This window comes from Eleutherodactylus coqui, chromosome 4 (assembly GCF_035609145.1).
Source record: "Eleutherodactylus coqui strain aEleCoq1 chromosome 4, aEleCoq1.hap1, whole genome shotgun sequence".
NCBI lineage: Eukaryota > Metazoa > Chordata > Amphibia > Anura > Eleutherodactylidae > Eleutherodactylus > Eleutherodactylus coqui.
Genome location: NC_089840.1, coordinates 13092729 through 13381086, shown reverse-complemented (window position 1 = coordinate 13381086; position 288358 = coordinate 13092729). Strand labels below are relative to the sequence as shown.

The 288358-nt window shown below is 44.8% G+C and overlaps 1 protein-coding gene across 2 annotated transcripts; it reads right to left on the bottom strand.

Moving 5' to 3' along the window:
- Nucleotides 1-69670: 69670 nt before the first annotated feature.
- On the bottom strand, nt 69671-185256 carry ADAMTS5 (ADAM metallopeptidase with thrombospondin type 1 motif 5). 2 transcript variants are annotated; one of them, XM_066599086.1, is made up of 9 exons: nt 185135-185256; nt 180109-181145; nt 155586-155718; nt 126840-127007; nt 105089-105372; nt 102944-103127; nt 96576-96751; nt 93937-94112; nt 69671-70929 (listed from the first exon to the last, which is right to left on the bottom strand). In XM_066599086.1, exons 2-9 carry the CDS (start codon nt 181135-181137, stop codon nt 70374-70376), a joined length of 2706 nt encoding a protein of 901 aa, XP_066455183.1. In that variant the 5' UTR covers nt 181138-181145; nt 185135-185256; the 3' UTR covers nt 69671-70373. The 2 variants fall into 2 exon arrangements, with proteins under 2 accessions (XP_066455183.1, XP_066455182.1); XM_066599085.1 differs by lacking the exon at nt 185135-185256 and having other exon boundaries at nt 180109-181533.
- Nucleotides 185257-288358: the final 103102 nt, after the last annotated feature.

Here is a 288358-nt window from a genome sequence, read left to right as displayed (position 1 = left end):
GGAAAAGTGTGAAATAAAAAAGACAATGTGAATGACCTCTGATAAAACTCAAAAAAGGGAGAAAAAAGTCAGTGAAAAAAAGATGTAAAAAAATTGCACTATAAGTCCTGGAAAAAGAAACCGCACCAAAAATAATATTTCTAGCTGAGGAGCAAAAAAGACTGTACTACATGGGTAAAATCCCTAAAAAGTGCCTGGTCCTTTAAGTACAAAAAAGCCTGGTCCTTAAACGGGTTCTGTCAGTAGAAAAAAAAATTCAATACTTACCTATTTCTGCCCTCTTAGTCTTCTTACTGCATCTTCCCTTCCCCGATCTTCTCCTGACTCCTCCAGTCCCCTGGGTCACCTAACCCCCACCCGGCTGGATCCTCTTCTTTCTGTGACATTACGTACATTGCCAGAATTCTGCTTCCTGGAGGCCAGTGTACCTGTAGGCTGTCTCACTGCAGGAAGGAGAAAGCCACAAATGTACGTAGTGCCACAGGAAGAAGAGTATCCGGCCGGCTGGAGGTGAGGTGACCCGGGGGACTGCAGGAGCTGGGAGAACATCGGCGAGGAGAAGATGTGGTTCAATCAATGAATGGCTGTGATTGATCATAACGCTTAGCCAATCAGAGGCAGCGCTTCCAGGAGGCGGGTATTTTTCAATCCCCAGCCAGAAGAAATGAAGAAGACTGTTGATGGAGACAAGACACTCCGAAGCCGGACAGCGTGTCTAGCCGCCACTTGTTCTCCCTGCACTGCTCTGAAGCTTTTCAGCAGGCGGGGATTAAAAATGCAGGGAGAACAAGTGGTGGCTAGACACGCCTGAGCCCTGGCAGCGGTGGACAGGTGAGTATATATTTTTTTCTACAGCTAGGGATGATTTTTCAGGGAAGGGCTTATATTTAAAGCCCTTCCCCCAAAATCACTGCAGGGGTTGCCAGCAGGCCATTGCTTTTAATGGGGCCGCCAGTAGCAGTGGCAGCCCCATTGAGAGCAAGGTTCTTGACCCAAGTTTTTGCTCTTAAATCTGAGCAAAAATTCAGTAGAGAGCCTGCGCTCAAGTCAAAAAGCTTGTAAGCTGAGGCACTCTTAACCCAAGGTATCACTGTATTTAGAAAAGTTAAAGTAGGTAGGAATTTGGCATCTAACAAAAGTGCTTTGGGTCCAGATTTCCCAATCTTTCACAAATTTCAGCTTTTGATAGAAGAACAACATGCATACATATACTCAAATCAGCTGTTACTGTTCACAGTTTTAATTATATCATCGGGGATTGTCTGGATGTTCTGGGGTAGAGCGTTCCAGAGGATCGGTGGTGTCTTGGATCGAGCGTGTAAGCCTGTGAGGTTCGTATTAGAGGGATGTTTAGTCTGAGTGTGTTAGCAGAGCGGAGCACACAGGATGGGTGATATATGGACAGGAGGAAAGCTACGTACGGTGTTGCAGCACTATGGAGAGCATTATGGGTGAGGATGATGAGCTTGAATTGAGCTTTGTAGTGCATGGGCAGCCAATACAGTGACTGGCATAGTGCAGAGGCATCTGAAAAGCGGCTGAATAGGAAGGTAAGTCTACTATGGATTGGAGGGGGAAGAGTCTGATGTGGGGAAGGAAATTTGAGACTTTGCAACTGCCATTTTGTGCAAAGCTTGAACTGTCTGTCTGTTACTGTATCTAAATATGTCAGATTCCTGTGACAACGAATAGCCCAGTGGTGCCGGGTCCTCAGCTACAGCTCCATCTCTAATGATGCCTTTCACCATGCCATATTACTTGGTGGGCTCCATGGTTACCACGTTATGGTGGGGAACAGCACAAGTTGCATGGTTTTTAAAATAAATTTAAGTCTATGTATTGTTTGTTCCCTATTACTAATGAGTAGAGATGAGCGAGCATACTCGTCCGAGCTTGATGCTCGTTCGAGTATTAGGGTGCTCGAGATGCTCGTTACTCGAGACGAGCACCACGCGGTACTCGTCTCGATTAAACGAGCACTGACCATTGAATTCAATGGAGCCGGCAATACAGCCGGCTCTATTGAAAGCAATGGGCTGCCGGCGTACGCGGGATGAATTGTCGGGAAGAGTTTAAATATATAAGCCCTTCCCTGCAATTCATCTAGAAATGTGTAAAAATAAAAAATATATATATACTTACCTGGTCCCGGCAGAACGATGTTAGCCCATTGAATTCAATGGAGTCGGCAATACAGCCGACTCCATTGAAAGCAATGGGCTGCCGGCGATCGCGGGATGAATTGTCGGGAAGGGGTTAAATATATAAGCCCTTCCCTGCAATTCATCTAGAAATGTGTAAAAATAAAAAATATATATATACTTACCTGGTCCTGGCAGACGGAGTTCAGCGCGGCAGGCTGCAGTTCTCCTGAACTGCTCTGAACAGCTGTGAGTAGTATTCAGCAGCCGGGGATTTAAAATCCCCGCCTGCTGAATGAGAGGCCTCTGATTGGTCACAGCCTGACCAATCAGAGGCATCCCTCACTCACACCTATTCATGAATTCATGAATGGGTGAGTGAGGGCTGCCTCTGATTGGCTCAGCGCAGGGACAGCTGAGAGCTGCCAATGAGAGGCAGCCCTCACTCACCCATTCATGAATTCATGAATGGGTGTGAGTGAGGGATGCCTCTGATTGGTCAGGCTGTGACCAATCAGAGGCCTCTCATTCAGCAGGCGGGGATTTTAAATCCCCGGCTGCTGAATACTACTCACAGCTGTTCAGAGCAGTTCAGGAGAACTGCAGCCTGCCGCGCTGAACTCCGTCTGCCGGGACCAGGTAAGTATATATATATTTTTTAGTTTTACACATTTCTGGATGAATTGCAGGGAAGGGCTTATATATTTAACCCCTTCCCGACAATTCATCCCGCGATCGCCGGCAGCCCATTGCTTTCAATGGAGTCGGCTGTATTGCCGGCTCCATTGAATTCAATGGGCTAACATCGTTCTGCCGCGACCAGGTAAGTATATATATATTTTTTATGTTTACACATTTCTGGATGAATTGTAGGGAAGGGCTTATATATTTAAGCCCTTCCCGACAATTCATCCCGCGTACGGGGTCTCACTCTTGCCGCTATTGTGGCTTAATAGTGGGACCTGGGAACTTGAGATACAGCCCAAAATGTAGCCCCTCGCCTGCCCTATTCGTTTCTGTGTCGTTTCCATCACTTTCTTGTGTTTTGCAGATTTTCACAAATGAAAACCTTAGCGAGCATCGGCGATATACAAAAATGCTCGAGTCGCCCATTGACTTCAATGGGGTTTGTTACTCAAAACGAACTCTCGAGCATCACTGAAAGTTCGACTCGAGTAACGAGCACCCGAGCATTTTGGTGCTCGCTCATCTCTACTAATGAGCAGAAATTAGAAATGTTGGTAGGCCTGTTAAAGGCAACTGCCACAAGAGAAGTAAAGTCTTGGCCCAGGGACCAAAAGAAGACAGTGGACCAAGATTTTCGTAAGGCTCCATAGTATTTTTAAAACTGCATCCGGGTTGAAAAAGCTATTTTTTTTAAAAAAGGCAGATGAATCTCATATGGATTTCACCCTAACCCTACAATAGAATATAAAAAGCTGTAATATTTGCTGACCCTAGAGAAGGAGCTGAATCTGACCAAATGCTCAGAGGACAATTTATAGAAGGAGCAGCTTCCAAGGATTTACGAGGACAACTAAAGATGCTATCCGTCGAGAACTTTAATTCCTCTCTCTTCAACTTTAAGGAACTTGCCATAAAAGTATTAGGACAAGAAGCCCAGACCATTCTTGAAGAGACCTCAGAAACCATGTTCTATATCATAGGAGACATACCCCAAGTCATGCCCTCCAAGAATGTATCTGCAGTACAGACTGGTCAATCTCAAGCCTGCACAAGAGACCTATTAAGCAAAATGCAGAAACGCATGATGCAGATGGCCCGTAGTGTAACAAGCTTATACCACAGATGGGAGAGTTAGAGGTTCATGCTGGAGATGCTGGGTCAAACTCCTGGCCTGAAAAGATATCTACTAGAGATGAGCGAACGTACTCGTCCGAGCTTGATATTCGTGCGAATATTAGGGTGTTCGGGATGCTCGTTACTCGTAACGAGTACCACGCGGTGTTCCGGTTACTTTCAGTTTCCTCTCTGAGACGTTAGCGCGCTTTTCTGGCCAATTGAAAGACAGGGAAGGCATTACAACTTCCCCCTGTGACGTTCAAGCCCTATACCACCCCCCTGCTGTGAGTGGCTGGGGAGATCTGATGTCACCCGAGTATAAAAGTCGGCCCCTCCCGCGGCTCGCCACACATGCCTTGTGACTTAGCTGAGGGAAAGTGCTGCTGCTGGTGCTGCTGTAGGGAGAGCGTTAGGAGTCAGTGTAGGCTTCAAGAACCCCAACGGCCCTTCTCAGGGCCACATCTACTAGTGTGCAGTACTGTGTTAGCACAGTATTTTTTATTTTTTTTTGTCCAAAATTGGATCTGCAGAGCATTGCGCCCAGCAATAGGGACAGAAGTGGGGGTTAGGCAGGGAGAGTGTTAGGAGTTAGTGTAGGCTTCAAGAACCCCAACGGTCCTTTCTAGGGCCACTTCTATCCGTGTGCAGTACTGTCCAGGCTGCTGTTAGCAGTGTTGCATATTTTTTTTTCTTCTCAAAACCGGCTGTGCAGACCATTGCACCCGGCATTAATACTACAGGGATAGAATTGTGTAGGTAGGGCCAGAAGACATACATTATTCATTGAATACACGCAGTGGGGCCCTCCCTTTGCTAAAAAGGAAAAAAATTATATTTGGCCAGCCTGTGTCAGTCCTAAGGTCTCCGTGTACGTGTGTGCTGCATGTACAACGTACAAAAATCAGACGCAACCAGCTACGCTTTACTGCAGCCTAGCGCCATTGTCTTTCCTGACTGGCAAATACCTGCTCTGCTAGAGTTAATAACTCTGCTACACTATACTTGTGTGACACTTTTTGAGGGCCACACCACAGATATTAAACTTCTTGTTTTTCATTGAATACACGCAGTGGGGTCTTCCCTTTGCAAAAAAGCGAAAACATTATATTTGGCCTGCAGGCTTGCGCCAATTTATTTCCTGCCTGGGAAATCAAATCACTGGTAATACAGCATGCTGAGGGGTAGGGGTAAGCCTAGAGGACGTGGACGTGGACGTGGCCGAGGACGCGGAGGGCCAAGTGAGGGTGTGGGCACAGGCCGAGCTCCTGATCCAGGTGTGTCGCAGCCGACTGCTGCGCGATTAGGAGAGAGGCACGTTTCTGGCGTCCCCACATTCATCGCCCAATTAATGGGTCCACGCGGGAGACCTTTATTAGAAAATGAGCAGTGTGAGCAGGTCCTGTTCAGGATGGCAGAAAGTGCTTCGAGCAAGCTATCATCCACCCACAGTTCTGCGCCGTCCAGTGCTGCAAATCCGAATCCTCTGTCTGCTGCTCCTCCTTCCTCCCAGCCTCCTCACTCCACTACAATGACACCTGCTCAGGAGCGGGAACACTCCCAGGAACTGTTCTCGGGCCCCTGCTTAGATTGGGCAGCAGCGGTTCCTCTCCCACCAGAGGAGTTTATCGTCACTGATGCCCAACCATTCGAAAGTTCCCGGGGTCCGGGGGAAGAGGCTGGGGACTTCCGCCAACTGTCTCAAGAAGTTTCTGTGGGTGAGGAGGACGATGACGATGAGACACAGTTGTCTTGCAGTGAGGTAGTAGTAAGTGCAGTAAGTCCAAGGGAGCAGCGCACAGAGGATTCGGAGGAAGAGCAGCAGGACGATGAGGTGACTGACCCCACCTGGTGTGCAACGCCTACTCAGGACAGGTCTTCAGAGGGGGAGGCAAGGGCATCAGCAGGGCAGGTTGCAAGAGGCAGTGCGGTGGCCAGGGGTAGAGGCAGGGCCAGACCGAATAATCCACCAAGTGTTTCCCAAAGCACACCCTCGCGCCATGCCACCCTGCAGAGGCCGAGGTGCTCTAAGGTCTGGCAGTTTTTCACAGAGACGCCTGACGACCGACAAACAGTGGTGTGCAACCTTTGTCGCGCCAAGATCAACCGGGGAGCCACCACCAACAGCCTCACCACCACCAGCATGCGCAGACATATGATGGCCAAGCACCCCACAAGGTGGGACGAAGGCCGTTCACCGCCTCCGGTTTGCACCGCTGCCTCTCCCCCTGTGCCCCAACCTGCCACTGAGATACAACCTCCCTCTCAGGACACAGGCACAACCGTCTCATGGCCTGCACCCACACCCTCACCTCCGCTGTCCTCGGCCCCATCCAGCAATGTCTCTCAGCGCAGCGTCCAGCCGTCGCTAGCGCAAGTGTTGGAGCGCAAGCGCAAGTACGCCACCACGCACCCGCACGCTCAATCGTTAACCGTCCACATAGCCAAATTTATCAGCCTTGAGATGCTGCCGTATAGGGTTGTGGAAACGGAGTCCTTCAAAGCTATGATGGCGGTGCCGGCCCCGCGCTACTCAGTTCCCAGTCGCCACTACTTTTCCCGATGTGCCGTCCCAGCCCTGCACGACCACGTCTCCCGCAACATTGTACGCGCCCTCACCAATGCGGTTAGTGGCAAGGTCCACTTAACTACGGACACGTGGACAAGCACAGGCGGGCAGGGCCACTACATCTCCCTGACGGCACATTGGGTGAATTTAGTGGAGGCTGGGACAGAGTCAGAGCCTGGGACCGCTCACGTCCTACCCACCCCCAGAATTGCGGGCCCCAGCTCGGTGGTGGTATCTGCGGCGGTGTATGCTTCTTCCACTAAAACACCCTCCTCCTCCTCCTCCTCTGTCTCGCAATCTAGATGTGTCAGCAGCAGCAGGACGTCGCCAGCAGTCGGTGTCGCGTCGGCGTGGCAGCACAGCGGTGGGCAAGCGTCAGCAGGCCGTGCTGAAACTACTCAGCTTAGGAGATAGGAGGCACACGGCCCACGAACTGCTGCAGGGTCTGACAGAGCAGACGGACCGTTGGCTTGCGCCGCTGAGCCTCCAACCGGGCATGGTCGTGTGTGACAACGGGCGTAACCTGGTGGCGGCTCTGCAGCTCGGCAGCCTCACGCACGTGCCATGCCTGGCCCACGTCTTTAATTTGGTGGTTCAGCGCTTTCTGAAAAGCTACCCACGCTTGTCAGACCTGCTCGTAAAGGTGCGCCGGCTCTGCGCACATTTCCGCAAGTCCCACACGGACGCTGCCACCCTGCGCACCCTGCAACATAGGTTTAATCTGCCAGTGCACCGACTGCTGTGCGACGTGCCCACACGGTGGAACTCTACGCTCCACATGTTGGCCAGGCTCTATGAGCAGCGTAGAGCTATAGTGGAATACCAACTCCAACATGGGCGGCGCAGTGGGAGTCAGCCTCCTCAATTCTTTTCAGAAGAGTGGGCCTGATTGGCAGACATCTGCCAGGTCCTTCGAAACTTTGATCAGTCTACCCAGGTGGTGAGCGGCGATGCTGCAATCATTAGCGTCACCATTCCTCTGCTATGCATCTTGAGAAGTTCCCTGCAAACCATAAAGGCAGCCGCTTTGCGCTCGGAAACAGAGCCGGGGGAAGACAGTATGTCGCTGGATAGTCAGAGCACCCTCCTGTCTATATCTCAGCGCGTTCAGGAGGAGGAGGATGAGGAGGATGAGGAGGAGGGGGAAGAGACAGCTTGGCCCACTGCTGACGGTACCCATGCTGGTTGCCTGTCATCATTTCAGCGTGTATGGCCTGAGGAGGAGGAGGAGGAGGAGGAGGAGGAGGAGGATCCTGAAAGTGATCTTCCTAGTGCGGACAGCTATGTGTTGCGTACAGGTACCCTGGCACACATGGCTGACTTCATGTTAGGATGCCTTTCTCGTGACCCTCGCATTCAACGCATTCTGGCCACTACGGATTACTGGGTGTACACACTGCTCGACCCACGCTATAAGGAGAACCTTCCCAGTCTCATTCCCGAAGAGGAAAGGGGTTCGAGAGTGTTGCTATACCACAGGACCCTGGCGGACAAGCTGATGGTAAAATTCCCATCCGACAGCGCTAGTGGCAGAAGGCGTAGTTCCGAGGGCCATGTAGCAGGGGAGGTGCGTAGATCGAGCAGCATGTACAGCCCAGACAGTGCAACAGTCTTTAAGGGCCTGGCCAGCTTTATGGCTCCCCACCAAGACTGTGTCACCGCTCCCCAATCAAGGCTGAGTCGGCGGGAGCACTGTAAAAGGATGGTGAGGGAGTACGTAGCCGATCGCACGACCATCCTTGGTGACGCCTCTGCCCCCTACAACTACTGGGTGTCGAAGCTGGACACGTGGCCTGAACTAGCGCTGTATGCCCTGGAGGTGCTTGCTTGTCCTGCGGCTAGCGTCTTGTCGGAGAGGGTGTTTAGTGCGGCTGGGGGAATCATCACAGATAAGCGTAGCCGCTTGTCAACCGACAGTGCCGACAGGCTTACACTCATCAAGATGAACAAAGCCTGGATTTCCCCAGACTTCTCTTCTCCACCAGCGGACAGCAGCGATACGTAAGCAATACGTAGGCTGCACCCGCGGATGGAAGCATCGTTCTCTCTCACCATCCAAAACGGGGACATTTCTGCTTCATCAATCTGTGTCTAATATTCCTCCTCCTCCTCCTCCTGCTCCTCCTCCTGAAACCTCACGTAATCACGCTGAACGGGCAATTTTTCTTAGGGCCACAAGGCTCACTCATAATTTTTCTAAACAATTTTTAGATGTTTCAATGCTCTGAAAAGCGTTGGAACTTTAACTTGAACCAATTGTTCGTTACACTGGGCTGCCTCCAGGCCTAGTTACCACTTAAGCCACATTAACCAAAGCGATTAATGGGTTTCACCTGCCCTCTTGGTTGGCCATGGCCAATTTTTTTCAGGTACATTAGTACTGTTGATACAGCAATTTTTGTGGGCCCTCGCCTACAGTGTAATCAAATAAATTTTTAGCCCACCTGCATTAAGCACGACATTACTACCTCAGCTGTGTTGGGCAATGCAATGGGATATTTCTATGTACCGCCGGTGGCTTCCTGGCACCCACCCATGCTGTAGGTGCACACGGAGTTTTTACTACATCTGTACACTTGAAAAGAACCCCAGTCTGACTGGGGCATGCAGTGTGGGCCGAAGCCCACCTGCATTAAGCACGACATTACTACCTCAGCTGTGTTGGGCAATGCAATGGGATATTTCTATGTACCGCCGGTGGCTTCCTGGCACCCACCCATGCTGTAGGTGCACACGGAGTTTTTACTACATCTGTACACTTGAAAAGAACCCCAGTCAGACTGGGGCATGCAGTGTGGGCCGAAGCCCACCTGCATTAAGCACGACATTACTACCTCAGCTGTGTTGGGCACTGCAATGGGATATTTTTATGTACCGCCGGTGGGTTCCAGGGAGCCACCCATGCTGTCGGTCGACAGGGACTTCACAATAGGGAGTTGTACCTGCCTGTGTCTATGAATTAAAAAGCCCGGTCTGACTGGGGCATGCAGACACCTTGACAGAATGAATAGTGTGTGGCACATAGGTTCCCCATTGCTATGCCCACGTGTGCAGCTCCTGATGGCGGTGGCACAGGATTCTATTTCTCATTGCTTCTGTACAGCATTGTGGGCTATCGCCCCGCCACTTTTAAAGAGGGTCGCTGCCTAGCCGTGCCAACCTCTGCAGTGTGTGCCTGCGGTTCCTCCTCATGGCAGACGCACTTCTAAATAGACATGAGGGTGGTGAGGCATTAGGGCAGCTGAAGGCTGCGCAGGGACACTTTGGTGTGCGCTGTGGGTGGGAGGGGGGGGCGGTTGGTCAGCATGTAAGCCAGGAGAAGTGGCAGTGGAGTGTCATGCAGGCAGTGATTGTGCTTTGTTGGAGGTAGTGTGGTGCTTAGCTAAGGTATGCCATGCTAATGAGGGCTTTTCAGAAGTAAAAGTTTTTGGGAGGGGGGGGGGCCCACTCTTGCCGCTATTGTGGCTTAATAGTGGGACCTGTGAACTTGAGATGCAGCCCAACATGTAGCCCCTCGCCTGCCCTATCCGTTGCTGTGTCGTTCCCATCACTTTCTTGAATTGCCCAGATTTTCACACAAGGAAACCTTAGCGAGCATCGGCGAAATACAAAAATGCTCGGGTCGCCCATTGACTTCAATGGGGTTCGTTACTCGAAACGAACCCTCGAGCATCGCGAAAAGTTTGTCCCGAATAACGAGCACCCGAGCATTTTGGTGCTCGCTCATCTCTAATATCTACCAATAGTCCCAAGTGAGTAAATATTCCCCTGACTGAGCATCAGTCTGATGACAGATATGACAGACCAGGAAGGATTTTCTGTGAATACTGTCACAAAAGAGGACATATAGAACGTAATTGTGGGCAGTTAGATGGATATCCCATGAGGCAAAGGACCGCCCTTGAGTGGACAAAGAGTAGATCCTGAAAATCCAGAAAAGTGAGACCCTGTCCTGAAGTCACCATTTACTTGAACGGAGTGCCTTTCCCAGCTTTTTTGGACACGGTTTCACAGATCACCACAATATGCAAAGCCACGTTTGAGAAATATTGGAATCCAAATGTTTTTGATCCATCCTCCAGAACAACTACTGGATATTAATGCCACCAATGGGCAAATTGTATCCCTAGTGGGATACTGGGAGGCTGCTGTGCATGCAGGAAATGCTGAATTACCACACCAAGGAGTCCTTGTTGTAAATGTGAAGGAGAGAAATGCCACTTCTGCAATATTATGGATGAATAGCCTCAAATTGTTATAATGAAATGTTGAATACTCTCCAGAAATCTGTATCCTTAGCTTCACAAGCGCAACAAAGAGGTCTACAAAAAGCCATCAAAACTCTATCTGCTGAACAGAAATTCACAAATGTCAAAGGGACCCCGTAACTTTAAAACCTGGAAAAGAAACCTTACTATGGTGCCAAACCAGACCTGGCCTTCAAGGTATCAATCCCTCGTAGGACCTATTCAATTAGCAGTGGATCCCTTCATTGTAGCTGCTATAAGCTTAGTGACTGTCTCGGCAGGCAGAGTATGCATTTGTTTACTTAACATGAGAAAACCTCCTGTACAATTAAAGTGGCACAAATATCACTGGTCAACATGGAAGACATTACTCCCTCAGGTGTAGAAATCCAGCAATCTGCCAAATGAATAAACAAAAGAAATATGGAACCACACACCCCATAGTGGTCTGATTTTCAAGTTGGTGATACCAACACCCCTACCCAACAAGTAGAAGCAGCCATACAAGTAGTCCAAGAATTCCACCGCGCCTTTAGTAAATACCTGTTGGATTTTGGGAGAGCCGAAGATATTTATCACACTATCCCCACTTAAATTCATCCCCCAATTAAGGAAAGGTACTGTCCCATACCACCAGCCATGTATCAACCAGTTAGGAAAATGATTCACAAAATGAAAAAAGCCAAAGTCATCCAAGAAAGCCATAGTCCATGGGCTGCACCATTTGGTGTTTGTAAAAAAGAAGGATGCTAGCATCAGGTTTTATGTGGATTACCGAAAACTTAATAACATCACTCATAAAGATGCATATCCATTACCCTACATTGAAGGATCTTTAACAGCCTTAGGCTTAGCTGCATACTTCTCTACATTAGATTTGACAAGTGGATACTGTCAAGTACCTATGGCAAAAGAAGGCCGAGAGAAAACAGTATTCATTACCCCACTGGGACTATTTGAGTTCAATTGCATGCCTTTCCGACTCTGTTATACTCCTGGCACATTCCAAAGATTAATGGAAAGATATTTCAGCCATAAAAATTTAAAGACCATTTTGCTATACTTAGACGATGTGATCATCTATTCCAAGACTTATGAAGCTCATCTTCAACATTTAGCCAAAGTTTTCAAAATTTTGATTAAGCATGGACTGAAAATAAAACCATCTAAGTGTCATCTACTCCAAACTCAAGTATGTTATCTGGACCATACAGTTACTGCATAAAGAGTGCGACCATGTTCGGTTCAGCAGACCAAGGCATCGTCCTGTCTCCTGAGTCTGTGTCTCTTTCTTCCAGCAGTCTCAGGGGTGCTGTGTCTTTCACCCAGCCTGTGCGGATTTGCAATCAGCTTCCTATACAAACCCTCCAGAGCTTTCCCACGATGCTTTGGTGTTCTTACTTACTCCCTGGGTGACTGTACTCAAGCTGCTCGGTGCAGCTATTCTGTCTGTAGACAGTTCTCTGCATATGCTTTACTAGTATATTTTGTGTCTTTGTGCTCCCAGTTCCTTGGGTGTTCTGCCGCTGGGTTCTGTTTGTCTTGTTATTTTCCTGTCATCCCTGCATAGTACTGGCCCCCGATTTCCATCTTACGTCCATTCCTGCTAATCAGCACGGCTCGGTACACCTGCCTCTGGATTCCATCCTTACCAGGTAAGTAGGAAGGTCTAGTAGCCAGGGTCAGGAAAAGCAGCCTGCATCTCTCCACCACCAGGGGTATCTTCAGCACAGGGATATCTAGCCTTTCTGAGTTCAGGGTAAGGCCTATTATCCTTCCCTGTACCGAGTTCTGCTTTTGCTCAGTCTTCTCCTTGGTGTCAGCTGTCTGGCCGGGTGGTTCCATTTGGCAGGGAAACACAGTGGATCCACAACACACATAATAGACCTGATCCTGAGAAAACAAAAGCTGTAAAAAATTGGTCAATGCCTAAGATCTTGAAAGAAATACGTAGTTTTTTAGGCTTTGCAGGATACTATAGATTCTTTATTCCAAATTTGGCAAAATAGCTGAACCTCTACAAGAGCTGATAAGAAGACACATAAAAGAAAACCAGTGAAAGCCCATTATCATCCATTGGGAACAAGAACAAGAAATGGTGTTCCAACAATTAAAAGACAGGCTAAATACTCCTCCAATATTAGGATATCCCAATTATAGCATGCCCTGTAGTCTCTATTCTAACGCAAGCTTAAAAGGATTAGGACTCAGTAGAGATGAGCGAGCACCAAAATGCTCGGGTGCTCGTTACTCGAGACGAAATTTTCGCGATGCTCGAGGGTTCGTTTCGAGTAACGAACCCCATTGAAATCAATGGGCGACCCGAGCATTTTTGTATATCGCCAATGCTCACTAAGGTTTCCATTTGTGAAAATCTGGGCAATTCAAGAAAGTGATGGGAACGATACAGCAACGGATAGGGCAGTCGAGGGGCTACATGTTGGGCTGCATCTCAAGTTCCCAGGTCCCACTATTAAGCCACAATAGCGGCAAGAGTGGGCCCCCCCCAATAATTTTTACTTCTGAAAAGCCCTCATTAGCAATGCATACCTTAGCTAAGCACCACACTACCTCCAACAAAGCACAATTACTGCCTGCATGACACTCCGCTGCCACTTCTCCTGGGTTACATGCTGCCCAACCCCCCCCCCCCCCGCGCGCACGACCCAGTGTCCACAGCGCACACCAAAGTGCCCCTGCGCAGCCTTCAGCTGCCCTCATGCCACACCACCCTCATGTCTATTTATAAGTGCGTCTGCCATGAGGAGGAACCACAGGCACACACTGCAGAGGGTTGGCACGGCTAGGCAGCGACCCTCTTTAAAAGGGGCGGGGCGATAGCCCACAATGCTGTACAGAAGCAATGAGAAATATAATCCTGTGCCACCGCTATCAGGAGCTGCACACGTGGGCATAGCAATGGGGAACCTATGTGCCACAAACTATTCATTCTGTCAAGGTGTCTGCATGCCCCAGTCAGACCGCGTGTTTTTATAAATAGTCACAGGCAGGTACAACTCCGCAATGGGAATTCCGTGTGCACCCACAGCATGGGTGGGTCCCTGGAACCCACCGGCTGTACATAAATGTATCCCATTTTCAGTGCCCTGGACAGCAGAGCTAACGTCAGATTAAATGTAGGTGGGCTTGGGCCCACACTGCATGCCCCAGTCAGACTGGGGTTCTTTAGAAGTGGACACATGCAGTTACAACTTTGTGTGGACCGACAGCATGGGTGGGTCCCAGGAAGCCACCGGCAGTACATAAATATATCCCATTGCAGTGCCCAGCACAGCTGAGGTAATGTCATGTTTAATGCAGGTGGGTTTCGGCCCACACTGCATGCCCCAGTCAGACTGGGGTTCTTTAGAAGTGGACACATGCAGTTACAACTCCGTGTGGACCGACAGCATGGGTGGCTCCCTGGAACCCACTGGCGGTACATAAATATATCCCATTGCAGTGCCCAGCACAGCTGAGGTAATGTCATGTTTAATGCAGATGGGCTTCGGCCCACACTGCATGCCCCAGTCAGACTGGGGTTCTTTAGAAGTGGACACATGCAGTTACAACTCCGTGTGGACCGACAGCATGGGTGGCTCCCTGGAACCCACTGGCGGTACATAAATATATCCCATTGCAGTGCCCAGCACAGCTGAGGTAATGTCAGGTTTAATGCAGGTGTGCTAAAAATTAATAGGATTACACTGTAGGCGAGGGCCCAAAAAAATTGGTGTACCAACAGTACTAATGTACCTCAGAAAAATTGCCCATGCCCAACCAAGAGGGCAGGTGAAACCCATTAATCGCTTTGGTTAATGCGGCTTAATTTGTAACTAGGCCTGGAGGCAGCCCAGTTAAAATTAAAATTGGTTCAGGTGCAAGTTTCAACGCTTTAATGAGCATTGAAACATATAAAAATTGTTTACAAAAATTATATGACTGAGCCTTGTGGGCCTAAGAAAAATTGCCCGTTCGGCGTGATTACGTGAGGTTTCAGGAGGAGCAGGATGAATATAATACACAGATTGATGAAGCTAAAAGGTCCCCGTTTTTGATGGTGATAGAGAACGATGCTTCCATCCGCGGGTGCAGCCTACATATTGTTTAGGTATCGCTGCTGTCCGCTGGTGGAGAAGAGAAGTCTGGGGAAATCCAGGCTTTGCTCATCTTTATGAGTGTAAGCCTGTCGGCACTGTCGGTTGACAGGCGGGTACGCTTATCCGTGATGTTTCCCCCAGCCGCACTAAACACCCTCTCTGAGAAGACGCTAGCCGCAGGACAAGCAAGCACCTCCAGGGCATACAGCGCGAGTTCAGGCCACGTGTCCAGCTTCGACACCCAGTAGTTGTAGGGGGCAGAGGCGTCACGGAGGACGGTCGTGCGATCGGCTACGTACTCCCTCACCATCCTTTTACTGTGCTCCCGCCGTATCAGCCTTGACTGGGGAGCGGTGACACAGTCTTGCTGGGGAGCCAGAAAGCTGTCAAAGGCCTTGGAGAGTGTTCCCCTGCCTGCGCTGTACATGCTGCCTGATCTCCGCGCCTCCCCTGCTACCTGGCCCTCGGAACTGCGACTTCTGCCACTAGCGCTGTCGGATGGGAATGTTACCATCAGTTTGTCCGCCAGGGTCCTGTGGTATAGCATCACTCTCGAACCCCTTTCCTCTTCGGGTATGAGAGTGGAAAGGTTCTCCTTATACTGTGGGTCGAGCAGTGTGTACACCCAGTAATCCGTAGTGGCCAGAATGCATGTAACGCGAGGGTCACGAGAAAGGCATCCTAACATGAAGTCAGCCATGTGTACCAGGGTACCTGTACGCAACACATGGCTATCCTCACTAGGAAGATCACTTTCAGGATCCTCCTCCTCCTCCTCAGGCCATACACGCTGAAAGGATGACAGGCAAGCAGCATGGGTACCCTCAGCAGTGGGCCAAGCTGTCTCTTCCCCCTCCTCCTGCTCCTCCCCCTCCTCCTCCTCCTTCTCCTCAACGCGCTGAGATACAGACATGAGGGTGCTCTGACTATCCAGCGACATACTGTCTTCACCCGCCTCCGTTTCCGAGCGCAAAGCGTCTGCCTTTATTCTTTGCAGGGAACTTCTCAAGAGGCATAGCAGAGGAATGGTGACGCTAATGATTGCAGCATCCCCGCTCACCATCTGGGTAGACTCCTCAAAGTTTCCAAGGACCTGGCAGATGGCTGCCAACCACGCCCACTCTTCTGTAAAGAATTGAGGAGTCTGACTCCCACTACGCCGCCCATGTTGGAGTTGGTATTCCACTATAGCTCTACGCTGCTCATAGAGTCTGGCCAACATGTGGAGCGTAGAGTTCCACCGTGTGGGCACGTCGCACAGCAGTCGGTGCACTGGCAGATTAAACCGATGTTGCAGGGTCCGCAGGGTGGCAGCGTCCGTCTTGGACTTGCGGAAATGTGCGCTGACTCGGCGCACCTTTCCGAGCAGGTCTGACAAGTGTGGGTAGCTTTTCAGAAAGCGCTGAAGCACCAAATTAAAGACATGGGCCAGGCATGGCACGTGCGTGAGGCTGCCGAGCTGCAGAGCCGCCACCAGGTTACGGCCATTGTCACACACCACCATGCCTGGTTGGAGGCTCAGCGGCGAAAGCCAGCGGTCGGTCTGCTCTGTCAGACCCTGCAGCAGTTCGTGGGCCGTGTGCCTCTTCTCTCCTAAGCTGAGTAGTTTCAGCACGGCCTGCTGACGCTTGCCCACCGCTGTGCTGCCACGCCGCGCGACACCGACTGCTGCCGACGTGCTGCTGCTGACACATCTTGATTGCGAGACAGAGGTTGCGGAGGAGGGTGGTTTAGTGGAGGAAGCATATACCGCCGCAGATACCAGCACCGAGCTGGGGCCCGCAATTCTGTGGGTGGGTAGGACGTGAGCGGTCCCAGGCTCTGACTCGGTCCCAGCCTCCACTAAATTCACCCAATGTGCCGTCAGGGAGATATAGTGGCCCTGCCCGCCTGTGCTTGTCCACGTGTCCGTTGTTAAGTGGACCTTGGCAGTAACCGCGTTGGTGAGGGCGCGTACAATGTTGCGGGAGACGTGGTCATACAGGGCTGGGACGGAACATCGGGAAAAGTAGTGGCGACTGGGAACCGAGTAGCGCGGGGCCGCCACCGCCATCATGTTTTTGAAAGCCTCCGTTTCCACAAGCCTATACGGCAGCATCTCGAGGCTGATCAATTTGGCTATGTGCACGTTTAACGCTTGAGCGTGCGGGTGCGTGGAGGCGTACTTGCGCTTGCGCTCAAACAGTTGCGCTAGCGACGTCTGGACGCTACGCTGAAAGACATTGCTGGATGGGGCCGAGGACAGCGGAGGTGAGGGTGTGGGTGCAGGCCAGGAGACGGTAGTGCCTGTGTCCTGAGAGGGGGGTTGGATCTCAGTGGCAGGTTGGGGCACAGGGGGAGAGGCAGTGGTGCAAACCGGAGGCGGTGAACGGCGTTCGTCCCACCTTGTGGGGTACTTGGCTCCGCGGCTGATCTTGGCGCGACAAAGGTTGCACACCACTGTTCGTTGGTCGTCTGCACTCTCAGTGAAAAACTGCCAGACCTTTGAGCACCTCGGCCTCTGCAGGGTGGCACGGCACGAGGGGGCGCTTTGGGAAACAGTTGGTGGATTATTCAGTCTGGCCCTGCCTCTACCCCTGGCCACCGCACTGCCTCTTCCAACCTGCCCTGCTGCTGCACTTGCCTCCCTCTCTGAAGGCCTGTCCTCAGTAGGCTTAGCAAACCAGGTGGGGTCAGTCACCTCATCGTCTTGCTGCTCTTCCTCCGAAACCTCTGTGCGCTCCTCCCTCGGACTTACTGCAATTACTACTATCTGAGTGATAGACAATTGTGTCTCATCGTCATCGTCCTCCTCACCCACTGAAAGCTCTTGAGACAGTTGCCGGAAGTCCCCAGCCTCATCCCCCGGACTCCGGGAACTTTCCAAAGATTGGGCATCGGTCATTACAAACTCCTCCGGTGGGAGAGGAACCATTGCTGCCCATTCTGGGCAGGGGCCCGAGAACAGTTCCTGGGAGTCTGCCTGCTCCTCAGAATGTGTCATTGTAATGGAGTGAGGAGGCTGGGAGGAAGGAGGAGCAGCAGCCAGAGAATTCAGAGTTGCAGCAGTGGACGGCGCAGAAGTCTGGGTGGTCGATAGATTGCTGGATGCACTTTCTGCCATCCACGACAGGACCTGCTGACCCTGCTCATTTTCTAATAAAGGTCTACCGCGTGGACCCATTTATTGTGAGATGAATGTGGGGACGCCAGAAACGTGCCTCTCTCCTAATCCCGCAACAGTCGGCTGCGATACACCTGGATCAGGAGCTCAGCCTGTGCCCACACCCTGACTTGGGCCTCCACGTCCTCTAGGCCTACCCCTACCCCTCAGCATGCTGTATTACCAGTAGTGCAGAAACAGAACGCTGTAATTAAATGTGCCGCTTATTGGCCTGTGGTTGGAGGCTGACTTCGGTTACGGAACGCACAGCAGAGCCAGGAAAGAATTTTGCGCAAGCCTGCTGTAACACTTAGCTGGCTGCATATGAATTAGGACAACTAACCCCAGCAGAGACACAGTACACTGAGGACGGTCACAGGCAGCCCAAATAGATTTTTTTTCCCAAATTTTTTTGGAAAAGCCCACTGCCTATATAGACTGTATATGCCTTTCACTGTCCCTGCCTCACCACCACTACTGGCCCTGGACTATGTAAAATTACTGCAGACTGTTTCACTCTGGACAGGAATACAGCGGTGATGTAAGAGGCAACGCAGAGCCAGGAAAGAATTTTGCGCAAGCCTGCTGTAACACTTAGCTGGCTGCGTATGAATTAGGACAACTACCCCCAGCAGAGACCCAGTACACTGAGGACAGTCACAGGCAGCCCAAATAGATTTTTTTTCCCCAAATTTTTTTGGAAAAGCCCACTGCCTATATAGACTGTATATGTCTTTCACTGTCCCTGCCTCACCACTACTGGCCCTGGACTATGTAAAATTACTGCAGGACGCAATGCTCTGCACGGCTGATATACAAGAAGAAAAAAAAATGTGCAACACTGCAAAAAGCAGCCTCAACAGTACTGCACACGGTCAGATGTGGCCCTAAGAAGGACCGTTGGGGTTCTTGAAGCCTAAAATAACTCCTAACACTCTCCCTATAGCAGCTCCGGCATCAGCAGCACTTTCCCTGAACAATGTCAGAATGCATCTGTGGCGAGCCGCGGGAGGGGCCGATTTATATACTCGGGTGACACCTGATCTCCCCAGCCACTCACTGCAGGGGGGTGGTATAGGGCTTGAACATCACAGGAGGAAGTTGTAATGCCTTCCCTGTCTTTCTATTGGCCAGAAAAGCGCGCTAACGTCTCAGAGATGAAAGTGAAAGTAACCCGAACATCGCGTGGTGCTCGCCTCTAGTAACGAGCATCTCGAACACGCTAATACTCGAACGAGTATCAAGCTCGGACGAGTACGTTCGCTCATCTCTAATTAGGAGCCATCCTGAGTCAAATGCCACATGTTAAAGAGTGATTTATCTCAGTCGCTAGTCGATCACTTAAGGGAGCTGGAAGGAAAAACCAAAACTACAGTTTTTTAAACTGGAAAACCCAGCACTAGTTTAAACCATCACAGACAAATTTAAGCACTATCTTGCTGCTTCATCTTTCATAGCCTCTACTGACAATAACCCATTAGCCATTAGGAACCCTAGAACAGAGATGGGTTTTAAGACTAGCTGACTTTGACTTAAGAATTAAGTATCGCACTGGATAGATACATTACAATTCTGACGCGTTGTCTCGACTATCAACAACAATCAATTCTACCACTAAGGAAGATAAGTGGGAAGAAGTCAAAATGACAAATTTCTATGATTGTCACACACAACAAAATGCAATTAGAGTGGCAAAACTAACTTCTGACTCTCCAATAGAAGGGAAACAATGGATAAATAATATCCAAACCGACAGCAGAACAATGGGCAAATTACAAGAATTCTTAATCAATGGCATCATTCCAAAAAGAATACCAAGAGGAAACACTGACTCTGAGTTACACAGACAGAGTTTGTGGAGACAAAGAAAGAGACTGTTCATAAAGAGAGGCTTAATTTAGAGAGGCTCCATTGATCCCATAACTGGCAATAGAGTCCACAAAACTCTTATCCCATGGAGAGATGCCCATTTAGTCCTCACAGCGTACCATGACCATTCTGGACATTTTGGAGTTCATAGAACAGAGAACACAATCTTGAAAAGATTTTATTGGATAGGAATGAGAAAAGATATCGAGACATGGTGTCAAAAGTGCCCAACATGTGAAACCCGAAGAAGGACCAAATCAGACCAAAAAGCCCACCTTCCATCCAATAGTAAGCAAACAACCTCTGAAACTTGTTGTCCTTGATCATTTAAAAATTGAACCAGGCAGAGCTGGTTGTCCTTACTTGCTTACCATGATTGATTGTTACACCAAATTCACAGTCAATGTCCCCGTTAGAGACTTAACAGCCAAAACAACTGCTGCGATTTTATGGAAAAACTTGCTACTGCCCTATGGATGCCCTAAAAAAAAATACTGACTGACCGTAGATCAGCTTTCGGATCTCAACTGGTTTAAGAACTCTGTGACTTATACCAATGCACTAAACGTAGAGCAACTGGAAGGATATGGCCTATGTGAAAAGATGAATCAAGCCATTCTAGACTTACTCAGAACCCTTCCACAAAATAAGAAATCTGATTGGCCTAATATCTTGCCTGAATTAATCTACACATACAATTACACCATTCATTATTCCACCAGATTTACCCCTTATTAGATAATGTTTGGGAGACAAGGATATTACCTGCCAGCCTTGCTCTAGGAGGTCAAGTACCAGATGAAATTGATCCGTTACCTTCTAATAATTAGGTCAAGGATCGTCAAAGATGTCTAAAAGATGCTCAAAATATACACTACCGTTCAAAAGTTTGGGGTCACCCAAACAATTTTGTGTTTTCCATGAAAAGTCACACTTATTCACCACCATGCGTTGTGAAATGAATAGAAAATAGAGTCAAGACATTGACAAGGTTAGAAATAATGATTTGTATGTGAAATAACATTGTTTTTACATCAAACTTTGCTTTCGTCAAAGAATCCTCCTTTTGCAGCAATTCCAGCATTGCACACCTTTGACGTTCTAGCTGTTAATTTGTTGCGGTAAGCTTGTGAAATTGCACCCCACGCTTCTAGAAGCATCTCCCACAAGTTGGATTGGTTGGATGGGCACTTCTGGCGTACCATACGGTCAAGCTGCTCCCACAACAGCTCAATGGGGTTCAGATCTGGTGACTGCGCTGGCCACTCCATTACCGATAGAATACCAGCTGCCTGCTTCTGCTGTAAATAGTTCTTGCACAATTTGGAGGTGTGTTTAGGGTCATTGTCCTGTTGTAGGATGAAATTGGTTCCAATCAAGCGCTGTCCACTGGGTATGGCATGGCGTTGCAAAATGGAGTGATAGCCTTCCTTATTCAGAATCCCTTTTACCCTGTACAAATCTCCCACCTTACCAGCACCAAAGCAACCCCAGACCATCACATTACCTCCACCATGCTTAACAGATGGCGTCAGGCATTCTTCCAGCATCTTTTCATTTGTTCTGCGTCTCACAAACGTTCTTCTTTGTGATCCAAACACCTCAAACTTGGATTCATCCGTCCACAACACTTTTTTCCAGTCTTCCTCTGTCCAATGTCTGCGTTCTTTTGCCCATCTTAATCTTTTTCTTTTATTGGCCAGTCTCAGATATGGCTTTTTCTTTGCCACTCTGCCCTGAAGCCCAAAATCCCGCAGCCGCCTCTTCACTGTAGATGTTGACACTGGTGTTTTGTGGGTACTATTTAATGAAGATGCCAGTTGGGTACCTGTGAGGCGTCTGTTTCTCAAACTAGAGACTCTAATGTGCTTATCTTCTTGCTTAGTTGTGCAACGCGGCCTCCCACTTCTTTTTCTACTCTGGTTAGAGCCTGTTTGTGCTGTCCTCTGAAGGGAGTAGTACACACCGTTGTAGGAAATATTCAATTTCTTAGCAATTTCTCGCATGGAATAGCCTTCATTTCTAAGAACAAGAATAGACTGTCGAGTTTCAGATGAAAGTTCTCTTTTTCTGGCCATTTTGAGCGTTTAATTGACCCCACAAATGTGATGCTCCAGAAACTCAATCTGCTCACAGGAAGGTCAGTTTTGTAGATTCTGTAACGAGCTAGACTGTTTTCAGATGTGTGAACATGATTGCACAAGGGTTTTCTAATCATCAATTAGCCTTCTGAGCCAATGAGCAAACACATTGTACCATTAGAACACTGGAGTGATAGTTGCTGGAAATGGGCCTCTATTCACCTTTGTAGATTTTGCACAAAAAACCAGGCATTTGCAGCTAGAATAGTCATTTACCACATTAGCAATGTATAGAGTGCATTTGTTTAAAGTTAGGACTAGTTTAAAGTTATCTTCATTGAAAAGTACAGTGCTTTTCCTTCAAAAATAAGGACATTTCAATGTGACCCCAAACTTTTGAACGGTAGTGTAGTTGACATCAGAATGGAAGATGCCTGTTTAAAACAAAAAGCTGATTGTAATGGACAAGCTAAAGCCAAGCCATTATAAAAAGGAGATAAAGCCTAGCTGAGAAAAGAACAAAGAACAGGAACACTGGACACTCATTGGGAAATACAGCCCTATACCATCCTTGACGTTGTAAGATGTTAAAGAACCTAAGCTTGTACATCGCAAGAGATTAAAGTCATGTGCAACCTAACAATCACTGCCTCATGTACAGAACCAAGAGGAGAAGAATTGACCCAAATGTCAAGCTGTGTCGGCTATTCAATGTCAATGAATTCAATGAATGGCCCAGCGCTGCCTGTGATTGGCTGAGCGCTGTGACCAATCACAGGCAGTGCTCAGCTGTCATTCATTGAATGGCTGGGCGATGCCTTTGATTGGCTGAGCGCTTAACCAATCAGACGCAGCCCTTTCAGCAGACAGGGATTTTAAATCACCGCCCGCTTAAAGAACTTCATTACAGTGACGGGACGCAAGCGGCTAGACGCGCCTGAGCCCCGGCAGCGGCGGAGAGGTGAATATATATTTTTTAAAATTTTTTACACCAGATAGGCTTATATTCAAAGTCGTTTCCTGAAAATCACTGCGGGGGTTGCTGGCAGACCATTGCTTTCAATGGGGCTGCCAGCAGCAATCACAGCCCCATTGAAAGCAATGCTGCACGGACCTGCATTCACACATGTTTGCACACATACAGTACGTAGTTTCGACAGTTTTGTGCGCACCTATGCATGCACACTCACATGCTCGTGTGAATGCACCCTGACATGAGACAGACAGAGAACATTTTGGGGGTGACCCCATTAACTCTGGGCCACTACAATTCCACTGCGAGATCCCGGTTGTGTGCAATCAGCCTAAAGCCACCCCAAAGATGTGTTGACTATGGACTATTGTTTATTGAGTGTTCTGGGGTTGTTATAAATTTTTCCCTATTTGATGCCTTATAAGAAAAAGCTTTTCTACTTCTACGTGAGAACATACTGTATCTGGAATATAAGTGACTCCATAGATAGTGCATACAAAAGGTCAGCGCTACTCGACAGACAGAGAGCTATAGGACATCGTAATACATGTATTTTACAAGATATTTACTAGACAATGCCTGTCTTTGTCGAATGATCTCTTGAAGATAAGTATGAGAGATGGAGATTACAGGTTCCTAGGAAACATCAGTCAGCAGAAGCCGCTGCCACGTGAATTCATATAACACATTGACATTAGTTTGCCTCAACCGCTGCCAGATCGGTCTATGAATTTCTGCAGGTAATCACGACGATATGCTTATGTTCTTAAGTGTAATATTCAAGCAACGGGGCCTGTCAAAGATACAAAGAGGGACCTGAAACTTATATTGGCATTATATCAGTTCAATTAACAAGGTTTTATTTAAACCCCTTAACCCCTTCAGTGGCAGGTTTATTATCACCATGTCATGCCTCTCAGGGCAGGTTTTGTAAATGAGTCAACAATGCACTTTGATCTCGCTAGTATTTATTAAGGAATGCAACAATCACATTGCAACATGTTTTTGAATGAAGGAATACAATATAATGATTTTAGCTGCATGCTCAGTGCAAAAAGAGATTTTCTGGGCGTGCCACTAAAAGGGTTAAAGAGGTTGTCCGAGTTGTAACATCTCAGGAAAATTCCTTCCTCGTGCACCAACAAAACAGATAGTGATATACTCACCTCTCCTCACTCTTGCTGTGTCCCAGTGCTCGGTCTGTGTTTACAGTTGCTGTCCTGCCCGGTTCACGGGATGTCACAGAGGCAACTGATCACTGAGCTCAAATATTGGTTCCAGCCCTTGAGACATCCCATAAACAGGGCAGGACTGCAGTTGTAAACACAGACCAGAGAAGGGGACGAATCACCACCAAGGGACACAGCAGAAGCGGGGAGAGGTGAGTATATCACTACTTATTATGTTAGTGTGGTGGCCTGAAGAGGACAGGGTTAGCTCGAGAGGGAAACTTAACTGGTGTCACAGTGGTTGCTACCTTACCTTCAGTGATGGCTCACCCAGCAGGCAGATTACTCAACAAAAAGGGTTTGAGCAGTTGTCATGGGATGCCAGTACCTCTGAGAATAACGTCATCCGTTAATAAAGAGTCCAAGCCAAAACAATCTTTGCAAAACAAGAGGCACACAGTTTTTCTATAGCTTGCAAGTTGTAGAAGTTAACTACAGAAGAAGTGTAGAAGTTCACTAAACAATAGTCTTGGTTACTCAAACTCTCTCTCACAGTCTGTTTCTACTTGTCCTTGATCGATAGCTGAAGGGGCTAGTCTAAGTTATCTTACCCGTACTCTGAGTGGTGACTGGTGGAGGAAACTGACAGGACTTGTCGGAGAAATAATGACTTTTCCCTCACAGGGTTGTGAATCACTCACGATTCCAAGGCCCATTTTCCTTTCCAGTTGCATGGGGTGGGCCTTACTCAGACGCCGTCTGGTAAGGTGGAAAAAGACTCTCCTGTGGCCGGTTCCACTACTTATTGTCTGCCAGGCCCAGCTTGACAAGAATCAACTTCCATTTTGCGAGCCGGTCTCGAGTTCCAAAGGTTCTTGTTCCCCGAAACCATTCTTGGGGCTGACTACCCCCGAGGCTTCCTCTCTCCTTCTCTCTCACCATTTTCCTCCCCCTCCACTCTGATGTCTGCCCTTTTATAATTTCCTCCCCTTGACCAATCCCGAGCAACGGAAATCCCCACAACCAATCACGAACTGGCTAAGGAGTGATGGACAGTACACTGTGTGGGTTAGTGTAGCTGACAAGCATAAAAACACAAATCGAACAATACAAACACCAGACAAAGATTTTTTAACGATACACACAGACAACCTATCTACGACGAGGCGCATAGAGTGACAAAGACACACCAGAAAAGATTAGTCACATAAGTGCTGTGGGGGCCCCACTTCTTCGGGCCACTACATTAGTATACAGGGAAGCGATTGTCCCAGGATGTTACAACTCGGACAATTCCTTTAAGGACACAGGCATTTTTTTTTCATTTTTCTTTTTTCTTTCTCACTTTCAAAAAATCATAACTTTTATTTTGCTGTAGACATAGCCATCTGGGGGCTTTTTATCTGCAAGATGAGTTGTTGTCAGTGGTACCATTTGATGTGCTATATAAAGTACTGCAAAACTTTTAAAAATTTTAAGTGGAAGAAAAAACCCTCAATTTCCCATTTTTGGTGATTTTTTTTATTTGTACTTGGAGACCAAGTAAGCAAAAAACAGCGTCAATCAATGTTAGATAGCTGCCATGAAAAGATAAACCTGGAGAGCCGCAATGCTTTGCTGAGCCGGAGTGTCCAAATGTCCATTTACAGGTATCAGAGGATCCAGGGTATGCCAAGAAAACCTTCTCCACACCATTACCCTACCAGCTTAAGAGAAATGGTTCAGCAATTCATGCTGCTTGTGCCAAATTCTGACCTCCCATCAGCACGGAGCAACAGAAATCTGTATTTATTTGATCGGGCAATGTTTTTCCACCACTCAGTGATACACGGTTTTGCTCTCTTTGGCCTACTGGACTCTCGTCTTTCTGTTTCTCTTAGACACAATGATGCTGGAACTGGTCATCTGCTGTTATAGCCCATCTGTGCTAAGGAACGGCGAGTTGCGCATTTTGAACACATTAATTGGAACATCAGCATTATATTTGGCTACAATTTGCTTTAATGTGCAACACCTGTTCATCAGAACGATTCCTGACATCCTCCTCTGACCCCTTTTAGGGACAAGTTGTTTCTGTCCCCTTTCGCTGGATGTTTCTCCTTGATCACATAATTCTCTTCACTGTGTTACTTGAGAAAACTCCATGTGGTTGGCAGTGGAAGTCATTCAGATTACTGATGGATTTTCCCATCTAATGCAGATTTATACTGAAACCGATCCATGGAAAACTTGCCTGCTGGCTAACTATTCTTGTCCCTATTTGTGTGTACATCTAAAGTCAGCCTCACTGACGGTTTGATGTTTGGAAGTTGCAGCTTCTACCAACCCAAGCATTACTCTCTGTCTCCTTTCCAGTGCTGGTTGGTCCTCCCTAGCTTATAATTGTCAATCTTTCCTTCTCTCTACCAGGTAACACAGCCAGGGGCTATCCCAGTCCTTCTTCCGGCATCATCCCAGCACAGATACCAGTGTAGTGGCCCAGAGTTAGCGGGGCCCCTCCATAATTTATGAATGCATTTGTCTTGTGTTAATTGTATTGTCAGAATCTTCAATGTGGAATTAAGCAGCAAAATGTGTGTTAGTGTTTGCAGGGATGAAAGGGTTAATGTCTGCAAATGAGCTGTCTTGTCTGGAAATGTATCGTTTTGTGTTGTGAGTTTGTGGTCATGTGATCATGCTTTAGATATATGTTTTGCAAGGTGTTTGCACGAGCGTGAGAGGGTCAGTCAGTCAGCTAGCAAGTAAGTCTGGATGAGAGGGAGCCACACTGACACCTTCAGTTCTGTGTGGCTAGGAATGAAAGCGGCTGAGAGTTAATCTTAGCCTTCCCTGGAATGTCCGTACACAGGAGTTACTGGTGGTATCCAACGCCACTGATGGAGAGAGAGAAGGAGTGAGTGGGATTGCCATTGCAGTGTGGAGTGCCTGCCATCGTGAGTGCCGACTGGTAGAAAGCTGGAGAGTTTGAAAGGAGTTTGGGCCGGGACCAGAGCCCTACAGATAACTAGGACTGTAGATTCCTCTGTGTACCTGTGATTTCCTCCCTGTCACACCACCTTGTGATTTCTGCACCGTTCTCCTCCTGGCGTGAAGTTGTGCTTATGTTGAACTGTAAATAAGTTTGATACAGTAAAGAAGCACTGCCGACCATTCCCAGCTTTGCTAGTTAAACATTCCCTGTGAGTGTGCACCTTTATTTCATCGCCCAGATTCACCGCAGAGGAAGGAACGGTGGCGTCACCCGTGACAACTGGCTACCGAGGTAAACCATGTATTGTGCTACCCCTTTGCAAGGCCTGCCCTTGGTTACTTAGACAGGTCCCATTCTACCTTCAGGGTGGGACATGGTAGACCCCCGTGACAAGGCCCAAACTCTACCCTGCTGTCTTCTAGGCTGAGGGCCTGCTACTCAGACACTACACCAGTCTCTTATCTCTCAGCACGCCCTATGCAGTAAAAAAATGTCTTTTTTTTATATCAGAGCATCCTCCAATCAGTCAGTGTTCAGTGAGTATGCTCAGCCTCGTTGCGCCAAATTTTGACACATGCACGATTTTGTCACATCTCTCCCATTACATCTCCATGGTAATATCACACATTGGGTAGAGACACCTACACTGTGTTGTTGCAGGGTCACGGCTCTAATTTCCACATAGTGAAGCTCCAATCGTGAAAAGGTCGGAACGCTAATAAAGTGGCCAATCAGTGTATTTCACATTACAATTGGATATAGAATGGCTATAATTCTTTCTGTAATTAGAGATATACAATATTCTCTGCCTCTGGATGTGTATATTACAGACAAGTTAACAAGCTCGTTCTCCGACCGACGATGACATCTCTATCATAGTAATTGGAGGGAAGCAAAAGTTTGTGATTCAGACCCGAACGTGGCAGTTTTGTGCTCAGCTGCCACCAGCTAACATGATGAATCGTTTCGCCAAAGCAGATGATTTATTGTTACTTCGGAAAACTTTAAATTCACAAACAACGGCACAGAATCTAAAGTGTCTCCCTGGATGCAAAGTTTTATTAAAATTGGTTCACGGAAGAGTGAACTAAAATGAAGCATAGAGAGACAATAATTTGTACACGTCTGGGATAATTATATGAGATTGCTTCTCCTTCCTGTTAATGAAATTGGCATTTTCGGTTTTACATGTGCTTTCAGACTATGATTAGTATGCCGCCAGCCAAGTGCAGCTGAAGTGTATGAGGACTGGGAGCAGAATTACTTCCCTGGGAGTAAAGATAGGGTTTCCAAGTTGAAACTAAAGTTTAAAAGGATTTTCCAGGGAAACACTTTTATAGCCCGTCAATCGTACATGTTTGGGCCTTGTGTTCAGCGGGACTGTTTGAAATGTTCTGCTAGACACACTGTTACATTTTTATAGGACAAGCTACAAAGCCCTACTCGGACGTCACCAAGACGTCAGACTGAGACATAATAGCTTTCGCAATGGACCAACATATAAATGTATTACATCTTAAACTGATGGGGGGAGGGGGTGTTCTTGGAGCGCATGGTTCTGCACTGGTACCAGGTTGGCATGGACCCTGGGAGAAGCTGAGCCTGGCGGTGGAAGTGTAGGACCAGCATATGTGGCTTGGCTGGATGGAGTATGAGAGGGCCTGGGTCAAGGCTGCAGTGGTTGGCCATGGTCAAGGGCATGGACAAGCAAGGGATTCAGGATTGCCCTGGCGCAGGCATCTGCAGTTTGCCATGCAGTGTCAATTTGGAAATTTAGTTCCATTACTGTATTATGACTGGAATTTATTCAGAATGATAGAACGTCTCTGGAGATATTCGTGGTGCTAGATAATAACGCTACTAGAAAAAGGCACAATGGGGGCTGAAGTGAGCCAAATGAGTTTAATTAATCTCTGTATGTGTAATGGTGTTCCAGAGTATCGAATTCCTCAGCACAATCCTCTTTCACTGTCGTTACCTAGCAGATGTATTTAGGTGTGGAGGGTTTGGAGCCGGCTGTACTGGCAACTGGTGGGAAGGAGAGCGCATCCAACAAGCCACAGGCTGTTTTAGGATAGGAAGAAGATTCTGGTGCTCTAATAGTTGCAGTTATAATTGTTAGTTAAATCTACTGGTCCCTCATGGAGTGGCCGGTGTTGCCAAGCCAAATCATGTTCCCTTTTGGAGAACTGCTAACCACGTCCGCTCTCTGTTAATTTTCACACACTCTAAATCCACGTTCGCACGTGCGTCCTTCCGGTCAGCATCAGCAATCCAGCTCCTCCACCTTATAGTGCTCGACTCACAATAATAACATTCCTATAAAATATATAAAACAGCATTATAGCAGGTGGATAAGGGGCTAGGAAACAAGGGTCACACAAAATACAATATCCCATCAGGGAAGCTGGGAGCACCAGCCCCCGGACCCTGCTAACAACAGGGAGAGACAGAGCGCCCGTGCCTGGCTGCCATGGCAACGAAGACCAAGCAACCCGGCCGCGTCCATGAATACCGCGGCCAGGGGGCGTTACCAACAACGGGGCTCCCCTGCGCTGCACCCCGGCAGCCCGGCTGACAGGACCGCGGCGCGTGCATGGCGACCCTGAGCACCGCCGGTCCTGACAGTACCCTCCTTCTACGGGGGGACACCGGACCCCCACGACCGGGAACGGGTTTCAGAGGGAAGGCCTTGTGGAAAAGATCGACCAGGCATAGGGCATGAACATCCCTAGCAAGAAACCATGTTCTCTCCTCAGGGCCAAAACCTTTCCAATGGACTAAATATTGGATTGAGCCCCGAACCCGTCTGGCATCAACAATCTTTTCCACCTCAAACTCCAATTCTCCTTGTATCAGTGTAGGAGAAGGCGGTTCGCAGGTGGGCAATATTGGAGTTACAAATCGCTTTAACAAGCTTTTGTGAAAGACATTGTGAACCTTCCAAGACTCAGGAAGGGATAGCTTATATGCCACTGGGTTTACAACCTGAGTGATAGTAAATGGCCCAATAAAACGGGGAGCCAGTTTTAAGGACGGAACCTTGAGTCTCAAATTTTTAGACGACAGCAGCACCTGCTCCCCGAACACAAATAGTGTGTTTCTTATTTGCCTGTTTAAGAAGTTTCTCCTGGGAACCCCAAACTGTGCACAGTTCATTAATAGATGTACCAGCAGACGGAAGCGTCAGAAGCAGAGGGAGTAGAGAAAGTAAACCGGGGATGAAACCGTTAATTACAGAAAAACGTCGAGACTTGATGAAGATGAATTTACATGATTATTGAATTGGCCCACTGAAACTGGTTATTGTAAGTAAAAAGTCGTACGTAGTGGATCAATTCTTGATTCAGGCACTCAGTTTCTGAGTACCCCTGATACCGCGGTGACCAGCTAGGACTGAAGCATGCGTCTCCTCTAACACCTTCAATCTTAATGGCGAGGGAACAAAAACTTTGCCTTCTGGAAGGGCTTCAGGGGCCGATTGTTGAGCAGCGTGAATGAGAGGTGAGAGGTCAGAGGAGACAGCAGCGAGAACCACCCCAGGAGAGAGGATAGTCTCAGAATCAGTAGTTTCGGGGTACCAAAACTCCTAGACAAGGCATCTGCCTTAACGTTTTTCGAGCCGGGTCGGTAAGTAACTAAAAAGCTAATAGCCAAGTCTGAATAAATGAGATTTTTATGGTCAGTAAGCACTGCGACCTGATGGCGTGCTCCCTCCAGAAAATGCCTCATTCCCCACAAGTAATTCCTGGTTGCCTATGTCATAATTTCATTCGGTAGACGACAATTTCTTGGAAAAGTAGGCACATGGTCTGAGATTCGTGAGTGTGGAGGGACCTTGAGACAGTACTGCTCCAACACCGAACTCGGAGTCATCTACTTCCACCACAAATGAACAGGATAGGTCAGGTTGGATGAGGACAGGCGCAGAGGAGAAGGCAGTCTTCAGGGTGGAGAAAGCCTCAAGCACATCAGAAGACCAGGTACCCACATCAGCCCCCTTTCTGGTGAGATCCGTCAAAGGCTTAGCCACCACGGAGAAGTTCTTAATAAATTCACGGTAGTAGTTAGCGAACCCCGGGAAGCGCTGCAATGCTTTTAAAGTGACTCTCTGAGCTCATTCCGTGATGGCTTTCACCTTAACTGGATCCATCTGAATATCACAAGGTGTAATGATATACCCCAAGAAGGATATTTTCCGGACGCCAAAAACACATTTTTCTAACTTAGCAAATAACTTGTTTGCTCTAAGATGAGTCTGTACAATTTGCAAATGGACACAGTGTGTTTCCCAGTCAGAGGAAAAGATCAAGAGGTCATACAGGTAAACCACCATGAAGACACCCATGATATCCTGGAAAATGGCCTTCATGAACCCTCAAAAAACAGCACGGGCATTGCATAAACCAAATGGCATAACAAGATATTCGAAGTGCCCAAGAGGTGTATTAAACGCTGTCTTCCACTCATCCCCTTCTTGTATATGGATTAGGTTATAGGCTTCCCTCAAGTCGAGCTTAAAAAAACACTGGGCCCCGGAAACCTGATTGAGGAGATCGGTGATGAGAGGAAGCGCGTACTGGTTTCTGAAGTGTTATCTTGAGTTCCCTGTAATCAATACAGTGTCGGAGACCCCCATCTTTCTTCTCAATGAAGAAAAACCTGGCCCCAGTAGGAGACTCAGAGGGTTGGATGTGCCCCTTGGCCAAACTATCCTGAATATAGTCCTTCATGGACTCCCTCTCAAAGATAGTTATGTTGTAGATCCTACCTTTAGGAAGTTTGGCACCTGGGACCAGATCAATCTTACAGTCAAACTCCCTATGGGGAGGCAAAACGTCAGATAACTGTTTGGAAAAAATGTCAGAAAATTCAGAGATGTATTCTGGCAGCTCAATACCCTCCAAAACAGAGGTATCCAAGTTCACCGGACTCATGTGATTGGTACAGCGGGAGCCCCACTTGACCAACTCGAGAGTGTCCCAATTGATAATGGGATTGTGTTCCCTTAACCAATAGAGTCCTAAGACTATGTCTACAGACAAGTCTTTCATGACGAGGAATGTGCAGGACTCCGTATGTAAAGCTCCTATAGAAAACTTTAATTTTGGGGTAACTAACTTGACGAGACCAGCCTGCAAAGGCGTGGAGTCTACCTCAGACACCTGAATTGGGGGAACTCAAAATTAACAAAATTTGTTGCAGCCCTGGAAACAACAAAGGCTTGCCCTGCACGAGAGAAGGAACGAAACTCTAAAGTGCAGGGCAAGAACATTTTAGACACTACTGGGAGTAACTTATCTCCTAGATAGTCCTCCCGACAACTGCCTAGGAGCGGAAGTTTTCCTGCTGAGGCTTCTTCCCACAGTTAGCGACCTGATGACCAGATTCTCTGCAGTACAAGCAGAGATTTTTCTTTAGTCGGTATTCCCTTCGCTGTTGAGGTGACATAGTACCCAATTCCATGAGTTCAGCGGGGAGATGTGAAGCAGTCAGATCTTCATATGCTGTGGCCATTCGGACTGGACTGATCCTAGTGGATCGCCTGGCCCTTAATCGACGATCAGCGTGAATGGCTTGCGACATATCTTGCTCCAGGGTTCTTGGCTCAGGATGTGCAACCAGCAGATCCTTAAGGCCTTTGGATAGGCCAGCCAAGAACAAATCTTTGAGGGCTGAATCGTTCCACCCTGACTCTGTGCAGTGTTGTCTGAACTGGGAGCAATAGTCCTCTGCCAAGTTCCACCCCTGGTGCAAGGACAACAGTCTAGAGACAGCATAAGCAGCCTGGTCAGTTTCGTTATAAATCTGACGCAGAGCAGAAAAAAAGGTGTCTAACGACTGTTGTGTGGGGGAGTCAGAGGGTAAGGAGAAAGCCCAATTTTGAGGGTCTCCTCTCAAGTGGGAAATCACAATTCCCACTCTATGGTACTCGGTGCCAGAAGAGTGGGGTCGCAGGTCAAAGTACAGTTTACAGCCTTCCCGAAAGTCAAAAAACTGTCTCCTCTCACCAGTGAAAAAATCAGGCACCGTAGCCCGAGTCTCAGAAACAGTCACTGGGACCGCAGGAGACTAACCCTGAGGCATAGACAACGCCCATCCCTGTTGCTGCAGGACGGGGATCAGGTCCTGCACCAGGCTCATCAGGGCCTGGACCTGGTTGGCCAAAGCCAATACGGTCTCCATAGAAAGAGTGAACGTGGCAGGTCAGATAAAAAAGTCTAACCTTCTTTGGGCCAGTGTAACTGTCATGGAACCGGGTACTGGACATCCTTGAAACTGCCTGCAACCCCTGTCTCTACCTACTTGCCCCCCTGGGCTAAGCCCCAGGGCGACAACTGGGCGACAGACCCTAGACTCTCTAGGGATGCAGGGCAAGGGGTCAGACTACAAACAAATACGGAGACAACCAAAGACAGAGGTTGGTCAGACAATCTGGGTCGGCAACAGGAGGGTACGCAGTACAAGGGGTTAGGCGAAGGTGAGCAAGTAAGTCAAACAGGGAGTCAGTCAATCCTAAAGAACGCGAGTGCAGCAGAAGAACTAACATACACTGGCAAACATGCTTGAAACTGAGCAGCTGAAATGCTGCCAGAACTCCTGCCACAACAGCTGATTGGGGCAGAGAGTCTGACAGCAACAAGATCCAATCAGAGAAGCTGGGAGCACCAGCCCTCGGACCCTGCTAACAACAGGGAGAGACAGAGTGGGGATGCCTGGCTGCCATGGCAATGAAGACGCAGTGCGGGATGGTACCCACTGCGTCCCTAGCAACCCAGTGGCATCCATGAATACTGCGGCCAGGGAAGGTTACCAACACCGGGGCTCCCTTCCTTGGTAGCCTGGCTGAAAGGACCGGCGGTGCGGGCATGGAGACCCCGAGCACCGCCAGTCCTGACATATACTCAATGAGAAGTTCCCAAAAGTCTCAGGCTTGTTTACAGTCAAGTCTCAGTCATTGCCTTAGGTGTTCTAGTCAATATGTTATGTGACTAGCAGGCCTACGTCCTCCCTAATAGTCACTACATGTGTGCACAGGTTTGGCGCAATTTTGATACATAGTGTTAAGGGAGCAGAAATGCAGTCCTAAGCTCTCACTCAAGACCTGAAGGTTGCAAGTTCAATCTCCGCTTTATTCAGGTAGCTTGCTCAAGGTTGACTCAGCCTTCTATCCTTTCAAGATCGGTAAAATGAGTACCCAGCTTGGTGGGGTGTAGTAAATAAATTATCTGAAAGCACTGTGGAATAAATTGGCGTTATATAAATAACAATATTAACTTTCTTTAATGTATTTTATTTTTATCGAGGCTGGCCTCACTTACGATCCATTACCAACGCAATCCTTGCTGTCCTCCTTAGTAGTTTATACTGTGATCCAATAGTACAGTGTTGAGCTCTCTCTTTTGATCTCACAGTCCACTTCTCTCTTAATGGCACAGTCCCCATCTCTCTGTTGTACAGGTGGTGTTACTCTATGGCTCTTGCAGCTCTTATCCTGGTACTCTGACTCTGGGATGCCGCAGCAGCTCTCACAGCAGCATTGGCTTAGTGCCTGCTCTCCCTCCTATCCCTGGCCTGATGTTCTGCCCTTATGCTGAATCCACCGGTAGTATCCTCCTACTTCCTGCTTAAAAATGCCTTTTATATGGAGCTAGTAGCAATGGGAACCTTCTTAAATGTGCGGGTGTGTGGCTCTGTCAGAGCGTTGACAGCGTCCCAAATATTTGTTTGTGCAGATACACATTCGCCCTTTCACCTCCGTTTGGAAGTCTCCTTTTGCAGCTCCATCATAGAACCATCTGGGTTTCTATTCCTATGCAGTTTCTGGCTAGAAAACGGAAACTTGAGATTTAGAGCGATGTTGTATGTACAAACACCGTCCGAAAAGAGCCTCAGTGTTTAGGTAGTTCTAAAGTGTCCCCTATCTATAATAGGAACAGCATTTACAAGCGACCAACAGAATCCACAAGGGTTTCGGTAAACAAATCTCTTCCATTAAAAGTCGGATGGAATTAACAACGTATTTTTTCAAGGTTTTGCACATCCAAAATCTCATTTTGGAAGCTTAAAAGCTACATTTCCTGCAGCAATTAATGTCAGGCTGGGATTGGTGGTAAGTAAACATTTTTACAGTTCCAACAAACATGAGCTTTTCCTCTGATGGAGCCGTAATCCACACACAGCTGTCATGTCCCAAGTTGCCAAATTACCTGACTAAAGTTTTCAAGTTTACAGTATAAATAGTTGGCCGGGTCAGCGAGCGAATCGTGTGCTATACGGCAGCCAGGAGGAGCTTGTGGTCTCATTGGCGTTGGTGGCAATTTAGGGAGGAGGGTCAGATGTGACCACTATGTACACAGTCTGCAGCCAGGGGACTCACAAAACTTTACTGTCTGTTCTACTGCGGTTTTTGCTTTCTTGTAGGGAAGGAAAGATGAACACACACGAGGTTGGATGGCTCTATGTGCAGGGGCTGGGAAGTGTAGCCTGGGGGCAAACACTGCACTGGTCCATGAGTTACGGCCCACCCTAAGGGCTCCTGCACACCTGAGCTTTTCTTGTGCATTTTTTTTCACGCGATATCTCTGCGTTTTTCACGCGATTGATGACCCCTTCCTGTCAGCTGCTCGGAACTTGTCAGCACCTCCATCTAATCTGCAGCAACTTCAAGAAGCTTCCTGTCCGCAGGGGCCGATATTCCTGCTGAACGATTTCATCATCTAGTGGAATCTATTCCACAAAAAGTTGCTTCAGTTTTGAAGTCTAAAGGGGGTCCATCGTACTACTAGATGGGGGGTCTTTGATGAAGTGGCTGTTCTGTATGGTTATCACACTTGTATATTTCACTGCAGTGTAATAATTTGTGCCTGTGGTAACCGAAATCTGGACAAGCAGGAACACATAACAGATAAGTCTAACACAATTTGCAAATTCCGTAGTCAAAGCAAAGTCAAGTATAAATGATCAGAAGTAGATGGCAAGAATCCAGTTTCAGAGTTATATCTAGGCTTTTAGTTACCTGGGCCAAAGGTTCAGATTGCTTTCCTAGATCTAAATACTTTGGTCTAGGCGGAGTATCTTGTTGGTGCACACCTCCCCTTCAGCACCCAGCACCTACTAGTAACCTACTGAAAACCAGTCCGGGGAGGGTCCAGAAGGAGGGGAAGCACACAGGAAGCAACACAAGACATGATCTGCGAAACATAGGGTTCGGCACTCCCTGCTTGAACCTTGCTCTATTTTTCTTCCTCTTCTGGATCCCAGGGCAGAAACCGATGCAGAATATCTATGTACTAATTATTCTCTACTTCCCGATCACCTCTTAGCTCCTCCCTATATCTCCTCCCCCTGACCTCATGAAAGGATGTGCCCCAACTCTGGCCCATACAACTGTCTTTAACCTCTTCACACCCCAGGGTGCACATTTATTTTCTGGGCGTGCAGGGTCTGTATGGAGTGGGATCAGGAGCCAATCCTACTCCATATATGGGGGGTGCCGACCATCCTATTGACAGATGACACCCTCCCGCAATAACCGTGACTGTTAACCCTTTAAATGCTGCTGTCAATTCTGATAGTGACATGTAAATGCTCTTATCGATATTTCAGGGTCCCACGCAGCCCCCCGTGATGAGATTGCAAGGCACTATTCAGTGGCCATGGTGGCCCACAGCCTTTTGAAGACTGCCTATCAGAATGCAGTATAATGCCAAACTATTGTAGTGATCAAACAATTGCAAGTTCAAGTTCCCTATCGGGTCTCAAAAAAAAATGTAAAAATGAGTTAAGAGAAGGTTTACAAATTTTTAGAAAAAAATAAGAGGTAATAAGTTAGAAAAAAAACAAAACTCCCATATTGACGATAAAAAAATCAAAACAAAAAAAAGGAAGAACACATTTGGCATTGCTGCATCCGTAAAAGTCTGATCTCGCAAAGTAATGTATTACGTATCCACACGGTGAACGTAGGCAGAAAAAATAATAGACTACATAAGAATTGCACATTTTTGGTCACCCCGTCTCCAAGAAAAAATGTAAAAGCGATCAGAAGGTCATATGTACTCCGAAAAAGTACTCATAGAAAGTACGGAGCGCACCGCGACAAAGTGAGCACAACAAAAGTTATGGTTGTCAGCAGAAGGGGGCAGAAAATGACTTCATTTTCTTCCAAAGGTTTTGTAATTTTTAAAGATAGTACTGCAAAAAGTACCGATGTGTGTTTGGTATCTCTGTGATCGTGCCGACCCGCAGAATAAAGGTATCCTGTCATTTTTACTACAGTTTGTATACAGTAAAAACAAGACCCCTCAAAGGTAGCAGAATTGCATTTTTTTACATTTCACTCCACTTAGAAATGTTTAAACGTTTTTCAGTACATTTTACGGTACATTAAATATATCATTGAAAAATACAGCTTGTCCTGCCAAAAAACAAGCCCTAAAATAACGGTGTAGATGGATGAATGAAAGTTATGATTTTTGAAACTTGGAAGCTAAAAGCAAAAATGAAAACAAAAAGAGGTTCATCATTCAGGAGTTGAAAGAACAGTAAAGGCCCATTTAGACACAACGGTAATCGCTCAAAATTCACTCAAAAGCCATCTTTTGAGCGATAATCGTTGTGTCTAAACGCGCAGCCATCGTGCACTATTTGTGTCTAGCAAGCTAGAAATCACTGAGACTGCTATTAACGATGCACTCTGATTTTCTCAGCAGGCGGTGCTGATAGTATTCTTTCAGCTGGTATCCTGCTGGGACTTCCCAGTGGGATACCAGCTGAAGGCTCCAAGAACAATGCAGCTGTTTGCATATGCAAAACAGCCGCTTTGTTCTCGGACCTATCGCAATGGTGTCGTGCACTGCCTGCATTAACTTTTAACTAGCTAATTAGCTACTTAGAATATGCAAAGATGATTGCTCAAAACTGTCACTCAAAGTGTTGTTTGAGTGATTTTTGAGCCATTATCTTTCAGTGTTAATGAGGTCGACCACACTGCGTAAACAGTGTCTGTTGACATCAATGAGCTGTCAGTGTAATGCATGTATATACTGGGTCCTCTAGAGCAAGAGACACTCTTTGTAGCTGCTCTTTGCTTTAATAGATGAGGGTACTAAATATGGGACCCAAATCAATTAAAGCGCCATTTTATATATAAGTGGGCTAGTGTTACCTTGGTTAGTTATTTCTCTCTATATGAAACTTCCAGCCACTCTCTTCTCAGATGGTCATGTGATATCAGTTATGACCAGCTCAGATCTACTTGGGGCTATGTAGTCAGTTTCTAGTCAGTTCCGTAGTCTGTGGGATGCTGTTACATGGACAATACCATAGAAACTGCCTAGAGGGGGACACAGAAACTCCTATCACAGTTACTGGTGATGATCACACAGCTCCTGTCCCACAGCTATAATAGAAGAGATCCCAGCTTATCCTCCTGACTGTAGACTTATGGTCTGTAGTTTATGTAGAAGACTATAGGAGATAATGATAATTAATCTGCCCCCTCCCCCCACAAACAAATGGTATAGCTGTGCCAATGCATTATGGGATAGATGTGAAGGCGAAATCGGAATATTTTTTCACCGGAGTGGCCCTTTATCTCAGAATTCCCTATAGGATGTTTGAAGGTGGGTTTTGTAAGCCAGACTACCCCTTTAATTGTCTTCAGAGGAGCAGATAAAATGCAGAGTTCGCAGGTTGCCTCTTCTGGAAGAGATTTGAGATGACTTGATTTGTCTGGCGTCTTTGTTTAGGAATGTTGAGGCTTTATCAGCCGCTCATTGTTCGGTAGGACTTACTGTATAGTGACACTTAGGCTTTTGCCTTATGATGAATAACTCCAGATGAATTATTCATTGGTCTGAAACAGGAGAACCTTTACTGATTGTCATGCCCATTGTGTCTGTGACTGCAACAAAGCAGCTTTCAAGTCATATTACAAAAGCAAATGAAGAGCTGGAGGGAAGATCATGATTTGTTTCTCGAGGAGGGAAAAAATGATGGCCCGATGAAACAGGTGAAATCCAGCAGACACGCCGAACCCATAGACATGCTCATCATTAGCAGTCAGACTGCAGGCGGGATGTGGTTGGCAGCAATAGATTCATCCTTTCCTATAATGGCACTAATTTCTTATTATTAGAAAAGAACTGTCGCAGCGGCGTATATGTAAGGGGGTGCCGCCATGAGGGGATTTCAGCATGGTGTGACATTTGGGTAATTGTGTCTTTACTAGAGATCATAGAGCTTGGAGGACTTTAAGGCCCTTTTTGATGGAACGATTATCGTTTAAAAAATCGTTCATACGAGCGAAAGTGAGCAAGAATTGTTCAGTCTAAACGCGAGCCAACAACTCGGACAATGTCCTTCTCACTGATTGTTCATTCTATGCAGGCATACAAATCACCGTTGGCTCGTTCTGTTGAACCAGCGCCCGTTCAGTCTTTCTCAATAGTAAAGGGGGGGAAGGGAGGGGACTTTTTATTTGTATAGCGCCAACTTATTCCGCGGCGCTTTCACGTAATCTATTTATTTCCCCCAAGCAAGCTGGGTACTTATTTTAACGACCTTGGAAGGATGGAAGGCTGAGTCAGCCTTGAGCTACCTGAACCATGCAGGGATTGAACCCGCAACATTCAGGTCATGAGCGAGAGCTTAGGACTGCATTTCTGCTGCGTCACACGAGGCCCCTAGTAAAAGACTGAATAATACTAAGCGATTCTTGCTGAACGAGTCAACGATGAATCTACTTGCCTAAACAGGCTGTATGACAGCAAATGAGCGGGTGACGAGAATCGACTAAAAGGAGCCTAAAGCATATAACGAGGGTCTCTGGGTTTGTCCACTCTTCCTCTAATCTTTTCTAATCTCTGGTGGGTTTCCAGGCAGAGGGCAGAATAAGCGGGCTTCAGTGAAAGAAGGGGAAAGTGTAGCAGCTGCACTGCCGAATGTGGTCTGGACCCAACGGGTCTACAGGCATAGAAGTAGAGGCAATGCTCCGACTGCATTTCCTCTTGGAACGGTCAGAGTGTCCTCTATATATCAGCTTGTGGAGTCTGGCACCCGGCTTGATTCTGTTGGTTCCTAAATGGCAGTAGTGAACTGGACTGTATCAAGATCGCAATATCCGGTAACGAGCGCGGTTGTGCTGAGGAAGTTGAATCTTTGGTTTTACTCGCTCATTAAGAGGGCTGTTTTTTGTGTTCAAGATACTGCATCCGGAAACGGCCTTGTTGACGTGTCATTCCACAGGCGAAGGCCTTCTTCACATGGGAGTATGCACAACTATGCTCACCGCTACAGAACATAGTTGCGCCTGAACAAGGTAAATTTTTTTTCTACCTTTCAAACACTAAGCTATTCCGTGCGAGTTTAAAAAAGAAAGCGGGAAGATAGGTCTAACTACATGCAAGAGAGATAAGGTAACTCCTATCTTTTTTCGGACGTAGTATTAACGCCCGAGAATCCCAATAGTGGAAATGAAACCATTAAAATCAATGGTTCCGTTTCGTCCTGTTATGCGGCCGTGATTTTCACACCCGTCTGTTTAAGCCCTAAGAAACTGTTGTATGGCCAGAAAGTTAAAGTTGTTCACGTTTGCAAAGCAAGGATGTTTGATGGCTATTCCTACACAAGGAACATCCCTGCAGCCCTCGGTCTCCCATAATGTCCCAGGCACAGTTTAGGGACACAATTCCCAATGTAGCACCATGTGTATGGTCACAGAGACCCCCCTGTGGTGGAGAGCAAGTCACCCCAGCCTACAACAGTCAGCAACTCTCTCTTGTACATAGCAGTACATAGCAGTGGGCGGCTAAAGAAGAGAAAGCCTCAGGTACGAGTTTAGACTTACTGCTTTGGGGGAGACCGCAGGGATTGGCATTGGCTCTTGGCCCAGTGTTAGCATAGGCCTGTTCACAGGCTTTCCCAAAGCCACGGCCTTGTTTTAGCACATTAACAGGCGGGGACCACATTTTTGCTTCAAACTAGTCACCTTTTATTAACAGAGACTTGCAGTACAGATCTCTTCTGACGCTTGTTTGTGAGATGGTGCAACCTTTTCTGTCGGGAATAACAGAGCCTATTCTCAGACATACTAATTTCTCATACAGCCTCAGTTAGATTAACGTGGTCTGCAACACTATCCTCTACACAGGTTAGCAGCCCTTAGAAGAGTAGCGGACTCCCTTCTGCTCAGGGCAGACATAAATGCGGCATACCTGCACTCACCACCTTTTATAGATATAGGGTTGCCTGGTTTTATCCCGGCCTTCCTCCACAATTTCCGCTCTACACCATCTGTCATTCAAAACCAGGACCTGGGGGCAGAGAAACTTAAAGGTAGAATTACACATGGCAACTATAAACAATCTCACATAATAAAACAAACATGACATTTTTACCCTGTTACATGGCCATCCGGGCATGTGCCGGGTCCTTTAACCATTGTGTCATGGCTCTTGACCCCTACGTACATTTCAAAGAGAGAGCTGGAAAGCAGCCCCAGGTTGAGCCTGAAACTCATCATTGACCACCAGGGCCAAGAGGGCTGGGAGTGGCTAAGTGTGTAAAGGATCAGAAAGAGGCCAAGTGTAAAGGCATGGACAGTGCCATGTGCTGAAAGGGGCTGAAAAAACCCAAAGGATGAGCCGACCAGAGTCTAGAGATTACCAGATCAAGGAACTGGCTGTAGAGACAACAGATGGAGATGACCATGTGGTCATGCCAAAGCAGCAGAGCACCAACAGGTGGGAGGAGAGGGAGGCTATTTCTTTGCAGTGACCAAATGAGCAGGTCAGTGAAGACTACAGAGGGACCACTCATGTATGTAGTAACCCGTTATGGCCAAGAGATCTATTAGGAGACTGTATCATAGCAGGTACTAGGCCCATTGAAGGCCTTTGAAAGTATATAACACTACCCTTCTATTGAGTGAAGCGTGTACATTATACATAGTAAAGGTTTTTGTGTGCTGCAGAAAAACAATCCCACCTCCATCTTTTCACTGCCAGGTCATAACACCACAACTGCACACTTACAAAGCCAGAGAGGGAAGCCACAATAACATTTTCTTCAAGTGAGCATTGTATGACAAACAGTGGGTCTCCCCAAAGGTTGTACTAGTTTCTGGATGTTGTTCTACTCCCGATTATAGAGAAGTATTGTTATAGAGCTAATCGAGATAGTGGAATCTCTATGCTATAATGACACTAATAAAACCAGTGTGCAACGTGTAAGGAACGCTTCCATTCTTTACTCCCAACCTCCTCATGGGGTATGGACTTTTCTGGTTGCATCCCCAGTATTATTCTGAATGTCAAAAGTCTTGGAAAGTTGCTTCACATCAAATATCAGAACTTTAATTGTCAAGAACCGGTATAGGTAAGAGAAAAGAAGAGTAAACAACAAAAACCAAAATGTGCACTATATTTATAGGTGGTTTTTACATTAGGAGGTATTTTGTGTAATTTGACCTTCATACATAGTGACATTGATTGAAAAAAGTGCATGTCCATATAGTTTAGCCTTTATAGACCTGGTATGTAAAGGTAAAGTTCCCTGGTGCAAATACTAAGTCATGACTGAGCCCTAGGGTGATGTCACATCGTGATGTTTTCTTGGCAGACTGTTTTTGCCATTGCCTTCCCCAGTCATCTTGTGGGTACTCATCTCCAGCAAGGTGGGTACTCATTTTACTGACCTTGGAAAGATGGAAGGCTGGCTACCTGACCCAAGCAGGGATTAAACCCACAACCTTCACGTCATAAGCGAAAGCTTGGGACTGCATTTCTGCTGCCTTAACACTCTGCACTACATGGGGCATATACCTAGTAGTATGATCCAAAAGAAGACAAAACAAAAAGTTAGAGATTGTAGCCAATTTTGCCCCAAGCAAAAAATAAAAATTCCCTCCTGCCTCCATAAATTCGGCTGAGTAATTACCCATAAAGAGTTTTACACCATGACCTTCTTCTTCATTTGAACTCTTTAATAGTGTTGAGCAAACCAAAACAGTTCGACCCTGTCTTGGGTGGCACTCTGTTAAAAGTTTGTTTCAGAGAGGAACCGAACCTCGGGCTGTTCGAATCCTAGACTGGTAGAGTTGGAAGGAACCTCCGGGGTCTTCTGGTCCAACCCCCTGCTCAGTGCAGGATTCACTTAGTCATCCAAGCTGTCTCAGCTGAACCCGCTAAAAGAAGAAGGAGGAATAAGAAGTGAAATGAAGGAGAAGAAAGAAAGAAAAGAGGAAAAGGAGAAGAAGGAAAAACAAACACTTTTCTCCATTTTTTCCCTTGTTTTTCTTCTTTTTATTTATTAACTTTTCCCTAAAACAGCTCAAAAGTACTTAGATACAGTCTTAGGTGACCTGAGAGTGTTAGACAGGGTTTTATGGCCTTTAGACAGAGTTATACACCAATCTTAAGGATATTACTAAAGTTCTGGTTTGGTTTGAACTAATGCGGACTAAGCTGAATTTTTTTGCAAAAATTCGGCAATCGAGCCGTACTGAACTTTTCAAATGTTCACTCATCACCACTTGTGATGGGATTCCTAATATGCACTATTCTTAACATCCTCTTACACAGGCCAATAATTGGGCACAAATATTTCTTTCCCCAATCATTGACCGGTCTATGAGGGCTAACGGCCAGCTGACGAATGAGCAAACACTTGGTTTTTGACCCATTGTGTATTTTCTTAAAAACGTTTGTTCGTTGGCAGCACATTTCACCGTATAAACAGGAAGATGTGCCGCTGACGAATACATTCTACATAGACACAAATGAGCAAAGTAACAATCATTTGTCCCTATATTAAAAATAATCGGCCCATGAACACAACAGTTATGAGTACTGACATGCTCACTGTCGGCCAGCACTTGGAAAGCCAGCTATACTGTGAAGAGCCCTTTCCTATAGCGATGATGGAACCATCTTTCCTCCACGTATGCATGATGTCCCATAGGTATGTGACCTAATATGTTCCCATATAACACAACTGGGCAGCACCAAACTTTGTTCGCTCTACCATATTGAATTCAGCTCAGATTGTTCAAATAGGAAATGAATCATGTGATATATCAGTCTTGGCTGCAATTTACTCATAAACTCACTGGAAGTTTCAGTTTTGCTCTATCTTCACTGATTAAGGAGTTGCAGAAAGTGCTTTATATGACGTGCTCGATGTGTCCACTACTCTACCAGATGCACTTGGGTAAATGTTTAATTCAGTCTTCATGAACATGCAGAAGAAGTGGTGGTATTTCTTCACAGCACTGTAGGATTCGCCGTTTCAGGTGAACCATATTGCATATTTTTTTCTGCATACACATGGGACTTTAAATGGCTCCAGTGATACATGTAGAGGTAGGATATAATGGCTTGACAGAGTTAACGCCTTTGGATTCTTACCTCTTTATTAAATGTTTTCATCCTGCAGAATGGTGGACACATTGAACAATCCATGCAAAGCATTTTATGAAATTTTTTTCTAAATCAACTCATAAAGAAGTAAAGCTAGGGCAAAACCAACACTTCCAGCATGTTCCCTAATCAATTCTTACCAAATTTTATATATCACATGACCTCTTTCCTATTTGAGAAACCAGAGCTGATATCAATATGGTGGAGTTCAAAATGGCTGCTGAAAACATCTCCACCAAAAAAAGGAGTACTTCCTCCCAACTAAAGATGAGCGAGTATACTCACTAAGGCTAACTACTCGAGTGAGTAGTGCCTTAGTCGAGTATCTGCCCTCTCGTCTCTAAAGATTCGGCTGCCGGCGTGGGTGACAGGTGAGTTGCGGCGGTGAGCAGGGGGGAGAGAGGGAGAGAGGGATCTCCCCTCCGTTCCTCGCCGCTCCCCTCCCGCCGCCAGCAGCCGAATCTTTAGACATGAGTGGGCAGATACTCGACTAAGGCACTACTCGCTCAAGTAGTTAGCCTTAGTAAGTATACTTGCTCATCTCTACTCCCAACTAATACTTACACGTTTAATTAATACTCACACATTGAAAGTCAAATTTCTCATTACTACTAGAGATGAGCGAGCACGCTCGGATAAGTCAGTTACTGGAGCGAGCCTTGCTCTTCTCGAGTAACTGCATTCTTGTCCGAGCATGCTCAAGCGCGGCAATGGATAGCGGGGGGTAGCGGGGGAGAGAGTGAGAGAGATCTCTCTCTCTCCCCCCTGCTACTCCCCGCCGCCCTCCGCTCACCCCCCCCCCCAAGCACGCTCGGACAAGAATGCAGTTACTCAAGAAGAGCGAGGCTCGCTCGAGTAACTGACTTATCCGAGAGTGCTCGCTCATCTCTAATTACTACACAAGTTTAAAAGGTGTGTCCAGACTTTTGCCTCACCATGTAATTTCCAATGCATACAAGCTTTGGTCAAAGACCAGTTAATAGACTATAGTCCTGGAGGCATTGACTCTGATAACTTCTTGAATAAGTTCTTGAAAGTCTATTAAATAGTTTTCAGATTATCAAATTGTTCTTCACTACTTGGTCTTCCAGGAATTTTCTAGCTATGACTTTCAAATATCATAAGAAAGAAATCTGAAGGTACCAATTACTGTGGGTTTTAAATGGGATTTTGAGAACATTTCTGTTCTAAAAGCTGAAGCTGTAATCAGATCTATTTTGAAATATCTATCGACGTTTCAGCCGTCATTAAACTACATTTTCCTCGCACCCGCTCTATGAGGCTATACGTTGTCATTCACTCCTCCATTTGGGTGAAGCAGTAATGTTGATTTTCAGTAACGCTGATTTACAATTGTAGTTCTAATTGAGTTTTTATAGAGCCTGTGATTAAGAAAATATTGCATAGTGTTGAATATATATTGATTTATGATACGTGAACTAGAGGACAGCACCGTACAATAGAAAGGGCAAAAAAGCATTAGTTGCCAGTTTTCTGAAGCGAATGGCGAGGACACGTAAAATACCTGATGCAGATTAACCACGTCTGGCTCATGGTAAAAGTCGGGTGCATATTTCGAATATGTACCGATTCCCTAGGTGGAATGTGATAGGTTGCAGAAAGGCATGACTATAAATGTAGCCCTATGGGGTCCAGAGAATGGAAGGATCCCCTAGCTTAGGAAGTCAACATACTTTTGGCTAGGTCACCGTATCCATACAAGCACTTCATGGTAAGCCAACAAAAAAGGGGTCTACCAGATCAAATATCACCCCACCTTCCCTCTAACAAGAGAGAGGAATAGGCGGGCTACAATCTCCAATGGGAGATGGTGGGAGCAATATCAACCAATACCAGTTGGAGAAGCTTCATTTAAAGATTTGCTATAGGATCCTTTACTTTTTTATGCCCACCTCAGATATATTAAAGTACAACCATTACCCGGTTTGTTACTACTTCTGTGCTTCCACTGATGATGGTCCAGTGAGAGCTAAGGTCACCTAGCTCAGAAATTCAACATCCTATTGGATAGGCCACCCTATCTTTACATACATCTCAATGTAAGCCAAAAGGGAAGGGGGTTGACTAGATGAAGTCTTATTTTATCCTTTCCTCCAGTAAGGGCGAGGAATAGGTGAGCCATAACCTCTAATTGTAGATGTTGGGTGAAATATAAACCTGCACCATGGGAGAAGCTCTCTTTTGAGGTGTACTGTAGGATTCTTCACTTTCTAATGCACAACTTGGATGTATTATTTGTTATCACTTCTAAGATTCCATTGATTAAATACTTTGGATATTTCTTTACAAAGAGATTTGTTGTATATCCTTGAGCTTGCTGTTCTTCATAGGAACTGGCACTATCCTACCAAAAAGTAATTGAATGCCTGAGCAGGAATCAAGTAGCATTTTTTTCCATATGTTAATACTTAGTGGGCCTTCTTTGGCCCTAAATACATTATTACTTTCCATGGCATACTTTTTACAAATGTCTGATGACACTTTAGCTGATATTTCCTTTTATTCATCCTGCCAATGTCTGGCAAGTTCGCTCAAGGAAGATGGACGCTGTTCATATTTCCTGACCCAACATTCCAGTTCATCCCAAAGATGTCCAGTAGGGTTCAGGTCGGGACTCTGTGCAGCCAATCCAATCATGGAACATCCATTACATCACACACTAACATAAAGCAGCATTGGATTTGTGACAAGGCGAGTTCTCTTGTTGGAAGTATGGCCGACCACTCCCAGAGTATGGCTACATTATCATCAGTACATTATCGTCTAGAACGTCAAGGTGTACCTCCGTGTTCACGGTTCTTGTCACGTAAATCATTCCCAGACTATAACAGAACCTCTGCTGTACTTAACTGTTGGCACAAAACAAGCAGGCGGAAGGAGTTCCCCAGGCTCCTCCACTCCCAGGTACGGCCATCTGATTTAACGATGGAGTAGTGTGATTCATGATTCCATAGAACACTTGCTCTTCCATTGCTCAAATATCCAATGATGGTACTCTTTGCACCATTATAGATGGGCTAAAGCATCATCTTTGAGAGAAATGATCAGACGTTGGCTGGTTGGATGGAAAGAAATACCACCTGAAGTGCATCAGATGTTAGTAGAAAGTATAGAGATCATCCGCTGTTAGTAGGGCCAAAGGAGCCACAAAGTAATAACATATAGAAGTGAATGCTGCTTTTGATTCTTGCTCAGGTATCCAATTACTTTTGGTAGGTTAGTATATATATATATATGTTAACATTGTCTGGAATTTGCATGTAATAGACAATCCTTTACCAGCTGTTCATGTATCTCCTTTAAATCGACATCTACGGGATCCATCGCCCAATAGAGCATCGGTGCCCAGACCTGGTTGTGTGTGACTAGACAGGAACAGGTTAATGTCTCATAATTCTTCTCATTGTCAGGCTTTTTCACTGTCTTCTGCAATGACACAAGTGAAGTGTACATGTCTTTCCCTCATTCGGAATAATGAGGCATAGCAGAAGTAATAGGATTGGATTAGAAATAGTAATAAAAGATAAGCTGCCCCAGTGCCTTGGCTGACTGATAAGTATAATGATAGATCTCTGAGTCATTCCTATATAGTTGGATTATTGCTCTAGGTTAAGGATAATTGGATTGATGTTGACAGTGAGGGCTGCGAGAGGTGATTACTTTTGTTTCTCTCGCTGATTAGGATACGCTGTCCTTTAACACTGACCTTTAATATTCAAAAAGTGATGCTGATCCGGAGGCCAGAGCTACGAAGAAACTGAACTCGGAAATAAGTCCCGGGGTTCATATCTTAGATGTGTTCCTTGGATTTGGCCTTGTAGGAACATAGTTTTGTGAAAGATAGGAGCTCGAATGGGGCTTTTTTGTTAAATGTATATTTTAATCTGTCTTTTTTCAACCGTATTAACTATACGAATGCCGATGTCCATCAAGTTCAACCGGGACAGGATTTGGGTGAAGGCGAGTAGTAAAGGGAAGTCTATTGATTCAGAGGAAGCCGAAAACCTTATAGGACATGAGCTAAACTGCCCGAAGGGAGAAAAAGGAGAGTCCACCTTGTCTTTTATAAGTATTTTAAATAGGACAGCTTTTCACCATGTATTTTTTGTAAGAAGCCTATACACTGAATGGCCACTTTTATTAGAGACCTCCATTCAGTAGTGTGTTAAAGAAACGGGTCCTGTATTATACTCAGCGCACTGCAAACACAGTAACATAATGAGAGAAGGAACGTGGCAATAAACACAGACCCCTATTACATAAACAATTTTATACTTACGTTACTTACAGGGGTGGACAAAAATATGGAAACACCATATGAAATGCATGCCTTAAAGGGGTTGTCCCGCGCCGAAACGTTTTTTGTTTTTTTTTAAACCCCCCCCCCGTTCGGCGCGAGACAACCCCGATGCAGGGGTTAAAAAAACAAACCGCTCAGCGCTTACCTGAATCCCGGCGGTCCGGCGTCTTCATACTTACCTGCTGAAGATGGCCGCCGGGGTCTGCTTCCTCCGTGGACCGCAGCTCTTCTGTGCGGTCCATTGCCGATTCCAGCCTCCTGATTGGCTGGAATCGGCACGTGACGGGGCGGAGCTACACGGAGCCGGCATTCTGCACGAGCGGCTCCATTGAAGAGAGCAGAAGACCCAGACTGCGCAAGCGCGGCTAATTTGGCCATCGGAGGGCGAAAATTAGTCGGCTCCATGGGAACGAGGACGCTAGCAACGGAGCAGGTAAGTATAAAACTTTTTATAACTTCTGTATGGATCATAATTAATGCACAATGTACATTACAAAGTGCATTAATATGGCCATACAGAAGTGTATAACCCCACTTGCTGCCGTGGGACAACCCCTTTAAGTCTCTGGTTCAGTCTCTTCAATCATGTCTTATTGAAATATGATTTACAATGCCATGCAACTTAAGTAGACGTAATGTGACACAGATGCGGCCAAGGTTCCATTGCTCATGGGTTTGAGCCACTCAACTGCTGCTTCCAGCTAGCTCCCAAGGGCCGCCTGCAGACGGCCGGGTCGGATCCCCTGTGAGAATTCTTACAGTGGGACCCGACCCGCACCCCTGCAGGGACCAGTGTGGCTCTCACCTGCTCCCGTGGCTCCGGCTCTGTGATGTGCAGGGAATCCGACCGGCCGTCTGCAGGTGGCCTTTGGGAGCTAGCTGGAAGCAACAGTTGAGTGGCTCAAACCCATGAGCAATGGAACCTTGTTGCTCGGGCAGATGTTCACTTCTGCCTGGCCTCATCAACGTCATATTACCTCCACTAAAGTTACATGGCATTGTAAATCATATTTCAATAAGACATGATTGAAGAGACTGAACCAGAGATTGATTTTAAGGCATGGATTTCATACAGTGTTTCCATATTTTTGTCCACCCTCTGTATATAGCATCAATCTATTTGTCAGTGCCTTTCACAAATAAGTTCATCATTCCGCGCTGCTTTTCACATGCTGGAGGATATGCCTAAATGTTTCCATTGTATTTTTTGCGCACTTTGTATCTGTTTGTAAGCTCCTTTTTCCCGCAATGCTATGGAATATGACACTTTATAAATATTTGATAATATGATGCTAATTTCACACCTCTGGGATGTATAAGGCAATAAACGCTGTGAATCTGTGTCACTATTTACAGCATTTGATTCTCCCTTTCTTAATTTCACATACCTGACAAGCACGAATTATCACTTAAAAAGCGATAAAATATTAACAGGCCTTATATCTGATGTATGAAATGAGCGGCACACCAATAAAATATTAAGGTAGGAGACAGAGAATCCTGACAAGTGATGCCTTATACTCCCTACCAAACTGTAACTCACATATAGGAAGATTCTGTAATTACAAAATGTTATATCACTATGCTGTTCCTGCCTGGTAATGTTGTACCCCGTATAGTGGCCCAAATTACTTGCAGATTTTACACCAGCAGCCTAGTTCTAGCAACGTTGCTTCATTGAGTCAGGCAGGTGCTGTTTCTCCTTATTGAGAGCACTAGTTAAGAGAGACTTATAGGACATGCAATGCTCCGCTGGGAAGTAAAGTATGCAAATTAGAGCTGTTACAATGCCTCTGCAGCACCACCTAGTGGATGATACTTTCCCTATAAATCGATGTCCACCACAGAACTATTACACTGGGGAACACAATTTTTGGTGACTGAGATGTTAGAACTTTTTTGAGGGTATTTTGGGGTCATAGATTCTAAAGAGGACATTAGTTTTTCTCTATCAGGTCTGCTTATCAAGATATGACATATGTCCACATAAATGTATACATATTGTATTATACATTTGATAACGCCAATCGAAAGCTGAAGGTACAAAGATAAATCTCAAGAAGCCGAGAACATGAACAAAACAAGAGTTTCTTCATTGATATGTTGATGAAACTACATTTCTGTGATTTTCTTGCGATGAGATGTTCCTGGACATTCGCTCTGGAGGTTTCACCAGTAGTCCGCCATCATATGCGTCCCCCATTCTCTGCAGTCCTGTTTGCCCACCGTCCTTATTTCCTTGTTCATCACTTACATCACCAAGACAATCTGGGAACCCATCCAGAATGACTGCCGGTCCTGTCATCCGACGCTCATGTTATACCCGAGTGTTCTGAACCAGAAGTGAGCGGATTCTCCACAAGTTCTCCGGAGTTAGCAGTCTTATAGTTCCCAAGGAAATGTTTACAGCCCTACAAAACAACGACTGTGCACGAGCCTCAAAGTTGTCTACTGAATTTTGGAAACGCCGGTCTTTCAGGAGTTCCCGGATTTGTGGTCCATCGAATTTCCCCGCTTTTAGCTTCTTCACACTCACCGCAGGAGATGTTCTACATTTGTAGCTGAAACCCCTTCCATCTCTCTTCAATGTCTTTACAGATTGCTTCATCAACCCAAGTGTGATGCGCCGCAGAGGCGATATGTATTATATGTACTAATAGTAAGCAGATGCAGGCGGGAAAATAAAGGAAATATAACAACTAGATAATGACATCAGGTATATCTCAAACACTACTAGAGCTCCTATAATGAAATGGATTGTATTTTCAGAATCAGCGACAGAAAGATACCCAGAATCAGGTCTAAAATTCCAGGCATCATGAAAAAAAATTTTTTTTTTATTCCCCGGTGTTATACTATCTCCGATGTATTGAGTCAGGTTACATGGGAAATTAGCAGAGTAGTCCGTTACTGAGGTTGGAGGCCAGATCAGCAGATTAGCTCTTGCAGGTGACAAGTACAGCTCTACCACCTTGAGTTGTTGTAAGGGGGCTATAAGAGATGCATTTTGATTGGCAGTATTTTAATTAGTGATGATCGAACTTGTGAAAAGTTTTTTTCCGAAAGTTCATCGAATTTTAGCAAAAAGTTTGGTTGGGTCCGAATTAGTTCAAACCAAACTGAAACATCACCAATACCTCTAAAACTGGTGTAAAACAATATCTAAGGCCTCTTTCACATGAGTGCTATTTTTGCGCTGGATAGGAGCGCACGGAAAGCGCTTCTGTAGGAAACAATTGCTTCTTATAGAAGCGTTCACATGCAGGAATTGTAGCCGTGCTAAATACTCACATGTCACAAAGATAGGACATGCAAGCACTATGTGCGCCTCTAGCTCTGGTGCGTGCACAGATAGGACCTGTCCTATCTTTGCTGCGTGCTTTCCATAGATTCCTATGGTAGCTGGAAAGCATGCATCCCGCACCATGGGTCACGTAAATGGACTACTTCAGATAGCAGGAATTAACCCATTCACATCATCTGTAGAGCTGTGTAGCTGTGATCTTTGCTCGCGGCTATACAGCGTGGGGACAGCGCTCGTGTGAACATAGTAACATAGTATGTAAGGCCGAATGAAGACATTGTCCATCTAGTCCAGCCTGTCTATCCTACTGTGTTGATCCAGAGGAAGGCAAAAAACCCCAAGGCCACAAGCCAATTAGCCCTTTTGGGGGAACAATTCCTTCCCGACTCCCTAATGGCAATCAGACTGTTCCCTGGATTGACACTTAACCTAATAATTATATCCTGTAATATCCTTCTTCTCCAGAAAGACATCAAGTCCCCTTTTAAACTCCTCTATGGATTTTGCCATCACCACTTCCTCCGGTAGAGAGTTCCACAGTCTAACCGCTCTTACAGTAAAGAATCCCCTTCTATGTTGGTGATGAAACCTACTTTCCTCTAATCGTAGCGGGTGTCCTCTTGTTACCATCGTGGTCCTTGGTGTAAACAGATCGCGGGAGAGAGCCATGTGTTGTCCCCTCATGTACTTATACATAGTTATTTGGTCGCCTCTTAACCTTCTTTTTTCTAGAGTAAATAGTCCCAATTTGGACAGCCTCTCTGGGTATTCCAGTCCCGTCATTCCATGTATTAGTTTAGTTGCCCTTCTTTGAACCCCCTCAAGCACTGTAACATCTTTCCTGAGCACTGGGTGACCAGAACTGTGCGCAGTATTCCATGTGAGGCCTGACAAGTGCCTTATATAATGGAAGGATAATGTTCTCGTCCTTCGCCCCTATACCTCTTTTAATGCACCCCAAGACTTTATTTGCCTTTGCAGCAGCTGACTGGCATTGGTTACTCCAGTTTAGTCTATTATCCACTAATACCCCCAGATCCTTTTTCATATCACTTTTCCCCAGTGGTACCCCATTAAGTGACTATTGGTGACATCCGTTTCTCCTGCCCATGTGCATAGTCTTACATTTTTCAACATTGAACTTCATTTGCCATTTTTCTGCCCAAGCCCCCAGCTTATACCGGTCCGTTTGCAGCTGCACATTGTCCTCCGTTGCATTAATTATATTGTATAATTTTGTGTCATCTGCAAATATTGATATTTTGCTGTGCAGCCCCTCTATCAGGTCATTGATAAATATGTTGAACACAGTGGGGCCTAATACTGAACCCTGTGGCACCCCGCTAGCGACTGTGGTCCAACCAGAGTACGCACCATTTATTACGACCCTCTGTTTTCTATCATTGAGCCAATTTTTTACCCACTTACACACGTTTTCGCCCAGTCCGAGCTGCCTCATTTTGTATATTAGCCTATTATGTGGCACGGTGTCAAAGGCTTTAGAGAAGTCCAGATATACAACATCAATAGATTCTCCCAGGTCCAGCTTAGAGCTTACTTCATCGTAGAAACTGATCAGATTTGTCTGACATGAGCGACCCTTCATGAATCCATGCTGGTGAGGAGTTATTCCCTTATTCTCCTTAAGGTACTCATCGATGGCGTCTCTCAGAATCCCCTCGAAAATTTTTCCCGTTACTGAAGTGAGACTAACTGGCCTGTAGTTACCAGGCTCACTTTTTCTCCCTTTTTTGTAAATTGGAACCACGTTAGCAATGCGCCAATCCAATGGTACTACACCGGTCTTGATAGTGTCAAGAGCCCTAAGAAACATAAGAGCCCTGTATAGCACCCTTAGGTCAACTAGGAGTGTATCTAAGTACTTTTGGGATATTATTAAGGCAAGCTTAATGAAGAAAAAGAAGGAAAAAGAAAGAAGAAAAAAAAGGAGAAATAAGAAAACAATAGAAAAAGAGGGGGGAAAGGAGAGCAAAAAAGGAGAGAGTAGGAGAAGGAAACAAAGTAAAAGGTAAATCATTTTTCCTTCTTCTCCTTTTTCCTTTTTTTTTCCTTCTTTCTCCTCTTCTCCTTATTTTAGTGGGTCCACTAAGATGAACCACCTGAGATTCGGGTTCTTGCTGAAGCGAGCTTATAATAAATTTTGACCCCAAACAGGGTTCCACTGTTTTGGTTTGCTCAACACTAATTTTAATATTGCAACTGTTTCTTTATAGTTTTTCCAGTTCCATGTTACTGGCTGTGGCAGCAGCGCAACGTGGCAGCTCAAATCTCAAGAGATTACGTCAGAGGGAAAGGGCATAAAAAGGCAGCAAGAAGAGAGACTGAAACAAATGACAGCAGTTTTGTTAGTGGGCAGAAGGGCTGAATGACTCACCTGTGAGCTGCCATTGTTTTCGTAGTATTAACTGGGATTGTCAAGGGTGCTGCTGAGGATAGGCTGCCATAACGCATGTGTATTCTAAAGCAACGTCTGCTGAGTGGAGTTTGGAGGCATATCGCTCCACATTTGCTGTAACTGAGCCTGAGGGCGCCCACCCACTGGCGATTTTTTTTTCCTTTGCGTTTTGCGTTTTTTTCTCAAGAGCAATTAGAATTGAATGTGCTCCTGTCCACTGGCGGTTTTTTTTTCAGTCAGTTGCAATTTTTAACATAGGAACTGTCAGTTGCATATGTGCCCTTATTTTTCTCTTAATGCACCCATGAATGTCAATGTAAATTAACGGAAAAAGCCGCGAAAATGCCGCGAAAAAGCCGCGAAAAACGCCGCAAAAAAGCCACGAAAAACGCGCCAAAAACGCACCGAAAACGCTGCGTTTTTCACGCACGAAAATCGCAAACGCCAGTGGGTGGGCGCCCTTAAGGGTGCCCACCCACTAGCGTTTTTTTTACTGCGAAATTCGCAGCGGTTTTTTTTTTCTGCAGGGGTCTTTGGGCTATGGGACATGCAAAGCTAAAATCGCGATCGCGCAAAATCGCGATTTCGCGGTAAATCGCGATTTTGCGCGATCGCGATTTTAACATTGCAAGTCCCATAGACCCCTGCAGAGAAAAAAATGCTGCGAATTTCGCAGGGAAAAAAAACACCAGTGGGTGGGCACCCTTAGAATGTACAAATTTGTAAGCTATCAAACTTGGCGTCCCAGATGATCCTATAAATGTCCTATTGGCGATAAATCTGGCGACCGGGCAGACACGGAAGTGTGACAATGTTGTGGGGGCTCCTGTGACCCCCTTGTGTGTGCAGCCCAAGCATTATCCTGCTGGAAGCCGCCATGAGAGGAACATATGTGGCTGCAGGATGTCCTGAACATATTGCTGAGCTGTCATTGTCCCTTTTTCCACTGCTAGGGGTGACCAACTGTCAGAAGTGATGGCTCCCCAGACTACACACCAGCAGTGGGAGCAATGTGTCACTCCACAGAAAAATAAGTATTGAGATTTTCACCCCAAGGTCTCCAGACAACCCGCTTCTTCTCTATAGCAACCCAGTTTCCATTGTATATTACACCACTGCAAACAGAGGCAATGTTGGGTGGATGTCAAAGACCGTACTTGTAATGGGCGCTGTGAGACCAAATATCATTCAGCCAAGTGCCTGGAAATGGTTCCAACAGACACAGGGGTGTAACGATGGCGCCACCTGTCTGTAGATGGTGGACAACAAAAGAGATGGAGCTGCTCTTGCTTGACAGATGATCAGACAATCCTCTCTACTGGTCGTTAGTCGAGGGTGTTCTGAGCCTGGTCGGCTTTTTTTTTGTGTCCTCACACATCTACTGGTCACAACACCTCCTGAGGCCTTAGTCAGACGGGCGTTTTTTTGTGCGATTTGCGGATCGCATGACGGATGCGCATCCACAAATCGCGTGACCGGTGCCCGAAAATTGCCCGAAAATCTGCTCCTAGCCGCGTTTCATTAGAAACGGGCCGGAGCTGTCCAGCGCATTGCATTCAATGGAGTCGGCAATACAGCCCGCTCCATTGAAAGCAATGCGCTGCGGGCGAGTGTGGGATGAATTGTCGGGAAGGGCTTAAATATATAAGCCCTTCCCTGCAATTCATCCAGAAAAGTGTTAAAATAAAAAATATATATATACTCACCTGCTCCCAGCAGCCAGAGTTCCGCGCGGCTGGCCTGCAGTGGGTGTGAAGGGGGTGTGAGTCAGACCTGCCCCCTCAGTTTCCTCATCATTGCAGGGGGTGCAGTAACCCCATAGTTAGAAGTGTGGGGGCACAGGACTCCAAATCCAAATATCAGTGGGGGTCTCCGCGGTGAGACGTCCACCGATCAGTAGGTTATCCCCTATCCTGTGGATAGTGAATGACTTATTATCTCAGTACAACCCCTTTAATCTGCCACATTTTCCCATGGGAAGACCAGCTAAAGTAACCCTCTAGGTACAGGGCAAAATCTCCTAGGACTAAAGGAGATAGTTATACTACTTGCTGTTGGTCTTCTATGCCAATGCCCTTACGATCCTCTGGTTCTACATCCCATTTTCAGCCATTCAAGATTCATTTTTTAGAATGTCTAGAATTAATTAATTGGATTTACATTGATTCCTATGGAAATAATTACCTGGAGTAGCAACAGTTTCAGGTAAAGCCGATTACTTTCGGACGGATTACCAACGTTACTAGAGGTTTTACTGTATACCCCTCCCTCCTGTCCTGGAACAGAAGTTTCTCCTGAAACTGGAGGGTCACTTATTATTATCTCAATAATCAGCACTCATTTAACGGTGTCATCTGCCCACTTAAAAGGAGTCCTCTAGGCATTGTTTCCAGGGAAAGGTCTGTATTTTTGCACATACGGTATTTGCCAGAGGCTTTACGGGATTACATAGAGATTTTATAGAGTCCTTTAGCGACTGTTTATGGATAAACACTGTCCCCCAATCACAATGTCCTCTGTTCGGTGACCACATTTATCAATCCTCTTTCAATATTTATCACCACAGGCATAAATGTAAGAATTTTCTCCCTTTTATATGTAGTTTGCTATTGTTTTGTGCTTTCTTTGTGGCAGCCAGCATAGATCATGCAGCGGAGAACAATTTTCCCATGTCCGCCGCGCAGCAGCCGGCAGTACGCGGCATATTTTCCAGTTTATCTATTTCAGAAAGGACTTTTCATTTTCTTTGGTTTATGTTATTGGTATACTATTTAGGCTTTTACAGCGCTTCCTCTTTTTTATATATAAATATATCATGGTGAAGGGCTTTCATAGAAAACAGAAGCTTATATACGCGGAAAAGAAAAATATTCCGAGACTTTAGACCAAAAATATATAAACTTCCCACCGGTGTCATGGCTTCCATTTATAACAAAAGCTACAACACAATGCCCGATCTCTGGTACAACTAATTAATTCAATTGACTTATAATGGCAACTGTTAGTGAGGTGTCCATCACTTTGATGGCAAGGTTAAGAATGTGTGGCACCGCACAGTGCACTAATGTTACAAGGGATGGAATACCCGATGGCACCTCTGGCATCACAAGCTTAGAGTATGGAGTCTTAGTGGAAGGGGTCTTCCAGATTTAAATTATTGTTGACTTATCCTCGGGATAGGTCATCAATTGCAGATCAGTGGGAATCCAACACCTGGCACCCTCGCCAATCAGCTGTTTGTTGGTGCCACTGTGCTAGTGCATAGGACTACTATGTGCCAGAAACATACAGCTCCCCACATTGCGTAGTAGCCCAAAATTGTATGACCACAGGATGTAGCTGAAAGGGGACTATGTATTTTTAAAAAACTGTTGTATTGAATAATATGTCTTTAAGAGGGGGCGGAACCTGAAGAAAGGCAACAGGGAGTGACTTTGGCATGCAGGAAACTGGGAGTGGAAGGAGTTGCAATGTGAAGAATCTCCAGGGAAGCACCTGTTGTGAGGTGCGTGCTGAATCCTCCAGATTTGTTCACTGCTAAGAGCTGTACAAATAGAGGAGACCTGCTTAAATGGCTGGAGTACGCAGGAACAGAGATTGTGTTACTTTTGATGCCTTGCTGGTGCTTTCATCACGGTTTTCGCCCTCAATGTAAACATCCATGAATTGGACTAAACTGAAACATGCACTCAATATTTAGCGTTGACCCTTTTTTTCCAAGACTTTTTCAATTCATTATGGCATGCTGTATGTCAGCTTCTGGGCCAAATCCTGACTGATGACAAACCATTCTTCCTAATTAGTGCTTGAAGTTTATCATTTTATAATTTCTGTGTTTTTCTTTGCCCACCTGCTTTTTGAGGATTGACCACAAGTTCTTAATAGGATTGAGATCTGGAGTGTTTCCAGCCCATGGACCCAAGATTTTAATGTTTTGTTTACCGAGTCACTTCGTTATCACTTTTGCCTTGTGACATGGTGCTCTTTCATGCTGGAAAAAGCATTGCTCATCACCAAATTTCTCTCGGATGGTTGGGAGAAGTTGCTCTTGGAGATGCTTTAGATCTCATTCTTTATTCATGGAGGTGGTCTTCGGTTCACTCACAGCCTCGAACACTGCCAAAAATAAAGAATGGAATCTAAACTTCCTTCAAGAGCAACTTCTCCCCACTATCCAAGAGCAACTTCTCCCAACCATCCAGGAGCAGCTTCTTTCAACCATCCAGGAGCAGCTTCTCCGAACCATCCAGGAGCAGCTTCTCCGAACCATCCAGGAGCAACTTCTCCTGACCATCCAAGAGCAACTTCTCCCAACCATCCAGGAGCAGCTTCTTCCAACTATCCAGGAGCAACTTCTCACAACCATCCAAAAGGAACTTCTCCCAACATCTGAGAGGAACTTCTCCCAACCATCCAGGAGGAACTTCTTCCAACCATCCGGGAACAGCTTCCCCCAACCATCCAGGAGCAGCTTCTTTCAACCATCCACGAGCAGCTGCTCCCAACCATCCAGGAGCAACTTCTCCCAACCATCCAAGAGCAACTTCTCCCAACCATCCAGGAGCAGGGTCTCCCAACCATCCAGGAGCAGCTTCTCCCAACTATCCAGGAGCAACTTGTCCCAACCATCCAGGAGCAGCTTCTCCCAACCATCCAGGAGCAACATCTTCCCACCATCCGGGAGCAATTTGGTGATGAGCAATGCTTTTTCGGAAAAAAAAAAAAAGAAAAAAGGCCAGCACTGTAAATATTGAGTCTTTGCCTAAACTTGATGTATTTGTCAATAAAAGTTTGAAAACGTATGAAATGCTTATCATTGTACTTCAGTAACCATGGAAACATCTGACTAAAGATCTAACAACAGGATAAGTAATGTCTGTAGACAGTGCCTCCACCAGCAGAATAGTGAGTGCGGGATGTAACTAAGGAGATCAGTACACAATAACTAATGCAATGTATTCATGAAGTGACCTTCCTTCTCTTGTTGGGTCTATAAAAGCTGTAAAGTATTGACAAGTGACTCTATGCTACATACGTAGAGTCCGCTAATATGTCCATGATTCCCAGCCTTTCATCAGAAGAGAAATCTCCCATTGCTCCCGTTAATCTAGCTCCAACCCTCAGCAGCTCTTTATATCCATTATATACTGTGACTGCTACAGGACAAATCACTACAGACATCTTAGACTGCGGCTTTTAAGGTAGTTTGAAAGGTGCCGAGCTCCACCTGTCATAGGCCAATTCCTGCCGCCAAACGCACACCAAGTAATCAATCCAACGTGTTCCCTTCTTTCCTAATAACCTGGCTCACTCCCTGCTTGCATGAAAAACAAAGCAGCAGCGCCCGTAATGAAAGCTATATTTACTCTATAGACGGTAAATGAAACAGACTGAATAATGTTCCTGCCCGTTCGGCTTACTGTGCGCTGGAAATGTACAAATAGCTGATGGCCTATAATGATGCTCCGTGCGAATTCCCAGCTAACTTCCTCTTCTGTTGCGTACGGCTCATGATGCTGAATCTCATTCTCTCCTATTTCCAATTCATCATTTTTTTTGCTGCTTAATCCAAGATTAGGCTTTTTTTCTGCACGGTACAAACCAAAGTCACCTCTATCATTTTCACACCGGGAAACACAATAAAGAGGCATTGCACAGGGGATAATTTAAAATAACCATGTACTACAGCTTTATTTATTTTTTTTTGTAATTTCGCCAAAAACATCAAACAAAATCCAAAGTTGAGAATATGCATCGTAAAGAAAACAGAATTATTTTGATTTTACATTAATTTTTGAAAAAAAATTCCATTTTTTTTTTTTTTTTGCAAAAAAATGTGACATTAACATTCCATTACATTGCTGATACAGTACATGTTTTATCCTACAGTCCTTGGATAATGTGGTGCAAACTACTGCATATATGAAGAGGAGACACATTAATGACAGGCTGTAACAATATATAATCTACCTTTAGATCCAATAGTGCACTTGATTGTAATAGTCTTGATGTCAGCCTGATAGACTGAGCCGTCGGCTAATATACTCGTAATAAGTGTATCCTATCATTGACATTCATCACGGAAAACCTTAGTTGCATAATCATAACATATACGGCTATACGGTGCGCCTCTTAACACCATTACTTAGTAGGCTTGAGGACTATGGCGACAACTTACTTGCATTACGTTGAGAATATCACATATGACAAGTATAATAGATGATTTGATTTTTTTCTACTTACATCTGATATTTGTATGTTTAGCAGCCCAACGAAAAATATCTAACTGGTGCAGGTCCCCGAGGTAGGACCCACACCTATCTCAAGTTGTCTCCCCTACTACCTCCAGCTCAACGGACTTAGGAAAACAGCTGAGTGGCCTTCCATAACTTTTGTAGAAGTCAATTAGACTTATGCAAACAGTATAGCACAGTGAGATATGATGTTCCTGTAACTCAGGAACTGTGGAAACATCATAGTTTGCATAGCTCCCGAGTTACGGAATCATAGCTCGGTGTGCTCTGTTCTTTTCATAACTCAAGGTAAGGAAACACCATAGCCCAGTTGTGCTCAGTTTATTCCATCCTCCCAGCCATGCCATATACAATGGTGTTCCCATCATGGTTCCATTTGGCCAAGATGAAAGCACCCCTTAAAAGTTATTGCAAACTTTAAGCATTCCCTATTAGACTGATGATGAGCTGACTACAGGGGCTTTCACTGCAGAAATCCCTAATGATCATCAGTAATCTATTAAGGAAATGGCAAGAAGTGTTCAATTTCGCTGCAGCGCCTCTACAGGGAAAATGAAATATTACATAGTTTCCGGTTAAATCAATTTGCTGTTCGTATAAAGCATGGACATGTCAGAGCAGGAGATGCTCTTTGTAGCCACTCTCTGCTTCGGCTAATCGATGAGGATCTCTTTAGGACACCCGTATCCACTTATGTAGCATTCCCTAAATATGTATTTGAATATAGGTTTTCTAAACCATTGAATGCCTTAAAGTTGCGTGCCCAGACGTCATGATATCTAAGAACCCCGTTTTACTGTACAGTAATTTTTTAGAACCTGAGATATGTCTAACATAAAAAAGCAATCAAATGAAAAATAATGTTAACTCATAGCACCAATGAAGGGCCGAGTCGAGGATCGTGCAACGAGAGATTAAAGGAATTGAATGGAATTAGTCAAGGATTTCTGAGAAGCTACATAAATCTTTGATAATGGGGCAGATACCCATTTGTTCAATATGGGGGGATAGACGACTGCACCCACTAAATGGCTTCTTGACCATAACAGCTTTTTTACATGCCCAACTTTTCTCTCAAGCGATATACATAATTCCCTGCAAAGCTGAATACATTTTCTTAAATGCCTAGAATGCTTTAAAATAATCAAATTAGTGTAATACTCATCTTACCGATCCCACACCAGTCCTATTGTGACTTCCTGGGGTCCCCTGCTCATTTCTCTATTTCCTGGTCCCTATAGTCATGGACAGTGCTGCAGCCAATTAGTGACTATGGAAGGCCACCACTGTGGTCAGTGATTGACTTCAACAGTCAGAAGTTCAAGTCAGCAGGGGCCAAGAGGTATAGAGATTAGTGAGAGACTCCAGAAAGCTTTAGATCGGGGGCAGTGGAGATCAGTAAGGTAAATATTACTGCTTTTATCATTTTAAAGAATTTTAAGGGTATTTTTCAAATGTTAAGTAGCCAGAAAACCCATTTAAACTTCAAAAGTCTGTTTTAAGACATAAATGGGAGAGACTGCCTTTTTTAACTTCCTACTTAGACCCCTGATGGGTGTTTAGTAGGTGCAATTGTGTCCTATAGTTCAGTCTTGGCTAGACATTGTACAGATACCCTTTATATAGAATAACTTTGTCATGGTATAGATATGGAAGTTAAAAATACATAAGAGGCCACATTAGAGGACTGTACTAATGTATAGCTTGTGATATTTAATTGTAAGCTATTGATAGCCTATCCTTAAGATAAGCCATCAATATTAGATTGGCAGGGTTCAGCTGCCCAGTATCCAATCTGATCAGCTGTTTGCTGGGCCAGTGTGTTTGTGTACTGTGCTGATTTCTTCAGGAAGCAGACGGCTCTGTTCCCACTGCGGTGGCCAAACTTGTTATTGCAGATAGAGTTCTCATTCATTTTAATGGTAACACTGCCTGCAATACCAAGCCTGACCACTACAGTGGAAACAGAGTTGTCTTTTTCATGGCCATTGTAGTGCACAAGTTTCTCAACCCAGCAAACTTCATATAGACAGGGTTCCCAGATAGTGGGGACCCATCAATCTACTATTGATGGCCTATCTAAAGAATAGGACATTAGTAGATCACAACTGGACAACCTCTTTAAGAAGGCTCTAGTATACATTTTCAATGAGGCAAAGGAGCTTCAAGCTATGTCTTTGACCAGATTTTCTAACAAACCTGTAAGTTGATATTATGTCAATAGAAAGAAATAGCTCCAAACATCCATGTGCTTTTGATATGCCACATTTTATTTGGAGAAGTTAACAGTTTTGGCTAGCTAATGCCGTACATAAACTTCTGGAAAGCTAAAATGCAGAAAAAAAACACTACAGTAAGTCAGTCTGTGCATACTGTAGTATATATGGTAGATGGGTCACCGGTTTTTGTACGTATCTACTCAAAAGTCTTATTCAGCTATGGTCCAGAACCTTCGTTAATAAAGTAGGACTAAAACCGTTAGAAACTAGAAGATCTTTTGGCCTTCTGTCATCTATCCCACCAATAGTTACAAAGCTGCTACTCTTTATGTAGGGTGTTTTGTAGCTTTTCCAGTTTGGAGGTAAGAGGAATGTAGTGTTACTAAGCTACAGAACTGCCGTAACATCAAGGTTGAGAAGCATGGAGATGTGTAGGTCATCCACATTACCACCAACCATGTCATAGATGATATATAGACGTTTTAGAGTTCTCTGGTTGGACCAAGCAATAATGGCCTACCCAGAGGCGTTACTTGAAGCTCTTCTAACCCAATGCAAAATCTATATCAGGGCCCACCTATGTGGTAGTAACATAAGTGGGCTTCATTTGGCACCAGAGCCCAAATACAATTGCAACCTTTGTACTCTGTACACAATTACACCTCTGAATCTATTACTACATTCTGCTACATGGCCTGAGTGTGCAAACAAATCAGAATTTATGATACAATTAAAAGTGGATATTGCTGAGCGGTTGGCCTTTGGTGGACCCAAGTTACCCAGTCTATGTTGTCCATAGGCAATGAGCATACTTTTTCACTGAGAGCATTTTGATAAGAGACCCAATCTACATACTGCATATACTATTTAATGTAAAAATGCCCACTTTAGATTCCGTAACATCTACATCCGTTTGCAATAGGCTCAAATTTGCATGTTCACATTTTACAGATATATGCAAGATTTTGTTTGGCCGTCGTCAAGAAAATACAGCTACCTGATCAGTCTGCCTATAATACATTTTAGAAAATACAGCAACCACCCATTGGTTGAGCATCAATAATTTTCAATATAATCAGTGGCATACATAGAATAGAGGGGGCTCCATAACAAAGAAAAAATGGGCCCCTTAATGAAATGCTGGATTTTGGCACCTAGGACAGAAGGGGCGAGTCTTTGTTTCACCCCCTCACTCCCTTCCCATGACTCTTAAGATATTTCCCAACCTCCTTGTTTTCGAGCAATTCGGTTCCTCCCGAGAGTTGAGTCCTGCACTTGTTCCAACCACCCAATGGAAAAGGGGGTGGAACCAAACCTTGATGGCCCTGCAGCAGCCACATTGTCTGCCTCTATGGTACATATGCCCTTGAACGATATACAGCAGAATCTATGGCATTAGATAAAATACACTTAGTAAAGAAATGAATGCAACATACCTAACATACACAAACAACAGGTATATAAGCGCATAACCATAAAGCTCACTTATATTATTTGTGCACACATTAAAAAAAAGTGTGAATATGACAAAAAGGAGTGCAAAGGATGATGGGTAATATATGATAGTTTAATAAAATATAGTTGTATTTTCTATTATAAATTGATAGTTGACTTGTAAGATATAAGATTATTCTAATTTAGGACTATTATCGCCCGACTTCATAAATAGAAAAAGTATATTTTACTTCTTCCCATTTATCTACAAAATATAATTTTTTTGTTTTTGTGGGAAGAGAAAAAAAAAATCGGTCTATCTTTATAATAAAAATATATATATGTTAATCCTTTTTTCTGATAGTTTACTATTTGTTGTCTTTTGGGTTTATCAACTGTATTTAATATAGAACTGGTGGTGGCAAATGGTTCACACATCGAAAAGAAATACTGTCCTCTATGGAAAATATTTTTACAAGGTTTGTCTTTTTGAACTTTTTAAAATGAATATACAAGTTTTGTAGTCGATGGATAATATATGCTATTTCTTTACCTTAGTATTAAACATGAAAACCGTTTCTTGACTATAGCATGGATCTAAAACTTTTTTTTCAGGACTAAGACATTGATGAAGTTGAGCTGCAGCAGAATACGAGTGCGTACAGATGTGCTGCTGTACCTAGGTAAAGGCTAAAGGGGCTGCGAGGCTTAACTAAATGCTGTGGGCTTTTGGTTTTGATGGTTAGCGTGAAGAGCCGGAGGTGGTTGGTGCCCCACCGATCAAAAGGTGTATCATAAGGATAGGCAATTAATGTTTAAAGGGGTGATTAAAGTTATATTATTTTTTAGTAAAAGTCTGTTCTGCATGCAGTAAAATAGTAAATAGGCTTTTACTCACATCACCGCGATCCGATTGGGTGCCATGCTCAGTCCTCAACAGCTTTGCTTATTTACAGACTGCAATCCCGCCCAGTTTATGGGATGTCACAGGCACTGCAGCCAATAACAATCGAGCACTGAGCTATATCATTGGATGCAGCACTGGTGTCCCGTAAACAGACTGGGGGAGCCTGTAAATGTCAGGTCAGAGGGGAGACCCAGAGTTGCATACTCAGAGACATATATATATATATATATATATATATATATATATATATATATATATATATATATATATATATATATATATATATATATATATATATATATATATAACGACTTGCTATTTTACTGCTTGCAGAACAGACTTTTACTAAAAAAAATGACTCAGAACACCCCTTTATGTCCATGTCATCAATCCACATCCCATATGATCATTAAAAATGTGATTGAGACATAATGGGCTAAAATTAGTATCCATAAGACATTGCTTGAATTACTATTAAGGTTGGCGACACGAAGAAACTAGACGAGAAATATTTAGCCGCAGTAGTAACTTCAAATTGATTAGAATACCTGTTGAATGTCCAAAGTAGATAATTAATTGAGGAATGTTAGGACAGCTTCCACATAAACTGGGCCATTTGTATGATGTCCTAACAAATTTGAACTAATTGATTTAATTGCATTCACTATAAATGTTGGGTCTGAAGGTTTCCTCCTGAAGGTTTAGGGTTTTCTGGTTTAAAAGGAGGGCTCTACTAAATTGGTACTTACAAAGAGGAGCTGGGAGTGGGCATTATTTGATAAAATATTTTCTAGGACAACTGATTAGTGCCTTGGGAGTTTGGTGTAAATTGTGCCCTTTAGTTCAGTTGTATCTTAGGGCATGTGTTAGATGTTCTTATGCCTTAAAGGTGTTATGCCAAGAGCAAACCTCTGTTAATATTCCATATTATGGAATAGAAGCATCATAACGTGGTGTCCCTTGCTTGGGAAAACCCCCTTATAACCCAGAATGCTGCTCCGGTTCTGGTGGACCATCTACCATTCTTGAACAACAGGATGGCAATTCATGTGAATGGTAATACTGTAATAGTAATAGTTGGCTGGATGTGGCTTACCATTGAAAAATCAGTTGATTGTCAGAGTTGGCAAGAGCAGGACTCAAGTGATCAGCTGTTTTTCCCGGGCCTTGCATTCTGGGAGGGGTTGGGCATGTTGGCACAACCTCTTTAAGTGTCCTTTTGGTGACAGGTTCTAAAAATCCCACCGATTTTAGAAATTCTCAGACTCTAGCTCTTCAAAAGTTGAACGGAATACCCAGAGTTCCTTTCAGCTTGGTCCTCAAACAGAGGTGCCACATGAATCGATAGTCATAGTTCAATGTCAGCACTGGATTGTGCCTTGGTCGGTATCTATCTCATGATTTTCTATTTAAAAACTAACATCTAAACTTAAAAAGGTAATTGTCTGTTCATGTAATACAGTAGATTTTGCGTCATAGTTTGGAAAATCATCGACATTAGAAAAATGCAAAAAGTAAAGTTTCTATTAGGCAGTACAACCTGATGGTTTTTTTTAATCTAAATGCAGTTTCTACCAAGTGAAATCTGACCTGAATATCATAAGACTACATTAGTACATTTTGTTCAGCAGTGTGCCTAGACCCTTGCCTGTCATAAAAATAAAATAAAAAAATAATAAAAATAAAAAAAGCTAGTTTTTACTTTTCTTTGAAAGGCAAAACAAGCTGGTGTCAGAATATAGTCCTATAAAGAGAATATACATATTATTTACAGTATATGTCTATGTACACATCTTATATTGAATGCTTTTTTTTTGTAAAACATAGAAAAGCAACCAGCGCTGCACATTATGTAAACTCACAAAGTGTACGATTAACACACAGGAAGCATAAATAGGAAAAAGAAAAAAGGAGTTAAACATGTTAAATACAGAACTTGTACAATAAGGTTTTTTTGTTTTAAATAAAAAAATAAATAAAATCATTACATATGTAGTTCACATACAAGTTATACAAACAATAAATTATTTCTCTTTCCTTTCTTTTCAGTGCCACATTGCAATTAAAGGAGAATTACAGCCAAGCTGTAAGTTAGGTTAGGTTAGGTACATTAAAATAGTTTCATGTTTACAATTTGTTTTTCAACTTCTAAAAAGTTTTTTTTGTAATTTGGAAAATGTAAGAAATGATATTTTGCTTTACTTGGAAAAATACATTTTTATTTGCCTTTTTAAATTTCCAAATTAAAATGTAACTATAACTTAGATTAGTTTTTTTTTTTTTTTATCAAAAAGGACAATTGTAAGACCTTTTCTAATAGATTTAATAAACAATTTCAGACTGCTTTTAAGAGAAGTTACTTTTGAACTACTGCCCCCCTCCTATTCAGCTGAAGACTGTTGCAAGGGGAAATCCCTTTTCAGCCAATACATTGGGCTCTTTCACTGCAATCCTGCTTCACTTCTCTTGGTACAGATATGGAGAGAAGAATGTATTTTTAGACATGGTTCTTATTTCATTTTAGTCCCCTCTGTACAGTGATCTTATATTTATGGCTGCCACACTGTGAGGAAAAGTTGAGTCCATCCTTCCACACAAAAAGTTCTGTTCAGCTTCTCTTCACAGTGGTGCAAGCAAAGAGATAAGATCAGAGTTCAAAAAGAACTGAAGTGAAAACCATGATAAAAGCCATGTCTTATCTCCTGAACTATGCCCACAGGGGAGCAATCAGCAGGATCACAGTGAAGGAGCTGAATATGGATTTTCCCTAGTAACAGTCTTTAGCTGAATATGAGAGAGGCAGCAATTCAAGAGTCATATTATATAAAAATAGCCTAAATCTGTTCATTAAATATATAAGGAAAAGTCTTAATATTGCCTGTCCTTCAGATAAAAAAAAATAATTAGACAGTTACATTTTAGGCATTAGAAACTGTCGGTATTGATATTGGTCATTGCAAAAGATAAGTGAGTTAGACAAAAATAAAGCCTAATTTATCATTTGGCTATACGTCTCCTTTATTGTCTTTGTTTATACTTATTTACTACAAATATTTTGCACATAGTACTCAGGGAAACCACATTGAAAGGTGGTGTTGGAGTTGTTTTTTTTTACAAACTGTGAGGCTGCAGTCTTTTAATAAGCCTTTTGTAACTGGATGCCTCCAAATCTCAGAACAATGTCCTTGTCACTGAGAAAAATGATACTGTCGAGAACACTTTTTATAGCACTTACAGCCATTCGTGAATACTATGCATTGACTTTTTTCTTAGTGAATAATCAATATGGTTAGGATCCGCAAGCTCTTTTAGCTTACCAAATTTTATTTGCTGTGTTTGTTTTTGCTTTTTTTTTAATGAAACCAAAATATATTCACTTCTGCTCTTTAGGTCTATTTGCCCTCTCCTTTTTGCACATATTTATGGTGTCTATGAAATGCTTGGAAAACTAACCTGAGTTATGGCCCCATCTTTCTGAGCAAGTATCCAAATTCACCACTCCACCAGACTTGAGAATGCCTGTAATATAGCCAAAGCATCACCTCTACTGGATGCATTTTTATGAGACATAGAATGCTAACTTTGTATTGACATCTCTCATCTGAAGTCAGTTGCAGTGGTGTATTTTGATATTTGGTTGAATCTTGGAGCAGTGGTGAAGCTCTTGGCCACTTGTGCACAGTTAGTTCCACTCATGGTGCTGAAGGATCTTTTACACCGTTTTAGCCCTCTTTTTGAGTCCCATGGAAGCCATAAAAGTTGTCTCTATGGAATACATGGCTTGGTATCAAATGTTAGTTTGCCAGAAGTAAGTTTTAGGACTTTTCTGAAATTTTGATGGAATGGGTCAGACAGCCCCAATAGTCCTATTGATAGAGCTTTAGCATTACTTAATTTGATAAAATAAAAGTCCCATATTGAAAAATGGACACCCCGCTGAACCTGGGAAATGTATCGTAGAGCATTTCTAATAAGCATATCTACAGATTCAGAGTTGTCATACTACTATGATGTTTTTCCTACTTATGCTTCTCCAAGTAACTGATAGCACCTTGTAGTATTTGTAAGATCATTACATGAAGAAATATACCATCTGTGGAAGGTCTTTTTATCCTTTTGGCTTAGTTGTAGCTAGAATCAACTGTTCAACATGAAGGCTTCTTCAAAATATACTACTTGTCTTAAGACAATTTGCTGTCATGTTATTATGGTGATTTCGTTCTTTTTAATTCTTTGTTTTCCACTTTTCCTTCCTAACAGAATAATCACCTTTCCATAGAAAAAACATTTCATCCAACCAAAGGGAATGTCAGATATCTAGACACCCACTTGGCTGTTCATATTTCAAATTTGAAATGTCAATGCCCTTAAAATGTTTAGTTTCAGCTAAAATGCCTATCTATACCTAACATTTTGCTTGGTGGCTCTAATTTAATTTGTAAACAAACGTCTTTGAAATATCACGCTTTCTAGAATAGAAATCTGTCATTCAATGTTGGTTCACCGGTAAAAAAAAAAAGGTGAAAGTAAACACTATTGGGCTGATAACCACCAGCAAGCTTCTTTTCCAGTAAATATCCACAGCTATACTTGGAGCGATTGGAGAAATGGAGCTGTAGATCTACTTTGGTCAATCACTGTTCTTAAGAAGTGATATTATAATGTGACACACCTAATGACACATATGTACAAAACACCACAAATATAACCTACGACATGCTGTCCACGAGTATAATTTAGTAGATGTTCCTGAAGGCTTTCTTCTTGAGAGGTAGGTGATGCAAACAAGACGTTAAGGAACCCGGCATCTATCCCATCACCTACATAATGTGATTTATAAAGGAACGCCTTTCCACCATTAAGGTTGGTTGAAGAGCCCATGTCTCAAAGAATATCTTCATGGTCGCCCAAATATTGTACAGCCCTTAAGTTATTTTGGTTGAGCTCAAACCGAACCTTAGCCAACTTTGACGTGCTAGATCTGCTTTTACACAGTAAAAACCGTGTCGTTTGAGACAGTCTCTATCCTTTGGCTAACATTTTTTTAGTAAGCATTGCTTAAATGCTGAGGGTCTTTGAGAAAGTAGACACCCTTTAGCTAATTTTCCTTGTCCATCTTGGCATTGGACAGTTCTGGTATGCCATCCAGTGTCACATGTTCTAGAGCATGATAACCAAGGACCAGTCACCCACTGAGGTTGGGAACTTTGAGAAACCACGTTATTGTTAATGCTGTTTGTTGTTGAACCTTGTTTTGATGGTACAAAGAAACTATAGCGTACATCAATTGGTCTACTAATATCTGTAGCAAGGATCTGCACAATTAAAACTTCTCTCGTAGAGGAATGCCCCATACTGTGAAATGAATCCTCGGCATGGCTCCAGCCACTATAGTTCATGGCAAAGCTATTCATTTCAATAATAGTTTCTGAAGTTGATATCATATATTTTCCATTAATGATGTATTCTCCGGTCTTCTTTTTTAATGCTAGGTAAGCAGTAAACTTAGTCTGGTCTTTAGCCTTGTACTGTCTCACTTTTATATGGGTTGCTCCTTCTGGGATCTTGACAATATCCGTGTAGCCTTTGCTGTAAAACAAATTAGAGTAATAAACATTTTATAGGCCACAAACAATACAAATACACCATAAAACAGACACCAGCCAAAATCTACTGGACACTCACTGAGGAACATAATACTCTCCCCTATAGAGGGCTCAGTTGACTACTTTATGGTTGTTTTGCTCTCTATACATGCAATAACTAGACAGCTACAATGCTTCCAAAAGTCGAATATTTATAGAGCAAAAAGTATATAACGTAATACACATATGAGAAATATATATTAGAATCATAATTTAGCTCTTTATCTTTAAAGAGGACACGTCATTAGATAAAGTCAATGAGGCCGGCTGGATAGCTTTTTATCCGCATTCCTGCTGACTCTATCCCCACTTTTTCCCATACTCACCTCCCTTTGCCCAGATGGGCTCTTCTTAGGTCCAACTCCTGGCACTCTCAATATGTTAAGTGGGCAGTCCCCACTACTCACTCTCAAGAGGCAACATTGGACTGTCAATAAATTCCAACAATAGCCATTTAGAGGGAGTGGTGGGGATCACCCACTGGACATATTGAGGGAACCAGACCTAAGAAGGGCTCATTCAGGCAAAGGAAAGCAAGTTGGCATAGGGAGCATTAACCCCTTGAGTGGCACGCCCGGAAATTTTCCGGGACGAGCTCCACTGCTCATAGCAACATAGCCTGGAAGATTTCCGGGCTATGTATCCCTATGGGAGCTGCAGAGCACAATGCCACAAGCTGTGGCAGGGTGCTCTGCCTGCACAGACCCACAGAGAACAAAGCAAGGGCTTTGAAAAACCAGCAGAAGATATTGCCGATGTGCTGGCAATCTGCTTTGTTTACAGGTTGCCATAGAGACCATCGGCTTGTCAGAAGCAAGCTGATGGTCTCTGTGGCAGGGAGAGCTGGTTGTTAGCTGTCAGAGGACAGCTAGGTACCAGCTCTTACAGCAGAGATCAGAGAAAACCTCCGATCTCTGCTGTGTTAACCCTTTACAGGCTGCAGTCTATGTGACTGCTGCATGTAAAGGGCTGTAACTGCAGAATGTAAAGGGCTGTCACCATCGGACCCCCGGAATGTGATCAGGGGTCCTGATGGGTCCCTGTGGAAGTCCCCTAAAGGGACAAAAAATTAAAATAAAAAAATAATAAAAAAAAAAAACTTAAAAAATAATAATAAAAAAAAATAATAAAAACACTTGTCTCCCTTTACTTTGTAAAAAATCAAAAATACAATCACACACGTGGTATCCATGCCTCATAATGACCCAGAGAAGGAAGTTAATACATTATTTAACCCCTTAATGACATGGCCCCTTTTTTTCTTTTTTCCCCATTTCTTTTTTTCCTCCCCCGTTTAAAAAAATCACAACTTGTCCCGCAAAAAACAAGCCCTCATATGGCCATGTCAATGGAACAATGAAAAAGTTATGGCTCTTGAGACGCAACTGCAAAATTAGTTGAAATTCAATGATTAGACCATTTTAAAAAACCTGCCCTGGTGGGCACGACAGGGTGGTAGGAAACCCGCCACTCAAGGGGTTAAATAGAAACAATCATAACTGAAGATTTGGGCTATGCAGGGTTTCCTTGTAGTCTTTAGCCATGGAGGAACATTGGTTCATCTACAAAGTGTACACACACGAAAAAGCAAATTGTTAATGAACACAGTTTACAAAGTGATTATATTAGGTGCATTGGTGCAATACAAAAAGAATGGTGACAAAGATGGACAAAACCTTCAAATTAGACATATTTCAAGCTGATGTTGGTAAATGCATGCCTGCCCAGTATGTAAATATACTCTACACCATAGGTGTCCTGCATACTGCTCAATACGACCATCTTGACCTTACTTCCTATTAACCTCAATGCCTTATTAGGCCCTTTAATACATTTTCGGTGTCCTTTGTACTGCAATGCAAGGTGGTATTCTACCATATATAAAAATAAATACCTAAATAAACAAATTCCACTCCAGCGCCTGAGAGCAGAATATATCAACCAAGGAAAACAATCACATTTTCTTCCCTGGAGACTTGTTTGATAAAAATGATTCGTTGGCTTCATTTTTTCTTAAGACGAATTAACTTCCTGTGGAGGACTCCGCTGTTTAGCTCTATGCCCATATAACTAGAAAATGTTTTGCATTTCCCTGCTAGATGAGATAATCTGCTGTCACTTGCAGAATATCACTTGCATTTCTCCACGCCGGGCACCAAGATCTACAGAATGGTAAGAGTGCTTACAATGCATCCACATCGAAGCTTTTAGCATATGGACCATAGCGTTGAATTGCCATCGTTCAGATTTTATCGAGTGGTTAATTTAACTTATGAAAGCTTTTGGTATAAAAGGAATTGCTTTTAGCAGGAGTCTTTGAATTTTATAGTAAGGACAACTTGTAAATTATAGATCTGCTTCATTCCAATTTTAGATGTAAGTTCGAGGGTTTTCTTAGTCATAAATCATTTCTTTAGAGTTTGAGTTCCGATGTTGGTTTGGATTCAATAGACAGCAGATACACAAAACAAAACCTCACAACGTTCCTTCATAAAATGGATTGTTGCAATTGTCAAAATATTACCCAATCTGTCTTAGATCTAAACTATTGGATAGGTACAGTATGTCATGTGTAAGGGGAGTGAAAAGTTTACCAAGTGTATCGGGTAAATGCTACACTTGGAGTGATATGAAATGCTAAGGCTTATCTGAAGAGATGCTATAGTATTGATGAGTATTGCATAGCTGTATAGGTTTATTGTGCATTGCTAATGAGTATATGCAATGTATTGTGTAACCGGCTGTCATGGCCCTTACAGACGTTGAATGACTGGTCTTGAGCCCATTCACATTAGGTATTTTGAAGGTTTGCATAACAGAGTATCATGATGGACGGGGCATTAACAAATGGTGGGGCACATCTCCCCCTGCAAGCTTGTACCTGTGTTTGATACAAAAGACAGGATATGGTTGTTGTGATGACCACAGTGGTGGAGTGAGGGCAGTGCAAGGTTGGGTGTGCCCCAAGTCATGAGAAAAGCCAGTGTGGAAGAGCTTAGGTGTAGCTTGAGTTTGAGCTGTGAAAAGCTCTGGAGTCTTCTGGTCACAGCAAAAGTGTCTCTTGTGAGGTGGATCGTTGCAGCTTTGGAAGCTACAATCGTGGACCTGCTGTATTGCTGAGAGAGTAGAAATCTGCCATTAAAAGACTTTGAGAGCGTACCATTAAGAATGGTTGAGAGTAGTGGCGTAACTATAGGGGATGCAGGGGATGCGGTTGCACCCGGGCCCAGGAGCCTTAGGAGGCCCATAAGGACTCTCTTCTCCATAATAGGGAGCCCAGTACTATGAATAAAGCATTATAGTTGGGGGCCCTGGTACAGGTTTTGCATTGGGGCCCAGGAGGTTCAAGTTACGCCTCTGGTTGAGAGTGTCCATGGAGTCACACCAGGGCTGTTAAGTAACTAAAAGAGTGGCAAGCTGAGGCAGTGTTGCCAAGATTTTAGAGTCTGTACTGTCGAACACTACAGATTGCATTGCTAAGTAATGTCACTGCATTTCTATATTTTGAAACTGTGTGTCAAGTTAAAGAGACTATACTGTTATTGTTTACTGCAACATATGCTTTATCTCTAAATCCACATCTATTGTGGGACTCCCACATAGGGCCATTGCTTTTTTTACTTCAATGGGGCTGAGCTACAGTTTCAGGCATAGTCACACATGCTACTGTGCCTGGAAAACACTAAAGGAGACCCTTTGTTCTGATGACTGTTTGGACTCCCATTGATCACACACTGATGAACCAAGTTTAATCTTTCCAAAACTATGATAAACCCTATTTACAGTCTTTTCACCAGTTGTGCTCTTCACCTACAGTTAATAGGAAGCAGAATTCTACTCTTTCTACAGAGTCAGGCTCAGGAAATAACATCCCGATGGGATGGAATGGGATTCGTCAACTTGACAATTCCACTTATTTTCCTTTATAGAAATACATCAGCTGACACGTGCAAATTGTAAGTTTTGATGAAGTCTAACATTATTAGAACCGTTATCTATTATACTGATGTAGCTCATGAAAGCTACTACCAATGGGCTTATGAATATTATGATCTTTCCAATATTACAGAAGTATCTCTTTAATTCCCACCAAAATTATTCTAGTCCTACTGGGAAGAACATCTCAAATTCTTTTCTCATTAACATATGGTGATTGAAGTGTATGAGGTTAGCATGATGGAGTGTTAATACATTATTAATATCCTCTTTGTTTATTACTTGAAGGTTTGAGACGCCCACTTTCTGGGAACGGTTGGGTTAGTCCAAGTATAAATACTGAGTAAAAACCTGCATAATCTTATCTCAGAATACACAGAAGAGTTCTTCTATTGGGAAATTACAAAGCTAATAGAAAAGATGGTAAAGTGCCAAAATTTACATCTGCTGACAAGGACAACAATGAACAAATGCATCGTAGGCCTCTTCACACAAAATTACAAGTTTGTATTTGATGACATGGGAATAAAAGGAAAAAATGCCCTACAGAGCAGGGGTGTAGCTAAAGCAAGGTTGGGGCGGCATTTGCCCTGGTGCTAGGTTCCTTGGACGGGTTGACAAGTCACACTGTCTTGGTCAGGGTAAATTGGTTCCCTGCCCTCTCCCGATATCTAAGTAAAAAAGCTATAGGAGATTTAATAAGGTCTTTTGGTACTAAAAACTTATGGCTTATTCTTAGGATAGACCATTAATACCAGATTGGTGGAGATTGACTTCCGGTACTCCTACTGATCAGTTAACTGAAGGGGATGTAGCAATGCATCAATTGCCGTGTCTACTTCATTGTTTACCGGACAAACTTCTATACTTTGGATCTGACTATACCTGGTATTACAGCTTAATGACTCTCAGTCCCATTTGAGTGAATGGAACAAAGTTGCAGTACCAGACAGAGCCACTAGAGATGAGCGAACGTGTTCTTAACGAACACTTACGCACCCGGACACCGGCTTTGCCGAGGACTTCAGTGTCCGCGCGTAAAGCTTCGGGGGGCGCCGGGGGGCGGGGAGAGGCGCGGCGGCGCGGGCGGCAGCAGCGGGGAACAGGGGGGAGCCCTCTCTCTCTTCCTCTCCCCCCCACTCCCCGCCGCACCCCCCCCGCGCTGCCACGGCGACCCCCGGACTTTTTTCGCCCGAGCACGGAATTGCTCGCAAAGTTCGGTGTTCGGGCGAAAAGGGGCGGAGCCGAACACGTTCGCTCATCTCTAATAGCCACTATTTCTGATTGGCAATTGGCAGGATGCTGGCAGTCAGACCGTCACCAACTTGATGGCCTATCCTGAGAAAAGTCCATCAAATCTGCAATCCCAGAAAACCCCTTTAAATTTTCTAATCTAGCAGATTGGATTAAAGTAAAAGGTAAAGTAAATCTGAACCACCAATACATTGATACATTTTCCTTACTGGATTTTAGCACAATTGCACTATCTTAGCTCAAAGTTACCTATCATGTTGCATAAACAGAATTAAAGAAGTGGTGATGGGAGGTGGAATCTGTCATGGTTGAGACAGAGAAAGGGGCTGACTTAGTTATAAAGATGAACAGAACAGCCAGCCCCTTTCTATAATGTCATAGGTATGGAGAGAGGCCATACCATGTGCACCATAGTTGGAAGGGGCCAGAAGGGGAGGTTTCAACATTGCAGATCCAGTTAAGGATTATGGTTCCCCGGACAACCCGTTTAAATAAAGCAGATTCATCTCTGCTATATCTTGATGACTTGGTCATCTATATAATTGGCAAAGCTACAGTAAATAAGAACTGATTGTTGTTGGGTATCTTATCGGTAAATAGATTACTGAAAAGCTTAACTCATGTTGGTCAATGTCTGTGGACAAGCAGCTCTTATATTCTTCTCCCTGACTTCTCTGTGTGGTGGCTTTCTTTTTCAGTTGACTTTACGAACAACATGAAAACATCACCTGGAGACATTTGTGTGTGTTTTCTCAGGAACACTATCTTTTCTCCTTATGGAGAGCACCTAGAAGGTAAGTGAGTGAGGAGATTTATAAGGCCATCCATGCTCCTCTGGGTAATATGCAAATAAGGGAGATGGAACAATACCTCTGCAGCACTACCTATTGGAAGGCAACGTTCCTGCAAGTCAATGTTAGACTCTTTATACAAGCCCTGTAACAATGACTGGTCATTATTACAAGGCTTGTATAAAGAATCTAATATTGACTTGCAGGAACGCTGCCTTCTAATAGGTGGCGCTGCAGACATATTGTTCAATCTCCCTTATTTGTGTGTTTTCTTTAACAGCTGTTAATAAAATTAACTGCTCAAAAAAAAAAAAACACAACCAACTTCTGGTGATGTTGTCATGTTATTAGGAAAGTCAACTGAACCAGAAAACCACCACAAAAATATACGAGCACCTTCTCCACAAACACTGACAGACATGATGATGCTGCCGGTAGTAAAACTGGGAGTTCTGCTACTCAGTAGTCTAATATTCACCTATTAGATATCTGATCAGTGTCAGTTGAACACCAGGAATCCTGTGACAGACAGCCATTACTATGGACAGACCTGTCCATGGGCTAGACCATTCTACTGTGCAGATAGGGGCCACTGCACTGCTATAAGAAAGGAATGTGAGCTGAATTTTAAATACATGTATATTAGAAGATTGTCTAATTTTCTAGGTGTCTCCACATACTATTTCAGTGCTCTCCTTAAGGAGACACAACATCCCTCCTGATCCAAATTTTAGGCCTCTCACCAGCTAAGCCAGAAACCTACTGCACACTGATGAGGGACAAAGACCCCGAAACAGCTGTCTGTGCATGGTTTTCTGACTTGGTTTCCTATTCCCAATCATTGTTAAAGGGGTTGTCCCGAGGCAGCAAGTGGGTCTATACACTTCTGTATGGCCATAATAATGCACTTTGTAATGTACATTGTGCATTAATTATGAGCCATACAGAAGTTATAAAAAGTTTTATACTTACCTGCTCCGTTGCTGGCGTCCTCGTCTCCATGGTGCCGACTAATTTTCGCCCTCCGATGGCCAAATTATCCGCGCTTGCGCAGTCCGGGCCTTCTTCTTTTCTGAATGGGGCTCCGTGTAGCTCCGTGTAGCTCCGCCCCGTCACGTGCCGATTCCAGCCAATCAGGAGGCTGGAATCGGCAATGGACCGCACAGAAGCCCTGCGGTCCATGAAGACAGAGGATCCCGGCGGCCATCTTCAGCAGGTAAGTATGAAGACGCCGGACCGCCGGGATTCAGGTAAGCGCTGTGCGGGTGGTTTTTTTAACCCCTGCATCGGGGTTGTCTCGCGCCGAACGGGGGGGGGTTTAAAAAAAAAAACCCGTTTCGGCGCGGGACAACCCCTTTAAGACTTATTAAAAAGTCACATTGATTTGAAGGAATCCTGCCATCCAATAGGTGGCGCTGCAGAGGTTTTAGTTCCATCTTCTTTATTTGCATAAATAAGGAAAAACGCTGCTCCAAGAGTTGCGTCAGGTCATTATCTTAAAGGGGTTGTCTGTGCTCTACTGCTTTTTACAGTTTTTAAATCCTCATTCAACCCTTTTCAATATCAAGTTTCTCCTGCTACTTCACACAAACAATTTACAGTTTTCTCATGGTGAACATTGAATATAAGTTGATGCACAATGAACAGCTTCCCAACCCCTACAGGCAAAGCTGCAATGAAAACGTCTTAAAATGGTGCTCCAGTTGCAGCAAGTTATCCCCTATCCATCAAATAGATGAGCTCAACTGCTAGGCACCATGTCTTACAAAAGGAGCGCTGGGGATTGCCAAGTGCTTGAACTCCTGCATGCTCATTAAAATCTATGAAGCAATCTCTGCTCTGTACATTTGGTGTCTGACCGGACCCCCCTTATTGGGATCAGTGGATGTCCTTGTAGTTGGGATCCCACTAATAAGCTAAGTATTCCCTATCCTGCGGATAGGGGACAACGTGTTCCAACCAGAATACCCCTTTAAAGATTCACAACCGCTTCTGGAATGTGCGGCACAAAGCAAACAGCTGATCACCCAAAGTCCTGCTCTCAGCATCCCTGTCGATCAGCTGATTTTGCCAGGGGAAGTCATGGCTAGCCTCACATTTCCCCTGCAGAGTCACTGCAAGGAAAAAGTAGTATTAAAGATCTGCAATTCACATGAATTGCCATGCTATATATACTGGGATGACAGAAGGTCTGCCATAACGGGAGCCATTCTTATTAAAGGGGTTGTCCCGCGCCGAAACGTTTTTTTTTTTTTTCAAACCCCCCCCCCCCCGTTCGGCGCGAGACAACCCCGATGCAGGGGTTAAAAAAGAACACCGCACAGTGCTTACCTGAATCCCCGCGCTCCGGTGACTTCTTACTTACCTGCTGAAGATGGCCGCCGGGATCTTCTCCCTCGGTGGACCGCAGGGCTTTTGTGCGGTCCATTGCCGATTCCAGCCTCCTGATTGGCTGGAATCGGCACGTGACGGGGCGGAGCTACACGGAGCTACACGGAGCCCCATTGAGAAAAGAAGAAGACCCGGACTGCGCAAGCGCGTCTAATTTGGCGATTAGATGCTGAAAATTAGTCGGCTCCATGGAGACGAGGACGCTAGCAATGGAGCAGGTAAGTGAAAAACTTCTGATAACTTCTGTATGGCTCATAATTATATGGCTCACAATGTACATTACAAAGTGCATTAATATGGCCATACAGAAGTGTATAGACCCACTTGCTTTCGCGGGACAACCCCTTTAAGTGGTTCTCTGTCCTGGGTCATAGATCAGGGTCCTAAGTGGAGGACTATGCTTTATGGTTTTCATATGTCCTTGCAGGCAACAGAGTGCCTAATGCAGCTTCCTGAACTGGGGGGCAGGGGAACAGAAGGGTTAAGTGGGAGCGAACATAGTGTGGAATGGGTGGAGTAAGAAGAGGAAGTGGGAGGAGAGTCAGACAAGAAGAAGAGGACAACAGTGGAAGGAGCACAATGGGGAAGATGGAGGAAAAGGATTTGGAAGACACTCACCCACCCACCCTTGAGGGTTACTGGCAGTGGTTACATGGACATATGGAGTGTTGAGTTTTTCTGAAGTTGTTAAAGCTGGTTAGAGACTAAGAACTTTCCATGCTAGCTGCGGTATAGGATGAGGAGGGTTGGCAAGCCCGAGGAGATCGGGGCTTACAAAAGCCAGTGGTGTTTTTAAGGATTCAAGAAATCAAGATGGATCTTAGCATTGGAAGGGTTAATAGTTTGAAAAGTTTTAAAAAAGAGTTAAAATGTTTAAAAAGTTTGTTAATAAAGCCGAGGCCTACCCCACGTTAACACCCAGAAGTATTACGAGTCTTTGTCATAAGTCAAGTAAGGGAGCAAGACAGTTAGGTGGTGTACCTCTAGTTTAAAATGGCAGATGAAAGGGGTTGTGCTCTTAATTTTAAAGGAAGATTCCAAAACTGATACATAGTACAGGACCTGATGGCGGTACATGATACAAGGAGTCGAAGAACACCAAAGAAAAATATCTACATACTTGTGATACTCCGCCCCCTTAGGCTCATGTACGAGAAATAACAGAGTTTGCCTATGCTGTTCCTTTAGCTAAGGGAACATACAGAAAAAATGACCTAGGGTGGTACTAAGTGTAAATCTTTGTTTGGCACTTTGGTTTCTAGTCTGAAAACAGTATTTTTACTTCCATAATACAGCAGCCAAATGTTTGAAGCAAGAACTATTTTTTGGGCACGGTGCCTTAAAAACAGCATTTCTCTAGCTTAATAGAAGCCAATATCTATAATTACATTTCCACCAGTTCAAGATTTCCCAAAATAGTCTACATGCCATCAACTCAGGTTCAAATTCCTTTTGATTTCAGTAAAACCAATGTGCCTATTGCGGTGTAGGCTTCAAATTTCAAAGGAAGCACATTAGACCATGTAGAGGAGTGTTACTCTATGTGAACACCAAATATTTGCATTCGATTTACATACAGTGGGGGAGACTTATCAAAACTGGTGCAGAGGAAAAGTAGAGCTGTTCCCCATGACAATAGTGTCTCTGAAACATGGGACCTGGCATTGGATTAGTTGCAATGAGCAACTACTCCACTTTTCAATTGCATCGGTTTTGATACGTCTCACCACATATGGTCGTAGCATCTGATTTAACCAGACAGTTGTTCTATGCCATCAGGATCCTGCAATTGTCCATTTTAATCTTTTTAAGTCGGCTCTGCACTTCTTCCTGGGTTAAACTGATGAGATTTATACAGCCTGACATTTTCTTTTCCTCTGTAAATACAGTGGAGAAAAAACAGTTTAGTAGATTTGCTTTTTTCTCATCAGCCTCTAATTTTTCCTTCATTATTTATTAAAGGGACGGCACTTTCAGTATTAATCTTTTTACTATTTGTATACGTGAAGAACAATTTAGGGTTAGTTTTACTCTCTTTGGCATCTCTCTTTCCATCTTTGCTGCTTTTATCTGCTTTTTGCATAATTTATTTTTTCCCTTATAGGTTTTTAGTGCTTCTTCACTGCCTTCTTGTTTTGGTAGTTTAAACGCTTTCTTTTGGCTGTTTATTGCCCCCTTTACAACTTTATTGAGCCACATTGCTTTTCTCTTATTACTAACTCTTTTATTCCTGTAAGGCATGAACCGCTCACAGCAAGTATTTAAGATGCTTTTAAGCATTTCCCATTTACGATCTGTACTCTTATTTTTGAGGACATTGTCCCAGTCAATAAGGTTAAGGGCTTCACTAAGCCGATAAAACTTTGTGTTACTAAAGTTTAGTATTTTCATAGCTCTTCTATAAAATTCCCTATGGAAATATAAGTGAAAATGTATTATATTATTGCCATTATTTCCCAGGTGTCTCTCACCTGCACTCCTGCTATTCTGTCGATTAATATTAGGTCCGGAATGGCCTCTAGTCGGGTCCTGTACAAGTTGGGTAGGGTAATTATTAGAAATGAGCGAGCACCAAAATGCTCGGGTGCTCGTTACTCAGGACGAAAATTTCGTGATGCTCGAGGGTTCGTTTCGAATAACGAACCCCATTGAAGTCAATGGGCAACCCGAGCATTTTTGTATATCGCCGATGCTCGCTAAGGTTTCCATTTGTGAAAATCTGGGCAATTCAAGAAAGTGATGGGAACGACACAGCAACGGATAGGGCAGGCGAGGGGCTACATGTTGGGCTTCATCTCAAGTTCACAGGTCCCACTATTAAGCCACAATAGCGGCAAGAGTGGGCCCCCCCTCCCAACAATTTTTACTTCTGAAAAGCCCTCATTAGCAATGCATACCTTAGCTAAGCACCACACTACCTCCAACAAAGCACAATCACTGCCTGCATGACACTCCGCTGCCAATTCTCCTGGGTTACATGCTGCCCAACCCCCCCCCCCCCCCCCGCACGACCCAGTGTCCACAGCACACACCAAAGTGTCCCTGCCCAGCCTTCAGCTACCCTCATGCCACGCCACCCTCATGTCTATTTATATGTGCGTCTGCCATGAGAAGGAACCGCAGGCACACACTGCAGAGGGTTGGCACGGCTAGGCAGCGACCCTCTTTAAAAGGAGCAGGACGATAGTCCACAATGCTGTACAGAAGCAGTGAGAAATATAATCCTGTGCCACCGCCATCAGGAACTGCACACGTGGGCATAGCAATGGGGAACCTATGTGCCACACACTATTCATTCTGTCAAGGTGTCTGCATGCCCCAGTCAGACCGCGGTTTTTTATAAATAGTCACAGGCAGGTACAACTCCGCAATGGGAATTCCGTGTGCACCCACAGCATGGGTGGCTCCCTGGAACCCACTGGCTGTACATAAATGTATCCCATTGCAGTGCCCTGGACAGCAGAGCTAACGTCAGATTAAATGCAGGTGGGCTTCGGCCCACACTGCATACCCCAACCTGACCGGGGTTTTTAATTCATAGACACAGGCAGGTACAACTCCCTATTGTGAAGTCCCTGTGGACCGACAGCATGGGTGGGTGCCAGGAAGCCACCGGCGGCACATAAATATATCCCATTGCAGTGCCCATCATAGCTGAGGTAATGTCATGTTTAATGCAGGTGGGCTTCAGCCCACACTGCATGCCCCAGTCAGACTGGGGTTCTTTAGAAGTGCACACATGCAGTTACAACTCCCTGTGGACCCACAGCATGGGTGGCTCCCTGGAACCCACCGGCGGTACATAAATATATAAATATATCCCGTTGCAGTGCCCAGCACAGCTGAGGTAACATCAACTTTAATGCAGGTGGGCAAAAAATTAATTGGATTACACTGTAGGCAAGGGCCCCAAAAAATTGGTGTACCAACAGTACTAATGTACCTCAGAAAAATTGCCCATGCCCAACCAAGAGGGCAGGTGAAACCCATTAATCGCTTTGGTTAATGTGGCTTAATTTGTAACTAGGCCTGGAGGCAGCCCAGTTAAAATAAAAATTGGTTCAGGTGCAAGTTTCAATGCTTTAATGAGCATTGAAACGTATAAACATTGTTTACAAAAATTATATGACTGAGCCTTGTGGGCCTAAGAAAAATTGCCCGTTCGGCGTGATTATGTGAGGTTTCAGGAGGAGGAGGATGAATATTATACACAGATTGATGAAGCAAAAATGTCCCCGTTTTTGATGGTGATAGAGAACGATGCCTCCATCCGCGGGTGCAGCCTACGTATTGTTTAGGTATCGCTGCTGTCCGCTGGTGGAGAAGAGAAGTCTGGGGAAATCCAGGCTTTGTTCATCTTGATGAGTGTAAGCCTGTCGGCACTGTCGGTTGACAGGCGGGTGCGCCTGTGATGATTCCCCCAGCCGCACTAAACACACTCTCTGGCAAGACGCTAGCCGCAGGACAAGCAAGCACCTCCAGGGCATACAGCGCGAGTTCAGGCCACGTGTCCAGCTTCGACACCCAGTAGTTGTAGGGGGCAGAGGCGTCACGGAGGACGGTCGTGCGATCGGCTACGTACTCCCTCACCATCCTTTTACAGTGCTCCCGCCGACTCAGCCTTGACTGGGGAGCGGTGACACAGTCTTGCTGGGAGCCAGAAAGCTGTCAAAGGCCTTAGAGAGTGTTCCCCTGCCTGTGCTGTACATGCTGCCTGATCTCCGCGCCTCCCCTGCTACCTGGCCCTCGGAACTGCGCCTTCTGCCACTAGCGCTGTCGGATGGGAATTTTACCATCAGCTTGTCTGCCAGGGTCCTGTGGTATAGCATCACTCTCGAACCGCTTTCCTCTTCGGGTATCAGAGTGGAAAGGTTCTCCTTATACCGTGGGTCGAGCAGTGTGTACACCCAGTAATCCGTAGTGGCCAGAATGCGTGTAACGCGAGGGTCACGAGAAAGGCATCCTAACATGAAGTCCGCCATGTGTGCCAGGGTACCTGTACGCAACACATGGCTGTCCTCACTAGGAAGATCACTTTCAGGATCCTCCTCCTCCTCAGGCGATACACGCTGAAAGGATGACAGGCAAGCAGCATGGGTACCCTCAGCAGTGGGCCAAGCTGTCTCTTCCCCCTACTCCTCATCCTCCTCATGCTCCTCCTCCTCCTCCTCAACGCGCTGAGATATAGACAGGAGGGTGCTCTGACTATCCAGCGACATACTGTCTTCCCCCGGCTCTGTTTCCGAGCGCAAAGCGTCTGCCTTTATGCTTTGCAGGGAACTTCTCAAGAGGCATAGCAGAGGAATGGTTACGCTAATGATTGCAGCATCCCCGCTCACCATCTGGGTAGACTCCTCAAAGTTTCCAAGGACCTGGCAGATGTCTGCCAACCAGGCCCACTCTTCTGTAAAGAATTGAGGAGGCTGACTCCCACTGCGCCGCCCATGTTGGAGTTGGTATTCCACTATAGCTCTACGCTGCTCATAGAGCCTGGCCAACATGTGGAGCGTAGAGTTCCACCGTGTGGGCACGTCGCACAGCAGTCGGTGCACTGGCAGATTAAACCGATGTTGCAGGGTCCGCAGGGTGGCAGCGTCCGTGTGGGACTTCCGGAAATGTGCGCAGATACGGCGCACCTTTCCGAGCAGGTCTGACAAGCGTGGGTAGCTTTTCAGAATGCGCTGAACCACCAAATTAAAGACGTGGGCCAGGCATGGCACGTGCGTGAGGCTGCCGAGCTGCAGAGCTGCCACCAGGTTACGGCCGTTGTCACACACGACCATGCCCGGTTGGAGGCTCAGCGGCGCAAGCCAGCGGTCGGTCTGCTCTGTCAGACCCTGCAGCAGTTCGTGGGCCGTGTGCCTCTTATCTCCTAAGCTGAGTAGTTTCAGCACGACCTACTGACGATTGCCCACTGCTGTGCTGCCACGCCACGCGACACCGACTGCTGCCGACGTGCTGCTGCTGATACATCTTGATTGCAAGACAGAGGTTGCGGAGGAGGAGGAGGAGGAGGGTGGTTTAGTGGAGGAAGCATACACCGCCGCAGATACCACCACCGAGCTGGGGCCCGCAATTCTGGGGGTGGGTAGGACGTGAGCGGTCCCAGGCTCTGACTCTGTCCCAGCCTCCACTAAATTCACCCAATGTGCCGTCAGAGAAATATAGTGGCCCTGCCCGCCTGTGCTTGTCCATGTGTCCGTTGTTAAGTGGACCTTGGCAGTAACCGCATTGGTGAGGGCGCGTACAATGTTGCGGGAGACGTGGTCGTGCAGGGGTGGGACGGCACATCGGGAAAAGTAGTGGCGACTGGGAACTGAGTAGCGCGGGGCCGCCGCCACCATCATACCTTTGAAAGCCTCCGTTTCCACAACCCTATACGGCAGCATCTCCAGGCTGATAAATTTGGCTATGTGCACGTTTAACGCTTGAGCGTGCGGGTGCGTGGCGGTGTACTTGCGCTCCAACACTTGCGCTAGCGACGGCTGGACGGTGCGCTGACAGACATTGGTGGATGGGGCCGAGGACAGCGGAGGTGAGGGTGTGGGTGCAGGCCAGGAGACGGTAGTGCCTGTGTCCTGAGAGGGGGGTTGGATCTCAGTGGCAGGTTGGGGCACAGGGGGAGAGGCAGCGGTGCAAACCGGAGGCGGTGAACAGCCTTCATCCCACCTTGTGGGGTGCTTGGCCATCATATGTCTGCGCATGCTGGTGGTGGTGGCTCCCCGGCTGATCTTGGCACGACACAGGTTGCACACCACTGTTCGTCGGTCGTCTGCACTCTCAGTGAAAAACTGCCAGACCTTTGAGCACCTCGGCCTCTGCAGGGTGGCATGACGCGAGGGGGCGCTTTGGGAAACAGTTGGTGGATTATTCGGTCTGGCCCTGCCTCTACCCCTGGCCACCGCACTGCCTCTTCCAACCTGCCCTGCTGCTGCCCTTGCCTCCCCCTCTGAAGACCTGACTTACTGCCCTTACTACTGCCTCACTGATAGACAACTGTGTCTCATCGTCATCGTCCTCCTCACCCACTGAAAGCTCTTGAGACAGTTGCCGGAAGTCCCCAGCCTCATCCCCCGGACCCCGGGAACTTTCCAAAGGTTGCGCATCGGTCACGACAAACTCCTCCAGTGGGAGAGGATTCGGAACCATTGCTGCCCATTCTGGGCAGGGGCCCGAGAACTGTTCCTGGGAGTCTGCCTGCTCCTCAGAATGTGTCATTTTAATGGAGTGAGGAGGCTGGGAGGAAGGAGGAGCAGCAGCCAGAGGATTCAGAGTTGCAGCAGTGGACGGCGCAGAAGTCTGGGTGGTCGATAGATTGCTGGATGCACTTTCTGCCATCCACGACAGGACCTGCTCATTTTCTAATAAAGGTCTACCGCGTGGACCCATTAATTGTGAGATGAATGTGCGGATGCCAGAAACGTGCCTCTCTCCTAATCCCGCAGCAGTCGGCTGCGATACACCTGGATCAGGAGCTCGTCCTCTGCCCACACCCTGACTTGGGCCTCCGCATCCTCGGCCGCGTCCACATCCTCTAGGCCTACCCCTACTGCTGCGTATGAATTAGGACAACTACCCCCAGCAGAGACCCAGTACACTGAGGACGGTCACAGGCAGTCCAAATAGATTTTTTTTCCCAAATGTTTTTGGAAAGGCCCACTGCCTATATACACTAAATATGTCTTCTGTCCCTGCCTCACCACTACTGGCCCTGGACAATGTAAAATTACTGCAGGACGCAATGCTCTGCACGGCCGATATACAAAAAAAAAAAAAAATGTGCAACACTGCAAAAAGCAGCCTCCACACTACTGCACACAGTTAGATGTGGCCCTAAGAAGGACCGTTGGGGTTCTTGAAGCCTAAAATAACTCCTAACGCTCTCCCTATAGCAACTCCAGCAAGACAGCACTTTCCCTGAACTATGTCAGAATGCATCTGTGGCGAGCCGCGGGAGGGGCCGATTTATATACTTGGGTGACACCTGATCTCGCCAGCCACTCACTGCAGGGGGGTGGTATAGGGCTTGAACGTCGCAGGGGGAAGTTGTAATGCCTTCCCTGTCTTTCTATTGGCCAGAAAAGCGCGCTAACATCTCAGAGATGAAAGTGAAAGTAACTCGAACATCGCGTGGTACTCGTTACGAGTAACGAGCATCTCGAACACGCTAATACTCGAACGAGTATCAAGCTCGGACGAGTACGTTCGCTCATCTCTAGTAATTATCTTCAATAATTGACAGGAAGTTGTTACCTTTATGAAATCGACATGTATCAACTTCCCAGTTTATATCCGAATAGTTAAAGTCCCCCTAATAATTACCTCATTGTGATTTGACACTTTAGTTTTTTGCCTTACTAACAGATTTTTGGTGGCTTCTATTATATTTGGTATTCTATAGAAAAACCCAAAATGGATATTATTATTGTTTTTCCCTCTGTGTATCTCTACCCATAGAGACTCCGCATATTCATCTTTCTCACGTATATCTTCCCAGAGTGTGGGCTTTAATAGAATTTTACATAAAGACAACCCCTTCCCCTTTCCGTTTTTTTACGATTCCTTCTGAACAGACTGTAACCCAGTAAGTTCACCGCCCAGTCACAGCTTTCATCCAACCAGGTCTCGGTTATTCCCACTATGTCGTAGTTTTCTTCAGACATTATTACTTTATTACTTTCAGTTCGTTAGCTTTATTCGTCAGACGTCTATCATTAGTCATTATACAATTTAGAGGTTTTTTGGTACTTTTGTTTTGGGTGCTTTCCTACTAACTGTTCTGCTAGTTCTAACTGTAGTATCACCTCCCACCGCTCCACCCCAATTCTCATTACTTAGTCCCAGGTCACTGTCTACAGTATCTTCTCCTCTATCTCTGCTTGTCCACCCCCCCCCCCCGTTCCTAGTTTAAACACTCCTCTCACCTTCTAGTCATCTTCTCCCCCAGCATAGATGCACCCTCCCAATTGATATGCAGTCCATCCCTACAATAGAACCTGTAGCCAACAGCAAAGTCAACCCAGTTCTCCAAGAAGCCACCCCCTTACACCCACTCTGGAGCCACTTGTTTACCTCCCTAATCACCTTTGTTTTTAAGGACCCTCCACCTACCTCTAAATTTGTCATTAGTGCCAATGTGAACTATGACTGCTGGATCCTCACCAGCCCCTCCCAGTAATCTGTCAACCCGACCCACGATGAACTCGAGCGCCAAGAAGATAGCACAGTGTTCGACGTTCCCGGTGTTTGTCCCTCTAATCGAGTACCCCACTACCAGGACCTGTCTAGCCTGCTCTGCGCTCCTATCACTCTTCTCACTGGAGCAGACATCCCCCTGGCGGTCAGAGCGCATGTCGTGCTGATCTTGTAATGGAATCCCGACATCTGCCAACTTTGCAAACGTGTTGGGGTATGCCAGTTCAAGACTAGCCTCCTTGGATCACTTCCCTCTACCCCTTCTAAATGTCACCCAGCTAGCTGCCTACTCCTCCTCGCTCCCAAACTACTATCTATCCCCACATCTACCCCAGCAAGTGCAGCTCAGTGAGCAGCAAACTCCTTTCCATAGTGCCAATGGATCTCAGTGTTGCAAGCCGCTCATTTAGATCCAAGATCTGAGCTTCCAAATGCGCAACACGCTCACATCTCCTACAGCAGTATGCACTTGGCTGTACAAGTACGGCATACATGGCACAAGATGTACACTGGATGGCATTGACAATCATGGAGCCCATTCTAAATGTGGATTGTACAGATATATTTTTATCTAATATGTGCAAAAATTAAAATAGATAACCAGTAAATAAATACAAGTGACTCTTCCAAAGTCTCTGAATCCACAGTCACCAATCCCAAGTCACACACTTAAGAAGCAGCACACTTTGAATACAGCATGCACACTCACTCGGTCCGCTCTCACTTATATTTGCTTTATAGAGCTTTTATCTGTAATGCTTCTGCTCCTCCTCTGTTTGCAAAGGACCACAACCCCAAGAGCAGGCGAGCAGGATGGTCTGCGGCCGCCCTGTGACACAACTCTTAATGAAAATGTAACCACTGAAGACTAAAAAGCTTTCGCTACATTATGTGGTTTATTCTCTTTCTGCATAATGTCAGTGAGTGGCGTTAAAGCCAGCTAATATGTAATAAGATGTATTTTATTTACAAAGCCTCGGTACCAGCCAAGGTAGGGTACAACTAATTTATTTGTTATAGGTTGTATGTCCACAGAGTTTTTTAGCTGCCTTCTCCTGCATGCAACATTCAATCAATCACACAGATGGGGCAATAATTTTTAGCAAGGTTAGTCACTTAAGGCCAGGAACTGATTAATTCAAGGTTACAATTCTCCAATGCTATAAACTGAGCTCCTAGTATTCCAAATGCTAGAAGTAGTATAAGGGAATGTAATCAAGTAACTATGTATGGGATGAGTAGAAAATAGCAAAAAGTTATGCCTAATTCCCAATTTTAAGAGAATTATTCTAGAATCTACTATTATCTTAGATACGTTGTATAAGATTAGGAAAACACGGCTGCTTTCCTCACAAACAGCGCCTCACTTGTTCATGGACAGTATCTGGCATTGCAGCTCAGGCCCATTCACTTGCATATTATAGAATGGATCCATACTTCAGAGATCCATAAGACGGCCTGTGGGCATGAGGCCCTTAGAAGAAGGGAACACAACCCTGGTTGACCCCAATCCTTTTGCTATTGGGTGGCAAGAACATGTGAGAAGTTTTACCCAAGAGGAACTGCATTGTTAACAAGTCAAGGGACTATGGAAGGGTCCCATGGGTAATTGAAACAAACACCAAGCCCTTCTATGCTGGGTGGCAAAACCTGGCAGCATAATGGGGTTCATCTTCCTATTTGCCATGCGGACCCCTTTCCACTATGAATGGCAGTGGCCATGCTACCCAATTAGTGTAGCGCAGTCGAAAGGTGCCCGTCAGTCTGCACTATAGATGTAGCATGCCGAACATCCCATTTAGCGTTACTACATCTATACTTTTCCAAATGCACAACTCGTTGTTTCTTAGCATGGATAGACTATAACACTAGATGACCAGTTCCAGCACCATTGTTGTCCAAGAGAAGCAGAAAGTCAAGACCCCAGTGGGCAAAAAATTGGATCACTGAAAAAACACTGCCTTGTCCGATGAATCCACATATCTGTTGCTGATGGGAGGGTCATCATTTTGTGCAAGTAGCATGAATCGATGACCCTATCTGTCAGCTGGTCAGAACATGTCAGTACCTCCATCTACTTTGTGGCAACAACAAGAAACTTATCCGATTGGCATGAGCCAATATTCCTGCAGAAGGATTTAATCACCTAGTGGAATCTATGCCATGATAAATTTCTACGGTTTTGAAGGCCAAAGAAGGTCCAGTGAGCTACTAGATGGAGCGCTCCAAAAAAGTATCCATTCAGTGTGTGTAACTATCTATATCCTGCAATGTGTATATTTTATATAGTATTAGGGAAATGTTGCAAAACATCTTAATAACTTTCAGCTTCTTGGTACCAAGGGTTTTGGAACTGCGGCAGAAGTCATCCCTAATTATATTGCTTTATTGAGTAGAGTTCTGTAACATTTAAATGACTCTCTAAAATGGGATAGATTGAGATCTGAAGTCATTTAAACAAGCGCATAGTGCTAGTAGTGCGTGCAGTAAAGGCCAATTTGCAGTCTAAGAAATTCACTTTTCATTCCCTTTCAAATTGTATTTCTTCCATTAGAAGTACTCAGTCTACCATCGGTATCTGTAGGAAAAAAGCCCCAGCAAATTCAGTGTCTTTCATAGCTGAGTGAAGAGATGCTTTGCAGGATAAGGTTCCCATATCGGTGGCTCTATAAAGTATTTTCTAAGTTCATTTTAATATCTTCAGTTTAGCTCCATTGCATTGAGGACTTAGAGTGGGGTCGATGGGTGGAACACATTAGATTAAAACCAACCTTTGCAGTTTCGGAGCAATGCAATGTGAAGATGTCTATTAGCATAGTGCTGAATGTTCAAGAAAGACCAATAAAGTCTTATAGTCAAGCAATTGTAAAACTTGGGGACTTTTGAGCGATTCTGAACTCCTGGAGTTTGACAATACAGTCGCTATCCTGTGTGGAGGACATGCATAATAGCATTGCATACAATCATGTATAGTAGTCATTATACTGGGGTCATTAATTTCGAGAGGCGACCCTGATAGAAGTTGGACAGGGTATTTTCTACCAACTAAAAGGCTGCTAAATCTAAAGGAAAACCAGTACGAATGAAATGCTACAAAATGAGTTGCTACATTCTTTTTATACACATCCAATCTATCCCGAGCCTAACTGCCTGCTCAAAATGTCACCTTTAGAGATGAGCAAACTTTTGAAAAGTTTGATTAGTTCTCCGAATTTCGGTTTGGTCCAAAATAGATCGAACTAAACTTTCAACAATACTTCTACAATAGGTGGCGGTTCTGCTGCTCTCGTGGCTCAGTGGTTAGCATTGTTGCCTTGCAGTGTTGGGGTCATAGGTTCAAATCTGACAACATCTGCACAGACTTTGTATGTTCTCCTTGCATTTCATAATAACCACCTTTGTTTATAGAGTACATAGAAACTCCATGCATAGGTCGCCCTTGGTCACATTTAATAATCCTTATTTGTATAGCACCAACATATCCCGTAGCGCTTACATAGACAGGGGGAATACAGAAAGACAAAAAAAAATACAAAAATTACAGACCCACGGTTACATAGTAATCAGCTGATGGAAACAATGGGGGTGAGAGTCCTGCTCAAACGAGCTTACATACTACAAGTGATGGGGTGATATATTGGAACCTAAGAGTCCAGTGCTGCAAGGCAACAGTGCTAACTGCTGAGCTACAGGAGAAGAGGTATGACCATAACCCGAGGTTCAGGTTTGCAATGAATTGAACTTTTCGCAAAATTCGACCCAAAACAGAATTTGACTGATTCGGTTCGCTCAGCACTAGTCACTTTACTTTCACTCCTTCAACAGATCTTACATTAACTTTGGAGAGACGCAGGTACTATGGCACGCTGACCAGTACACTTGTTGAGGCATATGTAGGAGACCCAAGGAAGCTCATGCACAGGTCCTACAGGGCCCATGCATAACACTCGTTGAGACGCTCTACCACACATCGTGCGCCTTGACTGTCTTCATACGTAACGCAAAATCAACCCATGTTATTGAAGCAGCACAGTTCGGCCTCCAGAGACAGATTCAGCTTGTGCCTGAGACAACTTCAGTTCCCCGATGGCAGTCACCAAGAGCAGGCTCCAAAATTTCAACAGGATAAAGGACAATAGTGATTTGCTAGGTTTTGGTACTGTGTGCAATCATGGCTATCAGCATGCTATGCTGTCTCCGATAGATTGGGTCATGTTTGACACAACCAGTGTACAGCTTCCCCAAAGGTCCTGTGCTAATTGATTCTTCAGCGGACAGTGACTGTATATTCTAAATCAGACGGAATTTTGTTGTACTTCCCCCGCCCAACTCCATTCACAGTAAACAGACAGTCATTCTACAGTAAACCACTGCTGTTTACACTGAATGGCTCATCATATGTAATGAGCTCCAGGAGAGAGCTGCATGCAGAAATTGAATAACTGAACAATTTTCATTCAGTCATTCAATGATGGGAGCGCGAGAAATTGAACGATTCCGAACGGTTATCATCCCATGTGAAAGAGCCATAAGTTGTCTAGAAGTTGTCTCTCTCACCTCCAAAAAGTATCTGTGGAGCTAGTTACCCCTGGTCAGGGTAAACCATGAATTATGTATGCATGTAGCAGTAAGTGTATCTCATTCACAGGGTACAGATTAAGGGATCAGTCACACGGGCGCATCGGTATCCGTGCTCCGGCGCCGATGCGCCTGTGACTGACAGTTAGAAGACGGCCGTACCTAATGATGAAGAACACATGACCGGCAATGGAGTAGGTCACATGTTCTTCCTCCCGGCGCTGCAGAGAGATGGTCGTCTTCAGGTAAGTCCGTCTGCTGGTGTCAGTCACACGGGCGCATCGGTGCCGGAGCACGGATGCCGATGTGCCCGTGTGACTGAGCCCTGAGTTATAGAGTTAATTGGTTATTAGTAAACTGTTCTGTTGTGTCCAAATAATATTATTGAATGTTCTTGCGATCACTTTTAGAGATGAGCGAGCATACTCGCTAAGGGCAATTACTCGATCGAGCATTGTCCTTAGCGAGTACCTGCCCACTCGGGAGCAAAGATTCGGCTGCCGGCGGCGGGCGGGGAGCGGCAGGGGAGAGCAGGGAGGAACGGAGGGGAGCTCTCTCTCTCCCTCTCTCCCCACGCTCCCACCTGCTTACTGCCGCAACTCACCTGTCACCAGCCGAACCTTTTCTTCCGAGCGGGGAGATACTCACTAAGGACAATGCTCGATCAAGTAATTGTCCTTAACGAGTATGCTCGCTCATCTCTAATCACTTTCTTTATCAGACACTTAGTAAGGTCCTGCTTCTTTACCCGAACTTGTGTAAAGCCTTTCCATAAAACCTGTTACAGTACCCTACATAACACATACCTTTTGGTGGTGAAGGTTCCCATGACTTTAGTGCAGCTGGAGTTATCTCCTCCACATATTCCACATTTGTCAAACTGAAGTTTGGACCCTATGATTCCATCACAGCCGGTACGGACACATTTGCCTTTTACACAAACAGAATTACTGTAGGGTCTACATTCAGTGCCGTCGGTCACCTAGGGGGGCAAAGAAACAGGACATCTTACAATCAAAGAGAATTTTAGTATATTTATAAAGGGCTTCCAAAATTACTTACCGTATTTTTCAGACTATAAGAGGCACCCACATTCAGAAAACACAAAATAGTACTCAAATATTTCATACCGATTAAAACTACCCTTGTGGGCTAAAGAAGTGGAGGGTTTAGTTTCAAGCGGACTTTGATAACCACAGTGGTGCAACAGTAATCGTGCCCCCTCTTAGTGGCCCTAAGGTAATTATGCCCTTTCTCAGTACCTCCAGTAGTAATAGTGGCCCCCAGTGGTCCCAGTACTACCAGTGATCCTCAGTAATAATAGAGCCCACAGGAGAAATAATGGTCTCCAATAGTCCTAGACGTAATAGGGGCCTCCAGTGGTCCCAATATTAATATTGCCCCAGCAGTAATAGTAGCCCCCAGTGGTCCCTAGTAATAATAGTGCCCAGAAAAGAAATAGTGGTCTCCAATAGTCCTATTTGTAATAGTGGTGCCGAGCAGTACAGTGGTCCCTGGTGGTAATAGTACCTCTGTACCCAGTACCTCTGATAGGGCAGCAACTCCACCAGGAACTACCTCACTCTGTGGTTCCAGTTCATGAACAGCTAATTATCACAGGCTCTAACCCCTGACCTTTCCTCCAAGGTCTGAACTACTGCATGTCCCGTACACGCTGCACAGATGCAGAGGGAAGGGGTCAGAGGTCCGAGTCTGTGATAATCAGTGTAAGAAGGACGGGAGCTATGCAGCGAGGTAATGTACTTCCTGATGGTCCTAATTATCAGTTACAGTTCAAAAGTCTTGTTCCTGATCATTATGAAGTGGTCAGAGGGGTCTGGCACTGCCAGACTCTCCTGATATTGGACTAAAATATGCACACACTTCTTAGCAAGATTTGGGCAATCTTCAAGTCAGCTTAATATCAACATCCATAAGTGAATGGGTCCATCCTAGTTGAGTTGTGCTGCCATTAAATAACGTTGTTTGAAAGTAAATGTATCACCTACATTTTTTTTTTGCCAAATAAAACCAGGAAGTGAAATATTTTCCATTTTTCTAATAATCTGTTTTTATTTTCGGATTGTAGATTAAAAAAAAAAGTATGCTCAGCACATGACTATGGGTGTGGCCATCTTGCATAAGCTGCAGTTACCAGTAGAGATGAGCGAGCGCACTCGGCCACGCCCCTTTTTTGCCCGAGCGCCACGATTTTCGAGTACTTCCGTACTTGGGCGAAAAGATTCGGGGGGCGCCGTGGGTGAGTGGGGGGTTGCAGCGGGGAGTGTGGGGGGGGGAGAGGGAGAGAGGGCTCCCCCCTGTTCCGCGCCGCTACCCCCCGCGCCACCACGCCTCCCCCCGCCCCCCGGCGCCCCCCGAATCATTTCACCCGAGTACGGAAGTACTCGAAAATAGTGATGCTCGATCGAGTAATTACTCGAAACGAGGAGGTTCGCTCATCTCTAGTTACCAGCATTTAGAGAGATGATTTACAGCAGAACTCATTGATCATATAAGCTATGGACAGGACTGGACTCATTGACTATGGAAGAGTGTTGTGGGCATGCTCCATGACCTGTGCAGGGAGAGAAGGAGGTGAGCTGTGACATCACCTATTACAAAGGATGAATCCTGTGTCATCTATATATATATATATATATATATATATATATATATATATATATATATATATATATGTGTGTGTGTGTGTGTGTGTGTTTCATCTTTCATTGTAATCTTGCCCCTGATAATCAGATAACTGCTGAGAAGTTTTCTCTACAGAAAAGGAAGTTTAAAACTGTTATTAGGCTTCCTGGCCAGTGTGAAGACTACAGGATTTAAAGGGGTTGTCCAGTTACCAGATAGCATTGCTCCTATACCACCAACTGTGTAAAAATAACTAAAAGATTATTACTTATCAGTCTTCTGCTGTGGTGATCCAGTGCTGTAGCCCTGCTGTCCCCCCAGTGTTTGCTATGGAGATGAGGTCATTGGAAGTCACCTGACTGCTGCTGCCAATCATAGTCTTCAGCATCAGCACCCTTTCTCCTGACATCAGTGCTCCTATCCCACACACCATGATGTCAGATGTTCGGAATGGAGACGCTGCAGCAGTCAGGTGACTTCCCGTAACATCATCTTCCGCAACAATGAAAGGATTGCGGGGCTATAGTGTTGGATCCCCACGGCAATGGAGGGGTAAGCACTGCTTGCTTGTTATAAAATATAAATCATTTTAAAAAAAATGTAATTTAAAAAATAAAGAAAATCACCTAAAATTCTTTAAAATGTTTAATATAATTTTTTAATATATTTTCATTTTCTGGTGAGACATTCCCTTTAAGCCTTGCAGTGAAGCAGTATATAGATCAGAATATCCCTTTATTGTGTCTGGGTTCACAGATTTCAAAATATATTTTACCGTATAATAATGCAATATATTTACCTTTTGTGAAAAGACAACGTAATATCCAGTTCCTTTCGCCTGACATATGAGCTTGCAGACGTCTCCCGGCTGAATTCCGGCATATTTTGGAACCCACTCAACGAATGTCTTCACACCCTTTGCATCGGTTTGATAACCGTTCCTCGCTTCACACTGCTGCTGTCTGAATGATTTAGCTTAAGGGGAAGAGAAAATAAAGTTCTAATGTTCTATCATCTTTCAGATTTCACTTTCTTGTACCTACTTAGAACAAGAAACAAAAATATACTGTGTGATGATGTTCTGTCCTCATATTTCTTGCCAAAAACAGAAATGGATCACAGCAGGAGGAAAGTTGGAAAACTTTTCACTTTTGAAAGTATTTGTTACTTTCCTCTACTGGGATCCATCCCCATCCTTGAGGGAAAAAAATATGTAAAGGGACACAAGGCAAAAGTAAGTCCTTGAATCGGTGATCCCCAAACTATTTCCCCTGAAAGACCCCCTTAACCCTTTCCAAGCCACTGTTTGACCTCTGAAGACATTATGATTTAAAGCTGTACAGCTCCAATGTTGGAAGACGTCCATCGGGGGTTTTCTTACTGTATATTGCCAGCCTCTCTGCTGTCGGAGCCTATCCCAACGTGTCACCTCATGCAGTACTGGCTTTAGCCAGCAGATAGCGCCGCTGTATAACGGCAGAAAAACAGTAAGCCCCCTAGGAAAACCAGGATACAAATTGGATTGGAAAGGGTTAAACTTTCTCTAGTTCTAGTCAACCTGTAAGAGTACCGGTGCCTCCCTGTACTACGGTAGTAGTGCGTTTTATGTAAGCTTTATTTATGGTGTTGTAACAATAAAGTAAGTGACTGGGTGAAATATGACCGGAGTGACATCTAGAGGAGGCATGTCAAAAGAGAGGGGTGCAGTTATTAAAGTGACCATCCGGTTTCAGGAAAAGGTTCTACCACAATAGTGGAGGGAGTACATTATTTGTGGTTGATTTTATTGGCTGTTTGGTTCCACAGGTTGAAGGTCCCATTTTCGGGTGGCCAAGAAGTCAGCTGTTATCCTTAGACGACCACAGTGTATTAGTAGTTTTAGGACTACCAATGCTCTATACCTGCTCTGCGACTAGCCATGATCAGCATTGGCCAATCACAGAGCAGTGCACAGTTTAATTAGAAAATGGCAGCAGACAACTTGGCTACCTGAAACTGGGGGAAACTGGTAATGTAACCCCTCCACAGTCTGGTCCCAGGACAGAGTTTTGTCCTGGAACTGAAGGGTCACTTTAAGCTCAATGCCAGTGAAAATTAGGGTATCTGAGTGAGAAAGACGCACTGAGAGGACCTGGGCTATAGTGATTACAGTCCTGATGAGTATTGTCAGTATATTGGTAAATACGTTTTAGCCCTGAAGTAGTTTCCCAGGGAAGTTCAGTAAGTTGTATCATTGCGCTACTGGAGAAAAACATGCCACTTGCCATATTGGGCCCAAGTGAGTCTAGTTGTTTGCTTTCACCACCAGGAGAATCTATGGTCAGAGTTACCACCAGAGCAAATTGAATAAAAAAACTAAATGTTCCTACAAATTTGGCCTCACCTTTCAAACTTCCCGGTAAGCACTACATGTGATCACCGAAGAGTTCTTGTGCCTTTACAAACCTTTGACTAAAATTTCTACTACAAGGAAGCTTGGTGTAAGCACCGACAAGACGTTCTACAGTTCTTGCCAAGTACTTTATCCTAGACAAGATCTGTTCACCGCTTTGCTTTCCTCCAATGCCAAAAACCGTTGAGCAGGCTCAAAAAATGTTAGCAACCTCACCATAAAAGCATCAGATGTTCTCTCAACTCATGTCTTCTGGGGGTATGCAACAGTAGCTGAGAAAGACGCACCGAGGACTTGTGGTATAGTGGTTACAGCCCTGACAAGTATTGCTAAATGTTCTGGGAAACATTTTCCTGCCAAGAGTTCAAAAAGTGGTGTCATTGCGCTACCGGAGAAGACCTATCACTTGCCATATTGGGTCCATCTGAGTCCGCTTGTTCGTTTTCACCCCCAGGAGAATATATTGTCTGAATTACCGTTGGAGCAAGTTGAGTAAAAGAACAGTTTCTGTAAGTTTGGCCTCACCTTTCCTACTTCCCGGTAGACACTACATCTGACCACCCAAGTGTTCCTTCTGTCCTTACAAACCTTTGACTAATATTCCCACATCAAAGAAGCATGGTGTAGGCAGTGGTAAAGCATTCTACAATTCTTGCCTAGGACTAGATTTTAGCCAAGATCTGTTGTTAACGGCTTTGCTTTCCCCAATGCCAAAAACTTTTGAGTAAGCTCGAATAATTTGACGAACCCCACCATTAAAATGGCATTTCTTTCAACTTGTGTTTTCGGGGGAATCCCTGGCAAGGTTCCAAGGAACTTTTGTGGCAAATGTCCACAGGGTAATAATGAGCACAATTCCATTGAACAGACTCTGTTACAAGATATAAGTTTGATTTATTGCGTTTTTACGACTCTGACACCTGTGATATATCACTCCAACGCCTGTAATATAGGACAACTGACCTCAGCTTGAGAAACTCAATGGGACCTGTAATTATTCAGTCTCGGAATTAAATAAGCGCAGAGGGCCGTGGATTCATTGAAGTAAGACAAGTGAATAATGCTACGTTATTTACTCTTGGCCTATTTAGCATTTTATTTGTTTTTGTGCCTTTTATTTGCTGTCTGATTTAGCCGCTACATTCTGTGAAGTGAATCATTGAGGTATATGATATGTCTGTCTTGTGACAGTAGATTTGGTACGCTTGTAAAACAGACGCTAGGCACTAATGAGACTTTACAACACTTTCTATTAAGAGTGACATATTCACAGCGGGGACCGGCTCACAACACTGGGATAATATTAGATCATGTATTTGTGATATCTGCAACTAACTGTTCGCAGCCCTGGATAAAGCAAAATTTAATTTGCTGTAGTTAACAGACCACACAGATTCCTATTATTCTCACACATGCTGAGGGGGGAAATTAATGTACTTTATAGATTTTCTGTCTAATCATTTGCTTGATCGTTCTGATACTCAAGGTTCATTATTGCTGCTTGCACTTAAATTTTAAGGGGGCTTCACAATTCAAGGATTGAAAGGTTTTGTTTTTTTTCTTTTGTCCTCAATGGTCCCTAATCCCCCTGATCACAAAATGTCCTACTGCTCAACTGCCAGCAATTAGATATAATCTGTGATTGAGCCCAGCATAGAATGTTCTATTTGCCTACAGCATTCCCACAGGGCAAATTTAGTATTGCGTCTGTTGAAATGAAAGGGCTGTCCTTGTACATATGGACAAGCTTAGTCCTCCAAAACAAGACACTCTGGATAATTGATAGAAGTATTGTATTCGTGTATCCCCTTTACTACCTCTCAAATTTCCATAGGATATGCCATAGAAGTCTGAAAGATGCAGGTCCCACCTCTGAGACCAGCAACAATCTTATAAAGGGGTTATCAGAGATGTTTGATTTAGATAATATCTAGCTACCCCTGCCATAAAATAAATAGGATTATAGTGACCTCTTTCTGCTCCTGCTGTGTCCCACTCCACTGCTCCAGATCTGCTCTCTGACTTCCCCACCCTGTTTATGGGATGTCACATGTGCTGTTGCCAATGACAGAGCTCAACAATCGAGCGCTGAGCTCTGCCATTGGTTCAGAGGCGTAGTTAAAGGCTCTAAGACCTGGGTGGAAAAGTTCACCTTGGGGACCCTACCCACCTTACCGCACTTGAGGACTGATGGCTGTGGTCTGCTTTTTGCAGTATCACTGGGTCTCTTAGGAAGCCACCCATGTGACACTAGGAAGTGGAGAAGTTGCTAAAGTCTTACAAAATTAGGGACATGAGCTCCATAACTCATCACCCCCCTCCACCAGTAAAAAAAATAAATACACACCTATCTAGCTCTCCAATCTATAGATAGGTAGAGGAGAGATAGGAGAGATAATCTCACAGGCCATATGTGCAAGTCAACTATTATAATAGAGTGGGTAGTGAGATACAGCTGTTTCGCTCTAGGATCTCGGATATCTCAGAATAATGCAGTCACCATATAATACACACCAGCTCTACATAGTGATAGTGATGACATTGCACTTAGGGTTACTTTACACAGGACGACTGTCGGGAGCATAAGCACATGACAGCCCTTCCAATACTATTGTTTCTGAACTTCACACAGCAGTGATAGTCATTCAGTGAGTGGAGGTGAAGCGCGTTGGGGATCTCTTCCTGCCACCATTCATTCAGAGATGAACAACTGCCTGTTTACGCTGAGACCGAGTTGCTCATTAGTCATTTTTTTTTCATTGAGCCTAAGCCAAGAGACTACTGAGCGATTTCTTGCTCCATACCTTGTTGAGTCCTATTTTTACACAAGAGAACTACTACTAAAAATCACACATTTGAGCAATTTTCTCTTGGGCAATAGTGATCCTGTGTAAAGCTGCCCTTACCTCCAGTGATCACAAGTGGCAGCTTCCTGATTGGTCACATTGGTTGTTTATTATTATTTTCCAGATCTGTATCCAGCTCAAAGTTATCCCTCAAAACACAAACCATTCAGCCTGCAGTCATCTGTATTGGTACCCATACCTAAACCAGCCAGCTTGCAATCATCTGCACCAGTACCCATACCTATACCATAAAGCTTGCAGTCATCTGCACCAGTACACATACCTAAACCATACTGTGCGCAGCTGCAAAATGTGACTGTTCAACCTACTTTGCACTTAAAATAATGCCAGAACAGGATGAGTAGAGAAGTAAATACTTAATTAGATCACTGATAAGGGATGTAAAGGTTTTCTGGTCTCTAAATTGGTGTTAGGGGGTCACCAGTGTGTCATCTCTGGTATAGATTTCTCATATTCTCTAATGATGCGATGCTTATTCCTGTCTTGAGAATGTCAAAGATGGTTAGAAGAAACTTGTACTCCCAAATTCTTCTATGACGTTGAGATTTGAAGTTATCTATTAATATAATCAACATTGTAAGTGGCTTCATGCATTATTGGCGAATATGAGAAAGCTACAGTAGAGATAACACACAGGCCTGGTGACCCCCCAACACCAATTTAGAGACCACAAAACTTTCACATCCCTTATCAGTGGACTAATTAAGTATTTACTCCTCTACTCATCCTGATCTGGTATTGTTTTAAGTGCAAATTAATCCCATCATGTCTGTGCCTTGTCATATATATACATACATATACCCCTTCGGATCTAGTCCATTAAGCCTGAAGAAGAGCCCTAAGTAGGTTGGGAAGTGTGCTATAACATTAGGTCTTTTTGTTTGCCATTAAAATGTATCATGTCTACATGATTACTTGGTTTTTCTTGCTAGAAACAATCACATTTTGCTCTGCTGGCTGACACGGTACCAAACTTTTTTTGTGTACAGCTGCAAAATACATTTCCATACATTATATAGCCCCTTGGCATAAGCTTTCGAAACACGAGGCATGGAGTATGTGAAAATGTGTTTTTAAATCTTTAGGCATGGTCCATATCACTTTATTCAGGAGATGTATACCAGCTGTACACATATAATCATATACAGAGCATACCCAGGTCACACCAGCATGCTCCATACCGCCTGTCCCCCTGTCATCTGCACTGACGTTATCACATCTCCAGGTTATGGGCCTCACTGCCTCGCTGTTGGTAAGCACTGAACTCCTCCAAAAGCTCATCTTATAGCAGCAGTGTGAGTTAACAGTCCGGAGTTGTGGTGCCGGGGGCTGCATGTGAACAAGCGGGGGGAATTTCTCCTGGCTCCTGAGGTATTGTGACAAGGGAGACCTCTAGGCCCCCCTGGCTTAGTGAACAGGTCACAACTCTGAACCGTATAGCTACACTACTGCATTGGCTGCAGCGCCTGTGATGTTCTGTAAACCGGGCGGGATTGTAGCCTGTACAAAAACAGCCAAAGCAGGACTGAGGGGCAGCATGGGACACAGTAGAGATGGGGACAGGGAGCATAATCCTATTTGCTATTTTATTGCAGGGTAGCTGGAGTTTTGTAAAGCAAACATCTCCGAAAACCCCTTTAAGTTGGAGCCCCCACTGCTCCCGGCTGCCAGCCGCTATGTGGAGACCAGGGGCAGTCGGGATGACGGAAATAGCTAATCTGCTTGCACTATGCCATCTACATAACTCCTATAGTCGTCAATGGTAGTTAGCCACAGCAAGCTGTGCTGTTTCCATAACTTGGGAGCTGCAGAAACACTTACTGTACTCACCGCCATTAACTAGTAGTACTTTGCTAAGAACATTTGTTTACTAATTTCTTCTAGGTAATTTCAAAAAACTGTTCTTACCATTAGATGGACACGAGTTCACGTTACAGGATCGGTTGATCGCTCGCTTTCCTGTACAGTATCTACCACTGTTTCTTGGAGCTGGGTCATTACAGTGACGATAGGCAAACTGAACCCCTCCTCCACATGTTCGGGAGCATTGTCCCCAAGGCCCCCAGGAGCCCCAGTTTCCATGACTAGAGATCTGCAATATACAATCAGTAAAGTACAATGAGGTCAGGTCTTCTTTTAAAATCTGGTGAATCCAAAAATAAAACCTTGAGATGCAATTTTTTTTTTCCTTCTCGAAAACCGGTGCCCAAAACTGTCCATAATATTCCATGTGTGGTTTGACCAGTGACTTGTAAAGAGGAAGAACAATGCTCTCATTGCGGGCCTCAGCTATTTCCAATCAGCGCCAATTAAATGAACAGAGCAGAGCTGCGCACTTGTACGCACCATCCAATTTAATCTCCAATCACTATGGGTGAGTGCAGTGAGCCTGCAGTGAAAACAAGAGAGGGACACAGGACCCCCATTCCTGGGAACAATGGGGCTCTCTATGATGAGACCCCCTACGGTTCGCACTTTTATCATCTGCCCTATGGATGGGTGATAAAAGTCTATTTTGGTACAACCCCTTTTAATCTTGGACCAATCAAGAAGTTTTGTGGATATAAAAGCTATGCCAGACTTTCATTTTATCTTAGAGACCAGCAAGGGGTCTGACTTTCCGTGGCCCCCTAAACAATGTAGAAGGCCCAAGTGGGAATCGTTAAGTCTAGACATATAGTAGAGTACATTAAAAAATATGTGCAAGCCGGCAGTATATGCACTTGGGCCCTCACTGAGTCTCAAAATGAAGGGGCCACAGTATATTGCAACGTGCTTGCACACCTTTGGAGCTGATCTTTACCACTATAAATCACATTTGAAGGGGCTGCCACTAGGGGTCTCCCTGCCAACTTTTCTGCAATCCAATCTCTGTTACTAAGGAAGTTCTGTACCTAAAGACAATGACGCAAGAACATTGCCATAGCAATAGGAGTGGGGCTATCTTCACAGGCAGCTCAACTGCACCTGCAGGCTGACAGACCTGCAGACACTGTGATAACAATCTCTACAATCTATGCTCTTGCTGTTGCAGCATTCGGGTGTGTGTCTGTATGTGCACACATTACACACACATACAATATAGTGGGTTTACTAAGCATTTGGCCAGAATGTTTCTAAATACCTGATCGTTCAGGAAAAGAAAAGGGGCAGGCATCCACATACTGCCTCTCCACTTATTGGGCCAGAGACAGTGCAATGCAGCATGGGAAATAAGAGCAATGAAGTCAGGACAGGGAATTACTGGCAAAAATGCTAGGCTTGCTATACACCCCTCCCTGATAGTGGAATGCAAACAGCAAAGCAACAGAAAAATGGGAAAGACAACCTGAAAATCAGAACTTACTGACATGAAACAGGGTGCAAACAGCAGCCAATGAGGGTAACCTTGTGTATTATAGAAAACTTGTTGAAAACTCAGGTATGCTCTACATCCATCATATGCATATGCGTTCATTCGTCTGAACCTGATGATAACAGCAGGACTGGACGACTCGAATATGTATAGAAGACACACAACATTCTCCCAGAAGATGTCGGAGATTAAGAAGAATCGGGGAAGTTGAATTTCAGTGCCTAATCATTTTGTTGCCCAGGAGATAAGCTGCCATCAGAGTACTCTGGCAGCGACTTACCTCTTTAGACACATGAACAATTGACCGAGCCAAATGTTCACATATATAGGGGATCTGGGGAAAACAACCGTTGGCCAAACGATCATTCGGCCAACAGCTGCTGATGGTATATTGGCAAGTTCAGTTTTAGAAGTTGAAGAAGTCGGATACTTTCAGAGCTGTCAGCTCCCAAACTCAATGATCTCAACTATGCTTGCTTTTGGCACCTTCTATGAAATGTCAAGTGATAAGCTAAGGTGGAACAGAACTTGTACTACTACACTTAGCTCCCAACAAAATTGTGACTCTTTAAATTCCTTTACCGTCATGAATGCCTTGCTTAGATCAGGTGTACACTTGTCCAAAACCCAAAAAGTTTTATCACCCGTATATACATCAATGGACGATCACAATGGATGCCAAAAACTGTGCAACGTACCGAATAATACTTCTTCTTGGTCTTGTCTACACATTTGCCATGGAGACAGATCCTTCCTTTCCCACAAGGTGTTCCCTCCACAGCCGGAAGTTTCTTTGTTAAGCAAACCATTTGTCCTTGTCGCACAACCGCACACCATAACCGGGAGCAGACATCCATGCCCGGGCACACTGTGTAGGTTGGTCCAAAGGCTAGTTTACATTGCCGGACGGCATCATAACTCTGTCCAGGAAGTTCCTCCGGACCCAGAATTTGATTTCTTGGTTGGTCCAGCAAACAGTTTCCTAAGAAGGAAGAAAAAAAATGGATAAAATCGACAACTTAGTTGCAACATTTAGCAGGAGCGATACTGTATGCAGGTTGTACATAGGAATTTATGTTTCAATGTTATCCTCAAGGGAGAAGTCATGATTAGAGATGAGCGAGCACCCAAATACTCGGGTCCGCGTTATTCGACTTAAGCTTTTCCTAAAATTCGAGAGCTCTACCCGAGTTACGAACCCCCTTGACTACAATGGGAGACTCGAGTATTTTTGTATGTGGGACACCGGGTCCTGAGCTTTTTTTTTTTTTTTCTTGGTTCGTGTGTTCTCTTTGTTAAGGGCCTTTTACATGGCCAAATTATTGGACAAGAATGTTTGCCTGAAAGTTTATTTGCTCCTTCATTGGCTAAAGGTTTTTCCTTTTACGCGGCCCAGTGTTGATTGGTTGATTGTATCTTTTATGCGAACATAAAAATGCTTGCTAGTCATCTACACATCTCCTATGTAAACAGCGAAATGTGCAGCCAAACAATATCAGCTATGTGGGGATGAATGATCCCACGAACAAGTGTCCGTCCCCTACCAAAGCATGAATCGACCTGTTGAAAGCGTGGTAGATAGGCTTGGCTGACAAAAAAATTTGCTCAGTCTAAAAAAAACCCTTAGTGACTTCTCCGAGAGCTAATTGGAAAAAGTTGCCTTAATTAAAGCGACCCTCTTGTTTCAGGAGAACCATTTCTTCTTGGACTGAAGGGTGGAGTAGATTACCTGCTATTGTGCTTCTTTACCGATATTCCACTGATCTGCTGGTTCAGGATCCGGTTTTCAGACGTGCAAGATAGCAATATTCTATCTATCTAATGCACATTGTGCACTGCTCTCTGATTGGCCGGCACTGATCATATGAGCAGTAACACTACCAATGCACTGTGGGGATTAGGTACGGTACTCTGAAGATCGCATCAAACATCTTGGATGGCAGAAACTGAGACCCAGATCCAGTGGATCAGAGAGGCACCGGCAGAGGAGAACAACAGCAAGTACTATTACTAACTGCTTCAGTCCTAGGACAAGATTTTGTCACAAAACCAGAGGGGGGTTTTAGGGAGATGAGATTGGAAGTGCAGGTTTCAGAAGTTCTTTGCCTATTAAATAAAGGCACACAAGGCCTGGTTACTGACAAATGTGTTAAACATTGGTTAGTAAAGCTGCATTCCAATGCCATAAACTTTCAGAAGATCTCAGAGGACTTGCTAGGGTGTGATATCGGTCTGACAAATGTGGATCAATATCGCACTCCTAAACCTTTAGTTTTTGGCTGCAATTGCAATGCAGATTGTGGGAAAAATGCATTGCAACTTATCGCATCGTTTCCAATAGTTAAAATGTTAAAAACTCGCATTGCACGTGATCACAGAATCGCGTGGCATGCAAGTGCGATGCAATTTTTTTCAGGCTCCCATAGGAAATAATGGACGAATCTTATTAAGAATCACCTAAAAATAGGACATGCTGTGATTTTTGTCATCTCGGACTATCGCTCGGAGATAAAAATTGCTCATGTGAGATACATCCTAGAAATCAATTGGTTATTTTTATGCACAATATCTGACCATATCGCAATCGGTCAGATCGTATACGTGAAAAATCACCCGTGTGAATGCGCCCTCAGACAAAAGAAGCTGAAAAAGTCTGCAAAAGATAAAGACCTGAAAGTACATCAATTCACGGTTGGAAAACTCATCTACACATGGAGCCAGTTACAAAGGGTTCATTTACTTTTTCTTGCAACTGTATAGGTTTAGAGCTGCCTTTGAAAGGTTCAGACAATCAGAGGAGTGGTTATAGCGGGTACAGATGTGATAGTCTCACCTAGGCCACGGGACCTAAGGGTTGCCAAAAGCCCCTATTACCACATACGAAGACACCGGTATAATAAATTGCACATGATGGATCGGGGCCCTGTTACCAATTCCGCATTGAGGCCCAGCAGCTTGACCTTAAATTGCAGACCATAGTCCTTAGGGCTGTTCCAATATTCTTCATTCTTGTAAAAGCACAGAAATAAAAATAGGAATGTTACAGATAAGATCTCCGAAATAACAATAATAAATCTAAAGCCCCGTACGGTTCCAGTTCCTAGAAGATTAGGGTCTGTGAAACAGGAAACCCCCTTTCCGATAATGAAAAAGGAAACTGTTTTTGCCAAGGGACGCGGCTGCATTAAAAGCCCAGTAATAGATTCCAAAGGGAAGTTGAAGCAATAGATGTATTTTATTGAGAACAAGATTGCAGAGCCAACAGATCGAAATCAATAAACAGGCTTCGTATCCTCGTCTACGAGGTGCGGCACTGAAAATCCTGCTCGGGGAATACGCCTCATCTAATGCTTTCCATATCCTTGGCTGCAACAGAGTTCTCTCGAATGGTTTTTCATGACCGTCAGCAGTTTTTCGAGCGAAAGAAGAAAGGTATAAATACAAGCGCCCCCGTGGAATTTTGCAAAGCTCTGTTGACTCTCAAAGAATGCTCCTTGGCCCGGGTCCACCAGGACTCGAACACTTGTGCCCTTGTGCCCGCTTGCTGGCATTGTAAATCAGCCCCAAACGAGGAGTTGGGTATTATGGAAAGAAACACTAAACATGAAAACCGGAACATTAAAACAGGCTGCTGGTGGAGCAGAAAAGGCCGATGGGAAAAACAGGCTGCTGTAATTTCCAAAACAGGATGATTGTGACCTCATCTCGCCTCTGACTGCGTTAAAGAATTCCGCTCGGCTTCCAAGAGCTTTTTATCAATCGGCACATGTGTGTTGTTCACCATTACAAGCAGAGCGCTGCCTAACAGGAGCAACGATGGCGGAAAGTAATTAAGGGAACGTTCTATTTAGTGACCCCTGTATTGGCATCTCCTCATTTCATCATTTCATACCAGTGTCCTATTGAATTCCCGCGCACGTGCCGCAGAGCGCAGGTTCAATTAATGCAATTTCTTGTCTAGTCGGATAAAAAAAGCAATTATCATAATGAGGTTGTATAAAGGAATGACTAAAGGTGATCCCACACTTTAACTCCTTAGTTACTAACCTATTTTTGGGCCTTGAAGAGTTTGTGCCGGAATTTGAAGTCAAGCACACTTCGACATGAAATAGGGGTGAACTGTTTGGGTTTGCTCAACACTAGGGATGAGCGAGCACCCAAATGCTCGGGTCTGCGTTATTCAAGTCGAGCTTTTCATAAAATTCGAGAGCTCTACCCGAGTAACGAACCCCATTGACTACAATGGGAGACTCGAGCATTTTTGTATGTGGGACGCCGGGTCCCGAGCTTTTTTTTCTTTCTTGGATCTTCTCTCTTGCTCTCTCTTCCTTCCCCTTCCCCTCCCTGCCAGACCAAAAATTTTCAAATGATGCGTGCTGCGTCGTGGCAGGGAGGGGCCAAAACAGAAACGTCACAGCGGGGAGGAGCCAAAAGCTGGGGCGGGGTCGAACGCGATTTGATGTTCGTTCGAGTAACGAGCACCATCGAGTACGCTAATACTCGAACGAGCATCAAGCTCGCCAGAGTATGTTCGCTCAACTCTACTCAACACTAGTCGCATCCACTTACTGTAACTGGACCTACATTATTGATGTACATATTTTTGAATTAAACACCTGCCGTGTAATTAGGAAATGCAGAACGTACCATTAATGATAATGCAAATGATATATTAATGTATCCTACAGGAAATACACAATATCCCATGAGACTTTATGCACAAATTGCCAAGCATCTTACCCTTAAAATGGCCCTCTGCTTTTAGGACAAAAATCTATCTTTGGCCCAGATAGGGCAAGGTATATTACCTGCAGTCGACGTCTCTGCTGTCCCTACTAACCGCTGGTTCCAGGTCCCATTTCCAATTGTCTGAGATGGCCAACACAATCTTCAGACTACCTAATCCCCGCAGTGCATTGGTAGTGTAAGACTACTAATGCACTATACCTGCTCCATGATTGGCCAGAGCTGCTTACATGATTAGCACTGGCCAATCAGAATAGTCCACAGTGCATTAGTTAGTTGGAAACTTATTGCAGCCATCTTGGACAACTAAGGCTCGAAATCAGGGAAATGGAGAGACAGCAGAGAGGAACTGCAGGTAATATATGCCCTGCCCCTCCTGTCCTTCGACATAATTTTGTTCCCAAATTGGACGGTTACTTTAAAGGTGTAGTTTGGGGAGGAAAAATTAAGTTGAAATCGGCTCAATGCTGCTTAAAAACAAAACAAAAAAGGCCTACTTCTCGTCATGGCCACTGCCCACAGCCTGTGTTGCCTCATCTCCCCCACCTTTTGGTAATGACCATCAGCATCCTGGAAGTCTTCTATATGACAGACAATACCCAATTTATTCCCCCCCCCCCCCCACGTCTCCTGGGCACGTGCTTCGCCTGCCTCTTAACGGGCTAATGCACGCGACCAGCATGCAATTCCCAAGCCTATCCAGGTGTTTTCTGGGTTATGTAACGTACCCTGCACCACTTGAATGTGCCTGAGCAATCGGTTCCATGAGCTTCTTTGAAAGTTTTCCTACATCCTGTTTGACTTAGTTTTGACCCTCTGCCGGTTTACCCAACTTTCCCAAATTCTGCCTGTCCTGACCTCAGTCTGTTTCTTGACTACTGCATTGCATGAACTCTGCCTGCCTTGACCTTGGCCTGTTATACTTACTAGGTCCTTCTTTGTCTCCTTTGGTACCACACTTCGGTGCCCTTGACCCACGGAAGAAGTCAGCTGTCACATGACTAAGACTACTTCTGGGGGAGTGACCCGGGACCCCCCTGTAGCAAAGACTATATAACTCAAAAAGGGATTACAGGATGAAAACCAGGGAACCCCTTCCACCAGCCTTCAGGAGTAGCCCAAAGCCAAGACAGTCAGTGACACAGTGGGTCCACACCTGATCCGTGACACCCACCTTACCCGATTCCTCACAGCTCTCAATCTGGCAAAGCCCGGGCCCTGCTTGATCCTTTTTTTTTCTTAGACTGAAGATGTCTTGTTACAAGGTTGTGTGACCCCTGCAGCCAATTACCAAGGTCTAGCCTGTAGAATAGGTGTCCTTTCATGCCGAATCACATCTAAACATGGGCCTCTTGTGTGTAATGGGAAATCTGACCCTGACAATGGAGAGATGTCTACAGGACTATGGACTGTGATAGGTTTTTACCTTCCTTGTACGCTACCAGGTCAATTAGTATACTGGGCAGCACACTATTGCAAAGGTTCTTATGGGATCCAGAATTGGCTCATTGTACACCTCTATTAACGAGACTACAATGAACTAGAACAGCTTCTGATGGCGAGCAAACAGCGCAGACCTGGCATACGGCTTGATAGCTTAAGAGTGCCATGCATAAAGCAGCTTGCACAGTGAACTCCATTTGGCAGTTGAGGTATAATATACGAGCAGCATCCTGTCAACGATGTGAGATCTGGGAGCTGTCAGCTTCTTACTAAAAACAGTTTGTGCTGTTTCTTTCCTCTGTAAAGAAGCGAGAACTACAGAAACTCGGTAATATAAAATTCAGAACAAGGCTTCTATGCCCACCAAAGACTCCAGATCCCCTATGTGGGTAACTCTCATATTCTCTTTTGCTGCATCGACCAAAAAGATTCGAAATGAAACAAGTATAGATCATATCACACTAGTCTCTAACTTTTCATACAGTGTTACTCTACACCTGTCATACTGGAAGGTAATGCCACCGCTAAAGACCCGTGGAGTAGAAGGGGATTCACTATTACCTCATCCAAGGTCAGACTTAGATTGAATGGTGCTCTATCAATCGATTTCCCCTTCATAGTGTCTAAATCTAACCATAGTGCCAAACTAACCATCAATTTCAGATTTGTGGTTCAAGCCCAAGGTGCCCAGGCTATCAAAGCCACTGGTCAGACACATGATTGGTCCCTCCTAAAATGAGACCAAAAGCCGTACACCTCTGTGGTTGGCCATGACACCACTATCCCTACATAGTAGACTGGACTCAGAGGTGTAACTTGGAACTCCCGGGCCCCGATGCAAAACTTGTAACAGGGCCCCCAACTATAATGCTTTACTCATAGTACTGGGTTCCCTGTATGGAGAAGAGAGGCCTTATGGGCCCCTTAAGGCTCCTGGGCCCGGGTGCAACCAAATCCCCTGCACCCTCTATAGTGACGCCCCTGACTGGACTAGCAATGAGTATGGTTATTCAAGTCCCCTGACATGTTGCCAGTGCCAGTCTTAGCTCAAGTGGCACCCTGTATGGATTTTTTTTTTAGTCATAAGGAAAATGAAGGACATATATTACGTTGATAGGCAGTATGCCTATATTCTGCTTTTGCAGAGAGCAGCAAGACTGCAGCATATCCAAACCAGAACCAGGCTCAGTACATAAATACAGCACAAACCAAGCCCACAACACAAATACACCACTGGAACCCATCTCTGTACATAAATGCAATACCATAACCGAGTTCATAACAAATCCAGCATCAGAACCAAGCTCATAACATACAGTACCAGAACCAAGCTTGTAATATAAATACAGCACTAGAACCAAGCTCATAACATAAATATTGATGCTGGACTAAGCAATTGTGTTGTGAGGGCACCAATGGGCTGTCAGCATCAGAGGGGTGGAGACAGGCAGGAGCAGGATGATTCATGTAGCTCCACAAGATGCTGCCGCACGGAGAATGAAAACTATCTGGCTGGATGGATCCAAAAGTGGGCATTGCCACCAGCCTAAATATGCCTCTCGTAAACACGAATGGTTGGTGCCCTGTACATTCTTATCATTGGGACTTATCTATTTGGGCTATAAGAAGAGTTTATGAGCCCCCTCGGTTTGACCCTCAGGCCCTTCTTTAACCCTTTCCAATCCAATTTGTATCCTGGTTTTCCTAGGGGGCTTACTCTTTTTCTGTCATTATACAACAGCGCTATCTGCTGGCTAAAGCCAGTACTGCATGAGGTGACACGTTGGATAGACTCCGATAGCAGAGAGGCTGGCAATCTACAGTAAGAGAACCCCGAAGGACGTCTTCCAACATCGGAGCTGTACAGCCTTAAATCATAATGTCTTCAGAGGTCAGTCAGTGGATTGGAAAGGGTTAAGAGTAGCTTTAGCAGTCAAGTAAAGTGGTTGACCAGGGCTAAAAAAAGATGATTGCTTTTCTCCAAACACAGCGCCACCCTTGTCCATAAGGTTGTGTGTGGTTTTCCAGCTCAACTCCATTAAAGTGAATGCAAGCTGAGCTGTAATACCAGACACAACCTATGGACAAGGGTGGCGCTGTGTTTGAAAGAAAGCAGCCTTGTTTTTCTCACCCTGGACAACCCTTTTAATTTTGAATGTTTAGCCTAACTGTTTTCTGTAATGAATAAACCAATTCCCCCGCTCATTGACGCAATCACATCCATGCTTATTTGATAAATGTCACTTTTTCTAATAAGTCATGATAAATTCAAAACAAACCCAATTACAGCCTGCAGAACGCATATGGACCGTGTTAGACAAATAGATAAATGACTAGGAGAAGTGTCTAAGACTGTTACGTGATATATCTTCATTGTCTTTACCTTAGGCGACTCATTTCCCAACATTAGCATATAAAGCAGTAAAACCAGGAAGAGTTTCAATAGAATTGCGCTGGCTTTATCCGGCTTGCGTAATAATCAGTAGCGGCCACATAAAAAAAGGACATTTTATCTCAGAGAAATAGAAAAATAAATGACAAAATCTGCGTGTCCTAAACAAAAGTATGAAAGTTCGCGGAGTTTATTCTACAGTGTCCTCAAACAAACTTCAAGCAGTTACTCAGCTCAAAGCAATGCCTGGCACTGAACTTCAATGGTGAGCTGCCATGGTCCTCGCTTAATGTTATTACGCCTGATAAAGAAATATGCTTTGTATTTCTTTATCAGAATAATTAACTGTGCCAGAAAGCTAATAGGACTCGACAAAGGAACGATCCGTCTCATGAAATAATAATGGAATACATTTACTTTGTTCCTATTCTTTCCCCCCAGAATAAAAAAAATCATCTTTATCATTACTTTGGCTCACAGAGCAGAACTACAAGAAACGTTCTTCATTCTAATGACGGAAGGAGGTTATGGACTGTGATGTCTCTGGTACGGGGGTGGACACGACAGTGGAGGATTATGGGGCTGCTCTGCGCCTCTCGGAGAGAGAGCAGGCCAAACCCTGGATGGCAGTGATGAGTGAAGTTTTGAAAAGTTCTGTTCCGACTATTTGCCAAACTTTTGCAAATGGTTTGGTTCAGTCCGAATTTGTTTGAACCAAACTGGAAGTTAACCAAACTCCCTAAAACTGGTGTACAACACTGCCTAACTCTCAGAGGGTTATACGGGCTTTAATGGCTTTTAGCGGTGTTCTACATCAGTGTTCAGGACTTGAAACAAGGTTCTACTGGTTTGGTTTACTCAACACTACTGGTTGGTTGGCTGAATGTTTATGAATGGCGAGAACCTGTGCAGGACTCCAGAGGAACTGCATTGCATGCATGGAAGCAAGTGGAGGATTGGCCTTTGTATTATGACCAGAAAGAGGTTTCCTGTGTTTCCACATCTCTTGTCCTCTAGTTTATTGTTGGGGTAGTTGCTGTGCTACTTTCTCACAGCTGATCTAGTAGAGTGGGTCAGTTGACCATTCTGGTTCAGCTAAGCCTCATTTGGGGAGAAGTTTCTCATTAGCTAGCCTCTATATGCAGAAAGAAGGAATGTTTAATGTGTTGCTGGTTATAGCGTAAACTATGTGCATGTAAATCCCATATTTAGGGCTCCTGCACACTTGCCTTTTTTCTCGCGATATCACTGCTTTTTTTTTCAAGCGATTATCAATGGGACTTTCTAATGCTAAAAACGCACCAACTTGCAAAGCGTTTTGACATTAGAAAGTCCCATTGACAATCTTGTGAAAAAAAAAGCAGACATAACGCATGAAAAAAACGCAAGTGTGCAGGAACCCTTATTCTATCATTCTATGCTTTTGGCATCTTGTCCTAGTCTAACTTTTGTTTCTTGTAAGAGTAGTTACCTCCTGTGGTTATTTTCTAGTCAAGTTCTTGATTTTAAGCTTTATTGCTTGTCATTGGCTTTTCCATTTGTATCTATCTTACCTTGCTTCTTAGTTCAGCTGTGCTCAGTTTATATTTTTCTGTCTTAGTACCCTCTCATGCTTTGTCAGAAGGTTAGTGTTTCAGATAGGGTTTCCAATAGGGACATCTTTAGGGATACTCATAAACAGTGGTGTCTGGTTTTAGGGTCAGTGTCAGTGATAGACTATGGAGAAACTTAGGGAAAGCTGGAGTTATGTTCAGGTATTGCCAGTTTACTATCTGTACACCATCAAGAGGCGCTTCATTATCTGAAACTGTCATCAGACTACCCTCAGCATTTGTTGGTGAGTTCTACTTCTTGCATTATTGTTACTTACTAGTAGATGAGCGAGCATACTCGATAAGGCAAACTACTCTAGCGAGTAGTGCCTTATTCGAGTATCTCCCCGCTCGTCTCTAAGGATTCGGCTGCCGGCGCGGGTGACAGGTGAGTTGCGGCGGTGAGCAGGGGGGAGCGGGGGGGAGAGAGTGAGAGAGAGATCTCCCCTCCGTTCCTCCCCGCTCTCCCCCGCCGCTCCCGGCCCGCTGCTGGAACCCGAATCTTTAGAGACGAGCGGGCAGATACTCGAATAAGGCACTACTCGCTCGAGTAATGTGCCTTAGCGAGTATACTCGCTCATCTCTACTTACTAGTATTAATACTTGGTTCATATTAGTCCAATGTCCAGCTATCACATAATTTAGCCCTACTATACGTTTTCGGGGTATTTGAATATTGGGACTGTTAGTACCCAGGAAAGGTGAGTACTATAGGTGAAGTCCAGTTCTGCCATCTTGTGCCATCCAGCATTGTTACACTTTGGTTCATGGAATTTACTATAATTCATGCCATGATACTGGCATAAATTGCTGGGTAAAGCTAAACAACTTCTATTATATGTGGTGTAGATTTCAAGTTGGGCACATAACTTTGCCAAATATGCACCAAACTATGAAAGGGGTTTGCTAGAAACCATGTAATGAGGGACTTGGTAATACCTTCATATTTTCAGATCAGCGCCAATGCTTCTGAGAAGACCCACCCACTTTCCTCTGCACTTCTTGCACAGCATTACCATCCTAAACACAGCCACTGATGTGCTTGCGCCTCCTAACATATATTAGGTGGACTTCAATCCAGGGCACTCTTTACTTAGACTGGAGTGTGTTTTTCTAAGGGACTGCAGACTGTCAGAGTATACTTACAGCTCCTTGCCTAGCCCCCTTTCCTGTTGTGAACATGTATTCTCTGTTTTTCCACTGAGCTATAATAGAGAGCTGTATTACTGTGCTGGGGTATGGTGGAGGAGATCGGGAGGACAGAGAGCGGAGAGTGCAGCAGAGAAAGCTACTATCACAGAGGGCTGTAATTAGCTCTTGGTGGATTTTATGTTCTTAGCAGCAGCTACTCAGGCAGAGGATGAGATAGTTGGAGAGATAGCTGTGTAGTATTGAGTGGGCGTGGCTAGGCTACACAACCTTTTGAAATAGAAGAAGGGAGCTGTGCTTATGCACCTTCATGAGAGAGACTATCTAATCAGTGCTAACAAGAAAATGGGTGCAGCAGCACTCCACTGGAATGCACCGCTGGGTGCGAGGTGCGGATCTGATGTGCAAATCTCAGCAAGTCCTGACTCCAAGGGCTAGCAACATCATCCAAGTAGAAAATAGGTTGAGCAGCACAACCAGCAATCCCAAATAGTACTTGTTTATTGATCCATAAAGAGCAGAGCAGCTGCTGATTTTCTATCTAATCAGTGCTGGTAATGCCCTGGAGCCAGAAACCTGAATGTAGGAGAGCCTGCAAACCAACCATGAATGCATCAGAAGGAAAACTCATTGCAAAAAAACAGATAAGTGAATCTTTTTTTTTTTCTGCAGGGACTTAGAGATGTGTGTACTGATTTTTCATGCACAAAAGGTTTCTATAGCATAGAAAAGGCTATACCACAATTGTGAGTTATCTCCTATCCACAGGACAGGGGATAACTTGCTGATTGGTGGGGGTATCACCGCTGAGACTCCTGTTGATCTCGAGAACAGAGGTCTCATGTCTCCATCCTCTTCACTGCAGGGTTTCTGTAGCCCCTGCACTGTGGAGGACACTGAATGGAGCACTGATCATACACGCGCACTAGCACTCCTTTCATTTTCAATGAGATGGCTGAGATAGCCAAGTGGGTGCTGCTGAGCTATTTTCATTACCCCATTGAAATGAATGGAGCGCTGACTGTGCATGCTCAGCCAGCGCCGCTTTTTGAGTCCCATCACGGTGAGCGGAGAAGCAACTACGACAGTGAACAGGAGGGTGGGACACAGGAGTCCCATTCCCCAGATCAGTGGGGGTCTCAGCGATGAAACTCCAACTGATCAGCAATATATCCTTGTCCTGTGGATGAGGCACAACATATCATCTTGGTACAACCCCTTTTAATTATAAAATTCTGCAACTGCCACCAGGGAGAGCTGAGAAACTTACTGCATACTGTCTGTCCATTGCACTCAATAATAACTCAGTATATGCTAAGCTCCTGAGCTCCTCCTAGTGGTGGCTGTAGGCAGCACATTATCATTTATTTCTAATTTTATAGATTTACAGCTCTGAATCAGGAAAAACAAAACTCTGACTGCTATTAGAAAATGAGGCAGCACAGAATTACAGAGTAGGACATGTTTTATAGATAAATGAAGCTGCGCTGCCATGACAGATGCCCTTTCATAACTGTAGCAATTATTCTATTTTTATAGAACAGTGTTGAGTACCGGAGTCTTATCATAGCCTGCTGCACTGACTGCGCCAAGCTCATAATGCTGGTGCATCAGGGACGTTATCCTATAACCAATGCCTCCGTTGCCTTATAGTATTTCCCTCTGAATTATTTGATTTCTGCCCACTCCATGCCCCTTGCTTTGCCCCCTGAATGCCGTAGCTGTCTGCTTCTCCTAAGTCCTTGCATTCCAAGGCAATAACCTGCGTGTCCTTTATAAATTCATGAGCCATCCGTCTTCCTATCGACGGGGCTTTATGTTATTCAGTGCCACACTTCTGCTTGGCGTCCAGTAAGCGCTCTATTTCAGCACAGCTGCACTTTCCGTATTAATCTAGGGTTTACTATTGCAAAGTTAAAACATGATTTTCTGAGAAGCGTTAATCTTTGGCTGAGCACATAAGTATATGTAAAAGTTTGTACTATTATCTCCATCCCATCATATTAGAGTGTGTGTCTATCCAGTTGCAGAAGACCCATCTGTTTAGGATTAGGCCTGCTTTTACATACCGCCTTAAAACGAGGCTCTGCTTCTGTTAAAATAGCAGACAACTGCGTAACAGCAACTCCCTAACAGAAAGTTATCATATACAGTGGCCAAAATAAAATGGGGGAGTGGTAAATTGCTAGCATTGACCTTATAGAGGGTCTCACGAAAGGGTGAAAACACCCATATGGGATGAAAATGATATGGCAGACAGTGATGCAATTTTGCATGATAGCTTAAGGGGAAATCGGTTAGGCCATATCACCAATATGACGGCCATTTTGAATCGGCATCTTGGATTCAACTCTACATTTTTCCAATGGGAAGGTAGGTGTGTGATAGGTCATACTGGCACAGAATTGCACCAGAAAAACAGTGGTGTGCTTCATTTTAATATAACTTTACTCATTGTCATGTTCACATAGTGATTTTCTTCATTGCAGGCGATGTGAATGATGGCGTTATCTCAAGCAAACCGCATTGAGATCGTCCTCATGTCAGGAGAACGAAGCAGACATTTTATCGCCACAATCACCCCAACCCAACCAGACCTCCCATTAATCACAGTGCAGTGGCCCAACTTCTTTCCAAATTCAGAGAAACAGGGTCTGTCGCTGTTAAACTAAAGTTTGGATGACCAAAAACAGTTACTGATGAATTAGGCAAGAACATCAGTTGCTGATGCTTGATTAGTAAGGGCTTTCGGTTATCCAGATTTTGGTTCGTCAGGGGCAGATCCTGTTTCTTGGGGTTTGGAAAGGAGTTTGCCAACTGCACTGTTGGTAACGGGAGGTCTGGTTGATTGAAATCTGTGGCGATGGCAGAGCAATGTGCTTCATTCGTCTGACATAAGCATGATCTCAGCATGTTTTGCATGAGAACGCCATCATTCTCATTGCTTGTAATTAAAGATGAGCGAACACCAAAATGTTCGGGTTCACGTTATTCGAAACGAACTTCCCGCGATGTTCGGGTGTTCGTTTCGAATAACGAACCCCATTGAAGTCAATGGGCGACAGGAACATTTTTGTATTTCGCCGATGCTCGCTAAGGTTTTCATGTGTGAAAATCTAGGCAATTCAAGAAAATGATGGGAACGACACAGCAAGTTCTCCTCTGCCACAGCTGTAACAGCTGTGGCAGAGAAGAACGATGTTAGCCCATTGAATTCAATGGAGCCGTCAATACAGCCGACTCCACTGAATGCAATGGGCTGCCGGCGATCGCGGGATGAATTGTCGGAAAGGGGTTAAATATATAAGCCCTTTCCTGCAATTCATCCAGAAATGTGTAAAAATAAAAAATATATATATACTCACCTGGTGCCGACAGACGGAGTTCAGCGCGGCAGGCTGCAGTTCTCCTGAACTGCTCTGAACAGCTGTGAGTAGTATTCAGCAGCCGGGGATTTAAAATCCCCGCCTGCTGAATAAGATGCCTCTGAATGGTCACAGCTCTCCTGCCCCTGAGCCAATCAGAGGCAGCCCTCACTCACCCATTCATGAATTCATGAATGGGTGTGAGTGAGGGCTGGCCTCTGATTGGTCAGGCTGTGACCATTCAGAGGCATCTTATTCAGCAGGCGGGGATTTTAAATCCCCGGCTGCTGAATACTACTCACAGCTGTTCAGAGCAGTTCAGGAGAACTGCAGCCTGCCGCGCTGAACTCCGTCTGTCGGCACCAGGTGAGTATATATATATTTTTTATTTTTACACATTTCTGGATGAATTGCAGGAAAGGGCTTATATATTTAACCCCTTTCCGACAATTCATCCCGCGATCGCCGGCAGCCCATTGCATTCAGTGGAGTAGGCTGTATTGCCGGTTCCATTGAATTCAATGGGCAAACATCGTTCTTCTCTGTCACAGCTGTTACAGCTGTGGCAGAGAAGAAGGATTTGTCTTCTATATGTTCTCAATGGGGTTGGCGCTGCTGCCGCCGGCCCCATTGAGCGCATATAGAAAAGATTTCTCAGGGAAGAAAGTTAAAGTAACCCGAACATCCGAACATCGTGTGGTGTTCGTTACGAATAACGAACATCCCGAACACCCTAATATTCGCCCGAGCATCAAGCTCGGACGAGTACGTTCGCTCATCTCTACTTGTAATAGAGAAAATTCATTGTATCAACATCAGAACGAATGCAGTTATGTTAAAATGAAGAATACCATTTCTCTGGCTACATTCTATGCAGATTGCTATATCACACACTTACCTTCCCACTGCAAAACATTAAAGTTGAATCTAAGAGGTCGGAATTCAAAATGGCCGTCATTTCGAGGACATCGCTTAACTTTCTCGCTTCCTGCACAGTTTGTATATAAAACTGCATTACCATCTGCCAAATCATTTTCATTGTATATGGTTGTTTCCACACTTTTGACCCCCATTGAAATGCGGCAGACTGACTGATGTAACTTGATGAGTGCGCTAGGCATAACAAACACTTGTGTAAGGAGATAAACCATAAGAATAGTGTTGTATCTGTTGCACAGAAGGCCTTGAGGATACCATGGACTGGAGCTTGTGGAGGAGAGGAAAGAGGAGAGGCTGTAGCGCGAGCTGTAGCCGATAGGCACAACACCCGGCTAGAGAAAGCAGGCTATGAACGGACAGGCAGGGAAGGTAAGGGCATGGGTGGTATGAATATATTAGCTTGTCTACCCCTACTGCACATGACAAGAATATTAGAAGCCACCAAGAAATCTGTAACCATATAAAAACATAAGGCGGCATTTGAAATGATTCTCCATAATAATCGATAGCAGGGAATACATCATTCCTTATACTAAAAACATGAGATGCTGCAGAAATTCAAGAGCTTCTTGCCAGTAACTGAGCAAATACCATGAACCGCTTTAAAGAGATTGGGATTAGTCGTTGCTGGGTGCATTGCAATGCCATAGTTACACTGTGCCCTAATCAGTGCCAGCCAGAGTGTGCCCTCCGCACAGTGCCACATACAAAAAAAAAATGAGACAACATACAGACGCCAGTGCCAAAAATAAGCTTCATTTATTTACATATGCCAGGAGTCCTGTCGTCGGGATACCACATTTGCTACTATTCTGTAAATGAATGTCTTCGATGGTAAAACCCCTTCAACCCTTTAGTGACCACCCATACATGTTTTCATATTCTGGGTGTCTAGGCTTTATTCTATAGAATAAAGCCCCAGGTCGGGAAGTGTGACAGCTCCCTACTACCGGAGGTAGTCAAGAGCCCGGAGCGGTCACCAGGGGCCACAGTGGAGAACAGCAATCCCGTAAGAGGAAAAGTTAAGTTCAAAAAGTTAAAGTTTCATCCGCACTCAAGCCGGTATTGATAAATCAATAATGCCAAAATTTGCCGACCTCACAGAAATCAAAAGCAAGTCAAAAATGATATGCTTTAGGGAAAATGTAAGGAATACGGAAATATATCGTAAGGCAGAAGGGATAGCGGTCTCGGTTGGGAAAACACAGCTGTGTTGACAAAGTCCGTTAATACTTCGAGGATAAGCAGGTCCATCCAAATACGACACGAGGTCAGGAGATCAGTGAGAGACGCTATTTGGACCAAGTTCAAACCAAAAATGGGATTACACTTGAGTAGAGCCGCATACACAAAAAAAGTATTCATGTTATCTATACTGTGCAAAGAGCGAGCTACAAAAAGGACTGGATCCAACTTTTTATATAAAAATATGCTTCCCAGCTCGTTTTTTTTTAATGCATTATTATTAGTGGAAAGCTTTCCGAGTGTACAACATTTTAGTCCGTAGACCATGTTTCCTGTGTAGGAAAAAAGAAACATCTTGGTACCATCTTAGATACACCCCACATCCTCCATTTTTCAAAAGCAGATCCTCATCAGAAACCTAATTGGATAGCCATTGTCTGTTTTACCTCTTGGCACTACTGCAATTCGCTCACTTCACAAGGCCAAGACCCTAGTTGCTCCCACTAGCTGCACTCAACTGTGGTCTCTGCGGCTCAACACGAAAGGCTGCCGGAGGAAGTGCCAAAAGTGCTATAAGTTTAGTGTAGCAGTTAGCTTGGTGTCATAAATAAAAAAATTCCCAGGGAGGGGAGCACTGACTTTTGGGAGGTTCCAGTAGGGTTCTGCGGTGAACGGGAGACTTGTGAAGTCTAAGAGTCCAGGAGGTTTCCCCCTTTTCTTGGAGCCTCTCGGACATTCTATCCTATCAAAAGTAATTGGACACCTGCACAAGAATCAAAAGTAGTATTTATCTCCATGTCAATACTTAGTGGGGGTCCTTTGGCCCTAATAACATTGAATACTTTTTGTGGTACACTTTCTAATAACGTCAACTGGTGTTTCCATCCATTCATCTTGTCTGGTGAGTTCTCTTAAATAAGATGGACGCTGTCTACTTTTCCTGACCCAATATTCCAGTTCATCCCAGAGATGTTCAGTAGGGTTCAGCCAGTCCAATCATGGAACATCCATATTCTCAAAATATTGAAAAACATTATTGGATTTGTGACAAGGCGCGTTGTCTTGTGGGAAGTATGGCCGACCATTCCCGGAGTATTACCACATTGTCGGAAGTACATTATTGTCTAGAATGTCAGGGTCCAGCTCCGTGTTCATGGTTCTTGTCACTACAACCAACGGACCAAGACCATGCTACGTAAGACATCCCCACCATCCTTAACTGTTGGCCCAACACACTCCGGCAAAATGTGTTCCCCAGCATCTCCCACACCCAGGCACATCCATCTGATATGAAGACAGACTAGTCTGATTCATCATCCTATAGAAAGTTCTTCCATTGCTCAACTGTCCACTGAGGACGCTCCTTGCACCATTGCAGACGGGCCGATGCATCTTCTTTAAGAGAACTCGTTAGACGTGTATAAGATGAATAAAGGGAAAAACCAGCTGAGGTTCATCACATGTTAGTCCAAATTATGCAACGGAGAGTATCAATGTCATTAGGGCCAAAGGAGCCTCACTAAGTATTAACAGATGAAAATACTCATTTTGATTTTTGTTCAGGTGTCCAATTACTTTTGGTAGGATAGTGTGTATTAGACTATATAATAGATACAAAAAGACACCAAATATGGCCGTCACACTCAAGAAATACCTTGTTATCTCAACATTACGTACTAATAATTATCTATATAGTTATTAAAACTATTAATGTTGGATATGATCACTTCACAGGCTCCAATAAGACTTATATGGCTATGCTGGGACTTATATGGCTATGCTGGGACTTATATGGCTATGCTAGGACTTATATGGCTATGCTGGGACTTATATGGCTATGCTAGGACTTATATGGCTATGCTGGGACTTATATGGCTATGCTGGGATTTATATGGCTATGCTAGGACTTATATGGCTATGCTGGGACTTATATGGCTATGCTGGAACTTATATGGCTATGCTGGGACTTATATGGCTATGCTGGGACTTATATGGCTATGCTAGGACTCATATGGCTATGCTGGGACTCATATGGCTATGCTGGGACTCATATGGCTATGCTGGGACTTATATGGCTATGCTGGGACTTATATGGCTATGCTAGGACTTATATGGCTATGCTAGGACTTATATGGCTATGCTGGGACTTATATGGCTATGCTAGGACTTATATGGCTATGCTGGGACTTATATGGCTATGCTGGGACTTATATGGCTATGCTGGGACTTATATGGCTCTGCTGGATCATGTTTGACCATTAAACACTGACTATTTATAACCTTAAAACAACTTGCCTAATATTGTGTACAAATGTAGCAATTATTAACATGACCACCTATCATGCTAACTCGATTTACAACATTGTAATATGATCCCTTGATTAAGAATGTAACAAGCTAAATGCCAGGTTAAAGTTTGCCACATCTGTAGGTTCCAATTGTGCTACCAGCTGTAACCCATTGAAGCATACACCAACCCCCCCCCCCCCACCACCACCACCACCACCACCACCACCACCATCCCCGAGACATCTGAAGGCTATCTGTGGTCTCCAGCACTAAGACGTTAGCAGCAGGTCTTTTTAAAGTGCTTTAAATTGTGAGGTGCGGCCTCCGTGGGTTGGACTTGTTTTTTCATTACATCCCACAGATTCTCGATTGGATTCAGACTTCACAATTTGACTTGATTTGATCTCTTTGGAGAAACTGAGGAAATCATGAAGCAAGGAACCCAATGACCTGGTAAAATAGCTCTGAAATCTAGACTGAACTTTGTAAATACTTGCAATAATATAAATAGAGCCGCGACAAATTTCACAACTCTTCCTGTTTGCTCAATAATTGGTAACAACTGCCCCGACCCTGGAGAGTTGGAATGTGAGAAGTCATGTAGCAGACAATTCTGGGCACCAGACGCATCGAATTTCATCTCCGTAAAATAGGATCTAAAATTGTCTCTGTGGTATGCGAGGCTTCTTCAGACTAATTTCAGTCAAATCGCCCACAAACCTCAAAGGACAGATGATTAAAAAGCTAAAAAAAATATTATTTTATGGTAGATGGAAGTTTCCTGCGTAGCAAATTCTGGAAAATGAATCCATCAGTTTACAAAGATTGAGCATATTTTATATTTCTGGTCTGGTGCCATCTTCTCAATCCTTAGGGTCTCATTTCTGGGTGGAGTGAGCCGAGACAGCCAGAGGCCCCTAGGCAAGAGCAGTATCTAGGCCCCTTGGTGTCTAATAACTCACTGTAGGTATGCTTCTCGATAGTCTATAAGTAGGATTCAGCTATTGGTGTGGTAGTGCCCCCTTACTTACTGAGCCTCATTGCACGAGCAGTATATGGCCCCCTTTGTTCTAAAGTGGCTTATTGTAGAGCACAGCCCTTATGTGTCTCTCTGATAGTCTACTAGTATGATGCTGATTTTATCATTGCAGTAGTTGCCTGGGCAGTGTATTGGTTGTTCATAGAGCAACTTCCGTAAGGTACCCATACACCTTCAGCCACTGTTGGCCAACAGCTATTCCTCCTGACCCACTCCCTCTCCTTTGCTTGCATGCGTGTGTTGTCAATGGAGAGACAGGAGTAAACCATTACCAGACACCACTGGTGGCAGCTTAACTCCCATGAGAACAAAGGATTGAGTATGTTGAAATGTTGCATGTGTGACCCTTCTTTCCCTCAGCAACATCCATCATAGGAGAGGTGGCACACCACCAGGCACATAAGCTGGTCCTGCCAAAGTAAGCAGGTTCAGCAGGCTGCACTCTCATGTGTGTGGGCACCTTTAGGCTAGCAATGTACATTATATTTCCATCAGCTAAACTCCCCGAGTCTGGTAGATCTGGCCAATCATCTAATGTGTATGGTAGCTTCTGATTTCAACTGCCTGATCCTTTTGTTCTCAAGTTTTGCTGGCAGTATACCCTCTCTGCAGCCTATAGACATACATCTGTCAATGAGCCAAGCATGCATGTGTGTAGGGGTATTGGACAAGAGGACAAGATAGCTGTCAGCAAAATGCTTGTCTGGCTGACAGCTATCCCTCCTGATATCCCCCATATATATGTACGCTCAGTCGAGTTTGCAAGTGTTGTCAAACGGAAGAAGCGATCGAATGACTGCCAGACACCTCTGGTGGCCACTTACTTTCTTGAAATTCAATGTGCGTTCCCCCCCCCCCCCCCCCCCCCATCCCCTCACACACACACATCATCTTTTAGGGAGGAGATGTTGCACCAACATACATATACGATGGTCAGCTGATCCCACAGGAATTGGCAAGTTTGGCTGACTTTGCTTTCACTTTTAACCATGCAGATTAGGTCTCGATCCGACAAACTGCTGATTTTAGCAGGTAGCATTGAGCGAGCTGAAACAGTTAAACATGGTTTCTGGTCAAATTTTGCTAAAAATATGGTGCGAACCTGAACCTCATGCTATTCATTTAAGCTGAACTCACTAAAATTTACCCCTCCTGCTCCTTCTCTTCCTCCTCCTGTTTCTTCTTGTACTCTGGAGGAGGAAGAAGGCAAAAGAAGCATGGTGGCTCAGTGGTTAGCACTGTTGCCTTATAGAGCTGGGGTTCTAGGTAAAAATCTGACCAAGAACAACATCTGCATGGAGTCTGTATTTTGTGTTTCTTCTTCTTCTCCGATTAGGAGGAAGAAGCAAGGAAGAGAAGGAGAAAGGCAGAAGAAGCAAGGTGGCTAAGTGGTTAGCCTGTTGCTTCACAGTGCTTGGGTCATAGGTTTAAATCTGACCAATTAGATGTTGTCCTTGGACAGATTTGAACCTAGGAGGCTAGGCCCCCAGTGCTGCAAGGCAACAATGCTCGTCACTTTACCACATTTGAGGAGGAGGACCTTTACAGTGTTATGCACCAGTTTAGGGAGTTACAATTTGGGTAGAACTATTTAGGACAGGTACAAATTTTTTGCCAAAATTCAGTGAACTGGCCCAACTGAACTTTTCAAAAGTTTGCTCAACATTATTAGTAGGTCCTACCAATACCCTAATGTGTATGGTGACCTCATGACACCCCTCCTATGGCATATATTATCGGCCAGTTGGCTTACAACATGCTAGATCCTTTTGTTCTTGGAGAAACAAGACTCTTTGCCAGCAGGTTACTCTGCATTCTGCCAAGCTGAGCATGCATGTGTTTAGAGGTGTAGGGAAAGATGGCAGTCGGCCGATTGAGAGAGTTTAGCCCACAGCTATCTTACGTGAATGGGCAATTCACCTGTAGGAAGCACGTTTCAGGGTGTCAAGAGGCCCCCTTACGTGTTGGGCTCCTGTGCCATTGCCAACTCTGTCCATCCAACCCCTGCTATGAGGAAGTCAAGCAAAAACAGCTCCCTCTGACATAGTTCTTCGTGAAATGTCAGGATCACTTTTCACAGTTATGAACTTATGTCAGTTTTAATGTATTAAAACTTGCCCATGTTCAACACATTTTATTTCCCATTTCGGAGACAGATAATTTCCCTGACCCAACACCATTAGCATTACCATAGGAAGTACTTTTAATGAAACAGGCTTCCAAAGTAATAAATTGCTTGCTGACTTCATAACTGTCAGTGATTAAAATTATGGAATAGACTTGACAGTTTGCGCACTTCGAGGCACTTACCATGGCCGTCGTCCAAAAAATCAGTGATTGTCGCTGAGGTGCACTTTGACCATGGTTTGGAGGCATCAATGCTTGTTAGAACAGATGACATAAGTCGTTTATCTTCCAGGGAGCCAAAGTTCTCCTCGCAGAATTTTGAATCATCATGCGAAAGCCCAAGGAGATGTCCTATAAAGGGAGAAAACATATGGATGGAAGGTATTAAGGGGTACGATATGACAACTTCATGAGAAGACATCTACAGGCATTTTCCATGCAGAAATGGTGGCTACAAGATATCTTATGTCAATGCATATAAATAGTAGGACGTGTCTGTGTGCTAATCTACAGTAAATGGTCATGCTCCCTGGTCAAAGCAGGAAAATATATCTATATTCCTTTAGATATATTAAAACGACCAGTTTCTTTGTCTATGCTCTTGTAAAATACTCATAGTGGCCATGTTTGAAAGCATCTGTACATCTGTTAACTACAAATGGTCTGCCTCAGAGGTGTAACTTGAAGCTTCTGGGCCCTGGTACAAAATCTGTAACAGGGCCCCCAAGTATAATGCTTTACTCTTAGTACTCGGCTCCCTATATGGAGAAGAGGCCTAATGAGCCTACTAAGGCCCCTGAGCGACCGCATCCTCTGTACCCCCTATAGTTATGTCACTGGTCTGCCTTACAAAGTGGTCATGTTTGGAGACATCTGTAGATCTGTTAACTACAAGGGTTCACCACAGGAAAAGACCCTGTGGCTAGGAATGTAGATATAAGGAGTGTAGAGGTGGTAGTTGCACCAAGGTTTTGGTCTTCTACCGATCATGTGTCCATTGTACAAAGGGAACACGTGTCAACCATCCATGAGCACTGCTGCTCCATTCATCTCCAAGGGGCTGCCAATAGGGAAGCCAAGCATAGCAGCACTCAGTAATCTACAGCAGACCCATAGAGTTGAATGGAGTGGCAGAATACATGCTTGACCTCGGTTACATTCATATGGGGGGATGTGGCAAACCCTTTATGATCATTGAGAGTCCTAACACTCAAACCCCAACAGGTCAAACAATTATTCCCTATCCTGCGGATTGGACGATGACTTTAAATCTTCGGACAACTCCCATAAGTTCCCTAAATTCTGCCCCACCAAAAATGTAAATTGTTGCTCTAGATCCTATCTGCCGACCACTTCTTGCTCCATGGAAATTATATGCATGTGTGGTAGAGCTGAATATATTAGGGCACTGGTTATTTTAACAGTTTCCCTGAGTCTGGGTGGGTAATGTTTCATCTTGTGGAGAGCACCATGAAGGTTGTAGGGAGCTTTGTAGGTCGTTAAGTGCTCCCTAGGAATAAACTATGCAAATGAGTGATGGAAAAATGCCTTCACAGAGCTACCTATTGGGCGGTAGTGACCCTATGAGTCAATATCCAAGTTTTAAACAGGCCTTCTACTTGACTAACCATGCAGGCCAAACCAGAATATCCATGTATAAATACAGCTGTTTCAGGATTTTTGCCCCTCATGAGCGCACAGTAGGGTTCTGACTAGATAGCCAAGAGGCCATCAATGTGAGTCGGAGAGGGTAATGTTGTAATGTGTGGTAAGTGTTATGTTCCTACTTGGCAATGGCTTATAAGACTCCCTCTCCAAGACTCACATTGATGGCTTCTCACGTATCAAACCGGAACCCTATGCTGTACCGATGAATGGCAAAAACCCTAGAACAGCTGTATGTATATGGATATTCTCTTTGGCTTATGTCCTTAGTCATGCTGCAAGTTAAGATATTGACTAATAAGGTAGCTACTACCATCCAATAGGTGCTGCTGTGGAGACATTTTATCACCTAATTGCTTAATTGTTATCCTAAAGATGTTGAGGCTGCCCTTCAGTCTAAGCCTAGGAGTATGGTTCACTGTGGGGGACAGAAAGGCATATTGCCCCCCATTACTTTTGAATAGCTTAGCATAGAATACCCCCTCCATTTGTCTCTATAACAATCCACCAGTAATGGTGAGACATGAAATGCTTTAGCTCAGTCTCTTGGATGCAATCTAATAGACAATAGGAAACCGCTTTCAAAAAAGGCGGTAGAAGACCCAACCACATAGTGGCTTCTGTACAACTGCCCATAGTACGTCCAACCCTGGTGAATGACCTTAAGGGCTATGGAATTGTTTCTCACTTAATTGCACATGTTTTGGGCTGCCAATCATTTTTGGAATAGGGTTTGCTTAAAAATGTTTTTGCACCGCTTGTCTACAGCTTCTACAAATAAACTAAGCAAGGCGGCCCAATTGCTTTCATGTATAAATATACAGTGAATCTACGTGTATCGTCACTATTCACCGGGTATTAATGCGCTCCCATTGAATTCGGGGTACGTTATGTGCTACTTCACTTGGTAATATGGACCAAAATAGGACACACTGCGACTTTTTTTTCTGCATGTATATATATATATATCACATATCTGAATACCCTAATACAGAGAGTAACTTCTCCCACGTGAAGGAGCCCTAAGGGCTCCAGCTGATGAGCATAAGCGCAAACGCTCGCTCATGTGCAACTTATCTGCACAGTGAAGGAGTCTTTTTTGTGCATGTGCCTGTGCGCATTCGCACAGGCACCACTCGTTGCCATGGGTGGAGGAATCACCCCCGCCCTGATTTAAATGACTGTTAAGCCAAATAAGGTGCTGGAGTTTGCAGGTATGTGCAGTGTTTTGTGCATACCCGTATGTACATATGTGCGTATTTGCACGCTCCCATAGAGCATGTTGCGTTTTTTCGCGTGAACTAAATGTGCGCAGAAAAAAGAATAGGGGGAACCCACTGAAAACACTGGATTCTATTTAGAGATGAGCGAGCATACTCAGTAAGGCGATATACTTGAGAGAGCATCGCCTTTTTCGAGTACCTGCTGGCTCGTCCCTGAAGATTCAGGGGGGCCGCGGTGGTCGAGGGCGGCGCAGGGCAGCGAGGGGGAGCGGGGAGGAAACTGAGAGAGATCCCTCTCTCTCCCTCCCAATCCCCTCTGCAACCCCCTGCTCACCCCCCCCCCCCCCCCAATTTTTCAGGGACGAGCCAGCAGGTACTCGAAAAAGGTGATATGTAGAAGCCGCAGAAGACAAAAATGGAGCGAAATTCCTAATCAAACCCAAGTGTCTGTCAGCCACAAATACAGGCATTGAAGGGCAAAAATGTGTCCCACCTCAAAAGGCGTCCATCAATTTTAAGTTGGCCACGGACATCACGACTTTACCCCTAACAAGGTGATGCACCAAGACCGCAGGACAAACATGGAATAGGCTTTATCACGGATGACTAACCGACGGGTTCAATCCGGCACACAATTACATTCTGTTAAAAACCCGCAACAAAATATCTTAAACACGTATCATAAAAGCGTAAGGTCAGCAATTATTTTTAGTAGCGCAGACATAACTAATCAGTGAAGCAGAACGTTTCTGGTGGGTTCATTAACATATCTTTCCATCTACGGCCAGCGACGCTCTTAGAACTTTCCTCTCTGTGTTCTCCGTTTCTCAAAGGCTCTTCTGTCGTTACATAACACCTTGTGCATAAACTGTTAGAATGCGCTCAATTTTAACTATTAAACTAACAGCAAAGTAGCCTAAAAAAAAAAGTAAACAGGTCTCCAAAGTGTCAACATATTGCAGGTGTGCTACTTAGTATTTAATTAACCAACCGACTCAAAGCACTAATTGCCCACAACTTATTCCCTCGGTAAAAGTTACGTAATTGCTTCTTGTCACCTTAGATTTTTTTCCATACTGCCGAATGCCAACATTAACATGGCTTTACTACAGAATTCACGGCGAGTATCAAGTGGTGTGCAGATTGCATTTCACAGACTTAAGAATTTAAGAAGCTTAAATTAAGAAACACACATGCTGTTCCCTCCAGTGCTTCTCAAAGCGTTAGATATCTCTAAACAGTTCAGCCCAAAAAGAGCTTTAGGTTTCTAATCTTTGGTCTTCGGGAACCAATTTTCGGACAATATGAAAAATACTGGTTACAAAACAGTTTGTAGAATAGACATTTTTTACATTTTTTGCATAGTTGACATAAAATAACTAGAAACACAAAAATAAAAGAGCAGCTTCATGGGTCGGATCGTCCAAGATAAAGATGGTGTGAGTGCCAATGCCTCTTCGCACAACTGAACAAGGCAACTGCATAACTCCCATGAGGGGTTTGTAGTTTTAGCTTTATAGGCTACAGTCGCTGATCTTCCCGATGTTTCCAACAAGATCTGGTGTGAAGTACAGTAGTGAAAGGGACACCAAACTAGACCTTTGTTGAGACATGGCTTTGAAAAACTCCAGGAGAAACTTCTTTAAAGGAGTTGTCCAATTGTAAACGATTGATGGTCTATCCTCAGATTAAGTTGTCTATAGTAGATCAGCAGGGGTCAGTTGCCTGGGACACCCGCCTATTGGCCATTCACCAAGCTGGTGTGTTCATGCACTGAGCTGATTTATACAAGAAGTAAACAGCTCCATTCTCAGTGCAGTGGCCAGGCTTGGTTTCACAGAAAGAGTTCTCATTCATTTCAATTAGAATTTAGCCTGCAATATCAAGCCTGGCCACTGCAGTGGGGATGGAGCTGTCTGCTTCCTTCAGGAATCAGTTCAGTGCACAAGTACATTGGCCTAGAGAATGGCTGATCAGTGGGGACCCAGGCTGACAGACCCTCGTCGATCTAATATTGATGACCTATCCTGGGGATAGGCTATCATTAATTTACAACTGGGCAACCCCTTTAATAAGGGACAAACCCTTTAATAAGGACTATGCACTTTGGACTTGGACTGAGTTCTTTCATCAAGCAGGTGGTTATCTTGCCACACACCAGTTTGACTTTGGGCTGTCTAAGGAGGCAGTGCTTGACACACACCGGTTTTCCCCCTTGACCTCTCGCAGCGGGATTTGGTCTTCACTGCAAGGTCCCCAATCTGTTACTCACAAAGATATTTCTGGTAGTGTGGTTGGTGATGCTGAACTGGCCAAAGTAATGGTACTGATGGTGTGGACAGGTTTGTATTCATGGGACTGGCCATGGTCAGGACTGGTGGCACAGGGACAATAATGATGTTTAGGTGTCAGTTGGGGGCATGCAGAAGTCATAAAGTCTAGAATACAGAGCCAAAGTCAGGGGGCACAAAAGACAGAATGTTTAGGAACACAGGCAAATTAGAGAACCAGCAACACACAACTTACAGGGGCTTTGTCACAATGGTTATAGGATACAGATAGCTTAGCATCCTCCATGATGAGAGGATGCCTAAGAGAGCTAGTGGTGGCTGGTGATTGAAGGGGGAAGAGAATAAGGGAGAACACTCTGGCCATTTAGGAAGGAGTTCATGCAAGCCCTACAGGCAGACACCAGGGAGGCACAGCATGGCACACAGCATGTGGACAGTATCTGAGCCCCAACTACAGGTGAGCAGAGAGGGTGGTGGCAACATGCCATGACACTTTTACCCACTTGACAAAGGACTTGGAGTGATTTGAAAACTAGTAGTCTTTATAGCACAAATATAATACTTCTATATTAGGGCTAAATGAAGGACGTCATCTGAGTCTTCACAGCACACACGTATTAACCGTTTTACAATAGGGCAGTTCCTTTGGAATTGTTTGAAGTAGTGCCACAACAAGGGCTTTTGTGCAATACTGTGCACACACAAAGACTGCAGATATACCTGGTATCTAGTACCTGAGGGGACCCAAAGGCCTCTCTCCCACATAGGAAGACACCCACAGTATAAATGCTGCATGGTAAGATGGTCCTGTTACGGTCTCTACATTGGGGCCTTTGGTTCTTGCACTCTAATGGAGGTTAAGGTTTCTCACATGTCTCAATATTGGTTCATTGGCATTGATGGGTTGGGACAATATTTTCTCTGCTTGGGTCCCTGTCTATGACCCAGAATGGACCTTCTGCCATCCTGGTATTACAAGATGGCCATTCGTGTGAATGCCTGTCCTGTAATACTACATTTTAGCCACAATTTTAAACAGCAAAAATCAACTGATTGCTGGGGGTGTCAAGAGCAAGACCCATGGTAATCAACTACTCACACTACATTTTTGGAGCATTGAGCATCTTGGTACAGCCTCTTTGAAAAGCTGTATGAGTTAGCTCTGTTTTCTCCTAGCTTGTGTTGAGTCTTGTGTTGGTCTTTAACTGACTGTACACATTAGATAAACTCATCCAAATCTGACATTTTCTACAAGATTAGCTGATGACTTTTTGTTTCTAGTGCCTTCCATGTTTAGGGGAAATAATGGAAAGGCATGTTGGCTTTCCATGAGAGAAACAAACAGTCTCTGGAGGTTTGCCCATTTTTCCCCACTCCAAACAAGCCAAGAGTTGGCATATTTATAAGCCCTCTTCATCCATCCATTGTACTTTCCTGATCTAGAGCTCCTCCCAATGCCAATAAAGTTGTGACGGTGTTGTGGTGGACTAAAAAGCATAATACTATGGTTAAATTCCATTTATCATGTGTATTTATGATCTACCCTATGATGAACCAGCTAAGTTCCAGAACTACTAGATAGTGACGAGCAAAGTTTGGTTTGGCCAGTTCACCGAAATTTTGCAAAAGGTTCAGTTCGGTCAGAATTAGTTCAAACCAGAAGTTTACTAAAACCCCTAAATCTGGTGTATTACAAGGGCTAAAGAACCGTAAATCCCCCATCACATTCTCAAATAGTTATGCAGGACTTTTATGACTTTTAGTTCTGATTGCACCTACCATGCTGTTGACCCAGGTTTAGTTCAGCTGGGATCAGCTGTTGAACTTGGTCTAAGGAAAAAGCATTGAACCAACACTTTTTGATCTAAGATTTGCAAAAACAAGTTCACTTGATCAGTGATCACAGACTGTACTTAGGCTAAATGTATTGTGCACTGTGATTGATGACTGTAATCAGGTGATCTTCCCAGTATTCATAGCGATCTTACCAGCAGTCATCGTGATGGTACAAATATGGCTGCGACTATCAGCAAACGTGGGTGTAATTTCACCACCCAGGATAAGCCTATCAGGCTCTCAGCCTATTTCACCATCTTGGATTTTCGCAGCTAAAAACTATGTTGGTGCAATGTTCTTCTACTTGATCTTAGATCAACTCTTGCTGATCTCAGATCAAAATTTTGGTACAATGGGCCCTTAGACTGGTTAGTGTTCATAACCAGTGTTGAGTGAATGGAACCATTACAACCCTATTGCTGGTAGACCTTTGCTAAAAGTTCGGTTCAGGTACATGCCGAACCAACCTTTTAGCAAACTTCGACCCAAAACAGGGTTCTACTGGTTTGGTTTGCACAACACTAGTACTGGATGTTTTTCAGTCAACATAAAGAATGATATAAATTCTGCTCATCACCACTGCCTTCTGATGACCTGTGAAGGTACCCCTTGAGCTCTTTTTGCAGCTCACCATATTTATGTGAATGGAGTGGCACTGGCAGAGCTCATTGGCAGCCATAACTTGTTTTTATTTGCTACAACCCCCATTAGCACAAAACAAAAACAATTCTGGAAATGCAGAGATACGTCATTCATAAAGACGTTCTCATTAAGGAAAGGCACAAAACACAACATACAAGACATGAAATACATAAATGTAGTTTTCAAGTTACAATGTAATTTCAATGACTCGTCTTCATGAATTAAAGGTCTTTAAAATGATTAATAAGTTTAAGTATATTTATGTAACTTTTTCTGAACCTCGTTGCCTCCCAGGGACAGTATTTATGGGTAAGTGGATATAATGCCAATCCTGGCATGTCTAGTAGAGGACTACAGCTGTGTGTGAGGTAAAGGAAAAGGATATCACTGATGATGTCCCGGAGGAGAAGGAGGAAAACCATAACACTTAGCTGGTAATTGACAACTTGCATGAGTCTTAGTCAGACACAAAAATGTCTACTGGCAGTAAGGGCAACCATTCACTTGTTAACCAGTTGGTAGTTTCTTTGCCCGGATGACTACATCCTTTACTCTTCTGTCAGCTATGTTCATGGTGCTTCTCATTTGTCTTCTTCACCTCTTTGCTTGACCACATGGTAGCAATTGGTATTACAAGCTTATGTCTACTCTATTCTTAAGGCCCCGAAAAATACCAAACTTTAGACAGATGAACATGTATGGGGGCATCCCAACTTTTCCTTGACAGATGCTGAGGGTACAAGGATCGGGCACATTGAATTTCAAAACCCAATCCTTTTGTTCTCTCTGGAGATAAGCCACCACCAGAGCTCTCTGGTAGTGACATTCTTTCCAAAGAACATGAACACTCAGCCGAATTGATTGTTCAGAAAGTTTGGTGGATTTGGGAGGAACAGCTGTCGGCCAAAAGAAAATTTGGTCAACAGCTATTGAAACTATGGGGGGCCATTACACATCTGATTCCTACGAGACCCATATAGCAGGGTACTATAAATCAGTGGCATCACTTCATACCAATGGCATCATACTTGTACCACAGTCAGAAACCTAAGGCATACATACCATAGAGGCAAACTATGATGCTGCTATGGGGGCTCTGTCTCATCCTTTTTGCAGGTGGTAACATACACTGGTATACAGAATTGGCCCAAGGCTTATGGGAACGGCGTGGTGACCACTTAATGGGCGAGTTCATTTTGATCTTTACTATCAGGCCACTGATTGAACCATGTGTTTGACAGTTGCGAACAAGCTAAGAATCACATCACTTGACTCCTGATTAGTGCCGTATAGCAATTTTGGGCATGGCATATGTCATATGGCCAAAGATCCCAGTGTTACCCTGTCTGCATCCTAAGTAATTTAGGTGAATATGGTTGTGTCGCAGCTTAGTAGTTCTCATGACCATGGACTAAGGCTGGCTTCACATGGGCGGGAAAATTGTGCAAGATTTGTGCATTGCGAGATGCACACATATGAACCCCTTTCTTTTGAATGGGGTCATACACAAGAACAATGTTTTCCTGCATGGCACGGCAATGTGATTCTATGCAGTAAAGAAAGCATGCCATGTTCTATCTTGTGCAGGTCTTACATCGCCGTACCCGTTGTTTTCAATGGGACTGGTGGCAGCATCGCACCACGTGCTAGGTGCACGCAATGTGAAGTCACCTGTTAGGTTGTGCTTCTGTGACCTGTAGTATTATGGCTACTAGCAGCACAGCCCCACAGGTGGTGAATGATTGTGCTAGTTGGGTGTGGTGATCTCCTGCTAGCCAATCCGCCAGGTCTTTGCTCACATATAAACCCAGCTCCTGTCAGTGTCTGTCTGGTGTCCAGGGTGAGCAGTCATGTTACTTCTGTGTTGCAGCTTGCTGTGTGACTGGTGTGCAGTGTTTGGCAGGTGGCCAGATATTAGGTGTGGATAGCCCTGTAGGGGTTATATGGTGTGAACAGTGTCAAGTTCTGTATGTCTGTGCAGGTGGCTAGACAGGAGGAGTGAATTGTACTGTTCAATTGCTTGGGTGTCTGGCATGCTATCCCTAGTTTGTTGCAGTGTGAACTGTGTCTGGTGCTGCTGGACTCCTCGTTAGTGTAGGGACTAGCAGTATAGTCAGGAGCCGTGAAGTGGCCCGCTAGCTTCCACATTTTGATCAAAATCTCAACTAATACCTGGTATTTATATTCAGCTTATCATCTGCTATTAGTGGTTGCATTTTGGCTGCTGTATGGTGTGATTCCAGCTCTGTGTGTCAGCTCACTCTGTCCAGTTGTCCCTGTCATGTGGCATGTGTATGTATCATGTTCTGGTGCGTGGTTCCTAGGATCAGCAAGGGCCGCCCTTTATTGGGGCAATGTCCCCGCTTAGGTAGGGCCATGTCATCCTCCCGGTAGCATAGGGTTAGTTGTTTGAAACCCATGTGCACCCTTTGGTCACGATCGTGTGGGCCCCGTGCTTAGTTTGCCCACGCGATCATAACATCACCCATTAAAAATAATGGGAGAAACTCCACGAACCTCCACCGCATCTGACAGCCACGGTGGAGGCTCCCTTCATCTCTGAAGTGATGTGAGGCTGTTTTCACATGAAAACGTCTTACATCCTCAGGGAATTCACATGGATGGGGAGCGCAATATGGGATTCATGGCCCAATATGGTGCTCGCTCCGTGTGAAGTTACCCTAACAGTTACAAAAAAATCCAGCAAGTTTAAATTCTTGCGACTGTCAAGATGCGGCAACTAGCAAGTCGCAATGCCTATATTCACTTACACTACTTGCAATATAAGCACTGTGATCTCTGGCCGTGCAACATGAATCGCAGCCAAACTCACGGTGAGGCACTAACCTTACAGATCATGTGGTCGGCACTCAGGTTAGCAGCTGGGTATGTGGAAGGGAGCTCCCTGCAACATAATATAGCAGAAATCCCAGCGCTAGCTCTTCTTTCTTTGCTTTTATAAGTGCATAAGTAAATGAAAACCTGAGACATTTCATCCCACCGTTCGCCTCTCTCAACTGATGGATTGTATAGTCATCGGCTCGGCACTACAACACTGGACTTTATATCAGCACAGAATTATTGGCACTCCTGTTCCAAACCCTACCTACAATCCACAGTTCCCATTTGTACTATAAGGGTGTAAGGACCATTATGTGTTTATTTCTTCTTTTCATTCATTTCGGTGTGAATCAAGTATGCGATATCTTTAAGAAGGGTCAGGAAAGGAGGAACGGTGCCGAGCAAAAAGAGGAGACAGGAAGGGAGTGTTGAGTTGTGCGTGCTGGAAGACGGAGATGAAAGCTAATCGCTTCTAATTTGTGTTGCCGTGTAGCAGTTACCATCCCAGAGGGCCCTGGCTGTAGGAAAGGATCAAGCAGACCAGGAAAGCTTGAAAGGCGGAAGGCAAGTAAGTGTTCCTCCATTCCCGCCCTTCCTACTAAACCTGCGCTAACTCCGTGGGAGCTTACAGCTTCAGACGCTCCGTGACACCTGCATACTGCAGAACTGTGCCATATCATCGAAGCTCACCGCGGGAACCCTTTTCTTATATAGCATCAGCAAAACAGAAACGCCTTTCTTTAAGAACGCTATTTGCGCACCGTTACGTAAATAAAGTGATGACAGCGCATATTTGTGACAGTCACACAATGAGTTTAGCATAAACGTCTAAGAAGAATTCAACAACATTCAACAATATTGAGGGGATTGGCGCTTTTCCACCTGGTTGACCTTCCCCTACAGATCCTTGCATGAGGGCAGCTGTGACGTTTTTGAATACACAATATCAACAGAACTATTGGGACACACAAAGAAGGTGATGAAACTCTAATTTATTCCTATTTCTCAATACGGGGCTGGGTAGTCTTTGGCCTCAGTGACTGCATTAACCCTCCTAGACATGCTTTTCCCCAATTCTCATAGATTTGTGAAGGGATTTGTCTCCTTTTCTTAAGGAAAGCTTCAGATAGTGATTTATGGGATGATGGGTGTGTTGGGCATGCACGGTGGAATCACTCCCACACACCATAAGAGAACCTCCTCCAAACTTCACTGTTGGAACCATGCAGTCACATATAAACCGCTCTACAAGCAACCGCCACACCCAAGTGCCGCCATCAAAGATGTACTGTGATTCAGTCATCCACAACACTTGCTTCCACTCACTTACAGTCCAACGCTCCAAGCCCCATTGCAGGCGCCTCTGTGCAGTCACTGCTGGGATGTTGTGTGCAGCAACTCCTCCATGGTAACCCTTCACATGCGGTTCCCTATGGATGGTTCTGGTGCTAATAGATGTTCCAATGTTCTGTGAGACCTCTTGAGTGAGTGCAGACGATGTGGGTGATGTCTTCACAGCTCGTACTAGGCTTCGTTGTCCAAGTTCTAAATGTTTACGAGGTCTGCACTGCACACACCGGATGGCTTCCATCTCCCAATAACATGGCCAACAGTGGACTTTGGAAGGTCCAAAATTGCTGCAATGTCCCATACGGATTGGTTTGGTGACATCCAACCACCAGACCCTGTTGTCAGCTCCAAACCTGGTGACATTACCCCTACCAGACCCCGTTGCCTGCTCTACACCTGGTGACATCCCACCACCAGACCCCATTGTCAGCTCTACACCTAGTGACATCCCCCCACCAGACCCCGTTGTCAGCTATACACCTGGTGACATCCCACCACCAGACTCCATTGTCAGCTCTAAACCTGGTGACATCCCTCCACCAGACCCCGTTGTCAGCTCTACACCTGGTGACCTCCCCCCACCAGACCCCATTGTCAGCTCTACACCTGGTGACATCCCCCCACCAGATCCTGTTGTCAGCTATACACCTGGGGACATCCCACTGCCAGACTCCGTTGTCAGCTCTACACCTGGTGACATCCCACCGCCAGACTCCAATGTCAGCTCTACACCTGGTGACATCCCTCCACCAGAGCCCGTTGTCAGCTCTACACCTGGTGACCTCCCCCCACCAGACCCCATTGTCAGCTCTACACCTGGTGACATCCCACTGCCAGACCCTGTTGTCAGCTCTACACCTGGTGACATCCCCCCACCAGACTCCGTTGTCAGCTCTACACCTGGTGACATCCCTCCACCAGAGCCCGTTGTCAGCTCTACACCTGGTGACCTCCCCCCACCAGACCCCATTGTCAGCTCTACACCTGGTGACATCCCACTGCCAGACCCTGTTGTCAGCTCTACACCTGGTGACATCCCCCCACCAGACTCCGTTGTCAGCTCTACACCTGGTGACATCCCACTGCCAGACCCTGTTGTCAGCTCTACACCTGGTGACATCCCCCCACCAGACTCCGTTGTCAGCTATACACCTGGTGACATCTGATGGCTTCTGTACTGGGATATGATGTGTAATCTTCTCCTTTATACCTAATGCTCACACATCCGATGTGCATATCCCCTTCACCTGACAGCACAGGGGGGCCCCAGCACTTTTGTCAACACTCTACAAGAGGCCAAGTTTTTCTAATCTTATAAAGCCCTTGAACACTTCATTTCTATACATGAGAGAATGGAGCCGTCTAATTAGATTCCCCACCTGCTCACATGTTGACTTTCAATGATAATTCTAGATTACCTTGTGGCGAGTCTTGGAATGCAGTGGTGACCCCAAATTTCCTTTGCGGTTAGCGTGTTATCAGCCAACCCAGCAGCTTTCAAAATAAAAAAAAAGTCTTGTTTAATTTAGCCGTTTATTGGGAAGAACTTTTTACGTGGATCAGCAAAATCAGGAGGTAAAAAATCCCTGAAACCACAGCGAGCTCCGCGCGGAGATAATGTTGTGTCTGAAGCACTTCCTATTATCTTGGCTGAACATTCTGCTTTGATTTCGGATTGTCTAACTTGTGCCTTTGACTCATTTTACCAGCCGCAGTCACAAACTCCGAACACGAAAAGTAGAACAACATCACTTAAAAAGAAGAAAGAAAAGGAGCAGCCGGGTGTCGGGAAGGAAGCGCAGCGCTAAATGAAACAACATATTATGAAAGGGGAGAAAAAGGACCCGCGGCTCCAGCAGGAAGCGCTCAGAAATTACATCGTAATTTAGTAAAATATTCTATTACTGGGTGTGATCCGCAGGAAAATGCAACCTGATGCCGTGGAGCTGAAAAGACTCGAAATGATGTGCCTGCCATAGAGCTGCCAATAGAAGCAGCAGAGGTGAGTCTGCTATTTGGACAATCTGATCCGATATCATGTTGTGACATTAGTCGTTGTCTGCAGGTTAGTAGGGAATTTGAATGACCTATAATACACTGCAGCTCCAGTGATGTAATGGAAATTAAACTGCAATACCATACACAACCTGTGGAAGGGTGGTAGTGCCGTTTTTGAAAACAGTCAGCCATTGCTTTCTAATTCATTATTACGAATGTTGTGCATTCACGCAAAATTCACAACATTTCCGCGTCAAAATCTGCGCCATTCATTGGGATTTTGACTTGGATTCAGCTGTGGATCTGCAGCAGATTTCTGCTGTTCAGCTACAGCTAGGACTTGGGCCCCCTGCACACGACCGGGCTTGAACTGCGGAATCCCGCACAGACAATCGGTGGCATTACGCACCAATTCAAACCAATGGAGCATCCGCATGTCCACTTACACGAGTGGACAGCAACTGCGGTTTTCCGCTAGTGGAGGGAAAATCGCAGCATACTCCATTTTCGCACGGGCTGCGCACGGCCGGCTTCCATGAGAACCAACGCTTGGAGCTCACCGTCAGACCCACTAAAAATGAATGGTACAACATCACCCATGTGCGATTGCTGCTCCATTTAATCTCCTCTTCAATGTGGGGAAAGCAGTGTGGAGGAGAGGAGGATATAGGACCCCATTCTCGGGATTGGTGGGGTTTCAGTGGCAACAACCCCACCAGTCAGACTTATCACCCATTCCATGGATAGGTGATAAAAGTCTACTCTTAGTATAGCCTCTTTAATATACACTGACTGACCCCTTTATTACAGCCCCGGCCCTCTCAAGATTTGAGCTTCCTTGTATCGAAATTCTCCCCGTGACCCCGGAGTGCAGCATAAGATCACATGACAAGTTTTCCATGGATCAGTTTTAGCGTGAATCCACATCAGATGGGAAGATCCAGCGATCGGAGCGACTTCCAATAAGATCTGGTCATCGGTCCTATACTAGCCGGGGCTTTTTACCAACCCAAGGGACATTTTCCCATGTAACACTGTGGAGAGTATACCGAGAATGGTGTGATCGAGGAAAAACATTCAGCAAAAGGGGATCCTGTGGACAGAAACAAGTCGCCACCAAAAGGGGTCAGAGGAGGATGTCAGGAATCATTCTAACCAACAGGCTGCACAGTCAGGAGCAGCCGAATACAACGCTGGAGCTCCAACTAACATGTCTGAACGCACAACTCGTTGTTACTTATCACGGATGGCTATAACAGACAACTAGTTTCAGCATCATTGAGTCTAAGAGAAGCAGAAAGACGAGATTCCGGAGGTCAAAAATTGTATCACTGAGCAGCGGAAAAACATCTCCTGGTCAGATGGGTCCAGATTTCTGTTGCTGATTGGAGGTCAGAATTTGGCACAAGCAGCATGAATCAATGACCCCTTCCTGTCAGCTGGGCAGAACATGTCAGCACCTTCATCTCCATCTGCGGCGACTACAAGAAGCTTCCTGTCCGCAGGGGCCGATATCCCTGCAGAATGATTTAATCACTTAGTGGATTCTACACCACGACAAATTGCTGCAGCTCTGAAGGCCAAAGGAGTCCAACGCTACTAGATGGGGGGTCTCTAATAAAAAAAAAATTAAATATATCCACGCCATATAAAGGACGGGTCAATAACCGTGGATTAACCATTTAGCATCTCCATCACAATCCATTCTAGTTGTATCACATACTGTATGCGGCTACATTTCATTTCACGCACCGGCTGCTGCTGGGATGGTATAATGATGGGTTGGTGTAAGCATCTGTTATGGCACCAGCTACTCCCATGCGAATGCGGCTGACTCAGCTCCTACATTCGCCGTTTACAACCCCCATCCTCCATACACAGTGATGACTTAGGAGAATGACAGAAAAACAATCCTGCACGGATCCGTCATGCCCCTATATCAGAGGAACCAGTAAACAGGCTGAAATGCTGATGCCGCTTATTACTGCCGAGGCTTTTACAGTTCCTTATCTGGTGATCTTGAAGGAGATTCCTGGGTCTGGAGACATAATGTGCGCGGCGCAGGGTCGTTCTAGCATCCCAACATCTGTTCTCCATCAGTGTACACACATCTATACTGTAAAACTGGCCGTATCTTCTCCATCTATACATCTGGATACAAATTGTCTATTAGCGGTACAGGAGCTACCTAAAGGGGCTTTCTAGCGTCACGCCAATAATGTATTGTAGAGGCGGGTCCTTCCTTAGCTTACATAACGGATTGACAAACTGATGAATGACACGAAATGACCAGCTTTGAAAAAAAATCACGAGTTGTGATGTGAATCGCAGCCTGCGAAGAGCTTCGCTACAATGTAACAATATTGTACTGACTTTGTATTGTTAGATTCTGGAGGCCTTAAAGGGGACCTGTCACATAAGCTGAGTTATGGTGCTTATAGAACGGGTGCCGCGGAGTCCAGGGGTCTACTTCTTGTACTTACCTGACTCCCTGTTAGACCGGCTTCACACGGGCGAATTCCAATTTCAGAATCCACAATCAGAATCCACGCGGAGGATCCGTGGCAAAATGCGAGCATTGAAAAAGCATGTTAAAATCGCTTTTTCGCTCACACCTGTGGATATGCGAATTGCGTATTCTACAACCTGAGGAAAAATCACAGCCTGCTCCATTTTGCCGCGGATTCCACGTGGATTCCATGGAAGTCAGTGAAGGCCGTCCAACCTGCAGGCTAAGCAACGGCGCGAGAAATACAAACAGTAACAAAAAAGCAAAAAAAAAAACCTGTACTGCGCAAGAACGACAGCGAGCCGTCGCAGTCATTCACAATACAGGAAATTCAGGTATGTTGGGTCACCGGCCGGGTTAGAGGCGGAATCCGGTCCGGCCGTGTGAGGTCAGCCTTAGGGCGCCCACCCACTGGCGTTTGCGTTTGCCGCGGGAAAAAAACGCAGCGTTTTCGCCGCGTTTTCCGTTAATTTCCATTGACATTCATGGGTGCATTAGGAGAAAAATAAGGACACATATGCAACTGACAGTTCCTATGTTAAAAACGCAAACGCAACGCAAAAAAAACGCCAGTGGACAGGAACACATGTTATCTCTATGCCTGTGCAGGAAAAAAGCAAAACGCAAAACGCAGGTAAAAAAACGCCAGTGGGTGCTCGCCCTTACTCCTGGAAGTTGATGCTCCGTCTGTGAGCGAGACCCTTTTCTTCGGTCAGTGAGCCCACAGCGTAAGCAAAGCTGAAGTAAAAGGGAGCCCATGGCACAGGGAGTAGTTGGCGGAGGATACAGATTGAAGGGGGTGGGGCTAGTAGGCAGAGAAAGAAGAGAGGGTATATCAAAGGGGTCTGGCAGAGGGGAAGGTCATAATTAGTTGGAGTTCGACAAGAGGAGTTTGCCTGCCCGCCTGCCGCCCCACCTCTTGTTTATTTAAAATTTGAAAAAAATGAAAAGAAAATGTAAATATTAAGCATTTATAAAAAAAAAAGGAGGGATACAAGACCAGTTGGGTGCAGCAGCAGTGCGGTAGGGGGTCCTCGAAGGCAGGTCATACTAAATTATTGGATAGGAGTACATCCATAACAGGTGGATACGGTTAGTACTAATTACACTTTTATAATTTATTACACATTCCCTTTAAATGGGGATAGAATCTGCCAAAAAAGGCCTCCACATGAACTTGGAGATATACAAAAGGTACCTGCGATGTACCTCTATGGCAGCCTTATTATGGCCGCCATGTGTCGGTGCGCCGAGCCGCAGTACATCTGCAGTATGCACCAGTCTATTCCTCATCTACAAGTCAATAGTGTGCTGAGATCCGCCGCACATCAGGAGAGCCACATGCACCATCTGAAAAGCATGAAATCCAAACCTCTGGCGTAAAAGCTATTGGCTTCCACAAGCAAATTAAAGCCGAGGGAAAGTGGTCTCATTTTACACTTAGAATTTTACTCCAACCATAAAAGATGTGACGGGAAACCCTGAGAGACTCCTTAAATGGTGGCAGCCTCACATCTGCTGTGGATATATAAGGCTCATCTGACGTTTCTGGGACTTATTAGAAATATAGAAAGTTGAGGAAAGAAATAAAAAGTTTAAAAAAAGAAATGGGCAAATAAAGTACAAATAGTTGGGAAGACAAAACCGCCGCAGGCTCTTCACTGCATACCAGGCAGTGATGTGCCACCCGTATAGGCAGACCTTGTGACTGCTGCAGGGCAGGGGAGCATAGGGCAGAATGGCTCCACCCACCATTCCACCTGCTGAATCTCAACTGTCCCCCTGAACCCCAACCACCAATAAGAATCTTCATATGAACATATATAGTCATATGGAAACCAGCCGGAGCGCTCTGAGCATCATCTGACTCCTCCCGCTCCTGCTATCAGAGTACAGTGTGCAGGAGACGGATGATGATGCTCAGAGCGCTCCGGCCAATGTTAGTGTGAGTGTGTGAGCTCATATGAGGATTCTTACTGGCAGTTTAACTGGTGGCACAGGGCTTAGGTCAAATGAACTGAACCCAAATAGAAAAGAAAAGGGAAAGCAAATATCACCAGAGAAGAGGTCATCTGGGGTCACCGGAGGTATCTGGACTGTAATCACTATCATTCCGTAAAACTTATCTAGTTATGCTATAGTGACTGCAATATTAAAAGGTGATGTATCTAAGTTCAAAATGTTATAAATGTTGCCTAATAGAACATAACTCTGAGTTTTGCGATGGGCCCTGTGAGTTCTATACATGCACCTGGTGCCAGGCATAGCACTCTACACTTCTTAGCGGTAGTGCCTAGTACAGAAGTCAATCCCATTCACTAGAATCTGACCAAGTTGTTAAAAGGCCACATGATGAATGACTGATGTCACGGGCCTGAGAAGAGGCCATGGTACTCACTGAAGTTCCACAGCCTCTTCAAACAGCTGATTGGCATGGGTTCCAGGTGGTGGACACCCACTGATCCTGAGAATAGGTCATCAATATCCAAGTCCAAGAAAACTGGACGTGGTGTTAGATGACCCATAGACCTATGAGCCCCAATTGAACCAGCTTGAAGGAGAACAAATTTGTCCAAAGTACTGCCTCCTGGTTCATTCTAGAATCTATTCCTAAGGATTGCCACAGTGGGAGCAACACATCCATTGACCATAGCACTTAATTGAAGGGGGGTGACCCTACCCTGAATGGACCCCAACTACCTTAATGCAAGCCTCCTCTCCACATGCTGTTGCAACTAATGATCCTCTACCCAACCTGCAACTAACCAATATTCTATTATAAGGGCCTGTCCAGGTTCAGGCTCTCAGCAGAAATGAGCATTCTTCAGACCTGCACTAAAAGGTACCTAAAGCAACCCCTCCACTTTTCTCTCCCATTCCAATAGTATTTATTCACTATTCTTCCCCCTTCTCTTATCTAGTTGATCCTTCCTTAACTGCCTATCTGAACAAACCCAGTCATGTCGTGCCTACAGTATGCTGACCCCACTAGGCCCTCTCTGGACTAATACTGGCACTTCATATGCTCTACTACCAAAAGTAATCAGATACCAGAGCAAGAATCAAAAAATAGTATTTATTTCCATATGGTAATAGTTACTGGGGTTCCTTTAGCACTAATGACATCAGCTACTCTCCGTGGTGCAACTTCTACCAATGTCTGATACACTTCAGCTGGTATTTCCCTCCACCATCCTGTAGACATCTAGTAAGTTCTTTCTAGAAGATGCATCGCCACAACTACAATCGCGCAATGGAAGAACGTTCTATGAAGTGCCGAATCGCACTACTCCATCTTCACATCGGATGGACGTACCTGGGTGTGGAGGAGCCTGGGGGACCACCTTTTGCCTGGAGTGTGTTGTGCCAACAGTTAAGTATGGCGGAGGTTAAGTTATAGTCTGGGGATGGTTTACAAGGCATGGTCTTGGCCCGTTGGTTGTAGTGGCAAGAACCATGAACACGGAGGTGGACCCTGACATTCTGGACAATAATGTGCTGCCGACAATGTGGTAATACTCTGGGAATGGTCGGCCATACTTCCAGCAAGACAACGCACCTCATCACAAATCGAATGCTGTTATATGTTGGTTTGAGGATGTTGATGTTCTACCATTCATTCATCTTCTTTGAGAGAACTTGCCAGACATTTGCAAGATGAATGGAGCAAAATACCAGCTGAGGTGTATCAGATGTTAGTAAAAAGTATATCACAGAGTGTAACAGATATCATTAGGGCCAATGGAGCCTCATTAAGTATTAACAGATGTATTAACTACTACTTGTGATTCTTGCTCAGGTGTCCAATTGCTTTGGGTAGATTAGCGTACCTTCCCATATTTAAATTGTCATTTACTTATTTCCAGATTGGCATAGAGGTTACCGTACGGTGTTACTCTGCAATGCATTTTTAAATTATCCGCTTTTCTACCTCCCTGTAATAACTATGTCCAGTCCAGAACAATACAAGTTCAGCAGATTTCACAGTGCCAGGCAGATAAGTGCTGGCTGTTAAGTTGCAAATAGTCTGAGCCATGTTGCGTTATGTCTTTGGTCTTGGCAGGCGGGACCGTGGACCGCTCTCCACATGCCAATGCCTTGGACCCATTCTGTACAATAGAAATAAAACAACTTTCTCCGCTTTCCTGCTGGCTGGATGTAGTTGCTCTATTTGTTATCTCTGGCCCGGTCATTCAGCGACTTCCCTGCTGTAACTGATTATCCCCGACTATTCAGGACTACGGCCATTGGAGAGCTGCCAGAGTCTCACTGATGCAGGTTATGTCACTCACTGCCTATCACTGGTCCCAAGCTCAGCAGGAAGGATGGGCAAGGAAAGGACGGCGGAAGTTCAGAAAAAAGTCAGAAAGTGTCTGTGTATTGATGTTTGCGGAATGAGTGTGGAAATATCCCTGTGTCTCTCGTACATTCTCTCAGAGCATACAACACACTGTATATATAGTATTGCTGTTCAGTGTCTAGTTTTATGCACAAATTTCTAAAAAAACGTTATAATTCTAATCAGAAAGTTTTTATTTTGCATTGCATTGTGGGAACCTCCCCAAAACATTCAGTGAAGGCACTTCCGTATTAACTGCCAATCCCTAAGCCTATTGTTAAAGATGTTTTCCTAGCAAAAACTATTGACAACCTCTTCTCAGTCTTAGATCAGCAATAGTTGGAGACCACACTGGACCCCAGGCGATCATCTGATAACCTGGCCAGCTGTCATAGCAGCAATCTGGATGTGTGTCATAGGAGACGGGGCTGGAAGTGGCCTAGTTGGCTTCACTCCCATTGAAATCGCTTGGAGCTGCAGCGGTTATTACACTTCCAGCACTTCCGACATGAAAGTCAGCCCAGGAAGTGCAGTTGTCACTTTAGCTACTCTTGATTTCAATGGGAATGGAGCCAACTCGGCCATTTCCAGTCCCATCCTCTATAACACATATTCAGCCCACTGCTATGACAGCTGGCCGGGCCATCAGGGGTTTGCCAAGGTTCCCATGTGGCCGGTCCCCAGTGATTAACTATTTAAGGCCTATGTTGAGGATAGGTCATTAATAGTTTTTACCTGGAAAACCCCTTCAAATAAAAAAAAAAAAAACTAGTACTAAATTAACCTAAAAAATACATACTGACCAATAATTCTCAAGTACCAATGAACGACAAGTTGGTTTGGCTTAAGGCCAAATCCTAGGAGGACACTGGAGGTACCCCGGTCTTCACCCCACCAGTTGGGTTGTGAGCTTCGGCATAGGACCCCCAGACCATTACTCATGAAGTGAACCCAGTACTGTGACAGCTGACAATATATAAGGCCTGGGAACAGTACCCGAGGGTGTGCACAGTTGTGTAGTCAGACAGGCCACAGATCACAGAGAGCAGGTTCAATACAGAATTCAGGACAGAGATCAGGGCAGGCAGCAGACAAACGTGTAGTCAGAATAACGAGCCGGGGTCAGGAGCGGAGACAAGAGTGAAATCAGGGACTAGCCAAATGTCAGAAAACCAGGGAGACATACCAAAAGGACCTTGATACTCAGACACCTTTCCCAAGGGGAGGATGCTTGGTATATATGTAGATCACAGACCAATGATGGAGGGGGGGGGGGGGGGGGGCAAAATATTGTTACACTCTGGCCCTTTAAGAGGATGGACAGGGGTATGCACATGCCCTTCAGGCAGTAGACATAGACCATGCAGATGCAAGGAACCAGCGTCTGCTAGAGAGAGGACCTGGATGTGTGCCATGGCCGCTGGAAGAGGTAAACTGGCAGTCTCACTTTGTAATATATACCAAGTATTACTGGTTATAGATCACTAACCCCTATAACTAGGAACTATCCTGATAGCATTGGTCTCCAACCAGAGAAGGACAACACTGATCTTCAACTGATGGGTGACAAATTAGTCTATGGATAGTAGGGACAACAGTGATCTTCAACTGGTAGGTGACATTGTCTCCAAATGCTGACTGACAACATTGGCCACCAACCAGTGGAAGATTATACTGGTCTGTAAACAGGGAAGGACAATATTGGTCTCCAACTGGTGGAAAGCAACATTAGTTTCCAATTGGTTGATCGGGCATGACAACAAAGATCTCCAACTCATGGATAATAAGATTAGTTTCTGACCAATGGACGGCAATAATTGTCTTAAACCAATCAGGTAAGGAGAAAGCTTGTCTCTAACTGGTGTATGGCAACATTACTTCCTCTGACAGTTGGATGTCATTAGTTTCTAAATGGTGCATGACAACATTTGTTTCTAACTGACGAAGAAGAAGGGTATCAATAGCACAGCCTTATACTATACTTAGTTGGATGGAAATATGCAGGTCACCAATCTGAATTGGATCCATGGATCCATATAGTCCTCATATGCAAGAAAGCAGTTGTGACAGCATACAGGTTGCTTGCCATTTATGTTTATCCAGTCAGGTATTGTTATGCTGTAATTAATTGACTGATCATGTGATTGTTTTGTCCCTATATATATGTTGCTATGTTCACTATGCTCCAACAGGTAGATGACATTAGCTTCCAACTAGTAGAAGGTAGACAACAATGGACTTCAACTAGGAAGGGACAATATTGGCCTCCAACCAGAGAAGGAGAACATGTCATTATCATAGGACACCTATATTGTTTACATACGCTGGTAGTCAAGGGACTGCAATGAGCTACGCAAACAGCATAGGGTGCCAAACAAACATAGACTACATATATAGGTGGCATCTTAGGCGTAGACTACATCTGTAGGTGGCAACCTTGGTCTTCAACTGGCCAATGTCAAAAATGATCTCCAACATCGGTCTCCCATGGATGGGCGACAATATTGTTCTCCACAAGACTATAGGAATCTCATCTAGTGCCCCCACACCACTTGCTAGGTATCTCAATCCCTATTTGCATATACTGAATTCTGTAACTGCTCAACAAGCACAAGAGCCCATTTATCAATACAGTTGTAAGACTGAAATTTGTGGAGTTTTAGAGGGTTTTCACATTAAAGTGATCTTTAACACTCAACGGATTTCAATATTCAATGTTCCTAAGGGATGAATTAGAAAGTGCAGAGATGCACTGAGTCTGGACAGAGGTACAAAGTCCCTAGGACACGCACAACAGTGTTAGATATTCCATGTGCCGCCATAGGGTGCTCTCTACAGTAAGATGCCATATACCATCTGACAGCTTTTTTTGGAGTTTTTTTTTTGCCAAAACAAGAAGTATATTCGGGAAGAATGAGAAATATGAAGGCCGGATGTCCACTTTTCTATCCTGATGGATCAATTTCTAGCGGTGACAAAAAATTGCCTAAAAAATTGCGGTGTCATGTTTAGAACAAAATGCATTGCTTTAGAAGAAAATAGTTCAGCAACACGGTGTCCGATTAGATGTATGTGTTTGAAGTCAAAGAGTTAAAGTTGTGCTCCATCAAAGTCTATGAATGACCTATTACAGCTTCCTACAACCAGGAGGTTGTCCTGAGTCATAATACACTTGTGTGCACAAGACCTTCTGTAGAAGAAAACCAGGAACCATGACGTCACGCCACCATGAGGATTACTCACAAATGGGGCATCACAATGGCTTTTATGAACTCCAAAGGCAATATTCATGAGACCCTCTACAGTCATCACGTAGACCCTCTACACACACCGTTATGGCGGCCACCGATGTTGACATCGAGGACACGTAATTTCCCTAATTGGCTACAGGCCGCTTCAGAGAAAAATGATTAATCAGAGAAAACACAACCTCATAACACATTATTCTCTTGCTATTTAAAGTGGTTTGAACTAGTGAACCGAGACTCAAAAGGCAAACTTTATTTTGATTTGGCAACGACTTATAAGTAGTTTTCAAGTTGGCAGTTTCAAAATCAGTTTCCCTTGTGTTGTTTTTTCCCTGCCAAGAACACGAAATAATATTTTCTTTTTTCTATTTTTTACTTTTTTTTTGTAAAGCGATGATCACTTTGAAAAGTCATGAGCTTTGTACACATAAATAGCCCAAAAAGAGTCATAGCTCGGGTTTCCTTTACCTGGGGCAAAAGTTTTATTTTCTGCCATGGCCCTATATCAAAATTCATTGGCACTTGGTACTTGAGGTATTTACCCCCCTTCCCTTCCAGCTACACCCTTGGGCTCGTGTACTGCATATTTTTTCCATATACATCTTTGACCATACAAGTCTATACCAATGTTCTCACTAGGGTCTCTTGTTCTTGAGCTGACTTGTTTAGTCTTTTGGACATTTTAGAACTGGCACCAATGACTTCAGCAATTTGTTCCTGGATGTTGGTCAAAGTTCTCACTGCTCACCAAGTTGAGATGACTGATTTTTGCAACTTGGAAAGAACATCAGAGAAACCCATTCTTTTCAGAGGGTGAAGACCACATTATCATATAGCTTTGATTTACATGACTATACAAGTCTAGGAGAAAAAGATAAAGCTACTCCTTGGATGCTATGAAGCCCGAAGGGAAGTTACAGCTGGTGATACCCACTAAGAATTCAGATAACTTTCACCTTGTCTACCAATACGGAGGAATTTTGGGTTGATTGCAGTTATATTTTATGTTTACCAGTAAGATAGTCAAGCCTTAAGCATACTACTGGTCAATCTAAGAAGTATTGCGCAATTTGCACCAACCAACTATAACATTGAAGCCACCTACCTAATACTGGGTAGGCCCATCTTGTGTCACCGAAACTGCTCTAGCCTGGAAGGTCATGGACTCCATGAGACCTTTTATGGTGTTTTGCTTCTAACGAGGTTTTCCAGCTTCTATAGCAGTGGCAGAATATCACGATCCTCACCCATAAATTTCAATGGTGCTGCTGCCGCTCACCCCAATGAAGTCAATGGTAGAAGATCCCTATCTCCTGCCGCAGCTGTGACAGCCACAGCAGGGGATTCCTTCAGCCCTGCTGGGATGGGTGGCTGTTTCTCTGCAGAAATGTTTCGTATCCAGGGCTTCAAGAAGGATTGCGAGAGCGATATCCAGGCGTCAATCACACCCCGATATCGCTCTCACCAGGGTGCAGAAGCTCTTAACCCAATTCTCTCAATATTCTCTATGAACTGTATGATGTTCTGTTTTGCACAGTAGTGGAATTTCATAAAAGGTTACCACAATGTGGAGCAAGGTTACTGAATCATCGTCAAGGCTTTACTGATAGCAATGGAAATGAATATGGAAAATCTCAGCCGTCTAAACATTGTGGGCCGAGGCCACCACCACTAGCTTTTTCCCTTAAATGTGGTAACACAGTCCAAATCAGATATGTGGAACCTATCATAATACCGGTATGTTGCCCATTAGCATTACTTCAGCTTACAGTGGAAAACCACACAATATTTTCAACATCTCTCCAACGTTAGAAGCTCACACAGATGCTTACTCAACTGAGGTCTAAGAATACTTCGACCCTCCTTGTTGTGCAAATGTAACCTTAGTTGCAATTGAATGATTTTTGTGTACAAGATTTCCACCTTCTGACCTTGCAGGAAATGTTTCATTGCATTGGATGCACATTTCTGGTATTGAAGAGATGTAAATTACGATCCCCACCACTGTTGTGCTGCTTTTGCCATGTTTCAAAAAGGCGAGAAAAGTGGGTGGTGCTTAGTGGGGCGGCTGGGGCCTCTGCGGATCTACAGATTAAGGCCTCATGTCCTTTGGTGCGTAGGATTCCGCGTGCGGGAGGCCGCAGTGGAATCCCACCCTGCCAGCGGCCGAGGACCCTTCAAACCGATGCAGACAGGCAGTGAGGGCCACGTGAACCTCTCTTCTGCCAGGACATCCATACAGCAGATGGTCCTCATGGCTCGCAATCGGACATGTGCAGTACAGATTTTTTATAAAGAATCTCCTGCTTTCCTGTGGGTCGGACGGCTTCCATTGACTTCAGCGGAAGCCGTCTGTGTGGGAACCGCACAGAAATGGAGCATGCTGCAAAAGGTCCACAAAACAAATCTGCATGCTTTAATTAATTTGTGGACACCCATGCTTCCCTTTGGGGGGTTTGATTTGCAGGTCTCCCGCATGGGGCACGATTCCAAAATCAACCCCCCCCCCCCCCTTCCCCGGTGGACATTGGGCCTCAGGCCGTTCTCAGACATGCATAAAAAAGACGTACATCCCTAGCCAACCGTGGGGTTTACTCACCCAGACTGGGAGCATCGTAGATCCCTGTGATACAGTAAACTCCGCATTCGTGCCAGGACACCGACGCAAAAAAGCGTCTGTAATACACTTGTCTGAAACCAACCTTACTATACATCATTTACATTGAATTGTATACAGAGCAGAAGAGAATGGGGGGGGGGGGGGCACGGACACTGCCTACAGCTAATAGTAAGTCACTAGCACTGAGTCTTAGCTACAGAAATCACAATTTCACTGCTCGCTCTTGCTGTACCCTGTCCTATAAAGGGTTATTACAAATTGTCTTCCTGATGTGAAGCCCTCACAACTCCCATTTAATAACACAGAAACGTGATATCAACTGAAACAGAAACTCAATAAGTTTTGTTGCACAACATCAAAAATGTTTTCCATGTCAGAGGTGTCCTCCACACGGCCGAGTGCGATATCGGTCCGTGGAACTCGGCCCAATGTCCCGCTCGTGCGATGTACTGGTGGATGTGAGATGTTTTATGTGTAAAAACCACCTCCCATGATTTCGGTGAAGTTTTGATCCTCGGGCACAGATTTCGGCATTGCTGGAGGAATGGCAAGTATTTCCCATTGTTTTCAATGGTGAACCTCGCATCGCACTCACCTGCACATCACATGCTGTGAGATGTGTTTTTTGGCCCCATTCAAAACAATGGGTGATGCATTCCAAGGAAATGCCCAAAGATAGGACATGCCGCGATTTATTCCTGCACCACGATGCAATGCAGGAAAAAGTGCTCATGTATCTGGCCCTACTCTAAAGAATGGGGTTCATATCCGTGCGAGATTTGAGAGTCTTGCAACACATAAATCTTGCAAATTTTCTCAGCTGTATGAAAGCGGGCATAGTTGTTCAATGTGAGCCCCCTTTGTCACTCAACACGCATTTGAGTCATATTTGGTTTGTTCCCCATTATCTGTATAGGTTGTTGGATGCCGGAGTCAAGGCAAGTCCTGTCTGTTCCCCTATCCTGTCAGATCGGTGATGTCCAATGTGTTGGTCCGTATGGTTGTCGTGTGTACATGATATTGCTCGGAATGTCTGCTCCCCTACTCCATTATCTGGGTGATGTCTGACACCTCAGTCCCCAGTCTGTCCATATGGCGGTGGTATGCCTTAATTATGTCTTTTTTGTAGTGTATAGTAGGCGTAGGACTTCCACCTATTAGGGACCTTTCACATGGGACTGAATATTCCGCGACCGCGTTGTAGCATATGCCATTCATGAATTCTGCACCCAAATCCTCACGGTTAACTTATGATTTTGATGTGGAATTACCAGTAGGATTCTTCCACTTTCAATTCTACATCAAAAGTTGCCTGCTAGCCATGCAGATTTGGTGCTGAATATTCTGCAGGAGGGCATATTCCGCAACACTGATGCAGCATATTCCGTCCCATGGGAAAGATCCCTTATGTACCTATGCCTGGTTCAGTTAGCTTTACTATCTGCTAGTTATTAGAGAGGGGGGCGGCGGGTGATAGCGGGGGGTAGCAGGGGAGAGAGTGAGAGATCTCTCTCTCTCTCTCCCCCCCCCCCATGCCGCCCCCCTGCTCACCCCCCCACAGACTAGGGCTCTTGGGTTTGTGATGTGGGGCCGTCCTTATTAGGACGATCACCCTGCTATAAGGTAGGGTCCGTCAATCCCATGTTTTTAGGGATAGCAATCCTGTTCCTGTATTAGTCCATTATGGACATCATTGCACCTTATTAGACATGTTGGAAAACACCCATGCAGGGCATTGTAGTTGCTCCCTGTACGTATGTTTCAAGTTTGCGGCATTGAAGGGGGATTCACGTTCCTGACTTTCAACTCCCTTCTTTCTATACTAAAAAACTCTGCTCCACCTGTGTATGATTTTTCCACCTGGGAACATCAGAGCAGCTATAAATCCATTATAATCTCAAACCTAATCTGATTTATCACATAATACGACATTCCTACCTAGAATCCAAACTTTATTTCATAGACTTTGTGATTGCTACATGGGAGGAGAGGGTCAAGAAGAGGAGACACAACCGGGTCTCTTCGGGAGAAGTTACCGCATTGCAGCCTGCACTTATCCGGCTCAGCGAGCCATGTGATTTGCATTAGTTAGTAAACCCCATGAGATTTGCCCGCTCAGTGTAATTGTTACCGTGTACATATACTCTGGATATGGGATCTGCACAACAATTCATTCCTATTACATGGTGCAAAGCGTGTTGTGTCCATCCCACCCCTGTAAATAACCCCATCGTGTGCAGGTTAATCCCTCCGTTAATAGGCGGAGCAGTAAGTGCGGGCCTGCTATTCATTGACGGGTAGTTTGGTTACTAATGCAGCTGTTTAGAGTGTTTGGTTTGGCGACGGAACAGAAACAGCACTACATACCAATTTCATGAGCGACGGTGAAAGCTGCATGGAGGCCGTCATCTTCAATTACTGCACAGCTGCGCTCAGGAGAGCATATGGTCCCCACGTCTGCCATTCCCAGGGTATCACATGAATGATGCCCACATAAATCCTGCCCAAGAAGAAGGAAAAAAATAAGTCATGCAAATCTTGTTTTCTTATGCTTAACAGTGAGTAACAACGTGTTGTCAGCCACTTACAGACAAACCCTGCGGCGGCGGCGGGTGCTGGATGCAAGTCTGGCTGGAGTGGATGGATTACAGGCATCACCTGTCTCTGCAGCAAGCACTTCCTTGCCAGCTAATCTTCACATTTCCTTATTATTCAGACCCAAGTGATAAAAGCCAAGTGTGATAGACCAGACCGGAGATACTCGTCATATCTGGGCGCTCGCGCTGCTCATCGTATTTACAGGTGTGATGCAGGGACGATGCTTCCTATTTACTTTGGCGCACGTCAAATCTGTCAGGACGTTATTGAAGATCATTTACATGGGGTCAACGTACTGGTGCTTTACAATACAGAATAAGGGCCCATTCACACAGGCAGATTGTCTGTCCGTTTTTTTTACTGGCTGAATGCGGACTGACTAGAGATCCACTGAATTCAATGTGTGTGCTCAGATATGATTGGACCAATATTGGGCGTAAAAAAAAAAATGAAAAAAATCGCAGCATGTTCTTTTTTTGGTTTATCATGGACCAATATCACCCATGAAAGTGACATCAATTGGGACTTTTTTTTTTTGCATGTGTGAAAAATGCAGTGAGTACGAATGCAATACAGATGCAAAAAAAATGGATACACGCCAAAAATGTGCAGTGAAAAATCGAGCATTTTTTCACGGTCCAAATTGGCATATGCCCGTTTGATTGGGCCCTTAGGGTATGTCCATACCAGGTGGATTTGCGGGGGATTTTCCGTGTGCACAATCCGCATAGAAAATCTGCAAAAGCAGTAAAGTGAATGAGATTTTAAAAATTCACTGCAGGAACGGATGGGCGGCACGAAGTTATATCTGCAGCTCGTCTGTCAATTGTAGCCGCAGATGTTGGGTGCGGATTCCACCATTTCCAATAAAGGGCGAATTCTACGTCAAAAAACGTTTAAAATCCCCAACAAATTGTGCAGCTTTTGATACAAATTTTACGCTGTGTTGGCTGCGTACGCTGAGCTGCACATCCGGGCTGTTTGGACATATCCTAAGAGTGCGTTCACACGTAGCTGATTTTCTGCAGCTGAAGAATCTGCACCAGAATCCTCCTCCACATCCGCACTATTGGGGGCAGATCTGCAGCAGGTTGCACTATTGGGGGCAGATCTGCAGAAGATTGCACTATTGGGGGCAGATCTGCAGCAGATTGCACTATTGTGGTCTGATCTGCAGCAGATTGCACTATTGGGGGCAGATCTGCAGCAGATTGCACTACTGGGGTCTGATCTGCAGCAGATTGCACTATTGGGGTCTGATCTGCAGCAGATTGCACTATTGGGCGCAGATCTGCAGCAGATTACACTATTGGGGTCTGATCTGCAGCAGATTGCACTCTTGGGGTCTGATCTGCAGCAGATTGCACTCTTGGGGGCAGATCTGCAGCAGATTGCACTATTGGGGTCTGATCTTCAGCAGATTGCACTATTGGGTGCAGATCTGCAGCAGATTGAACTCTTGGGGTCTGATTTGCAGCAAATTGCACTCTTGGGGTCTGATTTGCAGCAGATTGCACTCTTGAGGGTCTGATTTGCAGCAGATTGCACTCTTGGGGTCTGATCTGCAGCAGATTGCACTATTGGGGGCAGATCTGCAGCAGATTGCACTATTGGGGGCAGATCTGCAGCAGATTGCACTATTTGGGGCAGATCTGCAGCAGATTGCACTATTGGGGTCTGATCTGCAGCAGATTGCACTCTTGGGGTCTGATCTGCAGCAGATTGCACTCTTGGGGTCTGATCTGCAGCAGATTGCACTCCTGGGGTCTGATCTGCAGCAGATTGCACTCCTGGGGTCTGATCTGCAGCAGATTGCACTATTGAGGGCAGATCTGCAGCAGATTGCACTATTGAGGGCAGATCTGCAGCAGATTGCACCCCTTCAATTTGAATTCCAATAAAAGTGTGATCAGCCCCAAAATCCTCAGCAAATCAGTGACGTATGAAGATGCCCTGAGGCCGGTGCCGTACAAGCGTATTATCACACATCCATAATACAGGCGTGCTGCGGGTGACATTGTAAGCGTGTCGGCAGTATTTTAGTGGATGGTATGGATTCGCCGTTATCAGCTCTACTTTCTACTGAGGATATAGGTGGCCGAATGTGTCCAATAGAAAATACCAAGAAATGCAAATACAGAGGAAAAAAACGGACAGAGAAGTCGCAGGCGCGGCATCTCTAAGGATATGTTCACTTCGGGCGGAAAATACTGTGGAATATTCACAGCGGAGAACTTTGCAGTAAATTCTGCATTCAAATCAGAGTCCATGGTGACGATTTGGGCCCAAAATCAGCTGCGTATCCGTATTCGGCAGCCACAGCGCTCCCCTCCGCTCCCAATTCATCGCACTATCAGCGCATCCTTTCACCCAATGCCTCTAGTGAGCGCCGCTGGTCAGGTGATGCCAAAATGTCGTCACCTGACCAGCGGCGCTCCCTAGAGGCCATCAGGTACCGGATGAAAGGATGCGCTGATAGTGCGAAGAATTGGGAGCGGAGGGGAGTGCTGTGGCTGCCGAATACGGATACGCAGCTGATTTTGAGGCAAAATGCTGCAGATTTTGCAGTGGAATTTTCTGCTGTGGAAAACCGGCATCATTTCCACCACATGTGAACATATCACAGAACACGGCCGTGTGAGCACATACATATATGTACACGAGCCCCATATCACGGTCTGCAAAACATGAACCAAATAACAGGTCAAATACTGTGAAAACAGCCTGAGACGGGTAAATGAGTCCGATCCGTCTCTCATACAATCCCACTAGCAAATTCCAGATCTGCACAAATGAAAGGGCGGCTCTACTGGTTTTCCTTCAGTCACGATGTAGCTATCCCCCATTATATATAAGTGTTATCTCGGTTAGTTACTCCTTTCTGTCTGAAATTCGCAGCCTTTTTGTCCTCGGATGGTCATGTGATCTCAATTCTGACCAACTCAGATCTACTTTGGGTTATAGATTCAGTTTCTAGTCGGATTATCAGTCTTTGCGACGCTGTTACATGTATCTACTACAGAAACTACCCAGAGGAGGTCACATACACTCATGTAACAGATACGGATGATAATCACACAGCTATAATAGAGGAGATCACAGCTCATCCTCCTGACTGCAAACTTATGGGCTGTATTTAGGTGAATATAAAAGGTAACGATTAAACTGTCCCCACAGCAGGGAGAAATGATACAGCCTCCATCAAATTCTGATGCATCATGAGATAGATGTGAAGTGGAAAGTAAAACATATCACTATTAAAATAGTGCCTGATAAGTACAAGATGGGGCTGCACTGCATGGAAGTGGCTGCAATACACAGAGAAGACCTACAGAGTGTGACAGACAATCAAGTGAGGGGGGAGGGGCGGACATATGTTCTCACCAGAGTGACCCTTTAAATGGGTTATCCCAAAATTGACTTCAGAGTGACCTATAACAGTTGACTGGAGGTTCAGGGGAAGAGAGGGTGCATAGAGGGGGCAAGAATACTTCTGGGCAGGGGCGTAACTATAGAGGATGCAGGGGATGTGGTTGCACCTGGGCCCAGGAGCCTTAGGGGGCCCTTAAGGCCTCTCTTCTCCATATAGAGAGCCCAGTACTATGAATAAAGCATTATAGTTTGGGGCCCTGTTACAGGTTTTGCATTGGGGCCCAGGAGCTTCAAGTTACACCTCTGCTTCTGGGGTCACTTATGGAGGCCCTACTACTACTACTGGGATCATTAATGGGGAGGGGTGGGGAAATATTACTACTGGGACCACTGAAGTAACAGAGGTAAAAACATACATTATGATAATCCACACCCCAACTACCCTCCTAAGCCACACCCCCTTTTATATTGGCTGGTAATTTTTGGTGACCCTACTTATGCCCCTGGGTTTGCTGGACTATTGCTCTATCCCTCCCTCCTTGTCTGTTGGCGCAGAACGTTTACACATAAGAATGCGGATCGTCTTCAAAGTCTCGTCTTATAATCGACCGTGATGTTGTAACTTGTCCATCAGCCATCTGCCGGTAGGACCCGGCGCGGCTGAAGGGAAATGATCAAACATGAGTCGGTATCCGCCTCATCACAGGTGACGGGATTACCATACGTGTATGAAGAACCCCGGATCCCGCGGATTAAGTCATTTACGAGACGCCGCACGCTCTTATTATTTTTGCTTTATCGTCTCAAGAACTTGAGGAATCCTGCGGCCGGCTGATAAGGAGACCTCTCATGTAATTACAAAAGCCTTCGGTATCGGAGCCGCTCGACTGTAATATGTGAGACCGGCTTCTTCCTTATGCTTGTGACTGCGAAAATTTGATTTTACGCTGTTTGGTCAGGGACTAATTGTTCCTATAAAGATTCTGCGTCCGCGGCGTCGGCGCGCGCCGAGCTAAACGTTATTATTAAGAGCTTTAATGTTTCTCCGAGATAAGTCACTTCCCCAGAAGGATCTATAAAACAGCAATGAAAAGCACCCAAAGACGGGGGAAATAGGTTGTTTTTCGTCATACATAAGTGGAGCGATTTCCAAGTGTTCGGAGCGCAGGGTTTTACGGTAACGTCCAAGAGGTTCGTTGACGCCTTTAACCCTTTCCAATCCACTGTCTGACGTCTGAAGACATTCTGATTGAAGGCTGTACAGCTCCGATGTCGAAAGACGTCCGACAGGGTATTCTTACTGTAGATTACTGGACACTCTGTTGTCGGGGTCCTCTCCAGCATGTCCCATACCGCAGTACTGGACTAGCCAGCAGGTGGCTCCATTCTATAATAGCAGAAAGAGAAAGCCCCTAAGGACACCCTGAATCCGAAATTGGATTGCAAAGGGTTAAAGGGGCTTTTCCACCAAAATAACTTATCATTTATTCACCAAATAGGGAGGAAGTGTCTGATCGGAGGGATCTGATGGCTGAGACCCTCACTCATTACGAGAAAGGTGCTCCGGAGTATTCCCGTATAGGATGGGCGATAAGTGTCTGATTGGTGGTGGTCTGACTGTTGAGACCCTCACCAATCACAATAATTAGGGGGTCCTGGGTGCTTCTGTATGAATGGGGTAATTCTCAAGCTTGCATATGGTTATCCCCATTCTTCCATACGAGCTGGTCTTAGATTCAGCTCCTGGCACAGTGAATGTATCAAGGTGGTCTTCACCACTTATGGTAATGACTGCCCACTTGACACATTCACAGCACCAGGAGCGGGGGAACAGGCTGAGTATAAGCAAAAGGAAGACATTGTTGGAGTGGCGGGGCTATGTAGCCGGCCCGCGACATAAGGACATGACTGATTCTCTTTAAAGCATAGGTGAACCAAAACACATCTGACTGCTGCAGCCAATTACTGACTGTATTGGGTCAACGCTGCAGCCAGTCACATGTCCATGTACAGACTGATCTGGCAGCAAAGACTGGCGGGGAACCGCTTACCGCTAATCATAGTCTGATACCATTGTTGCCAAATTGCCTATAAAGTTTGAGTTAAAGCATCAGCATGCAGCTCTAAAAGTCCTATTCCCGACTGTCTGTGGCCTACCTTAGCTATGTGCGACCCGCATTGTCTTACAGGCTCCAGCCACCCGTAGGGAGGATACCAGGCGGTTATAAGCTTAGGCCAATCATTCACCTTGAGGTCTGCCCAGCCAGATGATCTTGTGAATCACTCTCCTCTGAGCCCTGTCTCCTCTCCCCTTCTGAGGCACTGCTGTCAGCCCACCAGCGCCCCCACACTTGCTTAGTTCTGATACTGTATAATATTATCTTAGTTCTGGTATTGTATCCATGTACTAAAGTTGGTACATGCTGTATTCATGTTATGAGTTCAGTTTCGGTGCAATAGTTATGTTATAAGTTTGTTTCTGGTATTATATCTACGCACTGAGCTTGGTTCTGGTGCTGTATTTATGTTATAAACTTGGTTCTTGAGCCGCATTTATGTACTGAGCTTTGCGCTTATACTAAATGTACTGAGGTTGGTTCTGGTGTCGCATTTATGTACTGAGCTTGTCCTGTATTTATGTGATGAGTTTGGTGCTGGTATTGTATCTATGTACTGAGGTTGGTTCTGGTGCCGCATTTATGTACTGAGCTTTGCGCTTATACTAAATGTACTGAGGTTGGTTCTGGTGTCGCATTTATGTACTGAGCTTGTCCTGTATTTATGTGATGAGTTTGGTGCTGGTATTGTATCTATGTACTGAGGTTGGTTCTGGTGCCGCATTTATGTACTGAGCTTTGCGCTTATACTAAATGTACTGAGGTTGGTTATAGTGTCGCATTTATGTACTGAGCTTGTCTTGTATTTATGTGAGGAGTTTGGTGCTGGTATTGTATCTATGTACTGAGGTTGGTTCTGGTGCTGCATTTATGTACTGAGCTTTGCGCTTATACTAAATGTACTGAGGTTGGTTCTGGTGTCGCATTTATGTACTGAGCTTGTCTTGTATTTATGTGAGGAGTTTGGTGCTGGTATTGTATCTATGTACTGAGGTTGGTTCTGGTGCTGCATTTATGTACTGAGCTTTGCGCTTATACTAAATGTACTGAGGTTGGTTCTGGTGTCGCATTTATGTACTGAGCTTGTCTTGTATTTATGTGATGAGTTTGGTGCTGGTATTGTATCTATGTACTGAGGTTGGTTCTGGTGCTGCATTTATGTACTGAGCTTGTCCTGTATTTATGTGATGAGCTTGGTGCTGGTATTGTATCTATGTACTGAGGTTGGTTTGCGCTGTAATCATGTTACGAGTTTGGTTCTGGTGCAATGTTTGTTATGAGCTATCTTTTCATGCTAAGAGCTTGGTTCTGGTTATGTATGTACTAATCTTGTTTCTGGTGCTGTATTTATGTTATGGGCTTGGTTCCGGTGCTGTATTTATTCACTGAGCTGTCCTGGCATGGGCAGGCTGCTATTTTGCTGCTTTCTGCATAAAGAGAATACAGGCAGATTGCCTATTAGTACAATATATATCTTTTTTTCTTATGAGGTGGCGCTAAAAAAAAAAAAAAAAAGAAATCAACACATGATGCCATCTAATCTAAAGCTGGTACTGCTGCCCAATGCCACCCAACCCCTATGACCTGTTTTCACACCGTGCAGTGCCTATGCAGAGGCCATGAACAAGCTAGACTTAGCTGAAGCTGCCCGTCCAGCTCCTACCGACCCACCGGTGAGCCCGCGGTTGGCTTACAAATGAAGAGTTTTCCAGACTGGAAAGAGAAGACAATGCATTAAAGTCATTATTACAGGAGGCTCTGCTGAAGGTCAAGACGACCATGAACATCTCCGAGGAGGCTGCAAATTGCTGAATTGTGGATCTCGACAAAACAAGGGACAGCGAGTAAATAATGAGGTATACTGAGGCCAAGAATAGCCGAAATGTATTCATTCATTGTAATAACAGATAAGGAGAATGTAAATCCTTCCGGCGCGGCTCGCCAGGTTAGGAGGACATTAATGAGACAAACAGTCGCCGTCTCGGGTTGTCTTTTATTACCCTTCTTATATAAGGAGGTATTAATACGAGCGGATTATATAATACGTAGATTTACCTTCCACGATGGATTTTACAGTCAGCATAACCTCAGAAAATGTCATGGTAACTTGATGATAAAATTATGAGCGAACATGGCAACAGATCTATTACAAGACGAGCTATTTAAATCCCAGCCAGCGAATCAGGAGGGAAACAGATAGCGTGTCAGCCAAGAACGGGGGGACATTTTTTTTCCCGACACCCTCATTTTATATACTCTTCTATAGTGGAGTACTTTACCAAGCGCTTGTATACAATTATACTAAGTAAATGTATCTCTTGGGCCTATAGCTATGGATGCCAATCTCTTTAATTTCCCCGTCCCCCCATCACCCCCCCCAACCCCCCTTTGGTCAGACTCTGACATTTAGAGCAGAAGCTATGCCAACAACATCTATATATCTATGGTAAGAAAATCCATTTACAGTGCTGACTTTAGGTTAGATGGTACCCTGTGGGAAATGTTCCACCAGTCATTAGAAGAAAAAAAAAAAATATATATATATTGCACTGATAGGCATTGTGTCTGTATTCTGTTTGTGCAAAAAGCTGCAATGAAGCAGCATACCCACACAAGAACAGCTCAGTGACTAAATACAGTACCAGAACCAAGGTCATAACACAAATACAGCACCAGAATCAGGTTTACTGCATAGATACAATATGAGAACCAAGCTCATAATATAAATACAGTCGTAGAACCAAGGTCATAGCATAAAAGTAGCCGATGGGCTGACAGCAGCACCTCAGATTATCAGGGGGCAGGAGACCGAGCCAAGAGAAAAATGATTCATGCAGCTCCACAAGATGCTACCGCACAGAGAATGAAGATTGTCTAGTTGGACGGACATAAAGGGGGTGGTTGCAACCAACCTCCATCTCTCTGGTGGTCCCCCGAAAAATTTGCTACTTTTATTTTAATGCCAGCCTCAAAAGTTTATTGGGTGGAGCTAAGCAGTAAGGAGAGCAGCCATCTTCGCCTGTTACTATAATTTATGCAAGAAACTAGCGTGAATTGTAGCTGGAATATATGCCAACTCATATGGCCAGAAAAGCACAAACGCACGCTGGCATCCTCCAACCGCAGGACGTAAATTAGAGGGGTTGTTCAAGAATCCAACAAGACTGCTGCCAGCTGTGCAACCTGTGAAATCCCATCCTTACATGGGAGAACACATCTCTAGGCCGGACAGGGGTCATAGCCTAACACCACACTCTTCATTCCCACCAGGCTTATTATTCAGCCTAACAGGACCAAACAGTTCGGCAGTAAGCTCCTCCCCTGTCTGTGGCCCCACCCCTTCCCCTGTGGTCAAGAGATGCTCCCTTTCTCGTCCTAAGATAGTTTTTCAAGCGCTTGTTGACTATGCAGCCTGTAGAAAACAGCGTGCAAAACACCAGTCTTAATAAATCAACGCCTAGCTCTCAGGGGCTGAAGGTTCCCATATACCTCACATAGCGGTCGTTGAATGCTCGTTCGGCTGGCAGCTATTTCTTCTGACTCGCCCATATCCATAAATACTCGGTTTGACCATACGGTCATGTGCTTTTCAACACGCCTGATCCTTCCTTCCTAACATCTGTCAGTAAAGAGTCTGCAGGCCCCAACACATGACAGTTGTCCTGTCCCGCCAAAATCGGTGGGTTTGGATAACCTCTCCCTGATTTACATGGGTGGCCTTTAGTCTACAAACCAAGGGTGTACAGCAATGGGGAAGACTAATCGGCTACTACGAGACCCTCAGAGAGAGGGATTGGGCCACGCTCTAGACGAAGTGCATTCCTACCAAGCAGAGGCGTAACTTGAAGTTCTTGGGCCCCAATGCAAAACCTCTAACAGGGCCCCCAACTATAATGCCTTATTCATAGTACTGGGCTCCCTACATGGAGAAGAGAGGACTTATGGGCATCCTGAGGCTCCTGGGCCAGGGTGTAACCACATCCCCCGCATCCCCTATAGTTATGCCTCTGCCCAAGTAAGGGGGTAATGAATTTCCGAAGGGTCGTGGAAGGGGTGAAACACCCACCAGGCCCTTGATCTTTTGCTATGGGTTCCCTCTCTTTTTGCCACAGGGGGGCAACAAGTGAAATGCAAGAGCCAGGGCAACAGAGAACACTCAAGTACCGCAATGCACTCGATCCAGCAGAACGTACATGCTTCTCTCCCATGATGACCATCATGAATACCGGTTGCAGGTATGTACCTTATGTATTCATCATAATTTGGTGGACATGACAAACGTTGTGTTATTACTCCGGCATTTTAGTCCTCTGCTTCAAAATATATAGATGTCCTGAAATGTGCAGTTCAAATTAATATTGATTTCCAGATCAGAGCTCTAACATGTCATTGTTCCCGCAGCGGCAGAATAATGTCGCTTTCATTGATTTCCTCGGGTGCAATATTACTTTTGATGCTAAATTCCTTGCACAGATTTTAGAAGTTAAAACGCCAACACATTTCTGGCAATTTGTCAAGCTTTCTGATTTTAGTAGATAAGATAGAAAGCTTTGCTATCATTGAAGTGGAACTCTCCTAAGAATCACCCGGGCAGGAGTACTGAGTGAATGGGATGCGCTGCTGTATCACACACCGGCGCCCATATGGACATGCCGATGTGAATCACTACAATCGCCCCTTTATTGTGATATGAGGAAAACAAAAAGCTGCTGTCATGGCGCAACTCTCCAAGAAAAGCCAAGAGGAAATAGTAAAGTAAAAGCCAGCAAGAGAGTCGCATCTTGGGATGAACCCCTTCATCAGTCATGCTGAGAGAAACATCACTCTTGGAGTAGCAAAGGTATGGATGGACCTAATAATGGTGGTGAAGACCTTGAGTGGAGATGATCAGGGTTGTGAACACCAGGGGAGAAGTGGAAGTCAGACTTGCACAGTCATATCTTGGGTTACGAGGGCCTCAGCTTACAAGCTTTTTGACTTGAGAGCAGGCTCTCTCCCAAATTTTTGCTCTGATTTAAGAGCAATAACTTGGGTTATGAGCCTTGTTCTCAATGGGGCCGATACTGCCGGTGGCCCCATTGAAAGCAATGGCCTGCCAGCAAACCCTGGAGTGATTTTCAGGGAAGTGCTTTGAATATAAGCCCTTCCCTGAAAAATCATCCCTAGCTGTAGTGAAAAATATGTCCACCGCTGCCGGGGCTCAGGCATGTCTAGCCGCCGCTTGTTCTCCCTGCATTTTTAATCCCTGCCTGCTGAAAAGCTTCAGAGCAGTGCAGGGAGAACAAGCGGCGGCTGGATGTACCTGAGCCCCGGCAGACAGGGGAGTATATATTTTATTTTTTTACTACAGCTAGGGATGATTTTCAGAGAATGGCTTATATTTAAAGCCCTTTTCCAAAAATCACTGTGGGAGTGTTGGCGTCCTATTGATTTCAATGGGGCAATGCCATCCCCATTGAAATCCGTGGAAGAGCTTCGCGATCCGGAACGGATTAATGGCTTTTCCATTTATTTCAATGGGGAAAATTGATTTGACTTACGAGTGTTTTGGGTTAAGAGCTCCGTCACGGAACGAATTAAAATCTTAACCCATGGCACCACTGTACTTCTCCCCTGGTGTTTACAACTCCGGTCATCCCAAGGTTGTCACCAGCAACTATTAAGTCACAATTGATTGGAGTTCACATCGAGCTCATGACTGGAAAGCACCAGGCAAAGCGGGCTGATGGGGATTACTCCCGTTAGGGCCACCTGGCCAGAAGATTTTCATCTGTGCCGCAGCATTTTGTGAAGCCACATGAATCATCCTCTTCTTGACTCTATCTTCTCCTCTCGGATGGTCCAAGGCGCCACTGTCTGGCCATTTGTGTCCTCGCAACACAATCACTTAGTTCCACTACTTAGTTATGTTATGAACTTGGTTCAGATGCTGTAATTATGTTAGGAGCTTGGTTCTGGTGCTGTATTTATAGACAGAGCTTGGTTCTAGTGCTGTATTTATTTATGGATGGTCATTCTGCTGTATGTATGCTGCTATCTTGCAGCTTTCTGCACAAACAGAATACAGGCAGACTGCCTATCAGTGCAATATAATTTTTTTTTCTTATGGAGGGAGGAGGGCAAAAAAAAAAGATTTGCGCAGGGTACCACCTAACCTAAGGCCTGCACTGTAGCCCATGATGACTGACCAGGGTGTATGTCACTCAAATCACTTGGCTCTACAACAGCTATCTGGCATATATAAATACACCACTACTAATCAGCCATAGATTAGGTGCTGAAAAGTACAAGCAAAAGCTGGAAAACTGTTAATGATACTTGTCATACATCTTTCAACTTATTACATTGCAGTGCATAATATTCTTTAAATTTGCATTAATGAATGTAATTTTACTTTTTATTTAAACACAAAGGACCCTAAAGGGGGTGCCCAGTTTAGAAAATCTATTTTCATGTACCCTATTAGGGGATTCGGAGTTAATAAATGGAGGTCCCTTCTTCAGGATCCTTGTCTGTTGTTAAGAGCACAGAGTGTTTCACTGTGGAGGACCTGCCTGTCCTGCATTACACAGACAACACATTGATGGGTATAGGCAGTGTGTAATACTTCATTTGCCCTGTGGAGGAGCTGCAGGGATGTTGAACACTTACTAAGATTTCCCCACAGATTACTGGTTCTCTTAACTGGGAGACGTGTTGTCAATAGCTTCTTGTCAAGTGTCTCTTCTAACAGGGGGAGACTGACCAAAGCAATGAACCCCTTTAGGCCAGTTTCACACGGTCGTGAAAATCGTGTGAGATTTCTCCTTTGCGAGAAGCACAAACCTTCTTTTAAATGGTGTCATATACATGAGCGATATTTTCCCACACTGCATCACGCAGTTTTGGCATGGAGCACCATGTGGGATAATTAATGTGTTACTTTGATAAGTCAGACGTCTTCCTGTGTGACAATGCCAAATACTTTTGGGATTTTTTTTTTATGAATACAAAAAGGGTTTCTCTTTATATTTTATGCCTATTAGACTCATAATAAATTCGTTATTTTTCACTTTTTTTTTTAGTCCCCATAGGGGACTTGAACTTGCGGTCATTTGATTGCTTATACCATATACTGCAATACTTCAGTATTGCAGTATATGGTATTCAGTATTGCAATATATAGTAATTCTGCCAGCAGTCTATTAGGACAATCCACAGGCCCATGCTAATAGGCAAAAATACTGCTGTTTCTCCACTACTGGAAGAATCTGGCTGTCAGTCCGCCAAGCCATCGCCTTAAAAAGACGTATGTGCAGGTGTTAAAGCTAATTAGTGAGGTCAGTAAAAAAAGGTGTATTGTGGTCACTAAGGGGTTAATTATTTGCAACATTAGTTGGTGCTTATTAAATTTGTTGAGGGTCTGGGAAACCCCCTTTAATAAAGCACCCTACACTCTGTACCTGGTAGTAACATAGGTGCCTGTACAAAGTCACGCGGGGTAATGTTTATGACACATTCCAAAGCTCGACTTGCATGCCAGCGCTAGATTTTCCTGCGTTCGGCTAATGCATACCTTCACAGCTACCAGCCACTCGTGAGATGGATTTCACTGACAGATGAAATGCAAATATTATTTCTTTAGCCCGTAGACACCAAGTTCAAAAGCGACCTAACCAGTAAACAGAAATGGAAAGTATACCTCACGCATTTGCTTCACGGCGGGTAAACATGCCATTAGAAGACGACATCTGGCCATTCGAACTTAGCAAAGGCAGCAGTCACAGCCCATGAAAACACCGAGATGGTAGTTTGGCGTCTACTTGCCTAGCAACCAACTTTACACATGCAAAACACATTGGCTAAAGTTGGACCGCTAAACCATCGCCGTTGCTTTAATGAGAAAAAAAAAAAACTGCTGAGATCATTCTGAAGGGAAGAGCGATCTCAACCTCCAGCGAGATTTCTCATTTCTTACCCTTCAGCGTTCTAGATTTGTATTCATTGTTGATCTGAACTAAAAGGTTAACTCAGGCGAGCCGGCACAAATATCATTTTTCCAAAAGGACCTTCGATATTACAATACTGCAGACATCGTTACTGCAAATTCCAAAGCCCTTGCTTCATTGTTCCAAACATATTTAGGAAGCCGGCTTCTCCTGGGGTTACGGCACGATGGAAGAACCGTTTTAGCATATGTTTTGAGTTAGCGTTCTGGAGTTTACGAGGCCTACCTATTGTGTATCCAGATCATGAAAACAAACACTGCCTTGTATACTTTACAATCGGAGTTTAACACTTCCAATTAGAGTTTCATCTTCTGCAAACCACTTGCCGGGAGACAATGTCTAAAGGTCCCACAAACACGATGTCTTAGAATAGGAGCATGTAGAAAATGGGGGAAGAAGGAGCCTCGTGTGCAGAAACGGGCTTGGTAGATGCATGTGGAGAAGTGATAATGCGCTAACTTGTGGTGGATGTGTCCAACACAACTTTGAATGAAGCAATATTGCAACCATGCTGTGGAGTGAGGAGCTGGGGATACTCCCCTGGGTCTGTGCAGCCATGCCGTGGAGTGAGGGGCTAGGGATACTCCCCTTGGTCTGTGCAGCCATGCCGTGGAGTGAGGAGCTGGAGATACTCCCCTTGGTCTGTGCAGCCATGCCGTGGAGTGAGTGGCTGGGGATGCTCCCCTTGGTCTGTGCAGCCATGCCGTGGAGTGAGGGGCTGGAGAAACTCAATCTTGGCCTGTGCAGCCATGCCGTGGAGTGAGGAGCAAGGAATACTCCCTGAAGTTAGAGAAACTGCAGTGCAGGATTAGGGCTCCTTCACACGGGCGAGGGCGATATCGGGCTATGATTCACAGACCGATATGGCACTTGCCACCATGTGAAAGCCCTGTAGATGTGAGGCATTTTTATGTGAAAACAGCCTTGCATCACTGCGGGGATGAATGGAATCCCACCGCGGCTCTCACAGCCGTGGCAGAGGATCGTGGAGTTCAACTGCTTTCAATGGGGACGGTGCTGCAGCCGCCGGCCCTGTTAAAAACAATGGGCGATCTCACAGAAAGATAGGACATGCTGCGAGTTGTTTCCTGCATCGCATCGCGGTGCCATACAGGAAAACATCGCTAATGCGAATGAACCCATTCAAAAGAATGGGGGGTTCATATTTGTGCATCTCGAAGCGCGATTTTCTCGCTGGTGTAAAGGCACCCTCAGCCCTACGGGCACGAGCTCCTCTGCAGGACAGATCTTTCTTTTGGATAAAGGCTGAGCTGGATACAAGAATTGGATAGACTTTTGCCTCCTCATTCCCCTTCTCCCTGACAACATTGATGTGATACAAATCTGCCAGAGTCTACATGATTGATGACTGGGTTAGGACTTTTGAAAAAAATGATACACGGGAGAAGAGAACTAAGTTTGAAACCCCAGTTGCGAGTAAGGATTTTGAGAAACCCAATGAATGGGTACTTGACTTTTAATGCAATACGATCCTCTGTAATAGCCAACCCCTACGTAGTCATGAGTCTCTCCGGATCAGGACAAATGGTTTATCTGTTTTCTATTGAAAGCATACATGTTGGCTCCTGGACCCTATCCGCAGAACCTCCCTGCTACCAAAACCATCCTAGATCACTGGGGAAACCCCGAGCCAGATACTAGGGCCCCAACACATTGGCACAACCCCTTCAAGTGACTTGTGGAAATTAGCTAACGGACCGAACTCTACAATGCCAAGTCAGAGTTTTTTAATCAGATTAACACCACCGGGACGGGACATCTGCAGTCTCACGGTAACTTATAAATAGAACAATGAATTTCACTTGGGTCGTAAAGTTTCACCTTCGACAGGATGGAGCAGCTTGTATATATTGTAGAAAGAATGCACAAGTGTCGAAAAAGCAAAAAGTACCCGCTAAGAAGCCGCTCCAGCTCTGGAAGTTATGCCATGCCATCTGGACGAGTGGTTTCCACAAGGCATTCCAGGGACATTTTTTCCAAACCTCTGATGTGGAAATGAATTTATAAACTCTCCGGCTGGCATGCAACATCTAACAAGAAAAGAACGGGGGAAGTGTAAGGCATTGGAAAAGGACGATATTGTCACATTTGAAGAATCTTCCAATAGACGGATTTGTTTGGGTCACTGGAGACTATTTAGTTGTAGGATTAGGTTTGGGCCACCATGTGAGGTGACTTCCTCTTTGGTAACCGCCGGACAAAGACCTCTTGTTGGAGACAAATACTTTGTGGGCAATTACAGTCATTTTACAGTCTGATGACGTCCTTCTAAATAGGCGCGATACAACAAGTTCTGAACAATCTCCTCCATTTTCTTTTTCATTCTTTTCGAAGAGGTTCCTCAACTGTTAAGACTTGACCGGCATGGAAAGATAAGCCCATGTACGTAAGAAACCTTGTGTTCAGGCTGCCTACATAGGGGCGAGTGCGATCTTAGGCTGAGCTTCTCAATCCAATATCGCACTTGCCGGTCTGCGTTTTCATGGCGATGCAAGGCATTTTTTGAGAAAAAACACCTCCAATCACTTGAGTTAATATGGCGATTCTCCGGTGCGACTAAAAGGATCGGCAAGCGTTTCCCATTGGTTTTAATAGCAAACCTTGCATTGCTCTCGCATGCATATCGCGCAATGTGTTTTACTGTTCCATTGAAAATAATAGGCGCAAAGAAGTTGGACATCAAGACAATGGCGATCATATTCGCATGAGATTTGCACGTCTCAAATGCATAAATCTTGCACGATTTTCTTGGCAGTGTGAAAGAAGCCTTAAGGAAAAACTACCTAATTTTGTCAATGAATGCCATACAATCTGCACCCTGTTTCGTTCATTGCAGTTCGTAAAGAGGTTTTCAACCCGAAAGCCCCCTTTTTATCTGAGTACTAGGCAATAAGAGATAGTGAACAGCACAGCTTTAGTGCGGCCAAGCATATTTGCACCTTTTCCAAGCGTACTTCCTCTTAACTTGGTGCCAATTTGCCCTACTTGAACGATAGTGCTGAAAAGTATTCGAGAGATTCATTCATTGGCAGTCATAGAGGGCAGTTGGCTACATGACAAGAGCAAAACTGGGTGGAGTGGGCTCATGTTAACTGGATATCTCGCTGCTTGTTCACACTTGTAACCATCCTTTTTGGAAGAGATTAAAAGAGCCCTGCTGGGGTTTACACTGGCCATCGGGAAGGATGGGGCAATGCTCGTTGGACCTTCATGGACCTCACAGACACATTGGCTGTCTCTAGAGTGTTTACGTTCTTCGACTTTCTGCTGAACACCTACCGCCTGCCTGATCCCCTTCCCATATAAAAGACAGCACTGTTAGGAAGTGAAGCCCTATAAGAAATCTATCCCAAATGACTCTGGTTAGTGAAAGCTGAACCAGCCCGGAGCTGACTGAAGGGGATGGGGAAGCAGTTGAGCAGCAGCACCCGGCCATTCACCATCTCCGATACGGTAGTAATCAGCTTATTCTAAAGACACATTGTCATTGATGACCTCTAAGACTGGAGCTATAGTCACACTTTAGTCGTGCGATATGACGACTGTAATGCCGCACTGGGGTATCACATGTAATGATTGTCAATGGGGTTGCATGGTGACCTGAGACCTAATATCCAAAAGTATAGGGCTGCACCGTGACATTGGTCGCACAACGTCAAGTTTTAAAAAGTTATGCAACTTTGTTGAGGGACTGTTTTTTTTTTTGGGGGGGGGCGAGACTTGGCGGCTGGATGGTACAAGACTTTCCGAGTTTAGGTTGGTATAGTTGTGCCCATGGTCCTTACAGCTTTTCTTTTTTACAATGGGCACAACTATGCAGACCTAAATGAGGGAGGTTACGCATCATCCAGCAGTTCTGAAGAAGAGGCTCCGTCCCCGAAACACATCATATATGCTGGTCAGGTTTTCCTGGTCACAGTGCTGCTGTTTGAAGCAATCCTCTGGTTTTGGAACAAACTTCTGTCCGAGAACCAGAGGGGCCAGTATTTTACCTGCTCTTGATCTTCTTTGCTGATGCCCCTCTGATCCACTGGTTCTGGGTCCCATTTTCAGCTGTCCAAGATGGATGATGCAATATTCAGACTACATAATTCCCACAGTGCATTGGTCATCACTGTTCATGTGATCAGCACTGGCCAATCAGAGAGCAGTGCACAGTGTGCATTAGGTAGCTATAAAATTGCAGGGACTATCTTGGACAGCTGAAAATAGGATCCCGAACCAGTGGACTAATGGGGCATCGGCAGAGTACAGCTGGTAATACACCCCCTTCAGTCCCGGGACAGAATCTTGTCCTGAAACTAGAGGGTTGCTTTAAAAAGGGTCAACCCATCTCCAACTTTTTTTTTTCTCCCATCGTCAGCAGAAGATGACTCCGTTTGGAGGTGATTTTGGAGCGATCAATTACCACTTGGGTCAAGTTCTTATGGGATAATCCACATGTAACCTATTAGACCTTATTAGAGAGAGTGCCCCAGAATTTCAATGTATCCCCTGTCCACAATATAAGCGATGACTTGCTGATTGGTGGGGATCTTACTGCTGACTTGATAACTGGGGGCCCGAGTGCCCTTCTGCTTCTCCCCCATAGTGACATTAGAATAAATGGAATACTGGCCAAGCATGTGCGGTCGGCACTCCCAGAGCCAACGGAAATACCGGAGAGGATGCCGCTCGGCTATGTCCGCAGTCACATGGAAAGGCAATGAAGCAGCAGAATGCTTACCTCACCGTTGCACCATCTAGTCTCCTCCTCACTGCGGGGGGTACAGTAAGCCCACAATTAGGTGGTTTTGGGGGACATGGGACCCCCATTCTCGGGATCAGTGAGGGTCAGAGCAGTCTGATCATTTACCCCTAACCTGTGGATAGGGGGTAACTTGTGATCCTGGTACAAACCTTTCAGAATACATTCACACAGGTAAGTGAGATATCAGCCAGAGAAACTCGGACCCATATCGCACTAGTAAGGCCGTATCTACAGGGCCAAGAAAATGGTGCGGCTTCTGTGCATGTGCGCTATGCACAGTACTTACATTATGTATTAACCACTTGTTTCCAATGGGTTTATTTACACGGGCATTTTTTTCTATCGCCCCCAAAATAGGACATGGTCAAAGATGGAAAAATTACAACATCAGTTTGAGAGAAATAACGCGCATACGAATAAACCTACTGAAATTAACGGGGTATTTCGGTCTTTTTTAGCTGATGACCTATTTCCTGGATAAGCCATCAGTAGTTGATGGACGGTGGTCCGCCGCTCATGACCCCGTCCATCTCCTGATCGTCTGGCCTGCTGCATTCTGCCACGGGACGGACGTCGTCATCAGTGGTCAGAGGAAGCAAGGACAGCGCCCGTTGCACTCCCATTGAAATTAATGGTAGCTCCGCGCTACCCAAACACTTCCTGCTTAGGACAAGCCATCCGGAGGAGCAGGAAACGGCGCGGCGCTCCCAGTGATTTAATGAGAGTGCAGCCGGCGCTATCCCTGCTTCCGCTGACCACTGGTGACAACGTCCAACCGCCTGCAGAGTGCAGCGGGCCGGACCATCAGCAGAAGGATGGAGTTGTGAGTGGCAGACCACGGTCCTGCGACTACTGATGCCCAGTCTTTGGGAGAGGTCATCTATTAAAATAGACTGAAATACCTCCTTAATGTGTTCTTTTCACATGGCCATCAGAAGCAGCTCATGCATGAATAGTCTCCCATTGGAAGGCACTCTACAGGATGCATCCAGTAGACATTTTTCTGTCTACATATATAGAGCGTGGCCCTCAGATCGTCAGGCCCCAGGAACTCCAGTCTGTCATTGCACGCCAATGATCTTCCTGAACAGAATTGCTTTTCCTCCGCTCAGCTATGGCAGATGTTGTAGTAATCGCCTACACAAGAGTTAAATGATCCGTCCGCTATACTGCGGTTTTGGCATTTCCAACTGATTGATATAAAAAAGTGTAAATCCGACTATTTGCGTAGAGTAAAAAGAAAGTGTGTTTTCATTCCAGCTTACGATAAGACTTCTCTCTCTGAACTTTAATACCTCTCTGTGGGTAAAAATTCAAATTCGCGTCTTTACCCACGAACCACAGGAGCTGCGTTACCCACGCCTTTCCTCAAGGCTTTGGGCGCCCTCTCAAATAGAAAGCAGCCGGCCAAGATACGAGTCAGCCAGCTGTAGCAATCCTCCAGGGCCTTGTTTAAGCTTTCAGCTGCAGATCTCACATTCTCTCCACCCAACCTGCACAGCTTCGTTATAAAGTGCTCAGTGTGACCCCAGGCAAATAGAGGGGGATGCCAAAAATAAGTGCAGAACTGGACTATTTCCCCGGACAATGCTGCAGAACGACATGCTGTGGACTTTTCGACTGTTTCACTTATTGTTCTGCATTGAGGATCACATTAGTTCCACTAATATTTGGCTGGCTATGGGTCTTCAGGTAGAAAGAAGTCGGTGATGTCATCCTGCAGGCATCCACGCTTCCCGGTCCGGATGAAAACATGTTTGGCACATCAACGCGTGCGCTTATACGGCGTTACGAATCCAATATACTAAATAGGAACCCTTTATGTGTCTAAGGGCGGCCTCACAAGAACGTAAGCGCAAAAACGTAAGTGCTAGTGCAACATTTTTGCGCCATGAAGAAGTGTATTTTGAGTTCGTGCCTGTGCAAATACTAGATGCCGCTAGTTCACACGGGCGCTTGAATCACCTCGCCCTGATTTAAACGACTGTTAAGCCAAACGAGGTGCCGGTGTTCGCAGGTATGCGCAGCGTTTTGCGCATACATGTGTGTGCATTTGTGTACCCCCATAGTCTCCTATAGGGAGCTTTGGTGCACAATTGAGCACTAAGGGCAGCTCCACACAAGTGTACGTGCAAAAACGCACGCTATAGCGCAACTTTTTGCACAGTTGTTACGCTCATATCTGCTCATTTTAATGTACTTTCTGCGTCGCCAGGGAGCGTTCACATTGGCACTCTGATTTAAAAGGTTGTGCAGCCCTAATTAGTCCCCATTCTGCTGCTTTCCCCACAAAATTGTTCAATACACGGGGATCGGGTTTGCACCCCCCATATTGCGTTTTTTTTTGCATGCGCAAAAGAGAAAGTGAGAATGAAGTCATTGAAACCAATGTGTTCTGAGGACGCTCGAAAACACGCTCTTGTGAAGCCGCCCTAAAATAGAGCATCCACGGCAAAACAGAAATTAAGAATGAGCCCATTGAATAAACCTACGGAAATTAAAGGGGGATTTCGGTCTTTTTTAGCTGATGACCTATTTCCTGGATAAGCCATCAGTAGTTCATGGACGGTGGCCCACCGCTCACGACCCCGTCCATCTCCTGATCGTCTGGCCTGCTGCATTCTGCAGCGGAACGGACGTCGTCATCAGTGGTCAGAGGAGTCCATTGAAAACTATTTTTTTTTTTAATCGTTTTCACTGTGGAAATGCACTAAATCCGCAATTGTTGATGCTTAAAAATAAAGTTTACCTGTGTGACCTCAGTGCCCGCATGACCTCAGTGCCCGTATGACCTCAGTGCCTGCGTGACCTCAGTGCCAGCGTGACCTCAGTGCCAGCGTGACCTCAGTGCCCGAACTACCAGAGCACAAAAAGGAAACACATTCTGCAGCAGAAGCCACAGCAACAAAAGCTCAGCAAATCCCGCACAGCTTGTTAAACTCTGCCCATTTGCAGAAAAGCAACACAAATTCCGCAGCAGAATTTCCGCAGCTCATTTGTTGTGTGTGAAGACAGTCTAAGGGACCGTTCACAGGGGACAGAATTAGCTGGCATTACGCACTGCAAAATCTGGAAATTCTGCAGCCTCCATGGAAAGGGCCTAACTCTACCATCAATCCTGGGGGTTTGTAGCAGAGTTCCACAGCAGCAGATTAAGCCGTGTCGTTTGGTCGTAATGCATGCTGATTCAGTTTGCGTGAAGCCACCCTAAAGTGCCTTGACATGTCGCTGATTTGCTGGAGATTTTGGTGCAGATCTGCAGCAGTTTCACCCCTTCAACTTGCATTAAATTGAAAGGGTTACATTCGCTGCAAATCCACTCCAAAATTTGCAAACAAATCCACAGCAACGTGGGAACGCAAACTAAGGGCAGTTTAACACACCGCAATCCGCCGCAATATGTTGTGGAATATTCATTGTCCAAATTTGCAACAAAATGTACAGATTATGGGGTATATTTACACGTAGCAGAAATGCAGCAGATTCTCCGCAGCTGAAGAATTCTGCTTCATATTCCCATCAAAAACAGTCAAATTCTGCGCCATTAGTGTGGATTTTGACTTAAAATCATCTGTGGATCCGGCGTTGATGTCGGCCTGCAGCTCTTCTCCTCCCGCAATCAGCAGTCCTACACTGCAGCGTATGGAGCAGTCCTATGCGGCAACAGTTACTACATGATGTGGCCACAAGCAGGTGATGCAAAAGTGGGCGCATCACCTGACTGGTGGTAGCGGCGCTTAGCAGCGGTTGCCAGGTGAGGGATGCGAGGGCGGCTTCGTGTGCTGCAGCAAGGAATGCTGATTCTAAGGGGTGTGAGGAGTAGCAGGACGAGATCAGCTGCGGATTTGCAGATAATTTCGAGTCAGAATCCACCCCAATGATGCAGAAATTCTGTGGATTTTGCAGTTGGATTTTCTGCTGTGGAAAATCAGCCGCAGCATTCCCGCTGTGTGCGAACAAACCCGAAATGCAGAGTCAGATGCAGAATTGCCGGCATTTTCAATTCCGCTTCAGAAATCCTCAGACTAGACATGCGGATTTTGCTGTGGATTTTTTGCTACGGTGGAGTTCTGCAGCATCCTGCGGAATATTCCATCCCGCCTGAAAGTGCCCCAAGGAGTCATACTGTACATGTGCGACATTCTGAAGCTTGTCATCTGCCAGACGATTCTCAATGATGTAACGCAATAGACCAGAAGAATCCCCAGACTGACGTGCATTTCTTTGTGGAATAGACGGATAATGAAGATTATATGGAAGGAACTCTCTCCGACTCAGCGCAGAAGTCAGAAGCAGCCGCCTCGGGCACTTGATGTGGAAGGAATGTGCTTGTTTATTCCAATTACTCATAGTGTCAGGGAATATCTCTGTAGTATAAAAGCAGGGCGTACCTCCTCTCCCGTTGTGTATACAGAATGAAATGAATGACTGGACTGGAGAACTGTAATATGTTATTATGGAACACTCTTCCATAATAATATCATCTTATTGGAAACACCTGCCTTGAATGACTGCAACATGTTTGCACCGCAGCACCAGTATACAGTCCAGTGATCATACTGTATACACACAGAATTCTATTTTGGGGCTGTAGCGTAATAAAACTGCTTTGGGAAGCTCATGTGAATTCAGCAGATCATGAATGTAGGTAATCTATAGCTTCTAGCTACAAAGTCCCAGGGGGTCTTGCACTGTGCTGCTTTGACAGCTTGTGTTTTTCTAGGCTGCATGCCAAGCAGGGAAGAACTGAAAGTTTCAGACTCTGGGTATGCTGAAACTTGTAGTTCCTCACTGCCTGGCACATAGAATACCCTCACTGCTTGACTAAGTATCCTGCTAAGTAAAATATATAAAGCATGTAGCATTTATTAAACAGTGTGGCTAGCAATGATAAGCTACTGTATATGTGGTGGAACTACAAGTCCCAGCATCACAGTGCAATTCAATCAAAGACCTAAGAGGCAGTATGCACCATGCATGCGATAGGCTTAATTTACACAGAATATCATATATATATATATATATATATATATATATATATATATATATATATATATATATATATATATATATATATATATATATATATATATATATATATATATATACTTGGCTGTTGTAATTGACACATGCAAAACCTGCTCTATACTAATAGGCACCAGGCTGCAAGCTGTGAAGAACTGCACATCTCAGCATGCATATACTGTAATATACTTTATTACAGCACCTGGCCTGCTGGGACTACAAGTCACAAGTAAGCAAATGTGGTTGGACGTAGAAGTTGTTTAATAATGCTGAGGCTAATAAATCCATCTAGGAGGCAGGCTGTAGTATACCAGATATAGAGGAACTACAAGTGTCAGCATGCACACTCTGTAATATTCTTTATTACAGCATCTGGCATCCACTAGTGGTAGTGTTGCAAGTCGAAAGTAAGAAACTGTGGTAGTTTCCAGCAGGTAAGGAAGAACTACAAGGAAGAACTACAAGTGTCAGCAAGTCCAGTTTGGTATACTAGATACAATTGTCGCCTGTGCTAATTAATGCACAGGGCTATTTGTCACAAATCAGATGTGTTTGACCTACAGCTCATTTTGCAGCAGGTAAGGATTGGGTGGGCTACAAGTGTCAGCAAGCCCAGCATGGTATAGTGGCAGCAATTGCCGGCTGGCACCGCATCTGGCATCCACTGATGCAATAGTCGGTGGTACTACAAGTTGGATACACGAGTTGCTACAATTAATCCCAGCATCAGAATTCTATGCTATCAGGAAAAGTGGACTACAAATGTCAGCAGACCCAGTTTAATATACTGAATGTAATTGTCGGCTGCACTAATTAACGCACATAGCTATTATTCCTGAGCCATGTGTGTGTGACCTACAGCAAACGAATTCCTCCAACTAGTGATTCCCATTTGTGGTTAGCCTAAATACACATTGCATGCCCTAAAGTCAAGGCTGAATCTATGAAAAAGCCATGTAAGGTCATGTAAGGCCACGAGAGCAGTTCACCCACCCCACCAGCCTGGCACATGCACTTACCTCCCTGGTGAAGAGGATGGCCGCATCGTAGTGTTGATCATGCTCATCGTCCAGTTGGTTATGTTGATGTTGCCATTTGCAGAAGTTCTTGAGAGTTGTGGCCGCATTTTTGCTCACTTCTGGCCCCTTTTCCTTGTCGGTGACCATCACCACCTTCACTACTGCCAAACGGATGTGGTTTTCAATGCTGGGATGACTGTAAAGCCTGGAAGCGATGGAAGCCAAGGTCAACAAATAATGGTGGAGGTCCTTCCCATACTTCTTGGACATGGACTCATCTGCTACCAGCAGGAGCTCCACATGTCTGGATTTGGATATAGATCTCCTCTGGCGTCTTTTTAGTGTGGTTCCTCCTTGCAATAAAAGGGTTTCCTTGAGGTTGGGGTCAGCAGCAGGAGAGGAAAAGCTTTGGTTGGCTTTGGGTGGCCTTCCCCACCTATGGTGGTGGTCTTCCCTGTGATGTCTTCTGGAGCCATTCCCATGGATGTGATTCCCAGAAGCTCTCGTCTCACAGCTGCTGGGAACAGTCTCGAAACTGAAGCGATCCTTGATGAAGACATGCAGGACCCTCTCAGACGCATCTCTGTACACCTGCCCCATCCTTTCCTTGCCCTTAATGAGGGGTTTAATGGTATAGTGGGCATGCTTCACTGCAAAATAGCCATCCAGACCCCCACAGAGGTTGAAGACAGCCAAAGATTGTGGGCTGGAGTCTACAGTCCCCCTGAAGAAGCAGTGTCTATGTAAACGATGCTGAGGATGCAGACGTCCCAGGTACTTGGTGCTGAAGTGAGGAGAAAGCAGCATGTCATCCCTTTCCAAGTCCAAAATAAACTTCCTACCATCTGCATAGAGGATGTAGCCCACTTTTCCTCCTCCAGAATAGATCTGGTCAATGTTCTGCACAATCCCACTCCTCCTCTGGGGTTCAGAAGACGGGTGATGCTTGGAAGGAGAAGCAGGTGGATCTCCCGGCTTGGAGTCTGCAGTCCTCGCAGCAGCAAACATTACTAGCAAGATCAGCATCATTGTTCTCCCTTGGAAATTGGAGAGAGAAGAGGAAAAAAACTAGGCTGGATGAATCAGCCAACACTGAAATGTCAACAGAAGCAGAGACTGGGCTAAACTTTCTTGGAGCAGCAGCAGCAGCAGAGGTGACTTATTTCCTCTCCTCCATCACCAGCTTTGCACTAAATGCTGAATGTACCAGGGACTATCTACTCCCCAAACACTGGGAATTACACAGCTGTCAGGATCTGCTGGGTTAACTCCTTGAGAACCAAAGACAGCCAGCCTGGAGCATGAACAACTCCTTAAGAAGCAAGAAGAAACAGTCTGAAGCAAAAGGTCCTCTTTCTTATTTTGCATGCAGTAATCCACAGCAGAAAGTGTTTTGCACTTATTCTTCTTCCCCAGCCCTGTGGATGTGAGCAAGAAGAGAGGAGAGAGAGATGTGAAGATGAGGAGGAGGAACAATGAATTTATACTGGAATGCTTTTTAAATGTGAGTAGTCACTGCCTCTTAAAGGGAGTGAGGGAGTGCACCCCTCCCTCCCACACTGCCTGCAATCATCACATGCAAGGAAAGTGGATGCTATTTCTTTCATGCTTCTAGCTGCTATTTCACAACTGTCTGTCCTGACTAACAGCTGACTTCACCAACATTTCATGGCATTTTAATGCCCTGTCCTGGAAGTGGCACAGGGAGATGTACAGGGGGGGATTCCTAATAGGAGAATGATGCAGTGATGTTGGAGGTTGTAGTGACTCTGCTGTGAATAAAGGAAGAATGAATTAGGACTTTCCCCTTGAGCTGTCTGCAGTGCTGGATACTTTGTATTACTTGTCCTTCTGTTTATTGTGATGCAAGAGGACAAGTGATACATTGTATGTCCTTTAATTGTTGCTATTGATAAATATTAGGGTGTTATTACACAGCAGCTACAGGAGCTACAGGATTAGAGGCGGCAGCTGGATGCCTCAGTTCAGTGACTATAAAGGTGCGTTCCCACCTACAGGTACAGGTTTGTGGCTGAGTCTCCGCTCAGCCGAGGCTGCCAATGCCCAAATGATCTTGGCGACCTTCTCAGCAAGATCGTACTTGCATTGGCAGCCACGGCTGGGTGGAGTCTCAGCCGCAAGCTGATACCTGTACGTAGGAACGCACACTTAGGGACCTTTCACACGGGACGGAATTAGTCCACGCAGACGGAATTAAGGACGTCTTGCGGAATGGTTGTTGTGGATTTCTAACATACAGAAGATGTAATTCCACAATTAAAATCCGTAGAATAAAGACGTTCAGCAAAAAGTTCTGCAGAACGCATTCCGCAGTTGAAAACGCAACAAAAGCCGCAGTCATTGGCAAAATCTGCATCTGCACTGCGTTCTGCGAACAATTCCATTCCTTATGAATGGTGTCCTAGGGACTATTCACGTGGAAAGCTATTATGGTACAGGACGCAGCCAAATCCGGATGGTTATACGGAATTGCAGGCAGGTTTTAAGCCAATTTTAATTCTGCATCAAAATCCGCCATTATACCCAATTTACCGCGGCTTGCAGTGCATTGCGCGGCCTGAGTGCTGCGTTTTTGCAGAATCAACAATGCCTTTTTGCGCATGTAGCAGTGTATTTTACTGTACTTTTAGTCCCGCAAGTCTTGTTCATTTACATGTGGCAAACAAACACATCATGCAGTGTTCAGCTTGGTTTTTTGACCAAAATACGTGCGCAAAATACACAAATGTGAGCGAACCTATTGAAATTACAGGGTTGCATTTTCTGTGTTTTGTGTGTGCAAATTTTGCACGCTCAAATACGCCCCATGTGAAACATGCCCTTTCTTTTGATGGCATAGCGCCGACGGCCCCCATAGACTTCTATGGGAGCTGCACACAGATTCACCCCTCTCAGGGCTCACTCACACGAGCGACATTCCCGCACGGCTTTTGAGTGATGCAATGCGCACAAAACTTGTGTGAATATGAATAGCAAAAAAATCTCAGCATGTTCCATTTTCGGGTGTCCCAATGGAACGCCTCGCCCATTGTTTCCAAAGGACCTTGAAAGACATCCAATTGAAGTTAATGGAAAACACTTTATGCCTGAGGAAGGATCCTAAGAGAATCTGAAAGCTCGCTGTAACATCATGTATTTTTGTTAGCCATTAAAAGGTATCCTATCTACAAGGTCACTTGGTTTCTTTTAATCAAAAACGCTTTGCATCGCCATGAGAAATGCACCTTGGCGCCTGCCTGTGTGAATGTAGTCTCAACGGGCAAAATCTGCACGTGGAAGTCTGACACGGAAGCAGGAGACAGGTCACTTCCCGAAGCCGAAACTTGTGGAAACATGCCAGAATTCCGCACACAGACTTTGTGCATTGACAGGGCTATACCCGCATGCATAACCGCGCCAAAAAAGGTGCCTTTCTGCCGTAAATTGTGATGTTGTTTTAATAGATGAAATTCACGTGGAAATCTCTGCAGCGAGTTCCGCCATGTGAACATACCCCAAGGGTCTCAGTGACTTGGCATGCAGTGCCAGGGGGATCCTGCAAGGAAGGTGAATAAACACAACCAATAATCCTGCGCAGCTTTCATCTTTAAGACCCGGTTATATAACCTTAAGGCGGTCACACATAACGGGATCCGCAGGAAGGGGCTAGAAGAAATGGGATGCAAATGAGCCCAGTAGATTCTGATTACCAGTAGGGCAACTGGGATAAAACTGAAGATGACAAGTGGATTAGGAAGCCTGATTGCTGTTAGAGGCTTTCAAGATGTGGATGTGGGTTCACTAATATATTCTACTGGTAATTAAATAGCCCGCAGAGATTAATTTCAGTTCTCAAGGGATGATGATGGGGGGGGGGGGGGGAGTTTTAGGAGATGAAGTTGTATGTATGATGACATGCATGAAGGATAACAGTCTATCTGCAGCTTGCGGTCTGTGGAACTAGAAGTCCCAGGATGTGTTGTATAGTTTACTTAGACTGCCCTTCAACTCATCATGTACTACAAGTACCAGTATGATTACTAAGATGTAAAGTAGCGGTCTGGTCTCCGCAGGTACTGCAGTGTTAGCAATGAAGTGACAGATGTTCTAAAGTCATGAGGCAGCAAGAGTTCATGTCTGGGGTAGTCAGCAGTGTGCTGGTGTCAAGCGGCTGCTGAAAGGCATCTAAGATTTATTTTTGCTATGCTGCTGTCTTTTTCTATGTACGCTCTCGAGCACCATAATATATAGAGTTGTCATCGGTCACATTAGAATCCAGTATTAGTATCACTGCCCCATCTTCAATAGAGAAAAAAATGATGTAGGCTTATTTGTCTGTCTATCTGATACTGAAGGGCCCTATATCAGACACCCCCATCTAGTAGAGTATTGGACCTCTTTCGGTCTACAGACTTGCAGCAATTTATTGTGGTATTGATCCACGGGTATCAGATAACCCAGGATGTCCCAAAAAACCTTCCCCGCACCTTAGCTTCACCTTCAGCAGCTGGACAGGAAGGGGTCATCGGTTCATGCTGCTTGTGCCAAATTCTGACCTCCTATCAGTAAAGTGGAAATCTGGATCCATCTGACCAGGCAATGTTTTTCTGCTGCTCAGTGATACAATTTTTAGACTGTTTTGCCCCCTGGAGTCTCAGGGTGCTTTCACACGGGACAGAATTATTATGGAGAATGCAGCACAGTTGTGGATTCTGTTAACTAGTGCGGATTTTGTTGTATTTTTAAGTGCGGAAAGTTTTGTGGAATTTCTTGAGTTTTTTTCTGCACTTTATTTGTGGCAATTGCAGAATTACCTCTCCTGTATGTTAGAAGCGCACAGCAACAATTCTGCAAGACGTTCTTAATTCTGCAGCAGAAAGCTTTATGTGGCGGAATTTAATCTTGCAGTTTTTAAGTAAAGATGCATAGAATATAACAGATGTGGAATTAAAGCCCCATAGGGATAACATTGTGATACAGAAATGTTCACACGGACTAATTCCGCCCAGTGTGAAAGCACTCTCACCTGTCTGTTTCTCTTAGACACAATGGTGCTGCAACTGGTCATTGACTTTTATAGCCCATCCATGCTAAGCGAGACGTGTTGTTTTCAGACACATTAGTTGGAGCACCAGCATCGTATTTGGCTGCTCCTGACGGTGGGGTATCTTCTTTAGCGCCCCTCATGCTTGTCCCACCCTTCTTCCCACCCCATCCAACAACCCCTCCCTCTTTCTTCCTTTAAGCATTGATCCACTTCTTCATCCTCCAACCTTTCCCATGCTGCTCTCCCTCTTTCTCCAATCTCCCCACCCTTTCAGCTATTGGTTCCATTCCACCCTGCCATGGATCCTCATTGTATTCATGTTTTGAGTCTCAATTCCAGCACCCCAGTACTGTTGGGCACCCAGCACACATGTGCCATTTAAAATTTCCAGCCAGCTACCATTGTTTAGTCTTCCTCTACCTTCCACTTACTATCCAGTGAAGGGTAAAGGAAGACTAAACATTGGTAGCCAGCACCTTTATTCTTCTCACCACCCCACCTACCATCGCCGTCTCTCCTTTGCAAACCTCTTTTCTTCTCCACTTTCCACAAAATTCCTTTCTTGCCATTTCTTCTTCATCCTTTTCCCCTTTCCTTGCTTCTCAGTCTTTCCCAGTGTTACATTCAGCTGTAATGTTTTCTTTTCCCCCCAGGCTCCTCAGTAATTCTTCCCATGAGGACGTCATGTCCATTGGATCTCTAGCTGGTAAGTTCTGATAATTTCTTGCATTACTCCTCTCATGGACTCATCATTCCTATTCTACTGCTTTCACAACACAGAACACATTTTTAATCTTAAAATAATACAGATTTAATCCTAGCTTAATGCTTCATCGCCTCTACTGCCTCTTTAATACACACTTTTGCAGCTCATTTTTTTGTGTGCTTGGGACATTCCACTGATACAATTGTGCACAAATTAAATCTTTATATTATATATTATCATGTGCAGAATTTAGGCCTCCCTCTCCTTCCTCCCTTTCTTTCTATCCTTCCTTCCTTTTCTTCTTTTCTCTCCTTCCTTCCTCCCTTGCCTTCCTCCCTAACCTTTCTCCCTTTTCAAACTCTCTTTCTTTTCTTCCTCGCTTTCCTTCCTTCCTTGTTCCCTTTCTTTTCTTCCCCTTTTTCATTTCCTTTCTTCCCCTTCCTCCCATTCCTTTCTTTATTCCTCTGTTTCCTTCCTTCCTTTCTTTTCTTCCTTTCTTTCTTTCCTCTCTTTCCTTACTTCCATTCTCTCTTTCCTCACTTCCTTCCTTCTTCCCTTTGCTTCTTTCCTCCCTTTCCTTCCTTCACCCCTTTCTATCTTTCCTTCCTTTTCCTCCCTTCCTTACTCACCTTTCCTTCCTTCTTTCATCCATTTCCTTTCTTCCCCTTCCTTCCTTCCTTCCTTCCTTCCTTCCTTCCTTTTTTTCTTGCATTCCTTCCTTCCTTCCTCCCTTTTCTTACTTCCATTTTCTCTTTACTTCCTTCTTCCCTTTCCTCCCTTCTTCCCTTTCTTCCCTTATTCCCTTTCCTTCTTTCCTCCCTTTTTTTCCTTCCTCCCTTTCCTTCCTTCCTCACTTTCCTTCCTTCCTTTTCCTTACTTACTCACTTTCCTTCCTTCCTCCCTTTCTATCCTTGCTTCCTCACTTTCTTTCCTTCCTTTTCCTTCCTTACTTACTCACTTTCCTTTCTTCTTCCATTTCCTTTCTCCCCCTTCCTTCCTTTCCTTCATTCCTCTCTTTTCTTGTTTCCTTCTATCATTTCCTTCCTCCCTTTCATTCCTCCCTTCTTCCCTTTACTTTCACTCCCTTCCATCTTTCCTTTCTTCCCTTTCCTGTCCTTCCTCCCTTTCCTTCCTTCATTCCTCTCTTTCTTTCCCTCCTCCCTTTCCTTCTTTCCTTTCTCACTTTCCTTCTTTCCTCCCTTTCTTTATTTCCTTATTTCCTTCCTTCCTCCCTCTCTACTTTCCTTCCTTCCTTCCTTCCTTCCTTCCTTCCTTCTTTCCTTTCCTTCCTTCCTTTCTTTCTTTACGTCCTTATTTCCTTCATTTGCTTTTTTACTTCCTCCATCCACCCTCTTTCTTTCTTTCTTTCTTTCTTTCTTTCTTTCTTTCTTTCTTTCTTTCTTTCCTTCATTCATCGCTTTCTTTCTTTCTTTCATCCCTTCCTTTTCTCCATCCCTATATTTCCTTCCCGTCCTTTCCTTCCTCTCTCATCTGCACTCCACTGCAATTAACTCAGCATTAGGTGAAAATTGTAGATACCTCCTCCCACTTGTTTTATGTAATATCTGCAATTTAATTGCTGTGACTCAGTGCATTCTTCTATTTGGTGTAATTCATCTCATTTAGACACATTTTTGCCCACTTCAGTTATTTTCCTTTTTTTGTGGATTCCAATTAATTTAGCTATTGTTGATTAATGTCAGTCTAAACAGTTTCATCTGCTTTTATTCAGGATATACGTATACATTCTAATTGTTTAATTTTTGTAGCCTGTACGTCATTTTTATCACATATTATGTACTTTTGATGACTATCTTTTATAATTCTTTACTAATTCGCACTCTTATTCTTGTTTTAGTGCCTAACGTGCATTTTATTCTTATTTTTGTTATTTGTTTCTCCAGTCTTCTTCTTTCTTCACCTATTATGGCTGTTTCATAGTGTGTTCCCCAGCTGAACTCATGAAGGGGTTTTACCCTGAAATGCGCTTTTAATGCTATTTGTATGAAGAGCTAATAAAGGAGAAGTTGTACTTCAATCATTCTACCAATTTGATTGGTTCCGGAGAGCTGTGCCGAACCACCACCTGTGGTGTGTTACCTGGTCAGCAGAACCTCTATCACAACTTGCGCATTCCTAACCCATACACCCCTTGTTTATCCTTTGGGCACACCTACCATATGTGTTTCGCTACACCCTATTTTGCATTTAGAACGACTCCTGACATCCTCCTCTGACTCCTTTCAGTGATGAGTTCTTTCTGTCCACAGGATCGTCTTTTGCTGGATGTTTTCCTCAATGATGCCAATCTCTGTATACTCTCCACACTGCTATATGAGAAACTCCCCCGTGGTTGGCAGTGAAACCCCGGCTAGTCTAGCACTGATGACCGGCCTCATTGGAAGTCGCTCCGATTGCTGGATTTTACCAAATAATGTGGATTCACACTGAAACTGATCCACGGAAAACTTGTCATGTGATTTTATGCTCCGGGGTCACGGGGAGAATTACCATACAGGGAAGCGACAATCATGAAAGCGCCGTAGTTTTTAATAATCATATTCATTTATATTATAGCCACTGAGAAGGTCGTGGGGGGGGGGGGAGGGCTAAAGTTTGTACCTCCCACCAACGTGAGAAGGAAGCTGAATCAGTGCTGCCCTCTGTTCATAGTTTTGTCCTGCACAGCGGCTCTTCTGGTGCAGGGAACAAAGTAAATGGGTCAACGCTGTAGTTCCCTGAACAGTTGGGGGGCCACTTTGCAGGGCCGAAAAACAAATTTTTTGTAATATTTTTTTCTTAAATGTTTGATTCTTATTTAAAAACATCCTAAAATTCTTCAGTTCTCACACCGACCACTAAGCCTAACAATAGTCTGACACTTCCTGCTCTGTAGTAAAAACTTCTGAGATGTCATCTCATTATCATCACAGGCAGGATTACACTGAGAGGTGACACCTATATGTAGATAACACAGGATCCACTATTCACAATAGGTGATGCCACAGCTCACCTCCTCCCCCTCCCTGCACCCTGAGCACTAAGCCTAATAATAGTCTGAAACTTGCTGTTCTGTAGTAAAAACGTCTCAGCCATCATCTCATTATTAACATAGGCAGCATTACATTGAGAGTTGACAACTACATAGATAACACAAGATCTATGATTCACAATAGGTGTTGTTACAGCTCACCTCTTCCCCTTCCCTGCGCAGGTCACAGAACATATCAACATCAAACCCCCATTGAAGTCAATGAGTCCATTCCTGTCTGTTGTGTGAATGGCCCATGAGGCTGCTATAAGACATCTCTAAATCCTGATAGCTGCAGCTCATGCAATATGGCCGCCCCCATAGTCATGTACAGACCATAGAATAAAGAAATGTACAATCTGAAACTAAAACTGATTAGAAAAATGGAAAGTGTTTCACTATCAGATGTTGGTTGATAAAAAAAAAACAGAACTCACACATTCCCTTTAAGGTATTCCCTTTAAGTGCATTATCTGTGCACTTTGCCGCTAAGAACTGAACTTCTCTCATTCTTCTCCATCCACCTCCACACAGGTAACAACGGGGGGAGGCGCTTTTCTTATTTGCCTGGGTTCACATCCGGCACTTTGCTGATGGGGTTTTTCCTTACATTTCTCTTTTTAGATTCCCCGGAGGGAGGAAAATGAGACTTTCCTTTGAAGATGTATTTGCCCTCCGCTGCCTTGTTGTATTATCGGGTCGCTCCCACTCATAAATAGAGCAATTTAGATAATAGATGTATATTAGAAAACTGTATATTTAGTTCCCTCCGTTCACCAAAGCAGAACCTTCACCGATCCCTTATAGAGAGCAAAGAGCAAGCGTGTTCTTCTCTACAACGGCGTTAGATGATGGCAGCGTTATCCTGGGCATCGGGTGAATACAGATCTGTCACTGCCGACCTTGGGTTAGATGGCACCATCTCTGCAATGTTATAGTGTCTCCCATCAGAAGAAAAAAAGATCAATTGTATCGATATGCAGTCCGCCTGTTTTCTGCTTGTTCAAAAAGAAACAAGATACCAGCATGCACACAGAACAGCTTAGTGCATAAATACTGTATCAGACCCAAGCTCAGTACATATATACAGCACCAGACCCAAGCTCAGTACATATATACAGCACCAGAACCAAGCTCAGTACATATATACAGCACCAGAACCAAGCTCAGTACATAAATACAGCACCAGAACCAAGCTCAGTACATAAATACAGCACCAGAACTACATAAATACAGCACCAAAACCAAGCTCAGTACATAAATACAGCACCAGAACTACATAAGGACAGCACCAAAACCAAGCTCAGTACATAAATACAGCACCAGAACTACATAAATACAGCACCAGAATCAAGCTCAGTACATAAATACAGTACATTTAACAGCACCAGAACCATGCTCAGTACATAAATACAATACATATAACAGCACCAGAACCATGCTCAGTATATAGATACAGCACCAGAACTACATAAAGACAGCACCAGAACCATGCTCAGTACATAAATACAGTACAAGAACCAAGCTAAGTACATGTATATATATATATATATATATATATATAACACAGCACCAGAACTATGCTCAGTACATATATACAGCACCAAAACCGAGCTCAGTACATAAATACAGTACATATATACAGCATCAGAACCATGCTAGGTACATAAACACAGCACCAGAACCAAGCTCCGTACATAAATACAGTACATATATATATATATATATATATATATATATATATATATATATATATATATATACACACACAGCACCAGAACCATGCTCAGTACATAAATACAGCACTAGACTCTAGCTGATAATACAAACAAAGCACCTGAACCAACCTCAGTACATAGATACAGCACCAGCACCAAGCACAGTACATAAATACAACACCAGAACCAAGCTTAGTATATAGATACAGCACCAGAACCAAGCTCAGCATGTAAATACAGATCCAGAACCAAGCACAGCACATAAATACAGCACCAGAACCAAGCTCAGCACATAAGTACAGCACCAAAACCAAGCTCAGTACGTAAATTCAGTACCAGAACCATGCTCAGTCCATAAATTCAGCACCAGAATCATGCTGAGTATATAAACAGAGTACCAGACCCACGCTTATAATATAAACACAGTACCAGAACCAAGCTTGGTACATAAATACTGCACAAGAATAAACCTCATTCAGAAAATTCAGAATCAGAACCATGTTCATTATCATTACATAAACACAGCACCAGAACCAAGTTCAGTCCATAAATAAAACACTAGAACCAAGCTCCACACAGAAATGCAAAAACAGAACTAAGCAATTGTGTTGTGGGAGTGGTAATGAGCTGGAGGAAGCTGATAATTCAAGTAGCTCCACAAGCAGTTGCCATATGGAGGAAGATCATATGGCCATATGGACCTAAGAGAAGAGATTGTTCCCAACCTGCATCTGCCTTTTGCCCACTTCCCCTACAAGCTGACGGGCGGTGCCCTGTTCGACTGCATGGGTTGCACATAGCTAAAGCCAGCCATGCTGAAGTGAATCTGAGAAATCTTCAGGTGTGATGACGCTTCTTAAGCGTTAAAGGGGTTATCCAGCTCTCAATAACTAATTACCTATCCTCAGGATCAGTAATCAATAGCTGATTGGCAGGACTCTGCCTTTCAGGACTCTCGGCGATCAGCTGTTGCAGTGGTCTGGCGTCTTATTACAGGTACAAGTCCCATTGAAGTGAATGTGAGCTGTGCCTGCAATACCATGCTGAACCACTGCAAAGTGTAGGGAGCTGTCTGCTTCCTTCTGTCTACACTGAAACAGCACTCCGGCAATCAGCTGAGCAGCTTCTGATGACAGAAGTTGAGGATAGGTTATTAGTTATTCAGAAAATAATGGATGGTAGTGTGAAGAAGCTGAATTATAAGGGTGGCTTCACATGTGCTATCATTTTTGTAGTAGAATATTCGATTGCAAAAATTTACATAGGAGATAGGGGGAGAGAACCGCAACACATAACAGCTTCCTGTTTGGTGTGGATTTTTTTTTAGTACAGAAATGCTTTCTGCAAATTGTAAAGAATTTTGAATGCAGAATTTCATCGTAGACTTAAGTGATACATAATGATATGTTGCAGCGAGAGGCCGACTGTGACTGACATCTGGCCTCCCACTGCCACAGCAGGAATCAGTAAGAATCACATGTTGATCACGGCATGTGAAAAATTACTCCCTCTGTGAAGTTATGAAATTGTGAAGAGAACAAGTCAATGGCTTACGAGCCTGCCATGGTGTGTCCTATACAGATAGTGATAAAACACTGCAGTACTGCTGTACTGCAGTGTATTATGAGCAATCATGAGATTACAGGTATAAGTACCCTAGAAGGACATAAAGAAACGTGTATAAAAAAAATTGATTAAAACAATAAATAAATAAAAAAAACACTTGGAATGACCCTGCCAGTAAACGGAACATACTTTTTATGTTACACAGCAAACTATAAAGAAATAGCAGAAAAAAGTACCATAAGCCAATTTTGTTCATTTTGCCTCCCAAAAAAATGCAATCACACTGATCAAAAAAGTCACATGTACCCCAAAATTGTACCAATAAAAACCACAGATCATTACGCAAATGCAAGCCCTCACACAGCACTGACTATGGAAACTAAAACTGTTCAGAGTCTTTCAATGCCACAATGCAAAAAGGGGGGGCATTTTATAGGGCAAAAGTGCAAAAACATGAAGGACTTGTCCAGGACTTTCACTTTGGATGAGCTATCCTCAGCATTGGAAATCAATAGTTGATCAGTTGGGGTCCACTGCTTGAGATCTCCGACGATCGACAGGAGGTGCTGTCAGTGCAGGCAGCACTGGAAGCTGATAGCACTGTCCACATTGCAGTGGCCTGGTTCAATGCTTCAGGCACAGCTCACATTAAATTTAAAGTCTGCAGTACCAACCTGGGCCACTGCATTCCATGTAGTAAAGCTATGTGTGTCGTGTTTGTGAATCAAAATGGATGTAGTAGAGCTGTGTGTGTGTGAATCAGGATGGATGTAGTAGAGCTGTGTGTGTAAAGTGTGGGGATCATAATGAATGTACCATTTAGCAGAGCTCTGTGTGTGTCAATCAGAATGTAGCAGAACTGTGTGTGTTAGTCATATGCTGTGTGTGTAATGTGTTGGGTCAGGATGGATGTAGTAGAGCTGTATGTGTGATGTGTGTGATTCAGGATGTAGTAGAACTGTGTGTGTAATATGCTGTGTGTGTAATGTGTGGGAATCAAGATGAATGTAGTAGAACTGTGTGTGGTATGTAGTAGAGCTGTGTGTGTAATGTGTGGGAATCAGCATGGATGTAGTAGAGCTGTGTGTGTGATGTGTAGGGATTAGAGATGAGCGAGCGTACTCGGAAAAGCACTACTCGCTCGAGTAATTTGCTTTATCCGAGTATCGCTGTGCTCGGGGCTAAAGATTCGGGTGCCGGCGCGGGGTGGGGAGCTGCAGGGGAGAGCGGGGAGGAACGGAGGGGAGATCTTTCTCTCCCTCTCTCCCGCCCGCTCTCCCCTGCTCCCCGCTGCGACTCACCTGTCAGCCGCAGCGGCACCTGAATCTTCAGACCCGAGCACAGCGATACTCGGATAAAGCACATTACTCGAGCGAGTAGTGCTTTTCCGAGTACGCTCGCTCATCTCTGGTAGGGATCATAATGGATGTACCATGTAGCATGGCTGTGGCACATTGCACCACCAGAAACACTGGTACTATAATTTCCTAATAAATACTAGTAATGATATAATAGCAAGTAATCCCAGTATTGATATCTCTGAGATTTTAGACTCAACTCTTATTACTATAATTGTCTTGGTTCACTCCTGAGTGTGAAGCCCAGGAAATTGTAATATCTGGTTGAATGCTCGCTAATGTCTCTATCCCTATTTTCAGCAGGCCTGCTGACAGTTTTGTCTCCAGTGGTGTGCACACCTAGTAGTTTTTCTGAGGCCGGCCTCACTTACAGGTTTTTGTTGATGAACTTTCCAATGTCTTCCTTTGTTTTAATCCCTTTATCTCTGATCTCCATGTTGCTTCTTTCTGGATCAACAGCCTCCTATCTCCAGATCTAAGTGTTCTCACAGGCACTCTGGTAGCAATTCTTTTAATCACTTTAGTACCAGACATTTATCATTTTTTATTCTCGTTTTTTCGTCACCGCCTTCCAAAGGCCATAACCTTTTAATTTTTTAGGAGGGCTTGTTTTATTTGAGGCAGGTGGTATTCTTTAGCGGTACCATTAAAAGTACCCTTTAACGTATGGAAAAACGTTTTTAAAAATTTCAGTTGGGAGAAATGAAATTTATATAGTTTTTAAATGTTTTACTCTAAAGCTAAGCTAAGAGAGAACGAAAAATGCTTTCCACTGCCATATTTTGAGACCTATACCTTTATTTTTTTGTTTATTGGGCTGTGTGAGCTGCAGTTTATTTTTATTACCATTTGGAGTGCATACACCTTTTGATCACTTTTTGTTCAAACTTTTTGGGAACCAGGACAGAAAAAAAACACAATTCTGGCATTCCATCCTCTTTTTTTATGACCTACACCTTGTGGGATAAATATTGTGATACTTTAATAGTTCGGATTTCTATTAACACATCAATCCCAAATATGTATTTTTTTTTTACTTGAAAAAAAAATTAAGTCTTTTTTTTATTCTTTACTTCTATTTACTCCCCACAGGGAGCTTGAACTTGCGATCATTTGATCCTTGTATTATATACTGCAATATTTCAGAATATGGCGATGTTTGATGTTGCTTTTCAAGCCCTGCCTCAGACTTGAGAGGCATATATGCGTGGCCGCTCTCGGAGTCTTCAGTAGGCTCCAGGATGCTGTGCTAGCCCATCAGCACCCTTTGATCATGCTGCGAGGGGTGCCAATGGGGTACTGGAAGGGGTCGCCCCCCCCACTGCTGACTGTTTAGAAGCGTGGTCAGCGTTGACCACGGCACCTAAGTGGTTAACCGCCATGAACAGAGCTAATTCTGATCACGGCAGTTAACTGCGGCTGTCAGCTCGTTTCCAGAGCCTGCTCCATATGAACTTCAGGACCGCAAGGCATTAAGAGTTGTACGGCAGTTCTGAAGTGGTTAACAAACTCGCTTACAGTCCTTGCGGTGCCTGCAGACTTTTGCGCAGTTGGTCTGTAGCGCTCTAGCAGCACCTCTGGCTCGCTGTGCCAGACTCGCTGTGGCGCATCAGGAATTCTCCTTTTATGGCAGGGGTCTCAGCCAATCAATAAGTGTCCTCGAGGCATGCTCTGTCCTACTATGCTGGAGCCCGTAGCGGTTGGACCCTCAGCGATCAGCCATTTTTCTGTTATCCTATGCATCAGGGATAAATGTCATTAGTGGGAAGATCTTTAAGAACTACGTAGCAGAATCAGGTGGGGAGTTCCTGCTCTTGAGGCTGAAATATGGAAACTTACAACTGCTTGAGCTGAACCTTACAATGCCACCCGGGGAACAGAACAAAATACTATCGCAAAGTTAGAAAAGAACACGAGACAAGAATGAAAGAGAAATAAATATATAAGTTGTCTCCAGATGACGATCAGGCCGGACTTTTAAAAAAGGCAAGTCTCTTCATCAAATGTAAAGCAAAAATCAATGCAGGTCTGGCATTGCGTGATTACTGATGGCTCCCACCGCTCCATGGAATAATAATAGGAGATGCTTTAACTGGCGCTTGTTTGTCAGAACTTCTATTTCTTCCTCCTCTTTCTTGACATTAGCAGCTTAGATTGGTGTGACTCTCAGGCATCAGATATGTGTCAGATGGAAAGCATCTGATAATAACTTTCTCCACGATGACATTGTCACACGGGAATTATAAGGAAGTGCTGAATGTTTCATATTACAGATGTACGGGGAAGGCAGCTGTGCCGGCAGAGCTCAATAAGTTATTAAAGTGTTATCTACTGTACACAGTAATTGCACAGATTTCAAGATGTGTGGACATGCTCCCACTTCAGGTTCACAGTGACACGACCTTGGAGGAGCTGGAAAGATACAGAAAGAGGAAGCAATGTACTCTTTGTAAAAAAAAGCCTCAAGCACCTAGAAGAAGTTGTCGGTTTGCTTCAAAGGTCGGCATGGAGTTCCATCTCAGGCTGCATTCAGACGAACGTATATCGGCTCGGTTTTCACGCCGAGCCGATATACGTTGTCCTCATGTGCAGGGGGGGGTGGAGGCTGGAAGAGCCCAGGAGCAGGAACTGAGCTCCCGCCCACTCTCTGCCTCCTCTCCACCCCTCTGCACTATTTGCAATGAAGAGAGGCGGGGCGGGGGCGGGGCTAATTCGCACCCCCTTAGCCCCGCCCCCGTTCCGCCTCCTCTCATTGAAAATAGTGCAAAGGGGCGGAGAGGAGGTAGAGAGGGGGCGGGAGCCTCAGTTCCTGCTTCTCGCTCTTCCAGGCTCCCCCCCCATGCAGATGAGGAGGACGCATATCGGCTCGGCGTGAAAACCGAGCCGATATACGCTCTTGTGAATGCACCCTCAGGGCGCCCACCCACTGGCGTTTGCGATTTTCGTGCGGGAAAAACGCCGCGTTTTCGCGGCGTTTTTCCCGCGTATTTCCCGCGTTTTTCCCGCGTTTTTCGCGGCTTTTCCATTAATTTCCATTGACTTTCATGGGTGCATTAGGAGAAAAATAAGGACACATATGCAACTGACAGTTCCTATGTTAAAAAACGCAACGCAACGCAAAACGCCAGTGGACAGGAGTACATTCAATTCTAATTGCTCTGCAGGAAAAACGCAAAGAAAAAAAAATCGCCAGTGGGTGGGCGCCCTCAGGCAGATAGATGATTAGTGTTGTTGTGATTAGATGGACGGACTTGTTACCGGAGGTCTTAAAAGTGGTCCCCCCCTTAGCCTATAAGAGGCTCTCGGAGGATCCTTGTGTGCAGTGACCTCTTCTTCTGCTTGTTGGCCACTGGACGCCTCTACGACATAGAAGGGACAAAAGGTTCCAATAACGACTTATGGAAAACATTGTGAACCCTCCATGTAGCTGGCAAATCCAGTTCATAGGCAAGAGGATTCACTACCCGTGTGATGACAAAGGGCCCCACGTAACGTGGCGCCAGCTTCAAAGACGGGACCTTTAATTTGAGATTTTTAGAAGACAAATATACCTTCTGCCCTACGCTGTAAGGTCCAGACACTAATAGCCTCCTCCCACTACGCAACTGCATACGAGCCCCTGTTGCGTCTAAGTTTTTCTGTACCTCTTTCCATACTCCCTACAGCGTATCTGTGGCGACGTCAGCTGCAGGACAGACATATGGATTAGGGATCGCTGTAAGGAAGCTGACCGTATACACACAAGAATGGAGATACCGCAGTGGAAGAACAAGTGCGGTTGTTTAGCGCAAACTCTGCCAATGGCAGGAACTCTGCCCACTGATGAGCTTTTTCGCCAGCAAACAACCGTAAATATTGCACTAAATCTTGGTTCTTCCGCTCCGTCTGACCATTAGTCTGCGGGTGGAATGCTGAAGAGAAGGAAAGCGACGTTCCCAGGTTTCTGAAGAAGGCTCACCAAAACTGCACAACAAACTGAACCCCGTGATCTGATAGAATGTCTTCGGGAACCCCATGTAGGCGAATGATTTCTTTTACAAAAATCTTGGCAAAATCTGTTGCCAAAGGTAGCTTCTTTAATGCTTCTTTAACGCCACAAAATGTGCCATCTTTGAGAACCGGTCGACAACAACTAAGATAGTGGTGTATTTCTGGGATTACGGTAGATCAGTGATAAAATCTACCGATAACTGTGACCACGGACGAGAAGGTACCGGTAACGGTCTCAGAGGATGACGACTTTTATTGCGTTCACAGACAGAAAATCTCTTAACAAAGTCGCGTATGTCCTGAGACATGCCTGGCCACCAGAAGTGTCTAGAACAAAGATTCAAAGTCCCCTGCACCCCCGGATGGCCGGCGAAAACTGACGATTGAGATTCTTCAATGACTCTGAGATGTAAGGTAACCATCTGCCCTCCGGCACCCCCGAAGCAGCGTCCTGCTGACAGTTCTGTAGTTGAGGGACGAGGTTAGATTCTACAGCTGCCACCACCACTCCAGGTGCCAAGATATTCTCAGGAGTCACTGTCTCACTTTCCGACAACCCAAAACTTTGTGACAGGGTGTCCACCTTCACATTCTAATCTCCCGGAATATAAGTCACAACGAAATTAAACCTGACGAAAAACAACGCCCACCTGGCTTGACGAGCAGTGAGTCTTTTAGCATTGGCGAGGTATACTAGGTTTTTATGATCGGTATACACAGTAATGGGATATTTAGTCCCCTCAAGATGGTGTCACCACTCTTCTAGAGCCCACTTGATCGCCAGTAACTCACGGTTACCCACGTCGTAGTTACGTTCTGCCGAACTAAACTTCCGTGAAAAGAACGCACAGGGACAATACCCAGATCTCCCACTGACTTCCTGTGACAATACAGCTCCTGCCCCCACCTCAGATGCATCTACCTCAATAAAAAATGGTCACCGCGCGTCAGGCTGTACCAATATCGGGGCAGTAGTAAATGCTCTTTTTAGATGACTAAAAGCCTCTAGAGCCGCAGTCGACCATCTTACCAAGGTGGCCCCCTTCTTAGTAAGGTTGGTCAGGGGTTGAGCAATAACAGAATAATTCTTAATGAATTTATGGTCAAAATTTGCGAAACCCAAAAACCGCTGGAGAGCCTTAAGTTTATCTGGTCTGACCCATTGGGAGGTTTCTACTACTTTATCAGACTCCATCTGAATCTCCGTGGGTGAAATCACATAACCCAGGAAAGACACTTGTTTAGTACCAAATAAACATTTCTCCAACTTGACAAACAGTTGGTACTCATGCAAATCAGTCAGAACCAACCTCAGGTGCCGCACATGTGAGTCCCAGTCTTGGGGAGTACACCAGAATGTCATCGAGATATATGACCAGAAATACCCCAGGAAGTTGTGGAAGACCCGGTCATAAATCCCTGGAACACAACGGGGGCGTTACAGAGTCCGAAGGGCATGACCAGACATTCAAAATGTCCTAACGGGGTGTTGAACGTGGTCTTCCATTCATCTCCCTCTCGAATGTGAATTAAATTGTAAGCCCCCCTTAAGCCCACTTTGGAAAACCAGTGGGCCCCTACCACCTGATTTAATAAGTCAGGAATCAGGGGCAAGGAGCACTGGTTCTTCACTGTGATTTTATTCAAGGCCCGATAATCCACACAAGGCTTCAATGTCCCATCCTTCTTCTCTACAAAGAAGAGACCTGCCCCGGCAGGGGACCTGGACAGCCGGATATGTTGCTTGGCCAGAGACTCTGAGATATAGCACTTAAGGACTTCGTGCTCACGCTCCTACAAATTAAAAATGGCTCCCTTAGGGATGGGACTGTCGGGAATCAGATCAATACCACAGTCCCACTCCCTATGGGGAGGCAAAGCCTCAGACAGTTTTTTGGAGAATACTTCATGAAAATCCAACAAATACTCCGGGACCAGTACCCCAATACGCTTCAGTATTGATTCGACCCCTCTCTCCTCAGGTGTTGTCCAATGGAGGACTCCCATTCTACAGTTCACTGTGGATGCTCTCCATTCTGAGAATCTGTCTTTGCTGGTTATGGTAAAGATGTCTGTTGATGTGGTGCTTGGTATGCCCTGATTGGCACTGTACAACCCCCAATTTGATTGGTCCACCCGGGAATTAACACCATTAGTGACGCTAAGAGTAATATTGTCCCTCATAGTGGTCCAAGTAGTAAAAGTGACACTGTTAGTGGCGCAAATAGTAATGCTTGACCCTGGTAGTGACCCCAGTAGTAATAATGGCTTCCCCATAGTGTCCCTAGTAGAAATAGTGTCCCCCATAGACCCCTTTAGTAGCTCCAGTAGCCCCTGGTGCAGCACATTCTATAGACCTACAATTTTCCTTTGCCTCAATGGTGCTGGTAATACCTTTATCAGACATGTAATTACCTGCTCGGACCAATGTCACATTAGTCCAGTTACTATACTACTACTACGGTTAGGGTACCTGCACAGGTAGCAGATTTGTCTGTAATAAACCCGCAGCACACAGATTACTCCCCATCAACTGCAAAGGCTGAAATCCACAAAGAAAATCTGCAGAATGAATTGACATGCCTCAGATTTCAGAATTTGAGCCCCAGGTCAATTTCTGTGCCGCAAATTATCAAAGCATATGGGTGAGCATTGTTCAGAGGTCAAGGCTGATGGGCGTTCAGCGATCCCATCCATCTGTCTTTTTAGGACAGCAGAGTATGTTTGATCCAGCCGAGGCCTTCTGTGTGCAGCTTGGAGCATCTGCATGGGTTCAGGTGGAATCGTGGTACCAGAAATGGGATGAGGACCCCCACTGATATAAATCCTCCATACGTTATAAAATTAGCCCTAGATCCAATTCTGTAACTTGTTATCTGGCTCCATAAAGCAATGAGCATTTTGTGACTGAGATCGGCTAGAAACGTATCTCCTTCTCACTTTTCTTTAACAGCAGGAATTAGCACAAAAGAAACTTTACACCAAGACCTTGAATGACCCATCCAGTCAGGAGAACATCTTGCAATCTGTCCAAAACTTTTTGGTTTTCCCAGCTAAAATACATTATCATTAATAATTAAAGCCCTTTAATTGTTGTTATAGACGGCTGGCGCAACAAAGTCGCACATGGGGGAATTATTAAAACTAATGATGCAGGAAAAAAACGGAGGAGCGGCCCAAAAACAGTTACAGCTCTTGTTCTCCGAAGGAGCCCTGAATGCTGAGCTCTAAAATCTAGTTAGCTTTTATGAGCAAGGTCTTCACTTTGCATTAGTTCTGATAAACCCCCCATCAAATTATATCCTTTGTGTTAAGATCTATTAAAAGGAGGCACAGAGTTAAAGGTTCAGGTCTTGGGAGAGGAACAAGAACTCATCGGGTGGCTATTGGATTTGGGTAGGCTATACCGAGAGGTAATGTTTCCTATTCATCAGTTGGGTCCAACCAGTTGCTGGTTCCAGACACAACTGATGACATTTTGGTTCCCTTTTTGCAACAGTCCAGTGTCTTCTGGCTGGAAAGAGCCAGACATAAAAATGCTGCCTGTAAGATTTTTTTTTGGTCAGCATAGGGAGGCATTGGGCATCATAACTGACACACCAAATGCCATGAACTGTCCTATAGAAAACTTTGGCATCGGTTCTGCAACTGGCTTTCCTCTGGGGTTTCACTTCAAAATTGGAAGGGGAAAAAATGGAAGTCTCCGTCCTAAAAGGTTGTCCCACATCTAGCTGTTTTGCCTAAAAAAGTGGATTACTCTGCACATTGCACGGTGGCCGAGACTGGTACTGCAGGCTGAGTCCTATTTAATTCAATGGGACTCAGCCTACAGTACCGACCCGAATCACTGTGCAGTGTACAGAAGTGTACGCTTCTTGTGGCAAAACAAATGGAAGTGGAACAACCCTTGTGTTATCAAAAAATGACCTGTTGTATAAATCAAGTTTTCTTAAACACATTTTTAAAGAATTTTTTTTAAAACACAATCTATATTTTTGACTCAACCTAAAGTCCTGTAATTTTCACATAAATAACACAGGATCCAATATTCACAATAGATTATGATCATAGCTTACCTCTTCTCCTTTCCTGCACAGCTCACCTCTTCCCCTCCTTGTACAGGTCACATAACATTCTTAGAACTGCCTCCCAAAGAAGTCACTGAGCCCCTCCCTTTCCATTGTGCCTATAGCCCAAGTGGCTGCTGTGAAGCATACTCCTAAATGCTGATAAATGCAGCTCAGGCAAGATGGCCGCCCCACAGTCATGAACAGACAATGGAATAAAAAAAATCTGTAAAACATTTTTCTAATCTGTTTTTATTTTCAGTCTGGTTTTATTAGTAAACCAACAGACTATTCATTTCCATTAAAAGGATTTTTCTATCTTCACCTTAAAACAGCATCATGGGAGTATGAACTTTGTGCAGGGGATCCCCAGGCTGCTTCTCTAATGTAGTCTGCAACAGTCTTCAATAGAAATGGCCAATGGCTTGCAAATGGTGTTTCCAAACCAAAGTACCAGAATTAATCCATGGTTGCATAAATCTGAGGTTAGGGCTGGAAAAGTCCATGCTGCTTTGTAAAGAAATAGTCTAGGAAGTGAATAAAATGGCCATGATCTGCAATTTGTGAGAAACCTGTCCAAAAATGTAACTGAGACTTAAGAGCGGAGGGGCAGAGCCGTGCGCAGGGGGTGGAGCCTAACACCACACTGCTCGTTTCTGCCTGTGCTGTCTTCATTTAAGACAGATATAAGTCACGGCCACAGGGATCCAAAGGCAGAGCTAGAAAACAGGTCAAATCCAAAATAACATTTTCATGCACATCAATTCCTCCAGTAGCCAAATGAATTGTTGCATCCAACTGGACATGCAATATCCAAAACAAACAAAAAAGGAACAACTGTGCAAATGAAACATAAAACTACGGGAAATCCTCTCCCTATAAACCCCTAACCCAGGAGGGGCCCTGCCTACTTGGCGGGCCGATCACTCTGATAGGTGCGGACCCGCACGCGTGCCTGGGCCACTGAGATGTCCCTATCAGGGAGCCCTAGAACAAAAGAAAAGGGAAACAGAAAACCAAAGCAAGCAGAAATAAGGACTTAGCTTGCACGGAGGAGTTTCAGCCAGGATATGTTCCTCAGTAGCTGTCCAGCGGCAACTGAAGCATTGACCAGCACAGGAGTCAATACTAGCACTGCTTAAATAGGAGCAGGGCTATTCAGCACCAGGTGATGACTGACATTACTCTTGCACCCACCACACTCCTCAGCTCCAGGAGAGGTAGGAATGCTGCTAAACCCTGGTTTGGCCTGAAAGCAAGGTGGGAACCTCCGAACGGCTGCAACATGAATGTATTGTAAGAGATCCGTAGCTAGGCTATCCTTCATCTGGGGCAAAGGTTGGGTTTCCTGCCCTAGACCTATACCTAAATACTCTGTATAAGGCAAAATGGCTTGTTCGCACTCTCTCCCAGCTAAAGAAATAGACTTTTCCAATCTCTGTTTAGAAACGTTTGTCATGTTAAATTGGGTTCAGGAGACAAATGAAAATATTTGGCCAATTTTTAACATTTTGGCATGAACTTTGACCGTTGTGGAGGCCCAAGCATCAACAAGTCCTGTCTGTAGAGGCTTCAGGAAGGTTGAGAAGCCCTGATGTAAAATACAGATTACTTACAGAATAATTACAGATAAAGCATGGATGGCACAATGTGTATATGTACAGAAACCTCTCCGAAGAAGGATCAGCCAAAGAGCCTTGAAGAAATTATCATCTGGCCATAAGTAAATATTCACAAAGTGCTCCAGCCCATTAAATATCTACTTAGATTTCATTCTTATTCCTCGCACCTCTCGTCTTCTCTTCCACTTGTCTTTCTTCTCTTTTGGACCCATCGGGTTGCTAGGTAAAGCACAAAACATATAAAACATAACAATACTCTTCAAAGAACACTGGATAAAATATAACCGCAGCCCGATAACAAGTTACACAACTCTCAAGGACCATTGAAAGCACACGGTGAATTGAGTTCTGCTACTCTACATTTTTCTTGTTGGCACTTCTTCTTCAAAGATAGTTTATTGGAAATATAAAATACGTCTGTGGTTTTATCCTTGAGGGAGGATGGATCGGGGGGATTTATGATAGGCTATTAGGCTAGATCTCTGCTGGTTTTCAGATATATCGACATTATTTAAAGTACCAGACTTTTAATGCACAACATCATTAAAAAAATACCAATCCTTCAGCTTTAGATGTGTATTCGATGCCATGCATTCAGAAATGTTGGGTTTAGCATGCAGATTTGGGATTTTCCTTGCCTTTCTTGACTTTAGTAAATGCAGTTTGTCTTCTGATGCCTGCTGGGTAGGTGGACTCTTCCTAATGTGGATGTTAGAGCTGTGCTAGATGCTCAGAATTAAATAAGCTGTCTCCGGCCCACTCTGCCTGCATTCACTCAGCAATGATCATTCTTATGTGAAATCGCAGGAACAATCATCGTTGGGACAACCTGTCGGGCATCTACGCCCAACAGGTTGTCCCATGTAATAGGACCCTTACCCAATAAGTCCAGTGCCATAGCAGCTTTAGTCTTCTCTGCTAGGCGTTGTTTACCTACATGATGTCTCTACTATGGGATGTAAACAAAGCCGTGTCAGGAGAACAGAAGGGGAATTTGCTATATGTTTTTTGGCATTTCCCCTTGGTTAAATTCTGTCTGCTCTTGGATAACTCCTTTAATCAGATTTGAATCACTGTTGCTCATGATGTTCCGCCGAAACACTGAGGGCAAAATCTATTAGTAGAGTTGTCTCACAATTTGGATGTCAGAAAATAACAATTTGTGACTTTTTAATTTTTACACCTGCCTCGCCCCCTTAAAAAAAAGGAGGCAGGGCTTAGCGGTAGGGGCGTGGCCACCACCACCTGTAGCATTAAATATAATTTACTCCAATAAAATGGTGCAAATTAAAACTGAAATCCGTAGCAGAGTGCTTGAAGGTTGAGTGGCGGTATGGAGTAGAGAACTCTCCTGGCATGGGTGAAAAGCAAGTTGCGTTACATCTCCTTCCTTAAGAAGTGATTTGTCACACAGAGACTGAAATCAAGCGGAACATGGATGAACAAACAGCGGAGAAGAGGAGAGGAGAGGGAGGTGTTGAGTGGAGGACTCTCTTGGCAAGTTTGAAAAGCAGCTTGCGTTGTGCCCTCTTCCTTAAGAAGTGAGTCATTACAAAGAGACTGAAGTGGATTGGAACATGGGTGAACAAAGACTGTAGCAGAGAAGAAGAGAGGGAAGAGTGCTTTTGAGTGCTCTCCCAGTGTGGATGAAGAGTGGGTTGTACAATGACTAGTGGAGGAGTGGAGGGCAAGAGGGAATTTAAGGGCGAAGAGGGGTCTTGAGTAAAGGGCAACCCCATAATGGGTGAAGAGCACTTAAGAAGTGAGTCGTCACAGAGAGACTGAAGTCAAGCAGAGCATGGGTGAACAAAGACTGTAGCAGAAGAGTGGAGGGGAAAGCATGGTATTGAGTAAAGGCCTATCATAGTGTGAGTGAAGGGCGGGCCCTGTTGTGCCTGATTCTTTAGGAAGCTATTTGTTGCAGCGAGACCGAATTCAAGCAGAATGTAGGTGAATGAAAACTCTTGCAGTTGAATGAAGGGGAAAGAGTGTACTGGAGGGGAAAAGGGGTAATAAATAAAGGACGCCCTCGGCATGGGTGAAGAGTGAGTTGTGTTATGTCTTCTTCCTCATGAAATGTTGCAGAAAGACTGAAGTCAAGCGGAGCATGGATAACAACTACTGTAGGGAAAGTGAGTGGAGAAAAGGGCGATATCGAGTAGAAGACTGTCCCAGTGTGGGTGAACAGTGGATTGAGTTATGACTCTTTCCTTAAGAGGTGAATTATGTTTGATTCGAGTGTGAGTGAACCAAGGCTGTAGCAGAGTAGAGAGGGAAGAGGGTTATTGAGTAATGGACACTCCAAGCAAGGGTGAAGAATGAGTTGTATTATGCCTTCTTTTTTAGGAAGTGATTCGTCACAGTGATACTGAATTAAAGCAGAGTGTGGGTGAACAAAAACTATATAGGAGGAGGAGAGGGGAAGAGAAATATTGAGTAGAGGAGTCTCCCAGCAAGGGTGAAGTGCGAGTTGCGTTACGCCCCCTTACTTAAGGTGTGAGTTATCATTGAGAGACTGAAGTTGATTGGAGCATGGATGGCCAAAGACTTTAGCACAGGAGAGAACGTGACAGAGTGGTGTTGAGTAAAGGCCTCTCCCGGCATGGATGAAGAATGGGTTGTGTTATGTTATGTCACCAATATACTCTAAATGGGGTACTGCTAGGGAAAAGTGATATGCAAAAAGACCTGGGGGTACAAGTGGATTATAGACTAAACTGGAGTAACCAATGCCAGTCAGCTGCTGCAAAGGCTAATAAGGTCTTGGGGTGCATTAAAGGAGGTATAGGGGCGAGGGACGAGAACATTATCCTTCCATTATATAAGGCACTTGTCAGGCATCACATGGAATACTCCGTACAATTCTGGACACCGGTGCTCAGGAAAGATGTTACAGTACTGGAGGGGGTTCAAAGAAGGGCAACTAAACTAATAAATGGAATGACGGGACTGGAATACCCAGAGAGGCATCAAAATTGGGATTATTCACCCTGGAAAAAAGACGGCTAAGGGGCGACCAAATAACTATGTATAAATACATGAGGGGATGATACAAGAATCTCTCCCATGATCTGTTTATACCCAGGACTGCGACGGTAAGAAGAGGGCATCCGTTACGTTTAGAGGAAAGCAGGTTTCATCACCAACACAGAAAAGGGTTCTTTACTGTAAGAGCAGTTAGACTGTGGAACTCTCTGCCTGAGGAAGTGGTGATGGTAAAATCCATAGAGGAGTTTAAAAGGGGACTTGATGTAATTCTGGAGAGGAAGGATATTATAGGTTATAAATCTTAGATTAATTGTTAATCCGGGTATACAGGCAGGTAGGAACTATTAGGGGTTGATCCAGGGAACAGTCTGATTACCATTAGGGAGTCGTGAAGGAATTTTTTCCCCAAAATGGCTAATTGGCTTCTGCTCTTGGGGTGTTTTGCCTTCCTCTGGATCAACAACACAGGAGGATAGACAGGCTGGACTAGATGGACATTGTCTTCATTCGGCCTTATGAACTATGTTACTATGTTACTATGTCTCCTTCTTCAAGAAATGAGTCATTGCAGAGACTGAAGACAGGTAAAGTGGGGGTAAACAAAGACTGTAGTAGAAGAGTCGAAAAACGGAAGAGGGGTATTAAGTGATGGAGGAAGTGGTGTATAGAGTAGAGGACTCTTCCAATGTGGGCGAAGAGTGGGTTGCGTTGTCCTTCCTTCCTTAAGAGTGCAGCCACCGCTAATATGCCTTGCCTTTAATACATAAGGGATATATACTTCCGTTATTTCACCCTGTTCTCTGACATGTCTCCTTCGATATTTCTATCCTGATATTCTTGGATGTCGAAAGGTACATTCGGAACTGAACATGTCATTCCAGAAGAGCTGAGATCTCGGAGCTGCACACAATGTCGTAATCACTGAGGAGTTCGGTTCATTCATTTGTGAAACAGAAAGTGCAGTTCTCTCAAATAAAAAAGAAATAATGGTACGATCCAAAGATTGTGTTTTATTTGCATTCTTTACATTTCAGCCGCTCCGTAGACCTGTGCGTAATTAAATTTTACAGCGCATTAACATCGTAATACTGTTGTTACTGGAGCGGCGGTAAGGTGACCTTTTCTTAACTGTTTAACTTCATTTTTCTTCTGGTCTGTTCCTTAAGTGGGAGCATTGTGGAGCTTTTAATAAGACGCTGGCTGAGATGGTCTGTGTATGCCGTGAACTCAGAGGTCTGAGATCACAGCCCTCTCTGTGTGGTCGTGTATGAGTCACCACCGCAAGTGCAAAGAAAAAAGTATGGTCAGCACCCTCCACTGTCTACAACTACCTCAGTGCAGAAGGATTATCTCATTTGGATTGACTCTCCCTTTTTATAAGTAACAGTGAGAACGTTATAACGCTAGAATTTAATCTGGGTTTTTTCCCATATAACCGACCATCCAGCTTTTTTTCCCTCCGATGCAATAAAGGAAGGACATTGATGCCAGAGTTTTCTGTTGGACACTTCATTGTATCTGGGATATCATCTGTAATGCCAAATGCCTAACTATGCCTGACAGAAAAAGGTTGCATGCGCTGTCCGGCTATGGAATGCCAGAGGCGTGCAGAAGGTCCACCAAGATGACATCAAGTTTGTCCGACCATCCAGATTTTTTTCCCTCCGATGCAATACAGGAAGGAAAGTGATGCCAGAGTTTTCTGTTGGACACTTCATTGTATCTGGGATATCATCTGTAATGCCAAATGCCTAACTATGCCAGACAGAAAAAGGTTGCATGCGCTGTCCGGCTATGGAATGCCAGAGGCGTGCAGAAGGTCCACCAAGATGACATCAAGTTTGTCCGGCTCCAACGTAAAATTATTGGCCGAACGCAAATGATATGTTGGGGATCCCAGCCTGATATTCCTACTGTGATGGGGTTAATATAGTTGCAATTAAACTAAAAACAGGCCATCCACAGGAAGCTCCAGCAGTGACCCCTGTAACGTTAGAAGTTCTTAGGGGGGTCATCATGAGATCACATGATGCAACTGAAGGGAATTTTTCTGATAGAAAGGGATAACTAAACAAGGTAATACTAGGTGATCTATATACTGAATATTGGGGGGCTAGCTACATAAGGCCTTATTCACATGAGCGCTTTTACACGAGCCGCGTTTATACGAAGCATGGGTTTCCAATGTATTCAATCAGAAGACCGATTTTTAGCCAAGTAAAACGTTGTGCCGGAAAAAGTAGGACAGGAATGAAATTGGCAACCAAATTTATACGCTGCCAAGAAAATAGGTCTTGCCCTATCTTTCAACTTAAATACGTTGGCGGCTCCCATAGACTCCTATGAGAGCTGCAAAAAAAAGGGGAGGAAGTTTAGCTGCGTCCAACGCTGGGAAAAGCATACAGGTGCCTCTATTTAGGCATTAGAAGTCATTACAATGATGTATGCCGACCGAGAGGTTTACGGGCTGCGGCGTATTTTTTTGCTAATTTGTCGCACCCGGCCGTTGGAATGGATTAGAAAATGGTAGTTAAGTTCAGGACTTGATTGCGGCTTTTCTTCATTCACGGGATTTTCAGCCACGATGCAGCCAGTGTGAAAACACATACGATCATGTTAAGGAGGCCTAATGAATGAAAAAAAATAATTCAGGGGACTTCTGGCATAGATTTCTTCTACAACGGCCCGAAATATGACTAATATATTAAAGCAGCCCTCCAGGCCTGGACGAAGATGGCCACAGCAGCTTCTCTGATAACGCGATACCCATTGTACATTAGTATGCATCATTAGTCAAAAACGCTGCACCTGCTTTCATTAACCAGTGCTGCCCCCATGAGCGGTGCTGGCCATTCAGATCACCAATGTATACCATGCACAGTGTGTATCAGGTAGTCTGAGAAGTGGTGCAGAAATATTTGTCTGTCCAAGCCTGGAGGGTGGCTTTAAAAGGTATGTACTTCTTAATATATTTTCTACATCTTCAGACGGTGGGGCTGTATATCGAGACTGATGTACAAAACACTGGTCTTAAAAATCACCATTTATACACACATTGTCAAAAACTAATAAGACATCTAGAAGGAGTCGTCAGAATCAAAAGAGACTTTATATATGTGATCGTACAGTTGGCATGCTTAAGTGACTACAATATCAGAGCAATGATAATTTATTGCAGAAAACTCACCCATTTAAGAGAGGTTCTAGTACCCTGTTGTACCGCCTCTAGCTTGGATACAAGATGTGATACAGCCGGGCATGGAGGCTCTAGTACCCTGTTGTACCGCCTCTAGCTTGGATACAAGATGTGATACAGCCGGGCATGGAGGCTCCAGTACCCTGTTGTACCGTCTCTAGCTTGGATACAAGATGTGATACAGCTGGGCATGGAGGCTCTAGTACCCTGTTGTACCGCCTCTAGCTTGGTTACAAGATGTGATACAGCTGGGCATGGAGGCTCTAGTACCTTGTTGTACCGCCTCTAGCTTGGATACAAGATGTGATACAGCTGGGCATGGAGGCTCTAGTACCCTGCTGTACCGCCTCATGTTTGGATACAAGATGTGATATTGGAGGGCATGGTGGCATACAGGTTCCATATGGTATCTTATGGCATATCATTCCACATTTGTGGAGCATCTAAATCATGCAAACTCATCCTCTGTCAAAGTTGGCATGCCAGATGGTCCTATGTTGGACATGGACATGTTTTATTGGTGATAAATCTGGCGACCGGGCAGCCATGAAAGTGAGGCAATGTTGTGGAAACATTCCTGTGACACCCTTGTGTGTGGCTGAGCATTATCCTGCTGCCTCTTGCAAGCCACCATTAGAGGAACACATGTGGCTGCAGGATGTCCTGAACATATTTCTGAGCTGTCATTGTCCCTTGTACCACTACTAGGGGTGACGGACTGTCGAATACGATGGCCTTCCAGACCATCACACCAGCAGTAGGGGCAGTGTGCACCTCTACAGCAAAGGCAGGATTGAGGTACTTACCCCTAGGATAACCCAGTTCCACTCTATAGCTGTCCAGTTCCACCATTCACAACATCACTGTAAACAGAGGTGACAGATGGTGGATGTCAAAGGCAGCCAAGCACCTGGAAATGGTTCCAACAGACACAGGGGCCAATAACGATGGTGTCATCTGTCTCTAGAAGGTGGACAACGTAACAGTTGGAGCTACTTGTGCTTGTCAGACAATCAGATGCTCCTGGCTATAATCTTTGAAAATTCCTGGAGAACAGGAAAAGTCCCAGAAGATTGGAAAAGAGCAAATGTGGTCCCTATCTTCCAAAAAATTGAAGAAGAAGGTGGACTCAGGAAACTACAGGCCTGTGAGCCTGATTTCTATATTGGGAAAGATATTTGAACAAATTTATTAAACAGCATGTATGCAAGTACTTGGATGAAAATGGAGTAATTAACCAGAGTCAGCATGGGTTTGTAACAAACAAGTCATGCCAGATGAATCTAATTTCCTTCTATGACAGAATCACTGAATGGGTTGATCAGGAAAATGCGGTAGATATAGTATATCTTGACTTTAGTAAAGCATTTGACAAAGTATCTCATACCATACTTATTGAAAAAATGACCAAATATGGGATTGATAGGGCAACTGTTAGGTGGATTCACAACTGGCTGAGTGATCGTACTCAAAGAGTGGTCATAAACGGCTGCACATCCAAGTGGAAGAATCTATCAAGTGGGGTACCACAAGGCTCTGTCCTAGGCCCAGTGTTGGTCAACATTTTTATAAATGATCTGGAGGGAGGAATTGAGGGGAAACTGACCAAATTTGCCAATGACACAAATCTAGGAGGGATAGCTAATACTAGAGAAGAGAGAGAAAGGATTAAAAAGATCTAGAAAAGCTTGGAAATTGGGTTGCGACTAGAAATGAGCGACTATACTCGCTAAAGGCAATAACTCGAGCGAGCATTGCCTTTAGCGAGTATCTCCCCCGCTCGAGACTGCAGGTTCGGGTGTCGGTGTGGGGGAGCGGTGAGTAGCGGCTGTCAGCAGGAGGGAGCGGGGGAGGAGAGAGGGAGAGAGAGATGTCCCCTCCGTTCCGCCCCGCTCTCCCCCGCAGCTCTGTGCCCGCTGCTGGCAGCCGAACCTGCAGTCTCGAGTGGGGGAGATACTCACTAAAGATAATGCTCGCTCGAGCAATTGCCTTTAGCGAGTATACTCGCTCATTTATAGTCGCGACTAACAGAATGGTATTTAACAAGGAGAAATGCAAAGTCCTACATCTGGGCAAGAAAAATGAAGAAAGCACATACAGAATGGGAGGAATTAGGCTAAGCAGTAGCACATGTGAAAAAGACTTGGGTATACTAATAGATCATAGACTGAACACGAGTCAACAATGTGATGCAGCAGCCAAAAAGGCAAACACAATTCTGGGATGTATTAAGAGAAGCATGGAGTCTAGATCACATGAGGTCATTATCCCCCTCTACTCTTCCTTAGTTGGACCTCATCCGGAACACTGTGTCCAGTTCTGGGCACCCCAATTTAAAAAAAGACAATGAGAAGAGTTATCAAGATGGTGGGCGGTCTGCAAATCATGTCCCATGAGTAACAGTTAAAGGATCGTGGAATGTTTAGCTTTCAAAAAAGAAGGCTGATAGGACACTTAATAGCTGTCTACAAAAATCTGAAGGGCTATCACAGTGCAGAGGGATCAGCCCTATTTTCATCTGCACAAGGAAAGACTAGAAGCAATGGGATGAAACTGAGACACAGATTAAAGGGTGATCAATGAGTGCAACAGGCTGCCACGGGAAGTGGCGAGTTCTTCTTCCTTGGGATTTTTCAAACAAAGGCTTGACAGCTAATTATTTTGAGCAGGGGGTGGGACGCAATGACCCTGGAGGTCCCTTCCAACTTGACCATTCTATGATTCCTCTCTACTGGTGGTCTGGGGAGGGCATCCACTGGTCCCAAAACCTCCTAACAGTCTGGTTAGAACAGCCCAGGTGATGGGTTATCAATAAGAGCATTCAGCTTCTCACATCCCAATAATGCGCTCCCTCTCAGACTGGGTAAAATCTCTTCTCTGCGTAGAGGAGTCCAATGGTCAACAAGCTCTACATAAGCAGAAGAAGAGGTAAGGATTCAAACCAGCAACCTCCTGCACACCCGGGCAGCAGCCCTCCATACTGAGTTATGCAGCATGCTGGATAGCTCCCTCTGATTCTTAGTCTCATCTTTCTTGCCCTTGTCTCCTGTTCCGTGTCTTCCCTGTCTATTCCACCCTGTGTCTTGCTCCTTCCCCAATTAGTGCTCTCTATAAACCTGGCCCTGCCACTCCCTCCATGCATGATTATTCTGCTTCACAGCCCTGTTTGGTCAAGCTCCACGTTACCTGCTCCTCCACTATTTCTGCAAGACTACCTGATAACAGCTTCCATCTGACTACGCTTTTGCCTCATCCATTGTACTGCAACTGTGACTACCTACTGATGACCTCCAGCTTTCTCCTGACTACTCTCCGGTCTTGCACGGCTACTACACTCGTGGCTCCAAGGTAAAACGTAAGTGACCTGTAAATGCACTGGGGTGTCACAGATACAGGTCACTACATCCAAGATGCCTCCAAGAGCCTTTTATAGGCCAAGGGTGGAACCACTTTTAGAGCCTCCGGTGACAGGACCGTTCATCTAATCACCACAACTCTCATCATTTACATATCTACCTGAGATGGAACTGTGTGCTGAGTTCTGTAGCAAAACAACAACTTCTTCTAGGTAATTAATTTTTTGTTTCAAAGAGTGTGTATTATGTTACTTACTCACTTGGCAATTTTACTTTTAAAGACTATCTAATTGAGAAGGATTTTATCGGGGTATCCTTAGGGATTTGTGATCCCTTTTATGAACAAGAAAGATGTAGGTACCATGTAATAAGGGGTGTAGGACCCCAAGAAAGGAATATGACTCTTATGTTTGAGAGCGGAGGCAGAACTCATATCAGAAGTAGAGCCATACAGTTACATCATGAGTATAAATGGTGCGATTATGTAAATAAGCACTCTCCACCAGCCCCTCTACTGAAAAAGTTGCACATTTTTGCACAAATTTGTGATTCTCTTATGCCCGAAACTGGTATGAAAAGTTTATAAATGCGCCCCACAGTGTCCATAAAAGCATTTGTAAAGGAACCCTATATAATACACTGCATAAATTGCACTTCTATCGTAATTGATAATAACCATAATGCAGTTTAGTACAACAATAAAATAACGATTTTTGTTTTCTACTTAAAACCCAAAAATGATAAAATATCCGCTCAGACACAGCTGTTGTCTCCCTTGGACGCTCAGCGAATCTTATTTTGAAACGCAAAGTCCTCATTAAATGCTTTACACTTTATCTCTTAGCTCTTTTTTTCCCTTTTGTTTAAAAGCACACTTTAAAATAGGTCAGTTTACATTAACTCACTGGATCCTCCAAGGGCTTTTGATGCCGTCTCTCCGCATGATAAATGTAATGCATTTTGAAAGTGAAAATTTCTTTAAAAAAAAAAAAGAGAAAAAAAAACACCTCCGCTTTGGCTTTTTAGGATGAAGAACGGGTCTCAAGCTGATTTCTAAGGAAATCAAAGGAAAATGAACTCACCTGTAAATAATGGGCAAAGAAAAACATTTGCAAAGTTACATGAACATTTTTCTAGACAAACTAGTAGAATCAGGCAACTGAAACCAACGGATTGGAAAAGTCTATTAAAATTCTATTAAAGGTCTTAGTAGTACTAATTCTACTAAAGGACTTTGACTAAAGCAATAATTGACATAGGATGTATTAAAACATGTCACCGTGGCACACCAATGGGAGATGATATAACATCACTGATGCGCCACTTTCCTACAAGCCAATATCCAACTTTTTAAATCAAGTCCATCATCTACTTTTAGCCCCAAGAGCTAAGCTTATGTGCTGAGAATAGGTGACCCATGGAGTCCGGCGATCTAAGTTTTATACTCACCTTCCTCCCCTCCTGATGTGGGGCTAAAAGTCGCCACTGAATACATTGAGTGATGCTGCTAAGTAGTCCTCCCGTTATAAAATTAGATCCAATGGACTACTTTGCAGCGCCACTCAATGATTTCATTGATCACACCAGAAAAATGACGGGAAAGGTAAGTATAAACTTACATCCCCGAACAACACGGGTCACCTACTTTCAGCACATAAGCTAATTGATAAGCTAATTGATGACCAAATCACCAGAGCCACCAACATACTCAGAAATCAACTACTCCAATACACAGAGAAGGAAGGAAACAATCGTGTACCTCTAGTAGAGACCTACAATCTGCAACTAGAGGTACTAAGGAAAACGGCAAAGAAACTCCATCATATCTACTCAAGGATGACCGTCAGACCACCATATTCCCGGATCCCCCCCCCCCCCCCATGTTACAGGCAGCCTCCTAATTTGAGGAGCTTTATAATCAAGAGAGCATTACCCTCTGAAACACAAAAAGGTACTTAACCCCATAATGTAAGGAGCTGCAAGACATGCTCACATGTACGGGCCGCGGACAGGATACATAACCCCAACACATAATGGGGCTATACAATCCCATTATAGTTCAATGTCCGAAGTTGTATACCTGGTCCTGTTGGCCTTTATGTTGGAGAAACAGGACAAAAACTTAAAGCAAGGATGAGATCTCATCGCCACACGATTAGAGAAAGAAAAACAGAATTACCTGCGGCCGAGCATTGCTCTAGTCACGGACACAACATAGAAGATATAAGAGTTATGATACTGAAGAGCGGTTTGAAGTCACAAAGCCATAGAAGAATTTGGGAATATAAAATCATAACAACTTTTAAAACTTTTAATAGAGGATTACATTCTTTCTCTAGCTGGGAACAATCACATTTTGTAGTAAGTCTGATTCTAGTACCATATCTATGAAATAATCTCAGTTCTGGTACCATATCTATACAGTAAACTTGGTTCTTTTATCATACCTATGTAGTGAGCGTGTTTCTATTACCATCTTTTTATGTAGTAAGCTTTCATCTGGTACCATATCTATTTAGTAAGCCTGGTTCTGATATTGTATTGACATAGCTAGCTCAGTTCTGGTATCATATCTATGTAGTAAGCTTGTACTGGTATTGGATTTATGTAGCAATCTTGGTTCTGGTATCATTTCTATGCAGTAAGTTTAGTTTTGGTACTGTTCTCTATGTAGCAAGCTTCCTATAATTCATAAACTTTAGACTGGTGGGCTGGCCCACAATCTTCGTACAGCCCAGGGCCCATGGTAGACTTAATCTGCCAATGGGAATCTCCCTTTAATGAAAAGGTTCAATTCTCTTGACTTCAGTAAACAAAAATGTTCTTGTTTTGATCGAAAGGCTGGAAACTCTCCCTGATATAGACCTACATAGATTTAATTACAGGGATTTCCTCTGGTAGAGCCCAAAAGATATCTCTGTCCAGTATGTGGAGACCAATACTACAAATAAATGTGATAGCAGGTAGGTCCTGTTTATGCACAATGGCAGGGGTGTAACTATAGGGGATGCTGTTGCACCCGGGCCCAGGAGCCTTAGGGGGGCCCATAACGCCTCTCTTCTCCATATTGGGGGCCCAATACTATGGATAAAGCATTGGGGGCCCTTTAACAGATTTTGCATTGGGACCCAGAAGCTTCAATTTACACCTCTGCCCAATGGAGTTTGGCTCCATTCGTTTCCGTGACAGGACATACCCATCTGCCTGTTCCCATCATGGAACTGAAAAATGGAATGCCATAATGCAAGTTGGAACTAGGTCTTGGTCTTGGTCACTCTGCATTTTCACCCTGTGAATAGAAAAGTAAGCAGAACTATTGAAAATATTGAGTAATTAGAACACAGAACATTTTTGAAAATTGAGCAGACTTACCTTATATAAGCCTGGACGCCATCTTTAATATCTGCCATCTGTCCATGCTGGGTAGTTTTATAAAAAGGAATATTGGTATTGCTCAGCAAAGACTGCAATATGCAAAAAGTAGCCGGTAGCATATGTTCTTCTGTACAGCGCACTCGGAAAAAATAGAAATGAACGAATGCAGCATTAATCCGTCTTAGAAATAACCTTCTTGTGAGTTTTCCTGCTCCAAGCACATTTCGTCAATTGTTGCACACTCTAAAAATACTTCACTGAATGCTGTCCTGATTATTTTGAGTTGCCACTACTACAATAGCTGTAAGCGGAGCCGGGAAAATTACTGTATTTTCCTGGGATGCAATGTTGATGCTTTCATGTAGATTGTACAAGATACAGTATGTTTTTCAGAAAGGGTTTATCTTGTTTCACTTACTTGATTTAAAGGGAATATGCCACTGAAAAGAAACATTTTATATAAATCAAGTTTTTGTAAGAATTTTTGGAGCTTTTGTTTTTCCAATGACATGATCTGTATATAAGGAAAAAAACCTGCAGTTCTCACACTGACCACTAAGCCTAATAATAGTCTGAGACTTCCTGTTCTGTAGAGAAAACATCTCAGCCGTCATCTCATTATCATCACAGGCAGGATTACACTGAAACTGACTGCCTATATACCAGGGGGTAAAGCTGATAAGTAGTGAGCCTTACTCAGAAGAAATTGAGCTAGGAAGCTGAAACTGCCCCACTGTTCTACATATTCCCCCAGGATGTCGATGCACTTTTGACATTTCTCCTGCAGATTTTTAAGTCCCTGTAAATGAAATTCTTCTGATTGTTGGTCAAACCATTCATTTTCAGCATTAGTTGCCTCCAAAACATTCCCAACCCATTGTCCCTTTAGGTGTTTTTTGAGACTGAGGAACAAAGTAGTAGTGGTGGGCTGAATAGGGTGGATGGGACATCAGTTGAAAGCCTAAGGAGATAATTTTTGCGATACTGGCATCTGCAGTGTGTGACGGGGCATGGTCAGGCAACAGGATGATACTTTTGGAGAGCTTTTCTCAATGTTTTCCCTTAACTTTATCAATAACAAACAGTAATATGTTGGATTGATGGTTGAACCCTTTGGGAGGTTTGTCCAAGAGCAGAACTCTCTTCTTATCCCAAAAAATGGTCCTTTATCTCTGGATCAGAACAGTAGATCCAAGTCTCATCACCAGTTAGCAGTTTATCCAGGAAATCTGACTAATTTCTTGCAAAATGCTCCAAAACAGCCACCGATGTCTCCTCTTCTGTCCGGGATCCACTTGGCTTTAAGCCTACTCATCCAAAGTCGTTGTGAATAATGGCACCAACTCTCTCCTGTGATATCCCCAGATATGTAGCAATACTTCTGTCTTCCATGATCATGTCATGGATGGCTTTCACATTTGCAGGCAAGGAGACAGACATAGGCCATCCACTGGGTTTATCACTTTCAACACCGAAATGGCCAGTTTTAAAATTTGCAACCCAACATCTAACTGTTGCACATGAAGGGCCACTGCCACCCAAAGTTTGTGACATTTCATCATGGATCTGCTTCGCATCTTTCCCTTGGAGAAACAGGAACTTGATTATGGTCCTATGTTCTTCCACATTGAATGTCTTTGGAGATGCTGCCATGCTCACTTAGGACCGGAAAAAAAAAACATAAGCTAAAATCATAGATGGTTGATTTTTGTATCATTGATTACAGACAAATAGACAAGTACATCCTGGAATTTACAGCTTCCTAGCTCAATCTTTTTCTAGGTAAGGTTCAATACTTATCAGCATCCCCTTATATAGATAACACAGGATTCACTATTCACAATAGCTGATATCACAGCTCACCTCCTCCCCCTCTATGCACAGATTGCAGAACAGGTACACTTTCTGTAGAAGTAAGTAGGTCAGCTCCTGCCCAATTTGTTCATCGTCCACGAGGTTGCTAAATAATGTTAACGACAGGATGGCGGCTCCCCCCCCCCCCCCCCCCCCCACCGCAGGCATGTACAGACAACAGAGTAAAAAAATCTACAACCAAACAGTGCCAAATTGGATTGTATAATCACATCTCACATTGAAATATTAATAAAAACTGTTTACAATTTCACAATTTTATATTTGCCAACATTGGGCTAAGACCTCAGAGCACATCTCACCATCTAAGACTGCACTATGTCCCGGCTCTATTGCATTCTAATGTAAGTGAATGCACTTGCATTGCGACTTGTAAGTTACCACAACTGCAACCCAAAGAGCGCAAAAAATCCATCAAGCTTAGATAGCTTTTGATTTTTGGGTCACAGTTGCAGCGATTTGGGAGTTGCAACACGACTGCATTCACGTTCAATAGAATGCAATGTAGCAGGGCCATAGTGCAATCTTTGGCACGTGACATGTGAAAGCAAAGCCATGTAGCCATAACCTAAATATTTCTCTCCTACATTTTTAAGTAGAATGCTGCTCATAAGGTATAAAAATTGGAGATATCTGGATTACACCATTGATTTTAAGCAACTCTCTTCCTACCCCCTGCACCTCCTCTTTGCGTAGTGCTCTCGGCACATATTATAAAGCATGCCCAAACACTCTCCCGTAAAAGTCAATGAGTTATTCTTATGTACAAATGCCTTCCGCAGAGCCTTGTCCCAGATCAGGGCATACACCAGTACGCAGTACAGCCTATTACTGTGTACCCATTCAGCATTTGGCCTTGAAACACATCAAATTGCTGGTTCAATAAAGGAGAAGTCAAGCTTTATCTTTTGGCCTCGAATATTGTCGTCACCAATAGAGTTGTGCCGTACGACCCCGGGCTTTTCTTTCCAGTCTGTCATACCATCACGATGCCCACAGCCGTTGGACAATGTCTATGGGTTGGCAGGACATTCTCCTGTGTACCCACCAGGGCTGGTTGCATATAACATACAAAGAGTAGCTAAAAGAAACAAGGATCGCCTTTGGTTGGCGGAACATTACTAGTACCGGCTTCTGTTGCTAGGTGAATTCCGGCAAAACCCTTCTGAGACGGTATGGCAGCTGACATCATTGGGGAAAGTTACATTTGGCTCCATTGATTTTTTTTCCAACAAGTTGTTCAGTTTTTCGCCCATATTGTGATGCCGGAGTCATACAAACATCGAGCAGCTGTGAAATTGTGTTTCCTTTTGCACTATTCAAAGCATTCATAAAAAAAGTCACAAAGACCGAGAATGGGTGAATACAGAGGGTGAGGTAAGCGTGCCTTGAAGTTTTTTCATCAAAAGTTGCTTTACGCTCAGCGCTGTGTGGGCGGGTGTGTTGTCATAATGGCAGAACCCGTCACCTGTCTAACCACACATCGCGGAGGGTTAAGCAATTTTTAACGAACTATAACACGACAACCTTGCCTCATTGTGCTCATTCGTTCTATTCTTCCCCTTCTTAGTATCAGAACAGATAAGCACAGAGGCTCAGTTGTTAGTTGTAGGTTCAAATCTGACTAAGGGCAACATCTCAATGGAGTTTTTTGAAGTCCATGCAACTGTTTTCCTTCTTGGGAGTTGAACCTAGGACCCAAACACTATAGGGCAATAGTGCTAACAACTGACACACATACCCCTTTAATTGTAAAACAATATTCTGGCAATTTTTGTAAAAAATTGGGTCAGGGAGTCCCTATCCAATTTTGCCGAAATCTCGTTGATTTTATTGTCTGTTCGATATTGACAAGCAACACTATACAGGACTGCCGAATGCATATAAATATCCTGCTCTGATCCTGAAGTGTATGGGGCGGAATTGTTTCCTACAGCTGCCAGTAACAGTCGAAATCAGAGTTAGCTCTCATTGTCATATAAACATATTGATAAAGTGTCCCCCAACTATCCATAGCAACTTGCCATTCAGGACACTAGGAAAGTGGAGCTGACATCCTTCCTCCTTTGTCTGGCACCGCGACTACTGGTGTCCATATCAAAGGAGAATTTAATATTGGAGATTATGGATCACACAGAGATCCCAGCTCAACATCAGGTACATTTTCAGAAACCAGAGGACACTGTGAACCTAGCGCAGTAACTCCCATCTCTGTGCGACCCCCAAAACCTCCAGAAATGCCTATAGGCATAGCCGATCATCTGTCCCTAATCATGCTTAGTATCTATGGATAGGTAAATTCCTGACATTAAACATGACGGACATATCTTCCCCATTGGAGTGCCTCCTGTAGAATTATGACACAGATATTAAATCTGGGTTTCCTACAGCTCTTCCATGTATATACTCAACCCGCCCCTGATGATGTCAGAAAAAGACCAGTGTGGTTCTGCAGAGGCTTTAAAACTAAGTGTGTTCCTTATCAATATTGTCAGACTTCAGAGATTCGCCGAGGTGTAAGGCTGTTCCCGTATGCTTCAGTGACTCTGCACAAATCAGAAACTTGGGTCGGATATCCCAAATCTGGTATCTTTCTTTTCTTTGCTTCCTGTTTTTTTTTAAATACTGTTTGTTATGTATACTGTGTACCCTTATCTCCCTTGTTCATCCTTTTCTGTACATTTTTGTATACATAAGATATTTAGCGCGGCTAGTCTTTTTTAGAATAAATCTGCAATTTATTAGTCAAACCTTGTCCATTTTAAAACAAACCATAACTCCGAAGATTGTGCTCAGAATTCATAGTCTGAGGTCCAGTTTACCTGTTTAAGCTGGTGGTCGCAGTGAGTGTGTGGGTATTGTAGAGTGCGGGAGCCGTTAGACCAAATCAGGTGGTGATTAAGCTTTCACTTCGCATGCATGCTGAAGCCTGAAAAGCTGGGTACAAATCAGCCTGTATTTTAGTGACTCCAAGTTTGCAATCCCACTAGAGTGATCGATCCAGGCTCTGCCACGTCCAGTGTTTGCAGAGGTGAGCACGCTCTGAATAGTCGATTTGTGACAAACAGGCGACAGAGTCGGGATTGGTCGGGGTCCCTCCTCTCTCTCTCCGTGACACTGATCATGGCAGTAAACTATTTAGATGCCATGGCCAAAACTCAGACCAGGAGGGGGGGCCCCTTCCCGCACCCCATTGGCACTCTCTGCAGGGCAATCAAGAAGTTCAGATGGGCAAGTATGGTAGCTTGGAGCCTACTGAAACCTCTAAGGGTAGCCACATATAGATGCAACATCAAAAATCACTATATAGTGCAATACTAAAGTATTGCAGTATATAGTACAAGCGATCAGATGATCACAAGCTCAAGTCCCCTGTTGGGACAAAATAAAGATGTAAAAAAAAAAGATTTAAAGAAAATATTAGAAGTTAAGAAATAACTTTCTTCATTTTCCCATAAAAAACTAAACAATTAAAAAAAATACATATTAGGTATCGACATGTACATAAAAGTCCAAACTAATACAATATCACAATATTTATCCAGTAAAAAAAAGACCTAATGCCAGAATTGCGATTTTTTTTTTCCCGCATTCTGGCTTCGCAAACTTTTGAATAAAAAGTGATCAAAAAGACATGGTTCCTAAAATGGTACTGATAAAAACTACAGCTCACCCCCCGAAAAATGAGACCTCACTCAGCCCATTCAAAAACAAAAAAAAGTTACTGGTCTGAGAACGACAGAAAGTAATTTTTGTTTAAGAAAAAAGTGATTAATTTTTCGTATCCAGCATCAGGCATCCTGTGAACCAAATAACTGGCATAGCTGTTGCAGGAGCTCAGGGAAGAGAGCCGCCCCACGGACATAGAGTGAAAATATATATATAATTTAAAAACACTAATTGGAAGAAACGTTTTGTATGGATTCGATTTTCAGTTAAATAAAGTGATCTATTCCCTTTAAAGGTCTTATAGCGAGCGCAGATCCTCCAGTCCCAGCTGCTGTATGGCTTCCAGCATCCTGCACCAACTCTTCTGTCATTTTCCATGCCCACATGGGGGGCGGCACATTGCTTTATGGCCCCGATTCAGGTCAGTAGTGGCTATAAAGCAATCTGTGTTGGAGCTAAATGTGGGTAATGACAGACAGAGTAGGCATCTTGGGAAATCTGAAATCACACAACAGCTGGGACCGGAGGATCTATGCTCAATGTAGTAGGAAGCTGAGCACCTAAAGTTATTCAAGAATATCATACAGTGCGGGTTCTGCTAGATTTCATGTTTCTGAAAAAAAATGTGTGCATGGGGGACTTTCATAAACTTTTTAAGGTTTAAGGAGGACTAAGGCGTATTAAACTATTCATACTACATACATTGTAACTGCAGTTTGTATTTAGGGGGCTAACCTAAAGGTTTAAAATGTTGTTATGGAGATGGACTGAAAATGCATCAAAAACTGCACCAAAAATCAATGTGGGCGCCAAAATTTGTGCCAAATTTTGTCACAACAGAACTGGGCATACACACTGGCAACTTTCTGGTGACTGGAGCCCTGGCTGTATAAAGGACAATTTTTGCTGCACCACTGGGGAGAACATAGGGACAATGTCAGTGAGTTGGAGGTGCTGCCGGAGAACTGCAGACTAGGAATGCAATAGTCTGCAAGGAGCACAGAGACTGAATCCGAGGAAGAGAAGGAGCTGCAGCCTGACTGGCTGGGAGGATGCTGGGATCCAGAGAATGGAGGCTGCTGAGCAAGGGATGGAAGCATGCCCGGAGCTGTAAAGAGAAAGAGAGTTTGAGCTCTAGCCCTAATCTGATGGAAGCATCAGAGCTGTTACAAGAATCGAAGGGAACCACGGGAAAGTTGTCCTGCTGACTTGAGAATTTCCTGGGCCAGTGGTAGTGACGATTCCCATGCAATGAACTGTAAGTGAGGCTGGCCTCCATGTTAGGTGTGCACACCATTAGCGATGCTACTAAGTAGTCAATGAGCCAACCCAATAGAAAGGCACTATGCTCCAAAGAGCTTGGACTGTTAGTGAATTCTTATTGCCTGTGATTACGAACTGGGACAGGATTACAGATGTGTGATCTTACATAACAACTTGGAGTTCAAAATCTACATTCATAGAGACTGCCCACCAGTCTCCCAGCTCGGGCCTCTTTCATCTATGGCTGCCACCCTGGAGCCATCATTGTCTTCGCATGGCCCAAGTACTCGCATGCCCCAGTTTCAATGTGCTATACCATTTAGTAGCATATTTATGGCTTCCTGTTCAAATACGCTATTGTTATTTAATATAAGACACCTGTATTGAGATATAGTGCTGGATCCGTCTTCTTGAACACCCTGTAGAGAGAAGGAAGAATAACCCAAAGTAACCTTAATATAATTCTTGTGACATCTCCTCTAAACAAGTTAAAGGTGTTTTCTAGAGATGAGCGAGTATTGCCTTTTGCCAGTACCTGCCCGCTCGTCTCAAAAGATGTGGGTGCCGGCGGTGGTGAGCGGTGAATTGCAGGAGTGAACGGGGGGTAGCGGGGGTAAGAGAGAGAGAGAGATCTCCCCCCGTTCCTCCCCGCTCTCCCCCGCCGTTCCCCGCCCCCCGCCGGCACCCGAATCTTTTCAGACTTTCGGGCAGGTACTTGCAAAAGGCAATACTCGCTCGAGTAATTTGCCTTAGCGAGTACGCTCGCTCATCTCTAGTGTTTTTTCATTAAAGTCTGTGATGACAAGAAAAAAAAAGTTTGATAATATGATAGCCAATAGAACAAAATGTGATTGTTCCCAGTAAGAGAAACAAAATAATCTTGTAGATTTGATACCTTTTAATAGTTAACAAAAAGAAATGATGTTACAGCGAGCTTTCAAGCCTTCTTGTCTTCTTCATCAGCCTTGAAAGCTTGCTGTAACTTCATTTCTTTTTGCTAGTCATTACAATGTATCATATCTACAAGATTACTTTGTGTCTCTAACTGGGAACAATAACAGTCTGTGATGACAAAAACACCAGTATGTTAATCAACGTCCAATCGGTTGCGGTCTGACTGCTATCACCTCTATCGGTTGGCTTAAAGGGGTTGTCCCGTGAAACAAAGTGGGCCTATACACTTCTGTATGGCCATATTAATGCACTTTGTAATGTACATTGTGCATTAATTATGAGCCATACAGAAGTTATTCACTTACCTGTTCCGTTGCTAGCGTCCTCGTCTCCATGGTGCCGTCTAATTTTCAGCGTCTAATCGCCCGATTAGACGTGCTTGCGCAGTCCGGTCTTCTCCGTGTTGAATGGGGCTGCTCGTGCTGGAGAGCTGCTCCTCGTAGCTCTGCCCCGTCACGTGTGTCGATTCCAGCCAATCAGGAGGCTGGAATTGGCAATGGACCGCACAGAAGACCTGCGGTCCACCGAGGGTGAAGATCCCGGCGGCCATCTTCGCAAGGTAAGTAAGAAGTCACCGGAGCGCGGGGATTCGGGTAAGTACTGGACGTTTTTTTTTTTCAACACATGCATCGGGTTTGTCTCGCGCCGAACGGGGGGGCTATTGAAAAAAAAAAACCTGTTTCGGCGCGGGACAACCCCTTTAATTAAATGGCAGCAGTGTGGCAAAGTCAATTGTCTTTTTGTGCTTTGGGTTTATTGGCACAATGATCAGTCATTGAATATAATGGGTCAACCACCCTATAGGAGGGTAATACGCACTGGATACTTTTTAAAGAAAAGGTGTGTTTTTTTGTACAATTTTGAGCTAAACCCAGAAGTGGATCTAATAGAGGAGGAGTAGAAGTCCTTCCTCTATATTTCACATTTATTTTGAATCCATTTTTGGCCTTGGCTAAAAAAAGTTGCATAAAAAATCGACAAAAGAACCCATGTGTGAATCCGCCCATAAAAAACGTATACTTTACTTTCCATTTACTACACTTTACTTGTGTCATTGCCACTTCCTTCTTGTAATGGGCCAGGTTTGCAGCTGCTGGACCCCTACCAGTCGGACATTGATGGCAGATCATCGCGATATGCTGGCATTGTCCTACATGGCAAAACTCAAGTTGCTTTATACTTCTCCAAGGGAAAGGTCTTTTTTACAGTTTTGACAATGCCCCTATTATACCCATCTGGTGGAATGAAGCATGGCTAAGCTGGTGATCCATAAAGTATTGTCTTAGATGTGCCTGAAACAACTGTCCTGACCGCAGATCTACCACTCCCCGCGCTGGTATGCCATCCACTCCTTTATAAGACCGTATTAATAATAGATTCTGGCATATTTTCACTTGTATACTTCCTTCCTTAATACGTATTCAGTGATTTCAGCTGTGCGACAACAGCTGCATTGCTGATTGTTGGATTAAACAAGTGTCAGCTCTTCTCACCTCAGGCTCCACGTTGGCTGTCGGCTCTATATGCAGCGCCTGAAACTCATCTAAAAGCTACACAGGTCGTGATCCTGGATATCTTTGCTCCGTATTCTGATCATGAGGGGAAACATATGCAACCTAGTTGGTTCACTTCTGCAAATACAAAGTGAAATCAGTAGTGACTTCTACAATAGAAAATACACCGACTAGTCCCTTATTAGACCCCCGGTCCTTTCATGGTTGGCACTTCCCTGGATGGTAATTCTACCCGTGACCCCGGAGTGCGGCATAAAATCACATGACAAGTTTTCCGTGGATCAGTTTCAGTGTGAATCCACATTAGATGGGAAGATGCAGTAACGTGAGCAACTTCCAACGAGGACCGGTCATCGGTGCTAGACTAGCCAGGGCCTCACTGTCAACCCCGGGGTCTTCTCATCTAACAGTGTGGAGAGTATACAGAGAATGGCGTGATCAGGGAAAACATTCAGCAAAAGGGGAATCTGTGGACGCAAATAATTAATCACCGAAAGGGGTCAAAAGTGGATGCCAGAAATTATTCTGAACAGGCACCACAGTCAAGAGCAGCTAAATAAAACGCTTACACTTCAACTAATGTGTCTGAATGCACAACCTGCCATTCCTAAGCACAGATAGGTTAAAAACAAATGCTGGTGCAGGTAATACAGTAGTAAGTGTTTACTGTCCCACAACTACTGGAATCACATCTCCATTGCTCAGTACTGCTGTATAATGTCCTCTATGATGATGGTACTTATGAGGGTACACTACACATAACAGCTAGTCTATACCCACCAGCTCAGGGATAGAAAACAAGACATCCTGTTCCCCTATGTGTGCAGTATATGGAGAAATCACAGTAGTAGTCTACCAGCTGAGACAGAGAAGAAATCCTACCCCCTATGTCTGCAGTGTATGAAGACATCATAGCAGCAATTTACACCTACCAGCTCAGAGATAGAGAAGAGATCCTGCTCTCCTATGTGCACAGTGTATGGAGACATTACAGTAGTAGTCTACGCCCATCAGCTCAGAGATAGAGAAGAGATCCTGCTCTCCTATGTGCACAGTGTATGAAGACATCACAGCAGTAGTCTACACCCACCAGCTCAGAGAAAGAGAAGAGATCCTGCTGTCGTATGTGTGCAGTGTATGAAGACATCACAGCAGTAGTCTACACCCACCAGCTCAGAGATAGAGAAGAGATCCTGCTCTCCTATGTGCACAGTGTATGGAGACATTACAGTAGTAGTCTACGCCCATCAGCTCAGAGATAGAGAAGAGATCCTGCTCTCCTATGTGCACAGTGTATGAAGACATCACAGCAGTAGTCTACACCCACCAGCTCAGAGAAAGAGAAGAGATCCTGCTGTCGTATGTGTGCAGTGTATGAAGACATCACAGCAGTAGTCTACACCCACCAGCTCAGAGATAGAGAAGAGATCCTGCTCTCCTATGTGCACAGTGTATGGAGACATTACAGTAGTAGTCTACGCCCATCAGCTCAGAGATAGAGAAGAGATCCTGCTGTCCTATGTGTTCAGTGTATGGAGATCTCATAGCAGCTAGCTTGCACAAACCAGCTCAGGGAAGACTGAGAATTACAGATGCAGGTTGCAAAGGGAGAAAACTGGTGGTAAATGCAGGATAGAAGCCATATAGTAGCCAGATATAGTGTTATTCTTCATGTACACAAACAGCAGCCTATTCTGCAGAATCATCTGAAAATGCAGGTACAATTTAATGTTTTCTGACCTCATCGATGTTGGTAGAACATAGGAAATCCAGTTGATCTTAAGGATTTGTACTTCTTGAGGAAATATATTTTAGTTGGCTCCATCAGGTTTTCATACTGTAAGAACCCACAACATCTGTCTTAGGAAAGAGAGAGAAGTGAAGAAATCTACAAAGAGTAAAAATGACTTTAATTACTTTTTTATCTACTAAACTCCTGAGTGAAGTATTCCCACACTCCAATACACGAGTGAAAACATCAAGACGAGTCTGGAACGTACACAGAGAAATGACGTGGATTATATGCAGTTTGAAAAAATAATTGAAGGTAGATCTATGCAAATTATACGAATGGAATCTTTGATTTTGAGACAATTTTAGGGTTTATTCACTTGTGGCAAAATTCTTTGACCATCGCATTCATCTGAATGGGACTTGTATAAAAACAGCGCCATTTAAGTGTATGGAAAAGATTTTTCAGTCTCTAACGAAGGTACCCGTAAAGCCCCACCTCCCCCCCTACCACCACCATCAACCCCTACACATTGGAGTTTAGCTGTCCAAGCCCATTGATAACAGAGGTGGTTGGACAACTCTCTAATGTGCATGGCAGTGGCTTAATATTTCCCCAACAGATAATGTTGAAAGAAGGAGGAATCAATGACATTGAATTTCCACCCCCGATCACTTTGTTCCCTAAGAGATAAGCCAAAACTAACAGCGGCTTACCTCACTAGGCACAGGAAGTTAAGCTGAGACAATAGTTCATTTGAATAAGGGAGCCAATGGAAATAGCTGTTGGCCAAACAATAGTTTGTCTGAGTGTTATTGAAGGTGTATGGGCACATTTAGCCCAGGTTCAAAAAGGGCAAGCTGCAAAGCTTTTTTATAACCAAAGCCATGAGCTAACAGCTTTGAATTTGCTGAAAGCCTAAATGTGCCTATACACTTTCAACAATTGCTGGCAAAACAATGGTCTAGCTGACAGCTGTTACCCCTGACTGCCCCAAAATAAATGAATGTTTAACTTAGCCAAGTGTTAATGTAATTAGGGAGGTAAGCCACAACCAGACAGCTCTGACAGCAGATCATCTCCTGGGAAACAATAGCATCAGGCGTTCAAGATTCTATATCACCGTAAAATGTCTAGGCTTATAGGGTTCATGTGAACTCTGTTGCATAAGAATAGATCGCCATTATCCCCTTCCAGCTTCTTGGGCCTGACTACAATGCTTTATTTGGTCTGAACAAGCTTTGAAACTTTAAGAGCCACCCATCCCTTCCTACAGCCAACCAATTTTTCACCCATTGCCACACCTTTCTTGGCACAACTTCTGAGCCCACTAAAAACAAATCAGGAAAAATGTCTATGAAACTATCAAGATCTTGTTTGATTACGGCAATCTGTTCCCCAATTTTAACCTTACATAAATAATTTCCTCCCACGTGGACAAGAAAAATTTTGGGCAACAGCCGCACTCATCAAAGGTCCTTCACCCCTTTCTAATGGACTTCAGACAATGGCAAAGACAGCCTACCTGGGCACACTTTGGCTCTCTGTTTAACCCAATATACAAACCAACTAACCATGTCATTTGGGAACCTTAAAGTGAAAACAGAAAGCATTAAACAAGAAAGGCACCAAATGTCGACAATATAACACAAAGTCATGGAGTCAGCAAATCAGGATGTACAGAAGAGTGGAAATAATTTAATTTCCAATGTGTTGGTAACTTAACGCTATCCACATCCACCCCACAAACATTTGCCATCGTAGTGACCCCAAGACAAAATGAGTGCATCCCGAAATCTAATCTTGCTAGGCCTAAAACATTCAAACCAGCTTTAAATAATAAGCCAAACTGAAATCTAGTAAGGGGCAAATCGTCTTCATGAACCAAAATGGACCCTTGCCAACATGAAGACATGAAAAGTTGCAAACCAACCTGACAGGATACCAAACGGAGCCCAATGCTTTAATAGATAACCACAAACCCCTCCCAAAATACTGTAGCTGTTTAGATTGATGAATGCGCACCCCTTGGATGTCCTCGGACACCAACATATCCCAAGCCTCTAAATCCCTGGTCTTAAACTTAATAGCTGGAACAAACTCCCAAAGCCACAAAAAAGGGGAGGCCAAAAGCCGCCCGAAACAAACAAACTTCCCATGATCCCTTCAAATAACTTCCAAGATTGACAACAAACAAGACCAATGAGAGAAGGAAACAGAGCGTGCAATACATTGGGATAATGATAGGAGGGGAAACGTCAGCGCACATACACAAGTGAAATTACACATAGATTGGCAGTGGATGTGGCCAAGCAATGAACATGACATCACTAGTGACATGCCTAATTGTAAAAAGGAGGAAATGATGGACTGTAGGTGCAACACTTGTAATGTAAAGCACATAAAAGCAAGTGGATTAACCCAATTGTTTCTTAATTAATTGATATCCAGCACAAATAACGCGTTTCGGGGATGCAGACCCTTCTTCAGAAATGGCCGAAAAGAATCCAGGGATGTTACTGGATATTCATCTCCTGTACTTCCAGGAAAAAATAAATTAATTAAGAAGAAATTGGGTTAACCCCTTTGCTTTTATGCACTTTAAATTACAAGGTTTGCACCTGTGGTCCATCATTTTCCCTATAATTAAGCATTCCTATGCCCCGGTATCTATGGTGATGGTACGTGGACTCTACTAACTATTCTACAAAAACTATTTTGAGTATTAGGATCACATCTTTAATAGGAGTTGTTCCACCCTTCTCTTCTCTTGGATTACTAGTGACATGGCATGCATGGCTCTGGCTGAAATACGCAGATGAATCGGACGTCACAGGAAGTCTCAAAAATGGTAAGGCACCGAGCCATGTCATCACTTTCTGGATCGTTGGAACTACACAAAAATGGATAGGACTTCATGTTACAATGTTTGCCATCATGTGATGTCATATACCAGACTCAGATTGTATAAAGTGGGATAACCACTTAAAACAGAGTCATATTGGAAACCTGGACCTCCAAAACTACCATGATACTTTCCCGAGACACATAGGGTGTGGTTTTTGGCATCCTTGGTACTTGGGGAAAACAGTTATTGGGACAAGTCATGACCATAATGATACTTTATCTGCAGCAGCTGTAGAAATATGTAGTATTACATGGCTGCCATTGAGACAAATGAGTCCACCAGAGCGAAAGAAACTCTTACAGAATGGTGCACTATTCTTCCTCATAGTGGGCTATGCTCCTCCATGATGCTATTTGGGTTAATAGAGCATATGGACAGGGAATACCTTCCTGAGACAACCTCTTTAAGACTTTCTGCTTTTTTCCTTACATTCAAACATGTTTTGGCCTCTGTTTCTCTACAGTGACTGTTCTTTCCTTACCTCTCTTCCTCTCTCTCTCTCAAGTCCCCTTTGATAATCTGTGTGCTCATCTCCGATAATGAAGGCGTTTAAGTGCACAGAAAATTGGAAAGACAACAGCCACAATACATAACATTGTTTTAAAGCCTCGGTGTCTGCGATGAACTTGGGAAACATTAGAGTGGTCATTAAAAGAAGAGTTATTCCGCATAAGCGCAGCGTGATATAGAGACACAAGTGCTTACTCCTCTTCGTACTGAATGGTTTTAATTACGCACTTGGATTCTGAGACGTGATCAACAAGTATTTGGATTAGAAGGGATTAGAGAAGACATGGATCATCTACACAACTCCCGCACATGAAGCCTCAACTCTTCAACTTTTACTATTCTAGAAATGTCTTTATATTTCAAATACAGTCACATTAGTTTTAAAGGTCATGTACACACCAGCACTCTTTTTAATCAATGTGCTTTTGCAAATAATTATTTTGTAATTGGTTTTCATTAGTGTTAAGGCAGCAGAATGCAGTCAAACTCATGACCTAAAGGTTGTGGGTTCAATCCCTGTGTAGTTCAGGTAGCCGTCTCAAGGTTGAGATCAGTAGAATGAGGACCCAGCTTGCTGGGCGGGGGGGGGGGGGGGGGGGTGATAAACAAATTACCTGAAAGTGCTACAGAATAAGTTGGTGCTATACAAATAATAAGTCCCTTCCCTCTATTACAGAGGGCTATATGATGATGGTGGAGGAGGACAGAGAGTAGAGAAATCTACTGTAATAGAGGACTGTAAATCACTTTGGGTGAACTTCTTGCTCTTATCAGCAGTGAGATGGAATAGTCCAGCAGATATTCAGAGAGAGGATGAGAGATAGCTGTGCAGTACTGAGTGGGCATGCTAATGCTACACAGCCTCTAAAAAAGTTGAGCGAAGGGGAGCTGAGTTTGTGCACGTTCATGAGAAACACCAGCTGGCCAGTGCTTTGAACACCTCAAGACAGAAAATTGAATGTAGGAGAGCCTGCAAATTAAGTATGATGCTTTCTAAATGCATGAGGATAAAAACTCAATGCAAAAAAAAACAATAAGTGCATCACTATTTTTTCCACAGAAGTTGTGTGTATTGTTTTTTTTAATAACAAACGGTTTCCATAGTGTTTTTTTTTTCCAGTTTTTAAAAACTGTTTATGATTTTGTAGCTATGTGTAGCGATACCAGCTGGACACTAAACAGCAGAAATTAGTTTATAATTTAGCAGTCACCTTCCCTGGTTAATAGCAGTGTCTTGCAGTACTCATCTACCCCAGAACATATAGTAAATCTGTGTAGTATAAGAACTGGATGTTCCAAGAAATATAGATATAAAGCATGTATAAACATTGTAAAATCACAAATACAACTAAGGAATCACCGTTTGATTACAGGGCCAAGGGGTGATGGTATCTGGATGATGAGGATGAGGATGATGATGAAAGTAAAGAAACTGGCAGTGAAAACAGATGGTATGGAACCAAAGTAACTACTAAAGAAATTTTGACCCTAAGGGCTCTCACCCACTTGCGATATTTTCTTTCGTGCGCTGCGAGAGCACGAGAAAAATCTCGCATCGCAGCACAAGAAAGAGGCCGGTATAGAACTGGCATATCGCAAATGGTTTCAGTGGGGCTAGCGACAGCAGCGCTAGCCCCATTGAAAGCATAGGGAGAATGCCGCGGACTTCTGCCACAGCTGTGACAGCTGCGACAGCTGTGGCAGGAGTTTCCTTCATCCCTGTGGGGACCGCAGGATGAAGGAATCCTCTGCCACAGCTTTCACAGCTGTGGCAGAAGTCCACGGCATTCTATTCTATTGCTTTCAATGGGATCGGCACAGCTGCCAATCCCATTAAAATCAATGGTTTCAGCAAGCCCTGCGGAATGATTATCGGGGAAGGGCTTGAAATATAAGCCCTTCCCCAATAATCATCAATAAGTGTGAAAAAAAATATTATACTCACCTCTCCTGCTCTCAGCCGCGTCCTCCTGCTGGCTCCCCGGCACTCCTACTGAGCTCTTTCAGCAGGCAGGGATTTAAAAATCCCCGCCTCCTGAAAGGGCTGTCCAGATTGGCTGAGGGCTCAGCTAATAGCAGCTACTGCTTAGCTATTGGCTGAGCGCTCAGCCAATCACACATAGCTGAATGAATAGCTAAGGGCTATGTGTGACTGGCTGAGCACTCAGCCAATAGCTAAGCAGTAGCTGCTATTGGCTGAGCCCTCAGCCAATCTGCACAGCCCTTTCAGGAGGTGGGGAATTTTAAATCCCCGACTGCTGAAAGAGCTCAGTAGCAGTGTCGGGGAGCGAGCAGGAGGACGCGGCTGAGAGCAGGAGAGGTGAGTATAATTTTTTTAAATTTTTTTTCACACTTATTGATGACTATTGGGGAAGGGCTTATATTTCAAAACCCTTCCCCGATAATCATTCTGCGGGGCTTGCCAAAGCAGTGCTTTGAATGGGATCGGCAGCTGTGCTCACTTCAAGGCTTCTCATTGTCTAGCGGGTCCTTACTCTAATGAGACAACATCTACCAGAACCCTGCCTGCAAGCAGGGCGATTGCCCCGATAAGGGCAGCCCCACACTCTAACCTTAGGGCCTCACAAGCCTGGAGATGATACATGATCCAGCAAGACAGGACACAGTTAACACCAACACACTAGGGCTAGCAAGACAGAACACACACAGAATAGGACTATCCACACCTAATGTCTGGCCATTTACTCAAACACTGGACAAGACACTGTTCACACCTATAGACTGAACCCATATAACAAGCATGCAGGCAAACCAAACCCTAGAGTGAAGGAATACCAGCTTTCCCTAGCAGAGGGACTGGTATATGTGTGTATATATATATATATATATATATATATATATATATATATATATATATATATATATACAGCAGACCAGTGGGGACTGGCTGGCGGGAGGAACTCCACTCCCAGCCAGCTCAATTAACCCTCAACTGTGAAGCTGTGCTAATGGAAACCTGTAGAACCACAGGTCCTAGAAGCTCACACCTAACAACTACATTCACATTTACCCCAATAATTTGATCTTCTGAGATTTATGGTACCCGAAATTAAAAAAAAAAAACATTTGAATCATTGTCTGCTACCTTCTCCCATGTCAAATCAACAGATGACAAGGATGAAAGGACCTATGCTGGTTTCTGGCAGTGTCCTTCTAACGGTTTTTTTCTGTCCCTACACCTTCCACACTATTAGCAGTGAACGTCTTTCTCGGGCTTAGTGACTCCTTAAAGGCAAAAAGTCTAAAAAGCTTTTTAATCATCCAAGTGTCTGTATTCTTAGTCATGGAATTAAACTTGCCAGAGACCAAATCTGCAGATAGAAAGTGCTGCTTAAACGTTCTCCATTGGTAAAGAGATTCTCCACTTTGGATAATCCCTACTCATAGAAGGGTTCATTACAATAAGAAGATTACAAAGTGTCTCCTAGTTGAGACCTCCAGCGTTCAGCTATAATCTTTGGGGAGTTTTGATAGAAAGTGTTACCCACAAATGCAGTGCCCCTACAAGGGAAGTGAAGCATTACACAATTTCCATTCACATCAATGGGTTGTCCATGTAATAAAAGACAGGATGGGTCCACCAGAGAGAAACTCTTTTTTGTAACTGCTATGACCACTAACAGAAAACTACTTGCCAATAAGAGAGGCGAGTTCTTATAGCAAAAATGGGCCGACCTTTATGGTGGAGAGTTTTGCCTCCTAGAAGTGATGGATGTTTGTTTCCCGTTCTTCTGAAGTCCTGCACAGGTTCCCACCACTGAGTAGTAAAAAAGATAGAACCTACAAGGAATGGGTTCCATCTCTCATGGGGCACCATAGTAGCCACATCGTTTGATTCTATGTTATGTTCACCCAGAATCTAGATACAGGTGTATAAATGGGGGGTTTCACTGTGGATTAAGAGATGAAGCGCACATGGTGGTAAACAACAACAGCATTTACTTGGCAGCTGAATTGCTAGTACAGTCACTGTGGCTTGGCACACAGTTTCTACATGCTGCAACACAGTTTCAAGTTTTTGGCAATGGTAATTCTACTTCTTGGCAACACTGGCTTGACCTCTTGGTCCTTGTGGATTCAAGCCTCTGCCATGCTATATATTCAGAGTCTCATTATATTTTCATAGTCTCTTAGGTACTCAGCAGGCCTGGTGTAATTCCATGGGCACTCTCAACAGTTCTCAATGCTGCACAGTCACTGTCTCTTAACTGATGGTCCAACAGATCGAACATTCTTGGTTCCAACCAGGAGACCTTGGAGCTTTCCACGGCTCACTTTTTCAAGCTGCACCCAATATCTTGCACAGCAGGTTTCCAGGGCTTGACAACTCAGTCCACACACAAATATGCATTGACCTCTCGTAATTGCTTCTCTCTTCACTACTGCAGCCAACACAACAATAACTTGTGTGCTATACCCTGCCTTTTGTGGCAAACACAAGCATTAGGCCTCAGTCAGACGGGCGTTTTTTCACGTGATTTGCGCATGTATAGACCCAATGCTTCGCAATGGGATCGGTCACATGTCCGCTTTTTATGCAGATGTGCGATAAATTATAGGACACGATGAATCGCAGATCGCACCTATCTTCTGTGATTCCTTGTGTTCTATATATGCGCTCAATGGGGCCGGCCCCATTGAGAACATATACTATAAAGATCGTTCTCCTCTGCCACAGCTGTAATGATGTTCGCCCATTGAATTCAATGGAGCCGGCAATACAGCCAGCTCCATTGATAGCAATGGGCTGCCAGCGAGTGCGGGATGAATTTTCAGGAAGGGCTTAAAAATATAAGCCCTTCCCTGAAAACCATCCTAAAATGTGTAAAAATAAAAAAAAAAGTATTTACTCACCTTGTCCCTGCAGCCGGAGTTCAGCCGCGGCTGGCCGGCAGTTCTCCTAAACTGCTCTGTGTAGTATTCAGCAGGCGGGGATTTAAAATCCCCGCCTGCTGAATGGGCTGCCTCTGATTGGTCACAGCCCTCACCAATCAGAGGCAGCTCTCACTCACCCATTTATGAATTCATGAATGGGTAAGTGAGTGCTGCCTCTGATTGGCTGAGCACAGAGACCAATCAGAGGCAGCTCTCAGCCGGACGCGGCTGAACTCCGTCTGCAGGGAAAAGGTGAGTATACTTTTTTTTTTATTTTTACACATTTTAGGATGGTTTTCAGGGAAGGGCTTATATTTTTAAGCCCTTCCCGAAAATTCATCCCGCGCTCGCCGGCAGCCCATTGCTTTCAATGGAGATGGCTGTATTGCCGGCTCCATTGAATTCAATGGGCGAACATCGTTCTCCTCTGCCACAGCTGGGCCGTTTCACCGAAAACGCTGCTAGCTGCAGATTTTTTGGCGAATCTTCGGCCCCGGTCACGCGATTTGCGGATGCGCATCCATCATGCGATCCGCAAATCGCGTGAAAAAACACCCGTCTGACTGAGGCCTTACTCTTCAGGGCAAGATGTGCCTTAAGATTTGTACTTCAGATGCACATGTCTTGCCCAAAATGGTACCCCATTGTGCAAAATCTAAAAATGGCTACCATGACTGGTATCAAGACTACTTACCCAGTGTCCACAGGCACCATGACAGAGACTGCTACCTAAATAATTGCATAATACACATTTCAATATGCAATAAACCTCAGCAGTAATGCAATAATCATCAATCAGTATAATAACTCCTCCTAAAACACCTCAAGATTTATAGCACTTTTCTCAATAAGCATTAGTATTCTATGTAACCTCTCTGAAGAAAGTCTAGCAAGTGTTTATTTCTGGTGTTACTTATGAGCCTGTTGATAGTATTAATTTACCACATTCTAGTCTACTTAAAACTTAGGAATTACAGGAAATAGACAAATATGAACACAAACATTGTGAAAGAAATGACTTACAGGATCCCCACTTTCTGTGTAGTGTTAGAGAGTAAATATGCTCATAGAGGCTGACATTAGCTGAGAACAATTGAGTGTAATGAGCTGTCTTTCTTGGTAGGCTCTTGATTCCCTCTCTGTGGGACCTCCTAGCATGGGGTAATGAGAATGAATCTCTGCTTAATGAGTAATTTTCTTGTTGTGGGATTTGCACTTGATGTTCTTCACGCTGCGAAGTTACCATATAAACTTTGTAACCTTATGATTCACTCTAACATTGCCATTCATTTCTAAAAAAGGAGAACTGCGTACTTATCCTTAGCAAAAATCAAAACAAGCTTTGGATGAGCCATCGCCAGACAAAGTGTGCGCATAAAACACATCAATCTGCATTTTAATCAACAAAACAAGTCAAGGTGGAGGTAATTTTTCCAACTCTCATATGCATATCTATTTCCCAGGTAGCATTGCATGGCCTATAAAACTTCCTACGCCTTTGTGGAACTCTCCACAAGGAGAAACAGTACCCCTGCTAACATCAGAGGCCTCTCACCCAGCCAACCAGCTCTCTACTCTGCACTTATTAGGAGGAAAGAACCCTTAAACAGGAGTCTGCAAATGGTGTATGTCTTGACTTGCATCCTTAGTAGAGATGAGCGAACGTACTCGGATAAGCACTACTCGTCCGAGTAATGTGCTTTATCCGAGTATCTCTCCGCTCGTCCTGAAAGATTCGGGGCGCTCCGCTGCTGACAGGTGAGTCGCAGCGGGGAGCGGGGCAGAGCGGGCGGGAGAGAAGGAGAAAAAGATCTCCCCTCCGTTCCTCCCCGCTCTCCCCTGCAGCTCCCCGCTCCGCAGCGCGTCCCGAATCTTTCAGGACGAGCGGAGAGGTACTCGGATAAAGCACATTACTCGGACGAGTAGTGCTTATCCGAGTACGTTCGCTCATCTCTAATCCTTAGTTATTAGAGATGAGCGAGCATGCTCGTCCGAGCTTGATGTTCGATCGAGCATTAGCATACTCGAAAGTACTTGTCATTAGAGCGAGCACCACGAGGTGCTCAGGTAAATTTCAGAGAAGAGAGAGATCCCCTATGCCGAGTATGGGGCACCTTGAAAAATGCTCGAGTCTCCTATTCACTTCAATGGGGTTTGTTACTCGAACTGAGCTCTCGAGCATTACAAAAAGCTCGGCTCGAGTAACGGTGCTCACTAGAGATGAGCGAGCACCAAAATGCTCGGGTGCTCGTTACTCGAGTCGAACTTTCAGTGATGCTCGAGAGTTCGTTTCTAGTAACGAACCCCATTGAAGTCAATGGTCGACCCGAGCATTTTTGTATATGACTGGTGCTCCGCTAAGGTTTTCATTTGTGAAAATCTTAGCAAATCACCAAAGTCATGTAAAAAACACAGAAATGGATAGGGCAGGCGAGGAGCAACATGCAGGGCTGCATTTCGGGCTCCGAGGTATCACTATTAAGCCACAATAGTGGCAAGAGTGAGACCCCCCCCCCCCCCCCACTGTCAGCATAACGATCGTTCTCCTCTGCCACAGCTGTAACAGCTGTGGCAGAGAAGAACGATGTTAGCCCATTGAATTCAATAGAGCCGGCCATACAGCTGGCTCCATTGAAAGCAATGGGCTGCCGGCGAGCGTGGAATGAATTTTCGGGAAGGGCTTAAAAATATAATTTCTTACCTGAAAATCATCCTAAAATGTGTAAAAAAAAAAAAAAAAATTATGTCAGCATTAAGATCGTTCTCCTCTGCCACAGCTGTAACAGCTGTGGCAGAGAAGAACGATCTTAGCCCATTGAATTCAATGGAGCCGGCAATACAGCTGGCTCCATTGAAAGCAATGGGCTGCCGGCGAGTGCGGAATGAATTTTCGGGAAGGGCTTAAAAATATAAGCCCTTACCTGAAAAACAAAGATTTTAGTGTAAAAAAGAATAAAAATGCAGGCATTCTCTTCAATGGAGCTGCTGCTGCTGCCGCCGGCGACTCCATTGAAGACAATGGTCCGCTGGCACACCTGAATTATTTTTCAGAGAAGGGCTTTACATATAAGCCATTCCCTGGAAATGAATTAAAAGTGATTTAAAAAACAAAAAAAATAGATACTCACCTCCCTTTAGCTGCCGGGGCACAGCCCTGTCTTCTCCTGCTGTCCCCTGCACTGTGGTGCTGAACTGCTGTCATTCAGCTGAGAGCTGCACTGAGCCAATCAGAGGCAGCACTCACTCACCCATTCATGAATTCATGAATGGGTGTGAGTGAGATCTGCCTCTTATTGGTCAGGCTGTGACCAATCAGAGGCAGCTCATTCAGCAGGCGGGGATTTTAAATCCCCGGATGCTGAATACTACAGAGAGCAGTTCAGGAGAACTGCCAGCTGGCCGCAGCTGAACTCCGTCTGCCGAGACAAGGTGAGTATATATATATTTTTTTATTTTTACACATTTCTGGATGAATTGCAGGGAAGGGCTTATATATTTAAGCCCTTCCCGAAAATTCATTGTGCGATCACCGGCAGCCCATTGCTTTCAATGGAGCCGGCTGTATTGCCGGCTCCATTGAATTCAATGGGCTAACATCGTTCTGCCGGGACAAGGTGAGTATTTTTTTTTTCACTTTTTACACATTTTAGGATGATTTTCAGGTAAGGGCTTATATTTTTAAGCCCTTCCCGAAAATTCATCCCGCGCTAGCCGGCATCCCATTGGATGGGAGCCGGCTGTATTCACATGTTCCAGGCACACCCCAATTGCACTCTTCTTGAACATGTGAGAGGGGTGGGCTGAGTAAATGCAGAAGTACACATTTCTGCAGACTTAATTCCTTGTTTGGTGGTATTTCTCTATAGAAAGATCCTAAGGAGAAATTATGACATTTTTATGCACATATTTTTAGCAACTTTTTAACATAAAACATATCGTATTTTACTTGGTCAAGCAGAAATCGCATTCTGAGGGTTCCAATCCTATCACAAAAAATGAATTATGTCTAAGAAAACCTAAATTATATTTCTATTGTACTGCCTATGTGTACATCTGCTGAGATTGGAGACCCTGTGAGTTTCTCTAAGAAATGTCCAAGTGCATCTTAATTATTGATTATTTTCAGCTTTGCAGGAGGTATTTACATAATAATTAAGATCATTGGTACTGAGTTAGCCTACTGCTTACATGTATAAGAGGTGTAGTAAGGCAGTAGCAAGAGTTGCCTGTAGAGGGCCTTGGAGTGCAGACTACTGTTTTTGTTTGTTTAATCTGTACTAGAGATGAGCGAACGTGCTCGGCCCCGCCCCTTTTTTGCCCGAATACCGCGATTTTCGAGTACTTCACTACTCGGGTGAAAAGTATTCGGGTGTGCCGGGGGGCGGGGAGAGGCGTGGCGGCGTGGGGGGTAGCAGCGGGGAACAGGGGGGAGCCCTCTCTCTCTCCCTCTCCCCCCCACTCCCCGCTGCAACCCCCCGCGCCGCCACGGCGACCCCCAAATTTTTTCGCCTGAGTATGGAAGTGCTCGAAAATCGCGGTATTCGGGCGAAAAAGGGGCGGGGCCGAGCATGTTCGCTCATCTCTAATCTGTACCCATCTGAAAGAGTTAACATCTATGGGTGTGACAGGAGCTAACATAAAAGGAGTAGATCCTGTCACACTCAAGAGAGAAGTTGGCTGAGAAAGCCAGAGAGGCGGTGAAGGAGCCGCGTCAGGAACTAGGAGCCTGAGACGAGAGCTATAGCCCAGTGGTGTTGGGTATGCTGGCCAGAGAGGCTGTAGGAGGATCCATCAGGACTGTAAGCCTGAAGTCCATCTGGACTGGTTTGGGGACCCTAGTCTGAAGAGGAAGACTACCTCTAGACACCCCGGACAGGGTGTCCTATTTGATATGCTGTGTATGCTGTGATATTGCTATGCTGATAGTTTAATGCTGGCAGATGCAAGAATTACAAAGAAATCCACGTCTCCTGAGCATTATGTACACGTGTGAAGCGTAATTTTCCTGTCCGAGAGGTTGGCGATCCGCAGACGAGTGAACCCCCTTGCCACTGAGGTTAAAGTGCTAACGCTAATTTAAGGTGTAAGTTTCTTTAAAAAATACAGAAGAAGGCTGTCAGTTCTGATAGGAAGGAATAGGAGATATCATAGAGAGAGAGGACACTGTTAGGCATGGCTAGACCTTGAGTTGACGGTCCTGTGTGAGCCCTGAGCAGGTTTCTGTGGAGAAAATCAGAGAGAGAAAGAATGAGGAACAATTGTGGAGCACCCTGCCGTTGTTAATCGGAGCGGTCCTAACTTGCCAAAGCAGTCAGCCTCCAAAGAACTGTATGGCTATATAGAAGACTTTATTGCGTTTAACAAAAGTTAAGTAGCAGCACGTGGAACCGGAGACAAAGTGATTTATCATGCCGAGTGCCAATTCGGGGATCTTGTGACTGGGCATTCTTCTACCAGCACAGGCAGGAGCAGATGATCCACCAGTCCTAGGGGTTCCAGCATCTGAGACATCTCAAAGGGTAACATGGTCTCAAAAAGCACCCGCTAAACTGACTGCCAACGCCTTGTCACCCTCCATCCACCCTCCCGCCTATTCTGACCAGTAGCAAGACACCACCACCACCTGCCTGGGTCACTTCATACACATAACAACAAAACATGTTTTGAACAAAGGTCACATTTAGCGAGTACCTGCCCGTTTGGAAGAAAAGATTCAGGTACCGGCGGGGAGCGGCGAGGGAGAGCGGGGGGGGGGGGGGGGGTATGGGGGAGATCTATCTCTCCCTCTCTCCCCCCCCTGCTCCCCCCTGCTCACTCCCGCAACTCACCGCTTACCCGCGCCGGCAGCCGAACCTTTTCTTCCGAGCGGCTGGTACTTGCTAAGGACAATACTCGCTTGAGTAATTGTCCTTAGCGAGTATGCTCGCTCATCTCTAGTCACATTGTCTCAGGCCAATGAACTTACACAAGATTTGTACATCTGGTTATGGTCGGAATCTAAGACAAGAAGAGTTGGACCATCGTCACAGTGAATATTGATATCCTACGCATTGAGGGGCACAATAGTTGCAAGATATTGAAGGAATTTTCCAGGAAAATACCATTGAAAACCTATCCTCATGATAGGTCATCAATAGTTGATCAGCTGGGGTCCGGAGCCCTGGCTGTTCAGCTGATTGGCTGCCTACTGCGAGGGCTGCAATACACAGGGGTCGGAATGGAAGCTGCTGTACTTGTAACTGCAGACGCAGCAATAACAAGCACCAGCCACTACATAAGGGTCAGAGCATAAGCTTCCACTGCACCCCTGTGTATTGCGGTGCTGACAGCGGGCACCCAATGAGCTAATCGTCCGAGCAGCAGACCCCAGCAGATCAATTATTGATGACTTATCCTGAGGATTGCTGATCAATTGTATTTTTTGGGAAAACCATTTTAAATAATTTGACTTTTGTCTAGTTTTACATTTTTATTATAGTAAAGCATGTTGGAGTATAAATAATGTTTTGTCTTCCGATACATTCTATTCCTTCTATCCGCAGGGTTAATGAAGAAAACAATCACTGCTGACTGCCGGGAGTCTTGTCAGTTTTTTCTAGTATTTGATTGATTTTTTTTTACAGGTATTTTTCCAATTCTCTTTTAGCGGATGTATTTTTTCTATTGTTGTTCTGCTCTTCAAACTTCATCCCGCTGCAATGTTTTTTTCTTGTATTTATATATTTCATGTGAGTTCAGCAAAGAACTAGATTACTGCTCAACTTCTCTGCACGCTTTAAGTAGCAAACAACATCTGTCTTAATGCAGTCTTAATTTCTTATCAGAGATTCTCAGTTGGTGGGTCACTCAAGGACTCTAAATTCCATCTTATTAGACATTCCATTGCTGCTCTTGAGTTTTTCTTTTACTGGATGCAGTTCATTGTACATATAATTCACTCATGTGCATACAGTCTATAATATACCTTCTCTATACAGAATAGCCCCTTTTTAGAGCCCTCGACCCCTTGGAGCTTTCCTGTATATAAATTAGAGCCGTGACCTGCATTGCAGGACAAAATCATATAACAAGTTTTATGTTTGACTCCACATTAGATGGGAAAATCCAGCAATCTGAGTGATTTCCAACAAGACCTGGTCATCGGTGCTAGACTAGTCGGAGCCAGGATTTCACTGCCAATCATATGGGCTTTCTTGTGCAACAAAGTCGAGAGAAATGCCACTATAAAAAGTAGAACTCGGAGTACAAACCAGATCACAAGTCAATTTAAACATTGAAGAAGCCACGGCCCTTGTGCAGGTGACGCAGCCCCTTCATACAGCTGTTCGACAGGGTTTCAGAGAGTTGGATTCCCACCAATCAAATATTGGTGGCCTATCCCAGCACCAGGCCATTCAGTTTTAAAGCCTGAATGGACCCTTTGAAGGGATTTTCAAATTAAAATCATTGGTCACCGTTGGGGGGCGAATCATAGGGGAAAAACATACATATTTACTTCCGGCTGCTGTGCTTTCGCCCCACCGCCACTGTCCGGTGCTCCAGTCTTCTGTTTCCTTCCACGGCAGCGGGCACATGAGTTGTTTATCAATGTGACCACAGCAGCCAATAGGAAGCCGGACAAGGACATCAACAGTAACGTCCTATAAACTTACCTCGGGGCATCTACATTAGAAGTCCTCATGCAGGATTCACGGGACATCAGAGGGTCTTCTTCCAGTGTCGGGCATCTGTAGATGTGGTCTGGTGCCATGGTGAATATATTGATTTTTTATAGTTTGAGCATAGTCGTCATATATATATATATATATATATATATATATATATATATATATACTAGCTGATATACCCGGCTTCGCCCGAGTTAATTTGGTACTGGTGTTTATCTGGTGTTCACACGGAAATTCTTATGAAGTCGTCTTTACTTTAGAGATACCGAGGAAAAACATATGTTCACCATTTTGCATGGTTCTTTGCGTTACCCAGGAAACACCACGTGGAGGTAACCATGTGACATTTCCTTTATATAAAATGACATCAGGAAGTGAGAGAATTAGATTCCGTCCATAAAATTTGGCCGCTAATTCTTTTGTGCTTAGAATTGAATAATCGAGTTGGGACCTATTAGCTTTTCCTATTTATGACATAATCTATGCCCGTGCCAAATTTCATGTGTCTACGACATCGGGAAGTTGGAGAATTAGTGGCGAGTCAGTGAGTTTGTCAGTGAGTCAGTGAGTGAGTCAATGAGGGCTTTTGTCTCTCTCTCTCTCTCTCTCTCTCTCTCTCTCTCTCTCTCTCTCTATATATATATATATATATATATATATATATATATATATATTTATATTAAAAAGGGAAATCCCCTTTAATTCATATTTACAGTAAACATGGTAAATTTCTTCTTTTTCCCCATATTGGACTATAACCTACCATAACTTTAATTCTGTGTGGCAAACAACCATGGGCATTTCTTGTTTTTCTAGCAGACTTCAGTAACCTTTCTTGTACTGTTTCCCTTCTACAGAATATATTACGTCCAAATCAATTTTAGAGCATGCAGCAGCGAAAGCATCAGGTGTAGAAACACTCTGTAATTTAATCTTACGTTGTGTGATTTCACGATTCCCTTTCGCCGATTTAGTTTTAATCTCTTGAATCACATGGAGCATCAGTCGTGATGAACGGCGATAATGGACACACTGTGCAACATATTTAGAAAATCCTTCACTCGCTTGGGCCATTTTAATTTTAATCTTTTAATTCAGAGCTATGTGGGAATCTATACTTGATGGTATTCTCATGATAGGAGCACCTGTGTGACCGTAACACTATTCTAACATGTATCTCCCCGGAAAAAAATCTGAACCCCAGAATCTTCACTACAACACGAGGCATCCTGATCTATAAAAGGTGAGGCAAATTGGTGAGTTCCTTCTAAAAAAATATGTGCCCCACAAAACGTATTTGCTCCACCCAAAAAAGTGTGCACTCCCTCCTTAAAAAGTATCTGCCCCTCTTCCTGAAAAATATGTACCCCCCTCCATAAAAAGTATGAAAATACCCCCTTCCCAAAAAGTACGTGCCTCCCTGAAAAGTATGTGCGCTTCCTCTCACTTAAGACTATGTGCGCCCCCCCTAAAAAGAATGTGTGACCCCTCCAAAAAAGTTTGTGCTTTTACCCCCCTTAAAAAGCATGTGCCTTCCCCACTTAAAACATATGTACACCTGGCCATTTCTTACAAATTGTGAATAACTGCCCCACTTTAAAAACTATGCTTGCCTGCCCCTCTAAAAGTATGTGTAGCAGCCCTCTTAAAAAGTATGCATGCCCACCACAAGTATATAGTATGTGCACCTTCCCATGCCTTTAAAAGTATGTGCTCCCTAAATGAAATGTATTTGCATTGCTCAAAATATATGTGTCCCACCCCAAAATGTGTGCACCTGCTGCTCCTCAAAAAGCATATGTGCCCACGCCCCCTTAGAAAGTATATACACCCACTCACTTTAAAAACCGTGTGCATCTGTCCACCCCTTAAAAAGTATTGACACCCGCCCTGCCTCAGTAGATGTATACAGGCCCACTTTAAAAAGTACTGTATGTACACTTGCCCCCTTTAAAAAAGCATGTACTCCTGCCCACCCCTTAAAACATATGTATTTTTGCCTCTCCCGTTAGAAGATGTTATACCTTAAAAAGTTAAAATTATCCTGGGACCAGTCTAAGGAGGGTATGGTTTATTTCTATTTAATGAAAACATAATGTTGGTTTCTTTGTAATGGTACTGGCTCTTTAAGATTGGGTTGGAACAGAGGAAGAGACCTGAGCAGGAAGAAGAGATAAGAAGGAGTTGAGATCAGTGCTTGGCGCGGGACAGAGGTTGAAGCAGGAGTCTCTCCTGGTGTTCTGGAGCATCACAGATACAGTCCTAAGGATAGTTTCCTCCGGTTGAAAGAGATATAGCTATTGAACAGTTTGTAGAGTGTGCAAAGAGCAGCTAAACGGAGCGGAAAAGGGAGTTTGCTCTGCAGTGTAGCAGTCACAGTCCTATGGACAGTGTCCTACGGGAAGAGAGTAATAGGCCTGTCAAAGAGAATATCAAGATACCTGAAAAGCTGAAAGTGACGTTCATCTGTTCCCTCTTCTTCGATGATGCTGAACCCATGCTAGTGCGCCTGGAGAAATGTCATCCCCAGGCACCTGGTGTAGAGTTGTTACAGGTATCTCATCCTAATGGACCTAAGGACTGTTTAGTGAGACAATTATCATTTATTGCTGATTCCAGTCAACTAGACTAGGACTCTGATTAACAATCATTCATACAGATTCTTGAACTTTTTTGACAGACTAAAACACCCCAGATTACCGGGTCAAAAGTTACCTAAAGTACTTTAAAAAAGCATTGTATACAATGAAATCCTTCAGTGTAATAAACTAGATTTTTTAGCATGGCTGTAGGTAGTGTTGAGTGCACTGAACTAGTAGAACCCTGTTTCAGGTTGAACTTTGCTAAATGTTTGGTTGGCACAAACCCAAATTGACCTTTTAGCAAAATGCAACTCGATACAGGGATGTACTGGTTTGGTTCGCTCAACAATAGTCCTGAACACTGATGTATAAAACTGTCCAAGAGCCATAAAGGCCTTGCATAAGAGGGCTTTAATATCTCTTAGGCCTTAGTCACACGGGCGTTTTTTCACGCGATTTGCGCATCGCATGACGGATGCGCATGTGCAAATCGCGTGACCGGCGCCGAAAAATCGGCCCAAAAATCGCCCGAAAATCTGCTCCTAGCTGCGTTTCATTAGAAACGGGCCGGAGCTGTCCAGCGCATTGCATTCAATGGAGACGGCAATACAGCGGCTCCATTGAATGCAAGCGCTGCGGGCGAGTGTGGGATGAATTGTCGGGAAGGGGTTAAATATATAACCCCTTTCCTGCAATGCATCCTGAAAAGTGCAAAAATATTAAAAAAATGTATGTACTTACCTGCTCCCGGCAGCTGGAGATCCCGGCGGCCGGCCTGCAGTGGGTGTGACTCAGGCTTGCCCCTGATTGGCTCAGCGCTGAGCCAATCAGAAGCAAGTCTCAGTCACACCCATTCATGAATTCATGAATGGGTGTGACTGAGATCAGCCTCTGATTGGCTCAGGCTGAGCCAATCAGGGGCAAGCCTGAGTCACACCCACTGCAGGCCGGCCGCCGGGATCTCCAGCTGCCGGGAGCAGGTAAGTACATACATTTTTTTTATTTTTTCACTTTTCAGGATGCATTGCAGGAAAGGGGTTATATATTTAACCCCTTCCCGACAATTAACCCCGCGCATGCCGGCAGCCCATTGCTTTCAATGGAGCGGCTGTATTGCCGCTCCATTGAATTCAATGGGCAAACATCGTTCTTCTCTGCCACAGCTGTTCCAGCTGTGGCAGAGAAGAATGATTTATCTTCTATATGTTCTCATTGGGGTCGGCGCTGCTGCCGCCGGCCCCATTGAGCGCATATAGAGAAGAGAACAGGAATCGCAGATCGCAGATAGGTGCGATCTGCGATTTCTGTTCTCTAATTTATCGGACGAGCGCATAAAAAGCGCTCATGCGTCCGATACCATTGCAAAGCAATGGTTTTAAAAAATCGCCGGACGCATGCGCATGCGCAAATCGCGGCAATAAACGCCCGTGTGACTAAGCCCTTAGACAATGTTATACACCAGCTTTAGTGGTTTTGGATATCTTTTAGTTCGATTTGAGCCAATTCAAACCAAACTGAACTTTTTGCAAAAGTTTGTTGAACCGCTCGAACCAAGCTTTTCAAAAATTTGCTCATCACTAGCTGTAAGACTCAAATACCTTCATTCAGCTAAAGGATCTTCTAACAGTGGCCCTTTCAAGGTCACCCAACTTTTTAGTATGACTTATTCTACTGCTAATGTCTACGGAGATAGCATGACTTGCAAGCTTGATTTTATGACTTGAACGAAATGGGTGTCATTAAGATTTACACCCAAAAATATAAGTGTGTGTAGGACATAAGTGGTTAGGGTGTGCCTCACGTGAGTCGAGAAGATAGTATGATATGAATAGCTTGGAAAACAAATGAGCCACTGAGCAGTGGAAAAACATCACCTGGTCGGATGAATCCAGATTTCTGTTGCCCCGTGCTGATTGGAGGTCAGAATTTGGTGCAAGTAGCATGAATTGATGACTCCTTCCTGTCAGACTGGTAGAGGTGGATTCATGGGGTCTGCAATGTTTGATTTGCACACCCCAAGTCCTCTGATACCTGTGGATGGATCCCACGATGAAATGCTGTTAACAAACATGTCAGTACCTCCATCTAATTAAACACGACTCCAAGAAGCTATCCTAGGCCAATAGTCTTGCAGAGCAAGTTAAATACCCAGTGGATTCTATGCCACAATAACTTGCTGCAGTCTTGATGGCCAAAAGAGGTCCAACTTGCTACTAGATGGGGGCTCGAATAAAATGGCTGTTCTGTGTAAACTGATGTACCTTAATAGAAGCCTGGTCTGTTCTAAATTAATGCTGCCATCCAATAGGTGGATCTGCAAAGGCAATGTTCCATCTTCCTTATTTGCATACTACCCAGAGGAGCATGCCTTATAAGTCTCCTCACTCACCTTCTAGGAGCTCTCCTCAAGGAGAGACAATACCTCTCCAGACCCACATCATAAGCCTCTCACTAGTCAACCCAGAATCCTACTGCACACTGACGAGGGGCAAAACCCCCGAAACAGCTGTCTGTGTATGGATTCTGGCTTGGTTTTCAATTCCCAATCTTTGTTAAGACTTGTATAAAGGGTTGCACATTGATTTGAAGGAATGCTACCATCCAATAGGTGGTGCTGCAGAGGCATTGCTCCATCTTCCTTATTTGCATACTAATGCTTTAACAACACTAAGATTCTTCAACAAGTGGCGAGCCAGCCAGGATTCCAATCAAGGTCTTTTTACCAATATGGCTGATCTGTCTGTACCAAACGTGCCACCCCAACAAAACATATCCCTGTAAGTAAATAAGACATAAATATTAATATGTCTACTGGATGTATAAATCCACTAATTAGCAGAGTTCACACAATTTTTGCAAGTAGTGAAGAATTACAAAGTTGATTTACATAGTTCTATAGACTCAACACAATATTAGGCTGATGATATTTTACCTTAGGGAAGGTTTGCATATTCAGATATTCATGTGTTTGCTGATGTGAACGCCACAGACATTCAGAAGGAACATTCAGCTTAACACAACTCAGAATGAGATGAAAGATTTGGTTTTTTGGAGGGGTAGCTTGGATGATTTATTGTATGAACCTTCATTAATCATTATATTCACTCGTTAGGTATTTATTACATTCAGTGTTGATGAGTTCATTACACCTTGGAACATATTTACCAACATTAATGTAACAATGTGTTGTAATGTTGCACTTGTCAACTCGACTGAGTGATAACATGGAACTTTTAATTGTCCCATTGGTTTCTATGGAGGACCATAACATTATTCTCATTACCGGTCCCATTAGCATATCTCCCTGGACCTAAAATACAAAGAGTTTTTAGCTTTTTTTCCAACCTCATTAATGTGCATCTCATTATTGATCAGTTGATTACAGTGAGGGGAAGAAAGACTTTGGAGTCATTAATACTGTAGCGTTATATTGATTAAATTAGTCGGTTACGAAGGGGAGACCCTATTAATCTGCGCAGTAGAGTCAATCATTTATAGTCATTACTTGATCACAGTTTAATGGAGAGTAACACATTTAAAACTCATTTAATAATATTTATGTTAAGCAAATTATTCCTTTTACAAGAAAACAGGGCGATAACGATTATAAATGGATTCCGGAATGCCTACTTTCATTAACCTGTCGATTAATTAGACACTTAGACAGTGTATAAGGCCTAATATATAAGGTAATTAGAATTTAAGGAAGAACTACCAGAAGATCTGTATTAAAACTGATTTAGTATTTCTAACTAGAGTTGAGCGAACATACTCGTTTGAGCATTAGCGTACTCGATGGTGCTCATTACTGGAACAAGCATCAAGCCGTGTTCGGCCCCGCCCCAGTTTTTGGCTCCTCCCCGCTGTGACGTGCTTGTTTTGGCCCCTCCCCGCCGCGACGCAGCGCATGTCATTGGCAAATTTTTTTGGTGGCTGGAGAGAGAGAGAGAGAGAACAAACCTAGAGAAAAAAAAAAAAAAGCTCGGCACCCAGCGTCCCAGATACAAAAATGCTCTAGTCTCCCATTGTAGTCAATGGGGTTCATTACTCAAGCAGAGCTCTCGAATTTTACTCGAATAACGTGAACTCGAGCATTTGGGTGCTCGCTCATCTCTATTTCTAACCCCTTAGTGACGCGGCCAATTTTCGACCTAAGGACACAATGATTTGTTGGGTATTTCCATTTCCACTTTTCAAAAGCCACAACTTTTTAACTTTTCTGTTGATATTCACAAATGAGGGCTTGTTTTTTGCACGACAAGCTGTAGTTTTTATTGATACAATTCTTTGGCAACATATTATATATTTTTATTTTTTTTGGAGGGGGGAAGGGCAAGGAGAAAAAAACACACAAAAATTCTGTCACTGTTTTTTTACAGCATTAATCATGCAGCATAAATGACATGTTAAAGTTCTTCTGTGAGTTGATACATTATAACAATACAAAAATTCTATACAATTTTTAAGATTTGATAATCCACTGCAGTACTTCTGTACTGCAGTGTTTTATCATTTATCATAAAGATCTAAGGCCATGGCAGGCTCAGATGCCACTGATTGGTGTCAGGTTGCCATGGCAAGCCATTGACCTTTTGCGATTATATGGCGGAGTTCCGATGCCATCAGAGATGGAATGCCCTGCCTATGTGAACCTTTTACATGTTGTCATCAACACCGATCATTTACAGCTTAGATCAGTGTTCTCACCAATACCTGCTGTTGCAGCGGTAGGCCGGCTGTCAGTCACAGCCGGCTCCCACTGCAGATGGCACAGGCTCAGCTTCTGATTCCACGCCGTCCATAGTGCATACGTGTATGTCCATTTGTAAGAAATGATTCCCACCCAGAATGTACATTTACACCCTGGAGCAGGTAGGGATTAAAAGTTGGAAACAAATTGGTACAGGAATACTTAGAGACAAAATGTTATGTCAACCCAGTGCAACTTATTCACTCCTTTATGGAGAAAACAATTTTTGTAACTCTCTTAGAGGAAGTTTGTTTTGCAAAGGATTCTTTGAAATTTTGGGGTTGATTTATCAAGGAGAAAGTAACGTAAATATGTTACAAATTTTGGTGTGAGTGTAGCTGCTTATGCAGTTTTTTTCTTAAAAGGACATGGCTGCCCTGGCTTAATAGATGTGGGTATAATTTACATCAGAAACTGGCATGAATTATAACAAAAATCTACTGAGCAAACAACTAAAGGTCCATTTACATGCAACGATTATCACTAAAATGGCCGAACAACTGAAGGAGTTGACGCCTTTTTTGCATAAAATGAAAGGTACAGATAATAACTAGTAATGATCTCTATTTCCATCATTAGCTAATGTAAACCCAATATTAGCTGTTTGCTCAGGTGGGCGTGTGTTTATGCTAGGGATTATCTGGCTGGCAGGATTCCATTATCTTCTCCCGGCATGAGCAAACAATGTACTTATTATGTATGTGTGGAAACAAAAACACCTCCTCTCAAATCCTCAAGCAGCTCAAAGGACTGAAGGAATTCCATTTAAGTGGAATGAATTTTAAACTGCCTGATGACTATTTTTTGCCAGCTAAAAACCAGAATTAAAGGACAAATGAACTAATAGTGTACCACTGCCCACATTTACATGAATCCATTATTACCCACTTTTGGCCATTTGAATGAATTTTAAGCAATAATCCTTGGGTGTAAATGGGTCTTAAGGGTGGCTTCACACAAGTGTGTTTTTGCGCGTACATAGGTGAGCACCCATGTACGTGCAAAAACACGCATGAATGCAGGTCCAAGCATTGTCTTCAATGGCGCCGCAGCTGCTGCCGGTGGCTCCATTGAAGGCAATGACCTTCCGACACCCCTGAGTTGTTATTCAGGGAAGGGCTTTACATATAAGCTCTTCCCTGAAAAACAGAATTTTAGTGTAAAAAAAAAAATGCACGCTTTGTCTTCAATGGAGCCGCGGCTGCTGCTGGCGGCTCCATTGAAAATAATGGTGCTCAGCCAATCACAGGCAGCTCTCGCCGAATGAATGACAGCTGCGGTAGGGATTTGAAGATGTGGCAGATGTAGCAGCAGGGAATTCTTTTAACTAGCGGGGATGTAGAAAACATCTGCCACATGTGGCAGATGTGTTCTTTATCCCGGCGTGGGTGACGGAAGCGGCGGACAGGTAAGTATATTTTAATTTTTTTTTTTTTTTTAACACTAAAGTGTTTCTTTTTCAGGGAAGAGCTTATATGTAAAGCCCTTACCTGAAAAAGAATTCAGAGGTGCCGGCAGACCATTGTCTTCAATGAAGCCGCCGGCAGCAGCCGCGGCTCCATTGAAAACAATGCGTGCATTCCCTATGGTGCAGGCATGTCCTATCTTTGCAGGCACGCACCATAGGGAATGCAACCTTTTAAGGACACACAAAAACACGCTTGTGTAAAGCCACCCTAAGGGCTCATGTCCACGGGGAAAATCAGATCCGCTGCAGATTCTCCATGGAGAATCTGCTGCGGGTCCCTCCTGCCCCGCGGACATGAGCGCCGAAAATAACAATAAATCAGAATTAACTCACCTCCCATCCGCTCCGTTTCTTCTCTTCACCGCGGCGTCATCTTCTCTGCCTCGCGGCCGGATCTTCTTTCTTCGGCTCGGCGGAAGCGTATGATGACGTCGGTGACGTGCCCCGCGCATGCGCCGTCCCGAAGCAAAATGATCCGGCCGCGGCTGAGAGAAGATGGCGCCGCGGAGAAGAGAAGAAACGGAGCGGGTGAGTAAATCCCGATTTTTGTCTCCCGCGGATCCGGACGGCTTCCATAGGCTTCAATAGAAGCCCGCGGGAGCCGTCCCCGCGGGAGACCCGCATGAAAATGGAGCATGGTCCGGATTTTTTCATGCTCCATTTTTTTAAAAATCCCTTTTATTGACCATCCGCGGGTATTTATCTACCCCGCGGGTGGTCAATGCATCCCTATGGGGTGCGGATCCGCGGGCAGAAGAAGAGTTAAAATCCGCTGCGGATTTTAATTCTTATTTTGCCCGTGGACATGAGCCCTAAGGGTGCCTACCCACTGGCGATTTTTTTTCCTGCGATGTTTTGCGTTTTTTCTCAAGAGCAATTAGTATAGAATGTGTTCTTGTCCATCTGGGTTTTTTTTTTTCCGTTTTGTGGGTTTTTTTCACATAGGAACTGTCAGTTGCATATGTGTCCTTATTTTTCTCTTAATGCACCCATGATTGTCAATGGAGGGCTGCAAAAAACGCCGCGAAAAACGCGCGGAAAACGCGCAATAAACGCGCGAAAACGCCACGTTTTTCACGCGCGAAAATCGGCAACGCAAGTGGGTAGGCGCCCTAATACTGAGTTTACATTAGCCAATGAGTAAAATAGAGATAGTAATTTCAAGCCATTATCCGTACTAGTAATTTTATGCAAAAAAGTCATAAATTCATTCAGTCGTCCGGCCGTTTTAGCAATAATCGTTGCGTGTAAATGGGCCTTAACATAGGTAGAGGCACGCATCTCTTCACACATTAAGCACATGTTTTACCAGTGGGAATCATATTAAGATCGATGTTTGAAATAGCCGTTGTTATAAATTCTTTCTATGTCTTTTCAGCGAAGTCTTATGCACGGTCGGCCATTTAGTCTACATCCACACATAGCAGATTTTCAACAATGGAAAATCCATGCCAAAATCTATAGTAGGAAGTGATGACTCATACTGCCCATAAAAGTGTATGGAGAGGTAAAGGGGGGGAGGTGAAAAGGAGACAGAAGCGAGTCTCACATAGACATGATTGATAGAGATACTGTTGAGTGATTTACTCTTCCACAGCTACTGAAGTCACATCTACACTGCTCCATGTCCTCCGCGATTCCATAATTCATGTATAGGATATAGAGAGCAGAGTCTGCTGTTTTCTCTGTGTGCAGTGTATAGGAGACATCATAACAGCAATCTCCTCCCACCAGCTCAGAGAGAAGTGAAAATTACAGATGCAGCTACAGAGGAGAAAACTGGTAATAAATAGGCGATATAGGTGATATAATGGCCAGATACAGTAGAGTGTTATTCTGCATTTACACACAACAGCTTATTCTGAAAAGTCACCAGAAACTGCAAGTTTGCATTAATTTATAGATGCAATTTCCGCCCTGATATAACTCATGAGAATAAAACCAACATCACATAATAAATGCACCTCTATAAAAACAATATGATTTTTGCAGTTCCTTGGATCAGGAGTTGAATTATCGCCTTGTATACATAGTATATAGACAGTACTGACTTATGGAATGCTGCTTTTTTTCCTAAAGATTGCTTGATTTGCTGGAAATACCAAACAAGCATCAAGCAAACAATTAATTACCCATGTGAGATGTAAGGGAGGAAAGGCTTGAAAATGCCTTTTGGCATCGACCATCAATGTTAAGTGGTTTGTACGGAACATATCACATCACTGACAGTTTCTGGTAATCTAACACAGTGTATATCTCATCTGACCTTAACTTTCCCCTTGAGCATAAAGACGGAGGGATGCGCTGCGCTCAGGTTTGTGTTCGGTCCATTCAGAGTCTCAACAAAATCATTTTTGCATTCAGAATGTCAAATATTCTAACAGTGGAAGGAATCAATCTCGCGTTGTTACATATATAAATGTTATAAAAGCAACGAATCGACCTAAAGTGAAAGGTTTCCTTGCATGTATTAAAACGCAAATTAAAAAAAAAAAGGCGCCACAGGTAGTGATGGACATAGGATGTAGAAAATAATAGACACTCATCTGTAGGAAGCACACATACACCAATGAAAGGGGGTCTCACAGTGGAGAAGGGGTACCACCCTGGTAGGAGATGGGGGTCTTACCTCAGGAGCTGGTGGTGAACACTCAGGCTCATGCCCTTCCTTCCCAGCTAGAGAGCCTTCTCGTTTGCACCAGACACCGTACCCATGGGTGCAGACATATTGTCAGTCACTGGGCTGAATTAATGCCACCATGGGCTTTCGTCCGTATGGATGAACCCCATAGCCATAACTGCCAGAATGAAGAATTTATTGACTTGAACAATCACTTAATTCCCGTGTAGCAGGCTCAAATTGGAATAACGGTCAAGCGTCTACTGCACTCGCTGAGCGAGGCTACGGTCTATAAAGCAAAGAACATTGCTGAACTGTAGTTGAAGTCTTTTCTGTGCTTCAGAATCTCAAAGGTATAACTAATAGCTGCAAAAGCAGAGTTCAGCAGTATGGCTGCTAACTCCACCTGATGGGCGCAGTCACTGCTCTCAGCATGGGGGTTATGTTGATGATCTCACGGGGACCATGAAGCCCAAGCTCGGACTCAGTTCTGACAGACGTGCTGTAGACCACAGATTCTGCTCAAGGCCATCTCTATGTTTAAACTACAGCTATAAACCGCAGGCTTCAGAACCTACCAGAGGAGCAGAGACCGACTTCCTTCAGGTAGCCTTACGCTAACTCCCTTTTATGCTATGTCACACCCAGAAAGGCATGACATGCCTATTTATATTGGTGTGGCTTTGGGGACAACGTCAGCAGATCCCACATGACTGCCACCACATAATGTCCCCCCACCCTCAGCCTGGACTGAAGACCAGGTAGCTCATGGCCCAATTGATAAATCTTCCACATATGTGGTACAGCTCATTCGATACAATATACATAAAAATGAAACCAACATGTGACCCCTTCTTCACTAAAAAGCCATGAAAGTCTAACAATATATCAGATGATGGTTCTTCATCCAATAGGGTTATCTAATCAAGGAGAGCACCAACAATCCCCGCTATATTCTAAAAGGGATTGGTACAAGCACTAAGGGAGAGAAAACAAAAAAGAGAAGCACTCTGTGAACCAGGCAACAGGAAATTATAGTGACCTGAACGATTAGCTAATTATAATTGTCACTTACTCATGGGGGGTTCCCATGGAAACAAGAATCCCCTTAATCTAGGTCGGCAGCTGTAAACAAAATGGCAATTCCCATAGGGTTTAAGGAACCACACAATATGTATTTGAATGATCCCAGAGATATAGAGTCTAAATGTCAAGGTGCCAGAACAGTATTCACAAAAGTTGAGTCTGTGAAATGTGTTTCAGGGTGAAACCCATCAAATCCTAGAGTTGGAATGGACCTCTAGGGTCATCGAGTCCAACTCAATGCAGGATTTACCAAATCATCCCAGATTTCTGTCCAGTCTCTGTTTGAAGGCTTCCATTGAAGCAGAACTCCACGCCTCCCGTAGCAACCTGTTCCACTCATTGATCACCCTCACTGTCAGAAAGTGTTTGAAGCAGATCAGGATAGGAGACTGTATATGAAGTTCACAATCGTAAATATTAGAGATGAGCAAACGTACTCGTCCGAGCTTGATGCTCGTTCGAGTATTAGCTTGTTCGAGATGCTCGTTATTCGAAACGAGCACCACGCGATGTTCGAGTTACTTTCACTTTCATCTCTGAGACGTTAGCGCGCTTTTCTGGCCAATAGAAAGACAGGGAAGGCATTACAACTTCCCCCTGCGACGTTCAAGCCCTATACCACCGCCCTGCAGTGAGTGGCTGGCGAGATCAGGTGTCACCCGAGTATAAAAATCGGCCCCTCCCGCGGCTCGCCTCAGATGCATTCTGACATAGTTCAGGGAAAGTGCTATCTTGCTGGAGTTGCTATAGGGAGAGTGTTAGGAGTTATTTTAGGCTTCAAGAACCCCAACTGTCCTTCTTAGGGCCACATCTAACCGTGTGCAGTAGTGTGAAGGCTGCTTTTTGCAGTGTTGCACTTTTTTTTTTTTGTATATCGGCCGTGCAGAGCATTGCGTCCTGCAGTAATTTTACATAGTCCAGGGACAGTAGTGGTGAGGCAGGGACAGAAGATATATTTAGTGTATATAGGCAGTGGGCCTTTCCAAAAACATTTGGGAAAAAAAATCTATTTGGGCTGCCTGTGACCGTCCTCAGTGTACTGGGTCTCTGCTGGGGGTAGTTGTCCTAATTCATACGCAGCCAGCTAAGTGTTACAGCAGGCTTGCACAAAATTCTTTCCTGGCTCTGCTGTGCGTTCTGTAAGCGAAGTCAGCCTCCAACCACAGGCCAATAAGCGGCACATTTAATTACAGCGTTCTGTTTCTGCACTACTGGTAATACAGCATGCTGAGGGGTAGGCGTAGGCCTAGAGGACGTGGACGCGGGCGAGGACGCGGAGGCCCAAGTCAGGGTGTGGGCACAGGCCGAGCCAGTGTGGTGGCCAGGGGTAGAGGCAGGGCCAGACCGAATAATCCACCAACTGTTTCCCAAAGCGCCCCCTCGCGCCATGCAACCCTGCAGAGGCCAAGGTGCTCTAAGGTGTGGCAGTTTTTCACAGAGACGCCTGACGACCCAAGAACAGTGGTGTGCAACCTTTGTCGCGCCAAGATCAGCCGGGGAGCCACCACCACCAGCATGCGCAGGCATATGATGGCCAAGCACCCCACAAGGTGGGACAAAGGCCGTTCACCGCCTCCGGTTTGCACCACTGCCTCTCCCCCTGTGCCCCAACCTGCCACTGAGATCCAACCCTCCTCTGAGGACACAGGCACAAGTGCCTACCGGCCTGCACCCACACCCTCACCTCGGCCCCATCCAGCAATGTCTCTCAGCGCAGCGTCCAGACGTCGCTAGCGCAACTGTTTGAGCGCAAGCGCAAGTACGCCGCCACGCACCTGCACGCTCAAGTGTTAAACGTGCACATAGCCAAATTGATCAGCCTGGAGATGCTGCCGTATAGGCTTGTGGAAACGGAGGCTTTCAAAAGCATGATGGCGGCGGCGGCCCCGCCCTACTCGGTTCCCAGTCACCACTACTTTTCCCGATGTGCCGTCCCAGCCCTGCACGACCACGTCTCCCGCAACATTGTATGTGCCCTCACCAACGCGGTTACTGCCAAGGTCCACTTAACAACGGACACGTGGACAAGCACAGGCGGGCAGGGCCACTATATCTCCCTGATGGCACATTGGGTGAATTTAGTGGAGGCTGGGACAGAGTCAGAGCCTGGGACCGCTCACGTCCTACCCACCCCCAGAATTGCGGGCCACAGCTCGGTGGTGGTATCTGCGGCGGTATATGCTTCCTCCACTAAACCACCCTCCTCCTCCTCCAATGCAACCTCTGTCTCGCAATCAAGATGTGTCAGCAGCAGCAGTACGTCGCCAGCAGTCGGTGTCGCGCGGCGTGGCAGCACAGCGGTGGGCAAGCGTCAGCAGGCCGTGTTGAAACTACTCAGCTTAGGACAGAAGAGGCACACGGCCCACGAACTGCTGCAGGGTCTGACAGAGCAGACCGACCGCTGGCTAGCGCCGCTGAGCCTCCAACCGGGCATGGTCGTGTGTGACAACGGCCGTAACCTGGTGGCAGCTCTGCAGCTCGGCAGCCTCACGCACGTGCCATGCCTGGCCCATGTCTTTAATTTGGTGCTTCAGCGCTTTCTGAAAAGCTACCCACACTTGTCATACCTGCTCGGAAAGGTGCGCCGGGTCAGCGCACATTTCCGCAAGTCCAAGACGGACGCTGCCACCCTACGGACCCTGCAACATCGGTTTAATCTGCCAGTGCACCGACTGCTGTGCGACGTGCCCACACGGTGGAACTCTACGCTCCACATGTTGGCCAGACTCTATGAGCAGCGTAGAGCTATAGTGGAATACCAACTCCAACATGGGCGGCATAGTGGGAGTCAGCCTCCTCAATTCTTTACAGAAGAGTGGGCCTGGTTGGCAGCCATCTGCCAGGTCCTTGGAAACTTTGAGGAGTCTACCCAGATGGTGAGCGGCGATGCTGCAATCATTAGCGTCACCATTCCTCTGCTATGCCTCTTGAGAAGTTCCCTGCAAAGCATAAAGGCAGACGCTTTGCGCTTGGAAACGGAGGCGGGGGAAGACAGTATGTCGCTGGATAGTCAGAGCACCCTCATGTCTATATCTCAGCGCGTTGAGGAGGAGGGGGAGGAGCATGAGGAGGAGGGGGAAGAGACAGCTTGGCCCACTGCTGAGGGTACACATGCTGCTTGCCTGTCATCCTTTCAGCGTGTATGGCCGGAGGAGGAGGAGGAGCAGGAGGAGGAGGATCCTGAAAGTGATCTTCCTAGTGAGGACAGCCATGTGTTGCGTACAGGTACCCTGGCACACATGGCTGACTTCATGTTAGGATGCCTTTCTCGAGACCCTCGCGTTACACGCATTCTGGCCACTACGGATTACTGGGTGTACACACTGCTCGACCCACGGTATAAGGAGAACATTTCCACTCCCATACCCGAAGAGGAAAGGGGTTCGAGAGTGATGCTATACCACAGGACCCTGGCGGACAAACTGATGGTAACATTCCCATCCGACAGCGCTAGTGGCAGAAGGTGCAGTTCCGAGGGCCAGGTAGCAGGGAGGGCGCAGAGATCAGGCAGCATGTACAGCGCAGACAGGGGAACATTCTCCAAGGCCTTTGCCAGCTTTATGGCTCCCCAGCAAGACTGTGTCACCGCTCCCCAGTCAAGGCTAAGTTGGCGGGAGCACTGTAAAAGGATGGTGAGGGAGTACGTAGCCGATCGCACGACCTTCCTCGGTGACGCCTCTGCTCCCTACAACTACTGGGTGTCGAAGCTGGACACGTGGCCTGAACTCGCGCTGTATGCCCTGGAGGTGCTTGCTTGTCCTGCGGCTGGCGTCTTGTCAGAGAGGGTGTTTAGTGCGGCTGGGGGAATCATCACGGATAAGCGTACCCGCCTGTCAACCGACAGTGCCGACAGGCTTACACTCATCAAGATGAACAAAGCCTGGATTTCCCCAGACTTCTCTTCTCCACCAGCGGGCAGCAGCGATACCTAAACAATACGTAGGCTGCACCCGCGGATGGAAGCATCGTTCTCTATCACCATCAAAAACGGGGACATTTTTGCTTCATCAATCTGTGTATTATATTCATCCTCCTCCTCCTGCTCCTCCTCCTGAAACCTCACATAATCACGCCGAATGGGCAATTTTTCTTAGGCCCACAAGGCTCACTCATATAATTTTTGTAAACAATTTTTATACGTTTCAATGCTCATTAAAGCGTTGAAACTTGCACCTGAACCAATTTTTATTTTAACTGGGCTGCCTCCTGGCCTAGTTACCAATTAAGCCACATTAACCAAAGAGATTAATGGGTTTCACCTGCCCTCTTGGTTGGGCATGGGCAATTTTTCTGAGGTACATTAGTACTGTTGGTACACCAATTTTTTGGGGGCCCTCGCCTACAGTGTAATCCAATTAATTTTTTGCCCACCTGCATTAAAGCTGACGTTACATCAGCTGTGCTGGGCACTGCAATGGGATATATTTATGTACCGCCAGTGGCTTCCTGGGACCCACCCATGCTGTCGGTCCACATGGACTTCCCATTAGGGAGATGTACGTGCCTGTGTATACTTATAAAAAACTTGAGCCTGACTGGGGCATGCAGTTTGGGCCAAAGCCCACCTGCATTTAATCTGACGTTAGCTCTGCTGTCCAGGGCACTGCAATGGGATACATTTATGTACAGCGGGTGGGTTCCAGGGAGCCACCCATGCTGTGGGTGCACACTGAATTCCCATTGCGGAGTTGTACCTGCCTGTGACTATTTATAAAAAAACGCGGTCTGACTGGGGCATGCAGACACCTTGACAGAATGAATAGTGTGTGGCACATAGGATCCCCATTGCTATGCCCACGTGTGCAGCTCCTGATGGCGGTGGCACAGGATTATATTCCTCATTGCTTCTGTACAGCATTGTGGGCTATCGTCCTGCCCCTTTTAAAGAGGGTTGCTGCCTAGCCGTGCCAACCCTCTGCAGTGTGTGCCTGCGGTTCCTCCTCATGGCAGACGCACTTCTAAATAGACATGAGTGTGGCGTGGCATGAGGGCAGCTGAAGGCTGCGCAGGGACACTTTGGTGTGCGCTGTTGACAATGGGTCGTGCGGGGGGGGGGGGGCAGCATGTAACCCAGGAGAAGTGGCAGCGGGGTGTCATGCAGGCAGTGATTGTGCTTTGTTGGAGGTAGTGTGGTGCTTAGCTAAGGTATGCATTGCTAATGAGGGCTTTTCAGAAGTAAAACTTGTTGGGGGGGGGGGCACTCTTGCTGCTATTGTGGCTTAATAGTGGGACCTGGGAACTTGAGATGCAGCCCAACATGTAGCCCCTCGCCTGCCCTATCCGTTTCAGATTAAAAAAAAAAAAGATTATTGCAATAAAAACACATAAACCAAAAAACCCTTAGAAATTAAAATAAGAGCATGGCATAGAAAAATTAATAATAATGATACATTGATGAGGAACTGCACCGTACAGCAAACCATCTCCAGTGTTTTATTTAAACCATTGGGTGATAACGTGTCTAACCTACAGATCCAATAGCCAAACTGCTGCAAACTGCCAAAACATCTGTCTTTACGGAGGCGGACACACTCGCTGATCCTCAATTAATCAAGGGCATCCGATGAACAGCACCTGGCTGCCACTTACCCTCTGAATTCTTATGGAAGCAGGCAGGGCGTACTTAATATTTTATAGACGGCTTCTGCATGTAAGCCTAGTTTTTGTTAAATAAATAATGACCTGGTGTAACCTGTTGTTCTTCATCTCAGGGGGTATTTCCCTAATTTTAAGACCTTCTAAAGACCTGATTTTTTTTTTTTTATTATTATGTCCTTATACGCAAAACCATAACATTCAACGTTTTTCCCATAACTGTACATATAGAGTGGAGTCACATTATTATAACCACAGGCTAATATCCAGAGGAACCAACGTGTTCCTCATGGACAGCAACTAGACGGGCTCGGAGTGACTGCATAAACTGCTAGGGTACACAATGGAAGATCCATAGAGTGAACACAACGATCGAGGTGGTCTCACAGATGTTCAATTTGGTTCAAATCTGGGGAATTAGGGGGCCAGGGAAGTACTTGGAAGTCTTGGCCGTATTCTTGCAACCAGTGTCGGATACTTTAGCCATGTGACCTGTTGCATCGTTTTGCAGAAAGATCCCATCTACCCAAGGAAAGACAAACAGCATGTATCTGTGTATGTGATCTGCAAGGATGGATTCATAACCCAATTGGTTCAGAGAACGCCACAAAAAAGCTCTCCAGACCATAAAGCTCCCACCACCAGCTTGTGTTCTTCCAGCAATGGTTGAAGGGTATTCGTTCCCTGATGTTTCTCACCTGACTAGCCAACATCCATGCATTCGGCGAAGCAGAAAATGTGACTCATCAGAGAAGGCAACCCTTTGCCATTTAGCAGTGGTCCAATTCCGATACTCTCATGCAATTTGAAGACTTTTCTTCTGATGCACCTTTTTTAGCATCAGTGCAGTGACCATCCATCTGCTTCAGAGTCCCAAACACAGTAGGGTTCAGAGAACTGTTGTTTTAGACACACATCTAGTAGTTCTGTCATTCAGTTTCATGGTGAGCTGCTCCACTGTAGCGGATCGGTTGGGCTTCACTAACCTTTGTAGCCAATGTTCACTTCTCACCCTGATGGCAAGTGGCGCTCCGCACTATCCACATCAGTCATTCCCAATGGTGATATTTGTCCACTCACAATACACTTTCACCTCAGAAGCACTCGAACAGCTCAAAAACTGCGCTGTTTCAGAATGACCGCCACCCTTGGCCCGAAAGCCAATGGTCATCCCTTTTTACAACTCACCCTTTTACCCATGACCACCACGAGTGATATGTGAGCAGATAGGTTATCGCACATATTATATACCCACCAAGCCAGCCCAACACAGTCACTTCCTTCATGGGTTACACCCACCAAGCCAGCCCAACTACCTTCATGGGTTACGCACTGCTGACTTCGAAAGTAGAAGGTGGTGATAACAATGTGAGTGGACTGTGTATATCTCTGTGTCACATAGTCACGTAAAGGTGTATAGCCCCTTTAATGTAAACCACTTCGTAATACAATTAGCTGGAAAGGTGACCTTTATTTCCTGCTAGACGTCTTGCTCTTGCCAGAAGTTTCCCTCCATGGGTGGTGTGAAGTTTTATCCTGACGCACTGTTCTCACTTCCCTTCCCCTTGTTTTCTCCTCACAATCCTATGAGAAACTTACTCCGGTTTCCTTGAGAACACATTTTAAATCTTGCAGGTGCGAGACTGATTGTTTTTTCTTCTAGACAGGATAGAGCTAAGTCTTAAATTAAAGGTCCATAGAGATGGGGGAGCGCGTTCTGGAGAGATGAGCCTGGCGGTTTCTTTTCACGTTACTTTTTACCAGTCTCATTCTTTTGCCTAATGTATTATTCAAACACCCAGAGCCACTCACATTATCTATTCTTTTGTACAAATTGCCTCGACTGTTTTTTTTCTGCCTCTCCTTCCGTCTCCCTCCTGATCACATAATACGAAGTGGAATTATCTGCTAGTTTTAGAGACAAATTGATGCAGTGATATCATTTGAAGGGATGGAAAATGGTTTCAATTGTGCGGCTTTTCTCTCTCACAGCTGCAGACGCTCTTTGCAGTTTTTGAGTGTCATATTTCGCTCCCATTTGTTAACTATTCTCATCACAGATGAAAATATAGCTGACAATTTTTTTTCTTCAGATTCTTCTTTATTCATTCTCTTTTTGGATTCACATGGATAGGAAGAATGGCGGCCGTTTAAACTGTAATCCGTCAACCGGGATAAAGTGGCGTCATCCATGCAAAAACCAAAATTGCCGTGATCTGCACTTCGACACTTTGTAGATCATCCCGGATTCCGCTCTCAGCACTTTTGGAGGCTAGCCTGACATTTTGGGAAATGTAGTTGTCGCGGTAGGGGGGGGGGGGGCACGCAGGAACCATGGCGCGATGCGGACAACGGGCTTGGAAAATATATTTTTTTTTATTAGAACAAATGAACTTGGGAAATGAGATAGCGATAGAAGATTTTGTCACTTGAGAAAAAGTTAGGCAGTTGCTATGGAAACACTAGACAACCTAACTAGCTCTAACTAAAAGTACAAAAAACTTTACCATTAATGGAATAATATAGAAATCATCTGTCACAAAGGTCCGTAATACACGTTAAATGTACAAAAGGTGCTAAAACCACTGAATGGTTTAACCCAATAATGAATGGCGATTCACTGCACTCAGGCCATTTAATGATTAACCGATGACCTGCAATAACAGTCCAGAAGTTCCCGCCTCGTCTCCTGTTATGCTTCTGAACTTTCAGCATTTGCTCAAGGATGTATATTGTGACTTGTAGGCCTGCCTGGTCCCTAAGGTCTGGTGGTGATTACATAAGCAGGTTTTTATCAAGGACCGCCCTCAACTTACAGTTCTCAAGGTGCACCCACCACCACATAAGGAAAGAGACATCTCTCAAAGTTCAAAGGAGATGATTAATGCAAAGATTTACAGAACTGTGTTTCCCTCTCTCCAACAACCTCAGCCGTGGTCCTTTTGGCTTCAGTCCTTGTGAGTCTCCAGTGTTGCTTCCTTTGATATCTCTCTCCCGGCGATGGTTCCTTACACCGCGGTCATACAGGCAGCGTCAATCAACATTCTCAGCCACAGGCTGTGGCTACTTACCTGTGCCTGTCCCTCTGTTTAACTCTCCTGCGTTCTCTCCCTCCTGCTGTGTCGCAGCTTCTTACTGCTACCATGCATGGGCCTCAGACTAGAGATGGGAGGGCCTGGGAAAAAAAATGCAAAAATTGGGGAAAAAACTGTTGTTTTTTTTAAGTGTGCATGCTATGTTCTTTTCCAATGATAAGTAATATATCTATGACACGGTATTCAAGCTATATAAGATAAAAAATGGATTTGGAAATAAAACTGTAAAAAAAGTTTTTTCCCGAATTTTCCATTTTTTTCCCCAGGGCTTCCCATCTCTACCTGAGACACACCTCTTCTTCCTTCCTTTCTCCAGGAACTTCCAGTGGACCACCTGATGACCCCAGCAACCCACATTATACACAGATCAATACAATGGTAATAGTAGAAGAAGCAAATTCAACACACAATTTTTAACAATGGAGGGACAATATTGAGGGGTTGGTTTAACAGCACCACACCTTCGTTACATAATATTAGAGGACAACCATTCCCATTAATGACCACCCTGTATTTGTAGTCGGAGAGCGCCCCAACTGTTTATGTCTAAATGCTGAATGGGTCTCATGGAACCATAAATGTGGAGAAAAACTGCGAGTAAGGCGCGACCCAGTAATAAACATGCAAGAACACAGATATTATTAGCCCGACGTGTGCCGCCGCTGTTACTGAAGGAGAGGCATGTGTTGGCTTGAAATGCATTGATGTGCTGGAAATATAAATAAAACTGAGAAGTCGAGTGAATAATATCTCTATACTTGCATGCTTATTACCGGGTTGCACCTTATTCCCAGTTTTTTCCATGTTTAAGGTTCCATAATCGGCTCATCCACCCAAGCACGTTAGACATCACCTCGTCGACTGCACCTCTCACCCCTGCAGAGATTTATTTTATTTCCAAATTTAAGGGATCATTTCCATGATGGACTTTTTTCCATAATACTTACCTTCCATTCGGGCTGCTCTACTCCTTTCTTCTATCTACTACTATCTGAATGGGTCTGGGACCATGGTTGTTTATTGATGTCTGTTTCTTTAAACTCTGTCATAGTATGTTCAGGGATGTGGCTTGTGGTGTTTTGCTCTCAAGACAAAAAGGAAGACAACAGGAGCGGAAAATAAGGCAATGGGCATCCCGCATTGGCGCAGTTGGAGAGTGATAGGAAGTAGAAGACTTGAGTTAGGCCTCTAGGAGGTCTCCGAAGTGAATTGTTCTGTATTGTCCGGACACTCAACTTTATAAGTTGTGGACTGTGTTTCAAGAGGAGGCTCAACTCCAGCGACTCAATGGAGTGAAAGACTCCTCAAGCCATCGACCCATTATCGTTGTGTTTGTCTGCCTCCAGTTGCATTCTGCAGTGAGCAATAAAAGAATGTTAGCAGCATGGATTCCCTGTATGGTTATTCTCATAGGAACGTTTCATGGGGAAGTTGTGATATAAAGTTATAATGTTTAGGCAGCGCCTCCCCAACCATGGTCTGAGGCTGTGACTCTTGTGTCTGCCAGACAGACCAGACGGACACACCACAAGCCCTAGAGACCACTAGCGTAACTATAGAGGATGCAGGGGATGCAGTTGTACCCAAGCTTAGGAGCCTTAGAGGGCCCATAAGGCCTCTTTTCTCCCTATAGGGAGCCCAGTACTATGAATAAAGCATTATAGTTGGGGGCCCTGTTACAGGTTTTGCCTTGTGGCCCAGGAGCTTCAAGTTACGCCCCTGCTACAGGCCCAGTTTCCACAGCCATCAGCCTCTGAGCCCATTCCTGCACAAAAATCGTGTGAGTACCCATCTATAGGAGGTTTTATGTTCTATGTCTATATAATGACTGGGTTGCCAGAATGGAAGCCACTATTACTGAGCAGCTCTTTTATCGCCCACTGCAGAACGTAACTGGAAGCAGACTAACACAACCATAATAGGTCGATGGCTTGAGGAGTCTTTCACTCCGTTGCGTCACTGGAGCTGAACATCCTCTGGAAACACAGTCCACGACTTATAAAGTTGAGTGTCCGGACAATACAGAACAATTCACTTCGGAGACCACCTAGAGGCCTAACTCAAGTTCCTATCACTCTCCAACTGCGCCAATGCGGGATGCCCATTGCCTTATTTTCCGCTCCTGTTGTCTTCCTTTTTGTCTTGAGAGCAAAACACCACAAGCCACATCCCTGAGCATACTATGACAGAGTTTAAAGAAACAGACATCAATAAACAACCATGGTCTGAGGCCCATTCAGATAGTAGCAGAGAGAAGAAAGGAGTAGAGCAACCCAACTGGAAGGTAAGTATTATGGAAAAAAGTCCATAGGGAAGGACCCACCCTATGATGTTCCTATGGGAATATATACACAGGATGTCATATTAGCACAACCCTTCTAAGAGTAATTGAAAAGTTGCAACATTCATAAGAAAATTTCACATCACTTATCACTCATAGGCATTTCATGGAACTTGGCTTTTTACAGCTTTTTCATGATGTTTTTGCCTACATTTTTTTCAATAAGAAGAAAACCCACTGAAAGCAGATGTTAGTCGTAAGTCATTCGGGACATAAGAAACACTACAACCGATCGACCAGATTTATGATTACAAGTGTTTCAGATTTCTTGTGCAAATCTAACCAAAAACTGTCTTACATGCCCTGCGCCACATTTATTATGTGTTTCAGACACTTTTCTAGCCTTGTGGTTTTGCGGAAATTGGGAATGGTTGTGCAGAAATGGGGTGTGGCCTAAATGTAACATCATGATCCAAAAAGTTGCCAAAATATTAAAAACTAAACTAAGCCAACTACCGTAGGGGCCAGAAGAAAAGGAAGAAGGACAGGATGCCTTTTAGTTTGTGGGACTCAAGGTGGGAAGGTACATAAATAGAGATGAGCGAACACCAAAATGTTCGGGTGTTCGTTATTCGGAACGAACTTCCCGCGATGCTCGAGGGTTCGTTTCGAACAACGAACCCCATTGAAGTCAATGGGCGACCAGAGCATTTTTGTATTTCGCCGATGCTCGCTAAGGTTTTCATGTGTGAAAATCTGGGCAATTCAACAAAGTGATGGGAACGACACAGAAACGGATAGGGCAGGCGAGGGGCTACATGTTGGGCTGCATCTCAAGTTCCCAGGTCCCACTATTAAGCCACAATACCGGCAAGAGTGGGCCCCCCCCCCTCCCAACAACTTTTACTTCTGAAAAGCCCTCATTAGCAAGGCATACCTTTGCTAAGCACCACACTACCTCCAACAAAGCACAATCACTGCCTGCATGACACTCCACTGACACTTCTCCTGGGTTACATGCTGCCCAACCGCCTCCCCTCCCCCCCACAGCGCACACCAAAGTGTCCCTGGGCAGCCTTCAGCTGCCCTCATGCCACACCACGCTCATGTCTATTTAGAATTGCGTCTGCCATGACAAGGGACCGCAGGCACACACTGCAGAGGTTGGCACGGCTAGGCAGCGACCCTCTTTAAAAGTGGCGGAGCGATAGCCCACAATGCTGTACAGAAGCAATGAGAAATAGAATCCTGTGCCACCGCCATCAGGAGCTGCACACGTAGGCATAGCAATGGGGAACCTATGTGCCACACACTATTCATTCTGTCCAGGTGTCTGCATGCCCCAGTCAGACCGGGCTTTTTAATTCATAGACACAGGCAGGTACAACTCCCTATTGTGAAGTCCCTGTCGACCCACAGCATGGGTGGCTCCCTGGAATCCACCGGCGGTACACAGAAATATCCCATTGCATTGCCCAACACAGCTGAGGTAATGTCGTGCTTAATGCAGGTGGGCTTCGGCCCACACTGCATGCCCCAGTCTGACTGGGGTTCTTTATAAGTGTACAGATGTAGTAAAAACTCCGTGTGCACCTACAGCATGGGTGGGTGCCAGGAAGCCACCGGCGGTACATAGAAATATCCCATTGCATTGCCCAACACAGCTGAGGTAGTAATGTCGTGCGTAATACAGGTGGGCTTCGGCCCACACTGCATGGCCCAGTCAGACGGGTTCTTTAGAAGTGTACAGATGTATTAAAAACTCAGTGTGCACCTACAGCATGGGTGGCTCCCTGGAACCCACCGGCGGTACATAAAAATATCCCATTGCATTGCCCAACACAGCTGAGGTAACGTCAGCTGTAATGCAGGTGGGCTAAAAATTAATTTGATTACACTGTAGGTGAGGGCCCACAAAAATTGCTGTATCAACAGTACTAATGTACCTCAGAAAAATTGGCCATGGCCAGCCAAGAGGGCAGGTGAAACCCATTAATCGCTTTGGTTAATGTGGCTTAAGTGGTAACTAGGCCTGGAGGCAGCCCAGTGTAACGAAAAATTGGTTCAAGTTAAAGTTCCAATGCTTTTAAGCGCATTGAAACTTATAAAAATTGTTCTGAAAAATTATTTGAGTGAGCCTTGTGGCCCTAAGAAAAATTGCCCGTTCAGCGTGATTACGTGAGGTTTCAGGAGGAGGAGCAGGAGGAGGAGGAGGAGGAATATTAGACACAGATTGATGAAGCAGAAATGTCCCCGTTTTGGATGGTGAGAGAGAACGTAGCTTCCATCCGCGGGTGCAGCCTACGTATTGCTTACGTATCGCTGCTGTCCGCTGGTGGAGAACAGAAGTCTGGGGAAATCCAGCCTTTGTTCATCTTGATGAGTGTTAGCCTGTCGGCACTGTCGGTTGACAAGCGGCTACGCTTATCTGTGATGATTCCCCCAGCCGCACTAAACACCCTCTCCGACAAGACGCTAGCCGCAGGACAAGCAAGCACCTCCAGGGCATACAGCGCTAGTTCAGGCCACATGTCCAGCTTCGACACCCAGTAGTTGTAGGGGGCAGAGGCGTCACCAAGGATGGTCGTGCGATCCGCTACGTACTCCCTCACCATCCTTTTACAGTGCTCCCGCCGACTCAGCCGTGACTGGGGAGCGGTGACACAGTCTTGGTGGGGAGCCATAAAGCTGGCCAGGCCCTTAAAGACTGTTGCACTGCCTGGGATGTACATGCTGCTCGATCTACGCACATCCCCTGCTACCTTGCCCTCGGTACTGCGCCTTCTGCCACTAGCGCTGTCGGCTGGGAATTTTACCATCAGCTTGTCCGCCAGGGTCCTGTGGTATAGCATCACTCTCGAACCCCTTTCCTCTTCGGGAATCAGAGTGGGCAGGTTCTCCTTATACCGTGGATCGAGCAGTGTGTACACCCAGTAATCCGTCGTGGCCAGAATGCGTGCAACGCGAGGGTCACGAGAAAGGCATCCTAACATGAAGTCAGCCATGTGTGCCAGGGTACCTGTACGCAACACATGGCTGTCTTCACTAGGAAGATCACTATCAGGATCCTCCTCCTCCTCCTCAGGCCATACACGCTGAAAGGATGACAGGCAATCAGCCGGTGTACCGTCAGCAGCGGGCAAAGCTGTCTCTTCCCCCTCCTCCTCATCCTCCTCATGCTCCTCCTCCTCCTCCTGTACGCACTGAGAAATAGACAGGAGGGTGCCCTGACTATCCAGCGGCATACTGTCTTCCCCCGCCCCCGTTTCCGAGCGCAAAGCAGCTGCCTTTATGGTTTGCAGGGAATTTCTCAAGATGCATAGCAGAGGAATGGTGACGCTAATGATTGTAGCATCGCCGCTCACCACTTGAGTAGACTCCTCAAAATTACCAAGGACATGGCAGATGTCTGCCAACCAGGCCCACTCTTCTGAAAGGAATTGAGGAGGCTGACTCCCACTGCGCCGCCCATGTTGGAGTTGGTATTCGACTATAGCTCTACGTTGTTCATAGAGCCTGGCCAACATGTGGAGCGTAGAGTTCCACCGTGTGGGCACGTCGCACAGCAGTCGGTGCACTGGCAGCTTAAAGTGATGTTGCAGGGTGCGCAGGGTGGCAGCGTCCGTGGGGGACTTGCGGAAATGTGCGCAGAGCCGGCGCGCCTTTACGAGCAGGTCTGACAAGCGTGGGTAGCTTTTCAGAAAGCGCTGAACCACCAAATTAAAGACGTGGGCCAGGCATGGCACGTGCGTGAGGCTGCCGAGCTGCAGAGCCGCCACCAGGTTACGCCCGTTGTCACACACGACCATGCCCGGTTGGAGGCTCAGCGGCGCAAGCCAGCGGTCGGCCTGCTGTGTCAGACCCTGCAGCAGTTCGTGGGCCGTGTGCCTCTTATCGCCTAAGCTGAGTAGTTTCAGCACGGCCTGCTGACGCTTGCCCACCGCTGTGCTGCCACACCGCGCGACACCGACTGTTGGCGACATGCTGCTGCTAACACATCTTGATTGCGAGACAGAGGAGGAGGAGGAGGAGGGTGCTTTAGTGGAGGAAGCATACACCTCCGCAGATACCACCACCGAGCTGGGGCCCGCAATTCTGGGGGTGGGTAGGACGTGAGCGGTCCCAGGCTCTGACTCTATCCCAGCCTCCACTAAATTCACCCAATGTGCCGTCAGGGAGATGTAGTGGCCCTGCCCGCCTGTGCTTGTCCACGTGTCCGTAGTTAAGTGGACCGTGGCAGTAACCGCGTTGGTGAGGGCGCGTACAATGTTGCGGGAGACGTGGTCGTGCAGGGCTGGGACGGCACATCGGGAAAAGTAGTGGCGACTGGGAACTGAGTAGCGCGGGGCCGCCGCCTCCATGATACTTTTGAAGGACTCCGTTTCCACAACCCTATACGGCAGCATCTCAAGGCTGATGAATTTTGCTATGCGGACGGTTAACGTTTGAGCGTGCGGGTGCGTGGCGGCGTACTTGCGCTTGCGCTCCAACAGTTGCGCAAGCGACGGCTGGACGGTGCACTGAACTACACTGCTGGATGGGGCCGAAGACAGCGGAGGTGAGGGTGTGGGTGCAGGGCAGGAGACGGTAGTGCCTGTGTCCTGAGAGGGGGGTTGCATCTCAGTGGCAGGTTGGGGCACAGGGGGAGAGGCAGGGGTGCAAACCGGAGGCGCTGAACGGCCTTCGTCCCACCTTGCGGGGTGCTTGGCCATCATATGTCTGCGCATGGTGGTGGTGGTGAGGCTGTTGGTGTTGGCTCCCCGGCTGAGCTTTGCGCGACAAAGGTTGCACACCACTGTTCGTCGGTCGTCAGGCGTCTCTGTGAAAAACTGCCAGACCTTAGAGCACCTCGGCCTCTGCAGGGTGGCATGGCGCGAGGGGGCCCTTTGGGAAACACTTGGTGGATTATTCGGTCTGGCCCTGCCTCTACCCCTGGCCACCGCACTGCCTCTTGCAACCTGCCCTGCTGATGCCCTTGACTCCCCCTCTGAAGACCTGTCCTCCTGAGTAAGCGTTGCACACCAGGTGGGGTCAGTCACCTCATCGTCCTGCTGCTCTTCCTCCGAATCCTCTGTGCGCTGCTCCCTCGGACTTACTGCCCTTACTACTACCTCACTGCAAGACAACTGTGTCTCATCGTCATCGTCCTCCTCACCCACAGAAAGTTGTTGAGACAGTTGGCGGAAGTCCCCAGCCTCTTCCCCCGGACCCCGGGAACTTTCGAATGGTTGGGCATCAGTGACGATAAACTCCTCTGGTGGGAGAAGAACCGCTGCTGCCCAATCTAAGCAGGGGCCCGAGAACAGTTCCTGGGAGTGTTCCCGCTCCTGAGCAGGTGTTATTGTAGTGGAGTGAGGAGGCTGGGAGGAAGGAGGAGCAGCAGACAGAGGATTCGGATTGGCAGCAGTGGACGGCGCAGAACTGCGGGTAGACGATAGGTTGCTCGAAGCACTTTCTGCCATCCAGGACAGGACCTGCTCACACTGCTCATTTTCTAATAACCGTCTCCCGCGTGGACCCATTAATTGGGCGATGAATGTGGGGACACCAGAAACGTGCCTCTCTCCTAATCGCGCAACAGTCGGCTGCGACACACCTGGATCAGGAGCTTGGCCAGTGCCCACACCCTGACTTGGCCCTCCGCGTCCTCGGCCGCGTCCACGTCCTCTAGGCCTACCCCTACCCCTCAGCATGCTGTATTACCAGTGATTTGATTTCACAGGCAGGAAATAAATTGGCGCAAGACTGCAGGCCAAATAAAATTTTTTCCCTTTTTTGAAAACGAAAGGCCCCACTGCCTCTAGTGAATGAATTATCTAAGTTTAATAACTGTGCTGTGTCCCTGCTAATGTGTCACAGAACGTGAGGGTAGCAGAGTTATTAACTGTGGCAGAGCAGGTATTTTTTTTCCCAATTAAGGAAAGCAAATGGAAATGGCGAAGCCAGGAGTAAAACGTAGCTGGGTGCGTATGATTTTTAAAGGTGTCACACGCAGCCGACACGTGTCCACCGCCCTTAGGACGGACAGAGGCCAGACAAATAGAATTATTTTCCGTTTTTTGGCACCAAAAGGCAGCACTGCGTATATTCTATGAACATGAGAAGTTTAATAACTGTGCTGTGTCCCTGCTAATGTGTCACAGAACGTGAGGGTAGCAGAGTTATTAACTGTGGCAGAGCAGGTATTTTTTTTCCCAATTAAGGAAAGCAAATGGAAATGGCGAAGCCAGGAGTAAAACGTAGCTGGGTGCGTATGATTTTTAAAGGTGTCACACGCAGCCGACACGTGTCCACCGCCCTTAGGACGGACAGAGGCCAGACACATAGAATTATTTTCACTTGTTTTTCCACCAAAAGGCAGCACTGCGTATATTCAATGAATAATAACTGTGTTGTGGCCCTGCCTATACAATTCTTTCCCTGCAGTATCAATGGAGGGTGCAATGCTCTGCAGAGGCGATTTTGAGAAGCAAAAAAAAATGCAGCACAGCCAACAGCAGCCTGGACAGTACTGCACACGGATAAATATGGCCCTAGAAAGGACCGTTGAGGTTCTTGAAGGCTACACTCACTCCTAACACTCTCCCTGCCTATGCAGCACTTCTGTCCCTAATGCCAGGTGCAACGGTCTGCAGAGGCGATTTTGAGAAAAAAAAAAAATTCCACTGCTAACAGCAGCCAACACACAGCTATCAGTGGCCCTAATAAGGACTTTTGGGGGGTCTTGAAGCCTACACTAACTACCAATTCTTTCCCTACAGCAGCTCCGGTATAAACAGCACTGTCCCTCATCTAACTCACACCGCATCTGAGGCGAGCCGCGGGAGGGGCCGACTTTTATACTCGGGTGACACCTGATCTCGCCAGCCACTCACTGCAGGGGGGTGGTATAGGGCTTGAACGTCACAGGGGGAAGTTGTAATGCCTTCCCTGTCTTTCAATTGGCCAGAAAAGCGCGCTAACGTCTCAGGGAAGGAAGTGAAAATAACCAGAACACCGCATGGTGTTCGTTACGAATAACGAACATCCCGAACACCCTAATATTCGCACGAATATCAAGCTCGGACGAGTACGTTCGCTCATCTCTATACATAAACAATCCCACATAAATGACTAATCAGCCGAATGTCAGGTGCTGCCGGCCCAGTCCCACATCCCAGGCTACCCTGTGTGAAGTTACTGGCCACCACTGGCCATTTTTTCAACTCTGCACAATAGTCATTAATCCAGTTGTCTGATGAAGGGGTTTGCATACACCAAAATACGTTACCTACTGGTGTAAAATAAAGTGCATTTCTAATCTATCGATCCCATAAATATTTTCACTCCACCAACAGGTGGCGTTCGAGTCTAGATCTTTCTCGCCTTTTCCATCCAACTACTGTAGATGGGCAGCATGGTGGCTCAGTAGTTAGCACTGTTGCCTTGCTGCGCTGGGTTCAGATCTGCCCAATGATAACATATGCATGTAGCTTTTCTATTCTCCCCATATTTGTATGGATTTCCTACGGCGACTCTGATTCCCTACCAAAAACTTGCTAAAAGGTGAACACAGAATATGAGCCCAATGGGGGCCAAACCCAATATTTCAAGAGATGTACAGTCTTGGATAATATGTATGTGCTATAGAAAAATGGGTCTAATAAAAAGAAAGGTGATATAAAGTTTTGGTGCACTGAGCGCTCCGGTCGGCGTTAGCGTAGCAGTGTGAGTATGTAATTATGTTTGTACTGTTGGCTGGCGGTTCGGGGATAAAGGTTCTTCGAATGGGGCTCCTATTGGCAGCACGCCACGGCTTGTGATGTTTTTCCTCACTTTTGGTGCAATTTTTTGGTCTATCAGGTGCTCTAAGTTTGGTGTTTTTTTCAGTTTTTTCTATAGGAAATAAAAAAACACATACAATGTAGATATAAAAATGGCTAATAAAAATGCCTGAATTCCCTGTCATTTTTTGCAGAAAAAAAGGCACAAAAAAGCCACGTGTGAAAGAAGCCTAAATGATATGAACATTGACGATTAGAAGACAATGATAGGCGCTCTGCGCAGCGCTCCCCATGCACGGAGCATTAGTCACGGCTCCTGTTTCATCGCTGTATTGTGCGCTGCTCATCCAGAATCATTTCTTATACAGTATTTTTATTATTTTCCCGTTATCCGGAGAGCAGCTGCTCAGCATGCAAGAGCCGAGGTGCGTGTGAGCTACGGACAACTTTTAATAACACCGCAATAAGCTGTGTAGCTACATCAAAACCGAGCGTGAAATGGAGCTTAATATGATCATAGTGGGGGCTATTTACTAACAACCTGCAAGAGGGCAAATCTGCTCCTACTCATGTTTAGACATAAGATATATGTGGCAAATAGAAAAACCGCTTTAACACATTGTTACCTCATTGCATATGGAGGCTAATAAAGAAAATGATGCCAAAAACACCAACATCCCCCCCCTCCTCCCTGATTGCCTGTCACACTCTGGAGGTCTCCTCTGTGTAGTGCAGCCCCTTCCATATAGTGCAGCCTCCTGTCTGATACTTGTCAGGCACCTTCTTGATGATAAAAGCTTTTGGTTTCACTTTCACATGCATCCAATCATACATCAGCAGAGCATTAGTTAAGGCTATACTAGCTCTGCCTGCTAGGGACAATTCAATTATCATTATCTTCTGTACTCACCTAAATAAGCTACAGCCCATAGGTATACAGTCAGGAGGATGAGCTGTGATCTCCTCTATTATAGCTGTGTGACAGGAGCTGTGTGATCATCACCAGTAACTGGTGTCTGTGTCTCCATCTAGGCAGCTTCTGTGGTAGAGCCATATAATAGCATCAAACAACCTGAGAATCTGACTAGAAAATGAATCCATAACCCCAAGTAAATCTGAACTGTTCAGAAGTTAGATCACATGATCATCTGAGAAGAAGGACTCCAGGAGTTACAGCTAAAATGGAATAACAAACCAAGGAAACACTGGAGTGGCCCTTTAAGATTGGCATTGAAGCATGGGTGTAACACGGGCCCCATGAGGTAAGAATTTCCTTCTCCACCTGGATTGATATTGCAGATAAGCAAATGACTTGTGGCGTGATTAGATGAACGGTTTTGCTACCTGAGACCCTAAAAATCGTTTCACCGTTGGCCTATAAAAAGGCTCTTAGTGGTTAGATCCCGAGGGATCAGACTTATATTCCCTATCCTGTGTATAGGTGATAAATGCTTTAGTTAGTACAATAAATTTAAAGGGGTTGCATGACATATATCTAAATTGCGGAGAGGGCAGGAAATGGTAAAACAATATCAAAATAACCTATGCTGTCTGATCCAGTTCCCCGATAATCCAGCACCCCTTTTTCTGTCTTCGACACCAGGTTTTGCAGTGATAACGTGCCCATATTTGTACACATGTGACCACTGCAGCCAGTCAATGGCCTCAATGGCCTTGGGCCATATACCGCTAAGGCTATGATTGGCTGCAGTGCTTAAAGGGGTTGTCCCGCGAAACAAAGTGGGGGTATACACTTCTGTATGGCCATATTAATGCACTTTGTAATGTACATTGTGCATTAATTATGAGCCATACAGAAGTTATTCACTTACCTGCTCCGTTGCTAGCGTCCTCGTCTCCATGGTGCCGTCTAATTTTCAGCGTCTAATCGCCGGATTAGAGGCGCTTGCGCAGTCCGGTCTTCTTCTTTTCTGAATGGGGCCGCTCGTGCCGGAGAGCGGCTCCTCGTAGCTCCGCCCCGTCACGTGCCGATTCCAGCCAATCAGGAGGCTGGAATCGGCAATGGACCGCACAGAAGACCTGCGGTCCACCGAGGGTGAAGATCCCGGCGGCCATCTTCACCAGGTAAGTAAGAAGTCACCGGAGCGTGGGGATTCAGGTAAGCACTATCCGGTTTTCTTTTTTAACCCCTGCATCGGGTTTGTCTCGCGCCGAACGGGGGGGCTATTGAAAAAAAAAAAACCCTGTTTCGGCGCGGGACAACCCCTTTAAGTTCGTATAATGAAAACAAAGATCTGGTACCGTGTTAGCCAGTAGAGCAAAATGTGATTGTTCTCAGCAAGAGAAACGACGTAATCTTGTAGATATGATACCTTTTAATGGCTAACAAAAATACATGATGTAATAATAGCGAGCTTGCGAACCAACGCAGGGTCCATAAGCCTGAAGAAGAACCCTGCGTTGGTTTGCAAGCTCGCTATTATTACATCATGTATTTTTGTTGGCCATTAAAAGGTCTCATATCTACAAGATTACGTCGTTTCTCTTGCTGAGAACAATCACATTAAGTTCGTATAAAGACTCTTCACCACTGCAGTTTGTACACAAAGCCTGGCAAAGAAGAGGCAAAACCAGATCAGTGGGGGACTGGACCGCTGACTATCCGTTATTTTTGTCAGCTAGATGGATGGGGATCCATCTTGCCACATACTGGTTGACTGGTTGAACAATCGTTCCTCGGGGAGCTGTTTTCCCCAGCACCCCATAAACATGAATATTTAGCTCAGCCATCAGCCAAGGATCCGGCATTGCAAATTAATCATTAAGCAATTCTTGTTTTCCCCAGCATCATCTGTCGGAGGCAAACTGAGTTGGCCCCAAACACAGCAGAGACTTGTCCAGACCCGCTGTGATCACTGGTCCAGACTACTAAATTCTAATATATACGGGGCCTTTACGTAATAAGGGGTCCTTGTTGGTTAAACTATTTTTATTTTATTGATGTTTTATATGTATGTTTTTATTCTTTCGGGATTTTGTACATGGTGGCGTGGACACACCTCACAGCATCCTGTTCTGGCTTCTGGGAGAATAGTGGGTGGGTTTTACGAGAGCTTTTTGCTGACGCAGTGTGGTAAGATGATGTTGAGATGTTTCTGCAAGCTTTTAGCTCTCCTGCTTTTTAGTGGCCTACAACCAAGCATCTGAGACGCTTCGGGAAATACCTGATGGGACCAGAATCAAGTTGGAGTGTTCGTTATTCTGGGAACTGAGTTTAGAGACTGTCATTGAAGGGCACCCTGAGCATTGTATCTGCACCTCTTGCTTGCTACCTTTGCCAAAAATGTGTCTACTTTTACAATAAAGATGTTTGGAACATGGAGCATGTATTGGTGTCCTGACTCTGTTTGGAGAACCCATATGAGGAACACGCGATAGGCAGGACTACAGCTGTAGTGACCCAGAACGGTAACTACATAATGTTGAGATAGTTTGGGCTAATGTGTGCTTTACTGTTTTGTATACTGAAATGGTTTCATTTTTATCTTGTTATATATGCTGTATTAAAGGGGTTGTCCCGTGAAACAAAGTTGGGGTATACACTTCTGTATGGCCATATTAATGCACTTTGTAATGTACATTGTGCATTAATTATGAGCCATACAGAAGTTATTCACTTACCTGCTCCGTTGCTGGCGTCCTCGTCTCCATGGTGCCGTCTAATTTTCAGCGTCTAATCGCCCGATTAGACGCGCTTGCGCAGTCCGGTCTTCTCTCTTCTGAATGGGGCCGCTCGTGCCAGAGAGCTGCTCCTCGTAGCTCCGCCCCATCACGTGTGCCGATTCCAGCCAATCAGGAGGCTGGAATCGGCAATGGACCGCACAGAAGACCTGCGGTCCACCGAGGGAGAAGATCCCGGCGGCCATCTTCGCAAGGTAAGTAAGAAGTCACCGGAGCGCGGGGATTCAGGTAAGTACTATCCGTTTTTTTTTTTTTTAAACCCCTGCATCGGGTTTGTCTCGCGCCGAACGGGGGGGGGAGGGGGGGGGCTATTGAAAAAAAAAAAAAAACCTGTTTCGGCGCGGGACAACCCCTTTAATATATAAATGTGGAATTGGTGGTTGGAGATGATAGAGCTCAGCTGAGGAGGAGATAAAGCACCCCAGTTACTTAGATTTTTTTATCCTAATAACTCTCAGCCAATCAGCTTTAAGCTGAGGCGGATTTAGCTAGAAGTTTCTAGAAGGGTAGATGTTGATTTTCTGTAAGCCCTTGCAAAGCTCTAGAAGTTGCAAGGCTGGACAGGTCTAGCTCTGATGCTGCCATTGCATGATGTCAGGACATGGCTCCAGTTGGGCACCACTCACTCAGTGCCTTCTACACTTACACCCATCTGCCAACACAGGCACCGGTGTCTCTCATGGTAACGCATAAGCCGTTGGGGCTTGTTGCTCATCCATCTCTTCACCTCACCAGGTCGTCACCACTTCAAAAATTGACTTACTTAGAGAAAGTGAGACAGAGTAGGACTCACTCACTGCCACGGCCCTGAAGGACTCAGAGATGCCGATACTGCACAACGCTAGGTCAATACTATTTTTGTTTTTTAAAGTAAGAAGGCCTGACACTTTAATTTTTTCATTTTTTGTTGCATTTCCATATACAAGTCTTTTTCAGTAAAGGTCTTTTCATGACTCTCTTTTTTTTTAGACTTTGCCTAAATAGTAGTTCTTACTCTGTATAATGCCTCGGTGTTCTGTACAATCCCTGGGGTAGGGATATAGCATCTGTAAATAAAACACACCGTTCGTACTTTGCCTAAAACCCTCAGACATTCTATAGATTTCCTAGCCATTCTATACAATGTCTGCATTTCCCATTTCGCCTGTAACATTGACAAGTCTTAATACTCCAATATTCTTGAGCTGCTCAAAATCTCCTTAAAGAAAGCCAAAAAAAAGGAGAAAATATAAGTATTCTGCAGAAAGGAAAATGGAAAATAGTTGTTTTGCCCATAATAATCCGGGACGCGGTCGGCCATCAGAACTGTGTTCAGCTTTGTGCATGGATTTCGACAAAATCTCATTTCTGCTGGTTCCACAATTTGCAGCCAGTACTAATCTGGTAACATATGTCTAATAAATGGAACATCTGCATCATAAAAAGACGGCAGCGAAATCCAAATAAACAGAGAATGTCGCCACCAGTATCAGTCCTAAGTTATTTGTTTTGCTGAAAGCCGACTTTAAAATATCCTCAAACACAAAGTCGTTATTTTTCTAACAAAAGTAAAAATAAGCGCTGCGTCCATCCGAACTGTTCAATCAGCACCGCCAGCGTCTGGAAATGATTCCCATCTGTATCCGGCGGCCATATAAATGTCATCGCCCTATAACATGTCTGATATTCTACGTGTTCTGGAGCTTGGCAAGCGTTTGTCACACAACACAACTGATATTTAAATGTGTATGATCTGTGATTTTCTATAGGACTGCCGGTAAAACTAGTGACCACCAATACGTCTCCATACCGCGATCACTAAGGGTGTTTAATTTTATGTAGCTACTGCTTTAATGGCCGGGATTAGAGAAAGCTCCTATCCTGGCTGTTTAAAGGGGTATTCCGGGCTATTTTAACTGATGACCTATCCCCCAGTAGTTGATGGATGGGGGTTCGCCGCTTAGGATCCCTGTCGATCAGCTGATCGTCCGGCCCACTGCTCTGTCAACGGGCCAGACGTTATCATCAGTGGTGAGAAGAGGAATGAAGTCGAAGCACTGGCTTCACTTCCATTGGAATCAATGAGTGCACTTTGCTGCCTTTACACTTCCTGCTCAGAACAAGGACATGACCTCAGGAGTGATGGCAGGCAAAGTCAAGCGGGCGGAAGGGCGTATTTACCTTTTGATCCTACTGCAGACAGATCAGAGGGGGGAGACTCCTGCTGTAGCCAGTTGTCTTACAGCTAGACACTTTTTTATGGAGAAGACTCCGGTTAAGCTTAAATCCTTATATGTTGTAAAGCATGTTAGAATGTTAAATATTGACTTATAGAGAAGCTACCTTCCAATTGGTGACACTGCCGAGGCCGGAAGCATTGCATGGCCTGTAAATCTTCTTTCACCTACATGACATTCTCCACAAGAAGCACTATTTTTCTCAACTCAGTTGTAACTGTAATATACAAGTAAAGGAGATGAATTCCCAGTCATTGTTACAAGGCTTGTATGAAGAGTCTAAAAGTGATTTGAAGGAATGTTGCCTCCAATAGAGGTATAGTTCCATCTCCCTTACTTGCATATTACCCAGAGGAGCATGAATATCCTTTTTAGACTCCTCAATCACTGCTCTACCTAAGGAGAAAAGATAGTGTTGCTTACCAATGTCATAGGTCTCCCTCTAGCAAAGCTAGAAACTTACTGCACACTGATGAGGGGCAAACACCCTGAAACAGCTGTCTGTGTATGGATTCTGGCTTTGCTTTCAATTCCCGGTCATTGTTACAAGGCTTGTATAAAGAGTCTAACATTGAGTTGCAGGAATGCTGCCTTCCAATAGGTGGTGCTGTAGAGGTATTTTTCCATCTCCCTTACTTGCATATTACCTAGAGGAGCATGAATGGCCTCTTAGGTCTCCTCACTCACTCACCGTCTAAGGAGAAAAGATAGCGCTTCTAACCAGAATATGAGATGAAATAGGATCAAAGTAAAGGAGAAGAAACATTGGTGAAGAGTAGCCAGTGGCAGGTGGTTCTTCGACTGCAAACTGGCTGTCCAGCTTATATCTCTCCTTTGGTACTGTGGCAAAATTTAGCTCTGGCTTGGGGTTGGGCCACACTGGGTCCACCAGAAGCTGGGTCTGGGACAAGGTCTGGTTGCGTGGGGTGCATTAGAGGGTCCTAGAGAAGGATTCATAGGAAGACTGGGATATCATGGCGATAACCAAAATTAATTATTTAATATTCAAAAGTTAAGCAGGAACAGTTCCTAACACAAAAGTCTTGGGTTTTGCTTTGCCCGTATGCATGGGAGCCTTTGTAAGGTAGGAAGAGAGGAGTTGGCATCTATATTCGATAAAGTCTATAGCTTCCTTTTCCGGTAGGCAGTGGTCCAGTGGATCTTTTTTTTTTTTTTTGCTTATGCACCACAGTGTTGCTCACAGGAGTTTCTTGCTTTGGCCACACCCTCTTTATTCACTTCTGACCCTTCTCTGGCCTAAATCTGTCTCTGCCCATCTCCTCTGTTCCCTCCTTCTTAAAGGCACAGAACACCATATTCATTTCATAATATTAAATACAATGTAAGCTAGTGTAAACACTAGAGATGAGCGAGCACCAAAATGCTCGGGTGCTCGTTATTCTCTCTCTCTCCCTCCTGAAATTTGATCGAGTATCAGAGCACCGCCTGGAGATCGCCCGAGTAACGAGTAGTTCCGAGTATGCTAATGCTCAACCGATTATCAAGCTCGGATGAGCATGCTCGCTCATCTCTAGTAAACACCTCTTTTTTCCGCATTTTTTACATTTAGTGTTATTTTTTTTTTAGGTTTGGTCTTTATATGTTTAATTTTCACACTTCTTTATTTTCTTCTGTAATTCGGAATATTCTTCTTCTTCATGCGGAATCTACAGTTTATTTAATGGTCCATTCACCACATTCCCATATAAATATAGTATCTGGTTAAAAATATGCACTTCCTCTGCAGCCGCCATGTCCAGGGGCGATAATAAATTCCCATAAATATACAGGACATTACTTCTCGGAGACACATGGGTCTTGCAGCAGAATAATCACAGGCCGCATTGTCTTTTTATTACACAAACTTATTTTCAAGGGGGTATGGTGCCAAGTTAAACAAACTCATAAAAGGTTATCTGAGCCTATATGTCAGCGGCATCCTTAGGTTATCGCAGCCTTTGTGTCAACGGGTATAAATAAGGCCATGCAGGAAAAATATTACAGACCTTTACTGCAGTGTTCCAATGACATTACCAGAGCATAGGAGGCATACATATGAATCATGCGGAGGCGGGGGGAGTTCTGCATGCTTCCATACGCAGTACTTTATATGCAGTGTATTATTACAATGATTCAGATTGACAATCTGATAAATAATTCCCTCCGCTTTCACTGAACATTCATCTTCTCTGATATAGATCTGCTCCTACAGACAGCAACTAATGTACAGAGCTTATCTTACGCAACAAGTTTACCCAGTTTACCATCCATCATGTTTGATACAAGAATTGCACGGTTGTCTTTAGTATCCAGATATATCGGCCGCACGCGCATCAGGGACATTATAGGCTTCTTCATCTCTTGCGCAAGCAAAAGATCAGGCATGGTCAAAACCAGCATGCCCGATCAGAGGCGTAACTTGAAGCTTCTGGGCCCCAATACAAAACTTGTAATGGGCCCCCAATTATAATGCTTTATTCATAGTACTGGGCTCCCTATATGGAGAAGACAGGCCTAATGGGCCCCCTAAGGCTCCTGGGCCTGGGTGCAACCGTATCCCCTGCACCCTCTATAGTTACGCCCCTGTACCTCATCCTTCTTTCCATCGATATTTGCTATCAGGTTAGGGTGTGGATACTTTCATACACAATATTTAGTTGACTGGTCTAATAAAAATCAGCAGCCTTGACCGATTTACATCTAGTATGTGTGGACAGCTTAAAGGGGTATATTGGTTAGGGAACAAATTTTCAAGTTTTCACCCAAGTAGTAGATGAGTTAAAATTGATAGATCAGTGGGGATTCGAACGTGAGTCTTGTTTGCCCTGTCTTCCTCACTTCCTGGTTTCTTCTGTCACGTCACTGAATGCAAAACTAGACCTCCATTCTTGGGATCCTGGGGGTCCCAGCAGGTGGACTCCACAGATCTATCAGTGGATGGGTGAAAACTTAAAAATTCATCCTGTAACTGGAACTGTGCACTTTCTGCGTGAATATCAGAAATTACATACACTGTGCTGCAGTGGGAGGTCAGTGTCACTGTAACAAATGTCCTTTTCCCAACTGACTTCGCTACAGTGGAATTTTGAGGGTTTGGCATTATAAGCTGGCCCTTGTTCCCTGGTGTGACATGTAGTTCAGTGGTGCCCCAGGGTAACAGAAAACAACTCACTTTTATTTTGCATCTAGCTGGTAACAGGGTAACATCCAATACAGTCCACTTTGCAATATCCAGATTTAGAGGTGGCGACTGGAAGTACTGCTGCCCTTCCATAAAATCCTGTAATGCTTGGGACAATCTTGCAACCTGTACTTGGTACCCTTTATCCTCCAATTCTTAGAACCAGGAAAATCTCTGCTGCTTCTGTTCCCTAAAGCAGCTATCTACTCACTTGTTACTATGCCTACACTACTCTCTTCTGATCCTCCCTAACTTTGCAGATATTTTTACAACTTTGGGTCCTCCCCTTCTAGACGATTCTAGCTAAATCTCTTGAGAAGGAGGAGGCTACAGATATGGTGAATCACTTGTGTTGATCTATCTCCCTCCATACCGGACTCTGTAATCTTTCAACCATCAGCCTCAAATATATGCATAAATACAACCCGTTTGCCTAGATAAAAATACAACCATTATAATATATAGTACGAGTAAAAAGCACATGATCAAAACACACATCCTCCTTTCTAAGACCTAGACACTTTGTAATGGCTGTTCTGGCTCCCTACACTGTTTAATGACATAAGAAAGCACTAAGGATTTACTTTGGCCCACACAGAGAATCTCCCACCCCGGGCCCTTGGGTACAAATGTAAGTTGTGATGTCCATAGCTTTCGAAGTTGGCAGCAGCTGTATCCTCTACTGAGCAGGTGCTGAAAGTATTCAGCACAGATGCAGAGTGCGTAGAGCTTACAAAGATGACAGAGATTGTATCATCTACTGCGCAGACGCAGATACAGGAAGTACAAGGACATCGTGAACAATCACTATCGGCACCTGCGCCAAATGGATTTAGTGGTTACTCAGTAGACGGCATAACCACATCCATTTTTGGAATATATGAATGCCATGACTTATTTACATTATTATCGAAGTGTAAGGGGGTTTTGTATGTTATAATTAATAAATATAAGGTAAGCTTTAGGACACCGTCCGTAAAGACATGTGCAATTTCAGGAGGGTACATTGGAGCTCAAAGTCTGGTCACTGGTGCGGAGACTTCTTGCATCAGTGCAGATCCCTGGGTGGACCTAAGATGAGACAGAGAACCATGTAGGTACAGGGAGAGTTGATGTGGGACTGCCCTAAGCATCTGGTGCTAAAGCCTCCTGGACTATGCCTAGTCTAGATAGAGGTCCCGATGACCGTGGACCTGTTAAACAAGGACACCAGGGGTACTTTTCCATGCAGACTAAGATAATGTATATGGACACTTTAAAACAGTGGTGTGCGTCCTGCAAAGCTTTCAAAGATTGCCGTAGTTGTCTTTCTTAGTGCACAGGCACAGATACACTCAGTGACGTCTATGGGACATGTTGATGACATATATTCAGTACATACTGGTTTTTGGAATTTTTACAATAACCAAATGAACTCTTTAGCGTATAGTTAGTCCCAACAAAGTACTCTGGGCTACCAATCTTTGTGAATGTGAACAAGGCTTAAAAGGCGTTGTCAGGCTCTGAAGAATGATGAGCTGTCCTCTGGAGAAGGCATCAATAACTGATTTGCAGGGGTTCGACCTCCACCAATCAGATGGCCGCTTTGTCAGTGTATGGATCCAGAAGCACACAACTCTTATGCTCAGTGTAAGATGCAAGTGGATGTTGTGTGATTGTGCGTTGGTGACAGATGGAGGCGGAGGCAAACAAAAAACATCATTTAGATTGCATCACTCCAACTCAACAGCTTGTCTTTTGGCATCTCACAAACCACTGACTGTCACGACTCTCTCAGTACCGCATGGGAGAACGCCCCATGTCTTGGACTGCCATGAGTCACTTCTCTTCGTCTGTACAGCAGCCCCTATGCTGACCTTTACTACACTCTTCTCTTTGTGTAGGGAAATTGAGAGAGGGCCTCCTTCTTCTCCACATGTTGTATGTGGTCTTCAGTCCTTGTCATCTAGGCCATTTTGGTTCACCAACTTCCAATTGCTCGGACCCCCAGTAAATGACACTCTATTCTATGTGGCCATTCCCCAGCATCAGGATATGACTACACTTTTGGCTTACAACACAGCACACCTCTTTATAATGACCTCTACCACTTCAGGTGATTTTCCTTCTGTGCTAAGTCACAGTGGCCCTGGGCAAGATGGTGCTCATCTTTTATCTTTCTCTGGCAGCTGGCCAGCTCTGGCACTGTCTGAGAGTAGGAATTATCCTCCATCATTGTCCCTACTTGGGGCTTGATCTTATGAATGTTGACCTATTAGTTGTGTCAGCACTGAGTCACAGAGGGGGCAGAGTTTCCATCTAGTATTTGGAGAACCTCTCAGATCTCTCTCTTCCCTGACCACATCAATGGCAGGCGGCGGAGCTATCATCAGCATCGATTGGAGCAGCAACAGTTGCTCAGTCTTTGTGGAGGTATTACACAACGGTAGGCATGGTATTGCAGCTGATCAGCAGACATCTGGGTGGCGGATCCCACCAGATAGCTATTGATGACCTATCCTAAGGACCTTCAGAGCTGGACAACCCCTTTAAATACATGTCCAACAAGCAAAACATACTACTGTGAATAAGCAATCAATAGAAAAAAAGGTCTAATTTCCATTCATATAGCTATTATCTAGCTTGCGCTGACTCTGAGTCGTTTTTCATCTAGTCAACATATTTTAAGTGGATTGGGCTAAGGCTGTTGTTGTAATGATAGGGACTCAACTAGCTAGAACATTCTATGGGTTTTAGGCGATTTGTGAAGGTAATGGGGTAGAGCAGACCCCTGGAGAGAACAATTGGCAGAAGACATCATTACTGGATTGATTATTGATGTAATGGGGTCACAGTACTGTGCCACAGACATTATATGTAATGGACATAGAAATCAGACACCAGCTTGCGGTCTGGAGAACAGACCACTTTTTAATGGGGAATTGGGTAAAAGCCATAGTTACTGGGACTCCTACCAAAACACCAGTAGAACGGAGATCTAATTGCATATCTAAAGCTATTATGGCTTAATGGTGATGTCTCCAGAGAGCAAGGAGTTAAATACTAGTTCTGAAAGTTTTGAGTCAAAATTATGGGAAATAAAAAAGTTTACTTAAAAATCACAGAAAGCAGCCATACTTCATGATATACCTATAGATATCAATATCACTTCCCAGCAGAAAGGGCAAAATACTCATGAACAACCACTCCTCTACCACGCATTGTGGGGGCAGGAGGGGGTGTGGATGCTTAGTATTAGACTACATCAGGCTTGTATAGGGTGCCAGTCACACAGATCATTGTAGTGCACCATGATGATGCACATACTAAAGTGTTGACACTCTGGGCTCTCCCTAGCATTTTAGAGCCAGACTACTTCTTACAACCTCTGTATTAGTAAGTATGGCTGTCTTCTGTGATTTTTGAATAGAAATCAAAAAGTTATAAAAAGTTCCATAATATGATTTTAAAAATTATAGTGATCATCGTAAAATAACAATATTGTTAAAAATGGGTGTGTGGACCCAACTTTTTGGGCATGTAGATTAACTGATTTGTTTTTGTTTTTGGTCATCAGTCAATCCATTGACTACACTGTCTGTTTAGGCTCGTTCATGTCAGCGATCAGGCGTTCCATTTTTCTGCTGTGTTTTGGTAGAAGGAAAACATCAATCCCCGGCCAAATGAATCCGTTTGATAATGGAATCAAAAGTTGCAGAATGAACCCCATTGACTATAATTAGGTTTGCCTGGTTTCTGGCCAGGTTCCAACTCTTTGCAGGACGAAGTTGTGCCCTGTTTCTACAGTAAATGGAATTCAGCGATAGAGATCCAAATGGAACCTCTGCCACTGATGTCAGCCCTTAAGCCGTTGAAAGCACTTGAATGAATCAGCTTGTCAAGTGATTTTGTAGAGTTTGAGTACAATGAGAACATCATACTAAGTAGTAAGAAATGATTGCTAAAAATGGGCGTGTAGACCAAAATTTTTCTATTTTTGAAGAGTACAATGCAGAGACACTTTCTCGGGGTTTGACACATTAATCAGGCATGTTAGAAGGTTGCATTATTGGGAATCCAAGACCTGGGAGCTCCTTGGATGTCCTGGATCAATGAGTCTAAAAAAATGATTAACAAAAAATATCATTAATGGTGACAATTGATAGCGATAATTACAAAAATGATTGGTAAACTGGGGTTGTACACTGGGAAAATTATAATATGGTTGTATAAATGTTGCTCCAAACACACAGAAAAAAGAGCATTTTGGTGACAGATGCTTTTTAAGGGCTCATAAGACGCCTGTTTTTTGAACGCATTTAGTTACGTGAAAAAAAAGCAAAAGTCGTGCGCCAAAAATTTGCGTGACCGAATCGGTCGGCATGTTGTGAAATTCGCACTTGTGTGCGTTTACATGATAGCAAAGTTCCCACATAAGTTGCGTTGCCCGCTATTCCCTGCTGCGGCTGTGACAGCTGCAGCAGGTGATTTCTTGGATATGAAACCCCTGGATGCAGTCACATCCAGGGGTTTCACCTTGTGGTCAATGCGCCCGGCGGCAGCAGCGGTGACCCCATTGAGAACATACAGAGAAGATCGCAATCCTCTACCACAGCTGTGACAGCTGTGGCAGAGGATTTCTTCATCTCCACGGGGAGTCCCCATATCACTGAACACTGTGACAGTATTGTCACAGTGTTCAGTGACAAGGGGACTCCCCAAGGGGAATGAAAAATTCCCCTGCTACCGCTATCACAGCTATGGCACAGGAGTGCAATGTTTTGCTATAGCTTTCCCATAGTTTTCCCACAGTGTTCAGTGACAAGGGGACTCCCCAAGGGGAATGAAAAATTCCCCTGCTACCTGCTATCACAGCTATGGCACAGGAGTGCAATGTTTTCCCATATCTTTCAATGGGGCCGGCGCT

Coding starts and splice junctions, on each gene's coding strand:
- ADAMTS5 (XM_066599086.1), bottom strand. CDS start 181,137: ATGATGCTGATCTTGCTAGTAATGTTTGCTGCTGCGAGGACTGCAGAC. Junction 155,719..180,108: donor CCATCCTCTTCACCAGGGAG/GTAAGTGCATGT, acceptor CTTCTTGGGCAG/GATTTATGTGGGCATCATTC. Junction 70,930..93,936: donor GGAACCTTCACCACCAAAAG/GTATGTGTTATG, acceptor TTTGTTTTACAG/CAAAGGCTACACGGATATTG.